This window comes from Lonchura striata, chromosome 14, assembly GCF_046129695.1.
Source record: "Lonchura striata isolate bLonStr1 chromosome 14, bLonStr1.mat, whole genome shotgun sequence".
Taxonomy (NCBI): domain Eukaryota; kingdom Metazoa; phylum Chordata; class Aves; order Passeriformes; family Estrildidae; genus Lonchura; species Lonchura striata.
The window spans coordinates 802,760-1,078,837 of NC_134616.1; the positions used below are offsets into that span (position 1 = coordinate 802,760).

At 54.2% G+C, this 276,078-nt stretch overlaps 11 protein-coding genes across 18 annotated transcripts; 6 read left to right on the forward strand and 5 right to left on the reverse strand.

The window, feature by feature from the left end:
- Window positions 1-736: 736 nt before the first annotated feature.
- Window positions 737-55,364, reverse strand: ATP11C (ATPase phospholipid transporting 11C (ATP11C blood group)). Of its 7 annotated transcripts, none has more exons than XM_077786460.1 (30): window positions 55,257-55,364; window positions 37,473-37,592; window positions 35,777-35,866; window positions 32,935-33,015; window positions 31,869-31,976; window positions 31,158-31,286; window positions 29,462-29,565; window positions 28,798-28,848; window positions 27,897-27,961; window positions 26,274-26,355; window positions 25,751-25,901; window positions 24,760-24,957; window positions 23,703-23,864; window positions 23,470-23,627; window positions 22,539-22,610; window positions 21,595-21,668; window positions 20,857-20,960; window positions 20,149-20,330; window positions 19,350-19,613; window positions 18,845-19,019; window positions 18,095-18,197; window positions 17,012-17,157; window positions 16,582-16,641; window positions 15,433-15,560; window positions 12,931-13,066; window positions 10,530-10,595; window positions 9,667-9,770; window positions 8,113-8,266; window positions 6,091-6,181; window positions 737-3,382 (listed from the first exon to the last, which is right to left on the reverse strand). In XM_077786460.1, the coding sequence occupies exons 1-29, from the start codon at window positions 55,281-55,283 to the stop codon at window positions 6,092-6,094; spliced, it is 3,384 nt and encodes a 1,127-aa protein (XP_077642586.1). In that variant the 5' UTR covers window positions 55,284-55,364; the 3' UTR covers window positions 737-3,382; window position 6,091. The 7 variants fall into 7 exon arrangements, with proteins under 7 accessions (XP_077642586.1, XP_077642587.1, XP_077642583.1 ...); XM_077786458.1 differs by lacking the exons at window positions 737-3,382; window positions 6,091-6,181 and adding exons at window positions 3,902-4,015; window positions 5,165-5,260; XM_077786459.1 differs by lacking the exon at window positions 737-3,382 and adding an exon at window positions 3,911-4,015.
- An 8,288-nt stretch (window positions 55,365-63,652) lies between these two features.
- Window positions 63,653-67,914, reverse strand: ARL13A (ARF like GTPase 13A). The gene is made up of 8 exons (XM_077786614.1): window positions 67,856-67,914; window positions 66,835-66,905; window positions 66,360-66,609; window positions 66,039-66,144; window positions 65,661-65,789; window positions 65,244-65,418; window positions 64,815-65,111; window positions 63,653-64,526 (listed from the first exon to the last, which is right to left on the reverse strand). Exons 1-7 carry the CDS (start codon window positions 67,912-67,914, stop codon window positions 64,939-64,941), a joined length of 963 nt encoding a protein of 320 aa, XP_077642740.1. The 3' UTR covers window positions 63,653-64,526; window positions 64,815-64,938.
- A 7,852-nt stretch (window positions 67,915-75,766) lies between these two features.
- Window positions 75,767-81,442, forward strand: XKRX (XK related X-linked). The gene is made up of 3 exons (XM_021528511.2): window positions 75,767-76,074; window positions 78,387-78,646; window positions 80,101-81,442. The coding sequence occupies exons 1-3, from the start codon at window positions 75,782-75,784 to the stop codon at window positions 80,844-80,846; spliced, it is 1,299 nt and encodes a 432-aa protein (XP_021384186.1). The 5' UTR covers window positions 75,767-75,781; the 3' UTR covers window positions 80,847-81,442.
- An 819-nt stretch (window positions 81,443-82,261) lies between these two features.
- On the forward strand, window positions 82,262-87,153 carry NOX1 (NADPH oxidase 1). The gene is made up of 13 exons (XM_021528494.3): window positions 82,262-82,563; window positions 83,529-83,624; window positions 84,012-84,122; window positions 84,202-84,286; window positions 84,362-84,504; window positions 84,582-84,763; window positions 84,961-85,099; window positions 85,195-85,287; window positions 85,432-85,658; window positions 85,738-85,900; window positions 85,987-86,133; window positions 86,344-86,468; window positions 86,648-87,153. Exons 1-13 carry the CDS (start codon window positions 82,519-82,521, stop codon window positions 86,772-86,774), a joined length of 1,683 nt encoding a protein of 560 aa, XP_021384169.2. The 5' UTR covers window positions 82,262-82,518; the 3' UTR covers window positions 86,775-87,153.
- Window positions 87,154-87,696: 543 nt separating this feature from the next.
- On the reverse strand, window positions 87,697-94,679 carry CSTF2 (cleavage stimulation factor subunit 2). 2 transcript variants are annotated; one of them, XM_077786467.1, is made up of 15 exons: window positions 94,569-94,679; window positions 94,365-94,443; window positions 93,401-93,570; window positions 92,807-92,943; window positions 92,580-92,699; window positions 92,329-92,484; window positions 92,088-92,211; window positions 91,729-91,791; window positions 90,616-90,675; window positions 89,866-90,007; window positions 89,348-89,499; window positions 88,769-89,046; window positions 88,292-88,417; window positions 88,025-88,150; window positions 87,697-87,902 (listed from the first exon to the last, which is right to left on the reverse strand). In XM_077786467.1, the coding sequence occupies exons 1-14, from the start codon at window positions 94,624-94,626 to the stop codon at window positions 88,028-88,030; spliced, it is 1,788 nt and encodes a 595-aa protein (XP_077642593.1). In that variant the 5' UTR covers window positions 94,627-94,679; the 3' UTR covers window positions 87,697-87,902; window positions 88,025-88,027. The 2 variants fall into 2 exon arrangements, with proteins under 2 accessions (XP_077642593.1, XP_021384163.1); XM_021528488.3 differs by lacking the exon at window positions 91,729-91,791.
- Window positions 94,680-95,010: 331 nt separating this feature from the next.
- On the forward strand, window positions 95,011-98,232 carry TYW2 (tRNA wybutosine-synthesizing protein 2). Its single transcript, XM_077786615.1, is given in 7 exon segments — window positions 95,011-95,069; window positions 95,166-95,328; window positions 95,404-95,593; window positions 96,127-96,301; window positions 96,303-96,457; window positions 97,081-97,238; window positions 97,306-98,232. Coding segments are annotated over 7 exon segments (1,335 nt in total). The 3' UTR covers window positions 97,741-98,232.
- Window positions 98,233-99,060: 828 nt separating this feature from the next.
- Window positions 99,061-106,061, forward strand: SYTL4 (synaptotagmin like 4). Its single transcript, XM_021528508.3, has 17 exons — window positions 99,061-99,099; window positions 99,858-100,005; window positions 100,145-100,360; window positions 100,866-100,975; window positions 101,134-101,248; window positions 101,409-101,516; window positions 101,768-101,882; window positions 101,989-102,079; window positions 102,239-102,342; window positions 102,435-102,521; window positions 102,785-102,963; window positions 103,152-103,254; window positions 104,081-104,242; window positions 104,656-104,761; window positions 105,152-105,251; window positions 105,486-105,694; window positions 105,799-106,061. The coding sequence occupies exons 2-17, from the start codon at window positions 99,896-99,898 to the stop codon at window positions 105,939-105,941; spliced, it is 2,058 nt and encodes a 685-aa protein (XP_021384183.1). The 5' UTR covers window positions 99,061-99,099; window positions 99,858-99,895; the 3' UTR covers window positions 105,942-106,061.
- Window positions 106,062-106,995: 934 nt separating this feature from the next.
- Window positions 106,996-112,001, reverse strand: SRPX2 (sushi repeat containing protein X-linked 2). The gene is made up of 10 exons (XM_021528507.3): window positions 111,872-112,001; window positions 109,827-109,910; window positions 109,556-109,747; window positions 109,270-109,446; window positions 108,831-108,957; window positions 108,609-108,730; window positions 107,912-108,091; window positions 107,657-107,790; window positions 107,464-107,585; window positions 106,996-107,176 (listed from the first exon to the last, which is right to left on the reverse strand). The coding sequence occupies exons 1-10, from the start codon at window positions 111,939-111,941 to the stop codon at window positions 106,996-106,998; spliced, it is 1,389 nt and encodes a 462-aa protein (XP_021384182.3). The 5' UTR covers window positions 111,942-112,001.
- Window positions 112,002-114,068: 2,067 nt separating this feature from the next.
- Window positions 114,069-119,036, forward strand: TSPAN6 (tetraspanin 6). Its single transcript, XM_021528505.2, has 8 exons — window positions 114,069-114,359; window positions 114,454-114,642; window positions 114,857-114,931; window positions 115,484-115,582; window positions 115,841-115,996; window positions 116,642-116,725; window positions 118,392-118,490; window positions 118,690-119,036. The coding sequence occupies exons 1-7, from the start codon at window positions 114,273-114,275 to the stop codon at window positions 118,458-118,460; spliced, it is 759 nt and encodes a 252-aa protein (XP_021384180.1). The 5' UTR covers window positions 114,069-114,272; the 3' UTR covers window positions 118,461-118,490; window positions 118,690-119,036.
- A 2,872-nt stretch (window positions 119,037-121,908) lies between these two features.
- On the reverse strand, window positions 121,909-130,104 carry TNMD (tenomodulin). The gene is made up of 7 exons (XM_021528504.2): window positions 130,057-130,104; window positions 129,799-129,933; window positions 126,581-126,721; window positions 125,703-125,804; window positions 123,821-123,974; window positions 122,454-122,632; window positions 121,909-122,118 (listed from the first exon to the last, which is right to left on the reverse strand). Exons 1-7 carry the CDS (start codon window positions 130,102-130,104, stop codon window positions 121,909-121,911), a joined length of 969 nt encoding a protein of 322 aa, XP_021384179.1.
- A 31,136-nt stretch (window positions 130,105-161,240) lies between these two features.
- On the forward strand, window positions 161,241-219,792 carry PCDH19 (protocadherin 19). The gene is made up of 5 exons (XM_021528487.3): window positions 161,241-163,396; window positions 166,354-166,681; window positions 189,500-189,558; window positions 192,985-193,154; window positions 214,920-219,792. Exons 1-5 carry the CDS (start codon window positions 161,256-161,258, stop codon window positions 215,507-215,509), a joined length of 3,288 nt encoding a protein of 1,095 aa, XP_021384162.2. The 5' UTR covers window positions 161,241-161,255; the 3' UTR covers window positions 215,510-219,792.
- The last annotated feature ends 56,286 nt before the right edge of the window (window positions 219,793-276,078 follow it).

Consider the following 276,078-nt stretch of genomic DNA (forward strand, 5'->3'; position numbering starts at 1 on the left):
GGGGCCTGACGGCAGCTGCGGCGGTCCCGGCAGCCGAAACAGCATTTTTCAAACTGTCCGCTTCTCATCACAAACACCTCCGTTTGAAACAGACCGCGTCCTTAAAAAGAAAGTGAAGTCTATATATTTCTTGTGCATTATACAAACACTGCGAGTCGTGCTTCAGCAGTTTCCGCCTGCTGTTGGAATTTCATCCGTGCAAATACCGCGCCTGAACCTCACCAGCACCAGGCACTTTGCAAACCTCGTTTGTGTACTTTGAACTAAAAAATACTTATTTATTACAGGCAGCCACGACACAGCATCAAGAAACAAAAGAGCAGAAAGGAAAACATGGAAAGTGAATGGAAATCAGGCACAGGGACCGACATTTTTATCAGCCAGCTCCTAAATGTCAGCTGAAGCCCTGGGTTCACCTATTCTAGAAAGTTAAATAAATTTATTCATTTAATTCACAGGATTCACTTTCATAATTAAACGTTCATTTTGAGGGAAATGGGTTGAGAGCACACAGGCCAGCTATGTGCAGCAGCTGATACCCACAATCGCTAATACCCTGCTGGAAAAATAAAAATGTATGAGAAGCAAGCAGTATTTCCTTAGGCAAATGCAGATAACCAAGCTGGCACCTACCCACTGTGAAAATGTTGATTGTCTCCCTAGTACTGCCCTGGAAAAGCCCACACAATCAAGCACCCTCTAGGAGTATCCAAGGAGATGAGAGAGACAACCAATATATATTAATCAGAACAACATACCAAAGTTTATTGATTACTTCAAACAAAAGTTTCTGTAATGAAAAAAGAGCAAGTTGCATTCATAAAAGGTAACATTCACATTCAATTTCCTTTATATAAAGCAACATAAATGTATAAAATTGCATTTAAGTGAAAAAAATGTAAGGTTGCAGTCCTTTTTCTTTGCAAGAAGCTGAAAATGTATCTGCTCATTGCCTGTATATAATTTACATTTTCTATACACTACATTAAAAAAAAAAAAATCATAGCTGGGAAATTTGATAAATGGTGCAGTATTAGGAAAGGTTTTCAACTGTGTGTATACAAATTCAATTTGAAGCCTTTATGCAATTCCAAGTCATTTATAATATTCTCATAATGATTAGGATTAGTTTTTGAAAAGTCGCTATGACTACACCAAGCTCCACTGTTATCACATAAGAGTTTTAGAGGGAATCTTAATTACTTTCCTTATCTTTCAGTGTCACTAATCAGTGATAAAACTTCAACAAATTATTATGAGAAAACCCCAGCCTTTTTTCCTTCAAGTTTCTCCACCGAAAAGCCTGTACTGACCTTTTGCTGTACCTGAGGAGCACCGTGAGCACCATGGCACACAAGCAGCCAGCACAGCATCCCTGTCCCACTGCTGCCTCACAGCTGGCAGCCCTACCAGCACTTCTGCCCCTCTCCAACCCCAGGAGGGGTCTCCTGTTTCCTGATTTCACAAGCCACCCACAGCATCCCGAATTCCGGTTCTGCCACTGCTGAGGATCAGCTCTCCTGCAGGACCAGGGCAGCCTGGCTGTCCTGGCACCCAGCACTACACCAGTGCACTGTCTGAAGATCCAAGCCCAAGAAAAACTGCATTTTCTTGCTATTCCAAACATTCCAGGTGAATTCCACCCTGCCTGTCAGCACACACACCTTGGGCTTGAATGCACAGCTGTTGCAATGGCTTGTTCCAGCTGGAGACAGGATACTTGGAAATGACAAGAGAAAGATTTGGTTCTCAGAAGGTTCTGTCTTGGGACAGGCAGCAGAAATTATCCTGGTTCCGTGATTATTTGAACAGTTCACACACACGAGGCTCCACTGTTCCCAGTGACACCACCAATGGAATTCCAGGGGAATGGACTGACTCTTGGAGCAGAGCATGACAAAACAAACTGAGAAGCAAGGTGTCATGCTTGGGACCATTCGGGCTTGGAATGGTTCTGAATCACAGGAATTGGGCATTTTAGTGCCCATTTTTTAGAGGCTATGTAAACACAAGTCAGCAACCGTGTATTTAAGGAGAATGGTTAGATTTGGCATATAGAGCACATCTTCATTGTATTCATCATGTACTTGATCTGTAGGCACCACATTTCTGCAAGGAAAGTTGAGCACGGGACAAGGTCTGCAAGTTGAATTCTAGGTCTGTGAAATGAGCTAGGAAAACGGAAAAAAAAAACCAAAAGAGAAGAAAATGCAAGCTTTGCCCATGGGACACATGCTGGCAGTGCAGCTCCTGCGCCGTGTGCAGGAAGGAGCCGAGCAGCGCTCGCTGCGCCGCCCGTGCCGAGGCCAGTGCAGAGCACAGCACAGCACAGCACAGCACACTGTGCTCCTGCCCCTGCGTGCCTGCCACGCTGGTGATGGCAGAGCAGCCCCAGGGGCTGTGCACTCCCCTCTCCCACTCAGCTCAGGCCCCCCAGCATCCCCACGATGCACGAGAGGCTTTGCCGGCAGCTGAGCCGCACCAGCTGCAGACGAACAGCAGGGATGGCAGCCAGAGAGCAAGGCTTGGTTCTTCCAAAAATTAATAGTCTGCAGTTCAACAAAATTTGGTGAGGGGGTTGTTCTGTGCAGTCCCAAATTGTCCTGTTGTACAGACATGACACACAGCTGAGCGAGCGGGACCACACCCAGCGGCAGTGCAGAGCTTGCTGCTCCTGAAACCAGCCCCAAAGCTTCTCCCAGGAGCTCCTCTGGGGACACAGCACCAGGGAGGGACTGTCACACCAACCAGCAGGAGCACACAGGCTGCTCTGTCACTGCTCATGACTTCACACAACACGAGAAGCTGCTCTTTCCACACATGAAGTATCAGAGGAAAAAAAGATATTGAGTCAGGCATCTCATCTCGCCTTTGCTGTGCAGAACCTAAAGAGGAAAGTCCTACCACCATGGTACAGGTAGATTTAAAAAAGAACATGCCAATTTAAAAAACAAGATGTAAAATGAAATCAGGTTCATGTATTCAATTTTAAACTGTCTTCTTTTTTCTTAGTGCAAATAACTCAAGATGCAGTTTTATACACCTGCAGGTTGACAGGCACAGCCCCAGTCCCTGGGATCAGCCAAGGACTGCACTGTCCCTTTGAAGTGTTGGAGCAACTGCCCAGTGCAGTAATGCAAGCACAGCCACAGGAGCCTGGGCACTGGGGCTCAGAGTCTGGCACAGCCCAACTTCTGGCATTCCTTTTTCCTCCACAAAAGCTTCCTTCCATCACAGCCACAAAACCTTTTCTTCGCTCTCCAGCAGGAATAAACCCATCAGCAAAGCGGATGTGGGAGGATGCTCTGGCACTTCCCAGCACTGCAGCTCTTCACGTGGCCACCGCTGCTGTGGACAGACCACAGACTGCTCCCAGCTCCACCTGGAGGAGAGAGTGCAAAGATTTCTCCCGAATTTCAGCTGATCCTGCCCGGCCCCAGCACCAGGAGAGGGGCTCCAGGGCTGCATCCACCTCCTGTGTGAGGGGAGCAGCCTCTTCCCAGGGCCTGCAGGGGCTGGAGGGGAATGTCACTGGGTTGAAGTCTGTGCTACTTCTTTGGTCAGGCAGAGCAGAGCTTGGAGCAGCCCTGCTGCTCTCGGGCAGATCTGCAGCGGGCACAGGAGCCTCGTGTGAAACGGGGCTGGCACTGCACTCTTGCACTTCAATCCATGCTGCTTTGGGTGAACTCCTAAAGATGTTTCTCAGCCTCCAGTGCTGTAGGATTTGGCAGAATTGTTTTTTCTGGGAGGGCAGGGAAGCCTCAAGACCAAAGACTAAAGGGTAGCGTGGGGCCAGTGCCCTGGCTGCTCAGAGTCCTTGGTACTATCACAGGTCACTGCCAGGGTAAACCATGGGTTTCCTACAACATGGCAACGTGCAGTGTTTGTGTGGAGCACTTTAAGGTATCCTGAGAGGATATCTTTCTGCCAAATTAGTAACAGCATCTTCAGCCTTCACATAACCATTCTCTATACGTTTGTATGACACTAACACAGGCAGATCAAAGGGGCCAGCCTGCAAAAATCAGAAGGAAAACAAACATGTAGTGCAACTGTTACATTCCCAAACCCATTAACCTTTTCCTGGGTTATTTAGAAAAATATATAGGAGAAGAAGAATGATTAGGCCATGATAAAAGTGCCAAATATCATTCACAACCAAGTAATCGGATGATAAATCAGTTTTCGCAATTTGCAAAGTGCTGCATGAAGTCTAAGAGCAGCATCTGCCACTGCCCCCTGCAGCTCCTGTTGTGTGCTGGTCCAGCCACCTCCCACACCAGTCTGCACCAGTAAGTGGAGGTGGAGAGCACCACCTAATGCCAGAGGGAAGGACTGGCTGCACAGGCTGGCTGCCAGCCGCACTGAGCTGGCTGCTGGCCCTGCCATGCCCATCAATCTGATTTCTTTGGCAGCAGGTGTGGGCACAAAGGTGTGAGAGGTGTAGATAGTCTGCAGGTTTATGTTTGCAGCAGCCACGACACACAGCATCTCCCCTAAACACAGAATTGTGAATTCAATTAGGCACTTTTCCTTTTTTATTCTGCTATTGGCTTACTACAAAGTTTAAAATCAACTCGTACGAGGATGCTCGGGTGTGTGTGCAGACACACGGACACCAAGACATGCCTCTGTCCCATGTGCTGACACACACACACGAGTACATGTGTTTAGTTTCCACCTGGATGGAATTAAAAACACACTTATTTCTATCTGACAGAACAGCATGCACCCTAGAGAAAGGGATTTTGGTACAATTCAGATGCAATACTGGAATCATTTTAACAACTGAGATTTCCATCCTTCACTGTAAATGTATCAGCATTAGCGTTTAGAACACAGTGTTAGCACAATTCAGGCTGCACTCTCAAATTAAATATTGTGCTAATATTAGACTGAAGTAGCACTCAGATTGAAAGATTTGTTTACATTTTGCCAAATATTTGAAAGGATCTGTACAGATATGGGATTTTGAAGAAGCTGGATAGCACAACATCCCCAAATTAAAATGCATCCCAAGCATTGCATCTCCATTCCACAAGGACAGGTGCCCCACACCAATAGTTGAGAGGATTACAAGAACCATGGTTTAATTGATTTGGAGGGGGTTACACTTGGTTAATCAATGCCTTCACAACCATCCCAACTCCTCTGGACAGGGTACCTGTTACAACACATTAGACTCATCTGAGAATGTTCTTAAAAGGAGTGGTGTGGCAGAAGGTCTGGCCGACAATGAATCAGGTGCCTTCCTGCTGCTCTGCAACAGCGAGGCAAAGAGACTTATAGCACACAGAGCTCACCTGCCTGCTCCTCTGTGCAGCCCACACAGCCCTGTGCAGCCACCCCAGCTCACAGGATGGCAGCCACACTGCCACCAGCACTGCACGAGGCACGGGAGGAACACAGAACCAGCCCTGCTCCCCAGAACATTTGGAGATTTATGCTGCAGGTGCTTCTGAGGGAGGAGGACGACATCCCCACCACACACAACTGGTGTTCTCAGAACAGCCAGCCATGGTGGAGCTCTGCAGTGAATGCAGGTACTGGGGACGTGCCATCGAGGGGCTCTGCTGTGGGTGACCCCAGCAGCCCCAGCAAGTCCAGAACCACCCTCGAAGAGGGCTGTGGGCTGTGCTGATCCCTCACACAAAGAACAGCAGCACTGACAAACAGGATGGACTGGGCAGGGTGGGCACGGGGGAGCCCCTCCAGGGTCAGACAAGCCCGAGCCATTGGACAAGCCATCCAGAGGACTATCAGCATCAATCCCTTCTCAATTCATCAATTCCTGTCTGGCCCAGTGACACAAAACTACAGCAAGGAGGGAGAGAGTCACCAGCTTTGTCTGTGTCCACCTCACCTGAGCCTGAGCACGACCAGCTCACCCACCTGAGGTGCAGCAAGAGACCCAAGGAGGAGAGACAGACAAAATATTTAAGCAAAAGATTGAAATTAAAGCAGAAGGTGGGGAAAAGCAAGGTTCTGCTGTGTGAGCAAATCTAAAGGTGGGTTTTCAGGAGTTAAGCATTAGAAGGAAGAAAAAAGCAGTCGAGCAAGCAACACATTGCAACTCAGAAAGGAAATCACCTTATTCACTCCAAGAAAAGCTGTGATTGCTGGAAGTTTGAGAAAGCATGAAGATAGTGGATGTTCCTGAGGAAGGAAGGCGCTTCGTTACCTAGTTCACAACAGCACAAAAGACAGAAAATTGCAGTACAAGAAAGAGAAAGGCAGAAACCAAGGAAAACACAAATGCGCCTTGCAGTTAAAAAAACAAAGAGAACCAAAACAAAATAAAAACAACCACCACATTACCACACAGAAAATTGGATAAAGGCTGAGCAGAGCTGATGTGCTGTTAAAGGTAACTGGGTGTGAAACCCTGTCCCACAGGGATCAAGGGCAAATGCCCAACAACCTGGCCTAAACCTTTCCTCCCCTCCCAGAAGGGACCCTTGGCCACCAAGCTGTGCTTCAGGCCCCCGTAAAATGTCCCTAACTTTGTTTTCCACTGCATGCTTCCCTTGGGACACTGATCTTTATTTTATTTCAACATTAAGCTCAGGATTCTCAATAAGGGTTTTGATTTGAAATTATCTACCTGGCCATATATGCCTTTACAAATCAGGCAGCTGACTTTGGTGCCTGATGGCTCATACAGATATCCAGAGCTGGTATCTCCTTCAGGCACTTGTAATAAAGCTCTTACTCAAAATGTACATTTAAATATGGCTCAGCCGGTGTTTAGTTTGGGATGCAGATCTGAAGAGACTTTTCTAGTTGACACTCACTTTGCTTTGCTGAGTGGTTTCACAAGAGCCTGTGTTAAATGAATTTAAAGCACTCTTGAAAGTAAGTATTGCAAGAGGGAAAGGATCTTTGGTCATCAGCTGAAGGCAAACCAGGTCCCCTCCCAGGTGAGTTGAGCTGGGGCTCAGAAATCCCCAGGTCCTCCTTCAGGCACAGTCCCCAAAGTGTCCCATGTCTGCAGCTGAGAGCACCTCTCTGCCAGCCTGTTCAACAGGGGTGGCCAGCTAGAAACTTAAATCACACTCAAGTGAAGAAGCTACATGGATCCTCACAAAACACAACCACAGCTCTCTCACCATCCCCACTGTTTTCAGCTTTACTGATGCCCCATCCCTGGGAGTGCCCAAGGCCAGGCAGGATGGGGCCCTGAGCAATCTGACCTAGGGAACATCTGACCCAGGGAGCAGCTCCCTGCCCATGGCAGGGGCTGGAATTGGGTGATCTCTGGGAGCCTTGCAACCCAAACCATCCTGTGACTCCTGCAGAGACCAGGGCTGGGGTTACTGAGTGCATGTGACCCAGCCCATGTCCCTCCAGCCGTGCCCTGCTGCAGCCTGGCACACACAGACCCCAGGGCTGGCTGCAATTCCCACCCGCTGCCCAGGCCAGGACTGCTGGGCTGCAGGGCAGGAGAGCTGCTGCAGGAGGGGGAGCGTGGCCAGGGGAGAGGGGGCTGCCCCTGGGTCCAGCAGAGACCGGGGCAGGGGCTCAGCACAGCCAGCCTGCCAGGGCTGGCCCTCACCACTTGCAGGAGCAATGGAGAAAACTTCAGAGGTTTCCACTTCTAAAGGGAGCCCCGCTCCCCAGCAGTGAAGGAAAGCTGCTAAGAAACCAGACAGCTCCCAGGGAGAGTGACCACCATGGTCTGAGCCTCTGGTCAGTTATGCAGGATGGGCAAACGTGACAAGGCCTGACCCTGCTCCCACTCACCAGCCCCTGAGGACATACCCGGGGCAGCAGCCTGCTTTTCTGACACAAAAACCAGCAGGTTTTTTCAGGACAAGATAAAGTGTGTTTGGTGATCAGTTCAGGCTGGACAAAGCTTAGCACTTCTCTAGGAGACACCCAGGGAAGGCAGCTAAGCAAAGGCACAGGTTGACTCTCTCCCTGCTACAGATCTAGGCAGTATTTTTAGAATAGCTTTTCGATATTTTTGGCATGTGAAAGAGCAAGACAAGACTCTAGAAAGCCTTCCTTGAGATGTGAGTGGTACGTGGTATTGTTAGAGGTTCATCTGGTGCCTAAGGGTAAGAACAGTCTTCCTAAAAATACAGTGTGATACATCATCTTGTTCCTTACCTGATGATTCTTCTCTTTTATATTTTTTAAAACTATTAGAAGAATTTCTGGGAAAAGGCTGATAAAGATCAGGAGAATTATTGCCAGCCATGTGGAAACAGAAGTCAGCATATGAGCAAATACAAAATACATTCTTTGCTGCTTCAAGAAAGGCCTGAAAAAGAAAGGATACAAATAAATTCCAGTTAACGGGGGTTTTCTAAGAAGATCAGAATCAAAGGAGACTTCAGGTAAAGCTATTAGCAGTTACGCCTCCCTTTCAGACAGATGGATACAGCACAGAAATACACTGTCCATCTTTCTCCAAATCCATCTCCTGCCTCCAGCTGCACTGTTTCTGGAATATTGTCATGACCAATTTTACATCTCCCACAGCTGCTTCTTTCCAAGGTGGGAAGGGGTTTGAATTTAGCCACAATCACTGAAAGATAAATTATTCACCTCATCAAAAACCAGGTCATTGTATTTCAACATCAGGCTGTGCTATAGCTTCTGGCTTGGCTTTGATAGTGGAAATCCAGAGTCTCTCACTCACAACAGGTTATTTGTCCCTTCCTCCTTTCCTTAGTGAGGGAGAGCAACCAACAGCTGCTTGTGAAAAACCCCTCATCAATAAGTGATGACAAGGATCCCAAAGCAGTTTTTGCTTACTGTTAGATCAGAAATATTGAGCTATGCAAGTAGAAAGTTTTCAGTAGAAAACTCACACAGCATAGAGATGTGGCTAGATTGCAGATCTGGATCTGCTGGTCAGCAAAAGTTAACTGAAGAGCTAAAGCTTGTGACCCCCACAGAAAATATTTAAACCTGTCCCACATCCTTATTAGCAGGTTGCTGGATCAGGTGACAGGCAATAGCCCACGGCAGAGCAAAGGTGTAAAACAGAGATGCTGCCCACTGTCAATGTCAACTGAACATTTGCTGCAGCACAGGACATACAAAGCTGGTCATGTTTGTAGTGTACTACTGCTCACCTGCTTTTGCAACACAGTAAACCTAAAATCCTGGGTGCACTCAGATCAGTGAGAATTTCTTCCACTCAGATCCATGATTTCAACACCAGGACTGGCCTTCTCCTGCTTATTTTTCCCTCTGTCCCACAGAGCCAGGTCCTCTTGCTCTGCCTCACCTGTTCCTTCTGTTTTTCACTGGGGTTCTTTCCACACAGGTTCTTTCTGTCTCTCTCCTCCACACGCACAGACCCTAAAAGGTTTACTCCAGAACCTCCCAATAAAGACAAGAGCCTCAGCAGCAGAGATGGCCCCGTGGGCAGAAAAGCAAACACCCCTGCCAAGGCTGAGCTCCTGGATGATGCCCAGGGTGTTCTCTCCTTCAGGCTCAGAGCTCCTCCAACATCTCATCCTGCCCCAGCCCTCTTCCAGCACTGCCTGGGTGGGTGCTGGATGGAGGCAGCCCTTCCCACCCAGCAGAGAAGGAGCAGGGCTGCACACACCTTGCACCTGCAAATCCCAGGAGAACCCTGAGGATGCTGCACAGCCAAAACCTGCACTGGGCATCCCCCGAGAAAGGCCAGGGAAAGAAAAAGATACTTGCCAAATGACTCCTCCCCAGAAGAATGAGAAAAACACATAGAAAGCAAGGGAGCCCCAGATCACAAAGTGGTTCATCCACGTCCAGAACCGGGTGTCTAACGCCAGCTGTGGGAACAGAGACAAAACAGGCTTTAGGTGCAGAGTGCACTGCATGGTGTTTGTATGGAATTTCGGCCTGGTTTCGCATTAAGCTTGCAGGCTCTCCAAACAGCCACTTCTGTGCTTATGGGCACCAGGAAAAACATTTCCAACGTCCACAGTCTGGCACAACGTTAGCAGGGAAGCAGTGACATTCTAGTTGTGAGTGACACTTTTAAATTGAATAAATTTGATGCAAACTGATGCCACAGGAAAGAAATGTCTAAAGGTTACAGGGACTGTAATTGCCTCTTGTCACCACCTGCTGTCCTGAACCAAACACAAGAGACCTTTTGTAAGGTCTTATGCAAACAGTTTGTTCTGGAAAGCTCCATGAAACAAAATAGATTTGCTATTGTTATTTGACACGTGTGCTTTTGTGATCACTTTGGCACTCAACCTTGTCAGAAACAAGGTGGACAAACCCAAATTCTCTATTGCTCCTCTGCTCTTGCTGGAACTGAACATCAAGAGGTGAAAGCGTGGGGAAAAGTCAACCATAACCAACTGGAGTCCTCAAAAGAGGGGAAAAAATAGAAAAATAATTTAAACAGAACAAACACTTAAAGACCACAGACCGCACAAATGAAAGTAAGCAGGTTCTGCCTCTATGGGAGAAGATTTAACTGTGGTGGAAAATACTCAGAGACTTCAGCAGTCACCACATGATTTTGCAGTGCACACAGGAGCCTCGGGAGAGGCTGAACAGGGAGGGGAGATGCTGACCTTGAGAGTGACGGTGAATACCAGCACGGTGAAGACAATGGTCCCAAAGGTCCAGTTCCCAAACACCTGCAAAACAGCCAGCACTGCCACAGGCGCCCCAGCCCCGCTGCCAGCCCTTCCCGGGAGGCACAGGGACAGGGACAAGGGCAGGGATGGAACAGGGACAGGGGCAGGGACAGGGATGGGACAGGGACAGGCAGGGAGCAGAGAGGGACAGAGCCACGGGACACGGACACTGGGACAGCCCCTGGCACACGGACCCTTGGACAGCCCCCAGCACACAGAGAGCCCCGGCACATCTCCCTGAGCCATGCAGTGCCACACGGACAGATGGGTGACCAGGGCCAGGACAGTGACAGGGACAACTCCTACTAACAGTGGGTCCAGGACACAAGTCACTGCACCACCTGCAGCTCAGGGTTGCCTGGCAATTTACTCAGTTTCTGCTTTCTCGTCACACTCATCACCACCATCATCATCATCATCATCTCTCTGCAGCCCCCTCTGCAGAACGCAGCAGTGGGCACTGATCCGGCTGGTTTGGTGTGTGGGCACTGATCCGGCTGGTTTGGTGTGTGGGTACTTACTGATCCAGCTGGTTTGGTGTGTGGGCACTGATCCAGCTGGTTTGGTGTGTGGGTACTGATCCAGCTGGTTTGGTTTTTGGGTACTGATCCGGCTGGTTTGGTGTGTGAGCACTGATCCAGCTGGTTTGGTTTGTGGGTACTTACTGATCCAGCTGGTTTGGTGTGTGGGCACTGATCCACCTGGTTTGGTGTGTGGGTACTGATCCACCTGGTTTGGTGTGTGGGCACTGATCCACCTGGTTTGGTGTGTGGGTACTGATCCACCTGGTTTGGTGTGTGGGCACTGATCCACCTGGTTTGGTGTGTGGGCACTGATCCGGCTGGTTTGGTGTGTGGGTACTGATCCACCTGGTTTGGTGTGTGGGTACTGATCCACCTGGTTTGGTGTGTGGGCACTGATCCACCTGGTTTGGTGTGTGGGTACTGATCCGGCTGGTTTGGTGTGTGGGTACTGATCCAGCCAGTTTGGTGTGTGGGTACTAGTGACTATGCACACAAAGAAAAGCAGATACTGCATATAAACTCAGTGATGGCAATGTATGGGAGAGGTGCTTACCACAGGCTGTCAAGTTCTGAATGCATACGTTAAAACAGAAAGTGAAATGTAAAAGTTTCCAAAAAATGCAAAAAAATTAAAGTCAATAGGCGTGAAAAACGAGTCAATCAAACAGACATGGATATTATGAACACTTGCTGGTAGCAGTTCTTACAGGCAGAAGTGTTTACAGGACATAACCACAGATCTTACTGTAGTGCCACACAGACTTGACCTCTGAAGGCATTTACAGAACACATCAGTGCTTCATGTTTCGTTCCAATACAACCAGAATGGCTACAGATACAGAACAGCACTGATCTTGACTGTATATAGCTGGGGCCATAAATGCTGGCACTGATGCAACGCATAAATATAAATACATACATTTATCAGCTTTTCTCCAAGTGTTAGCCGCTAAAAAGAGTTTTGGTATTTTCAAGGGCCACAAGTGATGGCATAAAGAAGTTTCCCATCAGCCAGAATCTAGTAACATGCTGCACATTCCCTTGGGGAAAGGGCCCTGAAACAGCTCGGACCACCACCTTGGCAGCTGCCCTGCACTAATGCTTTGCTCTGTACTCAGTTAACCAGCAAAATAAGAAAAAAACAATTAAAAATAAAAAATCCCTCCATCTTTTTTCCTCCTCTTCCTGTGCAAGTTCACCGCAGCAGCTCCCACAGCAATGCAGTAATTCATCCCCAGAGCAGAGGCACAGGCAAGCAGGCAGCAGGGACAACATCCTGCTGCCTCCAGCAGCTGGGGACTCCTGCTGGCTCCAAAACAGGAGCAGAAGGCTTTGGCTGGAGCAAAAGGGCAGCCCCAGCTGCCCTGGGGGCAGAGGGAGACCCGAGGCTGAAATCACAGCCCCAGGCAGGCACAGCACACTGCCCTAACGAGCAGCATCTCATCAAGGTGGGCTGACTGAGCTGCTGACAGCCAGCCCAGCACAGCCCAGTCTCAGCTGCCACTGGGGAAGGACAGCCACTGCTCCTGCCCTGATCAGCAGGAGGGGACGGCTCGCTGCGGGGACAGGGCTGTGTGCAGGACCAGTCATTCCACCCAGGGAGGGCAACCAGCTCTGCCCCGTTTCCATGGCAATCTGGAAAGCTTTTATTTCAAGCATTTGCTGCAGGAGCACACCATAAGCAAGGTGCAATGCTGGACAGGACTCGAGACACAGTGCACAGATTAAGCAGATATTCCCTGCCAGGCGCAGCAGAGGCAGCACACAACAAAACACTCAAACACTCCTCCTCCTTTCTTCTGGGGCGTTACCTTTCCGTTGTCTTCCAGCGATGAGTTTTGAAAAAGAAAATAAACCCCAAAGAAAAACACGAGTCCTTCAAAGGCGCCCAGAAAGGTCCAGTACAGGAAGGGCCTCCACTGCAGCATTGCATTGTCCGACACCTTCCTGCCAAGAGATCAGAGACAAGACCATCACCACCACGCTGAGCAGGAGCTGCACAACTCCTCACAAGACTGGGGGGCTTTGGAGCAAGCCCTTGCAGTAGGAGACAAGGAGGGAAAACACAAAAATGCCTTCCAAGACATACAGAACACTTCTAACATGCAACTGCTGATCATGAGAAGTCACAAGAGGTTCAGCATTTGAATTGTCTTTCTCCTCTAAGTAACTTGGATGAAAAAAGCACAAAGTGAACAGAAGCAATGCTGTCCTGAACCTCTCCTGCAGCCCCTGAGCTGCCCATGGCATCTGACACTACCTGCTACATTTTAAAAGCAGGGTAAGGCTAAAGAGCAGCTGTATGGGATGCATGAAATCCACAGTGTGCTTCCCTCTTTTTGTTGAATGCACAAAGTTCTTTTTTGAGAAAAGCTCTGCAAATCCTATTCCCTGGTGTTTTTCTGCACTGGCTGAAAATAACCTCCTGAATTGTATGGTGGGTGTTTTTATCACAGGGGTTGTAGCAGGAGGCCCCTGGCTGAATACAGGATGAGATCTGGCATGGAGGCAAGCAGCAGCAAAGGGATGGGCTATGAGCAAAGCTCTGCAGGGACCACACACAGGGCCTGGGGAGCAGAGGGTGGCTATCAGGGCAGGAGGGAGTTAAAAACAGTTCCCTGCATCGTTACCTTCTCAGATTACTTTCTGTACAGTCCCCACCGTTTCTGCATTAACTCCTAAAGCAATGCATCCATTTTCAGCCAGATGCACTTTGCAAAGCTGTGTAGTGCTGGGCTGCTGCAACTGCAGTTTCTGAAATGAGATCCTACTGAAACCTACACACGCCAGTGCTGTGACCACGTTCTGCCACGGCACAACTTAGAGAAGCAAGGATAAGCCAGACTGGAAGCGTGGGGAATTGCAAAGAGAGAAAATACAAGCAGCTTCCTCCCTGTGAGCTTGTTTTGCATTCCCATTTGTGTCCTGCAGTGCTGGTGGCAAACAGGCTTTTTCCAGCCCCGGGATCTGCACTGCAGCAGCTCAGCACTTCCTCCAGCAGCAGCGCAGCGGGCACTCTGCAGCCAGCAGCACATGCACAGCCACCAATACTCACACTAAGGCTGCTCCCCTCAAACACAGACCCCAGAGATCACAGAGCCCACCAGGGGAAGGCACAGGGGCCTGCTGTTATTGCTCTGTCACACAACATTCAATTACCAAGCTATTTAAAAATCCAGACGGTGGCATTTTGCCATGGAGCAAAGGAATATAGAGCCCTGATCAATCATGGCTCAGAGTGCTTACTTCAAAACCATCAAGCCCCTTCCCAGCCTTACAGCTCTTGTTGCATTCACTGCTTTTTCTACAACTAAGGCAATGCTGACACAGTGTTTTAGGCACCTGATAGCTCCTTTGCTGTCTGTGCACACACATCACTCTTGGCTCGAGCACAGCGTGCCACACGTGGCTCCTCTGCTGCTGAGGAGCATCACACCCAGTGACAGGGCTGGCACGGGCCACTGGCCAAAGCAGCCCCCAGCTGGCCTCTTCCACAGGGCTCAGCTGACTGCCAGGCTGGGGAATCAGCAACAGGATGCACAGAGAGGGGTTTCCTCCAAAAAACATCTTCCCCAATCTTTGCTGAAGGGCTGCCCCAAGCACATGTGTGGGCAGGGCTGGAAGGAGGATGGAAAGCATCTCTGATTCTGTGCAAGATTGGAGCCTCTCTCTGCTGCAACCAAGGGGAGAAAACGACAACTAAAGCAGAGGGAGACAGCCTAAGCTGTCCTTTCCCTGGGCAAGGTGGCAGAAAACCATGCGTGGATCAATGGGCAGAGCTCCCTGGGCTCTGGTAAAGGGACCTGGCCTGTGAAGCCTGGGGAACACAGCCATTTATACAAGCTGAGAAACCACCTGCCTGAGCTGGGCTTCAGAAACATTCATCTTTCTGAAAATGAATGGATCTCTTTTGCTCCTGAAAGCTGCATCTCCCCTCCCTGCACTCCCTCATTACACGCTCCACCACGTGCCTGGCTCAGAGGTAACGTCAATGAATGCTCTGGCCACACTCACAGCTCCATTCTTCTTTTGGATGAATTCCACCTACAGTTTACCCTTTCACAGAGACACAGCAGTGCAGTTTGCTAGACCAGACACTGTCAGAGCATGAACAAGCAGCAGCAGGCAGTGAACACAGGGCTGCTCAGACTGAATGCAGGAACAGCAGAGCCAGGAGGGACAGAAATGGCTTTTTCTGCACTTGGAGGTGCCCCCACCCCTGACACAGGACAGGGACACCTGCTTACACTCCAGGAGAGCTCCAAGCATGGCTAAGGGCTGTGCAGAGGTGCACCCAGCCCAGCACTACTCACATGTAGAGCTGAGGGTCCGAGGTCAGCGTGTCGATGCTGATGTGCTGCTCCAGCAGGCTGTAAGCCAGGATAGGCAGCGACGTGAAGCAGATGTTGTACATGGTCAGGTAAGCAGCATCATACAGTGGCTTAGAAGGGGAAGAAAGGGTTAAATGAGCCAGACAGAAAAAGGCCTCTCCACAAAGAAATGAAACCATACATTTCCAGCACCCACATGCCCTACAGATGCCTCCCCTTGTCAGCCAGCACAGCTCCCCTGCATGGGGAGTGCAGGGGAACAAGGGGAACAAGGCACCTGCAGCCTGCATGCCCAGAACCTGCCCCTGCTGCCAGCAGGTTTGGTGACTGGCTGCTCCCATCTCCAGCTTATCCTCCAGGAAAATACGACTGACCAGCCCTCAACACAGCTCTCCCCTTGCTGCTCTTGTGCTGCTGTTTCTATTAATACATCTAATGCCTCCTGTGGCTCTATGAAGACTAGACTGTTTTAGAAGAACTATAGCTTCTTTTCTTAAAAAAGGCAAGTGTTTCTGCCAAAACAAGCAGAGAATTCTCTCTCATCATTTACTCTTCCTGTTACTTTTGAGCCCAAATAGACACAAAAGCCCTTTAAGCTGACAGAAAAGGCAGAGCTCCTTTCTCCAAGCACAGGAACCCACCCACCATATGGATCTGCCCCTCTGATGCTTACTTGGATTAAACAAAGCTCTGGTAACACTCGTTGTGTGTCTTTTTTTTTAAGACATAAAAGAATGAACTGTTCTTCCTTCTGAGTGACATTTTTAATGCAGTGAAATGCAGGAGAGGAGACAAGATCAGGAAACCATTCAAAACTTGTTCTTGTAAGAAAAGCAGAAGTAGCAAAATCAGGTGCTGACAAACCAGCTAAAGCCTTCTCTCACTACTTCAGGAAGGAGTCCACCTGTGTTTACAGCTGGTGGATGGGAAAGAAAGCAGATTGCTTTCTTTTCAGTTATGGTCTCAAAATATTATGTTCCAGATATGGTGCTGAGCAACAAGGTCAGCTCCTACTCTCCTCTAGAGCAAGGTGGTGAAGAGACAGGATGCCAAAAGCCAAATCTCTGCTAGGAGGCCTCATTCTGCCACTTGCTTTTATCTTGCCTTTATAGACAAATTACTGGAAGTTACCTGCTGTGAGAATCCACAAAAGAACTGGTATAAAAACTGTGGTAAAATGAAGCAAAGGTTCTAGGAAAACAAAAGACAAATGGTCAGCAGGGAAGCACTTGACTTCTCAGTCTAAACCCCAGCAGTTTTTCCTGTTATCAGACATTAGTGTCTGACATTACAACATCAGACAAGGTAGGGCACTTGTTCAATCAAGCACAAAACCAATCCAGTGAGCAGTTAGCATCTGCAGGAGACACTAGAAGAATGCTCACATTCCCCTGGAAGCACTGTTTTCAATGGACAGGCACATGGCAGACACAGCCTGTCCTAGGGAAGGAAAACACAGCTTCAGAATATCCCCCAGATTTTTTTTTTTCCTATTATTTTATTCTATTGCCAAAGAAATGCACAGGATAAACAAAGAAATCAGCTGCACACTGCCCCTTACCTTATAGAAGAAATACTGTACAAGGTGTGCTATTCTCACATAATATAAATGCCCATGTGCTAGTAGCAGTTTTCTTAAATGTTTGAACTTTGGCACAGCATAGTCGCTGTTTCTGGAGGCCTGGCGTCCTTCCTTGCCTTTAATCCCTGCAGACAGAAGCATGGCAAGGGGTTAATCCCACAGGGGCTGGAATCTGGGTGCTGCCCACTGGGTTTGCTCCCATCACTCAGCAGCTCAAGGCATGACAAAGGCTGAGTTTCCTCCCGAGTGCCCCAGGAGACCAACCATGAGTATTTTCTGTGTGGTTCTGGCTCCACAGCACTCAGACCTGCCTCTGGAGTTTTTAAGCTATATTTAGGCTGCTCTGTGATTTCCTGTGTAAGAGTGTGGCAAAAGGTGTCTAGGCAAACCTGATGAGAGATAAGGAATTGGTTCCCCAGTTACCCACTAATCACTGCACTGCCCCTCATCACCCACTAATAACTGCACTGCCCCTAATCACTGCACTGCCCCTAATCACCCACTAATGACTGCACTGCCCCTAATCACCCATCTCTTTGCCCCTTGTGCCCCTTTCCCCTGAGCCCCACGCAATCCCTACCACCACTACTTAGGTCACAGTTTTGGAGCATCCTCTGCAGTGATCACTGACAGGAATGGTGCCAGCACAGGTGAGCAGCAGATGATGATCTGATCTCTCTCTTCCACAATGGGGATGGTAAAACATGGGCACAGGCTGCCAGGGAGGCTGTGCATGCTCATTCCTGGGAACATTCAAGGTCAGGCTGTGCACAGTTCTGAGGAACTTGATGGAGCTCAAGATCTCCCTGCTCACTACAGGAGTCCCTGCTCACTACCATTTAAGAGCCCCTTCAAACCCACACTATTCCACAATTCTATGACCTAAAGCATGAATCTGGAGTTAAACTCTGCCTCCAAAGAAAGCAAAAGCAGACTTCCCACATTTTTCAGTGGGATTAGTTTAGCCACATGCAATCAGAAGCACCAATTGCACCTCAGTAGTGAACCCCAGCCAGAGCAGACAGGTCTGGCCTGTGAGATGGGTGTTTCAGGGACTCTTACCTATTCCAACATGTGCTTCCAAAATCATACTGACATCATTTGCACCATCCCCTATCGAGAGGGTTATCGGGCTTCCTTTTGTGTTCTTCACCATTCGCACAATCTAGAGGATTTTAAAAAAAGACAGCAGCAGAACCCAAAATTCAGTTAAAAAGCCTCCAGAGCCCTTCCCACTGCTCCCCCCAGGACAAGCAATCAGGCTTTTACAGCAGCAATGTAACACCTGGAGAGCTGAGGTTAATAAAAGCCCTCTTTACTTGCTTTGCAGTCACAACCAGAGCAAAAGCCCAGTCCAGCTGTGCAGGGCTGAAGGACAGTATTTAAAAACAAACCCAGCAGCAACATCCTGCTCCTCCCTTCTGCCAGACCCTGTTCTCCCAAAGGTGGGTTCTCACACATGTCAGGGTGCAGAAACATGTCACTTATCAGGCTGGGACATCATCTGCTGGAATGAGGAAGTCACGGACTCCACATGACAAATTTGGAAAGGAAAACCAAAAAAAGAGCAGACTGGGAGGTTTTGTTTCTTTCTAACTGGCCTGGGTTTATGGGTTCCTGCCAGCATATCAAACAAAGGGTTTGCATTCAGAGTTGAAAGAATGCTGTGCTTTCATCACGCCCCGAAGCTCAGACAAGGCTCACACGTAACCTGGAGAATCCTGCCTGACTGGGATGCTGAGGTGCAGCCCCAGCTGGTGCACTCAGCTGTGGCAGCAGGCAGTGCTCGGGCAGGGGGAGGTGAATAAATACCTGTGCTTTCTGCAGAGGAGCCATCCGGCAGCACAGCACGGCAGTGCACTTCAAGCAGATCTGCAGGAAGATGCTTTTGTAGTTGCTGGAGCCAGAGTCCTGAGAGGGGTTGAGGATCAGCGACAGCGTGGAGCCATCTATGATCAGTCCATACTCCTGACTCAACGTCCAGCTTCTGGCACAACAAGGAACACGTGTCACACTTAACCAGGCTAAACCTAGCTGCTTGTATCATCTTGGTGAAAAAAACTGGCTTTGGGTTAATCTTCTTCCCACCCATTTGTCGGGGCGTAGCAATTTTAAAAAGCTTAGACTTGGCACGTGCCCTTCACTAAAGGAACGGTGCAATAAAGCTCAAAGCCAACAATACCAGAGGTGATGAGCAAAGCAAAGGAACCTCTCACAGTGTCTGCAAGGAACCAGTCCCTGGGGCCACGGCACAGCCCTGCTTCCCCACCAAATCTGCACCTGAAACGTGCAAGGCTGGGTCCCCTGGCTCACTCACCTCTTCAGGCCCCCCCGGTTTTTGGGGATGTCCTGAATCAGCTTTTTGTGGTACTCCAGCAGCAGCTCATGGAGCCGATCCTCCTTCCTTTCGCTCTCGCCCACCGTCCTGGCCGTCAGCTCCAGCAGCTCCGTGCTGGTCTGGAAGAGCCTGCAGGCGTAGCAGGTGGATTTGGCAGTTTCCATCTTGTCTCCTGTCAGCACCCACACCTTCATGCCAGCGGCGTGCAGGGCTTCGATGGTCTCTGCCAGCTGCTCCTGCAGCCTGTGAGAGGAAGCAAAGCATCACTGCCCCTCATCCACACAGCCCAGAGCCTGTTCTGCACTGCAAACACCAGCTCAAGAGAAGCCAATTGACTTTTCCCATGCTGGGGAGGCCACTGCCACGGGAATACGGACTACCAGTCAGCAATACCAAACTTCTGTTTGCACGCTAAAAGAGAAATCACTGCTTTACACTCTTGACTCTTAGAGGCCTCACATAAGAGTTTAATTTACACTTGCAGTTACTATAACTGAATGTGGAATTGAATTTGTTTTGATGTGCAAATTAATGCTGTGCTTAATTCACTCTCCAGAAGCGCAAGTATTTCTGTAGTTTCATTAATAAATCTCAATTCCTACTACACCAGCCAATTTAAGCAACTAGGGCACTGTGAAATGGGTTGTGCCATGGTGTAATTAATTGCCCTGGACACTGCCAGCATCTGCCTGGCTGTTCAGCTCTACCACGGTGAGTCCAGACCACAAGTTCACAGCACAGAGAAACCACAGGGCAGGTGGTGGAGTCACCTCCTTACCTGTCTTCTACAGCAGTAGCCCCAATCAGGTGCATGTCTGCTTCTGTGTCATCAAAAACCTTGGCCATCTTCTCCTCCCTGTCCTGCAGAGCCATCTTGGCTTCATTGAGCTGTCTGTCAATTCTGTCATACTCCTTCTCAGTCAGTTCTTTGAAGGCCACGCAGAGCGTTCTGTAGCCGTCCTGGCAGCAGGAGGGATACAAAACAAAGTGGACAAATGCCTTAAATCCAGATTTTTTACAGCTCCTCACTTCAGGGTTGATGCTTTTGTCTGCCATCAATGCTTCTGGCAGTACTGACCCTGATGGCAAGGATAATTTGTTGGCTTGTGTCAAAAGAGCAATTTTCTGCGTTTAAACAGAGTAATCGTGGTTCTGATTCTTATGGACAGAAAGAAACCAAGAGAAGGAGCAGGGCAGGGAGCATGCAGCCAGCAGGGAGAGCAGGACTGGGCCCACCACGACTGGGACCAGGCTGCTGATGCTGCTTCTATTTTTAACTTGCCTGGGAGATCCTTGGAGACCATATAAGTATATCAAATAAAGGTGGAAGCCAACCAAACAGAAAAGGAAAGAAGCCTGGCATCAAAACAATGTGAAGGGACACTCAGATTTTCAACACTTCTCTCCAAAGCAAGGTCCCATCCCTATTTTTGGAATAAGGCTTTCCTGCCCCCAGGAGCCAGCCAGATTCCATCCGTGTGCTCACCATAGCATTGCGGTCCACATGGACTTTTGTTTGTTGGATTTCTTCTTGCTGCACCCTTGGAAAAATAGAGGAGTCTGCTCCTTTACAGAAGAGAAGCAACTTTCCTAAAAGCAAATGATAAATAATTTATAGCACTCACAAGCTGCAGAAAGAGTTAACAAAAGAGCAAGCAAGTGATGCAGAGGGAGGAAGTCTGGGAGGACTAAAGAGGGAACTGCCAGAAACCCAAGTGCCTACCAAAAATGGCCTTTGACCAGCCTGTGAAACGCCTCAGGTTGAGACTCTGGGTGTCCCTGCCAGCCTCTGAGCAAGTTTTCTGCAACAGGCTGGGCATTGTATCTGTAAGCCTTGGCAACCTTTGCAGGGAGGGCAAAACAGCATCCCAAACCTTACGGGACTGGCACTGGAGAAGGATGGTGACCCAATTGTTGTCTGCTATTCCCATGAAACCCATCCCACCCAGGGGACATTCTCACATGTCTCCCCTGTACTCGTTCCAGCCTGCAGCAAGGCAGGCAGGGAGCTCTCCATGGGTCCCTGCTCTCGTTCTCTGATCTGCTCCTGGTCCCAAACAGCCGCCACGAAGGAAAATGAACTCTAAGCAGCCAGTGCCAGTACAGAATTTAGTCAGACCAGCCCAGAAACCTCAGAGCTCAGCTTGTGTGGGTGCCAGCACAGGAGGCTGTGCTGACAGCCGAGCACAGAGGTGTGAGAGCCCCAGCAGCACTCTGCCTGTACCTGTGCTGGCTCTCACAATGACGCTCATACGGCGCCGCACAGGGTCGAAGTTCAACACGTGCAGAAGCTGGTACCTGCAGAGAAAGAGAAAAAGGCTTTGACTCAGTAAAGGAAAAATAGAAAAATAATTGTTTGAGACAGAAAATCACTAACAATGAGCTGCAGAAATCAATACACCCTGCAAGTGGCATCAGCCACCTGGGAATGAATTTTACAGCTACTGCACAAGAAAATGGAGGGAAAAAGCCTGGATTCCAGCAGTCCTGTGGTGCTCTGAGCATGGGCTGAGGGTGTGGGTACCCACCAGTGCTCCGAGCCCCCAGGCTGGGCAGGGGCTCAGCAGGGAATGGGGCACCACGTGCCTCAAGCAGTAACACTGAGGCTCCCATGCAAATACGCAGTTTCTTCAAGAAGGAAGAAGTGAAACTGGCTTGTGAGGGCAAGTTTTCAGGGAGTGCTGGGATTGGGTCAGTGACTCACAGACGTCTCCAAGCTGTGAGCACAGGGTAAAATTTAGCTATTCTCAGCTTGGGAGGGGAAGGAAAGGTTACAGGGAATGGAGCTGTGTCACGAGTTCAGGCTCACAGCATCCTGCTGTGAGCCCCAGCCACAGCCCACAAGGTCAGCAGCCACCTCAGGAATCCCAGGAGCCACCTGCACAGCCTGGGGCAGATGAAGGATACAAACAAAGGACTGCAGGCTCTTCAGGGACCTGAATTTAGACATCAGAAAACCACCCGTGGATTTTTGCAAGTGACTCTTTTTGCCCACACCTTGGTGTGCTGTGCTTTGTAAATGGGACAGGAGTTTTAGGGCAGGTCAGCACAGCCTGACTGCCCCCAAGGAACAGCTCTGACCTTGCCAGGGTGACCAAACCCAATTAAGGTGGGTGGGAGTGGTGCAGAAGAGCAGCCCTGTTCCTCAGCAGCCCCAGCAGCACTTACATCTCAGTTTCATTCTTTTGGTTTCGTATTTTCATGAAATTGTTTTCAAGTCCTAGAAAAGTGAAACCATACCTGTCAATAAACAAAAGGACAGAAGAGCATTGAAAACACCCATTGGCACACATCACACACAACAATGTTCTCGTTTCACCTCCTGCACTGCAGAGCAGAGCTGGGGGAGCCCGAGCGAAGGAGCACGGCTGGATGTTTGTTTGCTCCATGCAGAGCCTGCTGTGATGTGCTGGCACTGCTCCCATCCCCTGGAGAGCCTGGGCACTGGAGCACACAGACACAGACAGCCTCTGGACAAGGTCCACGGGCTGCTGGCAGCTTTACAAGCCATGAGCAAGTGTACAGAGCTGCAACAGCCTCCACCTAAACCCAGGGGCTGGTGAGAGCACAGAATCACCAAATGGTTTGGGCTGGAGAGATCACCCAGTCCCCAGCCCATGGGCAGGGACAGGCTGCTCAAAGCCCCACCCAGCTTGCCCTCAAGCATCTCTGGCAGCATTCAAATGTGGGGTTGACAGAAGTAACTGCCCTATTATTTTGCCACTGCATGGCAAGGAAAAACTTCATTGCAATATGCACATGGCAGCTGGTTTCTGTTTCTAGGGGATTAAAGCACAAAGCCATGTGGGCTCCAGCAAAGAAACCTCTGCCACACCTGGGCACTGCAGCACCCTGGGGCTGCTCTCAGTGAATGCACACCATGGTTTCCCAGGGAGCTGCTCAGGGAAGATCCTTTACAGAGATCCCTTTGACAGGGAGCTCATTTAAACCCACAGGCTCACAGCACTGCAGGTTCAGCAGTGGTACCACAACATGCTTCCCAGAGAGCAGTGGAAAGGGATCTATCACCTTCAGATCACCCTCACCTCCCTCCTTCCCATCAGAGAGGGAATTAAAAAGCCAAGTGTCACACTCTTACTTTTCTGCGCCTTTCACCAAGGCAATTTCGTCCGGGGAGGAGGAGATATAGGTGTGTCTGCGCTCTGGGTGTGCCAGCAGCCCGTCCAGCTGGTCTGCCTCCTTGATCTGCACCGTGTGGCACAGGCACAGGGCTCTCAGGAACAGCTCCTCGCGGCTCTGGGCAGGACAAGGGAGGGAGGGAGTTACAGCTGCACGCCACCCCCCCGACAGCCATCAGCACACACCCCTCACCTTTTCAGCTCTGCCGTAGTATTTGAGGGGCCCGTCGGGCTGGGAGAAGCCGTCCAGCTCCGAGGTGCAGTCCCTGTACTTGTGCCCGTCGATGCAGCACTCGATGAACTCCATGCTGTTCTCGGTCAGCGTGCCCGTTTTGTCTGTGAACACGTACTCCACCTGCAAGCACGGGCAGCTGCCACAGGGGCTGGGCAAGGGCTGCAGAACAGAGCCTGGGCATCCCAGGGCCTCTGTGCCAGTGCTGCAGGGCACCTGCTATCCTGACCCGACTGCAGAACAGGCGCAGCTGCCCCACTGCATCACTCTGCAGTCCTGCCACTTTGCTGCTCTGCTTTTCAGCCTGTTGCACAGGTGGCAGGAGGCAGCTGCTGAAGACTTAAAATCTGTCTCCAGGCTCTTCACCTTCCCCTCATTCACTTTCTTGGGTCCTTTGCTATAGTCCTAGTGCCTACAGAACTGCTGCTGCAGGTCTGCTGCCTCCTTTGGGGATTTTCACCTATGAGCTGTATTTCAATCAGCTAATTGCTACTCCAAGTGCATTTTTACTATTGTTTTTAAAGCAAAATCAAAAGCAGGAGGCACTGTACATGCCCTGCACTCATCTCTCCCACTGCAGAGCAGAAAGGGAAGCCTGAGCTGTCTCTGTGCCCCAGCGAGGCAGCAGCAGCACACTGCACGTGCTCTGCATGCCCAGGGAGACAACTGGGCAGACATTTGTCACTAATCCTCAAGGAGACAAGAGGATTTTTAATTTTTAATTGAAGCAGTGAAAGCAAAGCACCCTGACACGCAGAGCGCTGCGCCTCACGTTCCCCAAAATGGAAACAATCGGCGTGACCCAATTCCTGCTCTTTCACGCACTATTTATAACCTTATCTGGCTGGCAGAGCCAGTGGAATCTCATCAAATGGAAAGTGCCACCAGAGCTCTGGGTGAAGCCCTGGCCCGAGGGGACGGCCAGGGATTGCCACAGCCAGGGCTCCTTGCAGGGAGGGCACCTCCAGCCACACTTTGATTTCACTTTGAGAGAAATGCACACACTGCACGTTCTGACCTGCCCCAGCTCCTCGTTCAGGTCCGAGGTATTCACCAGTGCTCCCTCCTGGATCTCCTCATCAAACATCTCCTTGTCCCAGGAGATGAAGAAGGAGCCCAGGAACTTCTGCATCTCCACGGTGACGTACATGGAGACGGGAATAATGAAATTGAAGAGGACCATAAAGGACAGGAAATCCGTGAACATCCGCAGGACCTGCAAAGGAAAGAGGAGAAGGTGCAGCCTGTGCCTGTCAGGACACAGGGGCACTTTGCAGAAACACCTCAGGGATTCGGGACAGCTTTGCAGGAAAGGTGAAATAGGAAAAAACAACGTGAAAATGAGTACAGCTGAGATACAGGGCTAAATCCCGTTTTCCTTTGGCACAGAAAATCCCCCTGTCTTCTGCAGAGGTACCAGGCACACACCTCACTGCTTCACAGTGACCAAAACAATGTTTCATAAGCTGATTCCTCTCAAGAATATACTGCTACAGGCTCATGCTGACCCCAAGTAACCAGAAAAAAGGAGCAGGTGGCTGGAGACCAGTCAGGCTGTGGCAAGGGTACAAGGGTGCAGTGACATCCCTGTACATAACCCATCAACTCAACAACCCATCAGTGAAGATCTCTACACACCTACATCACTCTCAGCCTGACTGCCCACGTCTGGGCAGGTTTAACAAGCTGGCTGACATGGCCTCAATTCAAGTTTACCTACTCAAAGCTGTAAGATATCCTGAGTTCAGATAAGGACCCAGGTTACATCAGCTGCATTTCTATGTTCTATAGTATTTATTTATGCTTTCCCCTGTTCCACACAAATATCACAGTGCACAAGCATGAGAGAGGCACAAAAGAAACACAAACAGCAGGACAGACCAAAGGAAACAACAGCACTTTCTGTGAGCAAACAGGACTCCCAGGGCTGGCAGCAGGCACCATCAGATTAAACCAAACAGCCAGAGTGAGTAAAGCTGGAGGAGGTGCTGAAATACAAATCCACTTACCTTGAACGTGTCTCTCTCTTTTTTAGTCTTTTCATTGTACCAAGGCTCATCATTGAATGGATTACTCTGCCAGACGTATTTCAGAGTCGTGCACACTGTGGCCTTGCCCAGTAAGATGCACAAATACACTATCAAGAAAGCGTTGATGGATCTGAAAAATAGGTTTCCTTTTTAAGTTCTTGCAGCTGTTTTTATAGAGAAAAACATGTAAATAGTCAGGAACAAGATATCTTTACTTTTAAGAAAGCAATTACAGAACAAGTGCTTTTGACACTGCTGATATTCAGTGTCAGGTTCATATATTTAAACATTTCTTAATTTTGTTTTTAAATAAAAGAGCTACCAAAGGATGCTGTTTCTAGCAAGATATGCTTTCGCAAATTTCCAGATTTTTCTATGCAATCAGAGAGCATCTGGAACAAAAGGCAGCAGATTAGGGGATTACTTCTCTACAAGTCATCCATTAAAAACAAACCCAAACCCAACAGGTTTTACCGTTTTTTTCCTGAACATAAATACTCACTTCTCTACTGCAGAGCGTTTCTGAGATTTCCCTTGGTAGTTCAGAGCCATTTTTGTTTCCATCCCAGTGTAGACTGCAACTCCTGCAGGTACCAAAGCAGGGCTCATGAGGGACCCAGCTGGCACTGGGCCATCGGGGCAGTGGTGTTTACACCAAACCTGGTCCCAGCTGGAGGAGGAGGCACCACCCAGGGCTGCTCCACTCCACAAACCTCCCAGGCTGCAGAGCAATGTCCCTGCTGTGGCCCAGAGCAGGAGCCCCTGGATCCTCCGAGTCAGGAAGAGCATCAGGCTCCCAGCACAGCCCCAGCAGGGCTCCCAGCACAGCCCCACCAGTGCTCCCAGCACAGCCCCACCAGTGCTCCCAGCACAGCCCCACCACTGCTCCCAGCAGGGCTCCCAGCACAGCCCCACCACTGCTCCCAGCACAGCCCAAGCAGGGCTCCCAGCACAGCCCCACCAGTGCTCCCAGCACAGCCCCAGCAGGGCTCCCAGCACAGCCCCACCAGTGCTCCCAGCACAGCCCCACCAGTGCTCCCAGCACAGCCCCACCAGGGCTCCCAGCACAGCCCCACCAGGGCTCCCAGCACAGCCCCACCACTGCTCCCAGCACAGCCCCACCACTGCTCCCAGCACAGCCCCAGCAGGGCTCCCAGCACAGCCCCAGCAGGGCTCCCAGCACAGCCCCACCAGGGCTCCCAGCACAGCCCCACCAGGGCTCCCAGCACAGCCCCACCAGGGCTCCCAGCACAGCCCCACCACTGCTCCCAGCACAGCCCCAGCAGGGCTCCCAGCACAGCCCCACCAGGGCTCCCAGCACAGCCCCACCAGGGCTCCCAGCACAGCCCCAGCAGGGCTCCCAGCACAGCCCCAGCACTGCTCCCAGCACAGCCCCACCAGTGCTCCCAGCACAGCCCCACCAGGGCTCCCAGCACAGCCCACCACTGCTCCCAGCACAGCCCCAGCAGGGCTCCCAGCACAGCCCCAGCACTGCTCCCAGCACAGCCCCAGCACTGCTCCCAGCACAGCCCACCACTGCTCCCAGCACAGCCCACCAGTGCTCCCAGCACAGCCCCAGCAGGGCTCCCAGCACAGCCCCACCAGGGCTCCCAGCACAGCCCCACCAGTGCTCCCAGCACAGCCCCACCAGGGCTCCCAGCACAGCCCACCACTGCTCCCAGCACAGCCCCACCACTGCTCCCAGCACAGCCCCACCACTGCTCCCAGCACAGCCCCAGCACTGCTCCCAGCACAGCCCCACCACTGCTCCCAGCACAGCCCCACCAGTGCTCCCAGCACAGCCCCAGCAGGGCTCCCAGCACAGCCCCACCAGGGCTCCCAGCACAGCCCCACCAGTGCTCCCAGCACAGCCCCACCAGTGCTCCCAGCACAGCCCCACCACGGCTCCCAGCAGAGCCCAGCAGGGCTCCCAGCAGAGGATGTGGGGACAAGTCCTGCTCCTGCTGCCTCAGCAAAGGACAGGCTGGCCCTGGTGTGCTGCCCTGCAGACAGAACCAGAGCCTGCTCACTGCACCCTGGCCACTCTGCACCCAGCTCCTGCCAACATCTACATTTGTCATTATTGATCAGGACTATCTAAGTAAACAAACAAAAATAACTTCACCATAAATCTTCTTGGTATTTTTGAGGGTAGCACCTTTCAACAACAGGTTTTCAGGACCTAAAGACCTAAACATCGAAGAAAACATAACATTACATCACTCTAAGAACATTCAAACTACTTTATAAACTAGAATTAGAATAGAAAGATAAAGTTTCCTTACATATGATAACATAATTTGTATGTTAAACTGGGGCCTTGCTTGAGTTTTTCTCTTTATATATTTCCTTATATTTATTTTCTTTATATATGTTTTATAAATTTCTATTTCATCTTACAAATACTATTCCAAATACAAAATTCCATTCTTTTTGGAGGATTTTCAGGAAGGCTTTTGAGGAGTAATTGCAAAATGCTCAGATCCAGTATGTTCCAGTACTCATAAAACTGCAATGTTAAAATCCTCAAAGCCTGTCCATTCCAGCCCAGTCGGTCAATGGCACCATCAAAGCTGACAGCCCCATTTGTGTTTTTATTTCTCTCTGAAACCCCCAGTGAGCCTCTGTGGCTCCCAGGCTATGAACAGACCCACCAGAGCACAAAATCCATCCAGCATGCTCTGCTGAGAGCCAGCAGTTTTGGATGGTTTATGAACATCACCTGCTCACTTTTCCTGTGGAACACTGACTGATGTTTGAGTTTTTGCTTATCTTCCAATGGCAATATTTTGTCATTGCCTGGTAAATCTGTGCCCCATCAGCAGGGCAGGACATTGCCAGTGGTCCTGCACTGCTTCCCCAAAAGGGGCTCAAACAAACCACAGGATGGCAGAAGGGAGGCCTCCTTTAGAATGATTAAAGAAAATAAATATTCCCAAAAGATGGCAGGACAAGCTCAGATCTTTGAATTCTCTGTAGATGCCCAACCCCTCTGAGGAGGGCAAACAGGCAGCTGCAGGACCAACCTGGCTACAGGCTCTTGGTTACTTCCATAGATGATAATTCTTCCAACAAATCTGCGATAAAAACATGAGAAACTTGTGTTACAAACACGTTATACTACAAACAAAAAGAAAAGGCATTGACAGGGAATGGAAGCAAAACCAGAAACAAGTGAATTTGAGTTTAATGTTTCAGAGGGGTGGCTGTGCTCAGGACAGGGGGAAGCCACACACCCCCATGCTCGGGGGTGCCTGTGGGTTCACACAGCCCAGCACATCCCAGTACAGATGCAACACACCCAGAACACCTCCCTCGAGGGATCCAACACAGACCACGTACTCCTGGCAGCCATCCAGCCCAGTGCATCTCACTGGGAGCGAGATAGAAATGGGTACATGGACCATTCCTGCTGCTGGGCTGCCAAAAACCAGCTCACTATCACACAAACTGCTGCACAGGGGAGGTTCTTCTGCAAAGAACTGAGCTTTGAAGAGTTTGCTGTGCTCAGACAGAGGAGGCCCAGCAGTTTATCAGTGCCTTGGGACACCTTTTAGTCTCTGGCACGCAGAGGATGGGCTTTGCTGAACTGCAGAGCCCCAGGGGACGGTGCTGAGGGGGCTGCAGGAGGATGACACAGGCACTGCAGGGCAGGACAGGCAGGGCAGGAGGCAGGAGGGCCAGACTCACTTGTAGAGGTCGGGTTGGGGCTGCTCACACTCGATGGTGGCCGTGAGGGCGTCGATGGCCTCGTCAGTGCAGAGCACGGTGGTGTCCCGCACGGCGTAGTGAGTCTGCCACAGGACACAGGCAACGTCAGCACAGCCCCAGCTTTACAGCCCAGCACTGAAAACACACCCTGCACAAGCCTGCCAGCACCAGCAGCTCCCCCCAGCCCTCGCCACGCTCGCACAGAGCGGCTGGAGCATCCCTCCAAGAAAGGATGAAGCCACCAATGCTCCAGAGAAAGCACAGCACCAAGCTGGCGGCTCTCAGTGAGGCACCCACCAAGCTCAGCATCCCTGGCTTTCCCCTGGGACCTGTTCTGGTTGGGACAGAGGTAAGGCTGTAGCTGGCCCCGTGAGGAAGGGGCTCAGCACCTGCCCTGGCTCCTGAGGGTAACCAGACAGCAGCTCCAGCACCAGGGACCAGCTCAGCCCTGCCAGACTCAGAGCTGTTTTTAGCAGCTGCTGCTGCAAAGGTTCATCTCTCATAATTAACTGAGAAGCCCACAAAGGATCTGCTCGCTGCCTTTCAGGCTCTATTTATAGGAGCCACTCAGAGCTGCAAGTCACGGCGGGCTGCACGGCAGGCTGCCTCAATCCATCTTCATAAACAAATTCATTAAAGCGCTTCCTCCGCTCCTGACGTGAGCAGCCCGTCCCCGCGCAGCCCGGGAGTCACACACTGCACAGCCCTGGCACAGAGATCCCCCTCCTGCTGCTCTGCCAACCTGCCTGGCTCTCCAGCTGCAAGCACACCTGGATCTCCCGTTCAGATCACAGCTTCAGTGACACACCAGCCAAAGCTGCTCCTGCAGCACCCAGCCCCAAACCCAGCCCTGGCGTGGGGCTCTGCACTGCTCCCAGCAGCAGGGACACCGTGCAGTCACTGACTGGTACTTCAAAGCCACCTCCCAATCAATTCCAGGATCTTCACACCCTTCAGTGCATTTAGAAAACACAGGTTCTGTTAGCTAAGGTATGGCGAAAGATTTGTGCTTCAAAGGCAGAGCCCTGACAAAAATCTTTTGTATTTCTATTCCAGTTTCACTCAGACACCTTTTCCATGCCCCAACCTGACATGCTCCAAATACCAGAAAAATCCCCACCAGGAAGGCAGCAGAAACCCCTGCAAGAGGAGGTGTGGTGATCACCCAAATGTGCTTCCTTCACCCTCCTTTTGCAGCAAACCCTGGTTCCTAATGTTAGATCTATTTCCCCAAACAGAGCTGGCTTTTCTATTCCCTCTCTCCCTTCAAACTCATCTTTACCTCCTCATGAAACAGGAGACAGTTCCCAGTCACCTACAGGAATCCACAAACCAAGAAAAAACCACCATAGTGCTTGATATAGAAACTCAGCCTCTCATCTCCAGGCTCACAAGTTAGTAAGAGCCAGGACTCATGCATGTAACACACCTGACACAAACAAGCAATAGCCTTTTAACATGGTTAGCTATTTCTAGCCTCAAGCCACTTCAAAACTGCAACTCCTCCTCACTAGTGGAACCAGCACTGTGCCACCAGCTCCCACACAGGTTATCCAGCACCAGCTAACAACCACGCATCGAGAAGGGTCCCAAATCCCAGACAAACACATTGGCATCCCCACTGTGCAGGCAGTGCCATGCCAGGGACCCCAGCAGTGCCCACCCAGCCCCTGACCTTGAAGTTGGACTCGCCATCCAGGCTCGCCGTGGTGACATAACAGGTCCCATCAGTGCTGCTGGAGGCCAGGAATATCAAGTCACAGGGGAAGGTCTCATCTGCTTTCACTTCTACTATGTCTCCAACCTAGGAGGAAGGAAATACTCACATGAAGAGTCCTCTCAGCTGTTATTAGACAAGTATGATTCAGCTCCTCTCAAAGCCCAAGAGGTAAAGTGGGGTCCAAGAGGTGCACAGACCCCCCAACATCACTCCACAGCCTGATGGGGCAATCCAGCCAGCACTGACTCACAGCACCTACCTGGCACAGTCAGTGTTTATTTCTCTGCTAAATCTTGATGGAGCAAGAGGCTGTACTTGCCTGAAGTGCAGTGTGATAAATTAACATCAAAGCTAAGTGTACTTTCCTGGTGTCCTTGGGAGAGTAGGAAACAGAGGAGGACTGCCTGTCCTGGAGAAGTGCAAAATGCTGACAGATCTGTCACCTGTCAGCCCTGGTGTAGCTTTTGTGAGACAGCTTTTTCAAAAGAAATCAAAGGCAGCTTCACTCCTGAACTGGGAACAGCTCTGGGAGCATCTCCTCTGAAAGTGAGCCAGCTGGGGCAGGTCTAACCCAGGACACCCCCCTCCCCTGCCCCTGTCCCCTCAGCACACAGCTCTGTGCTCCTGTCAGTGAGAACCATGTGCAGGCTCTCAGTGAACACTCACCTTGATTTTTTCACTCTCTTTCCGCACTTGCTTTGCATTTTCAACAACAAAGACGTTGCTTTTGTTCACTTCGTTGTCAGCTCTGTGCCTCAACCAGTCCTCGTACCCCTAAGGCACAGACACAGGCAACAAACTCGTAATAAAGTGAGGAAACTAATGCAAAAGGAGGAGTGAGGATCAGAGGGGTACATTAAAACTATGAGTAAGGCAACTGTCCTCAGACCCCCTTCATGCCTGAATAAACATCAGCCAGAGTAGCTCAGACTGAATCAATCCATTTTAAAAACCTTCATATGCATATTTGACAGATTCAGAACAGATTAAAATAACACAAAAATTTTCTACATGCAGGGCATGCAACGAGCAGCTAAACTACTGTAACACATTTCTATTATTCTCAGCTTTGGTAGGAACAGACTGATAATATGAATAATACACTCAGCAGCCTGCAACTCTTTCCTATGGTAACGCAGGATGAGACTCTTCCCCTTCAGTCTCTACTGGAAGAACAAGCACTGAGATTTGAAGCAGATAGATTTTATTCTAGCTCTCCTTTCCAGCCCCCGGAGATCAAACTTCTTTTTTTATTATTCACTCAGAAAACTTTAAATGCCATGTGTGCCTGTGATGGGAGGCAAAAGGTCTTTTAACACTGCAAGAAGATGAGGATTACACGTTTTCAGGACTAGCTAAGTGGCTGAACAGAACCTGTCCTCTCCACCTACCAGCACAGGAGCAGAGCGTGGGCTGTATTTGGAGCACGTCTCTGCAAGGACTCGGGGAGTGTTTCCAAGAAGAGGAAAAACATAACACCAGACCTACAGCAGAAAGCTTTACTGACCCTCCTGGCCTGCTTTCAGCAGCACAGGGATGCTCTACACTGCCAGGACAGGAGGCACCAGCCCCACACTCGACATGCAGCCTCTCTTGAAAAGCACCGTGCCCGTCTCACCCTCCAAGAAGGGTGCACCAAACCTAGCAGCACACCTTGGTGCCTTCTGAGCACACCTAAATACGTGTTTCTCTAGCCTCAAAGAGCACCTCCTCCCCACGCTGACACCTGTACCTGTTTGATAGCTGTGACAGTGATGACAAAGAAGAGCGGGAGGCCACTGGTCACCGGGCTGGTGGGGGTGTCCACTATCACCTGCAGGGAGAAAAACATTGCTGAGCCCTGCCTTTTAGGCAGCAGGAGAAGACAAAATTTTGGCTGTGGGGGGAAAAGCATGCTTATCCCACTGAGGGCAGGTCAGAGCCCAGCAGAGGAGAAAGGGAAGGAAGGGCTGATTATGAAAGGGAGGGCAGCACCAGTCAGCTTGAACCACTGACACTGGAAGGCTAAAAATAACACCCATCAGCCCAAATCACCTATGAAATATACTGCAGAACAGAGCATGAATATTTAAGTAAAACAGAAATCCAGGCTTTGTTTTAAGCTCTCAAACTTGGAGCCCAGGGCATGGTGCAGGCACCTGGGCTGCAGAGGTGCCCTGGGGCAGAGCTGGATCCTTCCAGGGCTCACTGCAGTGCTCCAGCCACAACGAGAAAACAGCAAGCCCCCTGAGCACAGAGAAACCCCCAGGCTGGGGAACCTGCTGCTCCTCTCACTGTGCCAGGACACGGCCCAAAGGGCAAGAAGGGCAGGGCAGGTTCATTGGTGGCAGGGAGCATTTGCACCCTCCAAACCAACACCACAAACTGCTCATTTCTCCTCCTGGAGAGGCTGGGAGCACCAGCAGCAGATGAGGGCCCTGATGAAAGGGACAGGGAAGCTCAGCACAAAGGCTTTGTGTCCCCACAAAGGGACTTTGTCTCTTGTTTGTGCTTCCCCAGCAGGCTCACATCACAGCAGCATTTGGATATTTATTGTTTCAGGCTGCCTGTAAAAAGCTGTGTTAAGGACAGGGCCCCTCTTATCAGCTACGTGGACATTTTTGACTATGAAATGCTGCTGTATTTCCCTGCACCATGTAACCCAGAGAGAAAAGCCAGAAGATTCTGGCTTAGTGGCCTAAGCTTCAGGATACTGCCCTGGTGTGTCGCTGTGGGACACTATGGACCTCTCTCCAAAAGTCATCTCCACTTTCCTCCTCAGAGAGACTCTTTGCAGATTCCTAAAACAGTTTATTGCCACCAGCTTGGTCTGTCTGCAAACACTTTGCTGTGCTCACTCCAGGCCAGCCCCTTCTGCCCCGAGATTCCTGCAGGCTCCTGTGAGATCAACCAAAGAAATGTGTCTCTGTTTGTGTGCAGAGTGCTTTATGTTTAATGCACGTACTTTGTCCTATAAAGCTGGACCTGCAGGCACAGAGAAAAAGAAGTTTGATGAAGAGTTTCACAACAGGTAGGGCAGGGGCACCAGGCAGCTCCTTGAGCACTGAGACACTTCACTCCCCATGCAGCACTCAGGGGGACAACCCCATTCACTTACAGAAATTTAAACAGAAGCATGAGCATCCAGGAGATAGGTGGCATTTTTCAAGGTATAACCTTGGTATTCAGAATGAATGGAGTGGCCCTGAGTGCCTTTTCAAGGGCAGTGATGTCTCAGAATGACAAGCAGCTGGGGACAGGGGGCTGCTCTGTATGCAGCCAGGGGGTCAGTGCTGCCAGGCTGGGCTTTGCTCACTTGGGTTTGTTTGCTCTCTAACTGACCACAAGGGCTGCTTCCTGATTTTGGAGGTGCTCACAGAATAAAGAACAGCCAGGCTCTTCTCTCACCTGCACAGACCTGTGCCTAAAATGGGCAAGCAGCTAGACAAGCCCAGTTTGTAGCTATAATCAGGAATATTCTATGCTCTCCACAGCCAGAGGGTCAATAGATAAAATGTAATAGCACGTCACTAAGTGGCCAGCGACACAAAAAGGACATCCTGACTCCAGGGTATCGCTTCAGTTCAAGGCAAATTACAAATTGGGTCTGACAAAATGGAGCGACGCCAGCGAGATGAAGAGATGGAGGCAAGCCAGCTGACGCCAGAGTAAATTGGCCTTTCATGCCACACTGCCAGGAGGAGCCGTGGCTAGGGATCCCTGCCCCTGCAGCAGCCAGAGGGACACGGACCAGAGCCCCTGACTGCACAGGCAAACATGCAGGCACTCATGGCTTAAACAGGAGCTGGGGACAGAGCCACAGCCCCGTCCCCAGCGCCACCAAACCCTGCAGCAGCCACAGCCTGCCTTGAGCAGAGCCTGCAGCAGCCACAGCCTGCCTTGAGCAGAGCCTGCAGCAGCCACAGCCTGCCTTGTCCAAACCTGCAGCAGCCACAGCCTGCCTTGTGCAGAGCACTGGTGAGCACTGGCACCTTTGCCCCAGCACATTTTGACAGCTTGCTTTTCTTGGGTGACAGAACAGAAAATGAGTATTCCTCAGGATTTGCCCCTTCACTCGACCCACAAAGCAGATGTTTGTGCCTATAATAAATTTGCTGTTTTGCCCATGCAGAGCAACTTCCTGAAGCTTCAGGTTTCCAAAACTCATCCTATGCATTTTTTTTAATTTGACTGAGTACATCCCATCTCTCCTGCTTGCCTTGAAGCTCATGATATCTGAGACATAAAAATATCACATCACTTGGGGAAATATAGTGTTATTAAACAGAAGTACTAATGGTGACAAAAAATAGATCTTAATTGTGTAGCATCAGGTGTATTTTCAGGGGTTGAATGACCTTAACAGTTAGAATTAAGATGGTTTTTCAGTGTTTCAGCAGTCATTCAAAGCCCATCTCAGACAGGCCCAGATATTTTAATTATTTGTATGCCTTGGATGGCATGGCAGAATTATAACACAGCTTCCAACTTCAGAATTTCCAAACTTCTGTAAGGACAAACAGTTTTAAAGCTCAATTCTTGCTCAAGCCATGTCTAACATCAGCACCTAAATAAAAGTCACTGGAAGCTCTTACCTGCACGAGGAAGATGATGAGGAAGTAGAAGTTGGCGATTCTTCGGAACTGCTCGAAGAGGTTTTTCGGGAGGAAGTTCCAGAGGGTGTACTGTGGAGAGAGGGGGCTCAGAGCCAGGCTGGCAGGGAGCAGAGCCACAGGCTGGGCTGCACAGAGGGCACAGGAGCTCTCCTGCCCTCGCAGGGGCCAGGGGAGCGCAGCCAGGTGCCCGAGCAGCCCGGGGGCTCCAGTCCCCCAGCCAAGCCCAGCAGCACCGTGCAGCTGGGGCTGAGATGCCAAATTCCTGCTCCAGCCTCCAGCCCCAGCACCAAACAGCCACAGCAAACAACTTCTAAAAGGCACTTGTACACAGCTGCTTTCATTACAACATAACCCACAGTGGACATGTTTTTTCCTAATTCCACAAACTATCTTAGAGCTGCTTTTTTAAAGAAAAAAAGAAGTGCCATGGTTGCCCACACAAATTCAGTAATAGGCTGTGCCTCGTTGTAATTTTAAGAAGGCTGCTGAATCATTTACTTTGGAAAGCATGTGGAATTTAAGAACAACATGGGAAATAATGGGTCTAATATCTATCTTTGAGTCTGCCTGGAACACAAAAAAAAAAAAGCAGTCAAGTATCAAGACCAATGTCCACTTAATTATAAAAGAGATTGGTCAGGTCCCAGGCCTAACAAATATAAAAGGAAAAAAGAGCAAGGACATAACATTCAGAAGTCAATCAAGGAAGAACTAAAATTAGTGCTAAAGCAAGCCATTTGTCAGGGAGGGAACTGAGCTGGGGGAAGGTGTCCTCACTGAGGGCCCCTCCTGCGTGCCAGAGAAACATCAGTGGGAATGCTACACAAGTTAAACATGGACAGACTGAAAGCTTTTCCCAAAAATAAACCCAGACATACAAAAACAGATAAGATCCAAGATGCACAAAGAAAGAAAGGAGAGGGAAAAGCCCCTTTGCAGCTCAAGTACAGCAAAACTGAAGCCTAAGTGTATGCTGAGCATCACAAATCCTGAGCACTGGGATACGTATCCAGCTGTGTTGACAATATGGAATGCCACTTGTTTGATATTTTACTCGAATTGGCTTCAAATCTTTTGAAATAGCTTCATGAATGTCATGGAAAAAAGCTAAGCAGAAGGCAGATGGGTGTCATCACAGTTTTCCACCATAAACAAAAGCTGCATTAATACCACATGAATGTTTCCCCCCCTTTCATCCAAGGGGATAAACAGAGCATGGTTATTTTTGTCCTATCTCAAGAAAGAAAAATCTCACAGAATTAAAAAAAAAAAATAAGAGGGAATCATATTTTTATGTCCCTTTACAAAATAATACAACCCTCTTTTGCAAATTTGAGCTGCTGTTACCTCATGCTGCATTATACACCTAACCTGTCCTTTCCTCCCCAAGGGGATGCCAGAAAACTTTAAAAAACACACCAAAAAAAAAACCCCCAACCCCACAAATTTAACACGTCCATGTGCTTTGCTGTCATCCAGCCTACAAGAAAGGAGCTTGCCCACAGCCCCACTGGCATTGACAGGGTGGAAGAACAGTACCAAGAGAGGCTGGGGCTGTGTGCGAGGGCTGTGCCAGGCTGCTCCTCTGCGTCCATGCTGAGGACGGGGACTCTGCCAGGTCCCGGACGGGTACGGGGCAGCAGCAGCAGGGGTGCCCGGGCGGGCAGGGGCTCACCTTGGAGGAGACGATCCGGTTGTCGCAGAACTTCTGTGCCAGGCACGCCTCGGTGTCCGGCACGGGCCGGTGCCCGACCAGCACGGTGCGCGTGCCCACGCGCTTCTCCTCGCCAGCACACTGCCCGGGGGAGAGACACGGTCAGCTCGGCGTCTCCGGGGCTGGGCTCAGCAGCTCCCAGCAGCGTGCTGCTCGCTGAGCTGAGGCAGCTGGAGCACACACTCACCCCTCTGCCCAGCCAAAGGCAGGGAGGCACACGCACTGCCACGCAGCAAGGGCAGGGATGTGCCTGAAACACCCTTGGTCACCCAGCAGCTCAGCACCACAGCCTGCCCTGCACCCCACCGGGACAGGCACTGCACTGCTGCCCTGTGCAGCCTGTGCCAGGCTATGTTTCCCTCCTGGAGGAGAACGTGTCTTTATCAAGCACTTCAAGGCATTAGGAATGTCATTTAGCATCTCTACATCTCTTCCTAGTCCCGACCTGGAGAATCTCTGGGTTTATTCATGGCGCTGAGGATGATGGAATCTGCACCCTCCCTCACACTCACTCTTCTGTCCAAGCCTCAAACCCATGCAAAATGTCTCACCACCACACTGGCACACACAGATTTAGTACTCAGCTCAAAAAACCAAAAGGGTCTGCTTCTGCTATTTCAAAGTCTCAGCTAAAATCACGAATGATGAAGCAGACAGTTTCACAGCACAAACTCCTCAGGATGACACACATGGTGCTGGGAAGCCAGCTGGGCTTGCTGGGGTTTAATTTAAAGCAGAATGAGATGTCACAAGTGAATGTCAGCCTGGCATCATGGGGCCCTGATGACATCCTCACTGCTGGCAGCAGGATGAGCACAGCAGGGCTGCTCTGCAGGACAGCACAGCCTCTGCACAAAGCCCCAGACACCTGGGATCAGCAGCACGGGCTCCAGCAGAGACCCAGCCACCCACGGGAGTGACATCCCCCTGCACACACACAGACAGAGCCTCCCATCCAAAGGAGAGGATGTTAACACACTGCACAAAGTACCTGAATGCACCAAAACTACCAAAACTCCTCTATTCTAGTGTAACTCTTCATTTCCAGCTTCTTGTAACTTCTTTCAAAACCTTTCCCAACTTGTGACAAAGCCGAGGCTTTGTCCTTTTGTGACAACTGTTCTAATATTAAAAGAATATGAAGAATAATGATCTTGCTCAATGACACCTTTGTGAAAAGGAATGACTAAACACATGAAGAAAATTGTTATTTCCCTTCTGTATGCCTCTTCCTCTTTGCCTTGGCCTGGATCATGGATTGTCTGACCACTGCAGGTCCCCAGCTCTCAGTGCTTGAGGCAGCACTGCGAGCTCTGTCTCCATCAGCCTCCAGCTCTGGCCAGCCCAGCACACTCAAGTTTCTCAGTGGACCAGAAAACTTTATTTTCAAAAACAACAGAACTGTGCAACAGTTCAAAAATCTGCTTTTCATTCTGTCCATGTCTGTCCTTTCATATAACAAAGTGTCCTTGCCACAGATGCTCCCAGCCAAGGGAGAAGACCTGGCTGGCACCAGGAAGCATTTTGTGATGCTGAATTTAAAATCACACAGTGAATTTCAAATGCCCACTAAGAGCAAACAAGGGAAGAGGGGTGAGGGGGAAGGAGTGGTGTTAGACCAGGGCAAGATTTCCTTAGAGTTCAGTTTTCAAATTTTAAAACATGAATAGGGAGGACATTTGCCAGTCTATGGCTTGAGGGCATTATCAGGCAGCAGAGCTGCTAAAACACCAGTAATATTCTTCGTACTCCACTTAGTCATACTAATCCTCAACCCTACAGCTTGCCTGCTTTGAAATGCCACCAGAGCAGGTGTCAAAACTGCCAAATGCCTGTGCCAAGTCAGCTGCCCAGCACGCTCAGCCCCTGCAGATGGGGGCTCCGGGAGTGCCTAGGATCCAGCTCAGCATCCCCCATCCGCAGGCAGCTTGGCAAGGTGAAAACAAAGCCCAGCTAGAGAAAGGTGCTCTGAACAAAACCATGCTAAGACAGAAGGCCTGGGAATAACTGCTGCTTGGGGAAAGTGTCAAAAACAAAAATTTAAACAGTTAAAACTGGTGGACTGCAGCAGCAACAACTGAATGGATCCTGCTGCACCAGAAGCAGGATCAGCCCAAAGGAAGCAGCAGCTCTCCCCTTCCTCTGTTTCCCACCCATGTCTGCAGCACTTTTGATTAAAAAAGTGTTTTTACACCATGCCTATATGTGGGGAGGTGTGCTGGGAGCTCTCCTACAGCCATCCTCACACCTCCAGGGGCTGATGCTCAGAGCAGGAGGCTCCTCATGCCCTGCACCCGACAGAGCCAGCAGCAGCCACCAGCACTCCCAGCAGTGATCACCTCCACCAGCTCCCAGCGTGGGCAGGGCTGGCACACACTCCCAGCTAGGGAATGCCACCATCCTCCCAGCCACACCAGCACCACGGCAGCAGCAAACAGCACCTCTTCCAAACTACAAACTCCAGCCCAGAAAGGTTCCCTGATGCACCTGCTGCATTAGGGGGGTGCCAGCCTGACCAACCTGAGCCTGAGCAGCAAGAGGCAGAGCCATCCATCCATGCCTGCTGCATTAGGGGGGTGCCAGCCTGACCAACCTGTGCCCGAGCAGCAAGAGGCAGAGCCATCCGTCCACGCCGCAGCAGTACCAGGCAGTCAGACAGACATGCCCACGTCTGCTCCCCTCGTGCCCCTGTCCAGGCTCCAGCCAGTGTGCCTGCTGAGCATCCCTGCAGCTCGGGGAGGAAGCGACAGCTTCCCCTGCCCGCTGGCACGGCGCTGGGAAGGAGCGGGGTGAGCGTGTGCCACTCACACACACTGGCACAGAAACCACAAAGCTCTGCTGAAAGCGCTTCTGGGAAAGCTTTCACAAGGATCTCCTGACTATCCACAGAAAGCATGGTGCACGTGAAGCCTCAGAGCAGAGGAGAACCCAAATCCAGCTGTGGTGTGCTGGCTGACCAAGCCACGCTGAGCTATCAGCACCAGCTCCCAGGAGGGCTTTCAGCCTGCACTCCCCTTCTACCTGCAGCATCACCTACACAGTGAGAGCAATGCCACAGTGACAGTGGCACTGTAACCCTATAGTCTAACCCTGCTGTTTACTGCAGCATCACCTACACAGCGAGAGCTGTGCCACGGTGACAGTGGCACTGTAACCCCTCAGTCTAACCCTGCTGTTTACTGCAGCATCACCTACACAGCGAGAGCTGTGCCACGGTGACAGTGGCACTGTAACCCTATAGTCTAACCCTGCTGTTTACTGCAGCATCACCTACACAGTGAGAGCTGTGCCACGGTGACAGTGGCACTGTAACCCTGGCACTGTAACCCCAGGGTGCATCCCAGCCTCCCTCCTCAGTCTAACCAGGCTCCCCACGCCCAGCACTGCATTCCCCATCCCCTCAGCACCCCACGGTGTCACACCTGCCCCCAGCCCCACCAGATGCTGAAGGCTCCACACCCCTTCTCTTCCCCAGCCCCCAGAAGGGGAGTGCACCCCAGCCTGCAGCAGGAGGTGCTGGCTGAGCTCAGCAATTAAAAGTTCTCCCTCTGACGAGCCCAGCCAGCCCTGGCTGGGTTGTTAATGGATTGCTACGTCTTAATAACAGCTCTCAACAGAGACTTAGAGGCAGATTTAGGGAATAACTGCCAGGCTTACGGGAAAATTATAAAATATGCAGATTAGCAAGGAGAGGATTTAGACGACTTTTTCTGACTGCCTTTCGTGAAAAATTTTTATTCTGATGGCAAAAAAAAAAAATAGAAAATATTACTTGGCTGCAATTCAAGCAGCTGCCTTGTTGCCTGGTGGGGTTCTACACAGCCCTCAAGTTCACAGGGCTGGAGCGAGCTGGTGCAGGCAAAAGCCAGAGTTTCTCCTGCTGTTTAGAGCCAAGCCTGCCAAAAGGATTATCCAAGAAGATAAACAATTGCATTCCCTTCCTGGGCACTTTCTCAGCACTTTCCCTCCCAGGGCTGGAGGCATGGTGTTTGTGTGAGCACTGGGAGAAGCAGAGCTGCTTGTGGGGACCAGCAGTGCCACGCTGGGCACGGCGTGGGGACAGTGCCAGGGAAGCCACGCTGCGAGTCCCACCGAGCTGGAGGATGTGGGGATGCTGGTAGGTGGCCACAGACCCACCTGAGGTACCATATCCCTGCCACCCAGAGGAGCTCCCAGCAGCTGGCAGACACATCACAGCAGCACCAGGACACGGCAGACACCAGGAAGCGAGGGGAGGGAGGGAAGGAGGCATTTGTGAGCACAGCCACCATCCTGTCTGCACCACCTGAGCACCAGCCCAAAGGTGCAGATCTCTCCTGCAGTGACTCAAGCTCCAGTTCAGAGCTCCTGCTCCATCACCCAGCACCTAACCAAGCCGACCAGCGAGCCAACCTCTCAGCAGGGCATCCAAAGCAGATTCCTCCTGCAGGAGCTCAGCTGGAAGGCACCAGCCAGAGGCAGACGCAAATCCCAGGAGATAAAGATGAGAGGAGCGAGGCTGTCCTGCCAGGAGATCCCTCCAGCTGGCTGCTGGCCTGGCTTTCATGGGACAGGGCTGCTGCAGCAGAGCACCCTTCTCTGCCAGGGAGAAACTCGCACAGGAATGTGCTCTGGCCAATGCTTTGATGTAACCCAACCTTCCCACACTTGCATCTTTTACAAAGCCCACGTTCTGCCAGAAGCAGCAGCTCTGAAATCAGGGCATTAGTGGGGATAATAGCTATTTTCTTATATTGCCCAAACGGAGAAGACCCATGGAAGGTCACCTGAGGCTTGGCATTCCACTCTAAATTCTTCTTGGAGGAGACAAGAACAGGTATGATTTGAAGCTATCAGGCCAGAAGTAAAAATGCCCATGGATACAATTAATAACCCAACGCATTGATGACCTGAAGCTGTTGGAGCATTACACAGAGATGGCAGAATTACATTTGCAGCCCACAGCAGTCCCCAAATTCTCTGCCTGAACTTGGGCAGCTGTCCCTTTGTGCCCCTGTCCCATAGAAATGTCCCTCCCCAGCATGACCTCCTGCCCACCCTGGCATGGGGACAGGCTCCTCCTCAGCACCCTCCCCACCTGGGGTGCACCCAGATGGCACCGGGTAAAAGCTGCAAACCTGGGTAAAAATTAGCAAGCCTGGGTAAAAATTAATGGAGTTAGACTGAGTTCAACAGGAGAGCTGAACCTGTGCTCTGCAGCCACCGCTGACAAGGAGCCACTTCAAGAGGACTATTTCTAGGCCAGCTGCAAACAGAGTGTTTAATTATATCCCCCATATGGAAAGCAAGTGTCTGTGCTGCCTTCTGGCCCTGTTTCCAGAAAAAAAAAAACAGCAGCAGAAGTAAAACTAAAAAAACCACCAGCATTTGATTTACTACAGTTCCAGAAAGCACCAAAACCAGAACTAACAAGCAAAAAAACCTTCTCCTTTCATGTTTGCTGATAACTTTAAGCCACAACGTAAACACAAATAACTCACAGAAAACAGATCTAACAAAAACCACAGGCATTTAAAAAAATCATCTGCTAAACCCAGACATTATACAGTACAAGTACAAAGCTCAAACATGTGAATGAAATCACAGCTTATATTAAATATATGCAAAAGAAAGATTAAATCACATTACTTGGCTTCAATCTCATGAATAGTTTAAAGTCTAATTGCTCCTGCATTGTTCCATTTATGATAAAAGTTGTAGAGAAGGCGACCTGATTTACAAAAAAAGCTTGCAAAAATAACAGCACCTCCCAAAACAGCCTGTTCTAGCTCCTGTTTCATTTAGCCTCAGAAGAACAAAGAAAACACTGCCACAGTTTTTAAAAGCCTCCATAAATTTACCGTAACCTCCCCAAAACATCCATCAGCCTCGGGCAGCTGCTCAGCACATCAACCTCACTGCCCAACCGAGGTACTTTTAATTGAGATTTCCTCTTGCCAATTTTCCTATGACTCTTTGTCCTCAGTGACTTCCATGAGGGTCCAAGGGATGCTTTGAGCACACCCTCAATAATTCAGCAGCTCGGACTGTGCTTACCCACACCGACCACATATTCAGGCAGATTCTCCTGATTCAGAGCTCCAGCTATCAGCACCAACCCCAGCACTCCCCCGTGCCTGCATGAAAGGGTCAATAACACACACAGACCTTGGGAAAAACAGCCAGCCAACAGTTTATCTGAAACACTGACAGCTCATAGGCCCCCGGCAAGGGCCAGAGGCACTGCCCCACCTCATTTCCCACTGGACGGGACTTTGCTGCTCCTTCCTGAGCAGGATGGGAAGGCTGGTACCTTGGGAAAACAGCAGGTTGAAGTTTAAACCAGCACCCCTTCTCCTGCGCTGGGGCTGAAGCTGCCACTGCTATTTCAGCCAGGGACAGAACACGACCACCAAGCAGTGACCGCTGGGTTAAGCCAGCTCAGGCCAAGCTGGGGCACCCACGAGAGCCCCCAGACCTAAAGAGTGAAAGAGGAGCCTTGGGAAAAGGCTCAGCACCTGGGTCTGCACAGCAGTCAGCACCTGGCGGGGCCAAGAGGCAGAGCTCACCCCTGGGGATGGCACAGCAGACACGCTGAGCTCCAGCACAGCACCAAAGCAGGGCACAGCACCCCCAGACAAGGGCACCAAGTGAGGGGCACCACTCCCATCCCCACGTGCCCTCTGTCCCACACCTCAGCACATGGTGTGGGACCCCCTCCACCAAGGACAGCAGAGCAGCAGAGCCCGGCCAGGCGGCGCTGCCTGGAGAAGCTGACTTGGCCAACAAAGCCACTGATAAAAGCAGACATGGCTGGGTGGAGAGAACAGGGAAAAGGCTACTTGAAAGGCTTCAGAAGGGTGGAGAGAGGAAATACAGACGTTTTTTTCCCTAAGTAATAAATTTAAAGGAGAGCCCAGCCCTATCCTGGACTTGAGGAGTGCCATGGACGGGTGACAGCTGAAAAGACCTTTTTTGGCACAGATTTTGTTTTTCCTTCTGGAGGCAGTCTGCCCTCAAACCATGCATGTTCCCAGCAAGCATGTCCCAATGGCTGCAATCACAGGTTCTGTTCAGCAGCACTTTGCACAAGTCAGGCTCACCAGTGATGCAGAAAGCCAAACCCAGGCAGGATCCAGAACTGGGGCAGCATCACTTCAGTGCTGCTGTTTGGTGCAAAATCTGTTGCTCCTGCTCAAGCACAACAACCAACCTCCACAAGCATCTCAATTCTTCTTTTTCCTGCCTTGCTGGCAGTCAGGGTTATGAAACCATTGCTCATCCTGAAATACAGGCAGCAGATCTTTATTTTTGGCCGTCCAAAAGAAAAGTTCGACCAGCATGCCACCAGCATATAAAATTCAGGCTCATAGGAACACTTCAGGCTGGAGAACAGTAAAAGGACTTTGAGTAAGAGCCAAATGTTTTGCAGAGGTCACAAAGCAAATACAACGAGGTCTTCCTGTCTTCAAAACTCTTCCTCCCTCCTCTCCCCAGCTCAAGCTGTGCACATATGTCTGTTCATCAGCAGCTATTTTAGCAGGGCAGCAAGCTCTCCAGAGCAGTGATTTGGCCTGGCAAAAACTGAAATAAGAGCAAAATGGAAAAAAACCTCCCAGTTTGCAACTGTCAGTGCTTGCACCACCCAGCAGAGCTGTAATTTGTTTTCCCGCTGCGGGTTTTCCCGCTGTTTCCTGGTCCCCTGAAAGCCTGAGCTCTTCAGTTATGGAACCAAAAGCCCCTAAATATCAGGTTACCCACCCCAGCTCGGCCAGACCTTACTCTAACCTCTGCCACCTACAAACATTTTGCCCCTTTTTGAGTTTTCCCAGCGTTTCAGGGCCAGGCTGCCAGCTGACTGGCGAGAAGCCCATTTCCCAGAGCACTTTCTTCCCTTTCCCCTGGGAAGCGAGGCTGCCTGGCTGGCACACTGCAGGGCAGAGGCTGCAGGCTGCCCTGCCTCTAGCTCAGCACAGCACCCAGAGCCTGGGCTGGCACCCAGGGCTGGCACCCAGGGCTGGCACCCAGGGCTGCCCAGAGCCATTCCCAGGCCAAGCTTGCCCCAGGGAAGCTGTCCTGTCTCCCAAGCAGCCCCCAGCAGGGAGGGCAGGGCAGGTCCAGCCTGCAGGGGCTCCCCCAAGTCCTGCACCAGCATCCTGGGGTGCCTCAATCCCCACAATGGGTCCCCGAGGTGCCAGCACCTCCCATGCTCCTCACTCTCAGGTTCAGGTCAAGTTTTTCAACTCCCAAACCATAAAAACTGTGGTTTTTTAACTCTGCCCCTTGCTGTACCACAGACAAATGTTTCCACAGCAGGAGCAGGAGGTAAGAGGGAAAAGAGGTAGAAATCACCTACTTCAGCCCTTGCTCCACAGCCAAAATCAGCTCCACGTGTCCCAGCCCACGCTGGGAGAATTTTCATCTCTGGGCACTACAGGGACCAATAGACTCATCCCTGGGGCTTGCAGTCATACCAGGAAACTGGATGATGAAATGTACCCAGCCAGCACAGAAATCCTGCCCATGTGGCCGGGGGCTGCTTATCTGCAGGAAATCCTTTGGCTCCTGCTGTGGCCGGGCTGGGGAAGGCGCAGGGCAGAGGCTGAGAGAGGCTCAGAGCCAGCCTGCCCTGCCCCAGGACAGGGCACACACGCAGGAACTGCACCTCCGAGCCTGGGGCTTCCACCCGAGAGAGATTTTTACCTGCTACATTTTTACTCTATTTAGATTCAAGTAAAATGTACCGCTTTAAGCGCATTAAGTAAATATGTAAATAAGTATATAAGTGAAATATAAGTAAATAAGTATATATGCAAAATATGTTTCATCTAGTAACTTTACAACACTAATAAAACTAACTAAAAAAAAAAAGTGGATTTCTAAGCTAAAAAGAAATAAAAGACTTTTCAAACCTTGAAACAGACAAACTGACTTAAAAGTTCGTTTTGCACTTTTGTTTTTTGTTTTGTAAAAAAAACCAATCCCAGCACTATAATAAACATACCATCCCTACAAATCTTTATTAAAACGAATTTTAATTTTTCACTGCAACTCCCACCAGCTGCAGTGAGCCCATCCTGTGCTGGAGAGCATCCCTGGGGATGGCTCAGCCACCTCCAGCCCACCAGCCTCTCTCCCTAGCCAGGCACCAGGACCAGGGCGTTCCTCTCTCCCAGCACCAGCTCCTTCACCCAAGGCCTCCCGGGTCTGCCTCCCACCCTCAGTGGTACCTGGCAGGTGCAAAGTCCCACTTCCATCCATTTAACATGGAAATGATGTGCTCCACAACATGAATTTGGCTGACAGGAGGACAACAGCCTCCGGGCATCGCAGCTCATTTTACTGCACTCCCTCCCTGAGCAAACAAGGTATGAAAAAGTGAGCTGTAAGGAAGGAGGAGAAAACAAAAAGAATAAAAACCTTCCACAACTCAGGCTGAACAAAGTGGCATGCAAAACACCACCCAAAGCAAGCAGAAAAAAAATTAATTAATACTGCATTTCAAGGGTGGCTTTGCAGCCCCCAGAGTGCAGTCTGAGTCCCTGCAGATAGCAGCTGCTTGGCTTTGGCTGAATGCTGGGGAGGAATTACATAGAAATCATAATAAAAGATGGAAGGGCTGCTCACAAAAGTGATTTTTTTTCCCCTGTATTTAATTTCCCGGCAGTGAGTTTTTTTTGGTTTTTTTTTCCCCCCTCTTAAGCCAATTGAGACTCCAGCAACAGAGCCCAGCGTCGCTGCAGTCAAGCAGTATTTAATTTGTATTACTGCTGAAGAGATCTGGGGTGGCAGCACCAAAGAAGCACTTCAAATTGTCTGGTCTTGCCTGTTGCACGCCTTACTCAGCTTTTCTGAGTCCTTTACAGCACCAGAAACAGGATCCTTCTGGTCTGCAAATCAGTGTATTTGCCACAATACTGCAAACAAATTGCATCGAGCAAGTGAGCAATGTCTTGTTTCCCACTGGAGCCATCTCACGGAATCTGGGTAAGGCACACAGCACGCTTTGAGACATGCCAGATGAAGAGAGTCTTTGAAAACACACAGCAAAACATTATCAAGCCCTCCATAAGCAAGGCTGGAGTCCTTTCACCAACAGATCCTGAAAAATCAGCTGAAAACAAGAGCAAAAAGTCTGCAGCAAAGCATTACTCAGCAAAGGCCACAATGGAGTTTAGCAGGAATCTCATTCAAGATGGGAAACAGAAAAGAAAAGCTGATTTGAGAGCAAAATGCCCAGCTAGAACAGCCTTGCAGGGGCTCACCCCTCCTTCTGCTGCAGGAGGAAAACAAAAAGCTCTTTACGAACAACTGGATCCCGCAGCAAGCTCTCCTTAAGGAGGGCAGGACAAAGCTATCAGTCGGGCTGGATGGCCAGAGAGATCTGCTTTTAGACTAAACGGGCTTCAGCTGGAATTCCATCCCAAAAAACACTACTGAGCTTTGGGAAAAAAACCACTGGAGTCAGCAGGAGGCAACAGGTGCCCGCAGGAACAGGCAGAAGGGGTTGCATAAGGAGCTAAACATTTTAGAGAACATTGGTTCTGATTAGCATCTGTGGCAGTGAGCATCTCTGAGAGCACAGAAATGATGGAGGGGAGGAGAAGCCAAGCCCAGGACAGCTTTTCCCCCACCAGGGAGCCTCAGCATCCAAATGCACTTTGCAGCCATCAGAATGGTGCCCTGTGCCAAGCACTGCCCAGCCTGAGAAAGAGCACAGAAGCAAAAAAAAAAAAAAAAAAAAAAAAAAAAAAAAAAAAAAAAATATATATATATATATATATATATATATTTAATGCATCTCTGTATATTGCTTATATGCATATTTAATGTGCATACATTGCATGCATGCATATTTAATGCATATATATCTACTGAAGTCACTGCAGCCTCTGGGCAGAACAGGCTTTTCCTGACCCAGCAGCCGTGCTGCTGCCAAGGGCAGGAAAGAGGAGACCTTTTAAAAGGGGGAACTTTCAGTTTCCCCAGGCTACAAGTTAGTAAATCAAGCTTTAAAGCACTTTGCCACTCACTGCCATGCCCTGCAGCACACAGGCAGCAGCAGCAGGGTTAAGGCACTCCATGGAACAGCTCCACGTCAAGTCCTGGAGTGGAGTTTATTGCAAAAAAGCAGAATACTGACTGCCCACATGAAATGTTAGCCAGTTCTGGCAAGCCTAGCAAGCAAGTCACCGGTGGCATGTTGGATAGCTGAAGACAGCTCAGCAGACTGCAGCATGCAGCTTACACCAGTGCAGCAGGGCTGCAGCTGCCCGTGAAGCCAGCCTGTGGAAAGGGTGCAGGGAGCCTCAGGGGAGCAAACCCACACAGGATTTGTGCACAACCATTTCAACAATAATAACAAATGGCTTACTACCACCAGCACCGTGAGCTGCAGTGTCCTGCAGTCAGCAGGACCCCCGTGACTGGCACTGTCCCTAAGGGCAGGGCAGGCTCTGTCCCTGTGCCCATGTCCCTGTGCCCTTCCTGCTGTGCCCAGCAGTGAGCTCCCAGCAGTGACCCCAACACCACAGCCAGCAGTGACCCAAACACCACAGCCAGCAGTGACCCCAACACCACAGCCAGCAGTGACCCCAACACCACAGCCAGCAGTGACCCCAACACCACAGCCAGCAGTGACCCCAACACCACAGCCCAGCAGTGAGCTCTCAGCAGTGACCTCAACACCACAGCCCAGCAGTGACCTCAACACCACAGCCCAGCAGTGAGCTCTCAGCAGTGACCTCAACACCATAGCCAGCAGTGACCCCAACACCACAGCCAGCAGTGACCTCAACACCACAGCCCAGCAGTGAGCTCCCAGCAGTGACCCCAACACCACAGCCAGCAGTGACCTCAACACCACAGCCCAGCAGTGAGCTCCCAGCAGTGACCCCAACACCACAGCCAGCAGTGACCCCAACACTACAGCCAGCAGTGACCCCAACACCACAGCCCAGCAGTGACCTCAACACCACAGCCCAGCAGTGACCTCAACACCACAGCCCAGCAGTGAGCTCCCAGCAGTGACCCCAACACCACAGCCAGCAGTGACCCCAACACCACAGCCAGCAGTGACCCCAACACCACAGCCAGCAGTGACCCCAACACCACAGCCAGCAGTGACCCCAACACTACAGCCCAGCAGTGAGCTCCCAGCAGTGACCTCAACACCACAGCCAGCAGTGACCCCAACACCACAGCCCAGCTCCCCAAGCCCCCACAAGGTGCAGAATGCTGCAAACCTCCAGCAAACAAGGGAGAACACTAAAAAAACACCACTGAACCTCAATATCACTTGCTAATTGAAGTTGGGGGAAAAAAAAAATCTTGTCTACTTGCAGGAGGTGAGGGAGCTGGCAGGGGCAGGGCTGCAGGGCGTGCCAGGCTGCCCTGGCTCCCACAGCATCACCTGCGGGGCTGCCAGCCCAGCTGTGCTGGCTGGGCAGAGCACAGGCAGGGCAGCACAACACCCTGTGTACAGCACAAAACCCGCAGGGGAAAAAGCAGCCCAGCCTTCCCGGAGCTCAGAAAGCACAGAAACATTTCAATGCCAGCAGCAAGGAGCAGATTTCAGCCTCGATGCAGAGGCAAGGCGTTTTCCAGGATGACCTCGGGATAGCCTGTCCTGGCACAGGGCACGGCTGCTGCCCCTCCCCTGAGCTGGGGACACATTTGGGCAGAAAGCCACCGGGGTGACCGCCCAAGGCACGCAGGAGAACCTCCCCACTGCCCTCCAGCCTCAGCACCCGCTCCCACACGCCACAAACACAGAAAAGTCCCCCGAGCAAGCCAGCATCTCCAGGGAAAGGCACACGGGGTAGCAGCACGCTGGCTCACCCTGCGTGCCAGCTGCTTGGAGAACTGCCCTTCCCAGGCACTGCTCGGTGACTCCGAGCCCTGCGGTGCCACTCCTCTGGCAGGCACCTCCTGGCCACAGAGATGTTCCCACCTGCCAGCCCAGCATCTCCTCAGCGAACACGGTGGGATGAACCTCCCGAGGGAACACAGGCCCACAGGGCAGGAATCACACACCGGGATAAGAGATGCAAGCATGGTGCCATGGGAGGAAGATGCTCACAGGGACCAAACCTGCACTGCTCAAAACACCATCACTGGCAGAAAACAACTAATTGGGGTGTGAAGGTTTAGGGTGTCTGACTTAGAGACACTGAACGGTCTCCACCAGCTTTGCTTTTAACTAACACTTTAAAAAAATAAATCTCTCCACTAGAGACAGCTACAGCCAGAACACAGCAGTTTTAATCAGAAAGGAAGCACATAAACCAAAAGCAACAGGATGAAATTAAAGGCAAGGCTGAAATGCTTGTTATTAATAGATGCCCTGTTTGCTTTCACAAATTTTATTATTAAAAGCAAATTGCCATGTCTTCAGCTGAAGCTCTGAACCTTTCCTACACAGCCCAGACAATCATCATTCCTCTTAGCAAAATACCAGCTGGGGACAAAAGTGGCATGGAGGGAAGAAGAAAATACAGCCAAGACTCATTTTCCACAGAAAAGTTCCAGTGTGCCACAGGTTTAATTAGAAGCATCACTTATCATTAATGTCTGACCGGTGCTTTCCAGCCCTCCCTACAGCAATTTCCAAATTCCCAAACTCTAACTGAACACATGAACATGTGCAGCTCTTTATCCCAGGCCAAGTTTCTTGGTCGATTTTTATTTGTTTTTAGCTGAATGGCTGAGCTATTTCTGGGAATAAGCTACAGGAGATATTCAAGAGGAAATGGTCACAGGAATTTCACAAAGCCCTGTGTCCCCATTTTCCAGGGAAGGAGCACCACGGAGGGATTGCAGCCCTGAGCTGTCTGCAGTCCCAGCTTCCCTCTTTGAGCCTCCCTGACTTCCCTGTGGGCAAGCTTGGGCTGCCCTGTGGCTGCTACAGGGGAACTGCCTGAGCCCGTGGAATGCTGCTAGCGTGCTAAACACATCTCACAAAATAAAACTCCAGCAACTCCCATGAAAATAAAACCCATACTCTTTTGAAGCGTGGGATTTCTCCAAGCAGAACTGTCACCTGGTGTCACGGAGATGCCCCAGCCCCAACCTTTGCTGCCTGCAGGTTTTTCACATCCATGAAAACAAAACACTTCCTGCAGCAGCTGCATCAGGTATCTGACATGCAGCCACACTCTCCAGGTGTTACAGGGCTGGACTGGGAGGAAAAGACAACTCCTACAGCTTCCAGCTCCTAGTAATAAAGATGATTACACTTAGAATAGGAACTGCAATCACACACTAATGTTTGGTTCACACTCTATGGAAAAAAAAAAAACAAGTGTGAAAGTGCAAAAATAGATTTTATTACACACTTGCTGTACATCCTCAAGATGGGAGTGTAAATCTGCATCCTCCACCACAGTCCTGACACCTCTCACACCTCCCTTACCCCCTGAGCTGGGCAGGGACAGCCCCACACTGCCCAGTGCACCCCAGGGGCTCTCCCCATCCACCCCTGCCCCTACTCACCTATTCCCGTGCCAGTGGGGAATTTACTTCCCATCTAAAAAGTGACTTTGGGCCATTTCCCTTTTTCAGCCATCTGAGTAGGTCTCGGTGAGAGATCTTCCTCTTCTTGCAGGGTCCCAGGCAGGAGCTGCCCCACAGGGCCCCATAGCCCAGTGGGTACCCCCAGTGCTGGGAGAAGGGAGAGAGCATCCCTGCAGCCTGTGACAGGGCACAGGGACAGCCATGCACGCCCACCTGAGAGGCTCCTTCCCCCAACAGCGCTGAGAGCCAGCAGCTCACAGCCAGCCCAGCCCTTGCCAAACATCAGGGATTTACCAGGACCCGGGCTGCAAAGAGGATCAGGCCCCAAGGTACTTCATTAAATTGGAATAACACCACTGAGGTCCTATTGTTACACACGGCACAAACACGCCAACAGAATTTCGCTCCCAGTTACAGACTGTTTGTTGTTTTCTTACTTATCCCAGGTTTTGAGCACAGAGAGCAGAGTACCAGAGCAAGGAGCTGTACTGACTGCAGAGGCAGGAGAGCCAGGGCAGAGCAGCAGCCCGGGGCTCAGCCAGCACAGGCACCCCAAGAGCAGGGAGAACACCCTGGGGTGCTTCACCCACCGCCCCAGCAGCCTTCCTGCTCCGTGAGCAGTCACAGCTCCCAGACTGGCCTTAAACAAAAGCAAATCGGGAGGAAAAGTGCAAACAATGAGGGCATCAGCAGCTTCTCTTTCTGCATTCCTCACTTATCTCAGAGCAGCCTGGCGGGCACTGGGCACTGCCCCAGCCCGGGCAGAGCCGTGGTGCAGAGCTGCACCCCGGGGCACAGCTGCCTGCAAGAACACAGGGAGAGCAGCGAGGACACACACTGCCCTGGATGCAGGACAGGGGGACACAGCCCTGACACGGGGGGACAGGACGTGGCAGTGCCCAGCAGAGCCAGCCCAGCCCTCCCCTGGACACCCTCACACCTCCCCACTCCACTCCAGCACCCTCCCACAACAGCCCTACGAGCAGCAGGAGACTAAAAATACGACTCCAGTGCTAGAATCGGTTTCCAAAAACGAATTAAAGTTATATTTCAAGTTGACAGTATCTCCTAAAAGTGGATTAACCGTGGCAATTCAACGCCACCTCCCTGCAGTGATCCCAGCCCCACTCCTCCTTCGACAGGGATTATTTCAGTGGTGCAAATCAAAGTTCAGAATCCAATTTGTTTCTGCAGAGCATCAGTCTGTGCCCGCAGGTAGCTATGCAGACCCACAGGCCCCACTCTACCCTTCCTGCTCTTTTTACCATCCCATTTCATTCCCTATCCAGGATAAGCATTTATAGGAGGGGAAAACAGAGCCACAGTCATGCTGATAGGGCAAATCACGTCCATTGTGTCTAAGCTGTGAGTTACAATTGAAAACAGGATTTTTACTATCTGTTGGTATTTATGAGCCTCGGGCAGAGACCACACAGTGGAGAGGTTACAGTCTTTGTCTGCGTAGCCCTATGGGATCCTAAGTGTCAGAAAATGTGCAGCCTTTGATAACTGCAGTGAATTTCTGCAATGCCACGGCCACAAGTGCATCCCTTGAAGCCCAGCACTGCCCACCAGGACTAAGGGGGGGACAGCCCCACAGAGACTGGCACACGCTGCCCTCTCCCCCAAGGAGCAGGAGGGACCCAAGCCCGCCGTGGCACCCAGCTGCAGGGCTGGGGACAGGGCAGAGCTGCAGCAGCGTGGCAGAAGCTGCTCTATCAGCCCAAGGCTGATATGGGGACCCACACCACTTGCACCAGCCTGATAAACTGCTCCTTGCTGCTGAAATGCTGCTCACAAAGCCAGGAGGTGGACACAGCGTCTAAACCCCCGCACCAACGCTGCAGCTGACCTGGCACGCTGTCCTGGGCCCTGAACAGAGCTGCTCCTCAGCCAGGAAACCTCCTCCAGCCAGAAAACCTCCTCCAGCCTTCCAGAGAGGTGCTGCAGCAGCTCGCTCCTGCACAGAGCGTTCGGAAATACCCGGGCTGCGCTCGGGGTGCTCCTTCTCCCGAAGGACATCACAGCCAGCAGCACCGACCATCCCCTGCCCACGCCGAGGGACACAGGGAGGTGCCACAGACCCCGGGCAGGGCAGGGAGGGTGCTGGACCCAGAACCAGGCAGGCAGCTCCAGTTCTCCGCTTACAGGAAGCAGCCACCTAAAGAAGCCTTTAGCTGAACTCGGGGGAGATGCCTCAAACCACAAACGCCTCTCGACAGGACTGGGACAAAAACTCCTGCTCGGGTGGGTGGGGGAGCACTTAGCGCAGAGCTGAACTCAAAGGGCTGCTGAACTCAAAGGGCATCAAAGGCACAAAGTCAGGGCACCGAGTTTCATCTGATCCATCTGTCCCCAGGCTGCAAAACAATGCATGTGCTAGGTGTGTTCTGCACAGGGCTAACCCAGAGCCTGCAACAGAAACACAGCCTGGAAAATCAACCCGAAATCAAAACCCCGAGCTCCGCAGAGCCGCCTCCAGACTTGAAAAGGCGGTTCGGAGTCCCTTGTGCTGGGAGCCTGGGAGTGTGGCACCCGTGTTCGGTGGGTAAAAGCGGACAGCAGAGCGTTCTCCCGGCGGCTCCCGGGCAGAGCCCACCGCGGGCAGAGCCCCTCCGCCCCGGGCAGAGCCCACCGCAGGCAGAGCCCACCGCGGGCAGAGCCCCGCCGCCCCGGGCGGGCTCCGGCAGCGGCTCCGGCCCCGCGGGGCGCTCGGGCTGTGCCCACACCGCGCCCGCCGCCCCAACTCCGGCAACTTGGCTAACTACGCACTGCGCAATCGGGAACGCCGCCGAACGAACGGCAGCGCCCGGAACCGCGGCAGAACTGCGATTTTCGCGCGTTTGCTGTGGAAAAGGAAACCGTGAGTAATTACAGAGCTCTGCCAGGCAGTGAGGTCACGGTGCGATCTCCGAGCAGCCCATGTGGCAGCGGGAAGGGCCGGGGATGCACCGGGCGGAGCGGCGGCGGGGGCACAGCCCGCATCCCGCCCAGGGCAGGAGCAGCCACGCGGTTCGGGGAGCGCGCTGCCGGCCCGGGGGAGTCCCCGAGGCACGTTTTGGGAGGAAAAACCAGCGTCTGGGCTCGGGCGGCAGAGCAACTCCCGCAGGGCTCGCAGGCTCGCACGGAGCCGGCGCTGCGGGCCGGGGCGGACCCCGCGGGGAGGGGATGCGCCCCTCGCCGAGCCCCGGCGCCCGGCAGAGCGAGAAGAACCCCGAGCCGCTCCCGCCCGCGCCCCGGCCCCGCACTCACCAGGCGGCTCAGGCTGCGGCGGAGCATCGCGGCGGGGTCACCGCCGCATCCCGGCCCGGCCCGGCCCGGCTCGGCTCCTAGCGCGGCTCCGGGCCGCGCCGCCGGCCCCGCTCCGCCGCCCGCCCCATGCCCGGCCCGGCCCGGCCCGGCCCCGCTTTGTCCCGCCGCGCTGGAGGCGGCGCCGCCCCGGAGCAGCCTGGGAGCGCCGCACGGCCCGCGGCCGCCGCCAGGGGGAGCCACTGCGCCCGCCGCGACACGCGGGACGGGGACAGCGGGGACGGGGACATGGGGGGACAGCGGGGACATGGGGGGACAGCGGGGACATGGGGGGACATGGGGGGACAGGGGACACGCGGGGACACGCGGGGACACGGGGAACATGGGGACACATGGGGACACATGGGGACACATGGGGACACATGGGGACACATGGGGACACATGGGGACACATGGGGACAGCCTCACCCCACCAGACGCGCTGCCATCCCCTCCCCACCACTCGTCCCCGCTGCAGGCCCCTCTGCTGTGCCGCTGGCATAGGACGGGTTTCAGTGGAGCAGACCCCAAAGTCCCTCGCCGTCCAGCCCCTCTCCTGGCAGGGACACCTTCCACGAGCCCCATCCAACCTGGCCTTCAGCATTCGCCCTTTTCTGGACAACCTGTGCCAGAACACTCTCAGGGGGAAGAATTTCTTCCTAATATTTATTCAAAACCTGCCCCCTTTCAGTTTGAAGAGGGCTACCCCTTGTGTGACCTGCCCAAAATGTCATTCCCCCTGGCCCTATAGCTACATGCCCCATTAAAAGTGCCTGTCCCACTTCAGGCCCTGGCAAGGACTCCAAAATCTCCTCAGAGCCTTCTCTTCCACAATCTGAACCCCCCCAGCTCTCTGAGCCTGTCACTGTATCAGAGATGCTCCGGCCCTTGGGGCACTTTGTGGCCACTTTGGAACTTGCTCCAGCGGCTCCACGTGGCGCTGTGGGCAGGGATGTCACGGGTGGAATGGGGGCAGACCCCTCCCTCAGCTGCTGGGGATGCTTTTTGGCTTTCTGGGCTGCAGGCACAGTCCTGCCCCTCTGCTGCACAGCCCCAGCCACGGTCCCCACGCTCCAGCAGCCAACATGAACACACCTGGAGCATTTTCCCAAGCCAGGACTGCCCGAGGAGCTGTTTACACTCTCTGGGTACTTTTCCCCACCAGAAACTCTTCCTGCCACGCGTGGCTCAGCCAGGCCAGCCTATTGCAGCCTCGGAGCCCAGAGCTGCCCAGCTCTCCCTGTGCCACTCCTGAACACACAGCACATCCCCTTCCCCGGGCTGGGACAGCACAGGAGGGGAAGCAAAACCCGCCCGAAATGCTTCCTCCAGGGAGCTTCTCCCTAGCCGAGCAGGCACAGAGCATGAGAATATCACTGTAAACCACCAAAATGAAAAAGACGAGATGTAACAAAATCGACATGGTTTTGTTATGTTTTCAACACCAAGTTGAAAAAGACAACATGGACTCTAACAAAATCTACATGTTTTCATTATGTTTTCAACATCAAATTGAAAACGATGAGATGTAACCTAAAAAAAATTGACATGTTTTTGTTATGTTTTCAACATAAAGTTGAAAAAGACAACACAGACCCTAAGAAAATCGACATGTTTTCATTACGTTTTCAACATCATTATTGCCTAGAAATAAAGCAGCCTTTTCTGGGGGAATATCCTCTGCATCAGCACAGGGAATTTTCTTGGTGCTGTCCCCTGCTAACAGCTCCAAGCAGCTCCAGGAGCTGCTCCTCGACCCCAGCACCAGGCGCCCCTGCCATTGCAGCAGCTTGCACTGCTCCCGTTTTAGAGGCAACTTCTTACTGGAAACGGAGCAAACCTCACCTTGTGGCACACAGCTGGGCCTGGGGAGCACCCGGCAGCTTCCAGAGGCCTGGAAAACACAGATTTTCCCCTTTGCATTTCTAAAGTGAAAACAGCATCATATTGCTCTGACTGAGGCTAAATCCAGTCACATTTACTGTGCAAAGCACCCGTGCAGCTGTGCTGTTACTCACCTTTCCACACAAAGGCCTAACCACAACAGAGGAAACCAGAAAACAATGCCAGGCACTTTAAAATAATGGATGGCAATTGTTAAACACCTTTATATAATGCCTAACCAGTCTGCTGTAGAGTCCCTCCCCCACAAAGCACCAACGCTGCCCTGCAGCTTTTGCCTTGCTGGTTGGGTATTTCCCCGATGTTTTTCTGGCCTCTTTGTGTTGGCTGGAAGAGGGAGCTGCTCTTCTCAGGCATTTGTCCTGTTGCAGGGCTCTGTGGCAGGTGCTGAACAGAACAGCCATGCCCAGTGCACCAGCAGCCTTTGGGGTTTGGCCCTTGCATGTTGCCAAAGGCCAAGGCAATCTGGCTTACCTGGCCCACAGGAAAATAGCTTTATTCTTCTGCTCAGTATGGTGCTACAGGTACAGCTGCTCCTCACCTTCCACCAGAATTCATTGATCAGGAGAGCTGCTCTCACCGGCAGAAGAACCCATGCAGCTGCACTTGTCCTTACAATTCCTGTGCCATACAAACTGCAGCCCCTACCCAGTTTAGTTTGAAATTACTTAAATTTTTTAAGGTTTGCTGGGATTAGAAGCAAAAAAGCAAGACTTGGACTGTGATACAGAACTAAATTAGGTAATTAGCTTCAATGCACTGGCACCAGGGACAGAGACCCTTTCCCAGGGAGTTCCCAGAGGAAATAAGTGCAAGCAGAGCTGGGAAGAGCCACAGGTGAGTTCCTGGTCTCTCAAACTCAGCCAGAGCAGAGCCACAGTATCCTGCTGTGAAGCTGAGTGTTTAAACCCATCCATCTCCTTACAGTGAAACCAAAGGCAGGGTTTCACTGGGGAAACCTGGGCAGCTGTCACTGCTGCTGGCACAGAGGCTTGGGGCAGCAAAAGCCGGTGTCAGCAGGATCCAGCCCCGCAGGGAGGGAGCACACAGCCCTGACTGGGCTTTTGCAGAGCCTGGAACCGCCCGCACGGCTCCACCGCTGCCCTGGTGGCAATTCTGCCGGCTCACGGTCCTCGGCAGGGAAATCTCTCTGAATGCGGCTTTTAAAGCCTCGCCCAGCGGGGCTGGGCGGAACCAGCGTGCCCTGCCCAGGAAAGGGTTCTGTGTATTCTGAACAATTCGTGCATATGAGAAACAGACGCATGAAATACGTTATATTAGAAATACTCCTCTAAGTTCTCTTAAGCACTCAAGCCGGGGACGGGAAGGTCTCTTCACGGTATTTCCAAACCGCAGCTGGCAGCAGGGAGAAAAGGAGTTAAATTTGCAAACGAATAAACGTGGCTCACAAGGAGATGGGTGCTTCTCCAAGGTGACCGGAGGAACACCCAGGTGATGAATGCTCGATAAATATCTCAGCTTGAGATAGCCAGAGCCATCAGGAATGCGCCTCCCAATGCCAAATCCCAGTAAGTCCTGACCGGTATACATCGCTTCCCGGCAAAGAAACGACATGAATATGTGAACTGTTGCAAAGGAGAAAAACCCTGTCTCAGGCAGAACAGACGGCGGAAGAGCCGCTGGGCCGAACCGTCGGGGTGAACATTGCAGACCCTGCGCTGCCCACGCTTCGGCACCGACCTTTGATTGTGGTTATCTCCGACCGAGTCTGGGTCGCGAAATAAAAATCTATTTTTATTAATTATTACATTCGGCTTGATCATTTTTACCTCTAACAGAAGGGACCACAAGGGGCAGCTCCCTCTCCCAGGGGAGCTTTGCACCATGCAGCTTGGTTGGAGTCCACGGCCACTTCAGTTAGCACGAAAATGAGCGCAAGAAATCCAGAGCGTGAGCGCTGGGCACACTGCAACCGGGGCGACCCGAGGGAGCGCCCCGAGCACCTCAGAGCCTGGGGAAATCCATCAACTCTCTCACGAAAGCGTTCTCCTGCCCTTGTTTTGGCTGTTCAGGTGAAGGGGTTTTTCTGAGTCCGGTCCCTGACGCATTAACCCTCCCCGCCCTGTGGGCTTTATTCCTTAAACACTTATTTTTGCAGCGTTCTTTGCTTCTTCTGCCATCGTGTGGCCAGTTGGAGGATAAAGAGCAGTCCGTAAAACAAGCAATCGGCTTTCCGTGTCTTCCAAATACCGTACGGATTTTTATGAGATCCGGTGTCCCATGAAGTCCATGGGGACACATTACTTCTCACCCAGGTCCTTCCCACCGGACGGGTACTACAGGTTCGCCTTTAGAATCGCTGCAGCTTGAAGTAGGTCTCGTTAATCCAATGTAGGGTGGGAGCTGATTTATTGCTGGGGCATGACCTGCCTGCCCGTTGATGCTGCTCCTCACAGCGGGCCAGGGCATCCGGGACACGGCGCTGCTGCTGAGTGCCACCCACCTCTGAGGCCACCCTGTCCCCTGGCAGCCATTCCAGGGCCATCTCCTGCAACCCTGCAAACCTGCAAACCTGCCTCCCCTGCAGCCCATCCCACTCCCCCGGGCATCACGGCTGGGCACATCACTCAGCACCAGCTCCCCCAGCCCTGCCTCACCCCTGTGCCCAAACATCGCTTCAGGTTTGGGATTCTCACTGTGACAGCCTCACCTGCAGCTGGGACTTCTCCTGGGCTTCAGCTTTGGGATTCCCTCTGTGACAGCCTCACCTGCAGCAGGTGTTCTGCACAAAGCAGCTCTTCGTTTCAAGTGCCCATCACACGGGGCCCTGCACACGCTTTCCTCCACCCCCAAGTGCATTTGCAGTTCATCACTCCACCTGCAGCTGCCCTTGCTGGAGCAGGCACAGAGCTCCGATACTCATTCCTGCAGGCCTCTGCAATCCATGAACACAAGCCTAGCCAAACAAAACCCCAAAACATAGAAAAACCTTACAAAATCACCCCCAAACCTCTCCCACAGCTGCACTGTGCATGCAAGGTCAGGGGTAAGGTCTATGAGAGCCCAGCAGGTCAGGTATTTGGGCTACAGTCTTGCTAAACTCAGCTGCACTGAAATATAAGTGCAGTTTAAGGAGGTGAAGGATCTCTCACAGACAAGGCCTGAGCTCTGATTGCTGCAGCTGACTTTTAAATGAAAAATTTTTGTTAATAAATTGGCTCTTGATCCGATATCCAGAGATATTCTGTAGCAAAAGCCCTTCTAATTAATATACTGATAGCCTTTCTCTAGAGGCACTTTGTCCTTATAGTGTGAAACAACTTATTCAAATATGCAGCAACTTACAGAGTGATAATTTATGAAAGAGAATACCGATATTAGTTAACAAAATTTCCTTTTCTGAAAAGAATGCTTTTTCTTTTTCAAAGGGGGAAAACCCAGCAAATATATTTGGTACATGACAAATTTATATACCTCAGATGCCAGCATATTTCCTGGCGCCCCAAGACACTGAATAAATTTGATTATATCCTTTTTCCTTCTGCCAGCAACAACGCCTCCAACAGGGTTCATTTAGCCTAGAAGGGAAAGTTTTCGTAGTCTCTCATTTTGCAATCCTTTGTCCTCTCCATTCTTACGAAGTCTTAACAGCCTCTTTCATGACCATCAAAAGAAGTTTAGGGAGATACTGTCAATAATTCCAGCCTTGTTTTTTCAGCACACATGACAGCAAACACTCCAGGTCTCATTTTTAGCATAACACAACAGAGGGTCTACAACAAAACACCCCGGAGAAACTCTGTGCATGGCTGCTCATTAGTGAACATATTGAGAGCTGCCTGTCATCACATATATTGCAATATCTCAATGATCTCTGGAAAAATCACCTGGACCCTGGTGTGCTCAGCTAAAATAAAGCTGAGCCATTTCCAACATTCACTTTTGCAGCTGGGAACTCCCACAAGATCATGCTGGCACCCAGCCCACCCAAGTTAGTCAGAGGGTAGAACCTGCAAGGAGGAGAAAGTGTACATAGCAACCAGCTTCTCAAGTACAAAAAACCACCCACCCAAGGCTTTTATCAACCCTAACACCCATTCCAAGGTTTAAAATCCACTTACCTGCTTTGTACATGTTTGTTTAAGCCTGTACATACTCAAAGCAGCTTTCAGACAGCAGTGTGACATGGGCAGAGCCCTCAGCTCTGCAGGCCAAGGAGCAGGGGCTGCTCACCTTTCCCCACAGCCACTGCTCTGTGGGAGATTTATTTTAGTTAAATTTGTACCTTTTTCACGGAGCAGAGAGGGGAGAGCTCCATGTGAAAGCCCCTCACCAGCCCCGTACCCCAGGAACCCCCTCCCCTTTCTCTGGCTGTTATGAGCCCAAGGCAGGTGATGGCATTTACAGATAGCTTGGGGGGAATGAGAGTCTCCTGCAGGCACCCCACAGGTGTGACCCATTCCTTTTGCCTTTCCAAACACCCATTAACCCAGATCGTTTGCAATTAATCCTCTTTACTGCCCTAAATCAGTGTTCAAATTCCAACAGCTGAGATGCTCTCAAAAACCACTTGCTGGCTCCTTCCTCTATAAATTTGGGTTAGTGAAGAAGGAAGAACTGCCATGCTTTTCACACATCACAAATCTCTGTCTCTCATTGAAGTTGCTTTCCTTTGCCAGGCCTGGTTGCTGAGGGTTTGCCACCCCACAGCTCCCTGATGCTTGGAGCAGGCTCAGCTTCCCTGTCCTGCCCCTCGGAGCATCCCCCTGCAGCTGCTGGGAAAGCTGGTTCCCAAGGGAGCCTCCATCAGAATCCTGGGAATGATCCTGAAATCCACAATGGTTCCCACTCCTCTGGAAGCACTGATGTGTGTGGGAAGAGCCACAGAGTTTTGTTTTTATTGAGAAAATACAGCAGTGGATGTAGAGCAGTAGAGGTGTCTGTACTCTCCACAAGAGCTTCCCATGGGGAGCCTCCTGCCCTGCCCATGTGTGTGGGGCAAATCAAGGGCTCCCAGAGGAGATTTTGGAATCAACATCACCCCCACATCACCTCCACATTCTCTCCCGGAGCCAGGAGGGTCTGTAACATAAAGTGTAGCTGCTGCCTAAGCGCAGCCAGTGTGCAGAAAGTGGAATGAAATGACTTTGGAGAAAGCACAGCAGGGCCATGGGTGGAACTAGAGGGGGTGACAGCCTCAGCACACGGACCCATCTTCCAGGCTCTCCTCCTTCAGGCCTTGTGCTGCCTGGAATTTTGGTGGTGTCCTGTACACGGGAGGACTTGGCAGTGTTTTGAGCATGACCAAGCAGTGCTCTTCAAAAGAGAGCAGTAGTCTCACTACTCACTTCCAGTCCACTCATTTAAATCCTGGTAGTGATAGCAAGCATCAGAAAACAATCCAACTGTGCAAAGCAACCTTGGTGTGAGGAGGTGGGAGGTGTATTCCCACGGGCACTTGCTGAAACATCTCTTCATCTTCTCCTGGCAGTGCACAAAGGGGCAGCAGCTTTGGCAGAGCTCAGCCAAGTGCAGACTCCTCTCTCCACCCTTCAGGCTCAGAGGGAGCCAGGCTGTGGAGAGAGCTGCTGGTGCCTCGCTGGGTCTCTGAGCGAGCAACATCAAGAGCTGCAGAAACACACAACTCACATGCCATCTACAGCAGCGCAGCCACAGCCCAGGCTGAGGCACCACAACGCTGCTGGTGGGACCAGGCACAAAATTCTGCCTACCCTGACGCTCCTGAGCCAGCTTCTCTGGAAACGGGAGCAGAAGGATATGCTAGAAAATATCCAAATGCTGCCATGCAAAGCAGGACTGTGCCACCCAGCTGGCTCCCTGCAGGAGATGCTGCTGATGCTCTGCACAAGAGATGGAAAATGTGTCTGTCCGGAGCAGCTGCTGAGGCACTGCTGCCTGCTTCCAGCACCTTTGGAGCTGCAGCATTTTCCAACAAACCTGAAATTCATGGCAGGGTACCACTTGCCACCGTCTTGTTTTTGGTCCCCACTTTACCCCACAGCACCCCCACCCCAGGGAGCTCCACCAGACTGAGACAAGGGAATGCTGCAAGTGCTGTATTTACAGGGCAGTATTAACTTCTGCTGCTGCTATTTACAGATTATTTACAAACAATCCCTGCAGTTGCCAACAGCTGAATACAGCAGGGGTAGACAGAACGTTATGGCAGGCTGGCAAGGCAGAGCAGCCAGTTTCTGCCCTTTTCCCCTTCAGCCCTGCCGAGGAAGGGCTGCCGTGGTTTGCCTTCCCCTGGAGCACAGAGGCAGTGCCAGTTCCTCAGTGCCAGGGGAACACGGAGAGCCTCCAGCACAGCTGCTGCAGGGGCAGGGAAAACCGCCCGGCCCTGGGCTCGGGGGAGTGTTTGCAGGGCTGAGGGAGCTCTGCCAGTGTGCAGAGCCCGCTGGCACGGCCCGGTGCCAGGCTGGCACGGCTCGGTGCCAGGCTGGCATGGCCCGGTGCCAGGCTGGCATGGCTCGGTGCCAGGCTGGCATGGCTCGGTGTGGGAATCATGGCTCTGGCACATGCTGTGCCACAGGAGGCCCGGCTGGCACGGCTCTGGCTGGCACAGCTCTGGCACACGCACTGGCCCTCTCAGGGCAGAGCTGAGCGCACCCCAGGGACCACCTGGGCCAGCAGAGTGCCAGGCTGGAGCGCCAGGGACCCTCCTGGAAGGATGGCACGGTCAGGATGAACGCTCCTGGGGCTGGAGCCTCCGCCACCAGCTGCTTTGAGCTTAGATTTTCTCTGACGGGCTGCAGGATGCACAAACCGGGCGTCACCTTCCTCCAGCATGTGAGGCGGGTCCTGGCAGCCCTGCCAGATGTGGCTGAGGGTCCGGCAGAGCTCCTCTCCTCCCCGGGGCCCACCTGGGGCTGAGCTCCCTCCACGACACCGATCCAGGCAGCAGGAGTGCAGCCCTGGCCTGAGGAAACAGCTCTCCCGGGGCACAGGCCCATTCAGGGACAAGCTGTCCTTCGGGATGTTTGCTCAGATCTTCCTCTCCTGCACAGACTGGTCTGGCTTTAGGCAGAGTCTCCCACGAACACTGACAGGGGCAGCCAGGGCCGGCTGCTCCCTTTTCCCATGGATTTACAGCCCGGCATCTCACAAAGGGACCTTTGGCTCGCCCCCGTGGATCCCTGGTTCTCAAGCCACGCAGGGGACAAGGATGCTGTTTGTGGCCCAGGACCCATTTCCCAGCTCTGCCAGCCGTGCAGGGGCGCGGGTGGCAGTGCCACTGCAGGGATGCAGCCCCAGCTCTGTGCCTCCCTGCTCAGGGGGCGACGGCCGATGGCTGCTTCCTCTGCTCCTGCCTCATCTTCAGAGCCAGCATGGCGCGGCGGTACAGATCTGGAACACGGGAGCAGTCGGGCCCCGAGCTGGGACAGCTCCGGCCCCGCTGGCAGCCGTGCGGAGCGAGGGCTGCCCGGACAGCCAGGCTCAGTGCAGCACTCGTGGGCCCCTCTGCAGCCCCCACAGAGCCTCTGCCTGCAGAGCACCCACCCAGCCCCGCAGCAGCACTTGCCTGTGCCCGGGTCCCCACGCCAAGCACCAAGTGTCCCTGCACAGCTCCCAGCCCGCTGCCAGCGGGCCAGACCCATGACGCTTTCAGCAAAATCTGTCCTGAGAAATACCAACCAAAGGTGCTTGAGATCTCCTCACGCTGCTGCTCCAGAGAAGGTTCCCGTGACTTGATTTTATTCTTGATTTTCTTCTTTTTTTTCTTTTTCATACCCTGTGCTGAATGGAGAAATACAAAATTTCAGGCACCACAGACCTGAGCAAGGGTGCCTTTGTCACCAAACCAGCTGAGAGGACTGCTGGGGGCAGGTTTGCAGTCCTCCATGGCTTCCGTGCATCCTCCCCCGTGGAGATGCTCAGATGTCTCTCCTCTTCCCCTCTGCGTTCTTGTGACTGGCTCTGCACTCAGCTGATCTGCAAGCAAAGCTGATGGAGGTGGCGGGCACCTGTGCTCCAATATTTTGTCACGTTGCCAGGCCCAGCCACCTCCCTGTAGGGTGGCTCTGGGGCCCTGCAGAGTTGGAGCCACCCACAGTCCCCTCTCACCTGGGCAGGGGCCGGGTATGGGCTCCTCCTGCCCGACCCTGTTGGGGAGCAGCAGCCCCCCAGCGGCCCCTGCTCCCGGTGCCTCCAACTCTGCAGCTGGGCTTGGCTGCCCCGAGCCCTTCTTCTTCACCTTCACCTTCCTCTTCCTCCTCCTGGGGCCCTTCATGCTCTCCTCCTGGGCAGGGAAAGGGGGATGAGCAGAGGGTGGCAGAGCGCTCTTAGGCCCCGTCCCATCCCGGGGTCTCACTCACTCACTCCTCACTCAGTCACTCATTCACTCACTCCTCCCTCCTCACTCCTTGCTCCCTCACTCCTCACTCACTCACTCACTCACTCACTCACTCACTCACTCACTCACTCACTCACTCCTCTCTCACTCACTCACTCCTCACTCCTCCCTCCTCCCTCCTCACTCACCGGGGGCAGGAGGCGGCAGACCGGGCGCTCCGGCCGGGGCTCCCCGCTCTTCCCCGCGCCCTCCCGAGCATCCTCCCCGGGGGGCGGCCGGTGCCTGCGGGAGGGAGCGCAGCGCTGTGGGGGCGATCGCTGCGGGCGGAGCGAGGGGACGGAGCGAGGAGCCGGACCCACCTGCGGGCGGCCCCGGTGTCCGGCGGGCCCGGGCCGGTGTCCGGCGGGGCGGCGGCGGCGCGGAGCAGCCAGCGCAGCCCCTGCAGGGTGGCGCGGGCCGGGCGGCCGGGGGGGACCCGCCCGGCGACACAGGGCTCCTGCGGGAGGGCGGCGGGGATCAGCGGCGGCGGCGGCCGCGGGGGGGAGCGGGGCCGGCCCCGCACTCACGATGCGGCAGGGCGAGCGCTTCTCGTTGACCAGGCGCTCCAGGCACAGCCGCTCGATCAGCTCGCAGGGCAGCAGCGCGCCCGCCGCGTCCTGCTTGTTGGCCAGCCTGGGGCACGGCAGGAGCAGAAAGGTGAAGCATCGCCCCAGCCCTGCCCTGGCACCGGAGCCCCTCCTCAGCTCCTCCCCGCGGATGCTCCGATCTCCCCAGCGCTGCTGGGGTCCCCACGTCCCCGCGCTCCCCGACAGCTCCCGGGCACCGAATCCCCGCAGCAGCGCACAGCCCCCTCACCCCCAGCCTCACGGCTTGCATCCCGGTCTTACAGCAAGAGCGGCTTCCCGGACACCTCGGGGTGGCTCAGGACGCGGCTCAGGACCTTGCGGGCCTCCTCCATCCGTGCCGGGTCACCGGAGTCCAGCACGAAGAGCAGCCCCTGCGCCTCGCTGTAGTGGCTGCGCCAGGCGCTGCGGGAGCGCTGCGCCCCGGGCAGCTCCAGCAGCGTCACCTCGAACCTGTCCAGCCGCAGGCGGCTCCGGCCAGGCTGCGCACCGGGCAGCGCCTCCCCGGCCAGCGCTGCGGGCGGGGAGAGCGCAGAGAGCTGCCCCGGGGCCCGGGAGCGCCCCTGTGCCCCGCGCCCCTCCTGCCACAGCCGCATCCCCGCTGCCAGGGCTGCCGGGCACGGCCGTGCCCCGCAGGCTCCCCGCAGCAGCGGCTGCAGCTCAGCCTCGCTCCTCTGCTGTCACAGGGCCACCAAGCTGCTGCCCGTCCGGGGCTGCCCCGGGCTGTGCTGCTCCTCACCTGCCCCCATGTCCGCGATGACGGAGGTTTTCCCTGCGTTGTCCAGCCCCATGACAAGGAGGGTCACCTTCCTGGGGGGCAACAACAGCAGGTGAGCACCCCAGGAAAAGGCTGTGCTCCCTGGGGAGCAAGGACCACTGCTGGCCCCCAGGCAAAGGACGCTGCCCGTGGCAGCTACATCTCAGCCAGGACAGTGACACAGGCTCTGTCTCAGCTGGGGAGAAGTGCAGGGACAATTCTTGGTGCATGGGACAGGTTCCTGGAGCCCCCCCAATACCATGGGACACCCACACTGCCGAGCCGTCCGTGTACTTATTTTCAAATCATAGAGGATTAAGCAATTATATGCACAGGCCAGCACGATTCTTCCTGATATGTAGTCAATGATTACACCTTCCTTGCAATAAATTTTGAATATACACAAATAGGGAAAGGTTGCAAGGATGATTTTATGAGCTTCTGCCTAGACTCGGGTGTTTTTCCTGTTGCTAACCAGTCCTGTCCACTCTCCAGCAACGTGATCCAGCAGAGCCACACAAAAAACATTTTCTCTGCCGTGGACAAGCCACTACAGTTATTTGCAATGCCATTTTGTTCCAGGCTGCGTGGCAGTGGAGTGGCATGGCTCCACCTCCAGAATTACAGCAGGCAAGGTGTCCTCTCTGGAGGGAGAGGAGCACAAAGCTCCTTGCAGCGCTGTCCCAGGGAATTATCCTGGATGTTCTGGCATATGCAAACAAGGAGGTGTTTCCGTGCATCCTCCCCAGCTTTCCTGGGGAGCTGCTGACTCTGCAGAGCCAGAATCCAGTGGAACCATTCCCTGCACTGCATCCCTGCCCAGCCTGCTTCCCTGCCCACTCCTGCCTGCTGCAGGGGCAGCGAGGACACACGTGTGCCTTGCTCAGCAGCCTGGGCACAGTTCCTGCAGCGGGCACCTGGCTTTCCCTGGCACCCTCACCACCCACACACACGGGTAAACACTGTCACCCTGGGAGCCCCGGGAGTGGGCACAGGGACCTACCTGACGGGCTCCTGTATGGCCTGCAGCCACGACCAGCAGTGGGAGAAGAGGTGGAACATGGTCTGCAGCCCTGCGCAGAGGGGTGGCCTCTCTCCAGCACCTACCAAGCGAGCAGCCCAGCGTGTCCCTGAGCTTCATCCTCCTGCCTGGGCTCTCTCTTCACGGCAGGGAACATCTCCTCCTGGGTGCCCTGTCCCACGGCACAGCACTGCTGCCTTCTGCCTGGTGCACACAAGCCAAGCCTGGAGAAAAAATCAGTCCTTCTGGGCAGCACCCCATGGGCACAGAGCCTGCTCTCACTGCCCCTCACATTAGGAGTGCCAGTCAGTGTCTCACCTGCTCATCCCCACTGCACATCCTCTGCTCACATGCCCTTTGCGTAGCAGCTGCTTAAATCTAATCTGGATTTGAATGATTTACTCCTGCAGGCTCCCTAATCCTGGTGGGTCGGCCCAGGCCAGTGGCTGCTGGGACACGGCTGGGCTGGGGCTGCCTGCCACGCTGGGTGGCACGGCACTGACTCGCCCACCCCACTGCAGCCTCGTGTCCCCTTCACTGCTGGACGTGGCTTGTGGTGGGGACACTGCCTGTGGGCTGAATTAGGGGCTCCTCTAAGGAGCAGCTCCTCTGGCTTCTCCCTGCCTGATCCCTGAGGCTGTTTCCCTGCAGCCTCCGCAGGGAGCATCCCCTTCACGGTGTGCACAGCTCTGCTGCTCACCCAGGGTCCCCTCTGAGCTGGGCTGGGGGACATCACTGCTCACTGCTTGTGTTTCGTACCCTGGCAGAAACCACAAGGAGCGTGGCAGCAGGTCCTGTGCTCCCTGAGATGGAAACACAGCCAGCCCCAGCAGGAGTCTGGCTGGGAGCAGGGACCTGCTGGAGGCCCTCAACCACAGGGCAGAGTGGAGAAAAAAAGAGCTCCAGCTTCTCCGTCTTCAGCTCTGAAGCTCTTATCTTGCTTCTCAGGTTTCCTGCTTCTTTTCCCAGGCAGAGCTGCCCTCCCTGGCTTGCTGCCACTGATGTGTGTGGAGAAGTCACACAGGGGTGTCTGAGCTGCAGGAGCTCGGGTGGGGGAAGTGGAGTCAAGAGGGACAAAGACATGAGGTCCTTCAACATCCATACCCAGGAGCAAACAGGGAGCCTGCTGGCTCACACCAGTCCGTGCTGAGCCACCCAGCACCAGCAGCACTGCCTCCACCAGCTGAGCACCAACCACGAGCCAAAGGTGCTGAGAGACTGCCCTGGCCCCAGGGGTGCGAGCCCAGCATGGGCACAGTCCCGTGCCCTTCTCCCCAGCCCCAGCCCTTCTCCCCAGCCCCAGCCCTTCCCTCCAGCCCCATGCCCTTCCCTCCAGCCCCACGCCCTTCTCCCCATTCCCCCTTACTGTTGAGAACTCAGTGCCTGTCCTGGGCAAGGGAGGTGCCCCAGTTCCATGCCATGGGCAGGTAGCCATGCATGGTTAATGGTTGATGAAGTTGCTGCTCTGGTATCACTGCCAGATGCAATATTTGGGGTGACTGTGGGGTGACTTTGGTGCCAGCCCTGTGCTGCTGATGGCGGGGCAGTGGCAGCAGCTCCCTGTCCCCATCCTGGTGGCCATCCTGGTTTGTCTGTGCCTGTGCCAGCAGCCTGCAGGGAGCAGCAGCTGGGGCAGGTTCACACAGCATGGCTGCGATGCTTTTTGCAGAATTAGCCCTATGAGGACTGAAGTGATTTGCTCCAGTGCCAGCTCTTGTCTCTATGTTTAGGGTGGCACTGTTAGGGGACAGCCCGGCAGGGACAGGAATGTGCTATGACATGACCACAGGTGCTATAAATAGGGCAGTGCCATGTGTCAGGCAGCCCTGGAGGAGTGGCTCAGCTTCCTGAGGGGCAGCAAGATCTGATCTCCCTCTGGCACCAATGGTTTTCCAGACATCTCTGAACACTTGGGGTGCCACTGCTTTTAAAGCAAGTGTCTGAAATCCCTGGTCAGACTGGAGCTGAGGGCAGGAAAACCCCCCAAGAGCCCGAGGCAGCTCCAGGTCACACCTCCCAATGCACACACATGGATCAACAGCCAGGAAAACCTCAAAATCCACCTCAAATCTGGTGAAACCCACACTGGGCTCCAGAGAGGCGGCACGGGGGCCAAGCCCAGAGCGATGTGAGTTCTGCTGGGCCTGAGCTCAGGTGACGGGTGGGCAGCTGTGCCTCTGGCCACACACCCCCTGACCCTCTGCCAGGACCACCCGGCCTCCCCGGGGCTGCCAGCGGGGACCCGCGGCAGCCGTCCTCGTCTCCTTGGTGACTGTTGCCAGGTGAGAAACTCCAAGGCAGAATTTATTATCTTGGCAGATAGATGAAGATGTTCCCCGGCAGAGCCGATAGCAGCCCGTGCCCCGGCACGGCGCTGGGCTGGACCCTCTAGCGCTGCCCGCGCCAGCAGGAGCCCCCGGGAGGGCAGTGCCCGGGGCTGCCCGGGCCTGGCATCGCTGGCCGGACGGCAGAACGTGCTCTGGGGCTGTTTCTGCCCGCCGGAGAGGGAATGAGGCGAGACCCCCGCGGGCCGGCGGGCTGCCTGCCGCGGCTGCGCTAGAGCCGTGAGTACGTGCCCGTCGGGCGCAGGGGAGCCCAGCCGGCCCCGGGCAGGCAGCGGAGCTGGGGCACGGCTGGGCAGCTCGGGCTGGGAACGATGCTGTGCAGGGGAAGGCAGCGGGCACAGCAATGGGGGCTGCCCGCAGAGCCTTGAGCTGAGGTGACGCCGAAGCCGAGGTGATGGCAAAGACCGAAAGGTCCTGGCAGAAATATTAGCAAGCGGTTCTGCTTTGCCTGGAACCACATCAGCTCTGCCTGAAAAGGGACCTGTGGTGGGCAAGGACGCACGCGGGCTTTGAGGAGACTCCTCTCTCTATTCAGTGTGCCATATGACAGCGCTCTGGGCGGGGAGGTCTGCGAACAGCCACATTGTCCCTTTAAATCCCAGCACAGCGCCGGTGCCTGGCGATAACCCCGGATCACGCCAGCTCCCAAATCCCAAGAGCTAATTACAGGCAAACGCCAGTCAGGCTGGGAACACGGGATATTTACAGCCTGTGACACCGAGACCTGTTGGTGAGGAACTGGGGCACCGTGTGGAGGTTTTCTGGATGCTGCTGGGGAGCGTGGATGGTTTGTGCCCAACTGCCATGCAGCCATTGTGGGCAACCATTCCCCGAGCTCTTTTGGGTAAGGGAGGTGGTTTTTCCAGAGTGTTCTTTGCCCCCCCACACCAGCACCATCACCCTGTGTTGGAGGCAGAGGCAGGCAGGAAGCATGCAGGGAGTTGTTTGCTTTTCACCCAGTTCCTGGCAGGGAGCTCCCCAGCCAAAGCATACACAAATTTCGAGGAGAGGCTTGGAGCTGAGTGCTCTGTTTGCTCTGCTCCCTGCTGCAGGACAAGCTGCCTCCTTGTTCCTGCCCCATGCCCACAGCTCTGGGAAGCCCTGTGATGGCCACAAGCCCTGCCCAGGCTCCTGCAGTGCTTTTGTTGAGAGCATCATGGTGCTCCTGCTGCTTTCCTGCGTGGGAAAAGCACGCATAAACTGTTTCTCCTGCCTGCTGGGCTGCCCAGGGCAATGCAGGCACAGCCTGGCTGGGTTAGCACTCTGCCAGAGCTGTATACTCTTACAGCAGGGACCAGGGGAACCAGTTAATTAAAGGTAATTTTAACCCTTCCTGCCTGGCTTAGTGTTACAGCATCACCCACTGCCTGTGCTGGGACTCTGGCCAAGGAGGCATGACTTCAAAATGTGTAATTATCTCAAAGACCTATAAATGCCCAAAGGTAACTCTGCTTTCTTGTTAAAGAGCTGAAGTGTGAGGCAGCTGGCACGGCCTGTGCTGTGCCTGCAGGCACCCTCTGGCAGCACTGAGCCCCGTGCCCAGATCCAGGGGGCTCAGACAGCCTGCAGTGAGATTCAGAGGGATGAGGTCCTCAGCACAGACACCAGATTCTCTCCCAGCAGGGTCAGAGTGAGGCTGGATGAGGAACTGGAGTGGTCAATGCAGTTGCATGATGAAGCAAATGGAATAAACGTTTCCCCAACCAGAAATTATTCCACAGACTGTTGGGGCAGGGAAAAACACAGCTGAGTTACTGTGAAAGCAATGCGAAATCCAAACAGCTTAGGCTGTGGAAACCAGTCATTTGCAAAGCTATTTCCAAACTAAGACAAAAATTCCCAGCTCACAGATTCCTGGGAACCTCCCAGCCCTGCCGGTAGGGCAGCGAGGCTGCACTGAGGGGACAAAACCGTGTCCCCTCCTCACATCCCATCGAGCTGGGGGACACTGACTGCCTCTTCAGCCAGCAAGGCACTTCATGCCTGCCTGGCACCTCTCCCACATGGGCCCTTTAAGGGTCTGGCTCGGAGCTCCCTGTCTCTTCCAAACCATTTTCTCTTCTCCTTTTACAGGAGCTGAGCCGCCAGGCAGGCATGTGGAAAGCAGACAGGGTTATTTTGAGACTGAGAGCCGGTGAGGAAGCTTGCTCCCACCCCTCGTACAGCCCAGGCTCCCACACAGCCATCCCAGCACATCCAGGGGCTGGGGAAGCTGCACAGAAACCCTGGGTTTCACACAGTGAAGGTCACCACCGCCACTGCCCTTTGTGCAAAGTGTGCTGTGTGAACACTGGGATTAAAAAAGAATTGCAGAGGCTGGGATTAAGAAATTAATGAAGCTGGGATGCTGTCCAGGGCAGGGCAGGCACTTGCAGAAACAGGAAAATCTACATCTGCACGTGGTAGCAAGACTCAGGTGCCTTGGGTATCCCCAGTGATCCTCGTGGGTTCCTTCCAGCTCAGGAGATTCTGTGATCCTGTGATTCCATGATTCTGTGATTCTGTGCTTCCCTGATTCCATGATTCTGTGACTGTGATTCTGTGATCCTGTGACTCTGTGATTCCATGATTCTGTGACTGTGATTCTGTGATCCTGTGACTCTGTGATTCCATGATTCTATGACCATGATTCTGTGATCCTGTGGTTCCTGGTTCCATGTCACACCCAGGGGCTGTTCTGCTCCTGGGAGGTTCCAGGGCGAGGGGCAGCAGCTTCCAGCAGCTCTGCTGCTCCGGGATGCAGCCGCTGGGGAGGGGGCTCACCTGGGGAGGATGTCCCAGCTCCTGGCCCGGCCCTGCTGGCCTGGGGCAGCTTCAGGCAGTTTCTCTGGGGCAGTGGTGGCCCAGGGTGTCTGTGCAGCCCCAGCTGAGCTGGGCTCGCAGGCAGAGGTGTGGCCGAGGGGCTGGCAGGGACAGGGAGTGGCAGAGCAGTGGGACAGGAGCTCTGGCTGATGCTATCTGTGACCCACATCATTTTATGGCCTGGCTGCTGTTTACAGCGCAGAGGACAGGTGGGGTCAGGCTGCAGAGGTGACTCACAGCATGAACAGCTCCTGCTGCTCCGTGCTTGGGACAGAAAATGGAATAATAACTGGTGTGCAAAATGCTGTGGGGCTTTGTCTCTCCATTCCTCCTGATGGCTGCTGGGGCTTACGGATACGGGACTGGCATTCTTGCTTGCTTAAACAGCTCCTCTTAAGTATTTCATCACGAAGCAGGGGAAGCTGAAATTAAAAATATGATGAGTTGAAGCCCAGCCATTGCTCAGCTGAGGGTTTGGTGACCTGCCAGACTCCTGGGGAATGCTTTTAATTAGGATAAGTGGAAGTTGCATAAATGGTACAAATGGCACGCTGCTCTTGCTGCTCATACAGAGCCGTGGGTGCAGTTGGCAGTGCCACAGGATGTGTTGTCACTGGCTCAGCACCCAGCCAGGCACAGCTCCCGTGCACAGCTCCCACCCCAGCTGGTCACCATCACCAGTTGGCCTGGACGCTGCTGCCTGCACCCTCTGCCCTGCCAGAGGTTTTTTTTGGCGAGGCTGCTTTCCAAAAACCTCTTGAAAATATGTAACTGTCATACCAGAGCTGAGGGGTCACACACAGTTCTCCTGTCCCCACCAGTCAGGCCAGTCCCCATGAGCTCATGGAGTTTGTGGTTACCCAGAGCAGCTGTTCAGCTTGGGAGTAAAAGCTCTGAGCAGCTGCAGGGACAGGGATTGCTTCTGTGTGGGAGCTGTTGCTGGGGGAGGTATGGCCTCCAAAGTCTCAGGCAGTTTTATTCTCAGGCTGATAAACCTGATAGCCCTGGTAATGCTTCCAGCCTGGTGAAATGGGGAAAACTCCTGTGCGTGTGGTTTGGGAGGTTTTGTGCTTTTGCTGGCGTGGGGCAGGTGCGTGGACAGCGTCTCTGCTGCTAACGTGGGCACCTCCTTGTGACTGGCCTAGCTGTCAAGGGCTGAGCACTGAGAGCCTATTACAAGTTACCTAAAAATTCCTGGTCTGCCTAAAGTGGGGAAAATTGACAATGTCAGACCCTCTTTGCCTTGTCCCATGTGTCCCAGGCAGGCAGCGTGTGCCCAGGCTGGGCTGGGGGACCTGGCAGGCTGCGGGTGCTCAGGCAGGACAGCGTGTGCTCATCCCCTGTGCCCTCACCACCACTCCTGGAGAGAGAGAGCTGGGCAAGGCTGCTGCTGGAGGCAGCGTGAGCTGGGCACAGCAGGGACACCCATGGCCACGGAGGTGGGGCAGCCCAGCCTCGTGTTCCCACCCCTGGGCTCCCTGGGTGGGTGAGCAGGGTGGGACAGGCAGGAGGGAGGGGGCTGAGCGCTGGGAGCTTTGGCTGTCTCAGCGAGCCCACACATCCCATTGTCTCCAGGGCTGGTCCTTGAAGGTGATGGGGAAGCACAAGGTCACGGGGGGAGGCAGGAACACTCAGGATACAGGGGACACATCTCCCGTGTAACAGTGTTCCCAAATCACGATACACACACCAGGCACTCAGGGGACCCGAAGGGTGTCCCTGACACAGCTTGTCTTGCAAGATACCAAAATGCTCCCTGCCCTGACAACACCCTCCCTCCCACTGCTGCCTGTCGAGTGCAGGACAGGGTGGTGCCATTTCTGGGTCTGGAGCTGGGGTCAGGCCCCGGATCTGAGGTGCTGGTGGGTGCAGGCAGCTCGCTGGCAGCTCTCTGATTCAGGCAAGGCTGGCACCCACAGTGGCATTCTTCCTGTCAGTGTCCCTGGGGTTACCTAACAAATCTCCCCTGGCAGGACCCTCCATGTCTGCTGCACGTTGGGGTGTTGGAAACTGCCAGGAATTGATTTGGCCTGAACTTAACAGGGGGGTCCTGGGGAGAGCCCCAAAGTCCCGAGGGCACAGCCGAGGGTAGCACGGGGATTGTCAGCACCGTGACTGGGGAGGAGGGACCCCAGGTGGGTGCTGGGGGCTCTGGCCCGTGGGTCCTGGCCACGCCGGGGTGGCACTTCCCTGCAGAGATGGGAAGTCCTCGGCAGGTCCCGGACCGAGACAGGGTTTTGGGGCAGAGGTGCGGGTAGGGCTGTCCTGGGGCAGGATCCTCCACACCTGGAGGGGACCAGGGCAAGTAGCGAGGGGGGTCCCAGAGCAGGAGGGTGATGGCCGGGACAGGGATGCGGCACCGGGAGCCGGGGGTCCCGGGCCGGAGGAGATGGACGCGGTGGGGCGGGGGCGGTGCCGGGGCTGTGCGGGGCTCAGCGGGGCCGTGCGGGGCTCGGCGGGGCCGGGTCCGTGCGGGGCTCGGCGGGTCCGTGCGGGGCTTGGCGGGTCCGTGCGGGTCCGTGCGGGGCTCGGCGGGGCCGTGCGGGGCTCGGCGGGGCCGTGCGGGGCTCGGCGGGTCCGTGCGGGTCCGTGCGGGGTTCGGCGGGGCGGTGCGGGGCCGCCCGTCGGGGCTCGGTGCGGCGGGGCAGCCCCGCCCCGCCCCGTCCCGCCCCGCAGCGCGGCTCCTCTCTCCGCTGCAGCCCGGGATGGCGCCGCGGCGGGGCTGAGCGCCCGGGCCGGGCCGGGCCGGGCCGGGGCCGCCATGGACGGGCCGGGCGGGGGCTGCCCGCCCGCCGCCGCCCCGGCGCGGGCCAAGCTGCCGCTCGGCATCGTCTTCTCGACGGCGCTCTTCTGCGGGGAGGGCGCGGCGGCCGCCGTGCTCTGCCTCTCCTACGGCCACTCCGACGACCGCTTCTGGCTGGCGCTCACCGTCTTCTTCGTGCTCTGCCCCTCCGTCCTGGTGCAGCTCACCCTCATCTTCGTGCACCGCGACCTCAGCCGCGACCGCCCGCTCGTCCTGCTCATGCACCTGCTGCAGCTCGGGCCCATCATCAGGTGAGCGCGGCGGGGACCCCGGGCGCCCCCGGCACCCCCGGCACCCCCGGACATCCCCCGGCGCCCCCGGCACCCCCGGGCACTCCAGCACCTCCGGGCATCCCCCGGCACCCCCGGGCACTCCAGCACCTCCGGGCATCCCCCGGTATCCCCGGGCACCCCCGATACCCTCGGACACCCCCGGGCATCCCCCGGCACCCCCGGCACACTCAGGCATCCCCTGGTACCCCCGGCACCCCCTGGCACCCCCAGCACCAATGCGCAGAGCCCGGCAGGGCCGCGGGCAGCGGGTGGGAGCCGGGAGCGGCGCCGGGCAGGACGGGCAGCCGGGACCGTGTGTCGGTGGCCATCTGCCCGGAGCTGCTCCTGCCGCCTCCCCGTGCCTCCTCCCCGCTCCGCTGCTCCCGGCCCGCGGGGGCTCCTTGCTCGCCGGTGCTGGAGCCCTCTCCGGGCAGGACGCGGCTCTGCCAGCCTGCTGTGTCCCAGCTGCTGGGAAAACTCTGCTCCAGGTCTGGGGGACAGCCAGCGAGTCACTCAGCCTCTTGGTTTTGCCAGGATTTGGTTGTGCTTGTGCTGGGAGCACAGGGGCAATCCCCGGTGGGTGTTCCGGGGTGACACGGCATGGAGATGAGTCAGGGGAGGTTTAGATTGGATATCAGGAAAAGGTTTTACACCCCGAGAGAGGGTGGTGGAGCTCTGAAAACAGAGGTGGTGGAGCTATGAAACAGGCTCCCCAGGGAAGTGATCACAGCACCTGGCCTGCCTGAGTCCAGCAAACGTTTGACAATGATTCTGGGCACACAGTGGGATTTTGGGGTGTCCTGCATAGGGCCAGGAGCAGGACTCAGAGGGGGTTATGGGACATGGAGAAGAGCTAGGTGCAGGAGTGGGGCTGGCATGGGAATTGTGGGGCCACTGGGCTGTGCTGGGAAGAGGACAGTGAGGGGGTGGATGGATGTTGCACAAGCTGATCCCTCATTCCTTGGGAATGCTGCGGTGCCTCCCGGGCTGTCATCACCCCGGGCAGCCTGCTCCATGAGAAGGCATGGCAGGAGGCATGGCACAGCACCACCTCCGTGGGGCTCCTTCCCAAGGGAGGCCAGCAGCCACGCTTTGGGCTCGCTGCACCCACAGGCCTCAAAAACCACCGTGGCTGCTCCGCACTTCCTCCATCACCGGAAATAAACAGTGAGCCAGATGTGTTCCCATCACCACGTCTTAACTTCAGAGCCACCTGGGTGCCCTGCCTCGGTGCTGCCAGGCTGTGCTGGCCCGCAGGATGCTGTGGCTCTCAGCACACCAACCGAGGCTGTCTGAGATGGGGACGGTGCTGCCCAGCTGCTGTAAAAGCTGGCCAGGGCTGCCCGGGGAGGGCTGCTTCAGCCGGCTGCTCGGGCTGGAGCTGGAGCCCAGCCTGCTGAGAAGGTCTGGCAGGGCACTGGGAGCCACCTGGGACTACCCTTCAAGCTGGGCCTTTGGGATGAAACTGTTTTCCCATTAGAGTTTGCAATGAGCCATGAGTGCTGGCTTGATCTGCCCAGAGAATTTCTCCTAAAACCCTCCCTCCTTTTGGGTTTGACACTCAGCAGTTTGTGCTGTCCTGATAAGCACTCATAAATAATGATGTCCTGTTGGTTGCAGAGCCAGCTGTCCCCAGGCAGGGGCCAAGGAGGTCCCCCCTGGCCACGCACAGCCAGCCGTGGCTGTGTGTGTGTGGAGGGGCCGGGGGTCCCCTGTCCTTGCAGGCACGGCAGAGGGGCACAGCCCTGCCCGCCCGTGAGGCCTGCAGAGAAGGGGCTGCGGAAGCGCTGCCTTATCTGCCCGTGCCACACACGGCTTCACCCTGCGCCCTCCTTCCTGCTGTCCCCACCAGGGAGGAAGCGTGGAAGCCTTCTTCTGCTCAAGATGAGAGATCAAAGAAGACTCTGATGTTCAACTCTGATATTTCAGACTTTCTTCTGCCTCTGCTTAGAGGAAGAGGTTTTTGCTAGCTGGGAAAACAGATCCCAAGGGCGATTAACACCTTCTGTAGCTGCAGCTCCCAGCAGAGCCGCTCACCTCTTCCAGCAGCTGTCTCACCCTCGCTGGAGCGGCTGTTGCCCCCTGCTCCCCATGATTCACCCTGGGTGCTGGAGCAGAGGAGCAGCCACGGGCCACCCCCGTGGTGCTGCTGTGACCAGCCAGGGGTGCCCGCAGCCCTGCCGGGCACTTGCCCAGACGCTGGGGCTGCCCTCAGCAGCAGCGGGCTCAGCACCAGGAGAGGTGGGGGACAGCAGGAGGGCTGGCAGGGTGACACTCCTGTGTCCCCACAGGTGTGTGGAGGCCCTGGTGGTGTACTGCTGGTCGGGGCGGGAGGAGGAGCCCTACGTCACCATCACCCGCAAGCGGCGGCTGCGGAAGGGCTACGAGGTGGAGATGGAGCAGGAGGTGGGCCACTCGGAGCGGCGCCTGGCCACACACCGCAACGCCTTCAAGCGCATGGCCGTCATCCAGGCCTTCCTGGGCTCCACCCCGCAGCTCACCCTCCAGCTCTACATCAGCGTCTTGGAGAAGTACGTCCCTGTTGCCCGAGGTAAGGGGCACGTGGGCTCCCCAGGAACCCCACCAGGGCACCCTGGCAGCTCCCCAGCTGCTGGTGCTGATGTGGCATCCAGGCAATCCAAAAAGTCCCTCCCGGGGACGCAGCTTCCACTGGACTGCCCTAAATGTGGAGCGCGACCCACAGGAGTTGGGCACTCAGCAGCTCTCTGCTTTCTGCTTGCAGTGATGCAAAGTGGGAAAGAGCAGGCATGGCTGAGGTGCCAGGCTCTGCTCCCAGCCCCATGCTCGTATCTGCCCCCCAGAACCAAGCCATCCGCCCAGTGCCATGTCTCATAAGAGGGTCAGGTCCCTGCCCTAGCCTGCTCCAGTCCCCATTAATTTTTTCCATCTAGCTACAGGCTCTGGCTTCCCTCAAGTCCCCCCACTGTGTCTATTTGTGCACATTTTCCAACAGCAGAGCTCCCAGCCCAGCACTCCCACTCCGAGGATCCTTTGCCTGCTCCCAGGATGTTTACGTGCTTGGGGGTGGATATGCCAGAGCAAACTTTTAACTCCCATTTTGGCACCGAGCTGGGCACGCAGGTGTGCTCCTGCACCATTCCAATTACAGTGCTGGGTGCAGGAGCTGCCCTCACCCACCCGCTCTCTCAGCAGTGCTGGGAGCCCAGACCTTGTCATCTGTGCCCACAGCAGGTGCATGAAAGGGGAAGCACAGGAGATGCCCCATAGAAACCCCCTAATTTGCCACAGCCCTCTGCAAAGGCATTTGGGGAGCTGCAGACACACAGGAAGAATGAGTGCCAGTCTGCTCTAGCAGTAGATGCGGGAAGTAAACACCAAATGATGTGTTTTGGGTGATTCCGTTGCAGCTGGAGTGTCAGCCCTGCAGCTGGCAGCCACCATGGATGGGACCAGCTGCACTCTTCTGTTTTTCTCCATGGTATTCCTGGCTCTGCTGAATGTGAGCAGCTGCCAGATTCCCTACAAATGACCTTGGCTTTGCAGCCCTTGGGCGGGGCTGGCTCTTGGGATGCCTCTGGGGCTACAGTGGTGCAGCTCTTGGCTGGGGGGAAGGCAGAGGGGCCCTCGCAGCACTGACTGTGCCCAGCTTACCCTTGAGCAGCATTTCCTGCACAGGGCAGGGGGGCTGGGGCATGGTCATACTGCAGAAATGGCTCCATTTGGCCGAGGCATTCATGTAGGGAGAACCTTTGGGTCCTGAGCCTCCTGCTCCTGAGCAACTTCCCCCACAGCCACCTCATTGTGGGGACTGTCACCACCATCCATGAGCTGTTCTGGCAGTGCTCACGCTGAGCCCTCTGCTGTGAGCCCAGGGGTCTGGCACCCTGCACTGCTCACCCAGGACTGGCACCCAGGTTTCCCACCTGGAGCTGTCACCCCACCCTTTGCAGCCCAGGCAGTGGAGAGGCTGGAGAGAGCCGGGTCTGCTGCGCTGCCTGACTGCCCCGCTGTCTCCCTCTGCAGCCGTCCTCATGGCCATCTGCCTGGTGTCGGTCACCTACGGCGCACTGGTCTGCAACATCCTGGCCATCCAGGTCAAGTACGATGACTACAAGGTGCAGCTGCGGCCGCTGGCCTTCCTCTGCATCGTGCTGTGGCGCAGCCTGGAGATCTCCACCCGCATCGCCGTCCTCGTGCTCTTCAGCACCGTCTTCAAGCACTGGATCATCCCCATCGCCCTGGCCAACCTGCTGGTGGTCTTCTTCCTGCCCTGGGTGCAGTTCTGGCGCAGCGGCAACCGCCTGCCTGACAACGTCGAGAAGAACTTCAGCCGCCTGGGCACGGTGGTGGTGCTCTGTGCCTTCACCCTCCTCTACTCCAGCATCAACATGTTCTGCTGGTCGGCCGTGCAGCTCAAGCTGGCCGACCGGGACCTCATCGACAAGTCGCAGAACTGGGGCCGCCTGGCCGTGTACTATGTGGCCCGGCTGGCGGAGAACACGGCCCTCGTCATCCTCTGGTACTTCTTCAAGACCGATGTCTACGAGAACGTCTGCACCGCGCTGCTGGTGCTGCAGCTGCTCCTCGGCTACTGCCTGGGCATCTACTTCATGCTGCTCTTCTTCCAGTACCTGCACCCCTGCCGCCAGCTCTTCCGGCACAACGTGGCTGATTTCCTGCACTGCGTCTGCTGCCGCCGGCACCCGCCCGGGACCCCGCTGTGCCTCGAGGCACCCCAGGAGCCCGGTGTGAGGCACAGCATTGTCTGAGCACCCGGCTCCTCCAGGCAGCTACGGACACGGGCATGGGCGGCACAGGGCTGCGCCACAGCCAGGGGATGCTCCTGGCACGGGCCGAGTGGTGCCTGGTCCTGCAGCGGCAGCAGGTCCCAGCGCATCCCCACGGGAGCAGGGGGACAGGAGTGTGCTTGCCTGCTCAGGACCACTCACATGAACATGAAGGACGGTTGATTTGGATTGGACATAAGGAAGTTTTTTGCAATGAGAGTGGTGAGGGACTGGCACATGTTGCCCAGAGAAATGGTGAATGTCCCTGAAAACATTCAAGGCCAGGTTGGATGGGCTCTGAGCAACCTGGCCTAGTTGAAGATGTCCCTGCCCATCTCTGGAGGGTAACTAGATGGTCTTTAGAGGTCCCTTCCAACCCAAACTATTCTACGATTCTACAGTTCTACAGCTTATGGGGAGTCCCAACCATTTGCCCCAGCAAGCAGGCTGCCACACGGTGCACAGCCCCTGGGGTGCCCCGACACCCCACCTGCTGCTGTGGTGCATATGGTGACCTCGGGCCGTGGGTGCCACTGGGACTAATTTAAGCAGTAAAAAACCTTTGCTGTGGCTGTGCATCTGGGTGCTGGCAGTGACTCACGCGAGGGTGGGGACCCGGCACCGGGGCTGACACAGTGCACACACCTACTGCCCATGTAAAACTCTCCTTTCCAGGCACCGAAATGGGGCTGTGGCAGCGGGAAGTGGGGATGGGGGAGCCCCTCGGTGGAGCTGATAAGGTTCAGGAGCACGGCAGGATCGGGGCTAGCCTCATCCTGTACTTCCCTCAGCATGGCCATGGCCGCAGGCCAGGAGAGAGCAGCATGCCAGCAAGGAGCAAGCCTGTCTGACCTGTTCCTCCAGGCTCAGGGGCCCAGAACAGGCTGCTGCTCCCAGCTGGAGCACTGCACACCCCAGGGCTCAGGGCCCTGCAGTGGGGGGCAGGCAGGAAGGGAAGGGTGGCTGGCACAGCAGTGGCAGTGGGTGCTGATGGGACCCAGACGTCCTAGCCCCAAACCAGGAGTGTGACACCCCCACCCCAGCACCCATTTTTGGGGTGGGCTGAGTTCGGGTGCTGTGCTGAGGATGCTCATCAGCCCTGGGTGCAGCCCTGGGTGCTCGGTCTTAAATCACCCACTCTGTAATGGATGCCCGGGCTGGATCCTGGCACCAGCAGAGCACCGTGACCCCAGGATGCTGCTCTTCCTCTGGTGGTTTCCCTGCAAAACGGGCAGTGAGGAAGGCCAGGGAAAACTGAGCTGTTGAACCAGGCGCAGGATGGATCCTCTGCAACTTCTTCCCAGGAAATTCCTGCCTGACAAAAAAAGCCCTTTTTTGTCCTCAGAGGTTGCAAAACCCCAGGAGGAGCAGCCAGACACCCTGAGTGACCCAGCTGTGGGGCCACGGGGGATCTCTCGGGGGGGACCATCCCCAGCCAGCACAAGGGGCTGGTTTCGGTGTTGGCCGGTTGGGTCAGCCCTGCCTTCCTGGAAGGAGGCCTTTGAAACCAGCGGCATTTCCTTAAAGTCTTCTCAGGGGAAAGTCCCGCAGTGCCATTCCGGGGCCGGGACGCTCGCACCGCCCGCTGCCCACATAAAGCGCCGGGCGGGCGCGGGGCTGGCACGGCGCTGGCACGGCGCTGGCACGGCGCACCATGGGCAGCTGGCTGGTCAACCACTGGCTCTCGGCCGCCGTCCTCGTGAGTGTGCGGGGCTGGGGGCACACGGGGACTCGGGGGGCTTGGGGGAGATGGGGACCGGTGAGATGTCCTGGGGCTGGGCTGTGGGGAGAGACGAGCATCCCTCTGCTCGCCAACCGCGTACCCGGCGCCCAGGGGAGGGATGGGCTCTGGAAAATTGAAGTCTTGGGGAAAACACAGTTCACGGGAAAGGGGGTCCTGGAAAATTTTTAAATGCTGCTGCTTTGGCTGGGAGCCTCCCACGTGCCTCTTCTCCCCTTGTGAGAGGAGGAGGATCCTGTGAGAAGTCGTGGCAGGGTGAGGAGCTGGCACCATAGCGACCATCTGCCAGTGCCGTGCTGCAGCATCTCTGGTGTAACAGAGCTTGCCTGGCCAGCACCCATCAGCTGCTCAGCACTGTGTGAGGAGCTGTGAATGCATGGGAACGTGGGGGTTTACTGATAGTTGGGCTATTTTAATTTTTTAAGTTACTTAAAAAAGAAAAAGAAAACAGCCAAATACACAGCAGGGTGTTTTTTTTTGAGACCTCTGCAAAAATTCAGTGTCTGTGAGAGGCGGCACTGTGGGCTGCAGTGGGGTTAGGCAGGGGACAGCAGCACAGTGGGGCCAGGTGCATCAGCTCCCTGTGAAACTTCCTTGTCCCAGAATCTTTCCCACACCGTCCTGGCCACCCAGATCTGCCTTTCCCGTTACATAGGTGTTGCCTGCTCCTGCCTTTCCTCCTTCCTCATGCATGGGTGATGCACAGGGCAGTGTGTGACAAGACAGCAGGTGTGCAAGGCTCCCACACTTGTCCCCACCTTTGACCCCATGTCCCAGCCCTGTGTGTGACAGGGCAGCTCACAAGGAAACAGATACGCTGTTTGGGTCTGTCCTGACCCCTCTGCCTGCACCCGGCCTGACTGCTGCAGTGTGAGAGGCTCCCGGGACAGGGTCCCTCACCAGGCTGTGACTTTCCCCCACAGGCAGCCTGGCTGGGCATCAACATCTTCCTCTTCACCTACTACTTTCTGTTCTTTGACCGGGACGAGCGGTATTTCTACACCAGGGCCATCCTTGGGGTAAGGTGCTCCCCAGGGCACCCCGCCTGCCCAGGCAGACGAGCCCCTTGGGGCCCTGCTACAGTGGGGTGGGGGCTGCAACACCCCACACCCCTTTCATGTTCTGTTGTCTTCCAGCCCACCATCATTCCATCCCACTCTGTGGTCTGGCATTGCACCGTGCTAGTCCCTGCCTTGATCCCTGTCTGGTCTCAGCCCAACAGCATCCCAGCCCAGCCTAACATCTCCTGCTCCTAGTCCTCTCCTAGCATCCCTCCCAGTCCCCATGCCAGCCCAGCATCTCTCCACCCCAGTTGCCAGCCTAGCTCAGCACTGACTGGCCCCATCCTGACCCAGTCCTGGCCCAGCACGACAGGACAGTGGTGCTCACCCCTCTCTTCTCCCCAGTCTGCACTGGCATGGGCTCGAGCATCAGCCAAGTGCCTCAACTTCAACAGCATGCTGATCCTGCTGCCCGTGTGCCGCAACCTGCTCTCCTTCCTCCGGGGGACCTGCTCGGTGAGTGTCCCGTGGTGGCACAGCCAGCGGGGCCATCCCCAGCCCTGTCCCATCCTGACACCGCTGCCTCTCCCGGCAGTGCTGCAGGCGGACGTTAAGGAAGCAGTTGGACCACAACCTCACCTTCCACAAGCTGGTGGCCTACACACTGGCCCTGCTCACAGGTACCCCCTGCCTGGGATGGGGCAACAGTGGGCACTGGGAGCTGCCCGGTGGGTGACTGCCCGTCCCCTGCCCAGCTGTGCACACCATCGCCCACCTCTTCAACCTGGAGCGCTACAACCAGAGCCAACGAGCCACCGACGGCAGCCTCCCCGCTGTCCTCTCCAAGGTGCACCTGCAGGGCAGCAAGTGGCTCAACCCCATCCACTCCAACCAGACGGTGAGTGTGGCCTTGGCACCCAGCAACCCGCCACCACCTGTGCCCTGCTCCCCTAACCCACCCTGCTGCCCCTGCAGACCGTCGAGTACGTGGCTTTCACAACCATCCCGGGGCTCACAGGGGTGATCATCACGCTGGCACTCATCCTCATGGTCACGTCCTCCACCGAGTTCATCCGCAGGAACTACTTTGAGCTCTTCTGGTACACACACCACCTCTTCCTCGTCTACTTCGCTGGCCTCGTCATCCACGGCATCGCGTAAGGCTCCTCACCGCTGCCCAGGGCAGGGCAGCGAGGGGCAGTGCACACAGAGCCCTGGCGGGGCAGCTGCAGGGACAGTGGGGCTCTGAACTGCCCTGCCCAGGGCGGGCTACCCGGCTGGCCTCCCGCAGCGTGGCTCAGCCCCGGCTGGGAGCAGAAGCTGGCCCCTGGGCTCATCCCTCACCTGCCTGCAGTGGGCTGGTGCGTGGGCAGACGGAGCAGAGCATGGCAGAGGTGCCCCCCTATCACTGCGCCGAGTACCTCACACAGCGGGAGCAGAACTGCACCCACAGCTGCTGCAAAGACCCCGAGTTCGGGAGCATCCCTGCCGAGGTAGGGCAGAGGTGGGATGGCTCTGGGGGAGAAGGACGCTCTGGGACGCTCTGGCCCTGGCCCTGCCCAATCCTTGCTCTCCTCCATCTTCACAGTCCTGGAAGTGGGTTCTTGCCCCCATCATCCTCTATGTCTTTGAGCGGATCCTGCGGGTCTGGCGTGCGCAGCAGAAGGTGCTTGTCACCAAGGTGGGTGGTGCAGAGCCTGTTCCTCTGCCAGCTCCTACCCTTGGAGTCACCGGTGGCCGTGAGGAGGCAGGCAGGGGCCACAGGCACAGCCCCTTCCTCGGGACAGGGGCCAGGCTGAGCGCTGAGCCCTGCCCATGCCCCCAGGTGGTCATGCATCCTGCCCGCGTGCTGGAGCTGCAGATGCAGAAGAAGGGCTTCTGCATGGAAGTGGGGCAGTACATCTTCGTCAACTGCCCCGCCATCTCCCCACTGGAGTGGCACCCCTTCACCCTCACCTCTGCACCCGAGGAGGACTTCTTCTCCATCCATGTCCGGGCAGCTGGCGACTGGACAGAGCGTCTCATCGACACCTTCCAGCTGGAAACACCCAGGTAGGCTGGGGAGTGCCCAACAGGTCATGCCAGGGATGCGGGGAGGCCGTACCTCTCACCCGGGCCCTGCTTTGGCCAGGGTCGAGGTGGATGGTCCCTTTGGCACGGCCAGCGAAGACGTGTTCCAGTACGAGGTGGCCATGCTGGTTGGAGCGGGCATCGGCGTCACCCCCTTCGCCTCCATCCTCAAGTCCATCTGGTACAAGTTCCAGCAGGCTGACCAGACCCTCAAGACCAAGAAGGTACAGAGTGTCCCATGGGACCAGCTGTGGGTTTCTTCCTCTGGTTCTGCTCCACCTTGAGCAACCCCTCTGCCCCTGCATCCCAGATCTACTTCTACTGGCTCTGCCGGGACACAGGAGCCTTTGCCTGGTTCAACGACCTGCTTGCCTCACTGGAGCAGAAGATGGCCGAGTCGGGCAAGGCAGACTTCCTCACCTACCGCCTCTTCCTCACTGGCTGGGACACCAGCATTGTGAGTCAACCACAGGCTGGCATGGCTGCGAGAAGGGCACACGGGGTGGCCAAGCTGGGCAGCAAGGGCAGGGCAAGCATGACAACGGCTTTTAGGCACAAAGCCCAGGCAGAGGGTTTGGTGGGATCAACAGTGGGTGCTCCTCTGTGGTGAGGGACTGAGGGGGCTCATGGGTGGTGCCCGGGGTTCTCACCATCCTTGCCTGCCCAGGCCAACAACGTGGCACTGCGCTTCGACACCGCTACGGACACAGTGACGGGCCTCAGGCACAAAACCATCTTTGGGCGGCCCATGTGGAACACGGAGTTTGCAGCGGTGGCTGCAGCCCACCCCAGGTGAGAGCTGAGCATGGAATTCAGGATGCTGGAGTCAGAAGCATGCCCTCTACCCTGGCACTCAGCACTGGGCTGGCTTTGGGAGAGGTGTGCTATCCCAGGCAGGGAGCCCAGAAATCTTTTAAATCCCTTTTCCCCAAGTTGCCCACCTGGCATTGACATGCCCCTGCTGTCTGCAGGTCAGTGGTCGGTGTGTTCCTCTGTGGGCCGGAGGCCCTGGCAAAGAGCCTGCAGAAGTCTTGTCACCAGCACTCCAGCCTGGACCCCAGGAAGGTCAAATTCTACTTCAACAAGGAAAACTTTTAAGTGGCAGCGAGGCTGGCGCCCCAGCGGGCAGGGACCCTGCCTGTACTGCCTCAACCCTTTCCAAAGCAAGGCCAGGGATGAGCATCCCTGCATGCACTGAAGCCAAGCAGGACACAGCAAGGTTCTCCATCTCCATGAGAAATCCCAGGTTCAAAGACTGCTGCCTGCCTGTCCTGCTGTACAAGGACCCTCATGGAGCAAGTGGGCCTGTAGCTCCACACAGCCCCCTCACTGGGAAACCAGAGCCACGTTCTGTGATGCTGCTGGAGCAGTGGGAAGCAGTGGGAGCCCAGCAGGATGGGATGTGGGCATCCATGCAGGCGACAGGCCCCATGAGGGGCCAAACGTGCCCCTCATTCTTTTGTATAAGAATAAATTAAACTTTCTTTTCTTTGTAATGAAAGCCCTGTGGTGACCCAGCTGTGCAGGTACAAAGGAGCCCATGCTCTGCCCTTGCAGGGCTGCAATAGAAGAGCTGGTTGATAGCAAACCTTCTGGGGTGCAGGATCAGACACCCCTCTGCACGGGCTCGCTGCCACCCTGGCACCCCAGAGCCAGCCTGCACCCAGCACACAGCTCAGCTCCCACTGCAGCTGCCACCAGGTTCTGCTCCAGCGTGTGCAGAGAGGGAAACCCCGCTCCCTGAGCAGGCTGGCGTGGTAAGTGATACTGCAATTGGATCCAGAGCCCTTCCTGCCTGCCCAGCAGGAATAGAAAGCCAAGCTCTCTGTCCTGCCCTTCCCCTAGACCCCTGTAAACAGCATGGCACAAGAAATTCCATGATTAGTTCTTGCCCTGTGTGGGGAGGAGGGAGGGTGGCAAGTGGTTCAGACAAGACTGGAGGCAGGCCACATTGCCCCCAGAACACAACACTCCACTCTGGCCTCCATGAGAAACCAAACAAGGCAGCCAGGGACATGAATTTACTCAAACCCTCCTCCCACTTTATTTCAAACACCATAAAACATACACAAAAAAAAAAAAAAAAAAAAAGGATGAACTGGAGCGAAAAACCTCTTGAGAGTGACATAACCTCTGCTAAAATGCACCATCAGCTCAGGTAGCAATGGGAAGCAGCTGCCATGGAGCACCACCTCTATCCAGGCACAAGGCATCTCCATCTTGTGCCTGCCAGAAAGGAGAGGAGGGTGAGCCCAGCATGGAGGGAAGCAGGGCAGAGTCCCATCCTGGGCAGTTCTGTTTTGCTGGAGGGGAACAGGCACAGGGTGAGAGCAGGTTAAGGACATCACCTGTCAGGGTGCCCCCGTGGATTTCTGGATTTGCTCCTTCAGAATGAGGATGCTCTGCCGCTGTTCTGGGGGCAGCATGGCGATCTGGTCTGCTGTCAGCTGCAGGACCTGCATGATCAGTGCTGCCTGTGGGGAAAGAGGGGTCAGAGATGTGCCCTGTCAGAGCAGCCACAGCGTACCAGAGCCAGGGAGGGGCTGACCCCGCCACAGAAAGGCTACAGGAAGTGTTGCTCCTACTGTCTCACCCTTTCCCTTTTGGTCTCTCACCTTCTCGTGATCCTGGGGGGTGACCTGGCTCTGTCCAGGGCTAAAGCCTCCAGGCTGACCAGTCCCTTGGACTCCTGCCCCAGGTATGCCTCCTCCCTGCATGCCTGCCCCAGCCATGTTAGGAACCTGGGGGAGTAAGAGAGGGGTTAGGGAAGTTTCCAGAGAGAGCAATACAAACTCAGGAAGGTAAAAGAGATGGTCAGATGGATGCCTGAAGATGCCTGAGCATGAAGAGATAGTGCATTTTATGTGCTCTCCCCTCCCAACTCCTGTGCTCCTTTCTGTGTCTCAGGAAGAGGTGGGGAGAGGCCTGAGCCTTGTCCTGTCCCCAGCTGATGGGCAGTGCCTGGGGAAATGGGACAGATGCCCTGACCCCTCAGAGCTAGTGCCCAAAGCCTGGTGCTTCCCAGAGCTGCTGCTCTGTGGGACACCCCCCACCCAGCCCTGGCCTACAGGATGCCGAGCAGAGCAGTGTACCTGGCGGGGCCCCTGCGGGCCACTGGCTCCCATGTTAAGTGGCCCAGGACCCTGTATCCCACCAGGCATCGGGCCACGCGGGTTGGGACCAGGCCCTCGAGGCTCCAGGCCCCGGGGCTCCAGGACCCTGGCCTCCATGGCCCTGGCTTCCAGCACTCGTGGCTCCAGCACCCGCGGCTCCAGGCCTCGTGCCTCCAGCGCTCGCGCCTCCATCACCCGGGGCTCCAGCCCGCGCGGCTCCAGCCCTCGTGGCTCCAGCCCTCGGGGATCTCTTCCAACTGCGGAGGAAACACAAGGTAAGCTCCTGGAGGAAGCGGTGCTGCAAGGAGTGTGGTGGGAGCGAGCCTGCCGCCTCCTTCGTCTGGGGGCCAGCAAGCACCCGAGAAGTGCAGGGCTGGGGGCAGAGGGGACATGCCTGGAGAAAGTCCCTTGCACCCTGGGAGTGTCCCTTCTCGCCTGGAATCAGTCATTTCACTGCCCAAACCCCCTTCCTACACCTTGGGTTGGGGCAGCCGGCTCCACTCTGACTTCTTGCCTGCACAGTCCAAGCCACCCAGTATTTCATGCCCCCTCTCTCACCTCGAGCATCCATCAAGGGCCCCCGCGGCTCTCCCATCAGTGGTCGGGGTTCTCCCATGGGTCCCCCCCTCATCTCATGGGGGGGGCCACGGCTGTCATGACCAGGCATATGGTGCATAGGGGCTCCCTGGTGGGGCGGCCCAAGGTAACCTCTGACGCAGAGAGACGAGGAGAGCAAAGCAGGAGGAGGAGAAAAAGCGAGAGAGTGTGAATCAGACACTGGCTTGGCACGGTCTGGGCAGAGCGCTGGGATTGCCCCCGAAGCCGGCCGCAGGGGAGGAGGGTGAGGCTGGCACAGGGATGGGTGCTGGTGGCCCCATGCCACAGGGCAGCTGCCATCGCCCCGGGGATATCCCTTCCCCGGGGAAACGGGCCGGCCCCCACGGTTGGCAGCACACAGGCCTCCGACCAGGCAGCAGTGACTCCCAGAAGGCTGGTGCCATCCCTGTCCTCAGCGAGAGGCTACCCTTGGGCAGGGGACAAGTGCCAAGGGCTCCTCTCCTTCCCTCTCCCCTCACCTGGGCTCCACTTCTCCAGTGACTGAGAGCAGGGTCCCTCCGCGAGGGTCATTCGGGGCATCTCCCAAAAGGCCTCGGGGCGGCGGGCCACTAGCAGGTAGAGGTCCACGCTGCATAGGGGCCCTCGGGTCTGGCATGGGCACTGCCAGGGAGACACACAAGAACTCGTGAGGATCTGCATGACCAGTGCCGTGCCAAGACTGTCCCCGGCACTCTCAGGCCGGGCATGGGGCAGCCACGCAGCTCCCCTGAGCCATGCTGTCTGCTGGGGACACAGCCCCACACACGAGGCTGGAGCACACCAAAGCCCCTTCCCTGGCTGCCAATTTTATTCCTCTCTTTTTCTTCTCGGGTTTTATTTCAGGTTTCTTATGGCACCAGGGGCCAAACCAAGCACGAGTGCCCCCATGGCAATCCCTACAAGTGTGGGCATCAACACCCTGCCAACGTGGGGCCAAGAGCAAAGCAAGACCTGACAGGCTCCTGGAAGCACAGTGTCAAAGGGGGCTGGATCTTAGGCAAAAGCCCTTTCCAGACAGGCTGTCCTTTCCACTGGGGGCTCCATGCACGGTTCTAGCCTGTTGTCTCCTGTAGCCCTGGAAGAAATCCTGCCTCCTTTATCTCCTCTTACTGCTGTCAGGCTACAAGGAGTGACAGACAGTCCCTGGCCCTGAGAACAGCAGGGTGAGAGCTGCTCTCTGCACACTCCGCAACGAGCTCCACGGGAAGAGGGAGCTGGTGCCGGGGTACCTTGAACGCGTTCGATAGACGCAGGCCTGGCAGGTCCCACGGGCGAGAGCTGCAGGTTCCCTGGGCAAGCAGCAGGAAAAGAGGGAAAGAGCAGACACGTAAATAGTGTATGCACACACGCACCGGCTTTGGGGACAGTGCTGCCTGCAGGATCACGCACCCTGAAGTCCCCAGGAAAAAACTACAGAGAAAACGTTGCAAGTCTGGCTTTATCAACCTGTTCCGTTCACACCCTCTTTGTCACCACAGGCAGGACAGCCAGTGTGGCACGGGCCTCCCCTCACTCAGGGACAGAGGCAGGCAGAGAAGACATCCTGCCAAGAGACGCAGCATTCTGTGGGGCCACGCTGGCCCCGTAACGCACACCCAGCTTCTGTTCTCCAAAACCTTCTGGGTGCCAAGAACTATCAGACAGCTTTCAGGAAGACAGTGCCCACCCCAAAGAAAATGAGAGCCAGCTAACCCTAAGGCCGAAGGATCTCAGACTAGATTTGCACGTTGCTGAAACAAGGCCTAGAAGTCAAGGCAACAGAGGTGACAGGTGTCTGCAGGTGTTGTTCCTGGGACAACAGGAACACCGGGGCTGTACTACCCTACTCATGGCAAGGTGTGAACCACAAGGAATCGGGTCCCAGGGCCGGGCCATACAGACCGTGCCTGCTGAGGGAAAGCCGAGTCCGCCCAGCCCCTGCCAAGCCTCAAGCCCAAGCGGAGACCCAGCTCCCTCTGCTGGGCCCGGCGCGGGAGGACCAGCGGCTTCCCACGCCCGGGCAGCGGAGCAGAGGACAAGGAGCAGAGAAGAGCAAGCTCTGCCTGCCTGCACAAGCGCAGCGAGAGACGCGGGCTCACAGAGGTGGAAAACACAGACACATCCCGCTCGGTGGGGCAGGCAGCTGTCCTGGCTTCCAGCACGGCTGCACAACAGGATGCAGAATGAGCTGGGAGCCAACTGGGGCATGGGCTGAGCCCTGGGAGCAAGGGAGCTGCTACCACAGCCTTGTGCCTCAGTGAACAAACCCGGGCTGGGCACAGCCAGGCTGCAGACAGCTGGGGCACAGCACTGCTCACTGGAGCGAGGCTCACACCACACACAGCACTACACGTCTGCTTTACCTTGTCCACGCTCCAAGGGGACAGGCCCTGCACCCGGCATCCCAACCTGTGGCTGCATCCCACCTGAGGGGACAGGCAGAGATCAGACGCCTCCTCAGCCATCCCTGACAACTAACTTGTTCCTTTGGTCCCAAATACCTTCTCGCTCCCAGCTCCTCGGGGAGCATCTGGAGATTTATTCCCTTGGTGTTGGCTCCCCCCCAGGGATAATCCAACTTTGCAGCCCACCTCTGGCAACAGCACAACCACAATGTACAGTACAGGACTACACGTGCTCTCGCTGTGGTTAGGGGGAAAGCAGAGGGGGGTGTCTGCAGGACCTGCGTGCTCACAGGTGGGGCAGCTCAGCCCAAACTCACCTCCTGGAGCCATGGGGCCAGGGCCTGGGCCCTGCACAGGGGCTGCCATCTGTCCTGGGGCTGGCACTCCCCCCTGCATGGGTGGCTGCATCAGAGGAGGAGCACCGTTGACATGCATCCCGCCCTGCCCGGAGAGACACTGGATGTCAGGGACACCCCGACACCTGGGCACGTGCCCCAGCTGGGAGAGCTGGCACTGCCCATTTCTCCTGCACAGCTCCTGTGTTGTGCAGGCTCTTACTATGGGCTGTGGCTGGGATGACGGGGTGTTCTGCGGGTTCAGCTGCGCGTTGGGCCCTGGCCCAGGCCCCGGCCCCGGCCCAGGCCCCGGCCCTGGCACTGCCTGCTGGTTGCCTGGGATCAGAGGAGGAACACTGGTCTGGCGATGCAGGATTTTCTAGGGGAAGAAGGAGAAAGGAGTTTATTTCCACTGCCACTGCAGAAAGGCTACCACCAGTATCCTCCAGCCCCGGATGAGCAGAAGGGACCAACCAGCGCGATCTCCGGGTCGACGATCCTCATGACCACCTGGGCCTGCAGCAGTGCATAAGCCAGCTGGGGGTTCTGCAGCAGCATGTTCCTGGCTTCCTGGGGGCTGTTCTGGACACACAGCTGGGAAGACAGGCACTGATCAGAGCTCTGACAAGCTGTGACATGGCTGGGAGGGTGCAGGCAGTGGCGGGAGGAGCTGTGCTCACACAGGGAGCACCTGCACTTACCTTCATCTGCTTCATCAGCTCAAACATCTGCTCGGGTGGCAGGCTGGCCACTGCCCGGCTGATGGACTCGGGGGCATCCTCTGGGTTGACAGGGTCCCCATAGGGTGACTCTATGATGGGTGCACCTGTGCCCAAGCCTGCAACACAGTTGGTGACTTGGTACTGCAACACGAACAGCGCATGGAACAGGCTCCGCAGGAGGGGAGCACGGGGGAAAGGGAGCCAGCAAAACCAGGGAGACCTTAGGAGGAATCTGTTCCCAGAAGGGGTGATTAGGCATTGGAGCAGGCTGCTCAGGGAGGTTGTGGAGTCACTGTTCCTGGAAGCGTTTAAGTAAAGACTGGATGTGGCATTTAGTGCTCCAGTCTAGCTGATGCCGTGTGTTTGGTCAAAGGTTGGACCGTGATCTTTACAAACCTTTTCCAACCTAAGTAATTCTGTGGTTCTGTGATCATCTTGGAGTGAAACACCAGAGCTGAGCCCATGCATCCCTCTGGGGAACTACCCGCAACACCTCTGAGAGCAGGTCAGCTCTGCCAGCCTGGCACAAGAGACACAGCCCGGCCCAAGGCAGACCCCAAAAGGCCGACTCACTCTTGAGCTCCTCCTTGTTCTTCTCGCTGGCGGCGTTGTCGACGCGCAGCGCCCTGCCGCTGAACTCGCGCCCGTTGAGGTTGCGCATGGCGCTGAGCGCCGTCTCCTGGTCCTGGTACTCGCAGAAGCCATAGCCCTTGGGCTTGCCCGTCTCCCTGTCGTACACCAGCCTGGCAGAGAAGAAAGCAACACTGCTGAGGGCACTGCGGGCAGCCCGCGGTGCCTGCCGCTCCGGGGCACACGGGGAGGTCAGCCCAAGGCACGCAGCAGTCGGGCCCACGCCAAAGCCAAAGGGCTGCTGGCTCCTGGCACGATTGGTCCCGAAGCTGCGGTGGGCAGTGCCAGCTGTGTGCCTGCCATGACCCCTAGGATGGGACTGGCTGCTCCCAGAACTATTAAAACCTGAACTGACAGCTCTCCAGAGCCTGGTGCACTGTGGGGGCACAGGGATGGCAGTGTGGAGCACAGAGCCTGACCGGCACCTGAGCACTTATCAGGCACAGCAGGGCAGCTCCTCCAGCCCAGAGCTGCATGCCCACAGCCACCTGCTGTACCCGGGGCACTGTGCTCCATCTACAGGTGACCCTGGCACAGCCACCGCGTCCCTCTGCCCCGAGCACATCTGGCACAGCCTCACAACCCCCGCAGCTGCTGCTCTCTGTGAGGAAACGGCCTGGAGGGGCCCGAGGTTTAGACGGGACATCAGGTGAAGTTCCCTCGCCAAAGCGGTTGTCAAGCAGCAGAACGGGCAGTGGCCGAGTCACCGTCCCGCGGGTGGCCAGAAGCGGGGTGCATGTGGCACCTGGGGGCACGGTGGGCTGGCAGCGCTGAGGGAGCGGTGGGGCTGGGTGGCTTTAGGGGCCTTTCCCAGCGTTAAGGATTCCCGATCCCACGGCTCCAAGGCCGGCGCCGCGGAGCCCGCGGGGCTCGGTCCGCGCCGAGCACGGGGACCGGGCGCTCTCACCTGAAGCTGACCACGGGCCCAACCTCCGAGAAGATGTCCTTCAGCTGCTCCTCCGTGGCCTCATAGGGGATGTTCCCCACTGCGGAGACAGACGGTGCCGCCGGTCAGCGCGGCGGGTACCGGCCCCGACGGCGAGGGGCAAAACCCGCCGGCCCCCGCCTGCCCTGCCCGTCCGTGCCCGTTTCCCCGTGCAGGCGGCCTCACCGAACACGGAGCGCAGGGAGCGATCCACGGCGGGGTCCCGCACCGACAGCCCCGCCATCGCGCCGCCCGCGCCGCTTCCGGTCCGCACCGACCGCGCTTCCGCTTCCACGGCGGCGCCGCTGCCAAAGCGCTCCGGCGGGAAACCGGCGCCGCCGGCCGCGGGCTGCGTGCCGGCACTGCCCGGGACTGCGAACGGGATTGCCCGGGACCGGGAACGGGACTGCCCGGCACCGGGAACGGGACTGCCCGGGACCGCGAACGGACTGCCCGGGACGCGAACGGGACTGCCCGGGACTGCGAACGGACTGCCCGGGACGCGAACGGGCTGCCGCGGCCTCGGGGATCGCCGGCACCGGGAGCGGCCTCGGGGATTCCCTCGGCCTCAGGGATGCCGCTCGGGCACAGCCCCCGCCGGGCCTGACCCCGCTCGGGGCTCGGCAGGATGGCAGCCGCGGAGGTGCCCGCGCTGGCCACGGAGCGCAGGTTCGCCCAGCGCCTCAGGTGAGGCCCGGGGCAGCGAGGGCAGCGGGGCCTGTGCTCCGGCACGATGGGGGCAGCGGTCCCCGTGCTGTCCGGGGCCAGCCGCGGGCTCTGAAGGGCCTCTCCCCGCAGGGAATGCCTGGAAGAGGAGCGGCTCCTGGACGGGCGCTACCGGCTGCAGCGGCTGCCGGGCGGCCGCGTGGCCGTGCCCGTGCTGGAGGAGAAGCTGTCGCAGCTCTGCCTGCCCGCGGAGATGCCCTGTGAGCTGCTCCGGATCCAGGTTGGCACAGCCGGCCGGCTGCGAGCCCCGGGCGCTGTCTGAGCCCCGGGCCCCCGCGGCACGGCCCTGCCGCAGGATGCTGTCCCCTCCAGGGCCGCCCGCCGCCGCCCGCCGGCCCGCAGGCTGCTCCAGGAGCTGCGGCGGCTGCTGCCCGCCGGCTGGCCCGCCGAGCTGGAGCGGGACCTGCCGCACGCCTGGCAGCGCCACGGCGACCTGGTGCTGCTCAGCGAGGACAGCTTCAGCCACCCGGCCTGGGAGCGCCTGGGTAAGCGCTGGGACACGGGTGAAAAATCCAACCCTACAATGCTAACAAAGATTCGTAGGCAACGGTGTGTTTATTCACAGTGTTGTGGATGCCCTTTAATGGACATGCACACTTCTGAAAACTCTTATCTTTTTCTATTATCATGACTAATTTCTAGTCAGGGTAATAAAAATTATTATGAAAATTCTAGTCGAGGTAATTTCCTGCATGCATAGAATTTTACAATAGGTTCATGCATATTCATTCTGCTGATTTTGTGTTATATTTACAGTTAGTTACACTTCTACTTAGTTTTTGTTAGAAGGTATAGAAAACTTTTGGGTTACTCTGCTTTTTAAATCTGAGGAGTTTTTCTTATCTCTTCTTTAGTTAAGACAACTTTGCTAGTGCTGTAGTTACTAGACTAAATAACATATTTCACTTAAGTTAGTAAGCTCAAAGGAGTGCATTTTACTTAAATCTAAACGAATTTCTGCTCTGTTAAATTTTTACTGTGTCTCACTGCCCGCGCCTCCCGGGGTGCTGTGTTGCAGGCCCGGAGCTCTGGGAGACGGTGGCCTCGGCTCTGGGGGCCCGGCGGGTGGCCAGGCGAGGACGGGTGATGCCGGACGGGATGCGGACCCCCAGCGTCACCCTGCTGCTGGGCCAGCACGGCTGGGTGGAGCGCGTGGACAACGGCATCAGGTGGGCAGGAGATGCAGGATGCGGCTTCTGGGGAAGGGGCTGCCCTCACCATCTGGGCCGGGTCTTCCAGGTACACCTTCGATGTGACCAAGTGCATGTTCTCCCCGGGCAACATCACGGAGAAGCTGCGTGTGGCCTCACTGCCCTGCTCCGGGGAGGTCGTAGTGGATCTCTATGCAGGTAATGGGGACGGAGGAGGAGCAGGACAGGTGCTGATGGCATCCAGGTAGACAGGAAATGTCATTTCCAGCTTGGAATGAAAAATACTCAGGCTTAGAGCTCCTATCTTGTCTGTGAGGCCTTCAGCTACACTGGCACTGCTGTCCTGCCTGTGTCCCTGCAGCCTCTGGACACTTAAGATGTCCTGTTCTCAGGCTCTGTGCCTTGTGCTGGTTTGGGGAATCACTTTGATCCAGGGTAAAGATTTGCCACTGTTTGTGCTTAAGGAAGTTAGTGCTTCCAATTTGTGCCACACTGAAAGGACAATGCCACCCACAAAACTCCTGTGGATTAATCAAAAGAAATGGTAATCTGGACACTTCTGCAGAGCCAGACAGATCTCAGCCTGGTGGCCAAAGACTGAAGGTTAAATAATCTCCTCTAAACATTTTTCAAGGCAAAATTTGCTTTTGCACAAGAGGGAGGGATAAATTCCCATTTTTCCAGTGTTTGGGCTTTTTCCAACCCAGAGCAAAGCCGAGTTGGAGAGGCAGGGTGTCAGTGTGCATCCTGCCCTGCCCTCGGGGAGGAGTGTGGCTCTCTGGAGGTCCCTGTCCCCAGTCAGTGCCACCTCCTGCCTGCAGGCATCGGCTATTTCACGCTGCCGTTCCTGGTGCACGCGGGAGCCGCCTTTGTCCATGCCTGTGAGTGGAACAGCCACGCCGTGGAGGCCCTGCACAGGAGCCTGGTGCTGAACGGGGTGCGGGACCGCTGCCGCATCCACGGCGGGGACAGCCGGCAGGTGAGCGCTGCCGCCGGCCGCGGGAGCCCTTCCCGCGGGCATCCCCTCACCTCCGCTCTCCTCCCAGCTGCAGCTGCGCGATGTGGCGGACAGGGTGAACCTGGGGCTGCTTCCCAGCTCGGAGGAAGGCTGGCCGGTGGCCTGCCGCGTCCTGAAGAAGGACACGGGCGGGGTTCTGCACATCCACCAGAACGTGGAGGCTCGCCCGGCGCACGCCGCGGTGCTGCTGGCTGAGCGGGGCTCCGCAGAGGCAGCCAGCTCCGCGGGAGAGGCGTGGCACCCGGTGGAGCACAGTGAGCAGGAGGCACTGGGGGCCAGGCTCAGACCCGAGTGGCAGCGGTGGGCTGCAGCCACGGCCGCACGGATCCAGGGGCTGCTGGCAGAGCTGCACGGGCGGCCGTGGTGCTGCAGCATCCTGCACATCGAGGCAGTGAAGTCCTACGCACCACACGTGCATCACCTCGTGCTGGACCTCGAGTGCCGGCCTGTGCTGCCCGTTTAGCGGGACATGGGCACCGCTGGGGCTCCAGATCCCTTGGAAGGCTGGTGTCAAAGCACGAGGGGCAGAGACATGCTGCCAGTGTGTCCTGCTGCCAGCCTGGATGTGCCTTATGTTCCCTAGTTCCCAGGTGGCAGCACTGCCCAGCAGTGCCTCCCTGTGCCAGGGCACCCAGGGTTGTGCTCCACACGGCAGATCCCTTCATGATCCAGACAAAGATGGAGCAAGCTGGAGTGCAGACTGCCAGTGTTCTGTCCTGGCTCTGCCAGCTGCTGCCCAGGTCTTGGACACGTGGTAGCACCTTGAGCCCCATTTTCACACAGGAGAGAGCCACAGTGCTGAGAAACCTTGGGTTCCTGCTGGGTTCATTTCGGCAAGTCAGGGACAAGCTTGGTGCTTGTATTTAGCAGCATGCTTTTTTAATGTACTTGAAGCAAGTCTGTTCATCCTGTTTCCTTCCTATCTTTTTTTCAGAAATAAAGATGTTTCTCACCACCTCTTGGTGTCCAGTCAAAACGTGAACTTTGGAGCAAGCATGGGGGTCTGGCCTGGGGACTTTGGGTCCCAGGGTGGTGTGCGGAGGGGCTCAGGGAGCAAAGCCTCTGTGGCATTGTCTTCCTGCAAGCCCAAAGCCCTCTGCATATTTATTGTGTACTCCCGATGGAGCGAACCCCTGCCGCACAAGGAAGTTCCCGCTGGCCCTTTGATGTCTCCGTGGTTTTTTCCACTATCAGTGTCCCATCACTTCCCACAGGGCTGGAAGCCTCCGGCTCTCCCATCCCTGGGGCGCGGCCGAAAGCGAGGGCAGAGCCGCGTCCTCTCGTTTGCCTTGGGGCTGCACGCAGGTGGCTCCGCGCTGTCCTGCGTGGCGAGCAGCCGCCTCCCCGCGGGTGGAGCCCCACGCCTCGGCCAGCCGCGAGTGCTCGGGCTCCCCGGTGCTGTGCTGCGGGGGGCAGGGACGAGGCGCCCTGCGGGGACGGTATCTCTGCCACGAAGGACAAGGGCAGGGCCGGAGCCTTGCGGCGGGAGGACGCCACGGCCGCGGCCCTGGGCTGCTCCGCGGGCACGCCGGGGAGTCCCCCGCAGTTCGGGTGTCGGTGCGCTCTCTGCTCGTCGGGAGAAGCCACCCACCCAGTCAGGGCCATGGGGCACCGGGGACACCGGCCCGCGGGGCTGGAGCCGCAGCTGTTCCGGGGCTGCTCGGGCGGGGAAGGGCTGGAGGGAGCGGGCACCGCCTCCCGCACGGGCCGCCCCGTCCGTGCCGCAGGTGCGGCCGCCGCGGCTCCTTTAAGGCACCGGCGCCGCCCTCCGCTGCCGCTGTCCCCTCCCGCTGCCGGGAGGCGCCGGCCGGAGCCGCTGCAGGTACCGGGACGGTCGTGGGATCGGGCGGGGGTACCGAGGGTTCCTCCGCGGACGGGGCAGGACGGGGGTCCCTCGGCTGCAGGGGAGTCGGGGGTAGCCAGGGGTCCCTCTGTGGTCCGGCGGTCCAGCCGCGGTGTCCCGGGCGGGGGCAGTTCCCAGCCCCGGTGGCCGCGCTGCGAACGCGGCGCTCCCGGCCCCGGATCCCACTTTTCCCGACAGAGAGGAGCCTGGGGTCCGCCCCGCCGCCCCCTCCTCCCCGAGGGCCGCCGGAGCGCGGCTGCGGGCACAGGAAGGTCCCTGCCGGTTCCGCCGGGCCGGGCGGGAGCGGGGAGCGGTGCAGCCCCCGAGCCAGCGCCGCGGCTCCGTCCCGGCTGGAGCGGCCGCGGCCGCCCGGCTCCTGGTGCCGCCGCCTGCGAGCCGGATCCGGCCGTGCCGCCCTGGTGCGTGTCCGCTCCCGGCGGCTCCTCGGGCTCGGGCAGCTCCGAGCCCCGCGGCGTTCGTGGGAGGGGCGGCCCGGGGCGGCTCCTTCCTGCCGGGGCTGCCCGCGGGTGCTGCGCGTCAGCCCGGTCCCACGGAGCCGGCTGAGGTCAGCGGGGCGGCGGGGCTGGCAGGCGGCCCGAGCCCAGCCCGGGGCAGGGCGGCGGAGGCGGCGGGCGGGCCGGTGTCCTGGGTGCCGCCAGCGCCGGGTCCAGCCCCGGCAGCGGGCACGGGGCACCTCGCGGGGCGCGACCCGCGCTCAGCAGCTGGCATGTCCCTAGCTGGCGTGCGCTGAGGGCCAGCCATCGCGGGCGCAGCGATGTCGGAGGCTGTGGACCTGTCCTTCCTGTCGGACGTGGAGAGAGATCTGATCCTGCAGGTCCTGCAGCGCGACGAGGAGCTCCGCAAGGCAGAGGAGAGGAGGATCAGGTGCGAACGCGGCTGGAGCTGGGCAGGAGCTGCCTCCCCGCTATGCTCTGGAGGCGGGTGGATGAGCGAGAGCGTGGGTGACGGGTGTCGCCGGGGTCCCGGGGCGCCTCTGACAGCTCCCGGTGTCGGCTCTGGGCAGGCGCCTGAAGAACGAGCTGCTGGAGATCCGGCGCAAGGGAGCCAAGCGGGGCAGCCAGCGCTACAGCGAGCGGACCTGCGCCCGCTGCCAGCAGAGCCTGGGCCGCGTCAGCCCCAAGGCCAACACCTGCCGGGGCTGCAACCACTTGGTGTGTCGGGACTGCCGTTCCTACAGCCCCGGCGGCTCCTGGCGCTGCAAAGTCTGCACCAAGGAGGCGTGAGTAGCCAGGACCAGTGGCAGGCACATTGTGCACATGCCTCCTTTCCCCTTCCTCCTCTCAGTTGCCTCAACTTGTTGCCCCATAGCCAGCCTTTCCTAGCCTGGCTGGTCCTCCCCAGTGCAGGGCAGCTTGCTCTGCTGTCACTCCTGTGTTTGGGTGATGGAAAAATGGGTCATACCCCTCTCTTGTGTCTCCTTCATGTCCTGCTCCTTCACCTGAACTAACTGCAGCATCCCCCTGTGCCCTTGCACAGCTGTGTTCCAAGCACCCCAGGCTTCCTCCCTTTTGGCTTCCTCTGTCCTACAAAACTTGCCTTGCTGCCGTGTTTGCTGAGGATGTAGCTGAGCCTGTCAACTGCCCGGTGAATGGTCCCTGCCCAGTCACCTGCTGATTTTGCCCACTGTGCCTGTGTTCTCGGGTTGTGGCAGCACCGAGGGTGGGTTGGGGCACAGCTGACAGTCCCTACTGCCCCTGACTGCCCCCACCACCCCTGCCCTGCAGTGAGCTGAAGAAGGCAACGGGTGACTGGTTCTATGACCAGAGGGTGAACCGCTTTGCCAACCACCTGGGCAGCGACATGGTGCGGCTGTCCCTGCGGCACAGGCCGGCAGGTAGGGGTGCCACAGCAAGGCCTTCTCCCACAGCCCAGCCACGTGGGATGCTCCAGCTTTCCCCAGTGCATCTCTGCCCAGTGTGGAGCTGGATGGGAGCAGCTCCTGCTCCAAGCAGTGAGCTTGGAGCAGTGCTCCTCATGATGCCTCTCTTGCAGCCAACAAAAGAGAGACTGTGGGATATACTCTCCTCCAGAAAGCCCAGCTCAGTGAGCCTAAAAGCTCCTCTGCAGTCCGGCAGCCGAGCCCCCCTGCACCCCGGGAGGGGTCCAGGTAGGAATCCCTGCTGTCCCCCGTGCTCCAGGCAGCAGCTCTCATCTGCTGCAGGTTTGAGAGGAAGCTCTGCCCTGTGCGGATCATCGGTGGTGCAGGAGCTCTCTCAGACCGACCTCCTCACCAAACAGGACATACCTGTGGTTTTGCTTGTCTGCAGTTTGTTTCCAGATGCCTCAGACCCTAGGGATGGCAAAAGCGACACAGAGTCCATGGAAAACATGAGCCTGGACAGCTACAAACCTAGTCCTGCTGATGTGGGCGGCAGGTGAGAGGATCCCAGGGGGGCTTGTCTTTGGCAAGACTGGCTGGCAGAGGATGGGACCTTCATCTGAAGTGTGTTTTTCTCAGTCTAGTAGGGGGAAGCTGGCTCCTCTGGCTGGGCTGAAGCCTGTCCCTGGGCAGGAAGATCCTCTGCTCCCAGGCTGCTACGGGCAGCTCAAGTGGCGCTTCCTGGCCAGCACTTGCTCTGCCAGCTGTGCTTGTGGTCTGGGACAGACCTTTCTGTGTTTGCCACAGGAGGAACTCCCTGGAGAGAGCCATCCCTGGAAAACAGGTTGTTGGGCCAGCAGGACCTGCTTCCTCCAGCCTGACCCTCCCTCTCCGCTCCAAGAACGCGTTCTCTGACGGGCGGGTGCGTGACGCTGCTCCGACAGGCTCAGCCCTGTCCTGGGGCGTGGGGCTGGCACCCCACAGGGCTCCTAGCCCTGCCCTGCTCTCAGGGGACTCTTCCTTCCCAGGATGCCACCGTGGGGACCCGCAGCAGCACCTTGGTGGATGAACATGAAATGATATTCCAGAAGAACCCCCGGCGGGTGGTGCGGCCTGCGGGTGAGAGATGCTGACACGGCCAGGGGTGGGCAGCTCCTCCTCCCTGGGCTGGGAAGGGCTTTCAGTGCAGATGGGAGAGGCTGGGGCAGCCTCTTGTGCGAGGGAGCAGCGGGGCTCTGCTGGTCCTGCTCCGTGCGCTGTTCACCGCCTCTCGTGCAGACTACACCAAGTCCGTGATCGACCTGCGCCCCGAGGACCTTGTGGGGGAAGGTGGCTCTTTGGGGGACAGGAGCAAGTCAGTCCCTGGCCTCAACACGGAGCTGGTGAGACCCTCAGAGTGCCACGGCGATGGCTGCCAGCTGGAGGAGCCGCTGGCTGGCTGCTCCCCACACCGGCGGCTTCTCTGTCCTTGCAGGAGGAGGAGGAGGAGGACATCGATAACCTGGTGGAGATCCACCGGCAGCGGGTGGCGCGGGGCAGCATGCGCAGCGGCACCTCCTCGGTGAGTGCCCGCGGGGGCTGTGCTCTGCTCCGCTGCAGGGAGAGGAGCCTTGTGTGTGAGGGCTTCTCCCCTAAAAGGGATCAAAATGCAGAGAGCCAGCTCTCCTCCAGGCAGCTGTGTGCGGGAGGGAGGCACTTGTGGCCATCCCCAGCCACAGGGAGGTGAGGGGGGCCGTGCAGAAGAGGCACAGGGGTAACCTTGCTGAGGATGAGGAGGGACTGTCAGGTGATCCTGTGCCAGCTCAGCCCTGCCCTGTTTTCCAGAGCACACTGGGGAGCATGGTCAGCATTTACAGCGAGGCCGGCGACTTCGGCAGCGTGGCTGTCACCGGGGGCATCTCCTTCTCCCTGAGCTACGAGCAGAAGACACAGACCTTGTTCATTCACGTGAAGGAGTGTCGCCAGCTGGCCTACGGGGACGAGGGCAGGAAGCGCTCCAACCCGTGAGAGCCAGGGGGGCGATGGCTGTTGCCACCACTGGTGGTGCCCAGCTGGGTTGTGGGTGCCCACCAGAGATGGGAGCTGTAAGTGGGAGGGTCCTGGTGAGGCACAAGGTCTGGGGTTGCCCTGGGAAGCTCGGAGGATTAGCTTTGGAGAGACCTTGTTGAAGTGCTGCCTGTTCTCCCTTCAGGTATGTGAAGACCTACCTCCTGCCCGACAAATCCCGGCAAGGGAAACGCAAGACAACCATCAAACGCAATACCATCAATCCCCTGTACAACGAGCTGCTGAAGGTCAGGGGGGCTGGGCTGGCCTGCAGGCACCCAGGGGATGCTGCTGCAACAAGCCAGGGGAGGGCTGAGCTCCCAACCCTGCAGCAGGGTCTCTGCAGAGCACCCGTGTCCAGAGCCTGCGCCCTGAAAGCTGCAAAAGCCCTGCTCTGCTCTGGCTGTGCTGCCAGGCCCCAGTGCCACGGTGGGGTGGAGGCACAGCTGCAGATGTGGCTGTGACACAGGACACGTCCCTGGTTCCTGTGGCATTCCCCAAGCAGAGGCATCCCGGATATTTCCCTGGGTATTTCCTTCCCAGGTGAAGGCTTCCTGGCCCCTGGAGGCATGTTACAGTGGCAGGAGAGAGGGCAGCACGCCACAGGGACAGAGATAAGTTCTGGGGCCCGGGGCAGAACAACTTGGCACTGCCCTTTGCCATGCCTGTGGCTGACTCTGTCCCTGAGTGTAGCAGTGCACCTCCGAGGCCAGGCACTCTTGCACAGGAGGAAGTGAGAGCTGAGGTTTGGTTTTCAGGCTCGCACAGCCAGGTTTGCTGAGCTCTGTGCTCTGACCACCTGAGGCTCGGTGGTCTGGCAGAGCTCTGCTGGTGGTGGGATGGCCAGATGCCATGAGTCCTGGCTCCAGGGGACACCTGCTGGGACAATACAGGCTTCTGCACCACTGCCTGGCACTCTGAGGTGTTGGCAGGCGTGGAATGAAAGAAGAACGGGCTCCTGTGCGCATCCACTGCTGCTCAGACCTGTCTCCTCTCGTGCTCCGGAGCTGATGGAATCTGCCAGGCCTGCCCCTGTCCTCTGCTGCCCTCACCAGTGGTTTTCTCTCTCCCCAGTATGAGGTTAACAAGTCCCTCCTGCTCGCGAGGACGCTGCAGTTCTCGGTGTGGCACCACGACCGCTTCGGCCGCAACACGTTCCTGGGGGAGGTGGAGGTTCCCCTGGGTGCCTGGAACTTCGAGAGCCACCTGGAGGAGTTCCTGCCCCTGCATGGCAAGGTGTGCCCGTGCTGCCCACAGCCTCCCTTGCCTGGTGCTCTTGGGGTATAGGCCTCGGTGGGCAGAGGGGTGTGGAGACCTCAGCTGAGCATTGCCAAAAGGCTTTGCCAAATCAAATATTTGGAGGTGTGAATACCCCAGATGCAGACAGCAGTGCTGTTGTAGTAAAAAAGGGCAGATCTTCTGCCTTGAGCCTAGCTTCCCTCTCCTTGTCAGGTGATTAGGCCAAAATAAGTTCCCAAAGGAGCTGGGCTGCACTGGTGATGCTGGGGAGAGTTTGCAGGCATGTGTGCCAGCTCAGCCACATCTTGGAGAAGCCCAGTCCTTGTCCCAGCCTGGAGGTGCTGCTCACCAGGCTGTCACTGTGTGTGCCGTGGCTTCTCTGCAGGCCTTGGTAATTCTCACCTCTGCAGGTTGGGGCAGATATTGCTGGTCTCCACCAGTACAAGGGGGAGCTGGTTGTCTCCATGAAGTACATCCCATCTGCCAAGCATCCTGGGGCTGGGAATGGCAGGAAAGGTAAGTGCTGAAGCTTCAGGAGCAGTGTAGCCCTGCAGGGGCTCCAGGAGCAGTGTAGCCCTGCAGAGCCTGCTCATGGCCATGCAGGCTGGCTCTGGATGGGTTCTCAGGTGGTGTCTCTGCAGCCTTCTCCTCTGCAGTGCCTGCAAAGCTGCTCTGGGTCAGGGCAGACCTGGCTGTCCTCAGGCTTGATCTCTGTCCCTGCATGAAGCAGTTTTGTCTGCCTTTGCCCTCAGCAGGCAGGGCCAGTACAGGAGAAGGCAAGAGGAGATGCCAGTCCAGGCTCTGCACCTGCCTCTGGGATGAAGGGTGCTCAGCAGGAGCTTTCCAGAAGTTTGCCCTGGTAGAAATTAAATTTGATTCATTTCTACTGTGTTGGGTTTTTCCTAGGCAAAACAGGGGAAGGAGGTGAGCTCCAGGTCTGGATCAAAGAAGCCAAGAACCTGACAGCAGCCAAGTCTGGAGGGACCTCAGACAGCTTTGTCAAGGGGTGAGCGAGGGTCCTGGGGTTGAGGAAGGCATTGTCCTCCCTGGCTGTATTCCCAAAGCTGCTGGGGGCCTGGAGAAGGGCCCCTTGCAGAGTGCCACAGTCCTTGTTCCTGAGCCGTGGCAGGAAAGGCAGGGAGGGGGGCTCCAGGCAGCTCCTGGGGTGCTGTGGTGCCCCAGCCCCCAGAGCAGGAGGCAGATGCCCGCCTGCTGCTCACCCAAGGGGCTGCTTCCCCAGCTACCTCCTGCCACACAAAAACAAAGCCTCCAAGAGGAAGACGCCCGTGGTGAAGAAGACCCTGAACCCTCACTACAACCACACCTTTGTCTACAACGGTGTCTCGCCCGAGGAGCTGCAGCACATCTGCCTGGAGCTGACGGTCTGGGACCGGGAGCCGCTGTCCAGCAACGACTTCCTCGGGGGTGTCCGCCTGGGGGTGGGCACTGGTGAGAGCCGCGGGCCCCTGGCACTCCGGGCAGCCACGGCCCCGCTGGGCGGCTGCGCTGCGGGCGCCAGGCTGCCCCAGCAGAGCTTCCCATCCCTTCCCCAGGCGTGAGCAACGGGCAGGCTGTGGACTGGATGGACTCCACGGGCGAGGAGCTGAACCTGTGGCAGAAGATGTGCCAGTACCCGGGCTCCTGGGCGGAGGGGACGCTCCAGCTCCGCTCCAGCATGGCCAAGCTGAGGCCCTAGGCTGTGGCACCAGGACTGGCACCGCTGTCGGGAGCCGTGCCTACCGCGCAGCCTGGCAAGGCTGCCAAATACGCCTTGGTTTTTTTTTATTATACTTTAATAAACATGACCTTCTCTAAACAGGCTTGGGCAGAAAGTCTTCTTGGCCTAGCTTTGTTTAAAGGGTTTTCCTCTCGTCATAAGCCTTGTACCAGATTTCAGGCTGAATTGCAGTGCTCATGGACCCTCCCTTCTTCTCCCCCAGGCAAAAGGCTTTGAAATGTCATTGTGTTTGTATTTCTTCCCATTCTTTTTCCTACCACCCCGTTCCAGAGTCTGCTCTCTCCTTGTCCTCTCCACCCTCTTCCATACACAGCCCAGCCCTGGGTGGATTGGAACTGTGTGCGGTCAGCCTGGGAGGTTGGGGGTTGTGGTCTCCAGGAAACATTTGTTTCTCAGGCCTCTCAGGGACACATGTGCCAGCACTGACTTTTTATACAAATCTATTTATTTCAAGTTAATATTCTACTGCCAAAGCAGTTCCCAGAAAGGGTTTCCCGTGGGTGGTGGGAGAGGGAGTGACTGGCAGGGGAGATGGCAAGCCCTTTAGGGTGGACTGCATGCTGGCTGGCTGCTATGGGCTCTGCTGAGCGTGGGGCCATTTGCCTTTGATCAGGGCTTTCAGAGTGGGAGGCATCAGGTCCAGGCTGTGCACAGGGTGAGCCGTGGAGAGGCTGAAGCTGCTGTGCTAGAGGCTGTCGTGCTGCTGGCCAGCCTGCCCTCCCTGCCCTGCCGCTCTCCTCTGGCTCCCCGGCTCTCCCCAGCCCTGGGATTTGAGCAGGGGCACTCCAGGGTCTCCCAGCAGGGTCCTGGTTGGGCTGAACCATCCCCCAGCTGGAACAGCTCCTGGCTCTGGGCAGCGGGACGCTGCTGGCACGCAGTCCCTGCTCACCTCCGTGTGCCAGAGCAGCCAGAGAGGGGCTCCCTTCCCGGAGCTCCTTGGCACCCCGCTCCTCTGCAGTGGGCGACTAGAAAAGCAGCCAGGAAGGTGTCCGTGCCCGGGGCAGGGCGGGGGTCACTCGCAGGGGTCCCCGCCCTGTGCCCGCCGCGCCGCCTCGCGCTCGCCCAGCAGGTAGGTGTCGATGAAGACGAAGAGCTCGTCGGGGCTCACCGGCGAGATGAAGCGCTCGCGGTCGGTGCCCGCCTTGTCCAGCAGCACCGCGTTGAAGTGTGAGCGTGTGAGGTGCAGGAAGCGCCTGCAGGGGCAAGGGGGGTCTCTGCTCAGGGCTGGCACTGAGGGCTGAGCCTGCCCGCCTCTTGCAACCATGCTCAGGTCCTCCTGGAGTGGCTCTGAGCTCTGGGAAGCTCTGGTGGCACTGCATTCAGATTTTCAGGGGTCCCCCCGCTGCACGAGCCCCTCTGGTGCAGCAGAAAGGGGCTGTTCGTGAGCCCAGCTGCAACCTCATGCTTTGTCATTGCTAGAGGCTTTCCCTGTCCCCTTGAATAGGCACCTGCCTCTGCAGGACAGCCCCACCTGCCCTACCTGAGCTCCTCGATGATGCCAAGGGACAGCCGGTGCTCCCGGATGCGTCCCACCTCGTGTGGGGGCTGCCCCACCAGCTCCACGGTGGTGACGTGGCGCAGGTCCAGCCCGCAGGCAGCTTGCTGCAAGGAGGGGACAGTGAGGGGGTGCTGGATGCGGAGGTGGGGAAGGAAGAGCAGGAAGCTCTGCTCACCTGCAGCATGGACATCTGCATCTTGTAGTAGCGGTTAGAGGGGTCGGGGGCCGAGATGACCAAGAGGCGGCGTTTCTCGTGGAACTGGTCCAGCAGGCTGGCGGCCGAGTTCACATCCGTGTTGATCTGCATGGCTGGGGCACGACACCAGTGCGTGAGGAGGTGCCATCGTGCTCCCATCACCCCTCCAACCCATCGGGCAGCGTCCCCCAAAGCTCTGGGCATCGCCAGTCCTGCCCTGCCCGCACCACTTACGTGCACAAAGGGGCTGGGAGCCCGTCCACTGCTGGCTGGACTGGCAGACCCGCAGGGAGGTGCCCTGGTGCTCGAAGCCCCCGTCGCACAGGTACTCGCAGGTGGCACCGTAGTTGTTGCCGTCGGAGGTGCAGGAGATGTACCCGTTCTGTGGAGGCTTCAGGACAGGGCAGCGCCTCACTGCAGAGGGAGAAGCGGTGCGAGGGCTGGGGGTGATGGGTGCCCAGCTGTGGGTGTGATGGGTGCCCAGCAGCGGGTGCGAGGGCTGCAGCTGGCGCAGCAGCGGGTACGAGGGTGGAGCTGGGGCAGCAGCGGGTGCGAGGGCTGGGTGTGATGGGTGCCCAGCAGCGGGTGTGAGAGCTGCAGCTGGCGCAGCAGCGGGTACGAGGGTGGAGCTGGGGCAGCAGCGGATGTGAGAGCTGGGGGTGATGGGTGCCCAGCTGTGGGTGTGATGGGTGCCCAGCAGCGGGTGTGAGAGCTGGAGCTGGCGCAGCAGCGGGTGCAAGGGTGGAACTGGGGCAGCAGCGGGTGTGAGAGCTGGGGGTGATGGGTGCCCAGCTGTGGGTGTGATGGGTGCCCAGCAGCGGGTGCGAGAGCTGCAGCTGGTGCAGCAGCGGGTACGAGGGTGGAGCTGGGGCAGCAGCAGGTGCAAGGGTGGAACTGGGGCAGCAGCGGGTATGAGAGCTGCTGCGCTCACCGTGGACGCGGATGCTGAACTTGCAGCTGGCGCGGTTGTAGGCCTGGTCGTGGGCGGTGTAGCAGATCACATGCTCTCCTTCAGGGAATTCGGAGCCGGGCTCGGGGCCCCGCAGCAGCACCCTGACCCAACAGACGGGTTTCTCCAGCAGCAGCCCAGGCAGCGGCACCCGGCACGGCCTCCAGCCCTCGCTGGCGGTGCCCGCTGCGTCCCTGCCCTCACCTCTTGATGACACCGTCGGCAGAGTCCCTCACGCGGGGAGGGTCCCAGTAGACGGTGGCAGTCAGCTTGCCCGGCTCTGCTATGCGCTCCCGGGAGTCTGGACAGCGGATTTTGGGAGGCTCCAGATCTGCCCAGAGGGAGGAGAGAGATTCATGGAACCTGTGGGTGCTTTGGCTGAGCTATGAAAGCGGTGTTGAGCCACCCCAGGCACTCGGGAGCCACCCAAGCCACCCAGACCTGCTGCAAAACCAGCGCCGAGTGCCCCAGTCCGGGCTGGTGCCGGCGCCTCGGGGCTAATGGCACTGCGGGGAGCAGCAGGGACAGGGCCCCAAGGCAGGGAGGTGCAGGAAATGTCCGGGCTGGGTGTGCGTGACACCTGCAGACTCCCCACGCAGGTGATGATCCCCGGCATGCCCAGCAGCGTGGGGTGGGAATTTACCTACACAGATTGGCTCGCTCCCGCTCCAGCGCCCATCCTCCATGCAGATGCGGCTCCGGTCGCCCTCCAGCTGGTAGCCGGGCAGGCAGGTGTAGTCACAGCGGGAATCCATCTGCACGCCCGCCGAGCACGCGTAGGAGCCCCGCAGCACGGCTGGCAGCGCGTGGCACCGGATTTCTGCGACGGAGACAGCAAAGAGGGGAGGGGAGCGGCTGCCGGCCGGTGGGTGGGCACCGGCGCCGTGGGTGCCCGGGGGTGCCGGCAAGGCGAGGGCCGGGGCACTCACGTCGGCAGTACGCCATCCCCGACCAGTGGCGGCTGGGCAGGCAGCGGACGGCGCTGGGACCCACCAGGCGGTACCCGCGGGTGCAGCTCAGCTCGCAGCGCGTCCCCAGGCTGCTGCGGTAGGAGCTGCCCCGGGGGGAGTAGCAAGCGGCCTCCCCGCGGTGGATGCGGAGCGTGGCGCACCACTGCGGCACTGCGGGAGAGCAGGGACGATGGAGGAATCTGCCTCGCTTTCCCCGCGAGGACACAAAGGACGGGTTGGGTGCTGTTACCTCGATGGTAATCCAGGGCAGGCTCAGGGGGGGGTTCTTCTGCGTACACCTCGTTGGTGTGACTCTCCAGGTAGTAGCCAGACCCTGGGAGGAAGGAAGAGACGAGCTGGCTGCAGGGTAGCTCATGGCTGCAAAACGTCCCGCAGCTGCCAACGAGCAATCCCAGCCCTGGGCAGGCCCTGTCCTTGGGGCTGCTGTCAAGGGTTAAACCGGGCAGGCCGCGAGCCCCGTCCCCGGTGACACGGAGTGCGCTGGCACCGGCCGCAGACAGCGGCAGCGGCAGCCGAGCTTGTGGCAGGAAACGGGCGCTGGCACAGAGTGGGCTGGCACCAACCCCCAGCTTCGTGCTGCCGGGAACTGCTTCCACCCGCTCCCATGGCACCGTCACTGCCATGGGGCACCCCCAGGGAAGGGAGAAAGCTGCCCCTTCCTGCCCTTTCCTGCCCCTTTCCTGCCCCTTCCTGCCCTTTCCTGCTCCTTCCTGCCCTTTCCTGCCCCTTCCTACCCTTTTCTGTTCCTTCCTGCCCTTTCCTGCCCTCTCCTGCCCCTTCCTGCCCTTTCCTGCCCCTTCCTGCCCCTTCCTACCCTTTTCTGTTCCTTCCTGCCCCTTCCTACCCTTTTCTGTTCCTTCCTGCCCCTTCCTGCCCTTTTCTGTTCCTTCCTGCCCCTTCCTACCCTTTTCTGTTCCTTCCTGCCCCTTCCTGCCCCTTCCTACCCTTTTCTGTTCCTTCCTGCCCCTTCCTGCCCCTTCCTACCCTTTTCTGTTCCTTCCTGCCCTCTCCTGCCCTCCCCTCACCAAGGAAGGGATGCACGCTGCCCGGGCGGGGGCTGGTGGGGATGCAGCCCCCTGCCCGTGCTCCAGGGAAGGCTGGAGCTGCTGGAGGCGCTCGGCCGGAGCCGCTGGCCCCTCGCCACGCGTGCTGCGTGAGGACAGCCCCGCGCCGTCCTGCGGCCCTGCCTCCACGGCAAGGTGCTGCCGGTGGGGAGGGGGCCGTGCAGGGGGAGAGCTGAGTCCTTCCCCGGCCCCCCGGCGCCTCGGCCGGCCGCGGCATTCCCCAGCACTGAGCTCACGTTTCCGCCGCGTTTCCGCTGCCCCCGCCGGCGCTGCCCCCTCCCCGCCGCCCCTCCGGCCTGGCGGGGATGCTCGGCCTGGGGGGACCCCCGGCAAGGCGGCAGCACCCCCCCTGCACCCCACGGCCCCTTGTCTCTGCTCCGGGTTTTGGGAAGGGATATCCGCCGACAGTGCGAGCAGCAGCCCCGCCGTCACGGGAAGGAAACTTCATTAGGAATCTTTCCAAAATGAACTTTACTACGGAGCACTGCTCCCCAAGCCGCCCGCCCGTTTTCACAGTGCCTTTATCCAGCTGCCCTTTCACGCTGCCGTGCATCCTCGGGGAGCAGAGGAGCAGGGACGGCACCACGGGGGCGGCGGTGGGGACGCGTCCGTGTCCTGGGGAACGAAGCTGTGTCCCGGGGGACTGCCAGGACTCCCTCCAGGGCCATGGGGACAGAGTGCACCGTGTCCCCGCAGGCAGATGTGCCATTTAATGGTAATGTTTCCTTCTACTGCAAGTGCTGCCTTTTCCTGCTCACCTGGGGCTGGATCAGCTCTGGCCGCACAGGAACATCCCCAGGCGTGCTGGCAGCGTGGCCAGGGGGCGGGATGGAGGCAGGGAAGGGGAAATCCCCCCAAACAAGGCCTGTGACCTGCTCGTCCAGCCATGGGGCGGTCAGGACTGTGTGCTCCGTCCAGCAAACATCTGCGGCCGGCGGCCCTGGGAGCAGGGAGCCAGCGGGAAGCGGCGCTCCCGCAGGCGGGGGTGTGAGGAGCACAGGCCGGTTTTCTGCTCCTCCCTGGATGCCTGCCAGCATGCTCTCCGTTCCTGCCTGTACCCACAGCTCACCCGCACAGGCACCCCATTCCTCAGGCGCTGATGCTCTCCCGGCATCGCTGTTCGCGGGCATCCTCCATCCCTTCCCACGGGAGCAGAACTGCGAGCCTGCCACCCCCGGAGCCCGCCGTGCCCGCACCCGCCGGCACTCACCTTCGTGCCACGTGGATGACACCAGCCTGGCAAGGACGAGCAGCAGGACGGGGGCTGCCTGCCGCGCCATGCTGGGGAGCCGGGGGGCTGCGCTGGGCAGCCCACCCGCCGTGCTGGCTCCGGGAGCAGCCGCCAGCCAGCCCTGGCGAGGATGGAGAGCAGCTGGAGGCAGGATGACGGCCCCCTCTGTCGCCTTGTCACCGCACAGATGTCTGTCCCTCCTGCCTGGCCGCTCTGCTGGTGCTGAGCAAACTTGGCTGCCCATACCAAACATTCAAAGCCGTGAGTCAGGCCCAAAACTATGAGATTGTAAAAAAAAAAAAAAATAAATAAATCCCAGGATCGCCCGTTTTCCAACGCGCCTCCTGCTTCTCCGGGGCTTTAAAAGGTTGTAAGAGGTTTTCTTCTGCAAGCAGAAGAGCCAGGAGCCTGTTTGGACACAGGGGCGGGCCAAACCGAGCCTGTGCCAGCCCTGACAGACTCCGGGAACGGGAGGCCTGCAGGGACGAGCACGAAACCGCAGGAGCCAGGTCCCCTTTCGCACCTCTTGCCAGGAGGGAGGGAGGGAGAGACCCCGCTGCAGACGGAAGGCTCCGAAACCGCTGCCGAGGCGAGCGCTTCCAGCTGGGGTCTGTTCCCTGCTGCAGCCCGGCCCCGGCAGGCAGAGGCAGCGGGGGCTGGGGCCGGGGGACGCAGGGCAGGAGCCGGGGCTGGGGTCGGGGGAAGGCAGCGCAGGAGCCGGGGCTGGGGCCGGGGGAAGGCAGCGCAGGAGCCGGGGCTGGGGCCAGGGGACGCAGCGCAGGAGCCGGGGCTGGGGTCGGGGGAAGGCAGCGCAGGAGCCGGGGCTGGGGCCGGGGGAGGCAGCGCAGGAGCCGGGGCTGGGGTCGGGGGAAGGCAGCGCAGGAGCCGGGGCCGCTGTCCCGCAGTCCGGGGTCTGGGGGAGGCAGCGCAGGAGCCGGGGCCGCCCGGGACCGGGGCTCCGCCGGGCCGGGAGAAGCGAGGGGTGAGCCTGGCACGGACAGGTAGGAGCGCTGGCCGGGGTGTGCGCAGGGGGCCGTGCTGCCGTCTCAATGGGCTAATTATGTGGCGGCCAGGCTGTGAGCGCGCTAATTAACGACAGACACGCTGTTCCGGGCAGGAGAGGCCAGCCGGGACGGGCTGCTGCTGCCGGTGTGCGGGGCCCGCAGCCCGGGGACACCCCCGGGACACCCCGGCAGGGCTCAGCCCACGGAGGGCAGGAAGCCCGGCGGTTGTTGGCGTGCTGGCAGTGCCATATGCGGGTGGTGCCATGTGCCGGTAGTGCCATGTACTGGCAGTGCCATGTGCCAGGACGCGGGGTGTCTGTCCTGCTGAACACCTGCACAGGGCTGGGGCACACCAGGGCTGCAGCAGGAGAGCAGGGCCTGGCTGGCACCGCGCAGGAGCTGGCACGGGACAGGCAGGGGGTGGCACCGGGGAGGCAGGGAATGGTGGCATGGGTCGGGAAAGGGTGGCAGCGGGTGGCACCAAGCAGGCAGGAGGTGGGATGAGGCAAGCAGGAGGTGACACCGGCAGGCAGTGACACGGGGGAGGCAGTGGGTGGCACTGGACACAGGGTGACACGGGCTAAGCAGGGAGTGGCACCGCACAGGAGTAGCAGGGATAGGTACGGGGTGGCACGGGGTAGGCAGCAGGACAGTCGTGACAGGGGACAGGCAGGAGGCGAGACGGGACCAGGGGGTGTCACAGGAGAGGGGTGGCTCCGAACAGGGGGTGTCCCACGACAGGGATGTCCCAGGACAGGGGGTGACGGGCACAGGGGGTGACAGGGGACAGGTTTGTCCCAGGACAGGGGGTGACAGGGGACAGGGGATGACGGGCACAGGGGGTGACAGGGGACAGGTTTGTCACAGGACAGGGGGTGACAGGGGACAGGGTGTGACGGGCACAGAGGGTGACAGGGGACAGGGTTGTCCCAGGACAGGGGTGTCACGGAACGGGGTGGCCGGGGCGCCCCCTGCGGGCGGAGTGGGGAAGAGCACGGCGCCGGCTGGCGCACTCGGTCATTTCCGTGAGCGCTCGGACATTTCCGTGAGCGCTCGGTCATTTCCGTGAACGCTCGGTCATTTCCGCGAGCGCTGGGGCCCACTGGGGGCGTGTCCGGGGCGTGTCCCCGAGGCCCCGCCCTCCCGGCCCCGCCTCCCCCCGTTCCCGGTCCGGCCCCGCCGTTCCCGGTCCGGCCCCGCCGTTCTCGGTTCGATTCCGCCGTCCGCGGTCCGGCCCCGCCGTTCTCGGTTCGGCCCCGCTGTTCCCGATCCGGCCCCGCTGTTCCCGATCCGGTCCTGCCGTTCCCGGTCCGGCCCCGCCGTTCTCGGTCCGGCCCCGCCGTTCCCGGTCCGGCCCCGCCGTTCCCGGTGCGGCCATGGCGTCCCCGTCGCGGCGGCTGCAGACCAAGCCGGTGATCACCTGTCTCAAGAGCGTCCTGCTCACCTACACCTTCGTCTTCTGGGTGAGCGCCCGCGCTTTGCCCCGCGCCGTGCCGCGGCTGTGCCGCCCTGTCGCGACAGCTGCGAGCCGGCGCGGCTTTCCGCTCTCCCCGCCAGGTGTCGGGCATTGTGCTGCTGGCCGTGGGCATCTGGGGTCGGGTGAGCCTGGCCGTCTACTTCTCCCTGTTGGACGAGAAAGCCACCAATGTCCCGTTCGTCCTGGTGGGCGCTGGCACCGTCGTTGTCCTCCTGGGCACCTTCGGCTGCTTCGCCACCTGCCGTGGCAGCACCTGGATGCTCAAGCTGGTGGGTGGCCTGGGACAGGGCGGGATGGAGCCCCATCCTCTCCTGATCCATTCCGACCCACCCTGATCCATCCCGAAACATCCCATCCTATTCCTGTCTATCCCATCCCTACCCTACCCTGTCCCGTCCTGTCCTACCCCATCCTCTCCTCCTGCACTGTCCCCTCCTGCCCCATCCCATCCATCCCCTCCCATCCCATCCTTTCTGCCCGCAGTATGCCATGCTCCTGTCCCTCATCTTCCTCATCGTCCTGGTGGCCGCCATCGTGGGGTTCGTCTTCAGGCACGAGGTGAGTCTGGGTGGCCACTGCCGTGTCCCAGTGCTGCAGGGTGAGTTTGGTGCTGCTTTTAGCCAGGGCAGTCACAGGTGTCACCAAGGGACAGAGGGGGGCTTGGGAGCAGTGCTTAGTTTAGCAAAAACAGGGTTAAAGCAGCACAGAGAGCAGCTTGGTCCATGTAAGGACCCAGAAGGACCAGCCTGGGTGCAGGGTCAGTCCAGCACAGCATCTTGTCCCTCCATCAGAACAGGCAGAGTAGCCCTGGACTGTAATTTCTGACTTTGGTCTCTCTTCTGCAATAATTGCAGTAATTAAAGCTCCTGGGAGGGATTCTGTGCCTGCTTGGGAGGGAGCTGGCAGGGTGCACGTCCTTGTTATTACAGGCAGCATCCCTGCTGCCACAGTGCATCCAGCCTGCCCTTTAATACAGCCTCTAATTGCCTGCTGGCTGGGAATGTCTGCTGGCCACCGAGTCACTGCTGCCGTCCCCAGTGTGACTAATGCAGGAGGGACGGGGTCCTGGGGCAGGAGGGGCAGCACTGCCCTGAGACTGCCCTCTTACAGATACAGACAAGCTTTGAGAGCAACCTGGAGCTGGCCTTGAAGGACTACAACGTGACAGCAGACCAGCACAGCAAGGCCGTGGACACCATCCAGAGAACGGTGAGAGCCTGGGCTGGCAGCACCTGGGAGGGCTCCCCTGGCCTGGGAGAGCTCCCCTGTTCCAGGGTGTCCCAGCTGGGAGAGCTCCCCTGTTCCAGGGTGTCCCCTCTGACCCCTGTGGCATTGCCATCCCAGCACAGCTTTGGCCTTTGGCAGGTGCTGGTGAGATGGGTGAGGCTGGGGCAGCCGTGGCATGGTGGTGGGACTAGGGTCAGTTCCCTGGTGTGAGCACCTCCCCAAATGTGCTTCCCACTCCAGCTGCACTGCTGCGGGGTGCAGAACTATTCTGACTGGGAGAGGACTGAGTACTTCAGCCAGAGGGGCATCCCCCACAGTTGTTGCAAGAACCAGAACGACTGCTCGGAGGAAGATCTGAAAGACCCAAACAAGGCCAAGCTGAAAGTGTTTGTGGATGTAAGTTAAGCTCAGAAAAACCTGCCTGCTGGTGCTGGAGGTGGGAAGGGCAGGGATGGGTGTGTGGAGGAGGCCTAGTCTGTCCCTGGCAGGCTTGAAAGGAGAACTGCCCTGTCCATGCTGGTGTTCAGTGCTGCAGAGACTCCCCTGGAGTGGAGCTGGGGTAAGGGAATGGAACCCTCCCTCCTGTCTGAGGCTCCCCCACTCCTTCCTTTGAGATCAGGGCCCAGCCAGACCCAGGGCCTGGCCTTTGGGGATGTGTGTTTTGAAGAGCAGGTGAGTAAGGAAGGAGCTTTCCAGTGAAGTTTGTTTCGGCGGTGCTGACGTTCCCTTCCGTGCAAAGTCCTGAGCCGGTGGTGAGGGCTGTGACCTCATCCACAGGGATGGCTGAGTGATGCAAGGGCTCCTCTGATGAGTCACCTGGCTCAGGCTGGGAGCAGCCCAAGGGCAGTGCTCCCCTCCATAAGGCACCTGGGCTGGGACACTGGTGGGGGCAGCCCTGGTAGGGAAATGGTCAGCCAGGGCCCCCCTGCTGCCTGCACAGGAGCATCTTCCCCTGGAGCTGCCGGTGCTTTGGGGAGGAGCTGGTCTGCACTCCTGGGCTGGCAGCACTGGATCCACGTGCTTGCTTTGCTTCCTCTGCAGGGTTGTTTTTTCCTGGTGACGTCAACAATGGAGTCCAAAATGAGCGTTGTGGCCGGGATCTCCTTTGGCATAGCGTGTTTCCAGGTAAATCTCCCTGCTCTGGCTCGGGAGGAGTGCCGAGTGAAGCTAGCAAGTCTCCAGAGGTATTTAATTTCAGTGCAAAGTCTGGTGTGTACAAAAGGCACAGTTGGTTTCAGTCAGGGAGGGGCAGCTCCTCTGTGGATTCCCCGTGGATTCAGTCTGGCTGCTGTGCAGGCCCCAGGGCTGGAACCCCAGCTCTATTTCCTTGTGCCCAGGTTTTTTTGGAAGGATCTCCTTTCTGAAACAGCAGACTCCAAGAAAAAACAAAGGGAGATGGACAAACTCTCTGTGCCTGCTGTTGGCAGGGAGGAAATCTGTGCCATTCCTTTTCCCACCCACCCACACCATTTCAGGAGGGTGTTTGGCATCGCTCCTGTGTGATGGGGTCACTGCGAGCGCTGGTGTGGCACCACTTGTGCTGGTGGCAGACCACCCTACCCTGCCCTAGTGTCCTCTCCCCCAGTGTCTCCTTCACTTTACTGTGCAGGGCTCTTCCTGCAGCAGCAGCAGCAGCGTGCTGGCAGCCCCAGCTCCAGCAGCTTTATCCCGGCAGGAAGCGGGAGGCCCCTGCCCCCGGCCGGGCCTGACGCTGGCTGGGGTTGGCTGGGGTTTCCCGAGTGCCGAGGGCTTTCCGAAGGCTGCAGGATGTGCAGCTGGCCCTCCCCCAGCTGCACTCTGCGGGCTCGCTGGGCTCTGGTGCCCAGCAGCCAGCCTTGCCTTCCGAGGGCTCCGATTCTGCCTCGCCTTGCGCCGAGGTGCTGCTGGCCGGGGCTGCGGCTGGGGAGCAGCACCCTGCCAGGACACTGCTGTGTGAGCTTGTCCCAGTGTGCTTTCCATAACCATGGGCTGGGCTGGGGACAGGTGGCAGCCTGCAGCTCGTGGTACCGAGTGCTTCGGGAGAGCCCGAGAGCCGGAGCTGCTCCTCTCTGCCCACTGCTCCCTGGCCGGGCTGGGCTGGGCTGGGCTGGGCTGGGCTGGCTCACTGAGATGTGGCTGATACACGAGTCCTGAGCTGCACACACACTCTCCGCTGCAGCATGACCTCAGCTGATGGAAGGCTTGGGAATTGTAACCAGTTCTTAGCTTTTATTGCCCCTTCAGCAAGCTTGGCTGGTCACACATCTGGCAGGGACCCCTTGTGCTGATGTGCCTCAAACTTGGCTTGTGGAGGTCAGAGCCGTGCAGGATCTGGCCCTGGAGCCTGCACAGGTGCTGGGAGGCTGTGTTGTGATAACAGAGCATGTTGTGATAGCAGTACTTCCTGATGTGAGAGCAGCAGCCTTGCTTCCCCGTGTCCTTGCAGCGGGGAGAGGTGCTGCCATTCTCCAGTGGCTGTGTAATTGGCTGTGCCTCTCCTGGTATCTGTGTAATCTCTGCAATTACCATAAAACACTGGATGATTCGTGAAGCAGCTTGTAACGGGATGGGACCTGGAGCACCTCTTGTGAGGAGCTCGTTTAGTTGGTGTCTGCCAGGATCCCGTGCTTCAGGCACTTTTGGTGATTCTGAAGCAGGGTGCAGCAGCCCTTGTTGTGGTTTGTAAACCCCACTGTCCATCCTTGGATTTCATAAAACCCTGGGTCAGTTTGCCAGGTTTTCTCCTGAAAACACCTCTCCCTGGTTTTGGCTACCTCTGACACGTGGGGTTTGTTTTTTTTCTCTTTTCCAGTTGATCGGCATCATTCTCTCCTGCTGCCTGTCCCGGTACATCACCAACAATCAGTATGAGATGGTGTAGCTGGCCCCAGCACTCTGTGCCTGTGGCTGGGTATGTCTGTAAGCCTGGTGGGCTGCCTCTGCCCCCCTGGCTGCTGCTGGTCGCCCAGGGGGTGGGGGTACCACATCTGGGGGGTTTAGGGTTAGGGGGCACCTGCGAGACCGTGTCTGCTGTGTCATTTCCCCCTGTGCCATTTCAGCCTGTGTATAAATCCAACTTGCCTGCTGACACTCTGCTGTGTGCATTGCAGGGAATGGCTGGGGAGGACACCTCTACCTCCAGTTTTCCTCTGGATGCCACGTCGTGAAATCTTGCTTTGAACTGACTGATCTTCTTCTCAACTAGCTCATAGAAAGGAGTGCAGCAGCTGTCCTGGTGCACTCAGGGACTTGTCCTGACACTACTCTGCTGTGCCACCGCCTGGGGTAATGATTGCTGTGCTGTGGTGGCTGCAGCCAGGGCGCTTGCCCCGGGTGCCACGCTGTGCTGAGCTGCTGTGCTGGTGGCCTCCGGTGTCCCAGTGCTCATCTTCAGTGCCTCCACTGGGAAAGAGATGCTCCCCTCCCTCGGGAAGCCCCCTGACATCCCCTCACTCTCCAGACACAGTTCTTCTCGAGACAGGGCTGTTAAATCACAGTCCTGCCTGCCTGAAGCCTTGGCTCAGCAAGGTTGTTGCCAAGCTGTCTCCTCCCTCCCCTGGGTTTTATATACTTTTTTATAGTTGGACTTCTTTAAGTACGGGCTGTAGTGGTTCTTTGTAAGCTGTAGTGAGGTTTGGTGATGTAGCTCCTGGTGCCTTTACCTTGGTAGGTGTCCTTGCACCGATTCAGCTGTGACTTGATTGTCAGTATTATATGCTGCTTCAACTCATTTTATGTATTGAGTAGAATTCTTTTTGTCCTGAGACACAATAAATATTAAGATATTTTACTCTATGAAAGCTCCTTGAATTTTCTTTTCATGTCCTGGAAATTCCTCTGCTTGAAGAGCAGCAAGTCCCCCTGGGGCTGATGTGCTGACTCTGGGCCAGCCAGGAACCTCTGGCCATTGCAGTTTGCATTCCTCCAACGTGCACTTCTGCTTGCAAATAACTTCTGTAATTGAATTTTCTTCATTACAGCGGTTGTGTAACAGTGCTGGAGCAGGGGCCTGGAGCACCCCAGTCCAGGAGCAGGGTGGGTAACTTCAGCCCACAGTGAACATCTGCACCCTTGGCCTGCTGGCCGCTGGCTTGGAGCAAAGGGCAGGGCAGTGCCAGGCCCCAGCTGCTCCCCAGGGCAAGAAATGTGGATTTAAGCTTTGTAATTCATTTGTTACTTCTTGTTTTTGGGCTGTTTTGTCAGCAAGCCCCTGCCTTTGTGAGCCTGGTGCTGCAGTGAAGCACCCTCTGCCAAGCTCGGGGGATTTTTGGGTCTCAAGCACCAGACTCAGCCTGTGTCTGGCTGGATGGGGGCTGCCTGTCCTGTTCCTAGGGACAGGGGTAGCAGTGGTGGCCCTGTCAGTGTCACCCCTCTGGCCAAAGCTGCCTGGGTGCTGGGTGAGCTGCCCTCCAGGCCAGCCTGGCTGCTGACAGAGGAACCTGGAGGGAAACGCCCCAAATCCTCAGGGAAACGCCCCAAATCCTCGTGTTGCTTTCAGGCAGGTGAATAAATCAGGCTGCTGTCAGCTCCTGGCTGGCTGGAAGCCTCCTGCCTTGGGATGGCGAGGCACAATGCATCAGAGCACGGGAGCTGGGCTGGAGACTGGCTGAGGGCACTGAAGGGATGGATGGAGGCAGGGCAGGGACACGGGAGGAGCAGGATTTGGATAACTCATCGTCATCTTAAAGCCTGCACAGAGGGAAGGACCCTGCCCTGCCCTGTGCCCCTGCCTCTGCAGGCAGATTCCTGCCTGGGGCATCCAGTGGAGGCGATGCGAGGTGGATGGGGATGGTTCTGGCAGAGGCTGGCACAGGGAGCCTGGAGGTCTCCAAGCAGCTGCAGAAAAACCAGCACGGGTTGTGGAGGCTTGTGCAAGCCTGCTCGTCCCCACAGGCAGCAGAAGCACTGCAGCCATCAGAGGGTGTGGATCTTACCTGCTTAAATAGCACTGATGTAGATAACTCACTTTAATTTGGAGAGATGTTTTGGACATACAGGCATGTGCTGGGGGAGGTGCCAGGCAGATTTGGGACACCAGTGTCCTGAAAAAAGCGTTGGCTACACCTTGGTTGGCTGTCTGGACACCTGAGCGGGGACAGAAGCGTTGCTGGCTGGCCCCAGGGCTCTGGTGTCCTGCAGCAGCTGTGGCTGGGTGGGTTTCACACATCCCCCTGCTGTGTTTGCACCTCCCCTCTCAGCGGGATCAATGTCTCAAGGGACTTGTCAGAAAGGCTTGGTGTCCCCAGGGCTGGCTGGTGTCCCTTGGGAGCCGTGTGGGCAGCTCTGCTGCACTGTGCTCCCGTGTTTTAAGCACTTAGTCAGTGCAGCTGTGTACAGGGAGGAGGGAACAGCCTCAGAACGTGCTCACATCCCCACGGGAGCTGTGGGGATGTGAGGGGCTCTGGCAGCCCTGGGGAGGCCACACCTGGCACCTGTGTCTGTTCCCGGCTCTGGCTGCACACTCCGGCCATGGCAGTGTGCTCCCCTGGTGGCACTGAGCGTTTTGCCTGGTGACACCTGCAGGATGTCAGAGCTCCTCAGAGCAGCTGGGATGAAATCTGGGACCTGCCTTGGGCATGAGCCCCAAGGTCACGGGCAGAAGATGCCCAGGGGTGCACGGGGATTTTGGTGTAAGCCTTCAGCCCTGTGGCAGGCAGTGTCCTGCTCAGGGCACTGCAGTGTTCAGGACTCAGTTTTTCCCTCCTGCAGCTCAGGCTTCGCCCATTTGTGGGTGGCAGGGCTGGGGACACCTGGTGGCCCTGGGGCTCCTCCACAGGAGTGAACTCTGGCTGCTCGGTTCCTCAGGGAGCTCCCTGTGCCAGCTTCGCCCCGTGCCTGTGCTGCAGCAGCTCCGGAGGGGACGGGGGCACTGAGCTGCCAGAACAAGTGCTGGGCACTCAGAGCTCGCTGGAACAGGAGGTCGGGACGTGCCGAGCAGGCACCGGCACCACCGGGAGCACCGGGGGCCGCTGCACGCTGCGGGCGAGCCCGGCGCCGGCAGCGCCCGAGTGATGGATGCTCGGGACGGGGCAGCCGCGCAATGAGATCACTCGGCAGAGCCATGGAGCATCAGAGTGAGACCCAGCGACTTTCCATTCTCTTTGCAATCGCTCATACAAGACGTTTATTGCGCCTCTCGCCTGCCGCACGCCCTGCGGGAGCCCTGCGGGAGGTGCCGCGGCCGCCAGGTGTGCGGGCTCCCGGCAGGTGTGCGGGCTCCCCGCAGGTGTGCGGGCTCCCCGCAGGTGAGCGGGCTCCCCGCAGGTGTGCCCGGGCCGTGCCCGCCGTGCCAGCAGCGCCGGCAGGGCGGCAGGGCGGGCACGGCCGGGCTACACCCGGCCCAGCATCCGCGCGATCCACCAGTTGCAGGGCATGATGATGCGGCAGATGACCCTCCCGCCCTGGTAGCAGTAGGGGTAGGGGTAGTAGCCCAGCAGGGGCTCGCAGACCCGCCGGCAGTAGCGGTTGGCACGGCGGCACTGGGCACAGCAGTAGCCTCGCTCATCCCACAGAGGGTGGAACTCCAGCCCGTTCTCCGACTGCCAGGAGGAGACAGAGTCAGGCAGGGAGGGGGCTGTGGGGCATCCCGGGGGCGTGGGCAGGACAGCCTGGGAGGGCACTCTGGGCACCCCAGGAGAGGAGCAGACACGTGGAGACACCACACGCCTTCCCTCCTGCGGCCCAGGCTTCACCCATGGGTTGGTGACAGGGCTGCGGACGCCTGGTGGCACCTGAGCTCCTCCATGGGACGTGCACATCCTCCCCACGGGCATGCACAGGGCACCCCAAGGAGCACAGCCGGGGCACCCTTGACCGTGGCCGGGCTCGCCAGGGCTGTGGCCGGGGCAGCCCAGGGTGGCACTCCCTCACTCACGTAGTCGTTGACGGGCAGCTCCTCCTCGGTGAGCTGCCGTGCCCGCCGCCTGGGCCCTGCCTGCCTGTCCTGCTCCAGCTCCTGCTCCTGCTCGCTCCCCCCGTCCAGCCAGCTCTGGCTGTCAGCCAGCAGCTCAGCCTCTTCTTCCTCTGCCCCTTCCAGGTTGGCCAGCTCGGGAGCTGCAGGAAGAGTCCAAATGTTACTGTCAAGAACCACGGAACAGGGGGACAAATGCAGCAGCAAGAGTTAATATCTCTACCAGAATCTGGTGCCAAGGTTCATGAAAAGCAGACCAGTGCTGCATTGCCCCCTGCTCTCACCAAGCCTGGGGCAGGGCTGTAGGAGATATGGCCCATTCCATCCCCATGCCCATGGGTAGGTGTTGGCACCTCCTGCATGGGGCCGTGGGTGTGCAGAAGCACCTCCTCCCGATGGGCTCTGCTGCTGGGGGCTGGATTTGCAGGGCCCCATCAAAGCAACGTGATTTGGGGCAGATCCTGTCCAGCTTCAGCTCTCTCAGCTTGGGAAAGAACCACAGCAGCAATAGTTTCCTGTGCTGGGGAAGGTGCCAGACAGCCTGGGGACACTGCTGTCCTGGCAAAGGCTTTGGATGCTCCTTGGTGACCCAGCTGGCCTCACGGAGCCAGGACACTGCTGCAGGTGGGTCTAACAGCAGGGGCAGGCAGCAGAGAGGGGACAGCAGTCGGGACACCACCTCCCTGTGCACGGGGAGCTCTGGTGCCCACCTGCCCTCCGGAGCACTGAGCTGCCAGTCCCTGTGAGCGCTGCCCTGCGCCTCTGTGGCTGCAGAGCACAGGGAGTTTGCTCAGCAGGGACTTTTAAACTGGCTCATTCGGCTGGAAGTGGGTTAGAGAGAGCAGGTAATTACACCAGCACATCTCAGAGGCCACAACCTCTGCAAGGGCTCTGTAGTGAGCAGCTGGAGGTGGCAACCCCGCCGTGTGATTTAGATGCAGATGTCTGCTCACACTCTGATGTTCATGTGGTGACGAGGATTTAGGCGTCCCAGTTTCCAGCAGTGCTGCTTTCTTTGCAGGTACAAGGGATTATTTTTTTTTTCCCCTTGTTATGAGGAGGGTGGCCACTCTGCAAAGTGCAGGGCAGCGGGGAGCTGGCAGAAACAAGTGCTTTGTAGAGAGGAACTTCAGCCCCTGCTATTACATCGGCCATGATCGCCTGTGGTCACGGGCAGCACTGTGCTCATGTCCGAGATGTACAACGAGGCTGGGAAAGTGGCTTCCCACCGTGTCACAGAGGGGCACGTGGCAGGGACCACAGGTGTGTGACAGGGCTGCTCCCAATGAGAGGGCTCATGGGCCCCTCGGGGAGGAGATGGCTCCTTGTACCTGCTATTGGCGTGGGGTGGATCCAGAAGATGGTCATGTTTTTGCAGATGTCAAAAATTTTGGAGCTCTTCAGGAATTCCTTGTTCTGAATGGGCTTTTCCCCAGGCACCCAGACCACAGACTGCTCAAAGTAGGTGGTGGTGATTTCTTGTCCCTGGAAGAAGAGCAGGACATTACCCTGGCGTGGTGAGACACCCTGTTCCCACCACTGGCTGCTTCTCCTCCCCTTGGCTTAGAGGCACCTCTCTCCTCCCAGAGAGCAGCTGGACTTCACCTGCCTTGGTGAAGTCCTCACGGGATGCACGGGCGATACCCCAACAGCCCTCACCACCCTGCTCTCCTCTCTCTTAGTTCATCACCCAAGACCCTTTTCCTGCACAGTCCCCACTATCTGGAAGAGCCTTTTGGAGCCCCCCTAGTCATTTAAAACACCAGATTAAAACACCTCTGCTCTACTTTGCTCCCAGGATTTAATTCCTCTCTCCTTCTGCTACTGATTTCTTGATCGAACGCTTTAATTTACTCCTCACAGAAATTCTTTGCACGCTGTATTCTGTAATTTATACCACATGTCTCTGCCATTGCATTAGTCCATGGTGTGTTTTGGCAGGCACTTAGGGAGGGAGATATATAAAGATTATGGGCTGGGTCTGCTCTGAGCTCTCTGCCAAGGCAACGTTGTCTGTGTTGGTGGTGGTAGCCCATAGAGCAAGCTGGCAAAAAGTGTTTTTCTCTCCAGAAGGCATCTAGAGCTGTATATCTCTTTTATAGAGTTTTTCCTTATGGCTTTGGGAAGTCATAGGAAGGAGCCAACACAACCTGACCCCGTCTGGGTCATTTTTGGAGTCTCTGGCAGAAGCTGCAGGGTCAGGGAGGTGCTGCCTGCAGGACCTGGCAGTGTGCAGGCTCCAAGAAGACATGACTGCAGCTTAAATCTACATTTATCTCACTGGCTTTTACATTTCAGCTCTCTACCCGGGGCAATGTTCTGCTAAAGCCTGGGAAGTTATATCCCTTTTACGACGGTAGCTGAAAAGATCTATTAGCTTCTTAGGGCATAATCAAAGAATCGGTGTCTGGGAATTTGGGTCATGATTCAGGGAAATGTTTCTGCCCACGCTTCATTTCAAACACGTGTCCTGCTGGCTTTTTATCTGCAGCAGCTTCCCTAGGGGGGATTCAATCTGCTAACACCCGTCCCCTTGCAAATGGGGAGGCAGGAAGGCTGTGCCACCACTGGGACCTGGGCATGGGGACGGGGACAGAGGATCACTGCTGTCACGGGACTGAGCTGTCCCTCCAGGTCACACTGCCAGGAAGGGGTTAAATCATGGAGTCCACGCTTTTTCCATGCAGCAGCCAAGGCGTGAGGGTGCAGGAAGCAATCAGGCACACCAGTGGGACATGAGGTCCATGCAGGACAAGGAAATGGCCCCAGCCTGGTGCTTCCCATCTCCCAGATCTGCTTGCCTAGAGTTTTCTCAATTTACATTTCTCTTTTATATCCCTTATTTCTGCCTCACTCTGTTTGGAAACATGAGGCTCAAATCTTGGAGAAAACAATTTGATTGACTTTTTGGTGCCTGCTAATCCTGAGCTGCCTTACGACCTTTTGACTACAACAGGATTATTGTTCTTGATCTCTGGTATTGTGCTGAGAGGCTTTTGTCTGTTGCTTTCTAATCCAATCTCTTTTCACTTGTTTTTATAAGCAATCCTCTGAAATAAGATCAGTTTATGAAGCGATCACAACTCATTATTTCTTCATTGCAGCATCTCTGGGAAGGCTGGAGCAGATGGGAAGGCGGCAGGAATGGCAGCCCCAGTGGCAGGGAGAGGAGTGGATTTCACAGAGCGGGGGATCCCTGTTTTATTCACCTACCTCCAGCTCAGGGATCTTGGCCTCCGTCGTCTCAGGTAGGACTTTAGTCTGAGTTTTGATGAAGCATTTTTGAAGTCCCACAAAGAAGATGCCAGTTATTCCCTACAGGATCAAAGCAAACACCCAAAAAGCAGTCAGGGCAAAGGGTAGGAGGTAGGGTACAGCTGGAGGAGGAAGGTTTAGTCATATTTTTCCTGTTGCTATTTTTGTGCCAGTTCCGTTCGGCAGCGGTGCTAAGATGTACTAACAGGTTCTCATAAGGGATATTGCATTTTATGGTTTGGGAGAACTGGGCTTTTTACAAATATTTTAAGGCAGGTAGTAATAAAATTTTATTTGGCTCCTCTTCTCCTGATAACTATCATGAGCTCTCATTATAATAAATAAAAATATGCAGAATAGCATCTGACCGTTATGGTTATATGAACATCCAGCCCCCAGTTCCTGCTAGGTTATTAGCTCAAAACTTTACCATATGTCACTGCACAGGGTATTTCCCTACAAATTTTAATTAGGTTTCACAGAGAGCCTTCTTTAGTGTCATGAGGCTTTAATGCTCTCCAGACAGAAAAATGCACTGAGCTCAGGTGGACTGATGATCGTGGTGTTCTTTTGCAAGGGTAAATCCAATAACTAGCTCTGGATTCTAAGATGTATTTAATTGGAACTGAACCACACCACCATTAAATACAGGTGGAAGCTTATGTAGATAAGACATCTCCTCTCCTCTGAGAGCATCCCCAGCGTGTCTGGGTCTTGCCCTCCCCGATGCAGGAATAAATACTGCTGGGACTTGCTCCAGTGACTTCCCAGAGTCCTGCAGGGTCCATAGTCCTGCTGCAGGACTTCAGGCTCTCGGGGACAACTGCCCCACTCACGTTTTTGAAGTCATGGATCTCCAGGATCTCCTCACTGCCGTTCCCGCTGCTGAAGGTCTCTGTCCTGGCCAGCGGGTCAATCTCCATCACGATCTTCTTCTTCTGGCCGTTGCTGAAGAACGTGTGCTCCATGTCATAAACCTGGGAGGCCAAAGTCACACAGGGCTCAGCTGAGCACCCCTCTGGTTTCACAGGCTGTCCAGCGGGCAGACAGGCTGTGCTGGGTGTGTGGCACCACTGCTGGGGACCCTGCCGTGGGACTGGTGCTCCCTCACAGCAATCACCGGGACAGCACGAGGGGAGGCAGCTCCCAGGGGGAGCCTGGGCTGGTGAAAGGGCAGGCTGCAGCCAGGATGAGGGACTGAGCATCAAGTCTGGGATGTGTGTCAAACCTGGGAGGAGATGCACCTCCTACACCTGCAGCAGGAGCTTTGCCCAGCTCAGCCTTCGCTGGTGCTTTCTGTGGCATGAGCCTGGTGACATCCAGGCTGGACTGAAGCCCCGAGCCCACAGGCACTTCATTCTGCCTTCTCCCTGGCCTGCTGTTCCACACTGCATCCCTGGCTCCTTTGCTCCATCACGGTGTCCCGGCTCACCTGCTCCCCCGTGTCCTGCCCAGCTTACTCGCTCCAGCTCTGTGCCTTCTGTTTTTCCTGAAAGGCAGAGGATGAGCCTCTCTCTGCCTGGAGGAGATCAAGGATTGCCTGCGGATCAAAGACCTCCTGGAGGCTGCTGCAGAGCTCCGGCTTTGGCAGCGCTTCCCGGCGGCGCGGGTCCCCGGGGAGCAGCCGGCGCTCCCGCTGGCAGGGCAGCCTCGCTCTCTGCATGCCTGACCCTTGCGGGATGGATGAGCAGCGGCAGATGCTATTTGAAGCACAAAAACGATCCTGCTGGCGGGCCCTGGGGAGCCTCGCTTCCCGAACGGAACTGCGTGGAAGAGAAGGGCTCGTGCAAATCCCCTCCAGTTCACCAGGCAGGGATGGAGGCACGGGGATGGGAGAGCCCTGCTCATCCCACGGCATGGCCGTGGAACCAGAGCAGGAGCGTGCTGGCCCACTGGTGTGGGGCAGGAGCTCTGCCCTTAGTGCCAGCCCAAACCCCTTTCACAGTGCCCGGGTTCCTGCACATCCCTCCCCTTGGGGTTCAAAGCCTCTTAGCAGTGTTCCAGCATTGGTATCTCCTTTGGCTGCAGAACTGCCTGTGCAGATGGGAGTGATGGGAACATTCACACCCCTTCTCAAAGGTTAGAGGAGTGATGTGCGCCTGGGCAGGCACGGACACCTCCTGTCGGTCTGCAGGAAGACTTTGTAGAGATATACAGCTCTCCATGGATTTTATGATACGGTAAAACAGTCTGAAGCCTAAAATGGGTGAAAGGCGGCTGGTTTTGACTGACAAAATGCACCCAGTGCCATAAATCATCTCAAGGAGGGCAGGATCCCGGGTGGCACCTTACCTTCAAGTACAAAGAATTACTCTGGCCAGCACAGCGGCCAGCTAACCCACTTGGGCTTTGCCAGCTCTGCGCTGCTCACAGCGCTATGAGATGTTTTATAGGGCTAAAAATGACACTTGCTGGTGAATGGTTGAATTATGGCCCTCTGCAAGGCTGTGATGAACCCCTCGTTAGCTGAATCATCAGCTGTGCTGGCTGGTGAGGAGGCTGCTGTGCAGAGGGCAGAGCCGTGTCCAAGGCCACCCCTCGGAGGAACAACCTTCTTTCAAGTTTTTTTCCACTCTCCAGTTACATGAAGGAAGCTTGAAGGGTTTCATCTTCTTTAAAGAGTTTAATTCCTCTTGGCTGATATTTTTGAGTGTTACCAACTTCCAGCCCCCCCAGCCTGTTTGTCCTGAGGACTCCCGGGCCAGCTGGAGAAGCCCCACAGGGACAGGGACAGGGCAGTGCTGGGCTCGGGGAGTGTCTGTGTGCAGCTCTGCTGCAGGAACAGCTCTCCTTTCTCGTGGCCTCACACCCCACTTGCCTGCCCATCAGGTGTTGGGGAGTGCTGCATGGACCCCGTCCTCCACCGGTGAGCACACCGTGGGCCGGGGCTCTGGATGTCCTTCCTGAGGCTGTGGCATTGTCTCTGCTTGGAGCAAACCGCCCCTCCAGGGGTTAACAGCCTCTTCCCCTCATGGCTGGCATCACCCCTGTTTTTCTAGGAACAGTAGAGACTTTATAATCGTCTTGGCAGGATTCTGGAGGAGCATATGGCTTTTATTGTTTTTCCTTTTATTTCAGGGGGTATTTATTTCTATTTGCTGATAAGAAGATAAAGTTTCCAGCGAGCAGGATGCTTCCTCTGCCCGGCAGGAGGGCGGCCTGGCCAGGCTGGAGCAGCTCCAGGACAGTGCAGGGAGCACATTGGAGATGCCAGTGTGGGAAAGAGGCTGCCTTGGCTGTGCACAGGAATTTTGGAGATGTTCTCAAGAGCCAGCAAAACCCACTGGAGATGGGGTGCAGAGCGGGGCCTCCTGGATGAGCATGGAAATTCGAAGGAAAGGAGGATGAGGGGCAGCAGGCAGGCTGTGGGTTTCAAGGTTAAAGGATTTGCTTGGGGCGTGGGATAAAGAAGGGCTTTGGCAGCACTGCCAGGATGGCGGGTGGCAGCGGGCAGGGACGGCTGGGGATGCACAGCCCTGCTGCCGCCCCGGCACCACAGCAGCGTCCGTCTGCAGCTGGCAATAAAGGAGCCCAATCCAGTTAGCAGCAGCTCCTCCAGAAGCTAATCCGTCTCACCGTCCCTCACATTGCAGACACATTAAAGTAAGAAATATAATCCATGACAATCAATCACCACTGCGTCCTGGCTTTCTCTCCTCTTTATGCGGTGGCATAATGACTTTTCCACCGGTTTCTGGCAAGATAATTGAAATGAAATGGAAAATATTTTCTTACTTGTCATAAAATTTGCTGCCGGTGAAGTAAGAGAAACTTTAACTCTTCGTGGCGTAGCTCCCATCCCCTGTAATTGTCAACTGGGGAAAGAAAGCAGTGACAGGGGAAAAAAACCAGCCTGCATAAAGTAAAAGCTAGTTATGAATAATACAAAGATTTTTAAAAGTCCCATGAATACCTGTGGTCTGAGAAAATGCATTTTGTGAAGTTGCCTGGGTTTTGGAGAGTTGTTAAAAGTTTCAGCGAGTCAAGGGGAGGGGGACAGCTCTGTCTGGGGAAGCAACGCTCTGAAATACCGGATCAAAGGGGTTTTACTTACTTTTCTGGGTGCTGGGTTCCAGAGGTATTTGACACCAAAAAATATCAGAATAAGGGAAAGGAGCAGCACGCTGAAGAGCAGTCCACAGAGCTGGTACCTGGGGCAGCTCTTCTTCGGAGGCTTGGCTGCCTCTGCCTATTGATGACAAAGCAGCGCTAGCCAGGCTGTGCCCGGGGCTCCCGGCAGGACGAGGGCACCACGTCTCAGCCGTTTCTGGCACCGCAGGCATGCAGGGGGCAAGGCAAGCCGTGCACTCACGTCCAGAAAGCGGCAGTCCTCCGGGCTGCGCCGAGCCGAGCCTCCCATGGTCTCCTCCGTGTGCGAGGAGCCAGCCCGCTCCGAGGTGGAGTTACAGACGCTCTGGCTGCACACGCGGTGGGAAGGCTGGGCCACGGCCACCCCCACGGAGGGACAGCCAGCTGTGCCACAGCTGCTGGCCCCACGGCCCCGCCGTTCCCACGCCGCTGGACGCGGAGCCCAGTGTGGTGGCTGTCACACGCGGCCAGGGCCGCTCTCCTTCGCTCTCTGCTTCTGCCCTGCGCTGGGGCCCACGTGCCAATGGCTGGAGGTGCCCACACTGCCGGTGCCCCATGAGCCCGGGGACAGGGACACTGCTGCGGTGTTCATGTGTGTGTGGGAACAGCCCCGGAGCTGCCACTGGGGTCCCTGCATGGCAGGGGACATGGGCATGGCAGGGACATGGGCATGGCAGGGACATGGGCATTGCAGGGACATGGGCATGGCAAGGGGAATATGGGCATGGCAGGGGAATATGGGCATGGCAGGAGACACAGATGTGGCAGGGGCACAGACATGGCAGGGGACATGGGCATGGCAGGCCACATGTGTGTACACACAGGTGAGCACAATGTGTGCACACAGGTGAGTGTGATGTGTGCACACAGGTGAGTGCAATGTGTGCACACAGGTGTTGTGATATGTGCACATAGATGAATGCAATGTGTGCACATAGGTGTATTTGATGTGTACACACAGGTGTATTGGATGTGTGCACACAGGTGAGTGTGATGTGTGCACACAGGTGAGTGCAATGTGTGCACACAGGTGAGTGTGATGTGTGCACACAGATATGTGGTGTGTGCACACAGGTGTGTGTGATGTGTGCACACAGGTGAGTGTGATGTGTGAACACAGATATGTGGTGTGTGCACACAGGTGTATTCCATGTGTGCACACAGGTGAGCAGGCTGTATGTGGCCATGCGTGCCCTCCTGTGCAGCCCGTGTGTGTGTGGGGAGCCCTCAGCTCTCCCTCTCATGCACAGCCTTACCCCAAAGTCAGCCTAGCCAGGAATTTCCTGACTAATTTTTTTTTTCCTTTTTTTTTCTATGTTCAAAAATTTCCATTTGTTGAAGTCGTAGCGTTTCTTCATGGAAATGAACCCATCTTAAGAAAGGCTTTCAGAAATCCAGCGTGAGGTTTCTGGTCTGAACAGGATGAGACTCCCTGGTGTAGAAGAGCTGGCATGGACTTTTTTTCCAAGCTGTTTACTCTAATAAAAACCCAAAGTGCATCATGCACTAATTAAAATTGCACTGAAAAAAGAAAATCCACATCGAATTTTGCTCAGGATGAGAAATGGAGAAAGAAATTGCTTTTAGCAGGTCTGGCACTGGCTTTGTGAGCATTGGGATGTTGCTGCCTGCAACCAGGGGTCAGAAGTGGAGATTCTGAATAGCCTGGGGAGAGCACTGTGCACACATGTGTGCTGGGGGTGTGCCCTGGTGTGCATCTGCTCCCTGCAAAGGGTTTGGGCTCCTGGCCCCAGAGCAGCAGGGAATCCTCACCCCACAGCCCCTCAGCAGTCCAGGGCAGTAAAACACAGTGGTGGGGGGTTCAAATTTGGGATGGCAATAACAGAATCCTACTGACAAGGTCATTTGGAGGAGAAAAAAAGCTCTTTTTAAGGGAAAGCAATCATAGGCAGCCTTTGAAAACATCCTGAGGGGTTTTGTAAATCTAAATGCAGCAAATCTGTGCAGACACCACGTTTGTCTGTCTCCACTTCCCACCAGAAAGTTCCATCTCAGAAGCTTTTGTTATTCACTGGAAACTCAAGTATTTGAAAACATTCTCTTTTCTTGTCAAAATTAGAGTTTCAGAGGAAAACTTTGGAGCAGCTCTACTGAAAGATGGTTCTGATTACAGGAAAGAATTACAGCAGTGCTGCTAAGCAGACATAATTGATCAGCAGATCTTCACCATATCCCCCACTCAAGGCACAGGAAACACTGCAAATACCACTCATAAACCAAATTAGGCATTATTATTTTATTACTGTTGTAAGGTAAATGTCAAGCTTTTTAATGGCAATCACTGTAACTCCATCAGGAGTCGGGTGTCTGAAATAGCTGCAAGAGGTGAGAAGCTCCCAGGGCTGGAGTTCATAAAACTCAATAAATATCACAGGCCCCTTCCAGCGCCGGCAGAGCTGGGATGGAGAGGCCAGGGTGGGTGGTGGGGGACCCAGGGCTGGGCTGGAGCCCTGCTGGTGCTGCAGATGGGCACTGCTGCCTGGAGGAGCAGCGGGGTGGGCACGGGCACCGCTCCCACACCCACGGGCACTGCTCGTGCACCCACGGGCACTGCTCACACACCCATGGGCAGTGCTCACACACCCACGGGCACTGCTCACACACCCATGGGCACTGCTCGTGCACCCATGGGCAGTGCTCACACACCCATGGGCACTGCTCATGCACCCACGGGCACTGCTCGTGCACCCACGGGCAGTGCTCACACACCCATGGGCACTGCTCATGCACCCACGGGCACTGCTCGTGCACCCACGGGCAGTGCTCACACACCCATGGGCACCGCTCCCACACCCACGGGCACTGCTCGTGCACCCACGGGCACTGCTCACACACCCACGGACACTGCTGGCACACCCACGGGCAGTGCTCACACACCCATGGGCACTGCTCATGCAACCACGGGCAGTGCTTGTGCACCCATGGGCACTGCTCATGCACCCACGGGCAGTGCTCGTGCACCCACGGGCACCGCTCCCACACCCACGGGCACTGCTGGCACACCCATGGGCAGTGCTCCCACACCCACGGGCAGTGCTCGTGCACCCATGGGCAGTGCTCACACACCCACGGGCACTGCTCGTGCACCCACGGGCACCACTGGCACACCCACGGGCAGTGCTGGCACACCCACGGGCACTGCTGGCACACCCACGGGCACTGCTGGCACACCCACGGGCACTGCTCACACACCCACGGGCACTGCTCGTGCACCCATGGGCAGTGCTCACACACCCACGGGCACTGCTCCCACACCCACGGGCACTGCTCCTACATCCACGGGCACTGCTCACACACCCACGGGCACCACTGGCACACCCACGGGCACTGCTCACACACCCACGGGCACTGCTCCTACACCCACGGGCACTGCTCACACACCCACGGGCACCACTGGCACACCCACGGGCACTGCTCACACACCCACGGGCACTGCTGGCACACCCACGGGCACTGCTCACACACCCACGGGCACTGCTCCTACACCCACGGGCACTGCTCACACACCCACGGGCAGTGCTCGTGCACCCATGGGCACTGCTGGCACACCCACGGGCACTGCTCACACACCCACGGGCACTGCTCACACACCCACGGGCACGCTCAGCACAGAGCGGGCTGCCCCACGGAGGGCAGGGGCAGGATCCCAGCCCTCCACACTGCTGCTCCCCCAGAGTGAACAGCCAGCCTGGATCGGGGCTTTGAGAGCAGCAAACCCCTCTGCAACCCCTGGGGTCCCCCCTCAGCCCCTGTGGCCGTGTTACAGACACTGGATCCTGACAGGAGACACATGGTTGGGATGCAGACAGGGGCAGAAACTGCAGGATGACACTCATAAAAAATGGTGGGGTTTTTTTCACCCATTCCCCAGTGCTCTGGCTCAGACTTCAGGGTTTCAGAGAAAAAAAAAAAAAAAGTATTTTTATGAAAAGACAATAATTTTGGGGGAAAATCTCTTAGTATCCTTAAGATGATAAGCAGGTTCTCTGTATAAAAGCAGTTCTGATGAAAATCTCCCATCAATGCCAATGGAGAGGGAACAATTACTAATTTTCCATGAAGCTAATGAGAGCGAGTGTATATGACAGGGGAGAATTTAATCTGATGTGAACTGAGGAAGAGAAGCAATACTGATATTAATGTGTGACTAATTGATACCCAGAAGAACATTTGAAATGATTAAAAGGCATTTGATTTTTATACAGGACAATAAGAGGCTCATTGGCTATGACTGGTGCATCCTTTCAGTTTTCTACTCTGTGTTCCAATTTGCCCAGAAAAATCTATCATATCTGCAGCGTAGCTTGACTGCTGCATAAAATCTCTGTGCCTGGAAATGTTATAGCGAGAAATTCCTCCTGGACAGCGCAAAGGATTGCACACGGTGTGAGCGGGGCTGAGCAGCCTGGCAGAAATAAAATAGGTCCCCAAACCACTAAAAAGCAGCTCCTCAAAGCAGTGGGGTTTGGGCAGCAACCTCCAGCTGAAAGCCCCTCGTGATTAATATCGTGCTCTTTGTTATAATGAAAAACTCATTAAGGTCAGTGGCAGCATCTCTGAGCAGCACTAAATTGGAACGATGGAGACAGTAAAGTTAAAAATGAGCCATAATATTAATGTGGATAGTGAATTAATTGGGCAATTCCACAGGTAGTGAGTAAATCATATCATTTACTGTGGCACATGGTGCCAGGCAGCTCTCACTGCTGGCAGGGGTGGCAGCTGCTCCTGGCTGGGGCCAAGGAGCAACACAGAGCTGCAGCACCCGAGGGACCCCACTGTGCCCACCTCCAGTGCAGCCCTCGAACTTGCCTGCTGCTGGGAGAGCTCTCTGTAGGGAAAATGCCTCTTGCTGTGCTGTTTTTGTGCCTCAGCCCCGAGCACGTCCTGAAGTGCTGAAGTGCTGCAGCCCTGCTCCAAGGGGCTTTTCCCTCCACCCTCAGCTGTGCCGCCTGTGTCCCTCTGCAGTGCACCCACCGGTGTTACCAGACTGCTGGCAGGCTCGGGGAATGGCTGCTCCTCTCCTTTGGGTGGCTCTCCCAGGAAAGGCTTCCATCAGAAGATGTGCAGGAGCACCAGGCAGCCCTTGGCTCTCTCCTGCTGCTGTTGTGCCTTGTGCTGGGATTTGGGGCCGAGGGCAGGATTTGTACCGGGGTGCAGCATTTGCAGCACGTGGCTCAGGCTGACAGCTCCCTCTCCACTTCCAGCATTATGGACAGCAAACAGAGAAAGGGAAAAATCACATCTAACAGAAAAGTGCTCATTAGCCAGCGCCTGATTACCCAGGACCATCTTTGCTTCAAACCGTCCAATTTTCGGTAACACTTGCCAGATGAGAGGACGTGTGCCTCCTCTTATCAGCCAGCCTCAGCCGAAGGTTTCTGTAAGGGAGGCTTCAGTAATTGGCCTATTCATCATTCATTGTTTATCTTAAGTTCACATCGTTGTGGGGAACTCCAGAGACATCCTTGATCCAAGTTAAGAAACTTAATCATTATGATAAAACTGCTCGGGGAGTTGGAGTTCATGTCGGAGGCGCACGTGGCCATGTGGCACTCCAGCAGCTGCTACTCACAGCAAATTACTCAAACCTGACAAAGCTTTGGGAGAGAGCAGAAAGAGATAAATTCGTGGTGGCCGTTGTGATGGAGGCGCCCAGGAAGTTATTACAGCAGGCACGCGCTTCCCCTGCTCACAGCCCATGAAAAATCCCCTCCTGCCAGCTCCGGGGACAGCTGCAGCTCCCTCATCAACAGAAGTTATTAACAGCGCCGGAGAATTTTATTCAAATGCCAGTTTCATCTTGATAAATAACAATTTCATGTCTCTGTTCTACCAGATGACTGCACAGTTTCGCTTCAAACACTTAACTTCTTCCGAAATGCTTCCCCATGCACGAGGCTTAGCCCAGCAATGCAATGTGTGCTGAGCAGTTTTTATTTTCTGCGGGCTTTGGGTACCTGTAACGCAAAGAGCGAGCCCATAATCCTCACTATCGTCAGGCACTTTTCCCAGTAAAGAGCTGCTCCCTACTGGGACAGCTAAAACGTAATTGAAAGCTCCGTGAGCGTTGGTGCCACAGCGAGAAGCCTTTTATTGAAAACAGTCTGAGGGTTGTTAAGGAATAGTCTGCAGCTCCTCTGGGGTGTGCAGGAAAGGAGAGCAAGAAGAGACAACCTGGGGGAGGGGTTGGTGTCTCCCTGCCCTCTGGGGATCTCCCATTAGGGTTCCCTGCTCAGGGATGCTCGGAGGGATGCTCGGAGGGATGCCAGCGCCCTGCTGGCAGCAGTGAATTGCCAGCCTGCTTCATCAGCAGCGGGCAGCTCTGGGATGGCTGGGTCTGGGGGAAGGAGGGGGATGAAGAGAGGCTGCCTGGAGAGGTGCAGGTGTGGGGCCGCAGGTGTGGGGTGCTGTGCAGGGTGCAGGGGTGCTCTGGGTACCAGCATAGACTCATCAGCACGTGGAGAGGCACCAGGGTCCCCTCTGAGGAACCCCTCTGAGTCTCTTACCTCAGCTGAAAACCTGGCGGGTGAGATCTACAGGGAGCAGAAAAGTTTTGGTAAAAGGGACTGCATTGTTCTGGGATTGTGTGAAGAGAATAAGCAGCATTTTATCACTGCTTAGCAAACCTAAAGTGTTTAATGTTAACATATTGAACGTTTCCCACTGAATCTGTGCAGCACCACAATGTCGCCTGACTTATTTTACTGTCACCTGGTACATGCATTAATGTTGTTTACTCTAAAGCAAGTAAAGAAAGGGTTGAGATTACTCCCACATACTACTAATCAAGAGAGGCTCCATGAAACTGAAGAATTTCCACACAGTTAATTTTTCTTTGATTGTCATTAAATCTCCCATTGATGGTGTCCTGGGTTGTAAGATAAGCTTGTATTCCATTTGCCATCTGTCGAAGGCGAACCGGTTGGACAGGTTTTTTGTTATCTCTCTCAGAGACAATGGTTTGTGTATACACCTTCGACTGATTCAATGAAGGGGGTCCCACCCAGAGGGGAGAAGCAGCTCTCTCCTTCTTCTTCGCGGGACTCCGAGAGAAGCAGCTCTCTCCTTCTTCTTCGCGGGACTCCGAGAGAAGCAGCTCTCTCTCTCTCTCTGCGCGGGATTCCCGGGGAAAGCAGCTCTCTCTCTCTCTCTTCGCGGGATTCCTGGGGAAGCAGCTCTCTCTCTCGCTCTCTCTTCGGCGGTACCCGCAGCGAAGCAGCCGGCGCGCGCAGAGGCGACGGCAGCGGAGCTCAGAGGCAACCCCGGCGCAGAGGAAGACCGGCCCCACTGCCACCAGATCTTCAGAGGGAAACTATACCCTTCTAGAGATCACCACTGCAGCTACAATTCACCAGCCACTGCAAGGGAAGCAAATTGTCCCAGTAGAACTGATACTGGCACCCCGCAGGTTCTGGACTTTTTTTTTTCCTTTCACTGGTTTTGTTTGTACCGATTGCATTTGCCTTTTTAAATTGTTGTCTAGTTTTCTCCTAGTAAAGAATTGTTACTCCCACTCCCATATCTTTGCCTGAGAGCCTTTTAATTTAAAGATCCTCGTAATTCAGAGGGAGGGGGGTTTGCCGTTCTCCATTGCACAGGAGGCTTTGCCCTCTTTCACAGACTCCTGTCTTGTCAAACCAAGACAGAATTTGGCGCATCAACGTGAGGCCCGAGGGCATTGAGAGGGAAAAAGGATTAACAGTTCTTAAGTAATTTGGTTTTGTTGTGTGTAAAAACATCTTCAGCATCACCATGTGGTCTAGTTTACCTTGGTTTGGGTGGCATGTGATCGTAGCTATACTTTTCCCATTTGCAGACCCTTATCTAAAAATGGGTCCTATAACTAAGGCTACGGTGTCTGTTATCAAGTTTGGCTTCTGGGTTAATTGGGTGAGGAATTCATGGATCTTTAATTTCCTCTGGAAGGCAGGTACATGGATTCATAGCTATCACACGTTAACTGTATGTTTTTGGGGTTACTTTAATAACGGTACCTACTGCGAGGAAATAGCACCTGGGCAAACTTTCTCTCAACCTTTTAACCATCTTTTTGGGTCTGCTCCACCAGTTCTCAAAGGGTTAAGATCCTTTATAAGTGCTAATGATACCATACAATGGGTGGTGTTGCTGATAGTCCTGTTATATTTAGCATTCAGAGATAAGGGAAGATTAACCTGGATAACTACCCTCACACCTACACCACAGACTCGAGATGCTGCTGCTCCAGAGCCTGACCCTGCCCCACAGCCCACCTCAGAAATGAACCGCCCAGATTGGGTGAGGGTTCTGGTTAAGGAGATACGAGAGATGCTGAAAGAGTGCATTTCCCCAGCTGGTGAGAAACCGGCCCCTTGCCTTGAGGAGGGACAGTCTAATAGTACAGCTGTGGAACCCACAGATGTTACAACTGTCCAGGTTCCAGCTGAACCACAAAGGCAGTCACGGTCAGCAGCAGTGGCCCCGGTAGAAACAAGGAAGTCTAAGGTGAAAGCAGAGCACCCTACAGATAGGGACAGGAATGGAGGAACCTCACAACCCACAGGGGAGCCAGAGATTGCTATCATCACCGAGTCCCTGACGTACGAAAGTCTTCGCAATCTGCATAAAGACATTGTGCGACGAGGGCGTGAGGCTTATGCTACCTGGCTACTCCGGGTTTGGGATCTTATGAGTACAGGCGTGCAGCTGGACGGTGGTGAGGCAAGGAACTTGAGACCCTTGACCCAGGACTCAGGTATAAATCAGGTTTTTGTAAGGGAACCAGGGTCCCTTTCTCTCTGGGAGCGGCTCTTAATGAGTGTCAGGGAGAGGTTTATCCACAGAGAGAGAATGCAAGAGCACCATCATAGAATGCGCTGGAAGACCCTCGAGGAAGGGATCCAACAGCTGAGAGAAGTGGCAGTATTGGAGGTACTCTTTGGGAGGGATGGACGACACAATAATGATCCTGACAAGGTCAGGTGTACGGGACAAATGCTGTGGAGTCTGGCAAATCTTGGGCCATCTCAATACGCCACCTTCATTGCAACGATCAATGCTGACACCCACCGGGAGACAATAGGTTCTGTTGCCAACAAACTTAGGAATTATGAGAGTATGATTAATGGCCCAATGCAGGCTCATATCTCAGCTGTGATTAAGGAGTTTAAAGAGGAGATGAGGGAGGAGATAAGGAAGGTTAATACAGCACCCGTGAGAGTCACAGACCCCAGAATCAGCACCCAACAATCCCCAGCTAGAGAGAGAGGGTACACCCCAAGGGCTAATCTGTGGTTCTTCCTGCGTGACCATGGGGAAGACATGGGGAGGTGGGATGGGAAACCCACTTCTGTCCTGGCAGCACGGGTCCGTCAACTCAAGGAGGGAAACTCTAACCGGGGGAGTTCCACCAAAGTGAAGGTAGCCTCAACCTCCCGTGACCAAGCTTGTGGGTACGATCTGTCAGACCCCCTTGAAGGGACCTCTAGTATGTATGCCCAGGGAAGGAATGATAACCAGTGTTAGAGGGGCCCTGTCTCTAGCCAGGGAGAGGCACGGGAAAACCGGATCTTCTGGACAGTGTAGATCCGATGGCCTGGCACATCAGAGCCACAAAAATATGATGCTTTAGTTGATACTGGTGCACAGTGTACTCTGATACCATCGGGACATGTGGGGGCAGAGCCTGTTTCCATTGCTGGTGTGACAGGGGGATCACAACAATTGACTCTGGTGGAAGCTGAGGTGAGCCTGACTGGGAAGGAGTGGAAGAAACACCCTATAGTGACTGGCCCAGATGCTCCGTGTATCCTAGGCATAGACTTCCTCCAGAACGGATATTACAAAGACCCAAAGGGACTCAGGTGGGCTTTTGGAATAGCCGCTGTAGAGGCAGAAGACATTAAGCAATTGAACACCTTGCCTGGACTGTCAGAAAACCCCTCTGCAGTAGGACTCCTAAGGGTGGAAGAACAACGCGTGCCAATTGCGACCTCGACAGTGCACCGCCGGCAGTATCGGACGGATCGAGATGCCGTGATCCCCATCCACAAAATGATTCGGGAGCTGGAGAGCCAAGGGGTGGTCAGCAAAACCCACTCACCCTTCAACAGCCCCATCTGGCCTGTGCGCAAATCTGACAAAGAATGGAGATTGACTGTGGACTATCGTGGCTTAAATGAAGTGACTCCACCGCTGAGCGCTGCTGTGCCGGACATGCTAGAACTCCAGTACGAGCTGGAGACCAAGGCAGCAAAGTGGTATGCCACCATTGATATTGCTAATGCGTTTTTCTCCATTCCTCTGGCAGCAGAATGCAGGCCTCAGTTTGCTTTCACCTGGAGGGGCGTGCAGTACACCTGGAACCGACTGCCCCAGGGGTGGAAACACAGCCCCACCATCTGCCATGGACTGATCCAGGCTGCACTGAAAAAGGGTGAGGCTCCAAAACACCTGCAATACATTGATGACATCATTGTGTGGGGGAGCACAGCGGCAGAAGTATTTGAGAAAGGTGAGAAGATCATCCAGATACTACTAGAAGCTGGCTTTGCCATCAAGAAGAGCAAAGTCAAGAGACCTGCCCGAGAGATCCAGTTCCTGGGAGTGAAATGGCAAAATGGACGGCGCCAGATTCCCACTGAGGTCATCAACAAAATCACAGCTATGTCCCCACCAACCAGCAAAAAGGAAACACAAGCTTTCCTGGGTGCCATAGGTTTCTGGAGAATGCACATTCCTGAATATAGCCAGATTGTGAGCCCTCTTTATCTGGTTACCCGAAAGAAGAATGATTTCCACTGGGGCCCTGAGCAGCAACAAGCCTTCACCCAGATCAAGCAGGAGATCGCTCATGCTGTAGCCCTTAGCCCAGTCAGAACGGGACCAGAGGTCAAGAATGTGCTCTACTCTGCAGCCGGGAACCATGGGTTGTCCTGGAGCCTTTGGCAGAAAGTGCCTGGGGAGACTCGAAGCCGACCACTGGGATTCTGGAGCCGAAGTTACAGAGGGTCTGAAGCCAACTACACTCCCACAGAGAAGGAAATCTTGGCTGCCTTTGAAGGAGTTCAAGCCGCCTCGGAGGTAATTGGCACAGAAACACAACTCCTCCTGGCACCCCGACTACCGGTGCTGGGGTGGATGTTTAAAGGAAAGGTTCCTACTACCCACCATGCCACTGACGCAACATGGAGCAAATGGATTGCCCTCATCACTCAACGCGCCCGTATTGGAAACCTGAATCGCCCTGGGATTTTGGAGATAATTACGAACTGGCCAGAAGGTGAAAACTTTGGTCTCACTGATGATGAGGAGCAAGTACAAGTGACAAGGGCTGAAGAGGCTCCACCATACAACCAACTACCAGCAGAAGAGACCTGCTACGCTCTTTTCACTGATAGTTCCTGTCGCATTGTAAGGATGAACCGGAAGTGGAAAGCAGCCGTATGGAGCCCCACACGCCAAGTTGCACAAGCTACCGAAGGAGAAGGTGGATCGAGCCAACTCGCCGAACTCAAGGCCGTTCAGCTGGCTCTGGACATTGCTGAAAGGGAGAAGTGGCCAAAGCTCTACCTTTATACTGATTCATAAATGGTAGCCAATGCTCTGTGGGGCTGGCTGGGAAGGTGGAAGAAGGCCAACTGGCAACGTAGAGGAAAGCCAATCTGGGCTGCTGATATATGGAAAGACATTGCCTCTCAGGTGAAAAAGCTGACGGTGAAAGTCCGTCATGTAGATGCCCATGTCCCCAAAAGTCGGGCTAATGAGGAGCACCGAAACAACGAGCAGGTAGATCAGGCAGCAAAAATAGAGGTGTCAAAGATAGACTTAGATTGGCACCATAAGGGGGAGTTGTTCCTGGCTCGATGGGCTCATGATGCCTCAGGTCATCAGGGCAGAAATGCCACCTACAAGTGGGCACGAGACCGAGGGGTGGATCTAACCATGGACAGTGTTTCCCAAGTTATCCATGACTGTGAGACGTGTGCTGCCATCAAACAGGCCAAGAGAGTGAAGCCCCTATGGTATGGTGGGCGGTGGTCCAAGTACAAGTATAGGGAGGCCTGGCAAATTGACTATATCACACTGCCCCAGACACGCCAAGGCAAGCGCTACGTGCTGACCATGGTAGAAGCCACCACTGGATGGCTGAAGACTTTCCCTGTACCTCATGCCACTGCCCGGAACACCATCTTAAGCTTGGAAAAGCAAGTCCTGTGGAGACACGGCACCCCTGAGAGAATTGAGTCTGACAACGGCACCCATTTCAAGAACAGCCTTATCAACACCTGGGCCAGAGAACATGGTATCGAATAGATATATCATATTCCCTATCATGCTCCAGCTGCCGGCAAAGTTGAACGGTGCAACGGACTCCTTAAGACTACCCTGAAGGCACTTAGTGGGGGAACATTTAGAAACTGGGAAATTAACCTGACAAAAGCAACCTGGATGGTCAACACCCGGGGGTCTGTCAGTCGAGCTGGCCCTGCTCAGTCAGAACCCTTACACGCAATAGATGGAGATAAGGTCCCTGTAGTACATATGAAAGGTATTTTAGGGAAAACTGTTTGGATTAATCCCACCTCAGGCAAAGACCAACCCATTCGTGGGATTGTCTTTGCTCAAGGACCTGGTTACACTTGGTGGGTAATGCAGGAAGATGGGGAGACCCGCTGTGTACCACAGGGAAACTTGGTCTTAAGAAAGAACTGGGTGTAAGATTTCATGGTGTGCAGATGGAAATAGAATAAGGGGTAGATAATGTCCTGGGTTGTAAGATAAGCTTGTATTCCATTTGCCATCTGTCGAAGGCGAACCGGTTAGACAAGTTTTTTGTTATCTCTCTCAGAGACAATGGTTTGTGTATACACCTTCGACTGATTCAATGAAGGGGGTCCCACCCAGAGGGGAGAAGCAGCTCTCTCCTTCTTCTTCGCGGGACTCCGAGAAAAGCAGCTCTCTCCTTCTTCTTCGCGGGACTCCGAGAGAAGCAGCTCTCTCTCTCTCTCTGCGCGGGATTCCCGGGGAAAGCAGCTCTCTCTCTCTCTCTTCGCGGGATTCCTGGGGAAGCAGCTCTCTCTCTCGCTCTCTCTTCGGCGGTACCCGCAGCGAAGCAGCCGGCGCGCGCAGAGGCGACGGCAGCGGAGCTCAGAGGCAACCCCGGCGCAGAGGAAGACCGGCCCCACTGCCACCAGATCTTCAGAGGGAAACTATACCCTTCTAGAGATCACCACTGCAGCTACAATTCACCAGCCACTGCAAGGGAAGCAAATTGTCCCAGTAGAACTGATACTGACACCCCGCAGGTTCTGGACTTTTTTTTTTCCTTTCACTGGTTTTGTTTGTACCGATTGCATTTGCCTTTTTAAATTGTTGTCTAGTTTTCTCCTAGTAAAGAATTGTTACTCCCACTCCCATATCTTTGCCTGAGAGCCTTTTAATTTAAAGATCCTCGTAATTCAGAGAGAGGGGAGTTTGCCGTTCTCCATTGCACAGGAGGCTTTGCCCTCTTTCACAGACTCCTGTCTTGTCAAACCAAGACAGATGGCTTTTACCATTACTTGCCCAGTGATGATGCAAACACCATTTTATCATCCTCTGAGACCACAGGCAGCTGCAGCCCAGGGTGAGGGTGAATCCCCCAGGTCTCCTGGGGAGGATATTCTGAGGCTCCAGGGGAAATTCTGAGGCTCAGAAATGGGGTTTGCCTGGTTCTTCTCCGTGAAGTCTCCATGCAGCCTCACCTGTTTCCCTGTGCCTCCAGCTCTGCTGCTGCCTCTTCTTTCCCAGCTCTCACATGTACAGCCAAGCTGTTCACAGCCCCAGGGCGCTTTTGGAAAAAAGCAGCTATTTTAAAAATCAATAACATAAATACAACGAAACAGAGTCAGCACGATTGCCCACGTCTGCCTCCAACAGACTGAAGTGCTGGCAGGCTCTGTAGCCCCATGAGCTTTGGGGTTCTCCAGCTGATGCTGGCTCCCCCCTGGATGTTCCCTGGCAGCTGGGGGTGCCCAGCTAGGGGGGCACTCCTGACAGCCACGCTTCTTCTGGGGCATCAGGTGTTCCTCGTGAGCAAAGGGGGTTGGACCAACGCTGCCCAGACACCTGGGAGGGTTTATAGGGGATGGGGTGGCTGTAGGGAAATTTGGGGTGTGCCCCGGGCTGCAGGGCTCCCAGCAGCAATGTGTGCTAGGAGATGAGGACCAGAAAGAGGAAACAGACACAAAAGGTAGGAAAGAGAGGTGGGAGGAGGTTCTGGAGCAGGCAGGGGAGGGGGAAGCTGCGGGTCAGGGCAGTGAGGTGGGCACTGACCAGCCCTGCTGCTGTGGGGCACTGGCACCAGGCTGGGCTGTGTGCCCACAGGGCAGTGATGGCAGCGGATGGTCTCCTCCTCTTCCTCCTCCTGCTGTCTGCCTTCTCTCTGCCTCAGCCATGTGTGGTGGCAGATGGGCTGCCAAGGGGGTGCAGAGGGCACATGGAGAACATATTGGTGCTGCTGTGCCCTGGCACACGCTGCCAGGGCAGGCTGGCTGCTGCCATGGGCTGTCCCTGCCCAGCTTTGGGGGCACCCACCCCAGGGGCTGCTGCAGGGCACTGGGGCCAGGCCAGAGGGCTGCCAGTGCTCGTGGCTGCAGGACAGGGACACGCTGGGGCTGTTCCAGGAGCTGTGTCCTGCTGGGACCGGGGGGTTGTTGGGTGTGGGGGACTCAGCTGTTGTCCTCTGGGGAGCTGCCAGAGTCCCAGGGCACTGGTGAGGGTGCCCTAGCAGCCGTGTGGGGTCTGCAGGAGGGCTGGTTTGGGGACAGCCCCTGTGCCTTTGGAGCAGGCTGGCAATGCAGAGAGCATCTGCCGTGCCCTCTCTCAGGTAACACCTCCCTCTCTCATTTTTTCCATGACATTAAGCCTTGAAGCTCCCTCTCACACTCTTTCTCTTCTACTTCTCTGCTCTCCCCTCGCTATACCTGGCAGGTTCTTTTTTTCCTCCCTCCCTGCCAAGGTGTTTCCCTTCTGTTGGATTTTTCTCTCTGCTGTTGCTTTGTTCCCACTCTCCCTCCTGGTTCCTGCTGCCTCCTCCTTGCTCCTTCCCTCTCTGTGCCACCTGCTCTGATCTTCTCTTCCCGTTGCACCTCCAGCATCTCCCCTGCTCCTGCAGCCCTTGGGAAGGGACCCTGGCATGGGGTCTGCACCCCGGCTCTGTCCCTCATGATGTCTTGGCTGGGATGTGGAAATTCCCAGGAGAATCTGCTTTACTTTGCTGTCACCTACAGTGATTGGTTCCTACCTTTCTACAATTTCTTTTCATCCTGTGAGAAACTGCTCGCTAAAGAAAGCACATTTTTCTTGCTTACTGGGAGTTCCTGTTTGTCATTTTTATAAATCAGTGTTTATTGGCCTAATTATTGTAAATGCAGAGCCCAATAAAGGTGACTGTGATTGCAATATCTGATAATGAATTTTATAACAAACCTGCTGAGCCTGAAAGCTGCCAGCAGGAAAGACATTATGTCAGGTTAATGACAGCGAGGAGAAATCCTCCTCGCTAAGCTTCTTTCCAGAGTGTGAAGGATCTCTGCTGGAGGGTGCTGAGGGTCCTGGTGGGCTCTGACCCTCCAATGCTGCATCCTAAAGCTTTCGGGGCTCCTTTGCTGCTCCCCTGATGGGGGATGACTCAGGCATGCAGGATGGAGGGCTCTGAGGAGGCTCAGACCCTGCTCTGGGTGTGCAGATTTCAGGCACCCAGAGGAGCTTGTACCTCTGCTCCTGCTCCCCCGTCTGATTTAATCCCACCATGCAAATGCTGAACGTGAGGCACAGGGAAAGCAGCTTAAATAGCACCTAAAGCTAGCTGAACTCCCACTCTAAATAGATTAATTCCGAAAAAACAGCTTTGCCCTGCAGGGGTGGGTTAGCCACGGAGATGCTCTGAGCCCATGCCCTGGTGGGTGCCCTCAGGGTCAGGCTCCCCTGCTGCCAAGCAGGGCAGCAGCCCCCTGCCTCCCCTCGCTGTGTGGAGCTGCCCCTCTGTCCCCAGCCTCCTCCTGCCCCTCTGTCCCCAGCCTCCTCCTGCCCCTGGCAGCTCCAGAGAGCTTTTCTGGGAGAGGAGCTGCTGCTCCTGCGAGGCCCTGAGGGCTGAGGGTCTGCAGGGTGCTGCACTGCAGTGAGGGGCTGGGGCTGAGCTGGGGTGCTGCCTGCCTCGGGGACAGGCTCCAGCTTTGGCTGGTGATGCTCCCAGCAGGGTCAGGGACAGTTGCTGCCCCTGTGGCTGCTCCCAGGCACGGCTCTGTCCCAAAACCAAGCACTGGACTTGTGACACTGAACAAATCAAGCTGGGTTCAGTGCTCCTGATCAGAGTAACTCGCCTCTGCTCCTGGAAATGACCCTCCCTTGCACAGGAGGGGACAAGGCAGAGGAAGGGTGCAGGCAGAAGAAATTCTGGCTGATGGAGGCAGAAGGTTGGGGCGGGTTTGTGCCTGTAGCTTCCCTGCCTGGTGCTCAGCTTGCTGCCAGGAGCATTGCCAGGGCAATATCCTGCCCTGCTCCCTGCTCAGAGCACGGTTATTTCATTAATCTCATGTCATCTCCTCCTCGGCTGATCCAGCTGCAATATTGCAGAAATAACTTCTCACTGCTCCCTGAGGAGAGGCAGACTTCAGAGGCCAGGAGAGCTCTTCCCTTTCCTCCCTGCTTGCTGTGGGTCCCAGAGCTGCCAGAAGGTTTGAAAGTCTTTGAATCCTTCTAACTCCTACAGTCAGGGATGCATGAAAAGAAACTGATGCAAAAAAAACCCCCAAAAAACAAAAAAACCCAAAAAAACCCCCCCCCCAAAAAAACCACCCCAAAACCCAACCAGTTATTATAATTATCAAACCCTTCAAATTGCCAGGGAACTTAGCAAGGTCTGGATGAAGTCACGTCCCTTTCCCAGGCACCAAAACGTCACCTGGCATTGGTGCCAGCACAGGCCCGGGCTGTGGTGCTGGGGATCATTCCCCATCCTCTCGGTGTGCCTGGCTGCCTTCTCCCCAGGCTCCTCTCTGCTCCTCTGCCTGTGCCACACTCTGGCTGTGGCTGGGTGAGAGCACTCCAGGGCTGCTGGCTGGTGGAGATTCATTAGCTGCAGGTAAATGAGGAGCCAGGTGAATCCTTACTCCAACTCTTAAAATACTGTTTTAATGCAAAATATGTCCCGGAGTCAGCCCATTTCTGTTTGAATGTGGGGAAGAGCGCAGTGCTGAATTTTAAGCACGCTGTCACAGGGAACAGTGGCAGTGCTGAGTGACATGTCTAATGAACACAGCAAGGGGAGCAGGGCTGGCACTGCCACCCCTCGTGCCAGGGCAGCCTCTGTCACCTGCAGGGGAATGTTTTCCCCAGCACAGTAGTGACAAATTACATGATCAATACGTAGGCTGATTGTGGTCTAATCTTGCCTAGCCCCACTAAGGCTGGGATTGATCCAGATCTAATCATGCTTATCCTGGACAAGCCCAGGAGCAGCTCCAGATCCTTGGTAATGCATCCCATGCAAATGCAGGGTGGCTCTATTGATTCGCTGGCTGGTGGCTCTGCTGTGGCCTCGCTGCTGAGGGGTTTATCAGCATTATCTGCCCCTTGATGTGTAATGCAATCAAAGCAGTTGATGGATCTTGATGAATCTTGGTGAACTGCTGGCAGTGAGTGTCGCAGCTCTGGCTGCTCCAGCTGTGGGGCCATGGCACTGCTCTGTCAGTGCAGTACAAGAGGGAGAGGGTCAGTGCTGGCTGGGCACCAGCACCCCCTGCTCCCTGGCACCTGAGCTGAGGGAGGTTTTCTTTGCTGAGAGGTGGCCAGGGAGCCATGGATGCCTGCAAAAGGCGCAGTCTGTATCAGTGAGGCTCCTGCTCCCACCTAGAGTGCTCTTTGGCCTCCTCTGTAGCCTTTTGCACCTCCCAATGTAGTGAGCAGAAGGGCTGTGACATCACACAGTGCTCTGCCGAGGCTGGTACCTGCAGCCCATGCAGCGAGCTCCAGCACACACTGGGTGCTGCTCCTGTGATCCAAGGTGCTTCTGCTGCCAGGCCTTCCTGAGACTAATAACTTCAGGAAGGGAACAAAAAAAAAAAGAAAGTAATTACCTTCTGGGGTGGAATTTCTCCAGCCTTTACTCAGCCCACTGGGGAATTTGTCAGGAACATGGACTGCGATTTTGTTCAGCGATTCCTGAGTTATACCAGCACAGGGAAAATGGCATGTCTTGCAGCTTGATGTTTTTGTGATGTCTTTCTTTGCTCTCAGGTTTGAAAGAAAAATACCAGACCCAAAAAAATCTCTTCAAAACGTAAAACTTGCCCTTAGCTTAATTCAGTGGAGACTTGAGCAGCTGCTCCTGCATCTCAGAGAAAAAAGGCCCTCTGCTATTAACATGTCTAAAGAAATTGGAGGTAGAAATATGAAGGTCCCTCATCTTTTAAGAGCTGCACTCCCTGCCTGGGGCTCCTGGCTTCTGCCTGAGCGGAGCAGTGCTGTGGGATGCAAATAGGTTCCAGGAGATGACCCTGCTGGGCTGAAAGGGGGGATGCTGAGCCCCAGCCCTTTGAGGAGAGGTGCCAGGAGGTGATGAGGGGCTCTCTTCCATCCTACAGCTTTTGAACCCCCTTGCCAGGTGTGTTGTCAGAGGCTGTGGTACTGAATCCTGGGGGTTTGGTGCCAGAGCTGAGCTACAGCTGTGTGTGCAGCCTGGGCCCATATTTTTCAGTGTGCTTTGATCTGGAAAGTGCTTTAGCAGTGCAAATATAACCTAGAAGGTTCTCAAATGCCCCAGAAATATTCTCCAAGAAAATATGTTGCCTTTCCCCTTCCTTTCCCTTGATCAGGAAATAATTCCAAATTCATCCAAATGTGCTTTTCTAATCAAAGGGGCCACTTTGTGCGTCTGAATGCAAGGGGAGGGGACGGGAGCAGGACTAAAACAAAACTCCTTCTCAGCGCTGCCTTTGGGAGAGCAATCTCCCGTGGCTAAATCCATCTGTGTTTCTCCTTTGGCAGGAGTGGGGGGATCTTCCCCCTGCAGCTGGGCTCTTCCCTGCAGCGGCTGAGCTGCACGGGGAGGAGGAAGAAGTGCTGGAGTAGCCCAGGTTTCTATGGCACTGCGTGCAGCAGCCGCTCTCCTTATCTTCCTAACTTGATCGGGAGAAATTGCTTTTGTCAATTTTAATTTCAGCTGAGCTGAGCAGGATAAACAAAGGGAGGTGCAGGAGAAGCAGATGGTTTGTCACAGAGCAGTCAGGAAGACTGTGCAGCTTTTTATAGCATATAATGGCCTTTCCTTACATCTAGCTATCCATCACCATGTAATTCCCAAAATAAACTGGGATTGTGCAATATAATACGTGAAGTAACCCAAATGTCACGGCAGGTCTGGAATATTGGGCCTGCAGGAGTTTTGGCTGTGGTGGGGAGCATTCACACAAAACCCCTTTGCTGCTCGGTGTTGGCTCTGGGTTTGGAAAGTGCCTGTGGTGGCTGCTGGTGGCACAGCTGGGGCAGGGCAGCTCTGGTGAGACCTTCTGCAGTCTGGCAGGTCTGGTGGTGGCACCGGCACTCCTTGGTGTGAGGGGATAAACAGGGCATTGTGTCTCACCCACAGCTCTCCCTCCTGGTCACCTCAGACCTCCTGGCCCAGGTGAGAGGTGGCTCGGGCAGCAGGGGAAGGAGACACCTCATGCCCCTGCTCTGCCTTTCCTTGCCCATGTGGGAGCCTCATGGAGCTTTGTTGTCCATGCAGGAATTGTGGGGGTGGAGAACATGGACTTGGCCTTCTGCCTGGCCTTGGGTGCTGCCACCCCAGGGAACATTCTGCTCATGGGGTGTCCCCTCTTGCCCTGTGGCACGGGCAGGGCCGGCAGGAGGCTGCCCGTGGCCAAGATGCTCCAAGGCTGCTGCCGTGACACCGTGCCCAAGCCAGCTGGGGAGATGTGATCGTTCCCAGAGCTGCTGCTCTGCTGGTGACGCAGGCTGGTGGATATTTGTTTCAATAAGAGCCACGCTGGTGTTTGCAAACCCTTTCAAATTGCTCTCAGCGAGCGCTGCCGCGTCTGGAGCGGTCTGCTCCGGCAGAGCTGCCGAAGGGGAGCTCGGGGCGCTGGAAGGAGCCTGAATCCCTGCCAGGTTTCCATCCCGCAGAGCGTGGCGGGGCTGGAGCAGGACGTGCTGAGGCTGTGGAACAACGGGCAGGCTGTCCCCGCTCCGCAGCGTCCCCATCAAAGCATCCCTCTGCAGTTTCCAATCGTGAGCAAACATGAAGAAAATCAAAGTATGTTTGAACTTCGCTAATGAACAGAAAGAGGGCTAAATGTTTCCAATAAGCTGTTTGCTGCCAATTTGCTGAATACCTAACCCAGCTCTGTCCGTTCCAGCTCAGGTTCTGCGGAGCCCAAAGCCGTGAAAACCCCGGCGCTGGAATGACGGGAGCAGGCAGAGCCCGCCGGGCAGGGCTGCTGCTGGTGGCTGGGATTTCTGGAGATGGGGGTCTGATCCCAAATCCCAGCGAGGCTGCTCCACTTCCAGGTGCGAGCAGGAACATCCCCTCGGGGAGGACAGCAGGGGACAGTGCCAGTGCTGCCGCCAGGAAAGGAGAGATACGGTCCTGACTTGGGAGAAAGCAGCTTAAAGGAGGCTCCTGAGGGGTGGGCAGCACTAAAGAGGGTCCCCGTGGCGTTTGTGAGCGCTGCAGAGGACGCAGTGGGTATTTATCACCTCTGCTATAAATGAGTATTTATCAGCTCTGCTATAAGTGAGTATTCATCACCTCTGCTATAAGTGAGTATTTATCAGCTCTGCGGGCTCCGCGCGGTCCGTGCCAGCGCCCGGCGTGCCCGGACACCCAGCCCGCCTCGGTCGCAATGCCAGGCGGAGATTCAGCCCAGCCTTTTCGTTCTTCAGGGCTGCAAATCTGACCTGGGTCCCGGGCTGGCTGCTAGGGCCTTCCCCGATGCACAGAGGGATGGGGAAGGACAGCCGAGCCCCACCTGCGCCTCTGAGCCGGGCTTAGCCCCGGCTTAGGCGTGCCCTGCGAGGGCTGCGGGGGCTCCAGCTGGTGCTGTCGCCTCTGGGACCCTCAGCTGTCACCCAGGGCCAGCCCTGGCTCTGCAGCACCCACGGCTGATTAGCTGGCTAATTAGCGAGTGATGCTGGCAGGCACGCGTCAGCCCTGCCACCACGGGCGTGTTTCACCCAGCGCAGCCCGGAGCTCTGACGCAGGGTCCGGGCTGGAATTGCTGCTTTTCCCTTTGAACGTGGCTCTTTGTTCCCGGGCTCAGCAGGGCTCGGTGCCCCGGTGACAGCCACGGCTGGGCGGCAGGAGGGTCCCGGGGCTGTGTGGAGCCGGGCAATCGCAGAAGGGATCGGGCTGGAAAGGACATGAAAGCTTCCGTCATTCCAGCCCCCTGCCATGGGCAGGGCACCTTCCCCTGGGCGATGCTGCCCACAGCTGCTTCCATCCAGGTCTCGGATGCTTCCAGGGATGGGGCAGCCACAGGGCAGCCTGTGCCCTCCCATCCTCTGGGTAAAGAAATTCCTCCTTACACCTAATCTGAGTCTTTCCCCTCAGTTTAAAACCATTTTCCCTTGCCTCATTGCTATTTGCCCGGGGAAAAGAAGTGTCAGGAGGGTGTAGAGGGAGAGCTACAGGCAACAGCCTTCTGTGGGATCCTGCAGTGCTCCCCACTGGTGCCAGGCCTGGGTGTCTGTCCCCAGAGCTGCCTTCCCCAGAGCTGGGGTGATGCCTGTGGTGTCTCCTCGCTCCTCGTGGCACTCCTGAGGCTGTCACACACCGGAGCAGGTCTTGCTCTAAGGGCAGCTCCTCCATCAGGTGGGTGCTGTCCCCATGTGCCACCCTCGCTTTCAGGGGTGACTGGAGTCTGCAGAAATACAAAATCTCCCTCAAACAGCAGACCAGTCTCTTGGGCTTGTTTACATCACCTGTAAACAGGATGAGCCCAGGGAACAGATGCACCTTTTCTGTTAATAGATCAAAATTATAGATGATCACAAAATAACAGCATACAAAATGCTTAGCTGATGTAAATTACTTTTCCCTCTATTTCCTTCCATTAGCCACCAACCATTTACTCCAGGCAGAGCTCTGTCCCAGGGAAACACCCAAGCTGGATGTGGAGCAGCAGGCTGGGTAAGTGCTGGATAAGATAGCACTGCTGATGGAATGAGATGAGATGAAGTGTGAAAATCAGAGGCACTGGGAGATGGAAGATGCTACCTGTCATATTATCTCTATTTCTTATGAAAAAAGGCAGAAAGCTGTTTCTATCTGATTTGTGGTCTTCTGTCCAGGGTATTGCTTGCTCCAGGACAGAATTTGGCCTGCAGAGCAGCGAGGAAAGTTCATAGCATTGGCAACAACACTGTGTGATTCAGGAGTGAGCCCTTAAACAAGATTATTACTCATTTTACCAGGCACAGCTATCCATTATGGTTAATAAAACACTGCATAAGTGATTCTCAGCCTGATCCAGACAATATATCTTGTGGCCCAGCTGGGCTCACTTTTACCCTGAGCCTCACCATCAGGATATGTTGGCACCAGCAGACACCGAGAGATTGGTACCTGATGGCACAGACAGCCAAGATCTGCCTCTTCCCTTCCAAAGGGATGAGTGATGTGAGATGCTGGATGGTTCTGCTGCCACCTCCCCAGCACGTCCTTCTCTAAAGGACAGGGCTGTGCTGGCTGTTGTTGTCCCAGGGTTCTGGGGAGGAGGCAGACACTCCCCAGGCTGGGCACCCTTCACCCCTGCTCCAGGGCAGCTGGTGGCCTCTTGAGGGACAGTGCTTTGTGCTTTTGCCCTGCTGGAGCAGCAGCTGCTGCTTTGGGTGTCCACATCAGATGTCTCACCATCCCAGGGCCATGAGTGCTGCCTGCTGGGGCAGGGGAGGAGGAGCAGCCTGGGCTGCAGGAGGAAGGCTTGGTTGTGGCACTCCTGGTGGAAATGAGGCCCAGGAACTTGTTGTGGAGCTGCACCTGATGCAGGGATGGTGACACAGCTGCCTCCACATGCCTGTGCTGCAGGAGGATGGAGCCCAGCCTGGCTGCATGCTGCCCTTTGTGCTCAGCACTCCACCTGCCCTGCCAGGCACTGGGAACAGCTCGAGGAGTGCTGGGACAGCAGCAGGAGCTGGTCCCTGCCAGGATGCTGTTACCCCACAAATAAGGAGCAAGCCCTTGCTCTGCAGCGTGCTGGTGGCAGGCTGGGGGGCTCTGCTCCAGGCCATCCATCTGGCATCTTTTTGAGACACTGAACTCATTTTTCCACCATGCCAAAACAAATCCTTGCAGACTATTAATCACTGGCTTGGAACAGCATCCACCCAGGTTCAGTTGTGATAAGATATGCCAGCCCTTGTCTGACATCGTGTAGCCATTTCAAGAGGACATAATTACAGCAATTGTTAGGTATTTTTCTAGCTGCTTCTGCCTTCTCTCCCAGGTAATGCTATGTGAGGAATCACTTTCCCTGACATCCTCAGCTCAAACACCACAGCTCACCCAGCTGTGCTGTGGTGCAGGAACATCAGGCTCACTGCAGATCTCAGTTAGACGGGTGAAAATGACCCACATGGCAATGCTGGGGGAGAGCTGGGGCTTTGACTGGGTGCATTCTGCAGTTTCCCTGTGTCTGCAGTTGCAGAAGTGGTGGGGATGCCAGAGAGGAGGGAACTGTACCAGGACTGGTGCCTGGGCTGCCAGCTGCTGGGTGTGGGATGCAGTGTTGAAATGCCAAAGTCAAAACCAGCGAGGAGCCAGAGCCAGGTTCCCTGACGTGGGCACCTCGGTGGGATGGAGCTGGAGCCTGGTCTCAGCCCCACGGCTGCTTCTCAGCTGCTGCTGGATCTCCATTGGCAGCTCTGGAGCCAGGACAAATTGCACAGCTGAGGAATGCTGCTGAAATCCCCCAGCTGGCGCTCAGCGCTGCAGCAGGAGGCTGTGTATCCCAGAAATGCATCCTGCCTGTGCCGGGAAGGAGCCTTGTGGCTCAGGGGCAAAGGCAGATGAATGTTTGGGAGCTCTCAGCCTTCTGCCAGTGCCAGGTATCTCGCTTGTGCTGGAAGAATTGCAGTGTCTCTGACCCCTTGCGTGGGGTCAGCAGCAGACTAAGTAGGAATGCAGGAATAAAGGGGGAGAAAAGTAGAAAGGGAAATGCAGAGCAAGTGATTTAGCTCTGCCCATGAGTGTTTTGAAAGATGGGAAGGGTGTTGCTGGAGCGGCAGTGCGGAGTTGGCTGAGCTCTCTGTGTTATCTGTGAGCTGCTCAGCCTGAGACACTGCGCTGCTCTGCTCCACTAAATCACTGTCTTTGCCCAGGTGTCTTTATTCCCCGACCTTCACAATCTGTTTGTCCATGCGGGGACCTGGAGACCGAATTAAGATGTGCCGTTCGTGAGCAGGGCAGAAAGAGCAGAGATTGTCCCATCGCCTGGGCTAACCTTCACGGGCAGGCGGATCTCCTGCGGGGCGAGGTTTGGCTGCTGCCGGTCCATCGGTGCCCGGGGCCGTCTGCCGCTCACCTGTGCGGGACAGGGGCGGCTCCGGCCCGGGCGGCTCCCGCATCCCCCGGCGCTGCTCCGCTCGCCTCCGGCCGGGCCAGCCGCGCACATCCCACCCCGGCCTTCATCGCCTGCCCTCCTCCTCCTCTCCCCTCGCCGCTTTTAATCTTCGCCTAACGCGTTGTGCGGGCATTGCAGGGCACTTAGCGCGCCGTGATGTGTGTTCGGGACCGGGCTGGAAATGCGGCTCATTACCTGGAGTCGGGAATATTAAGCGCTTTTCTCTGTTGGCCATTTGATCACAAGGTTATCCTGTTTGATGGTTTTATACCCTGGAATTGATTGCAGGGGAAATATTTAGCCAGCATGGCTGGAACGTGTGTCTCCCCACAGGCTGCCAGGCGCAGGTGAGCTACTGCACCGTGGGGAGCCACTCCGGGGGTGATCAGCAGCCCCCTTCAGACCTTCAGGCCATCTTTTCTTGCAAGATATGGGATTGAATCAAGCAAGCTGCAGGTTTTTTGTGTGATTCTGCAGCAGCCAGTGGGACACAGCCCAGTAAGGTGCGGGAAAGGCTGTATCACTCATTGCAGCCCCCTGAATCATGCAGCATCTTTACTTCGTGTCTCAGGTCCAGGGAGACCCTGCAGCACCTAAAGGGGCTATAGGAGAGCTGGAGAGGGATTTGAACAAGGGCATGGAATGACAGAGCAAGGGGAAATGGCTTCACACTGACAGAGGATAGATTTAGGTTAGATATTAAAAAGAAATTCTTCCCTGTGAGAGTGGGGAGGCCCTGGCACAGGATGCCCAGAGCAGCCATGGATGCCCCATCTCTGTGAGTATTCAAGGACAGATTGGACAAGGCTTGGAGCAGCCTGGGATGGTGGAAGGTGTCCCTGGCTGTGGGGAGGTTTGGAACTAGAAGATCCTCCAGGTTCCTTCCAGCCTGTTCTGTGGTGCTGGCTGCCCTTCCCTGCTCTTGCCCCGTGCAGGTTCTGGCAGGCAGCTGCCTCCCAGCTCCTCGCTGTGCCCTGGGCTGCTTTTGTTTACACAGGCTGTGCCTGCCTGGCTCCTCAGGTGCCTTCAGATGCACCATTGGCTCCTTTCTCCCCACTCCCCACGCTGGGCTGCCAGGCAGGCTGTGCAAATTGGGAGTGGGTCCAGCAGGCTTCCTCTGGACTGACACCAGTTTGGAGCAGGGAATTAGCCCTGCACCTGTCACTTTTATAATATAGGCTTTAAATCTGATTATGACTGCCTGTCTGGCTCTGCATTATGTGCTTCGTGATTATTCAGCATTATGTAATCTTCGATAAAAGATGCTGCATCAGTAAAAGTGAATTAAACTATTGAGTGATAGGAGTTTATCGGATTCCTCAGAGTGATGTTGTCCTCTCTTTGGCACTTTAACCTCTTCAGTGCAAGGAGTGTGCCAGACTCTGCCCTTGCTAACAGCCAGGAAACCCTGCTGACTTGGGTGGAATTGCAGGAATACAAATAAAGTTAGATTTCAGCTTAGAAAGACAGTTTTTTATAGTCTAAAGACTCAATATTTTACAGTAGCAGTCTCTTATCTGCATTATGTGCAAACTGCTAACAGAGTTACCCAGACAGATGTCTGCAAGGCCTGCAGATGCTCAATAAGGTTTGGCTCTCAGACAGGGGATGGGCAGAGCTGGCTGGCATCTCCTTACTCCAAACCTTCTTGAGAATGGGCACTGAATTCCCATGAGATAAAAAAGAAAAAAGTCTTTAAATCTGAGCTGAATACTTTGTCTCATTTCCCAAACACTCCCCAAAATATAAAAACTTGTATTTTTCTCCGTTTAGGACTTCCCTTTCTCATCACACAGTAGATGTTTCTTGGCTGAATGGTCTGGGGATTTTGCTCTGAATTTTTCTATTTCTTCATTTCCTTTTTCTATGCTACAGGTTTTTTCTTTTTCTACTTCACTGTGATATTAGAAACATTTCAAGGGGAAGAAAAACCACAAACCTAAACTGTAACTCCTGACACCAGATACTTTGAAAAGCTTTCAAGTTGTGCAGAACTAGATAAGCAAAAAAAAAGGAAAAAATAAACCTACATCATTTATTTTACTTCACCTAGTAGCTAAAAGAAAAGGTGCTGGAAAGGGGAAAAAAACCCAACACTTCAGAACCGAGAAACTAAAAGAAAGGTTCTGAAAAATTAAAAAGATAAAGTTTCTCTTTGATGCTTAAAACAAGTTTGAAATTTTCAGACTGTGGTGTGCATGTGGTCCCCAGTTCTGCAGCGAGCTGGGTGCTGGGTGTGGTTTGCTCCCCCCTGGCTCCAGCTGAGGAGGAGTGGGGGGCTCCAGGGGTGCAGGGAGCCGGGGGAGCTGGGCTGGGAGGGGACAGAGCAGGCACTGAATGCCCCAGCCCAGGAGAGGCAGGGATGTGAGCAGGAGCTGCTCAGGGGGCAAGGGCCAATCCCCTGCTCTTCCTTTCCCTCATCCCTGCACAAGGAATGTTTAATAACGCCCCCTGATACCTTAATTTTATATATATGTTTCAGATGCCGAGATTTACTTTTTGGCAGGGATGAGGGCTGGAGAAGAGTCATGACATTAGCGTTCAAACAAAGGGCTGCAAGCTGTACCTCTTGCCTGTAATTCAAAGCTTTCCTCACTCGACAGCGCGGGCAGAGCAGGATCTCTGTTCCGTGCTGCCCAGCCCCAGCAGTGAGGAGGGTCAGTGACAGGTCCTGGTGCCATCCTGCTCCTCCTGTGGCCCCCGGGCTCCAAGGGGGTGATGCAGCTCCCCAGCAGCAGCAGCAGGTGGGGCTTGCAGGGCCAGCTCCTGCAGGGATTTGGCCAAAGGCAACGTGGCACCACCGTGCCAGCAGCCCCTTGCTCCCAGCCAGGCCACCAGGCAGCGATGCTGAGGGCAGCATCAGGTGCAGTGCAACAGGAGCACTGGGGCTGGATAAGCTAATTGTGTTGCAAGGAGTGGAGCGAAGCTTTTACATTTCAGAGCCAACGTGTGGCATCTTTATTAATGTGCCTACTTGAGTTCCCTGGGACGCGATGTTTTCTCCTTCCCCTGGCCATCCATCTGAACTGATAACAGGACTATTAATCCATTTTGTTGACAGCACGCACAGACCTCCAGTGAGGCAGGAGATGGGGAAGAGGTGGGGCTGCAATCGATGCTTGTTTTGCTCCGAAGGGATCCCGTCACAGCCTCTGACAAACGGAGCAGGAGCTGGAGGTGAGCAGATGGAGTGCTGGCCAAGGCTGCAGGTGCTGGGTGGCTGACCAGCTGTGGCCTCTCCCTGGTCAGCTGCAGAGCATCCTGCAGGAAAGCACTGAGAGAGGAGATGTTCTACAGAAGCCAAACCTGGAGACCTGGTGCTCCAGGGCACGCCACACTGTTCAGCTTCTACACCCAGCAAGCTCATATCAGTTACTGACCCACTTCTAATCCCCCTTCATACCCACACAGAGGAGAAGTTTCTCTGATTTCAGGCCCTTTTCAGCCCTGCCTGGCCAGGAGGTGACTGGCACACCAGCCATTATTTGTGATTTCCTTTATAGCAGCAGAAATGCATATATGCAATAAATAAAGAAATGCAGATCTTTTATAGGTGTGATCCATAAGGAAATATTTCAGTGCAAAAAGAGCTGGGAAATGAGGTGCATCCCTGCCCAGCTCTTGCTCCTTTGCCCAGCCCCTGCCAGTAGCTGATCCCAGGCGCCTTTATATTCAGACTGATCCTGTCTGGTTTTAAATATCTCGAGCCACAGAATTTTCTCCCTCCAGGGAACCACGTCGTAGTCTCATAATTTTCGCTGTCAGCAGAGGGGATTTTTTCCCCTGTGACATTCAACCTAAATGCTCAATTTCTTCATTTCCTGTCATCCCTTCTGGTGGTGCCCCTTGTACTCCATTAAATAATTCCTTCCCTCCCTCTCTATTTACTCCAACCAGATCTGTAAGGCTCTTAGTTTGTCTCCCCATGGACAGCTCTTAACCAAGCAATATATATATTTAAGCCTTTTAATCTGCTTTCAGAAATCAGTCTCTCCGTGCCTTTGATCATTTGCGTGGCTTCCCTCTGAACCGCCGCCAGCCCGCCCGTGCCGAGGGAGCCGCTCGGCCGCACCTGAGCCCCGCAGCGCCTCCCGCGCCCTCGGGCGTGCGGGGCCCGACCCGCCGGGCTGCTCCGTCCCCGCTGCCCTCACACACCGCAGCCTCCTGCGTCCCCCCTGCTGACCCCAGGCCTTTCCCCGGGCGTCGCTCTGGATCTTGGCTCGGCTCGGCTCGGCTCGGCCATCGCTGCCTGCCCTGCTGTCGCTCCGGCTCGCCTTTGCGTCCCAGCCGCGCTCGCTCACATCTGTCCACGGCACAGCTCCTCTCGCTGCTTCCTGCCCATATTTCTAATCTCACTAGGCCCTTTTTGTGTTAATTTTCTATGCTTGCTGGAGCTCACAGCACCTCCCAGTATAGCATCATCTGCCAAATTCATTAATGTGTAGTTTACTCCCTCTTTCCAGGTCATTAATGAGGGTATTAAATGAGAGCAGCCCTAACCTAGATCCCTGCAGTACCCCATAAACACCTCCCCCTGCTTCTAATTACCCTTTGTTTATGATCCCTCAGCCAGGTTTTCAATCCACACGGCACAGTTCAAGTCATCAGAATTAATTTTTTCATGGAAGACTTCGGCAGGGCTTTGCCCCCTCGTGCCGTCCCCACCTGCCAGCCCTCCATGTCCCACTGCCGCTCCCCCGTGGGTCCCGGTGACCTACGCTGCTGCTTTCCGGAGAGAAGGAGCGCCTGGCAAAGGCTTTTTCCTCTGCCGGCTTCTGTCCCGCCGCTCTGGAGGGGCCCTGCGGGAAGAAGGGGGCTCCCCTCGGCTGTCCCGGGCTACCGAGTCCCGCCTGGACGGGGGACAACTCATGGCGTGGTGTCCCCGGAGGGATGCTATCCCGGGGGATGCAGTCGAAGGGCGGGTGCTGTCCGGGACCGGCGCCGCTGGAGAGGTGGTGTCCCCGGCCAGGCGGGATGGGGTCACGGGGACGGCGTCTCTGAACGGATGCTGTCCCTGGCGGCAGCCGGTCTCCCGGTGTCCTGGGGTCTCGGTGTCCCGTGGTCCCGGTGTCCCGGTATCTCGCTGTCCCGATATCCCGGTGTCTCGTTGTCCCGGTATCTTGGCATCCCGGTGTCTCAGTATGCCGGTATCTTGGTGTCCCGTTGTCCCGGTGTGCCGGTATCCCGGTGTCCCGCTGTCCCGGTATCTCGGCATCCCGGTGTCCCGCTGTCCCGGTATCCCGGTGTCCTGCTGTCCCGGTGTCCCGCTGTCCCGGTATCTCAGCATCCCGGTGTCCCGCTGTCCCGCTCTCCCGCTGTCCCGCTCTCCCGGTGCCACCCCCCGCGCGGCCGCGAGATGGCGCCCTTGTGCCTGGAAAGGCGCGGCGGGGCCCGACGGCGCGGCCGGGCCGAGCCGAACCGGGCGGGGCGGGGCAGGGCCGGGCCGGGCCGGGCCGAGCCGGGCGAGGCGGGGCAGGGCCGGGCCGGGCCGGGCCGAGCCGGGCGAGGCGGGGCAGGGCCAGGGCGAGCCGGGCCGGGCCGGGCGGGGCGGGGCAGGGCCGGGCCGAGCCGGGCCGGGCCGGGCGGGGCGCGGCCCGGCCCTGGCGTCTGTTCCCGATGCCAGCCACCTAATGGGACCCGTGCCGCGGCAGATGCAGCGGAGCCCCGGCTGCCCCCCACCCCGCCCCAGGCCGCCTGACCGCTGCCGACGGGCGGGCTGCGGGGCGCTTTGCCGACACCGGCCCCTCTGAAACCGAGCCGCGACCCGCCGGGGGTCCTCCCGGTGTCACCTTCCCTGTCCAGAGCCCCCGGGACCCTGCGGACGGCACGCGCGGAGGCGGGAGGTAGGCACGGGCACACGCACCGGGAACGCTTTATTTCATTGTCAGCAGGACACGGTACCGCGGTGGCTTCTCCAGGGATCAGCACGGTGCAGCGAGCGCTGCGGGGCTGGAGCCTCCCGGGGGCGTTGGGCGGTCCCGGGCCCCGCGCCGGCTCCCGGGAACACTGCCCAGCGGGCGGGGTCCTCCTGCCCCAGAGGCTTCAGTCTCCACTGAACGGGCTTGGGCGCTCCGCGGGACCCGGCGGTCCCCGCGCTGCCCGCGGAGATCCGCCACCGCCCAGTGCGCACTCGCTAAAGAAGTAATAGCCGGTGACCGCGGCCGCGGAGCCAAACCACCACTGCATCCTCAGCTCCCGGGCAGCGGGACGGTCTCAGCGGGGCGGGGGAGCAGGGACAGCAGGGACAAAAGGGACAACGGGCTCCCGGCTCGGGCAGCGGCTCCGCTCCGCTCCGTGCCCGCTCCGCTCCGCTCCGCTCCCGTCCGCGCCGCCGGCCCCGCCCCGGCCCCGCCCCCGGCCGGCGGCGCGCTCCCATTGGCGGCGGCGCGGCGCGCCGGTCCCGCCCCCGAGCGCCCATTGGCTGCGGCTGGGCGCCGCCCGCCCCCGCGCCGGCCGCCCCCGCGCCGCCCGCCGGCGCTCCGGACTGCGGGCAGTGGCGTGCGGCCGCCGCAGCGAGCGCCGGCGGCAGCGGGCTCCGCTCGGCTCGGCTCCGCTCGGCTCGGCTCCGCTCGGCTCCGCTACCGCTCGGCTCAGCGCCCCGCTTCTGCTCCCGCACCCGCTCGCCATGCCCGGCCCTTCCGCGGCGCCGCCGGCACGGAGCGCCTGAGCGGACGGCGTTGGCGTGTGCGCGGGGGAGCGCGGCTCCGGTGCCCGCAGCCGGCCGGCCGCCGCCGGGGCAGCCCGGCGGGCGCTGCCCGCATGAGCGCGGCGGGCCCCTGAGGCGCGCGGCCGGCGGCCGTCGGGGCGCGGCGCGGCCATGGGGGCTCTCCCGGCGCTGCTGGCGGCCGCCTTGCTGTGGGCCGGCGCCGGGGCCCTCGTCAACCTCAAGTACTCGGTGGAGGAGGAGCAGCGGGCCGGCACGGTGATCGCCAACGTCGCCAAGGACGCCCGGGACGCCGGTTTCGTGCTGGACCCCCGGCAGCCCGCCGCCTTCCGGGTGGTCTCCAACTCGGCCCCGCACTTGGTGGACATCAGCCCCGGGTCCGGGCTGCTGGTGACCAAGCAGAAGATCGACAGGGACCTGCTATGCCGACAGAGCCCCAAGTGTGTCATCTCGCTTGAGGTGATGTCCAGCTCCATGGAGATCTGCGTGATCAAGCTGGAGATCAAGGACCTGAACGACAATGCACCCAGCTTCCCCACGGACCAGATCGAGCTGGAGATCTCGGAGACAGCCAGCCCCGGCACCCGGGTGCCCCTGGAGAGTGCCTACGACCCGGACTCGGGCAGCTTCGGCGTGCAGAGCTATGAGATCACCCCCAACGACCTCTTTGGGCTGGAGACCAAGACACGGGGTGATGGGTCCCGTTTTGCTGAGCTGGTGGTGGAGAAAAGCCTGGACCGTGAGACCCAGTCCCACTACAGCTACGTGATCACAGCGCTGGATGGCGGCGACCCGCCCAACTTTGGCACAGTGGAGCTGAGCATCCGCGTCATCGACTCCAATGACAACAACCCGCTCTTTGAGGAGCCAGCCTACACCGTCAGCGTGCCTGAAAATGCCCCACCGGGGACGCCGGTCATCCGCCTCAATGCCTCTGACCCCGACGAGGGCACCAACGGCCAGGTCCTCTACTCTTTCCACAGCTATGTCTCTGAGAGGGCCCGGGAGCTCTTCCAAATCGACCCCCAGAGTGGCCTCATCACGGTGAGCGGTGCCATCGACTATGAGGAGGGCCACGTCTACGAGCTGGACGTGCAGGCCAAGGACTTGGGGCCTAACTCCATCCCTGCCCATTGCAAAGTGACCATTAGCGTGCAGGATGCCAACGACAACCCGCCCCTCATCAACCTGCTCTCTGTCAACAGCGAACTGGTGGAGGTGAGCGAGAACGCCCCGCCGGGGTACGTCATCGCCCTGGTGCGCGTCTCGGACCGCGACTCCGGGGCCAACGGGCGCGTGCAGTGCAAGCTCCTGGGCAACGTGCCTTTCCGACTGCAGGAGTACGAGAGCTTCTCCACCATCCTGGTGGATGGGCGGCTGGACCGGGAGCAGAGGGACCAGTACAACCTCACCATCCAGGCCAGGGATAACGGCATCCCTTCCCTGCAGGCCACCAAATCCTTCACCGTCAAGATCACCGATGAGAACGACAACCATCCCCACTTCTCCAAGCCCTATTACCAAGTCATTGTGCAGGAGAACAACACCCCAGGGGCCTACCTCCTCTCGGTGTCAGCCAGAGATCCTGACCTGGGCCTCAATGGCAGCGTGTCCTACCAGATCGTGCCCTCCCAAGTCAGGGATATGCCTGTTTTCACCTATGTCTCCATCAACCCCAACTCTGGAGATATCTATGCTTTGAGGTCCTTCAATCATGAACAGACCAAGGCCTTTGAGTTCAAGGTCTTGGCAAAAGATGGGGGTAATCCCTCTCTGCAGAGCAATGCCACCGTCAGGGTGATCGTCCTGGACGTCAATGACAACACGCCCGTGATCACGGCCCCGCCGCTGGTCAATGGCACGGCGGAGGTGTACATCCCCAGGAACGCGGGGGTTGGCTACTTGGTGACGGTGGTCAAGGCAGATGACTATGATGAGGGTGAAAATGGCAGACTTTCCTACGAAATGGTGGAAGGAGACAGAGGATTTTTTGAGATCGACCAGGTCAATGGAGAGATAAGGACCACCAGAGCCTTTGGGGAGAATGCCAAAACAGCCTACGAGCTCATCGTGGTGGCTCATGACCATGGGAAAACATCTCTCTCGGCTTCTGCCTTGATTTTGATATACCTGTCTCCAGCCCTGGATGCCCAGGAGTCCATAGGATCTGTTAACCTCTCCTTGATTTTCATTATTGCCCTGGGGTCTATTGCAGCCATTCTTTTTGTCACCATGATCTTTGTGGCAGTCAAGTGCAAAAGGGATAACAAGGAAATCAGGACCTACAACTGCAGGTAAAGATACCTTTGTTTACGTGCACCTGCGGGTCTGCTTTGATTTTTGCCATCGCGGTTACTTTTGCATTTGCTGCCGGATACTTGGGGTGGTGAGGAGGGGTGGATTTGCCTCAGGAACAAACCTGAGGTTCCCTGGAACAAAATTTCTTGCAAAGCTTTAAGAAATCGTTCCCTGCGAGGAGAGCGGAGTAACGAATCGACTTAATTGTGCGGCTCGGCAATCTGTTGCAGCATCCCCGATCCTCCGTGCTCCTTCGCACCGAGCCGGGAGGGAGGACGGCTTTCCAGGGGCACGGCTGTTGCCCAGGGCAGCCCCCCGTGCCCAGCGCAGCTCCGCGGGCTGGCGAGCGGGGAGAGCCCGGGGCGAGCGGGGAGAGCCCCCCGGCCACCGCAGCATCCCCGCGGCAGCCGGCGCGGTGGCATCGCCGAGCCGAGCCGCGCTGGCCGCTCAAAGGAGCTATTGTGTGCCCGCTGCGGCTCCTCGCCACGGCCCCCGAGCCCGGGGCGAGCGGCGGAGAGCCGGGGCGAGCGGCGGGGAGCCGGGGCGAGCGGCGGAGAGCCGGGGCGAGTGGCGGCGGAGAGCCCCGGGCCGGCTCCGGAGCGGGCGGGGATGGGGCCGGGGGTTTTTGCTGCTCTCTCCCGTTTTGCCCTGGCTGGGCGAGTGAGTGCTCCGAAATGCCGGAGGGGAGGGCAGCCTGGAGCCGCTGAAAGGCTGATCGGGGAAATCCAGTCCCCTGAATATGTAACAGCCTGGCGATTATTGTCTCTCTTTTACTATTCTCTGTGTTACACAAGTTAGGAGACAAATGCTAACCACACATGAATATCAATCAGATGCCATAAAAGAGCAGCTGCAATGCCTCATAAATGGTTTAATCCTGTTACTAGTGAAATAGCCATGACTTCTCCATTCCTTCGGCACCGAGTCGTTTCAGAGAGGAGGGATGGAAATTAATTTTGCTCTACCTTGGAAACGCACGCTCGCCCCCGGCAATTCGGCGGCGCGGGGGGATGTGCGGTCTTTAAAGTTTTATTTACGCAGAAATAATGCCGGAGAGTCGGGGCATTGTACCCCGTTTTCACAGCGTAAAGTGCGTATATAAGCCTTTTTGCTCGATGGGGGAAAAATCATCTGCAAATAAAGGTCGGTCTGTGCTGTATTATGGGATGTCTAGCTCCAAGTGAAAGCTCACAGAGCAGATTTCTTGCCAGCTCGGCCCATTAAAAGGGGATAGGACCTGAATGGATAAAAATCATGTTGTGGTGGTGCCCCTAACAGCTACCCACATACGTATAAACCCTGGGTTTACTGTGACGGCTTAGGGATTAATGAAGTGCGGTTTAATTAAATAATTGGTCAATAGAGAAAGGACAGAAAAATGAATGCCCGCGGGGAAATAATTGGGCTCTCGCATTGCCAAACTTAAACATTTAGGTAAACAAAACAATTAAAGCTTCATCAAGCATTGTTAGACGAGTCAGCAGCATATAGATTGTTGGCACAACAGAAACCCCTGCCTTCCTGTGATTTATTTGCGCGCTCAGGGGGTGCTGGGGCTTTATCAGTGTGTGTCTGAGCAGGAGGCAGCTGCAGAGCTGGGGGAGCACCAGGCAGGCTCAGATCGTGGGGCACCTCTCCCCACGCCTCCAGGCTTTGCAGTGCCTTGTGTCAGAGATTCTTCACAAGAGCTGCTGGAGACTCTTCAAGTGACGTGTTAATTTATGAGGCACATATGAGAGCTGTTCGACTTAGTGGCATTTTCATGCTCAGGCAATTAGCTTCCTGGAACAAGAATATTTGTCCAAGATTTGCCTTTCCAGATAAACGGAATTATCTATTCATCCCGTTGTTTCTGTTGCAGCTATTGGATTTTTTTTTTTTTTCAATGCTGTTATCGTAACAAGAAGAGGAGCAAAATCCTGACTTTCAAATGTGCATTTCTGACTGTGCATAGCATTTGATGTGCTTCCCTAGGAAATACCAAGTTGCCCAGTGCTGTGCATGTACAAATTCATGGCAGGGACTGTTGTGATGCTCACTGTGGGAAGATGAGCCACAGTCACTGTGAGCCGAGCAGACCCAGCTAATGCAAGGTGCAGATAATTTGTCATTATTTGCTTGGGTGGTGTTTTGCAGTAACTTTTTTCCTCTGGTGTTTTGCAGAAGGCAAACAAGGCACTTCGTCAGTTGATTCTTTTGGCAGGTGGGAAGGAAAGGCAGAGAAAAACAAGCTTGCAGTAAAATAAAAAGGTCAAAAAGGATCATTTTTCTTTACAAAACACACGGTTGTTGTTCTCTGTTTGAGAAGGTGAAAGCATTTCCCAGCAGAAGGGGATATGCATGTCAGTGTGAGGCAGGAATGGAATTTAGTTGGAGAAAAGATCAGGTATGATCAGGAGACAGTCAAAACACCAGCAATTTAGATAAAGCATTAATAAACAAACAGCCTTTGGAGTGTGAGAGAATTGAGCTTGCCAGCTAGGACTGCTTCTGGGTCTGCTTTATTTACTGCTATGGAAAACAAACTGGGGGAAAAAATCTGCTATTCATTTTGAGTTTTCATTATGGGGACCAAATTAAATCGCTTTTAAAATCCTTATTATGCATGGAAATGAATGCAGGTACCCTTTTCAGTTCATGGATTTTAACATCTCCATTTTTCTCTTCTGCAGGCTGGACTTTACTTCTAGTAACTAAATATCAGCAATTACATACACTAGATCAAACCAGAAGCATTCTTCCTTCCCATTTTTTTTACATGTTTGACCTGAAAACGTTATACGTATGAAAATAAGCTAAAGACGTGTGTGCCACCAGACCCAAACATGACGTAACGTGCATGACTCAGAAGCCCACATGGAGACGGGGGCCAGGCCCTCTGGGTTCTGCACGGGAACGTAGCGGGGCAGGGTTGGGGATGCTCTCAGCTTCTCATTTTCCCTCTGTCCCCCAGAATCGCCGAGTACTCCTACGGGCATCAGAAGAAATCGAGCAAGAAGAAGAAGATCAGCAAGAACGACATCCGCCTGGTACCGCGGGACGTGGAGGAGACGGATAAAATGAACGTTGTGAGCTGCTCCTCTCTCACCTCCTCCCTCAACTACTTCGACTACCACCAGCAGACGCTGCCGCTGGGCTGCCGCCGCTCCGAGAGCACCTTCCTCAACGTGGAGAGCCAGAACAGCAGGAACGCGGGCTCCAACCACATCTACCACCACACCTTCACGGGGCAGAGCCCCCAGCAGCCCGACCTCATCATCAACGGCATGCCGCTGCCGGAGGTGAGCGCCGGGCAGCGCCGTGCCCGGCTGGCAGCTGCGGGTTCTGCCGAGCTGCTGCGGCGGCTCTGCGGTGCCAGCGCCACCAGGACGGGGAGCTGGGCACAGGGGGACTGCTGGTTCTTGTGCTGGGCACAGGGCTGCTGGTTCTTGTGCTGGGCACAGGGCACTGCTGGTTCTTGTGCTGGGCACAGGGCACTGCTGGTTTCTGTGTGCTGGGCACAGGGGGACTGATGGTTCATGTGCTGGGCACAGGGCACTGCTGGTTCATGTGCTGGGCACAGGGCACTGCTGGTTCTTGTGCTGGGCACAGGGGGACTGATGGTTCATGTGCTGGGCACAGGGCACTGCTGGTTTCTGTGTGCTGGGCACAGGGCACTGCTGGTTCATGTGCTGGGCACAGGGCACTGCTGGTTCATGTGCTGGGCACAGGGGGACTGATGGTTCTTGTGCTGGGCACAGGGCTGCTGGTTCTTGTGCTGGGCACAGGGCTGCTGGTTCTTGTGCTGGGCACAGGGGGACTGCTGGTTCATGTGCTGGGCACAGGGCACTGCTGGTTCTTGTGCTGGGCACAGGGCACTGCTGGTTCATGTGCTGGGCACAGGGCTGCTGGTTCTTGTGCTGGGCACAGGGCACTGCTGGTTCTTGTGCTGGGCACAGGGGGACTGCTGGTTCTTGTGCTGGGCACAGGGGGACTGCTGGTTCATGTGCTGGGCACAGGGGGACTGATGGTTCATGTGCTGGGCACAGGGGGACTGCTGGTTCATGTGCTGGGCACAGGGGGACTGATGGTTCATGTGCTGGGCACAGGGCACTGCTGGTTCTTGTGCTGGGCACAGGGGGACTGCTGGTTCATGTGCTGGGCACAGGGCTGCTGGTTCTTGTGCTGGGCACAGGGGAGTGCTGGTTCTTGTGCTGGGCACAGGGCATTGATGCCTCTGTGTGCTGGGCAGGGAGGGTTTTGGTGGCTTGTGTGTGCTGGGCAGAGCACACTGATGGTTTCTGTGTGCTGGGCAGAGCACACTCTGTGATTTCTGTGTGCTGGGCAGAGCACACTGATGGTTTCTGTGTGCTGGGCAGAGCACACTCTGTGATTTCTGTGTGCTGGGCAGAGCACACTGATGGTTTCTGTGTGCTGGGCAGAGCACACTCTGTGATTTCTGTGTGCTGGGCAGAGCACACTGATGGTTTCTGTGTGCTGGGCAGAGCACACTCTGTGATTTCTGTGTGCTGGGCAGAGCACACTGATGGTTTCTATGTGCTGGGCACCGCAGGGGGAGGCAGTGATGCAGGATGGGCAGGGGGCAGCAGCCAGCACTCACCTGTGGGTCTGGAGCAGCCCTGATGTGTGGCAATGGGTGGATGTTTGGTCCCCAGACACTGCAGAGAGGCTCACAAGTGCCCAGGTGGGGATGGCCAGGCCAGGCTGTCTGCACGTGGCCGGGAGGCTGGAGGTGGCTGCTTGGCAGGAGGATTCTGAGTGTGGCGATGCTCAGGGGAGGAGACACTTGCCTTCACAGAAGTTTTTCTAAAAGGCTGTTGGAAGCCGTGCTGGTGGCTGCTCCTCTGCAGGCAGCTGGCTGTGCAGACCGTGCAGGATGCCCCATTGTCACCACCTGCACCCCTGGCACTGTGCAGGGCCCTGGCTGGCATGGGAGGGATGTGTGGTACCTGCCGAAGGCAGGGAAAGGGGCCGCTCTGATCCACGCCATCCTCATCAGTTTCTTCTAATTCTTCGGCTTTCCTGTACATCACAGGCATCATTTAACTTTGCTTGTTTGTCTCTCTTTGAATTATTGTTTGGTTTTAAGCAAAACAATCAAAGGTTTGTCATGTTTCCTGCTTTGAACAGAATAACAAAGCTGAAAAAGCAGCTGAAATATTTATGGCTCACTCTGTTTTGTGTTCAGTGTGCTGGTGTAAATGCAAAATGCTGCTGCTGAAGGCAGTGGAGCTGCTTCAGATTCATCCTGGAGCTGCAGAGAGCTGAGCCTGGCTCTCTGCAGGGCTGCTGGAGAGGGCTGGTGCCGGGGGCCTGGTCCTGCTGTGGTTGTATTGGCAGAACGCTCACTGAGCCCTGGTGTTTGACTTCCACCGAGGCAGAACCAGCTCCGAGAGCTCGTGCACCGGTGTTGGCCCACCCCAGGGACACTGCTGTCGGCATGCTGTGGCATTCTTGTCTTCCTGGAGCAGTGTCTTCTGGAGAGGATTCTGGAGGGCAGCTCTGGCTGCTGCCTTGCTGTGGGCACCGGAGCAGTGGAGCAGCCTGTCAGCCTGTGATTCACTGCCACCAGTGACAAAATCCACCACACGCTGCCATTATCCAGAAGTGCATGCTGGCAGTGGGAGGTCTCAGGTGCCAGGGAGGATGGAAGGAGCATCAGGAGCGTCATAACTCAGCTGATAAAGTTACCAGGCAGCTGCATGCAGAAGGCAGTGCTGCCTGTGCTTCTCTGTGATACAGCTCCTGGGCTGGGATCTCATGGAGTGTGCCCCATTTCCCATCACTTGTGCAGGTGAGATGCACTGTGAAGAGCTGCTAGCTTGCCTGGAGAAAGAAGTTTGTGTGTTGCAGTGAGTGGGCAGAGTGTCAGTGGAGCAGAGCCCCGGGAGCTGCCGAGGGCAGCAGGCAGCTCGCCACTCCTGCCATTGCACGGCGGCTCTCGCGAGAGACAAACCCCTCCTGGCAGGGTCTGCGCCCTCTCTGGAGGTGCTTCTGGGCAAAAGGGCAGGATCAGGCTGTGGGGTGGAGAAATCCCAACGGGAAGCTGTTTGGAAGTTTGCTTTAGGGCAGGAGTGTCGATGCTTTTTGGCAGAACCCCAGCGTTATGCTTCCAGCTGTTGCAGGCGAAGCTATCTTGCTGGTGGTGTGGGTTCTGTTGGCTTCTAAAAATCCCGGTGACGCTGGCAGTGAGGTGGTTCACTGGTGCTGGAGCAGCAGCCCTGTCCTGGCACGGGGGTGGCACAGCAGCTGTGCCCCTGGAGGACGTGGCAGCCCGAGCCGTGCGTGTCCGTGCCGCTGTGGCTGTGCAGGGTGCTGGTGGCACACCCCGGTGCTGAGCACTCAATAAACAGTCCCTGCCCAGAGCTTACAGAGGCAGAGCTCTCCCTGCAGTGCTCCCACTTTGTCTGGGCTGGTTTGGGTCGCTTCCAGTGATGAAGCCGCCGTGTGTCCCCGGGGAGGCTTTATGAGGTGTCAGCATCGGGGAGATATCATTGCTGCTCCACCTAGGAGTGACTTTTCCTGATGGGAAGGCAAAGCATGGCTTGATAACAGATAAAATACGAGGTAAATGTGTCTCTGGCAGTGTCACTTGGCATATGGTAGTTGTGGCTGAGGGTAAGCTATTGCCTCTGCAGACACGTGCTGCCCCAGCAGCGGTGGGTTTGTGATGTAGCTGCTCTTTAACGTGAGCCTCATTTATTTTAACAGTCAGGAGCCATGAAATAAAAGTCCCCAAGGATGGCTTGTTTGTGGAGCTTCAGGAAATGTTTCTTCTAGTGCAGTGGCAGGTCTCGGGGCTGAGAATAATTGGGTTTGTTGGTGCTTCTCATCTTTCCCTGGTGATCCGGAAAGGATTAAAGACTGGTGTCTGAGGGGCTGCAACCCCGCTCCGAGGATGCAAAATAAGTTTGAGACCAGCCTTATAAAACTTTTCCCTTTGGGTGGGGCTGGGCTTGGCTGTTGGCTCTGTTTGTTCCAGGGTAGGGCTGCCAGGAGAGCGTGGGGAGGCAGAGGGGGATATCCTGGGGTGCCCTGCCCTGCTGGGAATCAGGGTCCCACGCAGGGATGCCTGCCCACAGCCTCTCAGCATCCCTGTGGCTGCAGCACGATGGCAAGAAGCGTTTGTGAGCAGCTCTGGTGATCGTGGCTGACACCAGGAGCCTTGGCCTCCGTTAGTGTTTGGGCTTGTTTTTGCAGCAGGGAGAGTGGGACATGTTGGAGATGCAAGGGCAGTGCTGCTCTGAGGCTTTGCTGCTGCTGAGAGCTCTTTTTTATCTTCCTTGAGCTGGAGGAGAAGTCAGCTTTGAAACCAAAAGGCCTTGTTGTCAGGTTTTGCATGTATATTGCCGGGAGTTGTACCAGGAGATTAAAAATCAAAATTAATAGGAGCCATTAGGCGGCTTCCTTGATAAAAATGCGTGTGGCATTGGGGTGGTGTGGAAATTGGTCTGAATGCTGAGCCTTTTAGGATCCAGGGGACATGACTTGCATGTGGAGCAGCCACCCTTGGGTAGCACTTACATGCCTGCATTTTGACCTGTTGGTTTAAAGAGTAAACAGCACGTGTGTGATGGCTGTGTCTGTGTTCCAGAGGCAGTTCTACACCCCAGATTTGCACTGCTTGGGGGGATGGTGTTCCTTTGCTGCTCCAGGATGGGGAACACGGGGGACAGCAGCTCGCTCTGTCCCCAGGGCTCCCCGGGGCCACCACGGTGGCAGGACCTGGCATGGCAGAGGCCAAGAGGTGTGACCTGGGAGCAGAAAGCCCCTTTGGGAGGGTGCTGATCCAGGGTGGAGCTGGCAGGGAGGTTCTTTCTCGGGGGTCTGCAGGTTGAGATGAACCTGAGATTGTAAAAAGTCTTTTTCTCCCAGCCCCACAGCCAAAGAAGGAGTGGGAATGGGCAGGGTTGGCTTCTCAAGGTCGTTTATTTTCTCTTACCTATAAGATGCTTCCTCAAGGAGCTGGGTCTGTCCAGCAGGTCAGCCTGCAGCAGAGTCCCACCTCCTTGGGCTGGTGTTACCATTTTATACCAAAAACTACGTGTACCATGTTTACAATAACGTGCCAATATCTGTCATCTATGCTGGACAGCGTGTCTGTGCCTTAAACCAACAGAAAAGTGTCACCAGCACAGCGAGGCATGGAGGGCAAGAAGGAGGAGAAGAAGGCCAGGACACGCCAAAATCCTTTCATCTTGTACCCCTTGAACCCGATTCTAAAAACCCCAAAATTCTACTTTTTCACCCTGTGTTAACTCAACTACCACACTGCTCAAACCCTTGTGGTTTGTAATTCCTCATACAGAGTTGGCAGCTTTTTCCACAGGCTAAAATGGAAGCCACAGGTGTTTGTGACTTTGTGCCAAGGGTTTTTGACTTTGTGCCCCCTCAGGGTGTGGAGGCAGCCAGGGCAGGCAGAGGGATGTGCTGGGTTCCCAAGTTCCTGGCTGGTGCTCTGGGGTCTGGGATGGCTCCGTGGAGGCAGAGCTGGAAGTGGGAGCAGTGTAGCTATAGGACACGTGAAAGCACAACATGAGCCACTGCTATTTGCAAGGTAAAGAAGAACTGACTCCAACTTTTATACTTTTCCAAAGGTGACATTGGATTGGAGAGTGAATAGGCCACCTCTCCAAAGACATTGGACAAACCACCAGTACATCAAGTTTCTCCACCCCCATAAAGGAATGCAAAACAATTTGTTGTTTATAGAAATTGTGTGGGAAAGTTTTCTAACAGAATGTAAACTCAGAAGGTTTTAGAAAATCTTAAGAATTAGAGCAGAGTGTGGATCAGGCGTGGCCCTGCTCTGGTTGGACCACTGGAGGAGGAGAAGGTCAAGGAGGACAGCCTCTGGTCCAAGAGGAGCCACACACCCAACAGCTCCCCGAGCCGTGGCCATCCACAGCCTCCTGAGCTGATGGCCACCATCAGTAAGATGGGGAATTACTGGTTTTAGTGATAATCCTGGTCTAATCCCCCAACCTTGATACACTCCCACATAATCCTCACTCACACTGATTTAGCTGGGGCTCCTCGTGGCTGTGGGGATTATTTGAGGGAGCAGCAGTTGCAGGATAAGGCCCCGTTGGTTTCAGATCTGTTTTGTACTACCTGGAAAGCGTTCTCCTCGCTGTGGGAAATGGTTTTCTAAGCACAATAGAGCAATTTTCATTTCAGGCAGCACCGGCAGCTTTTGCTCTGGCTATCTGGCGGTGTTAACTAAAGCACATTTCTACAACACACAAAGATTTTTGTTTTGTAAGAAATGAAATCAGCGTGGCTGTTTCTCTTTCTCTGTCATTTCTCTACTTGTCAATTCTTTCTTCCCCTCCAGCTTATCCTCCTCTTCTCTGCTAGCCTTAAAAAGCCCCCAAAGTGTCTGTTATAATCACATTTTGTGTGTTACAACCAGAATGAATGTACTCACTTTAATATGCTGGGTTTGAGGAAATCAGTTTCTGTCTGGTATAACAGACAATTTGTTATAAACCATGCCATTTAGAAGTGAAGGGCCTCGCTTTAGTGCGGCGCTGGGGAAACGTCATGATATATAATTGGAAGGGATTTGGCTTGCTTCTGAGTAATGCTGTGTATAGAGCAGGGAAAAAGGGGGAAAAGGAGATGATTTCCAACCCGGGGAAAGTTCTCAGTGTTGAGACAGGCCGGGCTGATGGAATGAGGCTTATTTTCAGGAGCGGTAAGAGTTGCAGCGTGATCAGAGGTGATGTTCCACTCGTGGGAAGGCTGCCTTCGCAGGCAGCGCTGCCAGTCTGGTTTTCTCCTTGGGAGGTCACTGTAACTCAGCACTTTTTCGTGCCTGCGCCGCGATGCGCCGTGCACGTCCCTCGTGCCCTGCCGAGCCTGGGCAGCCCTGCCCGGGAGCCAGCCCAGCCTCTGCCCTGCAGGAGCCCCAGGCAGCAGTGATGCTCCCAGCTCTGGGCTGATCCCCTCCCTGGGGACGGCTCCTGGGCCCCAGCACTGCTCTGCATTGCCAGGGACAGGGCTGGTGGCGTGGGAGCCCCAAACCTCCCCAAACCAGGCTGCTGTCCCTGCTGCCTCCAAACCCCACATCTCTCCCAGAACTGCTCCCAGAGTGTTTTGTGTATCGCTGCAGGTTCCCTGACCTCTCTGAGCGTCAGAGGCTGGCATTATGGAAATCAGCAGCTCTTTATTCCATTCTGAGGTCAGCCTAACCAAATTATACATCTCTTAATGTAATCGCTCCAAGCTGTTGTACGGAGAAATTCTCTTGAATACCTTGCAACAGGGATAAATACAGCAGCTCCCATTCGTGTTTCACCGTGCCACGCTCCCTGGGCTTTAGGCGAGCCCTTGGTTCAACACTCCTTGGCTTTTCCTAAGATCATCAAATCACTTTGGTTGGAAAAGGCAGCTAAGATTGAGTTCAACTAAGAGCTGAGCATTGCCAAATTCCCCAGTAAAGAATATGTTTTGTATTGCTGATTTCACCCCATCCTGCCAGCTCTTGGGGCTTTCCAAGGGTTTTCTAGCCTGTGGTAGGGTCCTGGTTGGGAGGGAGCAAAGGGGTTTGCTCCAAGGGTCCATGGAGGATTAGGGCTGGTGTGGCAGTAGCTGCTTGTATTTAACAGCCAGGCCTGATATGATCATACTGTTACATATTACATACTGTACATTGTATCTTGTGTTTGTGATATCCTGCATAGGATCACAGGATCATTCAGGTTGGAGATTTAAGATCATCAGGTTGAAACAGTAACCTAACACTGCCATGTTCACACTTCTATCCTTATGCATACAAAAAGTGTGTATAGAATCATTACATATTGCACCTAATTATGTGAGTATATAATATGTCATATAATCAGATACATCTCATTTGTTTTTATGCTACTGCTTTGGGTTTTATGGTTCACTTTTACTGGAAGTGGAGAGGCTTCTCTTGTTTTCATAGAATCATAGAATGGTTTGGGTTGGTAGGTTCCTTAAATATTTCCTCTTGGGAAATTTGAATTTCTGATGCATATTTCTAATGTATAACTTGTGAAGTCTATAAAAAAAGCTTTTGCAATTATATTTACATGGCAGATAAGAATCTTCACTTAAATTGGGAAAGATCTCTAGTAAGATTTTTTAAAATTTCATCAAAAGGATCGTCTTGCATGATACTTTATGGGCTTTCTTACAGCAGCATCCCAGTGAATCTGTGTTGTATCGAGTGATTTGAACTCTGTGGTCTCTCCCTCTCATTTCCTTTACATACAGCAGAGGCATCACTAAGGCCAAGTGCAGTAGCCTTTGAATAACCTTGTGTGCATCTGCTCGGCTGGGTGGAAGAGCTGTATTTTCCAGCTGCCATTTCCTCAAGTCCCTCCTGAGGGCTTTGAGCCAGAGAAGCTCCTCAGCCAGGTGCCCTTCCAGGTCCTTGGGCTGCTGCCCTCACTGACTGTGCCCTGCCGAGATCTTTCCTAAATTCCCAGCAGCCAGCAAGGGCAGAGCCATTGTGCCCTGCCTGCTTCCATCCCCAGGCTTTGCTGCAGGCTGCCCAGGGATGAGCCAGGCATCCCTCCTGGGAACCCTCTCCCCTCCTCTCTCCTGGCAGCCCTCTCTCCTCCCTCTCTCCTGGCACCTCTCTCCTGACCTTTTTCCTGCTCTGGCAGCAGCTCCTGCTCTTGTGTGAGGGCTCAGATGGGTGGGACCCCCAGCCCTGCCCACTCCCCCTCTCCTGCCAGGCTGCTTGAGGGGCTGGCATGGCCTTGCTTCAAATAAATTGTTAGATATTGTTCCCAGTAGAGGCTGTAGTTGAGTTCCAGTCATTTTCTGTTAATTAAAATACAGGATGGTCTTATTTGTAGTATAAATAGTTGTAATCTGTGTACTTATAAGTGTAATTATAATTCAAATTAGAGCGTGCTCTGAATTGGTGATGGGTGGGGTGCTCTGCAGGCAGCGCTGTCCTGGCAGGGCTGTGCTGGGACCTGTCCCCTGGGCACCCCTCAGTTCAGTCCCCTCTGTCCCCAGGAGAGCATCACCCAGGGCTCAGCAGAGGGACACTGGGGCTGCTGGCAGCTCCCAGTTTCACTGTTCCTGCTGGGGCAGAGCCCATCTGTGGCACCTGTTGGAGGGTTTGCTGGGGAAGAAGCACATCTCTGCTTCGGCGTCTCCCTCTAGCTCCTTGTCTAAATTGGGAGTGAAGTAATGGCTTATGTCAGCTGGATAAGTGATTTGTGCTGAGCCTTGCAGTGTCTCCGTGTTCAACATGGAATTACAGTGAATTCTCCTAGCCTGGGGAAGGCTGGGGCGCAGCTGATGCTGCAGCAGGCAGGTGTGTGGCAGGTATTGCACTTCTGCACCCCTGATGGGAGCTGAGCAGCCACAGGTAACACAGCACTGTCCACCCACACCCAGGACAGGCAGGTCAGTGATGAACCCGAGCTCAGACTGGGGTGGTGGAGAGCCACCTGTAGATGAGGTCTTCATCTCAGCGCCCTGCTGAGGCCTGGGTGGGAACCCTTGGTGTTTCTCACGGGGATCTGCAGCTTGTTGGATTATTCCACCGTTTGTAATGGCAGGTGTATGCCACGGGGCAGCTTTTCAAATTCCTGTGTTGGTGGATTGCATTAACCCATCCTAAGTCAGGTATGTAAAATTCCATTAAGCGAAACCCCTCTGGCATTTTCTCACCCGTGCTGGAGCTCTGCAGGCTATGCTAATGCAGTGTGTTTGCTCATCTATTAGAGGGATGATGGCTTTAAAATAATAACATTTATCTTTGGCAGCAGACCTACAATAGTGCACACCGAGTACAATTTTGTGAAAGGCTCTGCAGATGTTGCCTCATTCAATCTGGGTCAAAAAGAGTGCTTAGAATCATAAAGGTTAGAAAGAGATCAAATAATTCGGTGGTTTTATTGCTGAATAATGTACTTGGAAAATACCATTCACCGTTATTAGACTAAGTGAGTACAGAAAACACAGGACTCAATAGTCATTTCTCAGTATTGGCTGATTTTACTGTTTTTATAATGTAGCTAAATTCCCTGTTATTGATTGCAGCATCGATTATCGATCTGGAAATGTAAATGTAAGTGATGGGAGCACGTGGAAGTTTGGCAGTTAGGGGATTAGGCTTCCTCTTCCCTGCCGTGCCTGGTGCTGGGCAGACTGGTGCTGGTTTTGGGGAGCTGTCAGGCTTTTGAGAGCTGTTTTCACCAGTGAAGATGAAAAACCAGGAAAACACCCATTATGTGTGTTCTTTTCCGTGCCTGAGAGCTTTTGTAAACTTGCTGAGACAAACCCAGATGGGCTGGGACGCCAGCACCAGGATGGGGCTGGATCCAGCCCGCGCCTCTGTCACCTGCTCCCTGCTGGACTTTTCATATTCAGATTCACAGCTGGATGCTCTGGCAGGGACCCAGCTCCAACGACTCAGTGAGCAAATCCTCGGGGCTGTGCCTCAGATACAGCACCCGAACCTGTCTGCCCCTGAAACGCTTCTCAGGCATTTGTGAGTGCTTCCTCTGCCTCCTTCCTTCCTTCCTCTGCCTCCTTCCTTCCTCTTCCTCCTTCCTTTCCTTCCTTTCCTTCCTTTCCTTCCTTTCCTTCCTTTCCTTCCTTTCCTTCCTTTCCTTCCTTTCCTTCCTTTCTTTCTTTTCCTTTCCTTCTTTCCTTCCTTTCCTTCCTTCCTTCCCTTCCTTCCCTTCTTTTCCTTCCTTTCCTTCCTCTCCCTCCTCTCCTTCCTTCCTTTCCCTCCAGCCGCCGTGGCTGTGCCTAGGGGCAGTGCCACTCTTGGGCTGAGACTCTCCCTGGGCATCAGTTAATTTTGGGGATTGGGTCAGTGAGAGAGCAGAGCCTGTCCCATCTGGGCTCTGTGTCCTGTGCTGCCCCTGGACCAGAGCTGGCATTGCTGTGGGAGCCACAGGCTCCTGCCGGGCTGGGGCTTGCTCAGCCACACAGTGGGCTCCTTTGTTTGGGGGGAAAAAGAGATGAATTTTGGAACACGTTCATCTCATGTTCCCTGCACCTAGTTGTTGTCAGCATTAATATGCCATTAACACTTGCTCATTAGGAGGAGAATGATTGTACCCTGCAGAGTATGGGGGAAACCTTCATTAGGCACTAACATATTGAACTGAGCTGCAAACTTCACTTGGGAAAACTGGGGAGTGTTCTGCTCAGGCATCAGGTTTCCCTAATTTCTCCTTTTGCTCTGATAAAAAAAAAGCACCTCATCTCCTGGCATGTACTTTTGGTTACAAATGGGGAGGACGTGCAGCCTGGGCTCAGGATCCACGGCTGAAACCCTTCTGGGACCTCAAATCCATCTTTCCCCAGATGTAAAACTTCCTCATCAGTGCTTCTTTTGCCATGCAGAGAGGACACAAGCCCATGCCACCCCTCCAAGGGCTCTGTTGGCTCTTCAGCCTTAATGAGATGAATTCTTCCCGGAGCTGGGAGATGCTTGGGGAGCAGATTTGTTGAGAAAGGAGGTGTCATTTCTACATCCTCGCTTTTCACACTGTGACGACGTTTGAAGCGTTCTGCTGGCCTTGCTGCCTCCAGTCTGAAGCCAAAAGCTGCCATGTGTGACAGGGCAATTGCTCACCCTGGTAACAACTGCAGCCCTCGCTCCTGTGCGCTCGGCAGCTCGGGGAGGGCGCCTGCTGCTCCCTCAAAGTCAATCAATAAATAAGAATAATTGCAAGTTCAGGTGGGGTGAGGGAGGAGGGGCCTCTAGCAGAGAGGTACTTTGGTCTTAAGACCCTGTTTATGTGCAGATGCCTCCGTGATAGGTAACGAGGTACGGACAATAAGGACCATATGTGGTATTTAATCAGAATTTATTCTAAATGTAGTGATTTCATAGATTTCCACAGAGCTGGCAGCTGTCCTCTATTAGAAGTGGATGTCCTGGCTATGTCCCTGCTCCACTGCCCTCTGCCCTGGGGTTTTGCAGGATTTTTCAGTGTGGGTGCAGTGTGGTCCCATCCTCTCTTGCCTCTGTGTAGCCAGGGGGAATCTCACCGATCTGTTTTCACCAATAAACCTCAGCAAAACTCAAATGGCATTTCGCTGGCCTGGGCTTGATGTTGTGAAGGTAAATGAGAGCAGAGCCCAGGCAGGTCCTGGAGGAGGTGGCTCCTTCTGCAGCCAGCAGCAGCCTCAGGAGCAGCAGTGCTGGGTGAGCAGCACTGCAGGACAGTCCCTGATTGCAGGGTGTGCTGCAGCTGCAGCTCCCCGTGCACACACCCAAACTGCAGCTTGGGGGCTTCTTCCTGCAGAGGTGAAGGCACAGAGGGCTGGGACTGTCCACCCCAAGCTCACGTTGCCTTTGGTGATCGAGCCCCTCTTTTGTCATTGATACTGAACCTCATGGAAGCGTGCCAAAACCAGACAGGTGATCCATGATGCTCTGTCCTTGTCAGGGAGGGAAATGAGCTGGTGAGGTGAGACACCAACGTGTGACAGGTGGGGCTTGGAAGCTTTTTGTGCCTCTGTTCAAGGACCTCTCCTGTGGTGGCCAAGTGGCTGCTGCAGTGGTTGAGGAGGCAGGCTGGTGGCTGTCCTAGCCCAACCCAGCTCACGGGGGTTTTGTGTCTCCCTCTCATCCTGCCACGCTGGCTGCAGGCAGGGCAGCCACAGCTGGATGGAATCCCAGCTCTCCATGCTGGAGATGGGGCTGTGTCCATTTGCTGGCTGCTGCGTGACTCATGTAATCACCATGCGAAATGCATCATTCATAAACTGTTTAGCGTGACCTTTTGTACAGTAGCACTAATTATTATTATCACAGAAGCCCAGTAAACTAGACTAGTAATTATCAGGGATTTATTTGAATGGACAGCTAAGCTATTCTTGGCAAGTTAGTCAAAGCAGTTGTCATGACAGCCACACAAATGTGTCTTATGAATTGGGTTAATTAGGGTAATTAATAACTGTTGTTTTGCCCTTTTTAACAAGGTATTGCTGAGACACTATCAAAAAATAGCAATTGCACCTAGCAGAAATAGTCTTAATTTTAGCAGCAGCCTTCACATCACAAAATAAAAGTAGTAAATATCTGTTGTGTTGTTGTTTCATCAAGAAATGTGTCATCCAACCTCGTCTTTAAGAAAAAGCAGGGGGTCAGAGGCTCTGCTGTAATTTTTCTGCTGTGCTTCCCCTCCTGGGCCATATTACCAAGAAATTGATTATCATCCTTACTGATATTTTCGTTATTCATTGTAATGCTGTTCTGCACCGAGCTGTTGTCTCAGAGAGGTCTCTGCCATGCCCGGCTCCGTGCGAGGGGTGAGGGCAGTCCCAAGGTGCTCCTGTCAGCCACAGCAGGCTCCACAAGGGCTTCAAGGCAATTTTAAAGTTGTGACCATAAATTAGAGCTGTTTTGCTGATGCATCGTCACCACCGTCGTCAGGACAGCAGGTGCCAAAGCGCCACGTCCTCGCTCAGCAGAGCATCTGCTTCCTCTGAAAGGAGGATTTGCTGAATAAATGGATTTGGTTCTCACAGAACCACAGAAGATCCTGAGTGGAAAGAGACCCACAGGCATCATGGAACCCAACTCCTGGCTCCCTCCAAAAACAAAACCACGATTGCCGTGGTTGTTGATATTGAGTAATGGTGGTAATTAAAGCTCTTAATAACCAAATAGCATCCAAAAGCCCCAAAAGGAAAAAAAAACACAGTCCCCATCTCAGGGAGCACCCTGGGCACCCTCGGGGGTCTCGTAGTGGGTTGCAGCCCGTGGTGGTGGTGGTCCTGTCCCACAGCACCGGGCTGGTGCTTTCCAGTACACAGCACTGTCTCCCCAAGGACTGCATGATCTGGTGCTGATTATTAAAAATGACCCAAGATTATGGATGCAACTGAGGAATATTACGTAAGTTTTGTAGAAAAATGACCTGAATAGATGAGTGAAGGCTCTGGCTGGTTCTCCAGCTGCACTGAGCTCTGTCTATTTATATCACCTCTGGGCTTTCAAAGCCCTCCTTTAACTAAAGCTCATTTGATAACGCATGTCTTTTAAAAAGAAAATAACAATAATAAAAAAAAAAGAGGAATAGAAAAAGAAAGAGGGAAAGGAGGAAAAAAACCCTAAAGAAAAACACCTCTATGGAGAAGGTAGGGTTTTAATGAAGAAATATTTTATACTATTCTTCTACAACCTTAGGGCTAATAGCCTGGAACTGGTACTTTGGCTCCTTAAAAAGCCCAACAAGACAAGCCAATTACGGCCTCTGAAACATTTTTATTTTTAGTTCCTTGTAATAGCAATTTATCCTCGGCTATGGTACATTAACTGGAAGGAACAAGAAGTAGTAAGGTTTTGGCATCTTTGTAATAACCAACGGGCTGTGTTTACCAGGCTGTTAATAATGTGGGGTTGCTGTGGGCAGGGGAAAGGGCAGTGTGGGGATGGAAAAGGGCACCCAGCACCCAGATCCCCATATCTGGTGAGCGCTGCATTGTCATTCATTTCCCTGCAGTTTGTTCTGGGAGAACACAGGCTCCTGGTAGCTGGAATTCCTCAGTTTCTGCTGCCCCAGAGCTGGTGGCTTGGCTCAGAGGGGAGAAAGGGCCATGCAGAGGGTGTCCCCAGGGATGCTGGAGCTGGTGGCACCCTTGGGAGGCAGTGGGTTCTGAGAGGGGCTGGGCTGAGCAAAGCCAGGCTCGCCATCCACTCCCCATGGCAGTGGGAGGAAGGCCAGTCCTGCTCAGATTCAGTCTCATGGCTGCAGGGTAATTTTGTGGGCTGGAGAGCTGCGTTTTCCTGCAAAAGGAGGGGAAAAAAATTAAAATAGGGTAAAACTGGTTTTGATAAAGAGTTTTGTTTTGAGCGAAATCCCCTCGAGGCTTCGAGTGGGAGCTGCCTGAGGCTATCCTGATTGCAAGCCTTCCCATGCAATTCCAGATAAACAGTGTGCATGATAAAACCATGAGCACAGCAGGACAGAGTTTGTCTGGGTTTGATTATCTGCCAGTGTGGGGGGATTTGAGCTGAAGCCAGGCAGGAGCTGCTGGTGCAGGGGTTCCACTCCAGGGTGGGTCTGGATGCCCGTGACCGTGTGCCAGGGGCAAGCGTGGGGCCAGAGCTGCCTCTGGTGAAGCCCTGGGAGGAAGATGACTGGGGGTGTGAGGTTGGGAAGCTCTGTCTGCTTGCCCAAAAGCCAGAAGAAATGGGGTTTGCACTGGAAAACGGGGCAGGACCAAGGTCCCTGTGGCCCCTGACTGCCCCAGGGCTTGTGCCTGCTCGGGGGTGCAGCCCGGGCATCCCGTCAGCAGCAGCATCTCACACCTTCCCTATTTTTAACTCAGCTGCAACGATTTTTGGGTTTTGGATTTTCCTTTTCCTTTTTTTTTCCTTCTTCTTTTTGCAGTGACAGAACTGTGATTTCTCCTGCTCCCTACAAAATGCATTGGTCTGACCTGCCACTCCAGAAGGTGAATGACAGGGAGTTTTATTTAGCCCTAGAGATGGGAACACTTAAAAAAAGGTTCTTCTGTTATATTTGTTTTCATTCCTAATGGCAGGAGGCAGGGCAAGGACAGTTCTGAAAGGTTTTTTAACATATCTCTAAGTCATGCCCCATCACCCTGGGCCTGCTGATTAGATCCAGATTGTTTCACTCACTGCTTAGGGAGGGTGTCGTCTGTGCTGGGAGCTGCATGTGTGGATCCATTACACATCTGAAAGTCCCAGCTACAGGTGATGGGAAACCTTCTATGGGGTTTATTGGCTGTTATTTATGTTATATATATATATAGAGTATGTTATTTATATGTTTATATATATATGTTATATATGTTTTATATATATAGATACATATTATATATGTTATATATGTTATATATGTTATATGTATATATTGGCAGGGAGTTTTCCTTGGCACACTGAGGCAGGGGCCCTGTGCACAAGGCTGTGCCCCAGGGGGCTGGCAAGCTGAGCCCCCTGCCCATCAGTGGGCACATGGGAGGGGGGCATTGCCCCTGCTGCCCCCAAATCCCTCCTCACCAGCCAGGGGTGGAGCACTGGGTGGGTGCCAGAGCATCACCAGCCTCCTGGCTGCTCTTGGCCCATGTGAGAAGGTGTCTGCGTGCTCCTCTCTAGAGAGCCTGCCCACTTTTGGGTCAGTATTTTGCTTTTCAATGGATTTTGAGGAGTGGTGCCAGCAGGTATCTGCTGTGAGGGTCCCAATGGAGGACCCCTGTGCCGTGCCCCCCAAAAAGCTTTGGGGTTATAGATGTGAATATAAGGCAGGTGTTTTGGGATTGCATTTTTGCTCTTGTAACCATACTGTAGATTGATGATCTGCTGACAAATCTAACTGGGTGACACTATTTGTGGCTTTGTGGGGTGTAATTTTGGCTTTGTTATGTGTTGCTGCTCCTGGATTCAATCTGGGTTTTTAATCCTATACCTCTTTTTCAAAATCACATCTCAGCAGCAGCTTTTCTCTTGCCTCCCATCCATTTCCAAACAAAAAATGACAAAGCCTCTATTTATCTGGGGAGGGGACAGGGGTTCAGTGTGGATTAGTGGGATGCTTGCACTGTGATACAGTCTGGCTTGATGCTGCTGCTTAGTCTGATGAGAGGAGTGATGCTAAAGGATGAACTCTCCCAGTGATTTCTCTGCAATGCTTTTTATTTCATCAAGAGAAAATGGAGGCTGGACTCAGTTCCTTTAGTGTTTAATAATGTCTATCATAACGGAATGCCCTTTATTTAAGCTGCAGTAGTAATTAGAGGCTTGGTGGTGTTAAGTAGCCATAGAGTCTGGCTCTGAGGAATGTTCATTGTACCTCATTAAATTTGGAATTACTACTTAAAAGGCCAGAAATAAATATTCTGTTTATATTTCAGGGATAGTAAATCTAAATGGATGCTGTGTTTGCACATCCTCGTCTCTGCTCGTTCCTGCTGAAGCGAGCAAGGCACTGCTCCAGTAGGTTTGGGCAGCAATCAGAGTCTGCAAAACTGCCTAACCCCAAACCCAACCCTGGTTTCATTGATCAAGTGCAGGAAAATGATCTGCTGTATTACATCTAATTATAAAACATCAATATCAGATGCTAAATGCACTTACTTTTGCAGAGACGCTCCATTGGTAGTTCACAGTTTGCAGCCTCCTGTAGGAGAGGCTCTGTCAGCGAGCTGGGTGTGGGGAGGTGACTGCAGAGGGACATGCCAGAGGTCAGCTCCTGTTGTAATGCAGGCAAACCCAATGGCAAGAAATGGCAATGTCTGACTCAATTCAGAAGGCTGAATTATTTCTTTAGTATAACAATGCTAAAATACATTAATATACTATATAAAGGAAGATACAAAAACTACATACTACTTTCTCAAACTCTATATCTCTAACTCAATTCATGACCCTCTCTGAGAGCCCAGCCCCAGGTGGGTTGGACTGGCCATCAGGCTCAAACAATCCTCACCAGAATCCAACCAATCACCCCAGGGAAACAATTCTCCAAACACATTCTACATAAGAAAAACAAGGAGCAGAAATAGAAATTGTTTTCTCTTTCATTTCTCTCTGTGCAGGACAGAGGAGGGCCAGTAGCACAGGGTTAATTTGGGCAGAGCAGGGCCAGTAGCACAGGGTTAATTTGGGCAGAGCAGGGCCAGTGGCACAGGGTTAATTTGGGCAGAGCAGGGCCAGTGGCACAGGGTTAATTTGGGCAGAGCAGGGCCAGTGGCACAGGGCTGGTTCCGAGCCATCCCACACAACGGGGGAATCTCTCCTGACGTCCCTTGGGATCGCTCCCAGCCCGGAGCTGGGTCCAGCCCCTGCCCTGTGCAGGGGGAGGCAGAGCAGCCGTGTCCCTGCTGGGAGAGCACCAGCACCAGCACCAGCAGCAGCACCAGCCTGGCTGCTGCTCTCGGGCCGTGGACTCGCTTCCCGTGCTCCTTGGGGCTTCCCACTGTGCCTGCTCCCCGCGGGAAGGAGTCTCAGACCCATTCCTTATTTCCCACGGGCTAAATAAGCAGCTTGCTAAATGATAATGACTTTCCCTCATTGCTGATGCGTACTTCATTTGACCTGGTCCCTACTTTGAAATTTTCACTGTTTCCCAAGTGCAGCTGGAGCGTTCTTATTTAATTTGCATGAATTCTGTATCACCCACAGTGTAATTCAAACCATAAGAATTAAATGCTGGTGAGATCTCCTAACAGGCAGCATCAGTTCTGTTGCAGATTCTGGAGCCTGTGATTGAGTGGCCCATGGAGAACAGGACTGAGGATGCAGAAGGACCAGGAGAAGTGGTCTTACAAGCCCTACCCTTCCCACCAGGGAGGCCCAGTGGACTTTTGGGAGCGATTTGCCATTTCTGTGATCCCCAGTGATGCCTGCAGCACAGAGGGAAGGTCAGGAGACTGGTGCTCCATGTGGAGAAGTGGAGCTTGATGCAGAGGATGAGGAGCCGTCGCGTGTTTCTGGAAGATTTTGTGAAACTCAAAAGGAGAGATGCACATTGCTGCCTTGGAGAAAGGTCCGCTTTGTTTTTTAATAATAAAGGGTGACATGCAAGCTTTATTAACAAGGCATGTAGGAGAAAAAAGGCTCAAGGGATAACCCTGAAAAAGTGGTGCTAAATGTGTCATTTTTATGAAGCTGATTTTGTGAAGAGTCCCTACATGCTTTGGCAGGAGGTTGCAGCAGGTTTACAATAATTTGTGGAAAGATAGAAATGTTTTCACCCTGAAGTGAGAAGAAGGGCGGAAAGCCCCTGTGTTGAGATGCTTTAGAGCCATCTTCTGAGGCAGAGGCTGGCAGAAGGACGGATACCTGTCACTTGGGCTCCAAACAGCCATGGACATTGCTGGGGGCCATGTGTGGATGGAGGAACCTTTGTTGAGAGCCTGGATCCACATGCCATGGAGAGAGCTGGATTTTCACCTCCCTGCAGTTTGGTCTGAAAAATACCCACATCTGAAACCGCTGGAAAGAGGGAAGAGCGATAAAGAACCAGGTGCCAGGAGTCTGCCCGGAGGTGAGCAGGCTGCAGGGACAGGCTGTGCTGCTGCCAGCCTGCTGGCATGGCCCAGGACACGTCCCTGCCACCCTGGGCACTGACCCAGGCAGCATCCTGTGCTTCTGCAGCTCGGCAGTGCTGGGGGAGCCCGGAGCTGCTGCAGCCCCCTGCCCTTTCTGCTGGCACTGCCATCAGCTCCCCTGAAACCGCCTTTGGCTCCACCAGGGTTTATTTCTGTTTTCAGGGCAGAGAGTGAGCAGTCGTTAGAGCAGTGCCCTGTTGCTAACAGACCTTTTGCTGTTGGGGAAGTCACTCCATCGATGTCCAGGTCAAGAAGAGTTATACTGATGTTTGTACATATTTTTTTTTAATTTAATGGGATTGGCAGTCATCAACCAAAAGCAACCGCTAGGGGATAAACAAAAAAAAAAAGTTTAATATTTCCTTCCTGATTGCTTGATTCGGAGTGTGGCTGTTGTTATATTTATATTTGTGTTGCTGAGGCAGCAGTTAAAGCCTTTTCCAAATTAGGCACTGGTAAGCTGTATGGCAAGCCAGGGCTCTTTTTGATGGCACTGGCACCAACATTTGGAAAGCAAGGACAAACCTGTCCCTGAGGAGAGCAGGGTTTCTCTCCTCAAAGAGAAACGCAGGCTGAGGCCAGAGACTTCATGCAAGGTGTTTGTCAGCATTTCCCAGTGTCTGGAGTGTATTGTTTGTTCATGGCACAGAGGCTGTGGGGCTGATCACGACAAGTTGAGCATCCTTTCTTCAGTTACAGCGAGCAGGAGATAAGGGCTGGCAGCATGCTTGGGAGGTCCTCGCTGTGCCTGGCTCTGAGCATGGAAAGGAGAGGCTGGACTTGGGGCTGGGCTCCCCTTTGATTTCCACAGGAGTGACGCTGATTAGTGAGAAAGTGACAGTTCATTTGCTTCTGCCAAAATAATGAAGAAGATGAGGGCCAGCCTCTCAGGGATGCACTTGATGAAGAGCACGCTTTCATCGGTGCCAGCCAGCCTTACCTTTTCCCTCTTTTTTGTGCTTTGACTTTGTTCTTTGGGTCTCATTAAGAGAGGGAGCAGATCCTTTCCCAATTAAAATGTTGACATGTTGAAGATGCTCTCCTTTCCCATCATTTTGCCTCTGTTTGTAAGTGGTTGCACCTTGCGGCATGAACTAGAATTAAATCAAGTGAACTTTGATTGAATAATGCAAGCTGTAAAGCAACCTTTCTCCATGAAAAATCTCATTTCTTTTTTATTTTTCTGGTTTTGATCCCCTAGTCTGCATGGAGATAACCTTGACAGACAATCCCATGGCTAAGGAAAGAAACTGGGCTGGAAGGAGCGTGCTGGTGTGGGAAGGATGGACAGCCCACCCTTGTGCCAGCGTGGGCAGCACAGGCAGCTCTTGCCTCTGAGGGTGCAGACCCAGGGAAGAGGATTTCCCATCCTTGTGGCCGTGTCACTCCTTGCTTTGCCTGAAGTCTGGAAGTAATTATCATTACTTGTGCAGTGTCCAGTGGTGGGGGAGTTCCACGCCTGGGAACGGATGCTGTGTCCTACTTCTCAGGAGCCCCTTGTTCCGTGTGGATGTCGGGGTTTTATCAGTGGTGCAGAGCATCCTGAGGAGGGGACACGTGGAACACACAGCAGGGAGTACACGGGAAGGACATTCCTGCAGCCCATTGAACAGAAATTTGCTTGTCAGTGAACGAGTTGAGCCAGGATATGGGCTTTGTTTTTGGTTTGAAATCAATATCAAAGCTCCCAGGGATGTTGGTCTGAGGGGAATTTAGTGCCAGGTCTGTATCTGGGCTGTGGCAGTTTGATGGCAGCATGTGTGGTGTCTCCTCAGCCTGTGGGATTTTGGTGGCAGTGATCAGACTTTCCCTGTGGATGACCTTGGGTATTCCTTGGCCCCTGAAGCCTTGGAGAGGCAGTGTCCATGCTTGGAGTGTTTAAATCTCTTCCGTGTACCTGCACATATTGAAATTTGGTGTCTGCATTCTCTGACCCAGCTGTTCTGTCCTGGCTTTCTCAGGGCTGAGCTGTGCACACACGAGGGTGCAGGTGATGGATGCAGTGGTGGTGCAGGGGGTCTCCCTGCTGCTGGGCACAGTGGTGGGGCTGGGGATGCAGGGATGGAGCCAGCTGAGGCTCCTGTGGAGCTGTTCCCACTTCTGCAGGTGCTGGGTGGCAGGAGGGGCTCCCCACCCTGTGAGGACTGTGCCAAAGCTGGCTCCCATCCCTTCTGCCCTGCGTTGCTTGGCTGCTCTCAGCTCAGCTGGGGGCTGCTGTGGGGCTGCTCGGGGGGATGCTGTGGGGTGGCAGCCACCCCTTTGGGATGGCAGCACCAGGACTGATGGGCAAACCCAGGCTCAGGTGTTTTCTGTGCTGTTCAGGTTCTGGGTGTTGTGTGCTTTGGAAATACCTGTGTCTGCCTGCTCCTGAGCTCTTGGCACCAAAGGCATCCGGCAGGACCACGGGTGCAGGAGCTGCAGGGACCAGGAGTTGTGCAGTAAATCTCCAGTGCGAGTCTCCAGCAGTAATTACTGTGTGAAAGTAATAACGGAGCTGTGCTGAGTGCTAGGCCAACTCCCCCGGCTCGCTGCTCCTCGCCTCTTTCTCTCTGGGAGGTTCCTGTTTGGGAAATTAGATACTGTGCTGTATTTCAGAAAACGTTACACTTAACCCAGGCTGCCTCTGCTTTATTACCTGGGCAGAGCCGTGTAACCTCTGCTGGGGTACGATTGGATTTCACACTGGGCTCTGCTGCAGTGGCCCCACTCCCTGCATCCTGCCATTGTGATTACGTTAGCAGCAGACTCTGCTTTCCTTTATTTATTGAGACATTAAAGATGCATGCATTTATTTTTACCATGTTCATAATTGCCATAAAAACAGGCCAGAGTCTCCCAGAGCGGCTCTTTGGGGAGGAGAGCAGCCACGGGGCTGGGGCAAGGAGGAGCGTGGCAGCCAGAAGGCAGGACAGGCTGGGGCAGGTGGACGTTCCTGTTCTGTCCTGGGAGGATGCTGCTGTTGTCCTTGAGCAGAGCACAGCCTGCTCCTGCTGCTGCTCAGGAGGCAAGGAGCACCCCAGGGCCAGGGCTGGTGCTGGTGGGAGCCCGGGTGGGATCCCTGCGGGTCTGGGGGGACTTGGGCTGGGTGGACGGGTGGACTGGAGTGCCTGACTTGTACAAGATCCTGCATCCTCAGGGGTCCCTGAAGCGCAGGAAGGATCCTGGCTAGGCTGTGCAGATCCCACCATGTTCCAGCACTGTGGTTCACTGTGCATTTCCCATCACATCCTGCCATGCACCCACCACTGCATCCCACCACCAGCTCCCACCAGCTCCCACCACCAGCTCCCACCAGGTCCCACCAACAGGTCCCACCACCAGGTCCCACCACATCCCCCTGATGGCTCCCACCATGGCTTTCCCTCTGCTCCCTCCCCTACCTTTCTGGTTGCTCTTTTTGGCTCCTTACCTGCTGCTAGCACCAGAGCCCCGGGGCTGTGTAATCTGAGGTTAAAAGACTGCCTTTCAAGAGCAGAACGAGTTAGTGGGTTTTGCTTGCCAGTAACAATTCCTTTGGCTTTTCTTCCCTTCTTTTACTTCCCTCTAACTTTTAAGCATGCCACCCATTGTTTGCTTTTTTATTAATAACAGAGCCCACTGTCTCTGCAAATGAAATGATGTAAAACAAAGAAAAGTGCCTGCATTAAATTCTCTGGCAGGGGATTACCTTGCTGGCATTTACATATCTATGCAATAAATATTTTAACATGTTAATTATACACTAATAAGAAAAATACCTTTTGAACTTTCAGTCAAATTGACACTCACAGAACTGAGTCCATCAGGGAATTAAAAGCAATTAGTTTTGTAACAGAGCATAGTCACATTGTTTCTTCTCTGCAAATTGTTCTGTGGTCACCAGCCAGCCTTTTTTTTTTGGTGGAAGTTGATGGAAAGACTGACAGGTACTGGAGTTTTCCATGCCTGTCTCTGTCCTGTTACAGGGATGCTTCTTCCCTCTTGAGAGGTTTCATGCTGGCCCTGCAAACCTGGCTCTCCCCAGTCATGGAGAAATCAGACTTGTAACCATCTCCGTTTTCTTTTCCTCCTTCCAGACTGAAAACTACTCCTTTGATTCCAACTACGTGAACAGCAGAGCTCATTTAATAAAAAGGTACGTAGGCTTGCTTGAGGGGCTTGCTTTGCCCAGCCAAGTCCCAAGGGTTTAATGTTCTTTCATACTGCCTTATATACTACTTGCTCATTTTAATATGCAAAACTTTTTAAGAGTAATCATTTGATTTTTAAACTTACTTCCCATTAAGTCCCATTGCTTGTGGTTTGCAGTAAAGGAAATCTTTTTTTCCTTCTCTTTGGCTTCTTCATGCTGGGAAGGTGCAGTAAGTGAGGTGGAGTGCTGTTACCCTGACAACTTTCAAATTCTGAGAGTTTATTCCATTTGAATGCACAGGAATAAAAGGATAGATTAGGGTGGTGAGATGTCCCTGCCATGTGAGACAGGGAAAATTAAAAAAAGCCCACAAGTTGTTTGGGGCAGGTAATTGGGTTGGATGCAGCTCATGGTTCTAGCTCACTGTCTTAGTTTGAATACCAGGGCAAGCAGCACTTGGCTGGGCTGATCCTTTTCCATGTGTAGAAGGAAACAAGCAGTTCAGCTGCAGCCTGGCACTTACCCTTTGGGTGAAATAGTGCTGTCCTCAGAGCCTGGCAGTGCTGAGGATTTGTCTCTGGGGTTTTCACACTGGGGTTGCCCAGCTGAGCCCTGCTGGGCTGCGTTAACCCGGAGGTGAGCACGGCCCAGGGCAGGAGGCTGGGCTTGGAGGGACGGGCACTGGCACAGCCTGGCCAATGTCCCCCTGGGCTGCAGGGCTGCAGGGCTGCAGGGCTGCAGGGCTGCAGGGCTGCAGGGCTGCAGGGCTGCAGGGCCAGCTCCCTGCACAGGAGCAGGCTGTGGCATGGGGCCAGCAGCTCCTTCCTCTCCCCAGGGCCTGGCCAAGGTGTGTGGGGAGCCAGCCATGCCCCTGCCCCTGCCCAGCTGTGCTTCGTGACTCTGCAGAAGCCATCACCGAACCAAGGGTTTTACAGAGAGCAGAAGCTGGCCCTGAACTGCTGAGATCTGGTCTGAGCAGTAAAAATATCCAATTATCTGCCTGGCTGAGGTCCCGTTTGTTTACATCTTAGAAGCCCGAGCAGCGCGGGAGCTGGAGCAGTTCAGCTGGCGGAGGGCAGGGGTATTTGCCTGCGTGCCTCGTGGTGTTTAACCATGCTAATGTGGCTGTGAGAGTCGGCTGGCCTGTGCCACGCTGCTCCTCGCCAGAGAGTCTTCAGGCACATGAAAAAAGCCCAAATCTATTAATCTTTCCTCGTTCCCACCTGAGATGAAGGCAAACGGTGCTCGCGCCCGCCGCAGCGGGGCTCACTCCGAGCTGCATTGTTTGGGAAATGCTGCTGCCGCCGTTCCCCCAGCCCTGCCCATCCTTTAGGAAAGTGTCAGCCGTGGAAACACGCCGTGTGGCTGCTGCATTACGGCCTGGCTGACTGCAGGCCAGATAAATGCCGTGCAACACGCCTTGCCTGTGCATTACGAGCAGCAGCTCCGTGTAGGACAGCAGTTCCCCTGCTTTCTGCCTTTGTCTTGTATCTTAAGTACAACGGGTGCCAGGAATGCTGTGCAGACATCTGAGAACAAAACATATTTTCTGTAACATACTGTGGCATCATTTTCATCCTTTGCCTTTATGAAGATGTTGTAGCCCTGCTATCTTCGGTGAGTGAATCTTCTCAAATCCAGCACTTAATTAATCTATTTGTACTTTTCCTGTGTTGTCTGCCTGCCTCTCTCGCTCATCTACACTCACACAAATGAATTGGAGATTTGTAGTGCTTTCTTAACTTAAAAATCTTTGATGTCACCTGGAATCAAAGCCAGCGGCTTCAATAGGGACATCTTTATTTAAAAGGTAATGTTTGAAGGTTTACCAATTTATATGTATTTCAGAGCTCCCCTCTCGTGTGCTTTTGCAGAGCATTAGATGGTAGGTGGTCTGCTTGGTTTCCGTGGAGACACAAAAGGGCTTTTCAAAGTAATGAAAATCTCCAGCTCTTTGGGGCTTTGAAGCCCAGGCCGCGTCTCTCGCTGACGTTTCACACCAAAGCAGCCAGGGAGGAAGTTTGCAGGTGGATCCTCCCAACAGTGCAGTTTTCCTGTGCCACGGCTGGGCGTGGGAGGAGCACAGGGTGGGTGTCCCCAGGACACCCCGATGGCTGTGCCACCTGGGGCAGGTGGTCTCAGGGTGTCCCTGTGTCCTGGGGCATGGCCCCTCTCAGGGTGTTGGGGTCCCAAATGCAGCCAGAAATGCAGCTCTTCATGGTCACAGAATGGTTGGGACCTTAAAAGATGACCCAATTCCAGCCCCCTGCCATGGCAGGGACATCTTCCACTGGCCCAGGCTGCTCCCAGCCCCATCCAACCTGGCCTTGGGCACTGCCAGGGATCCAGGGGCGGCCACAGCTTCCCTGGGCACTCTGTGCCAGGACTGCCGACCCTTACAAGGAAGAATTTCTTTCTAATATCTAAATATCACCTTTTTTCTTCCAGTTTAAAACCATTCCTCCTTGTCCTGTCACTATCTGCCTGTGTAAAAAGTCACTCTCTCTCTTTTTTGTATGTCCCATCACTATTTGCCCATGTAAAATGTTACTCCTTTTTATAAGTCCCATTTAGGAACTGGAAGGGACTCTAAGGTCTTCCAAGAACGTCCAGGATGAGCAATCCCAGCTCTCTCAGCCTGTTTTCATAGGAGCTGCCCTTCCTCCATCCCTCTGGCCTGGGGGCTGCATTCCTGGGGGTCTTGGGGCTGCTCAGCCCCTGGGGGAAATCTGGGAGCAGCTCAGTCCTTGGTCCTCCCAGCAGTGGCTGTGCTTGCAGAGGCTGTCAGGATGTTTGACTGTGGATCGGATTTCCTTAAAGCTGCGTGAACTTGGACCCTGAATCACTGGTTTATTTTTAAAAATAAGAATGCATCATCATGATTAAGACATTCCTGTTTCCAGGAAGACTTTTGTTTTTAAGCTTGAAGTGATTAGGATTTGGCTTAAAACCTAAAAAAATGGGGTTTAGATCTTGTGTGACTTCAGTATGAGGTAGTGCAACTTGGGAGAGCCAAGTTGTAGAAACAGCTCATTTAATGTATATTTTTAAAATTTTATTTCAACTCCTGCTTCACTCTGAGCTTCTGTCAGACCCAGGGCAGCCTGAGGGTACCCACAGGCTGACACCAGAGGCAGGGGCAGGAGCAGCCTGCGGGGTGGTGCAGGCTGGAGGCTGTGTTTTGGGGTGCAGAGGTGCCAGTCAGGGAGTGTCCCCCAGCGTCCCTGCCCCAGCTCTCCATGCTTGGACATGTCACTGGGTGCTGTCCCTGCCCCAGCTCTCCATGTCATGGGTGCTGTCCCTGCCCCAGCTCTCCGTGCCTGGCCATGTCATGGGTGCCATGGAGGGCAGGGACCTCCTGTCCCTGCTGTGGGGTGTCAGGGGCCACCTCGTCGCACCCAGCAAGTGACAGCTGTGTTTCCCCAGCAGCTCCACGTTCAAGGACTTGGAGGGGAACAGTCTGAAGGACAGCGGGCACGAGGAGAGTGACCAGACGGACAGCGAGCATGACGTGCAGCGGGGCCTCTACTGCGACACGGCCGTCAACGACGTGCTCAACACCAGCGTGCCCTCCATGGGCTCCCAGGGCCCAGAGCCAGGTGAGACACCGCTGTGCCCGGGGGTGCCCGCTGCCCCCTCGTGCCCTGGGGCTGCCCCGGGGGTGTGCAGCGAGGGTGCCCATGCTTGCTGGGGATAGCGCCGTCCTCATCAGAGTGGGGTCGATGTAAATTAATCTTCACGCCACGCCCGTCAGGTAAGCCAGCGGTTGGGGTTGTCCTCTGCTCACAGGCAGAAAACCCAAGGCCCTGAGCACGTGCCTGACATGAGGGAGCGCTGGAGCAGGGATTAGGGCAGGAATTGGAGGTGCTGTGCCCAGGGCTGGGCCCTGCCCGCCTCCCCTCCGCAGCACCGTGGTGTGTGTGCCCTTCCCAGCGCTCCCGTCCCAGCTCCGCAGCTCGCTCAGCAGCTTTCCCAAAGGCCAGCAGAGCATGTGGGCAATTAGCCAGCCATCCCACCGGGGACTAGCTCAGCCCAGTGGGCGAGGGTTTGCATCTTTTCACCTGCATAGGTGGCAGCTTTCAGCTCTTACCATCCCCGTGTGCAGGGATGAAGTCCTGCTCTGAAATCAGGCTGCTCTTAGCCAGAGGAAGGAAGTCAGAGGAGTTCAGCTGAGCCCAAGTGTGGCTGTACTTGGGCATAAATGTCGCTTTGAATGTCTGAGGGATGCAAACATCCTATGCAAACACCCTGTCTTTTTCAATTAAGGAGCCTGAGTGTGGTTTGCTGCTCCGGCGCGGGGGAGCCTCGGGGCACTTGGCTATATCTTGAGATAAGCTGTAGCTGAGGCTCAACTGGAAGCCCCACTGCTAAAAGACTTAAGGATATGAAAACAAAATGCTGTGATTATGAGCTGGTCTTCAGCTGTTTAATTCAATTCATGGTAAACATCATTAAAAGCCTTTGTTTTGCTGTCATAAAAGAGTCAAACGGGGGAGAGAGAGTTCTTGCCATCTGCGCCACCGAGTGTGGGATTTTTCTGGAGAGAATCTGATCCCTGTATTAATTCTCGATAGAGTCTGTTAAATGGCCATAGTTAACCCTGTAAGACTCCACGAGGAGGGGAACACAGAGGTCACCTACACATTCCACGCTGCCAGCCGCACTAATTGGAGAGGGATGGCATCTGCAGCGATAATGTATTTCCAGACAACCCTACTGTGGCCAAAGATGAAAAAAATTAAACATTTATATAACTGTACAGTGGCAGTTTAATTCTCTGCGGACCAGCACCGTGTCAGAGAATGCAGGCTGATAGCTATCATTTATTATTCTTCTATTACAAAGAAATGCTTTTTCATTTCGATCAGGAGAGGGTTTCCTAAGATGCATTTGTAGTAAGGGATGACTTTAGAAGCAAAAATGTTCATAATTGATTCCCATCCTGGTGAATGGTCTGAGCAACATCTGTTAATTTTTTGTCACATTTCTTCAGCGAAAAACCCAATCTCAGTGGGCTGCAGATAGGGTTTTACAGGGATTACATTTCTGATAAGTCTGCGTGCTGGCTCTGATAACAATGCAAATAAGTTAAAGAGGCTGAGTTGGAAGCAGAGCTCATCAGAGGAGTCAGATGGAGGTAAATATGGTTCAGTCCACTGTAGCATGGACTCCTTGCTGCATGTAAAACACACCCCAAAAATGAGGTGTGTTTCCAGAAGGCGACTTCTGAAGGCAAGCTGTCTGTGTCCTGGTCCTGCAATGGCGCAGGGCGTTGGTGCTCCTGGGTGTGGTTTATTTTTGGGAGGAAAGCAGCCTGGTAGTGCTGCACTGACATCCAGCTGTGCCTGCAGGCAGGTGTGCTGCAGTCAGCTCTCTTGGCCTGCAGGAACCCCACTGTCTCGTGTGGAAGAGCTCAGGGTGACATTCTCAGGTCACCCCGACACCCGGAGCCCCAGAGCTGGCAGAAATCCTTGTAGATGGGTGGGAGAGGATGATCCCTCTGTGGTGGCTCAGGGTGGTCAGTATGGACCTGTCAGGCTAGCCTTTGCCTCCTGAGATGCTGCATTTCCTTCCGAGGGAGGTGGGCTTGCATGGATCCAAGCTCCTTTGTCTTCTTAAGCCAGTGGCACCAGTGGTGAGTACTTGGGCGTGGGAGCCCCAGGGAGCGGCTGGTGTTTCACTTTCCTGGGACCACTCTTGGGTGGGAGTGACACCAGCTGCTCCTGCTGGCAGGAGCCTTTTCTCCTCCTTTGGAAATGACCTAGATTTACAGAGAAATGGCAAACCATAGCGTGGAGAGTGTTGAGCTTTAGTGGGTAGCAGCAGGTCATCAGAAATACTGCCTGGAGCTCAGCCACGTTGCGTATTTTGGGAGCAGGACTTCTGCCCAGTCCCTCTTTACCTCAGGATCTTAATTATTGGTTATAAATTCATCTGATGAAAAGATGGCTTTAATTGCCCTAATATGTGCCCAATTTGGAGTTCATTATAGCCCGGGATTGTTTTCCTTCCCTTGCTAATTGACACCAAATGGGATGCAGAGGAAGGCGGGCACTGGTGCTGTTCCACCTTCAGCGATTGCCTGGCTGCCTGTGTTTGTTTATTTGTGGAGGTGCTAAGTGCTGCTGGAGGTTTATAGGTACTCTATTCCTGAGGAGTCCTCAGCTGAACCTCCAGATTTCTTTGGGAGAGGGGTGTTTTCAAGCAGCTGCTGGATCTCCGTGATGTTTTGGGATGGCTGGAGGAGTCTGCTGGAGGATGGGATTAAATCCTGGGGTCCCCTTTGTGCCTTGGCCTGTTTCACTGCAAGGTGGGGTGGATTTTCTCCGTCCCCTGGTGTGCCTGTGGCTCAGAGTGCAGCTCTGGAGGCAGCCCTGGTTTCCAGGATTTGCTGCAGCGTGGCGCTGGGCAGGGACAGAGGCGTGGGTGAGGCACTGGAGGAGCTCTGCCGTGGGGCTGGAAGCTCCTGGCACCTGCTCCTCCCAGCAGAGCTCAGCGTGGAATGTTTCCCATCACTGCAGACTGTGGTGGTGGTTTTCCCTGGAAATGGCAGCGCGGGCCAGATGTTCACAGGGTAATTGAAAATTCCATTTTATCAGAAAGCGTTTGCTGTCAAAAAGTTTTATCTTTATTTCAACAAAGAGGCTGATTAGATCCCTCAGGACCTGAATTAGCATCTTTGAGGCTGGATACTCTGTTTTGTGATTCAGGTAGTTATTCCTGCCTTGGTTTTCCTCATACTGGTACTTTTTTCTTTAAATCCCCTTGCCCTCTTCCAATCATAGTATTTGTGCAGGTTTGGCTTGTTTTCTTTGTGTGGATGTGCACAAGCACCTAGATATACTTAAATGTATTCTACTGCCTTTTTCACCTTGCCTTGAGCGAGAACCATTCTCGTGCTCTCCAAGTCATCATGGGAGCTCTTGCCAGCATAGAAATCAGAAAGGAGATATTTCCAATGTAAGTTTTTAATGTTAGAAGCAACAGATTTCACACTTACCTTAATTCCCAGTGCTGGCCAGTATTTAGCCATCAATTACAATAAGAAAAATCATTGGTCCAATGAAGCAGTGATTCACTGTTTAAGATAAAAATAGAAAATATGAAAATAATAAGTACATGCTAATCATAAAATGGCAGTGTTAGAAATAATCACCACAGCCATAAAAAGCTTTAAAATCAAAATGAGATGTTTTAAAGCAATGTCAGTAATGGATCTCTACAAGAATTGCTTCTAAAAGCATCACTTCCACTTTTCTGGTGCCAGATCAGCAGTAAAGGTTCACGTGAAATGTCATCTGGAAAGACCTGATCCTGCATACATTTCCACATCTGTGTAACTTTGCTCACGGGGGGATTTAATTGTGTCTGAGTCTCATAAACTCCAGCAGGATGAAGGGTTCTTTGAATAGAAATGGGTTATATTTAAATAGTTATGTTAAGTCTTCTTTATACTATCACACAGTAGAGAAATAAGATTTGGATGTAAAGGAGAAGTGGGCCTGTGATAGTCACTGAAACTTTTCTTGCTGGTTGCATCCCAAATTATTCAGATGTATCATCATTTAGGGGATCAGGTTTTACCTGGAATATTCCAATTGGTTCTTATGCTCATCTCCATAGTATCTGGGTGTATTTCAGTTGTGAATTGAGAACATGACTAATGGTATTAACTGGAGGCAAACACAGGTATTAGAAACTGTTGATTTTTTGTAAGCTGATTTCCCGCAGTCGTTCTACCTACAGCCCCTTTCACTCTGCAGAAAAGTCTTTCTGAAGAGCTGCAAGTACATAAAGACCTAAGTGACATTCTAGGGATTTGGAGGGTGCACTTCTCTGGAAGTTTCTACAAATTAATAAAAGCACCTAATTTCTTATATTCACACATGCAGCACAAGACAAAGTATAGCATTCATAAGTGAGTGACAGCACATCCCTTAAGATGGATGAATGCTGTAAGCTTCCTTTACAGGGCAGTGTCAATTATTGCAGCTCCCCTGGTTTCTGTATTAGTGCACGGCTCTGGCAAAGCAGCCTCAGTGAGCTCCTGCAGTGGCCAGCCTGGAGGGAGCAATCAGCTTCTCACAGTCCTTGCAAAGCCCCGAGAAGGATTTTTCTGACCAGTGGGTGAGCTGGTCTTTGGGAAGAGGAGCTGATTGTCTTATGATTCCCACACTTTTAAATGACTGCGTGTTGAGCATCCAAGTCAGCTCCGTGTGGAGGTTACTGATGCTTTTGTCCATGCTCTCTCCATCCTCCCCAGGCTCCTGCTGACATTTCCTAGCCAGCATCGTGGAGGGGCATAGTATTTTTTGTTGGAGCATGGAAGGTAACTCAGCTCCTTCTTCAGAGGGCGATGTGGGCAGGCAGAGCTGGACAGAGGGACAGGCAGGCCCAGCCTCAAGCTCAGCAGGGCAGGGGTCACTTGAGGAGGTTTAATCCGTGCATGGACGTGCTGGTTGGCACACACAGGTCCCTTGTGCTGCTCTCACTGAGCACTGCTTGGAGAAGTCCTTGCTGGGAAGTGCTGGGGGCCAGGGGTGATGCTGAAGTAATCTCCGTAGCAGTAAGTGAAGCCAACCCCTCTTTGCAACAGCAGAACTAAATAACAAACAGATGTGCAACCTCCTTTGTTTGCATAAGAAGCATTGTCCTGTATCCCACATTCCTGGCACTCTTCCTTCAGTTTCCAGGTTCCTTCAAAGATAGTTCTTATGGAGTCTTCAGCACTGAAGTTACTCCATTCAGGGTCACAGGAGTTATAACCTTTAGATCCTCAAGTTTCTCCCCCCCTAAGCACAGAGAACACTCAGCAGATGTGAACATTTTGGCAACTTGGAGAAGAAAATTAAAACTTGAATCCATGCCCTGTTGTGTAGGTTTGTAATGGATGAATGATCAGCCCCGAAATTTGGAGAGTTTCTACTGTTTTATTGTACTTTTTAATGAGATTTTGTCAAATCCAGTCATTGCTTACCCATATTTTTACTGGGTGAATGGAGAGCAATTTACAGGAGATGTGAAGAAGAGGTATTTCAGATTAGAGAATTTCAGCTTCTATTTCTGCTTGGTTTTGTTAACTGTTCCTAAACTCCAGCCTAAGGAGAACCTTTGCAGAGAAGATCTTTGTCTCAGGGTTCAGCTGAAGATGGGGTGGTTCTAACCCTGGCTTTTCCAAAGCCTCCTTTTCCAGAGTTGCTACCCAATACTTGGATTTTAAGATATTTGAAGATAAATAAACAGTTCAGGCAAGCTTGCAGCTTCCTTTTTCCTTACAAACAAGTAAAAAAAAAGGCTCACGTGGCCTCTTTTCCCCCTCTGCCAGTAACTTCTAAGGAAACCTTTAACACTTTCCTTCCCCCAGCAGTTAAGTCTGGCAAAGTGGTCAAGGTAATGGCCATCAGATTTAACAGCAGGGAAGGTATATGAATAAAACCAAACCTTCTGCTAACCCAGCAAGCCAGCACTTCCCAATCTCCTCCTGTAATCAATCTGCATCGTTAATGACTCTGAAAACAGACTGAACTGCTGGGGCTGGCACCGGGAAACTTGCATTACAAACTAACCATCTCTTATTAACCTTTCGGTGTTTCCTTCACAGTACTAATTAGAGCCAAATAAAACTACTGTTTGTGAAACTCTTAAGTTAAAACATAATTTTCAGAGAAAATATGGTAAACTCCAGAGCTCCTGTTTGCTTGGCCTTTCTTTTTAATTATGATAGGGGATGGCTGTTACTTGTTTAACAGAGGCTTACATGATTAATGCTGCAATGTTACTGTAATTAAAACGGCAAAAAGATGTGATTGGGACCCGTATAATTTACAGACATCTCGACATTCTGGTGGCAGAGCTGCTCTAAGTGTTGCAAAGACGAATCATAAAAATTTATTCTAATTAAAATTGCCAGATTGACTAAACAACAGGTGACTTATATAACTTGAGCGACTTGCACTTGGGGTGAGAAATCATCTGAAATCAGTGAATTATACAAAGCTGCCTATTATTCTGCTAAATGGGAAAGTGTGTGCTTACCATGGCAACCCGCACCAATTTTGCAGCCTCTGGAAAATACAGGGCCCTTTATGAAAGGAATAATCAGCACGAGCAGCGTGGTGACCCCCGGCTCTGCGGGGACAGGGACAGGGCCTGGGGGCTCTGGGGCAGCCCCTGGGCACAGGTGGGTGCCAGCAGGTGAAACCCTGCCACGGGACATGGGGGCTTCAGGTGTGAGCCAGCATCTCCAGAGGGGCTGCCACAAGTTGGGTGCCTGTTGTTTTTCCCCAAAAAACGTGGTGCAGTTACGTTTCTGTGTGTGATAAGGATAAATCATTTAGACCTCTGTTAATTAGGCTGCATGCTGCAGAGAGCTGTAGGGCAGGGACTGTCTCCCCTGGGTGCAAGGGAAGGAGCCCACCCGTCTCCAAAATATGGAGATATGGGTGAGTGTCTGAGCTGCTCCAGTTCCTGCAGATAGCTGCTGAAGGGAGACACACCACTGGGTTTGTATGTAGGTTGTTTTACTAAATGATCTATGTAATAATATATAAGTCAAAACTCTCTAATAATTGGCACCAAACAGCAAAGAGAGCTCGCAGCTTTTATCTGTCTTGAGGGAAGTGCTGCCACTCAGAACTCGGGAGTGCTGTATTTTATTTCTCATACAGCATATATGAATGTAAGACTAGATAGTTTTAAATGGGTCACAGAATTATTAAGAAGTTTGGCAGCCTTTCCTGCCGGTGCATGCAGGTACGTGGGGAGTGGGTGGGCTGGGGAGCAGGAGCGTGGGCTGTGCCAGGCTCTGGCTGGGCCTGTGTTGCCTTTGCACAGTCATTTCCCCTTCCATCCTGCATTCAGCCCCTCTGTATGTTTGGAAAATCAGTTCTTTATAGCAAGTATTATTACAGATCTGTGTTAGTCACGATGTGTATAATCACTGTAACGCATAAGGTGGCCCCTGTTTTTGCTGAGTATCTGTAATGGTAGTGATCAGTTTCCCCACTCGCAGCATTAGCTCTCTTAGTGTTTTTATTTTTCAGCAGAAACCCCCTTTTGTTCCATTTTCCTTATTGTATTTCACCCTTTTCCAAGTGTGAAGAACAACTAGCTTTGTAACTGGCTTCATTGGCTACCAGCATGTTGTGTTTCATTACCAACATCCACAGCTGGCTGGGGGGCTGGCACGTGGCAGCAGGTGACAGGTGGTCACCACTGTGTCACCTCACCTTTGAGCAGTGACTGTCCCACCTGGGGCTGGGCAGTGGAGTTGGGTTGAGATGGGTCAGGCTCGAGGTCTGGGTGTCATAAATAGGGGGACATCTGGGTGTGTGTAGTGAAACCAGAGTTTTATCCCAAAGAAATCCTGGGTTAGCATCAGTCCCTGCAGGAAAAGGAGTTTAAATTGAAAAAAGGAAAAAAAAAGATGAAAAGCCACCTCTCTGAATTGAAGCAATAGGAAATGAAAACTGCTGAGATACACTGTCATGTGGGTAGTGGTGCTACCAACCTGTGCTGCAGTAATTACCTCTATGCATGCAATTTGTGCTCGGCTACGACTGGTTTCCCACATCATCCGGTGCCCAGGCTATATTCAATCAGTCCCAGCTGGAGAAACCTAGCTTGGCTCATTTGGTGAGATTTCACCACAGATGCTACCTTGTGTGCCGGGGAAGTGCTGCAGAGCCACCCTGGCACAGGGCTGGAGGGGTGGGACAGTGACAGCAGGGACAGGGGTGCCACGGCCTGTGGGTGCTGAGGACCTGCACGTGGGGCTGAAATGTGAGGAGCTCCTGGCACTTCCCAGGGAGAAGTCTTGGCTCTGCTGGGTGCGTGCTGGGGAGAGCAGGTTTTGTGGTTCCTCCTGCACCGTTTCATGTGAAAAATGAAAGAGGGAAGAGTGTCAGTTGGAGATTTTCGTGAGAAGCCAAGGGAGGTGGGTGTCCTCATCTCCTGCAAACCAAAATAGGTCGATTACTGTATTTCCTCTGGCTGCTTTGGAAGTGACTGCCTCAGTGAGGAGATGAAGCAGGGTGGGAGCTGCTGCGAGTTCGAGTTCGGGCACGGCGCTGCCTCCTCTGCTCGGGCACGTCCCGAGCCAAGGGCTCCCGAGGCAGGCGAGGAGCCCCCGGGTTTGCCCCGCCAGAGGAACTTTCTCAGCTCACCTACCTGTGATCCTGGGTTAGTGCAGCCTGGGGAGAAGTTATAAAGGGCAGCTCTTGTGTGGGAAGAGGAATTTGGCTGGAAATCTGAAGTTAAAACTGCGCACAGTACTAATTCAGGAGCTGTCAGGGAAGGTTTTTTGGGAACAGTAGCTGCATTTGTGGAGGGTTTAAATACCTTTGAGGCAGGTCAGGCATACTTACGTGTGTCTTGGAAGGTTACTGTGTGTATACTGGACTTTGACTTGTTTTTTACTCTCTGTGTTTACCAGTCCATCATCATCATCATTATCATAATCACACAATTGTTTGGAAGCAGATGATCCATAAAGTCCTGTCCAACCCCCTACATTGGGCAGGGACACCTTTCACTATCCCATTTCCTCAGAGCCCCATCCAGCCTGGCCTTGGACACTTCCAGGAGTGAGACACCCTCAGCTTCTCTGGCCAACCTGTGCCAGGGTCTCACCACCCTCACAGTAAAGAATTCATTGCTAATGTCTCATCTAACCTGTGAGTTTAAGGCTATTTCCCCTTGCCCTAGCGCTTTTGCCCTTGTCAGCAGTCCCTTCCAGCTCTCCTGTAGCCCCTTTGTTTGTTATTAAAAAAATAATTTAACACCAAATTAGCTGCTGCTCAGAGCCGTTTGTGTGGGAGCTGTGTGCAGGGTGTGCCTGTGTGTCCATGGCAGCATCCCAGGAGCAGCCCTGGAGCCCGGGAATGCCGAGTGCCTCGCAGAGCTCACCGGTGACTCCCCTGTCCTGCATCTGTTCTGTCAGGGGTGCTTTTGCAGCCACCCTGGGGTTGGTTTTGTCCCTCGGATGCATTGATTGACAGACCTTTCCTGTGCAGTGCAGCTCTTCTCGATGACACGCCACCAAGCACATGATAACTCAGCAGCCTAAATTATTCAGGCAAATTGAAAGTGTTTGGCTTGTTCCAAACTTTTGTTTCCTTTCAGCGCTGTCAGGAGCACAGGTAGCCCTGATGCTTGTATTGCAATTCATTCAAGTGCCAAGGAGACACAAACAGCTCAAGTATAACTTAGTTTTACCTTGTTTTTTGCTTACCTCCACCTTGTCGTGCTCTTTCTGGGCACTTCTGTGCCTCATAAAAATGTTTATCTTGCACCTACAGATTGCTCTGCTCTGCTATGCTGCTGGGTTCTGGGAATTCTCTGCATCATGTGGTGGAAAAGCCCCTGTAAAATCTGAAAAAAAATCTGTGTCTGTTCCACCCTCTAGCAGAAGTACATTCACTCATGCAAAAATTTTGACCCATTAGGCATCACTGTAGGATCCAGGAACCTCATCTTAATGAAGACAAGTAATTAAAATTAACAATTCTACCTGCAATTCCCTCATTGCCTGACCTCTGCTTTGTCAGTCTTCCTCCATTGTTACTAGGTGGATATGTTGAATTAATTCACTGTAAAAATCCACACAAGCCCTTCTTTGGGCAGCCTTGCCTTGCAAGGACCACCCAGTTATGGCAAGCAGATGGAGAGGAGATGCCTTGTCAGTGCAGACATGTCCCCTGGCTTTCTGGACACTGTTCAGGAGCTTCTGGGATAGGTGAACAAATTGTCTTTCACCCTCCAAACACCTGTCTGGAGATTTAGGACCTCACTCAAAGCCTTTTGAATCCATCAGGATTCTTTCAGCTGAGACCACTGGGCTTGAAATAGGACCCGGGAGAGCTGGCAGCCTCAGGGGTGTGCTCTGAGCCTTGCTGCAGACATTGGTCAGCTCAGCCTGCGTTCAGCAGGGAGCTGAGGGGAGAGGAGATCTCTGCTGCTGAGCATCTCCCTAATTCAGTGCACAGGACAGAGCCTTGGGAGATGGAGATTTGCCTTGGAAAATTCCAGCTGCAAATGAGATGCATGATTTTAGGAATTAGAATAATTACCCCCTGGAACAGGTTCCCAGGGGATGTGATATATTCTGTATCACTTAGAGTCTTTAAATCACATTTGCATGTTTTTTGGAAGAGCGTGCCTAGTCCCTGAGAGCGAGGGGCTGTGCCTGAGAAGCACAGTGTGACAGGGCTGAGCAGCCCGTGCTTCCAGGGGAGCAGGGCAGGGAGTCCCCCTGGTCCTGCGTGGCCTGAGCCCTGCAGAGCCCTGCAGAGCCCTGCGGCCGTGGGCTTTGGCTCATCCTGGAGAAGAGCTCCCGACTGTCCCTGGGTTGGTGCTGGTGGCTGTGCAGGAATGTGCAGAACTGAGCAAGCAGCACTGGGGATGATTCAGAAGCCAATTCCCCCAGCCAAAATCTGCCTTCTCTTCCCAAACACACGCAGTCCCTTCCTCTGAATCAGATATCCCCAGGCGCTGAGCAATCCTGGCTGTATCAGTGTTTCCAGGGCCTTCCCTCCCACCACCCTCTGAGTGATGAGAATATTTTTGTAGATCTCATTTCCTGGCCTTTCCCTTTCATCTCTCAAAACAGCAAGTAAATGAACAGCCCTTTAGTTTTTAGTTACTGCTCTGCACCCAGTGAGCTATCAGAGGCTGTTGACAATGACTTTTCTCTTTTCCATGCTCCTGCCTGCAGGATTTGGGGAGATAATTCATTTTGTCCTGGTGCTTTGTCAACTTTCAGCAGCTGTAATTGCCTAATGATCAGTGCCGATGCTGTTGTTAAGCCTGTTAAAACTTTGTCCTGCTGAACAGCCAGACTGTGCCTGTCTCATCATGTTGTGCCTGCTGTGCTGGCTGGGGCTGCCTTTGATGCTCCCACCCTGGCCCCGTCTTTGGCTGCTGCCTCCCACCCACCTCAGGCGCTGCCGAGGGCATGGGTGGATGCAGCAGGGTGCTACCCATGCCAAGAAACTGCACCTGGAGTTACAAATAGCTGAAGAATAATCCCACAGAGAGCCAGATGCTCTCCAGGAGGAATCCCCTTGGAGGAGCCTGGGGCTGGTTGGTGAAGGTGGCCTGGTGTCCGTGCCCTGGTGGGGTGGGTGAGAGCAGCTCTCTGGAGGAGTCTATCACTGGTAAAGCACTGCTGTTTAGCAACCTGCAGCTATTTCTGCTTTTCCATCTCTCTTGTGCCTTTCCCACCATCGTTAGAGTTTTTTTAGGGCTCTAATTGGCTGCATTTCACACCATCACCTCTTTTGCTGCTCACCCGAGGTGCCCAACTGGCTGGTGCCTTCTCTCCAAGCCCCTGTCGCTCATCCTCGCCTCTTCCAAGGCTGGTTTTTAATGGCACACACTGAACATTAGTGCAATACCATCCCTTTTCCAAGAACAGTCTCCATCCACTCTTCTCCCGTCCCCCAGTGCCTCATCCAATTTAATTAATTATACTTAGTATATTACGCATCCTGTCAAAGTTTTTCCTTTCCGAGGTTTAATGGTTTTTTAATTCTAATGCATGCTGCATGTGTAAGTGTTCAGCAGCGAGGCGGGCGTGCAGTGCCGAGGTTCCACCCTGTGCTGCACACAGGCTCCCTGCAGGGAGGCTCCAGCAGAACTGCTGCAGCACTGTGCTGCCTGCCTTCCCTCTGCATCCTCCTTCTCATGCCCTGGGGGACAGTCAGGCTGGTCCCACTGCCCAGGGGCACGTTTGGTTTGAGCCCCCTTGCTCGTGGTGCATCTCTGTGGAGCACAGCCCGGCAGCTTGGCCCCAGCGCCCTGTGCTGGACTCCAGGGTGATGAACTCCACTCTCCTCCGTGTGCTCACTCTGTCTGAAGGCACCAATTACATCAGTCACTTCAGCCCTGCTTTATCCCTTTGAAGAAGGGCGGTGTTGAGGATGTGGTGGGGACTAGGCTAATCAGGGGCTGGTGCCTATCGCTCTTCATTTCCCAGTGACACCTAAAAGGTTTGGTCAGGAAAGTGGTTCAGGAGGAATGACTTTGTGGGGTCTTACACTGACTGGCTTTGGGTATTTCCAGCTAAAACCTGCTCAGACTAAGAGGGTTGTGGGCTGGCGGTTGTTTTTTTCCTACCTGTCAGTGTTGCAAAGTGCTTAGGTTTTGAAAATCCAGCTGGGCTCTGTCTGTCTGTCACACCATCACTGAGAGTAACGATGCTGTGGTGCAATTTAGCTGACAGCCCTGCGAACCGGGGCCAGGAGCCAACACAATCCAGCCTGACCTCGGGGCAGTGATGCAGGAATGTGCCTTGGGCAGCCAGAAATCCTCAGAGGCTGCTCTGGCAGATGCTGGGGCAGAGCTGGAGCAGCCCGTCCTGGGGAGCAGGGGCCTCCCACCTCTGCGCTGCAGCCGCAGCAAGGGGTGTGTGGGATGATCCAGTGTGGTGTGCAGCCCCCAGGTGGGACTCACTATCACTGCCCAGGTGCCCGTGGGTTGGCAGCAGCTTGTCTGGGAGGGCTGGAGCTGTGGAGCTGACTGCTTTCCTTGCAGTGCTTGTGCAAGTCATGAAAATACAGTTATTTTCCATGGCTGTTCAGCAATCTCCCTGTGGCTCTGCAGTTGGCAGCCCCAGGCATATTCCAGGGCTCGTTCTCCATCTCACCCCCATGGTTTTGGGGATGAAAAGAATGGGATGGGGTGGGACAGGATGGGACCCAAGCTGGATTGCTGGAATTGAGCTTGTCCATGACTCACAGGTAAAGTCATTTCTGCAAGCTTATAATGAGGTTTTAGATTTAACTGTTGACCTTATAGTAGTTTTACATGCATATTTATCTGCCCTTTGGATTAATGAAGGTAAATTAATTGCCAGAACGAAGTTTCATCTAATTAAATGGATCAGATTCTCAGACTTTGGCAGTTCTGTCATGTCTTTTGTTGGCCCCAGGGCAGCGTAACCCACAGCTGGCATTTCCCTGGCATTGCTGTTATCCCTCACTGGTGTGCATCTGGAGCCTGCTTCGAGCCCTCTCTGTAGCTCCAAGGCCGTGCAGAGAGAACAGGAGTGTCCCTGTGGGTGCAGGGTCAGACACTCTTGGGTGCTGGACAGTGTGGAGCAGCTTTTGCAGACCTGTCCCTGCAGCTGTCCCAGATCCCTGTGGGATTTGCTGATGCATCACCCCTCTAGGCAAACATCTCATCATGGTACATCCTTGTGCTTCAGAGTAAAGATCCACCATGGAAAAACCCCTGTGTTCGTCTGAAAAAGACTTGAACTAGAGCACCAGGGAAAGGATAATGCTGAGCTCCAGGGTGGAGGCATGAGAGGTCAATGTCATGATGAGAGATGGCCAGCAACCAACATTTTGGTTTTTTAAGAAAAGGCGTAAAATTCCCCAGCTCTCTCTGGGTGATGGGGAACGCCCCATTGTGCTGGGAAGCCTTCCAGCTCCCTCCACTCTTCAGAGCTGCACACTTTTAGAAAGTACAAAGAGCTTCTCATAATGTTTTGCCTTGTGGGTACATCTATGATTAATTCCGTGCAAGCATTACTGGTGCAATAACAATACTGAAGGTCCTAAAACTGAAAAAGGAAACACATTTGGCTCGTACTTCATACACAATCACTTACACTTAAGCTATTGATAGTTGATTGGGATCTGTAGACTGCTGGGCTGGTGCCACTGGGTTTCTGAGCGCGTTCAATGGCTGGAACAGACAGCGAGGCTGTAGGTTTTGGCAAGCTGTAGGTCTCATTAGTCAGGCTGACTGTATCTGACACGAGAGATTCCCATCCACCAAGATGAAGCTCACTTCCCTAGGCTTTGGCTGACGTCCCAACAATATTTACATGAAGGACAAGAGAGGATCAGTGTTAGATTAAGGCTGTGAGTTTCCAGTAGGCAGACAGTTAAATATTCTATTGAAATACTCTTTTGATTATTTAGATAATAATGAAGTTTGTGCATGTCCTTGAGAAATCTGGGGAAAGGCAGTTGTTTTATGCTAAGCATGCAAAGATGTGTTTAATCTTGATAATAGGAGTAAATTATGTATCAGCGTTTATAACCTCGGCTCCTTTATTTCTCGCTGGTTGTGTGGAGCCACCAGAAGCCTCGCAGGGAAGGGGGAGCCGTGCTGGGGGGTGCAGGAGGAGGGGGCAGGCAGCTCCCCACGGCACCCTGGCCTTCACATCCCTGCGGGAGGAGGCTCAGGATGGGCTGTCCTGTTTCGTCCTGGCCAAGGGAGGTGCTGGTTGAAGTAAGACATCACCCACGAGCCGCCCGGGGAGAGGGCAGGGATGTGCTCTGACAGGCGCTGCGCCAGGAGCTGGCCCAGTACAGGCATCCAGGAATTGCTTCTTATCTCCCCCAGCTGTAATTTCTGTTTTGTGGGATTTTTATCAGAGTCGTTGAGTTGCCATTTTCTGACCGATGCCTGATTTTGAATAGGACTGAGTAATAATTTGATTTATTGCTGCTATTGGAATGTGGCTGCCTGGCTGATCCTGCCTTACCCTCACAGAATATGTGAATTTGCTTGGTCTATGACAATGGCAGAGAACAGTAACCTTTGGATTAATTTGTTTTAGCGACTGAAGTCCCATTAAATAGAAAGCAGCTGGTGTCAGAGGCATAAACTGAGACAAAGTTTTGCTCCCGATTGTGGGAAATGTGTTTAAACAGACTAGAAACGTTTCCATCTCTGCGGGGTATCATATACTCAAATGGTTGCATTAACATGAAAAAAGTATAAGGAAGAATGTATTTAGGACAATCCCTGTGTATCCAGTGCTAATGAAATTGAATTCAGTAATGAAGTCAGGGCTGTGTTCTGCGCCCGGGCAGGCGGTGCTGGAGCTGCCGTCAGCTTTCGTGGGAGCGGTGCCCGTGAGTGGTGGAGCAGTAATGGCTGGAGATGGAAGAGGTCCATCAGAGCCCAGAGTGCTCTCCCCTCGCTGCCAGGGCTGGATCCCACATCCCAGAGCAGTTAGGATGCTAATGAGCCCTGTACAGAGGCAGGAGCAGTGGAGTTTCGGAGGTGAAATCCCCGCCGCTCAGGGGCCAGCACGAGCTCCACGGACCACTTAAGAAAAGGATTAATTGGAGTTTAAATGGTGTGTTCTGCCGGCCTTCTGAAAGGGAATTAATTTTTCCTTGTGAATGAGGTGGGGATTGGCCTGCGGTCCTGGATAAAGGGGAGCAGCCAGCATTAAATTGCATTCCAGCCCATAATACCTTCTGGGGCTGACTGTGCTGTATGGCATAGCCACACTGCAGCTCCTGCTGGTGATCACCCTCCTTCCCACAGCCTTCTCCTCATCCCACGGGCTTCAGCATCCCCAGAGGAAATCCTTTGCATCAAGTCTGTCCTTCCCCTCTGGCTTGCAGCTGGCCGGGCACCCAGGCCTGCCTGTCCCTCAGTCCTCATTCATAAAACAGGGACAGCTCTGCAGAAGAGAGAGAATTATTAATGTGGTACAGAGCAGGGCAGGAGGTGAATGGGCTGGCTCTCGGCTGGTGTTAATCAGTGGGAGTCCCTGCATTTCCTGGGAGCTGTCTGTGTCTGCAGCAGCTGGGGACGAGACCCCTGCACACTTCACTGGCCACCCCAGAACCTCTGCCCATGAGCCACAGGTCCTTATCAGCAGTTGCCCAATAAATTAATATAAATGACAGCCCTCGTTTCATTAAAATAATTCCTGCGCTTTGTCCAAGCACTGTTGACCTTCTGTGTTGGGACAGACAATCCAGGATTAAAAATACAAGATTGTTAGCTTGCATAAATCCTGAATAATGGTGAAAGAGAGGAAAAGAAAGTCTTGTTGTGGTACAGAGCATTTGTCACTGTCCCTGGTTATTAGTATCCTCTGAGCATTGTGCAGAGGAAGCCACGCCAGGATTACATTGCTGCATTGACTGGAGATTTCTTATTAGGGAAGGCGAGGAAGGCTCTGTAAAGCCCATAGGTCAAAAATATAATACACTCTTCCCCATCTCTTGTTTCCTGATATTATGCTATTAGAGGAGATAAGGGAGAGGTGCAGAGTCTTAATTTACAAGCGAGTTATGAACCACGGCTGGGGACTGTTTGTATTTTGCTGGAGCTTATTATTTTATCTGGAGTGTAATATGGTGGATCACTGTCCCTGAGCCAGAAACAGCCATTGCTGTTGGGGCGGAGGGGCCGTGGGCTCCACTGCTCTGCTGAGGGTGCTGGGTCCTGAGAAGATGAAGGTGCTGGAGTTGAAAAGAAACCCCGAAGTAGCTGGAAGAGGAGTGTTAAATAATGCAGTTGCGCTTTGTCCATGAAAGATGGCTAACCATGAGTAAACAGCCACAACAGTGTTTGATCCCTTCGTGTTTACTATTTATTCGTATTTATTATTCATAAATTCTGTCACAAATGTTGGGCCCGCACCCCAGTGAGACGTTTGCATTTTATTTTAAGTTTGATTCCCCACCCCCCTGCCCCTCAGTTTCATGAACTGAGATTTTAATGATTTGCTTTTCCACATTGCTCGTGTGCTGGTTCTCCCTGGTTCTCCTCTTCTTGTTTCAGGAAGAGATTCCTAACATGGAAAAGTGATATTTGAATAGATTCCCCTAAGGCAATCAATTTACTTCTAATTTGTCTGGAACTAAGCTTTTCTTTGTTGCAATGAGAAAGGATTGAAACTGCTGTAAAATTTATTAGCTTCCAGGAAGATTTTGAAATGAATTTTTTAATGATCGTGCTGTTTGCTGTACCCAGGAGCAGTGTCATCGTGATTACAGTGTAATCATATGGCTGCTGAAGAAACACCGAAATGTGGAGCTGGAGCCAGGCTCCTGCACAAAGGGACCTGTGGCACTGCCTAGGTATGGGCACTGTCCAGGTATGGGTAGTACCCAGGTATGGGCACTGCTCAGGTATGGGCACTGCTCAGGTACAGTCACTGCCCAGGTATGGGTAGTACCCAGGTACAGTCACTGCCCGGGTACAATCACTGCCCAGGTACAATCACTGCCCAGGTACAATCACTGCCCGGGTACAATCACTGCCCAGGTACAATCACTGCCCAGGTACAATCACTGCCCAGGTACAGGCTCCATGCCCGGTGCTGCTGCAGGGCTGGGGGCTGTGAGCTGGGGCTGCTGAGCCCGGCTCTCCCCTGCCCCGTGCGTGTCCCACAGGCCGGGGTTCCTCCAGTCCCTCTTTTTCTCCCCTCATTCCTCATTCCTGAGCAGCTGCTCCCTCCTCTTCCTCGCTGCCCTGTAATGGCACAAACGAGCTCCACTTACTCACCTCGGCAGAGCTGCTCTGACACGGATTGGATTGAACCGAGCGGCTGTTTGGAAATGGAAACTCCAGGGACTATTGTCATCGCCCAAATTGCACCTTAGATTGTATAACAGCACATGTCATCTGGCCATTTATCAGGAATATTACATTCCCAGGCACTTGCACCTTGCTACGATTTAACTTTGTCTCTTTGGCCAGCGTTGCAATTCCACTGGAGATAATTCAATTGCTGTGAGAGCTGAATGGGCACCTCGCGCGCCTGCTCTACATTGCTGTGCTGCAGGTACATGGCTGTTGGACAGGAGGTGGGGGATTTGTGCACCGAGGACATTCCTAAATCCCCCCTGGGATGGGGGAAGAGCCCGTGCTGCGTGGAGCTGGAGGCTCTTGCTGCAGTGCCCACCACGTGTCCTCTGCCGGCTCCTCCTGGGCTCTGCCTTTTGGGCATCCATCCTGTGTCCTGCTCTTCTGACCAAGAGCTTGCACGGTGGGACTGGGAAGTGCTGAGGGTCTTGGCTGGCTGGGGGATTTTTATTTCTCCCACCAGGTCTTCCTGCAGCTGCTGGTCCTTGGTAGCTGCTGCCTGGCTGAGACCCACAGCAGTTGCCTTTGTACTGGCCTTCTGAGCTGCAAGTAGAGCTCTGATTTGAAATCTGGAGTTTAACATGGATTTTGCTTTACTTGTCGAGGAACATATTTATTCCAGAGGTGGCTGTGGATTTTATGTTATTTCATATTTGCGATGCAAGAGCTTATGTTTAGTAATGACATTTTTCCTGCCAAGTCTGACTTCAGGATAACTGCTCACCTCTTGACCAAAAGGCTTCTGCCAGGATGTTTTGTACCTGGAGAATGTTTTAAAAGTGACCCTGCCCTAAGGTGCTATGAAACAAGGTTCTGGATTTGTGCTGAGTGTGGGCAGTCATCTGAAACATGGATAGTGCTGCAGGGGACCTGCACGTCTCTGGTACAGCAGCTCCCATGAAGGGCACTCACTGTGTTGTGGTTGTGGTGGTTCTTACCTGGGCTTTGCTCCGTGCACCAAGAACATTTTGTCACTGCAGACAGGAACAGTTGTATTGACTAGGGCAGGTCTAGGGCTGCAAAAGAATTTCCTGTTGTTCTATTTCTGATTGTTAAAGTGATAAAGAACAAGACAGAACAGTACAGTAATGTGAATGTGAACGTGAATGACTGTCCTGGGTGCCATCAAAGCTGGGTGAGTCAGACTGAGCTGCAAAGGGCAGCGCCAGGAGCGTGTCCAGCAGCTCCCTGCCTGCCTCTGCCTGGGGCAGGAGGAGGATCAGGGATCAGCCCTGGCATCAGCCACTGGAGGAGCTCAGACCCTGCAGTGCATGCCTTTGGGTCTGGGATAGCAGAGGAATGGTGTTTCTGTGTATCAACAGGCCTTGCTTGAGGCGTAAAAATAGCATTTTATATCAACTGCAGGGCTGACAGTGATGGATGGGTGGGTAGCTGAAGATGCCCATTCTGCCAGGTTGATAAGGCTGCTGCTGGGGGCTCTGTGTTGGTCCTTGTGCCTGCTGCCAGGTCAGGGCTGCTCTGAGTAGCCTGGACACGTTGTCCCTGAGAGCAGGATGGTTTCTGGCTGCAGGGATGGTCTCAAAGCTGAGATGTGTGCTGGGCACAGAGGCAGAGGGTCAGAATGTGCCATGGGGCTCCCTGCTGTCTCAGGTATGATGGTGACTTGTGCCCCTCTGCCTGTCAGCCTGGCCTCTTTGAGACTCATTAACATTCCCTTCCTAATACAAAAGATTGAAACAGTGTGATTTGATGTCATGCTCCTCAGCTCCTTTCCTCCCTGCATTTCAGCTGCTGCAGGTTCTAGACAAGCATTGTGATGTCCAAAATTGATCATCTCCCTGGCAGAGAGGCACCAGGACAGTGCTCTGTAGTGAACTGCTCTTAAAGCACAGGTGCCTTTCTAGGCTTTGAGGAACAGCCACTTGCAGTAATCAGGGAACTCCTCCAATTGTTTCTAGCTGTAAAATGTGCCAGTTGGAATAAACGCATCAAGGCAAGACAAACCTGCCTGTGCTCCCTGTGGAGTGAGGTTTGCCTTGGCTGTGGCGCTGCCATGGATTCAGGGCTGGGCTGTGCTGCTGGGCAGGGAAGGTGAGGAGAAGCAGCTCCCCTGTGCTTTCCCGTGCTGGACCAGGCAGCCCAGCATGCTCACAGATCCAGCTTTTCATGTTTGTGGAGAGACTGAAGTGATGTGTGCTCCAGCAACACGCCCAAGGTCACACAGCACAATAAATCAGTGTCTCATCGGGGATGAGAATCCAAGATATTTCTGTAGCCCCTCCAGCCATCACCAAGTCCTCTGCTATCACAGCCAGACTACACAACTTTGTGTGCCTGTAGCACCCTTTTGAAGTTAAGCTGTGGATAAATAAGGAGACAGCAATATTTTCTGGGCAATTTTTCTTTTTTTCTTTCTATTTTGCTCAAGTACTTGAAATTAACAGAATCAAAGTATAAGATCATGGGCTTTTAGAGCTCAGTGCTGGTTGTTCTGTGTGTAGGGCTCAGGGCATCCTCTCAAGCTGCTGTAAAGGCAGATGCCAAAACCCAGACCTCCTCCCCTCCACCCAGCCCTGTGCTCCACATCACTGGGTTGCTGCTCTGATGTAGAGAAAAAGCTGATGTTTTACCCATATATTTTTCAATTAATTGGCTTCTTCTCTTTTTTTAAAAAAACCCTTTCTTGGTGTTTTTTTTCTTTTTTTCTTCCTTTTTTTTTTTTTTTTTTTAGGTCTGCCTTTTACTCGTTTATTCTCTGTAAGTGTTAAGCTGCTCATATTTTGGTGCATTGTGTTATGTGCCGAGAATTTTTATCAGCCGCCCTAGTGCTTGCATGTGGTGGAAATACCAATGTGTCTGAGGAGCGGAGGTTATGCACACAGATGTACAGAGCAGCAGAATGGAGGGTTTGCAGGAGGACGGGGAGGACGCCCAGGCTGAGCCTGCACCTTGGAGCCATCAGCCCGGCCCCGGCCGAGCGTGGGCAGCGGCGTTAGAGCTTCAGTGTGTGTAGGTTATGGAGGAAGGAGCCACGTCTCTGAGTGGGGAAAGGCTGTGCTTTACCAGGGCAGCTGCAATTACGAGCTCTTATCAAATGGAGGAAAAGCCGAGACTGAAAAGCAGCCAGGATCCTGCGGTGTTCGGCGGGAGCCGCGGTCGGATGCTCAGCAAAGGCTGGGCATGGTGAAACTGCTGAATTTGATTTCCAGCTTTGCACTTGGCTGAGCCTGGCTGCTTCCCCGAGCCTCAGTTTGTCCGTCTGTGATGTGGAGGTGAAGCTGTGCAGTCCTCTGGGATTGACTGACAGTGCAGGAATGCACCGGGGCACCGGGGTTTGCACTTGCCTGGGAGCCCTTGGACCTGGCCATGGAGGGTCCCTGGGAAGGGTTAAACCACCAGTCCGTATTTCAGCACTGTAAAGTGGTGCTGGGACGACAGCCCCAAGTCCAGAGAAGAAATCTTTATTGCTCCTGTATGACTAAAGCCCCAACACTGGGAATGACACATTTAATCTTCAGTGGAGTGGACAATCTTGGAGATTTATAAAGCCTCAGTTGTGTGAGAGGTCAGTGGGGATTAAGCAACAAGTTAAAACACACATATACCAGCAGAACCACAAAGACCCTTCCCTCCTCCCCCTTTTCTTTCCTCCCTCTGTTCCTTTCCCCTCTCTGCAAAAAGTCAAGCTTAAATGTCACATCAAACCAAGCTTAAAACATGGTGGCTTTTAACACTGGTGGCTAAACCCAGGAACCACTGGCTCTGAGGGCTTGCCACGTGGACAGCCCCGTTGTGATGGATTTGCTGCTGTCACTCCTTCTCCAGGCTTCTGTTCTGGTGGTGACAGGCGACACACAACCTACTGGAAATTAAACTGCAGTCTGTAGAGCCCTGAAACGGATGGCTGTTTGACCAGTCGGTGCCGTGTGGGGTAGGATCCCCTCTCCTCGGGATGGGGCAGAGCGCGGGGCCCAGCTCGGCCCGGGCAGGCTGGTGGGAGCGGGCACCCCGGCCGGGCTCCCCGTTCACCCCCCTGTGCTTTGTCCCCACAGAGCAGAGCGAGGGCTTCCACTGCCGGGAGGAGTGCCGCATCCTGGGCCACTCGGACAGGTGCTGGATGCCCCGCGGCGCCGTGCCCAGCCGCGCCAAGTCCCCCGAGCACGGCAGGAACGTCATCGCCCTGTCCATCGAGGCCTCGGCGGTGGACGCGGAGCCTTACGCGGACTGCGGCACAAAAAGGACCTTCGCCACCTTCGGCAAGGAGGGCGGCGAGCCCCCGGCCGAGGAGCGGCTCGCCAACCCCAAAGGCAAAAGAACGGTGGACTCGGCCGCCTGCAGCCCCAAGGTGAGCGGCGCCGTGCGCGAGGCCGGCAACGGCTGCGAGGCCGTCAGCCCCGTCACCTCGCCCCTGCACCTCAAGAGCCCCTTGTCCTTGGCCGGCAAGCCGGCGGCCTACGCGACCGGGCACTGCGCCGGCAGCCGGGAGCCCTTCGGGAACTCTGGTGGCCCTTCCCGGCCCACCGAGGCAGAGCCCCGGGGCGCGGACAGCGAGAGCAGCGGGCAGGAGGGCAACCCGCTCCTGCAGGAGCGCCGGGAAAAGGACTCGCCCGGCGCCCGCAGACTAAAGGACATCGTCCTCTGAGCGGCACTCGGCGGGCGACGACGAGCACGAGCACGAGGACGAGGACGAGGGACCGCACGACTCCCAGCGCAGATTGTTTTTATCGCTTACCAATGGTTCACAGATTGCTGTATTTAAAAGCTTTCCCTAAATGTATTGTTTATAAATGGAGCTATCGTTAATGTGACAATCCCACGTGTCTGACGGGCGGCAGGGGTGTGCAGCCGGAGCGGAGGAGCCGGTGTTCCGTGTTTCGCTTTGGCCGGGAGGCGGCGGGTGGCGGGGCAGAGGCCAGACCCCCCCGGTCCTCAGGAGCGCTCGGTGTCCCCTCCTCGGAGTTTATATATTTTTATATCTCTAAACGAAGATAAATTTCCATTCCTGGCGAGAATGGAGTGGCCAATTCCTTATTCGGACATCTTTAGTAACCACCCCGGCAATTTTGTAGTCTGGACAAAGTAGCGGCTGTTTCTTGCGTGGGACTGTTCAGAGCGACAGTCGGGTGAGTTTCAGTTCCCATTCACCCAGCACGAGGTTGTTTGTCTTTCAAGGTGTTGGTGTTTTGCTATGGACACCCCTGCATTTATGAATCCTTTTGCTGTCACATACTTACCTGTACTATTATTGTATTTGATATTGCAAATTACTGTATGTCTAGTGATGGCAAAAGGCTTTCAGGCTTAAAAAAAAGGAATAAAAAAAAATTATCAATCACAATCATCTTACTTAAACTTTGGGGAACCTGCAGTTTGCAGCCCCGGTGGAGCAAGCGCTTCTTCCAGCCCCCACCTTTGCCTGCAGCCTCCCCCGGCTCCTGCAGGAAAATGACAGGGCATTATGGGAAGACGATTTTGGGAAAATCCTGCCTCGATTGCAATTGTCGGATGCACTGTGCTGAACTTTTCCCCTTACCCGTTTCTTTTTGCATAATTTCGAGGCAATGCATAGAAAGGTTTTTTTCCAGAAGTTGGTTATTTTGGTTTTTTTCCAGTTCCCAGATTTAGATATCCCTCGCCTCCAGTCATTTCCAAGTCAAAGAGATGGAATTATTTTAAGAGATCTAAATTACCTTCTGAATTAGACACACACACTTCCCAGTCAGCGTTCCTTAGCCATGATTACACCAAGAGGGTGTATGTAGGTATGACATCATGGCATGGATTTTAGAATGTTCCCATTTCTTTCTATCCCTGCATCATAAATAAGTATGGAATGAGCAATAGTGATGTTAATTTAGGGGCAGACAGGTGATATGTAACAACGCTACTAATTCAATTAATGTGCCTTCTTAATGGAGAAAAAATTAAAGCAATTCTTTATTTTTTCTCATAATTAAGGACTTTTTTGTGTGGGTACAAATCTACTCATGTAAAATTGATTTGAAAATTGAGCTACTTTAATAGCCATTTTGTAGAAGGGAGAGAGGGAAGGGATTCCACAGCTCTCTGCTCTCTTGCAGTGATGATTCCTCAGTGAGGTATGAGTAAGGTAGGAGGATTTCAGTTAGTGTATTATTATTATTATTATTATTGCTATTATTATTAACCCTTCACTGAACAGATTTTTCCTACCCTCAATAATGTTTCCTAGAATTTAAAATCAATTATGGAAGGAAAAATATATAGCTCTTGCCAATGTTTGCTGTACCAGCAAGTTGAAATTAGTGGTTTCTAGAGAAAGAGTCTTTCTAGGTCTACATATCATGATAAAGTATTTTTTACTTGATTTATTTAAATTAAAAACAACAAGAAAACAAGTTCCAGCTATTATTATCCTCAAAATAAAATGAAACTCCAGCCTTTTATTTCTTTAGGGCAGATTGTTCTTGCCTGAAGCCACAGCTGGTCCGAGACAGGTCCAGAGTCAGCCTGTTTCCCCTGCCACTTGTTAGGGCCAGGAATTGGGAAAGAATCAACAAAAAAACAGTTGTGTGATGAAATTTGTGATGCTTCCCTCACTGGTGTGATGACTACCTCATTCAGCTCCCATCCCACGTGTTAACATGATGTCCTGCATCCCTCCAGAAAGGAAACTGGGGGTTTTCTCCCCTCTTCTGGATTCTGAGCCCATTTTTCAGGGATATGTTGTTTCTGTTCCCTCTGTGTTTCCTGCCTGTGTACTGCTACTGCTGTCATTTATTTCTGTTTTTTTTCCCCAAATGTTTGTTTTATTATAACACAAACAAAGAGGAGAGGGGCTGGCTCGGGGCAGTTGGAGTAACTGGGTGTTCTGTAACTGCTAAGCTGAGTTTATTCTGATGTTACCTGGTTTTGTCAGCTCTGGGAGGTTTTTTGGGGGGAGGAGAAACTCCTCCCGTGTGTTTGCTGAGAGACAGAGCCTGCCTTGCCCCGTCTGTCAGATGCTCTGGGCTTCACAGGGCAGCGACTCCATGTGGCCCCATCATCCCCCCACACCTCCCAGGAGGAACCCGTGGTGGGCTGGGGAGTGGGGGTCCCCCAGGTGCCCCATCACCATCCCCAGCTGCCTGGAAAAGCACCAGCCCTTCATTCCTGCCGAGCCTTGCCCCCTGCCTGCGGAGCTGCCACCACCAGCCCTGTGTTTTGGATGAAAAATAGATGCTAAGTGAAAAGGAAGAGAGGGGAAAAAAAAAAAAAAAAAAGAAGAAGAAAAAATAGAAACATTTCTCTAATTTACCCAGAGGAAACGTTCCTTGCCACTCTGAATAAAAGCACAGCTGAGAAAGAATGTGAAATAATTCTGTATTAAAAGGGGGCATTAAAGAGGTCAGTAAACCCTTATGCCTCCAAGAAAATCATTTAAACACCAGTTTTCTGGGCTGACCCAGGCTGCAGGGGGGGATGTGAGCGAGGGGCCCTTCCCTGGTATGGCCTTGCTGTGCGGGGCCAAGGGGAGACCCAGAGAGCAGCCCTGGCTTTGCTGCCTTGGCCCTCCCCAGAATATTTTGGTGCTCCTGTCACTGTCCCTCTGTGTCACTCGAGATGAGTTCAGGCTCCTGGGCAAATTGCAGCCTCTTGGTTTTTTTTCCTCCCTTGCATCGAAACTGGCCATGCAAAAAATGTTCTGAGCTGCAGGGTGGGCAGGAGGGCTTTTTGGAAGGGTTCCAGATGTAATTATTGTGCTTTTCAATAACTTAGACCTGTCCTCAGATTTGGATTAGGAAAAATCGCTGGGATCTGTTGGTTTCCTTCAGGCAGCCTTGCTCTGCTCCCCTGTTTCTCCAGGAGAGCAGCAAGCACCGCCGATTCTCCCCCGAGCATGACGAGGACCCCGTCTGGAGCAGCTCTGGGGCTGGGGGCCAGGCCCTGAGCTCTCCCCTGCTCCCCTGGGAGCCCCCAGCCTCTCCCAGCCTCGAGGCTGCAGGGCTGTGCCGGGAGGGATGCTGCAGGGCTGGGGGGCACAACTGATGCCTGGAAATATCCCCCCCCAAGCACTGTCTACTGAGGTCGTTGCCGTTCCCTGTTTGTTGTGAGCTGGAGGTGGCCTGTGGATCACACTTTGTGCAAAAGTGAATTCCTTTCTTTTTTTATTATTATTTTTAGTTTTATTTTTCCAAATAGGAAACAAGTTGCTTTTGTGAAGAACACACTGTCTGATGAATATGTTGAAATTATTCTTCGGTGGGGGTGGGGGGGTGGGGGAGGGAGAGGAAAAATCAAAAAAATCTAATTTTGAATGGAAACACATTTGTCTGTCATTGGGGAAAATGGATGGTCTTGTTGCTGCAGCTGCTTGTGCAGCTCTGGGTGATCTCTGACCCCACCTGTGAGCTGCGGTAGGCACCGGGGAGGAGCCCTGCTGAGCCCCAGAGGAGCCTTGGCTGGAATCAGCTGATGTTCAGCTCTGGGCTGGGGCAGGGGCTCCAGCACCCCTCCTCACCTCTGGGCTGGGGCAGGGGCTCCAGCACCCCTCCTCACCTCTGGGCTGGGGCAGGGGCTCCAGCACCCCCTCCTCACCTCTGGCCCTGGCAGCAGCCGCCCCGGCGGCCACACGTCTCGTCATGGTGTGTCCCTTGCCGAGTATATGGAGAATAAATTGTTGTATATGCTGATATGTATGTTATGTACATTTTCACAGTGATTGAATCATTGTAAACAGCAAAATGGAAAAAGGAAAAAAAAAAAAAAGAATCACCATTCTGTCTATTTTATGAAGATGATAAAGCAGCTTTATTAAATTATTATGATTCTGTTTCCAAATGGTGTACCTGCCACATTGGGATTTTTTCATCTGATGAGAACTTTGTTTTCCACCTAAATGTGATTTTCTTTTCTCTGCTTTGAGCATCTAATGCATTTTAGTATTAAAGCAATTATTGAATAAAATGGAAAGTAAGTGTTTGGTTAAATACGCCTCAGAGGGTTTGCTTTGATGGGCTCCAGGTGCTGGTCCTGCAGAAGCCAGCACAAGGCTGGGTGCCACCCCAGCCCCGTCCCTGTCCCACGCTGCTCAGCTTTGGCACCCAAGAGGCTGCAAAGCTCAGGCAGAACTTTCCTGGACCTGAGAAGGGGTCGTCACCGTCCCCAGTGGTGATCAACTGGGACAGGCAGGCTGTGAGCCCCCGTGAAACTGGGCAGGGTCCTCTGCACTGCCACCATCACCTGCGAGGCAAACCCAGGACAGGGATGAGCACAGATAGGAAACTGTCATGGTTTGACACTGGCACAATGCCAGTGCCCCCATGAAAATGCAGTCTCTCATTTGAATGCTGTGAAATGCAATCGAGAACAGAGCAAAGCAGGCCCAAGCTTAATAACAGGAAAAAGACTTTATTAAGCTACTACTATAAAAGAAACAAGAAAGGAAAAAAAACCCACCACATACAAAGATCAAAATGAAAACCTTGCAAAGCATTCCTCCTCCCACCACCCAACTCCAACAAACCACAGCGAGACACAACCTGGACCCCAATCAGGTTTCCACCCTCCAGACAATCGATCCTCAGTTCTGGGGTTGGGCAGAGATTTCTGGGGTGCTGTAGGGCACCCCGAGATGCAGAGCCCCCAGCCTGCTGTGCCTCTGGCTGCAGTGAAGGCCAGCTCCGTGAAGCCAGTGAGAGAATAAATTAGCAAAGAAAGCAGGCAGCCCTCACCGGGCAAGGTTCAGAGCCATGGGTTTCATTCCTGTTTCTTCTGGACATGATTCTACATTACATTTGATGTTAAACTGGAATATCTAAATAGAGCCAAATTGGATTAAGAAGCAATGACTTATTGTACAGTCTCACTGTTAAGCCCACGAAGACAAGAATAAATAAATTGGAGGAATCAAAGGCGTGAAAGCATAGAGCAAAATATATATAATAGATCTCTGTTTGAAGCAGGGCTCTGCTCAGGGTTTGTTGTGGGCCCAGAGGGGCAAGTGATAGTTGCTGTTCTGCTTTTCTGTTGTCTGAATCCCGGCTCTGCTCCCATGTCTGGTGCTGGTGGGGAAGGTGCTGGACCAGCTGCCTGCTTGCCTTGGGCAGGAAGCAACATCCAACAGCCCCAGTGGGCTTCCACTTGTTTAACTTGCAGCTGCTTTTTGTTTTGTGTTGTCCTTTCCTTCTGAACGTGATGTAAGCGAGCGTCCCCAAAGAGCCGTGGCAGAACAAACACAGGCAGGTGCACAATTATAGAGCTCACCTCTGCTGCCACGCTCAGCCCTGCTCAGCTCCCTCCTCCCCGGGCCTGGCTGACAGAACGGGCTCTGCAGGATGGGAGCCTCTCTGGGGACACACTCTGGGCTTTGGGGTGCCCATCACCCCGCTGGCAGGGGTGTCTGGGCAGCTTCTGTGGGAACAGGGCTGGGATCTGCTGTGCTGCAGAGTGATCAGTCACTGCAACCCAGCCTGGAAAATAAAACTGCCCAAGGAAGCGACACTGTGGTGCTGCTGTGGAAAACCCAGCTGTGGCAGTTTCCATTAATACAGATAAAAAATTGAGACACAGGGCAAACAATATTAACCCCATCACTGATCAAGCTTAAAAGCTTTTCCCAAGAAAAATTGTCTCTGGATTGCAGTTAAATAATGGGCAGGGGGTGGCTGCCTGCAGAAGCTTCTGCCATGGTGCTGGCAGGTGCTCCTGGCCAGGGCAAGGAAAGGTGGCTGGGATGGCAGCAGAGGGTCAAACACTGATCCCTTGCAAAGCTTTAGGACATAAGAAGCTCCAAGTGCCCTGTGCTTTAGAGGAAAATGGCACAGAAGCAGATCATCAGCCTTAGCAGAGACCAATCTGTGCTGCCCGAGGGTGATAAATTGTCTTCCAAGGCAAAAATAAAAAGGAATTATGATAATAAAACCTCCAAGAGAGAAGCTTAGTGTAAGGGTTTTCAGCTTCCCAGACAGGGGGAATGGAGGCTGATTGGTGGGAGCTCATATCCCCAGATGTGGAGGTAACTGGGGCAGGGACTGCCTGGACCCTTTGGGCTGCCCCTCGCCTGAGCCAGCCTCGGTGGATGTGGGACCCCAGCATGTCAGACCTGCCCCTGTGGTGCTGGTGCAGCTTCATGGGGCAGGGACCACCTTGGAAGGGCTGGATGGGAGGTGGGGATCTGGGCAGGACGCTCCAAGGATGGGGACTGCAGCAGCTTCATCCTGGCACTGCTATCAGAAACCCTCTGCTGCTCGTCAGGAGAGCAGGCAGCAACAGGATTGTTTTGACTGCGAAAGGGAAAATAAGCAAATAACATTCTCCAGTTTCCTTCCCGCCCCCCTTCCTTTCATAACTCTCCTGATAGGGAAAGAAACTTTTTTTAAACTCCCCTCTCTGTGTCTGCTGCACACCAGCTCAAAGGTGTTCTTTATGTATTTGATTCTCTGTAAAATTGATCTTATTCTCTTTGGAGGAGTTAGGTTTAAATCACAGGATGAAATTCTGGCCACAGTGAATCAATAACAAATCTCCTATCACCCTCAGCCTGGGGTAGAGACTTTGGTCATGGAGCTTGGGTTCCTTGCTTCCCAGTGGGAGATGTCATCTGTTGATGGAGGACATTCTTCCCTTGCTCAGCGAGTCTCCAGTAGAGCCCTCTGGTTCTTCTGCCTTTCTGCTCCAGCCCTGCCTGTGCTTGGGACTGAGAAAAGGCATAAAGTCTCTGGCTCTCAATTCCAGTGGAAAGCCCCCAACATGCTGCCATTTGCCTCCCCAGCCTTCCTCTGGTTCACTCTCCTCCTCTGCTGGGTGTGAAGGCACCGCACAGCCGTGGCTGTGAGGCAGGAGCTTTGCTGAGCCAGCAGCGAGCTCTGCCTCTCTGCCATCCCCCTCCATCCCTAGTGCCAGTCTCCAAACCCCGGCATGGCTCTGCATCCTGCACTGCCTCATCCCTGGCTGGCGAATTTGGCCAGCATTGACACTCGCTGTCATTCTGAGAGCATCTCCCAGGAAAGAAAAAGAAAAAGAAAAAAATATATATAACTTTTTACTATTTTAATTTTTATTTTAGTTTATAATTCTATCTTCTTGTTGCTATAGTGAGTTTATCCACCTCGTTGAAGGTGATGGGGCATGCAGCCCCGTCACCCCCAGCTGGGCGCCCGGGGGCTGGGCTGGGCTGGGCAGGGTCGCACCCAGCAGGGCTGAGCCCCCTCTCCCCTCCCCAGCGCCCCGAGGCAGATGGAGCAGCAAAGCTGTGTCTTTATCGGGCGATAGTGGTAGCGTTCAGCTGCTTTTGAAGTCTCCAAAGAGGGCTGGGATGTTTCTTGATCTGCTCTTCAATAAGTCATTGCCGCCGCTGTTGCTCGCGTGGAGCGGCGCGGCCGGGCCGGAGCCTGCCCGCTCGGGCTCCGGCCCGGGGCCAGCCTGCCTCGGGAGGAGGATTCGGGCTCCTCAATATTTCATCCGCCAGGCTGATTTGAGCCTGAGCCAGGCTGGAATCGCTGCGCCCCGCGGTGCGCTTAGTCGGAGGAGCAGCCTGGGATGGCTCAGCGCTGGTTTTGCGCCTCAGTTTCCCGTTGCCATCCCAGCGCCGGTGCCCGGGCACGGGGGATGTGCCCCAGCCCTGCCTCCGGCCTCCGAGCTGCTCCCGGGCCTCCTCCACATGCCCACGGCGCTGGGCACCGCACCCCTGCCCGAAGAGGGGGCAGGAGCTGCTCTCTGCCTGGCACCGGGCACCCGTTTCTTTTTCCTGGTGCTTTGCTTGTGCCGAGCTGTGGCAGGAGGGGCTCGGGAGGCTGAAACGGTGCCCGATGTCCGCGAGGTATTCGGTGCTAACAGCAGCATTGACAGGTCAGGCTGTGTTTCTTAAATGCTCCTTTTTCACTTCTGCTCGTTCCCCTTGGACTCTCTTCCCACCAGCAGCACCTTTAGCATTTATCTCATTCGAGTCCTCTAAGCAAATCTTATCTCTACATTTATTGCATCTTTGGGAATAGTAATTTTCAAGTCAGCTTTCACATTACTCCATATTTGTTACTAGTCCTCTGTCGAGGGAAAACCTGGCTCTTTATTAGTTCTCTGCCTGATACAAAACATTTAATTTGAACAGAAACCACCAGGAGAGAGATACATATTGCTTTTCATAACCAAAGTGTCAACATCTTGACCAGACTGTAGCTGAAGCAATCTTTACCATATGGTGGATTTTCATACTTTAACGTCACATCTGCATCCCCGCTGCCTCTCCTTTCATCCAGAGATGCTGTGCTGGTGATAAAAGGCGCTGTCTCCGTGTCCTTCCACAACACAATCACAAAAGGAAAAAGGACCCCTCAGCAGATAAGGAACTAAACCAGAGATACAATAGCTGTGGCTTCCCACTGGCTTTCTGTTCAATAGCTTTCTGCTATGCAGTTCACACAAAAAAAAAGAAAAAAAAAAAAAAACAAAAAAAAAGGAAAAGAAGAAAAAGAATAGCAATGAAGGAGCATGTGTTGGGAAAATAAGCCCCAGTAAATCCCAGGGAGGGCACGGCTGCAGAACATGCTGGGAATAGTGACTAGAAGTAGGCTGAAACAAGATGAAACCATTTTTCCCCCAGATTTCTGGTAAATGGGATGCTCCCCACAGCTTCACTGAAGCTTGGGGCCCCTGAGAGTATTCAGACTTGGTTTTCAGGAAAACAGGGCTGTGCTGGTGTTGAGTTTTATCACAAGGCGATGCAGAAATCTGGATTAACCTCTGTGGATCCTGGTAGGAACGGGACGCACGAAGTTTCTCGCTCGAAGGCGTGTTCAGAGCCCAGTGCAGGGGGGAAGGAGCTGCGTGTAGCTGTCACTGAGCAGTGGCAGAGGCTGTGCACAGCCTCTCCTGAGCCAGGGCAGTGCCAGAGGAGCTCTGAGCTCACCCCTGGGTTCTGCCTGCTCGGGCACTGCCTCCGTGCTGCTCCCAGCCCTCCTCTGCCTCTCCTCGCCCCTCCTGAGGGATGCCAGGAGCTTTGCTCCTTGCAGTGATGTGAGCTTCAGACCCCTTCCTGGCAGCAGGATTTCCTGGCATGCTGTCTGAGCTGGCTACAGATGCCTGGATTTGTTGTGTTGAGGATGCAAAGGCTCTGCTGCCAGCTCAGCCCTTCTCTCACCTGGGCTCCGACCTGTGAGCTGCCACACCGTGCTTCCACAGTGGGCATTTTCACTCTGCCATTTCCTCAGGCTCTTCTCTGCCCTCTTTCCCAGCCCTGGGGCCTCACCCTTTGCCACTGCCCTTCCCACACTGCTTTCCACACCCCTGCCTTGCAGAGCCCGTGGGCTTTGCTTGGGTGCAAGGCAGCCCAGCAAGGGTTGGGCTCTGTGCTTGGCACGTGCCCCAAATGCTTCCTCAGCATTTTGCATGCCGCAGAGGATTTTATTGTGTTGCTTTAATGGGAAGTCATGCAGCTCTGAACCCCAAATACACAGCTCTGTGAGAGTAGTGGCTGGAGGAATCCGCAGATAATTCAGTCCTGCCTCCCTTAAGTGAAATAGGATGTTAATACAATACAGTGGAGAATCGCTAATACAATCCTATTTTTATACTAGCACTTTCATGTCATATTAGAAGAAGATTCGACTTTTAGATCTTTTTTAGCAATTTAGCACAGTGAGGATTTCATTATACTGACAGAACTATTGACAAAAAGAAACACATTAGAATTGGGAGGATAATGGTCCTGGGGAAGAGGAAGTTTTGCAAGGCTTTTCATTTAAAACTGGACTGGGCAAAGTAACAGGCACTGTGCTGAGGGGAATAATCCTGCATTAGCAAAGGGGTGGACTGGCTGACCTTTTAAGTCTTGTCACAGACTAATAGAAGTCAGAGATGGAAGAGACTTTTAGGTCACATCAAACACTTCTTCCAGCCCAGCGCAAGATTATTTCTCGATATATTTGATGGTGTTTTTTTCCCAGTTCTAAAAGTTCCAAGTCACGAAGCTTTCTCTCCTAAGGAGCCTTTTCCCACTGTTTTACCCGCTAAGCGTGCGCTTAACTTTGCGCGCTGTCATTAATTCCCCTGAATTAAAGTTGTTAAATCCTGCCGAGACTTAAATTGGATTACTTGCAGCCTGCAAAGTTAAGCACCTGCATAAGACTTTGCAAGAGGGAGGTTTAACAGATCTTAGCATTAAGTTCTTCTCACTTTTCCACCTTAATCTTTATTTTACTTCACAGTCCTCTCACCTTTCCCTTGCCTGGTTCAGCTCAGCCTCTCCTTCTCCCTCCTCCTGATGTGCTGACAGTTCTCACCTTCCCGAGGTCTGAGATCTCCTCCCCAGACTGGCTGTGGCTCTGCAGGCCTGTGAGACACGGGGAACTGCCTTGCCAGCAGCAGCGTGGCTTCTGGCACAGGAGCTAAACTGGGATGGCGCTGCTAGAGTGAACAATTAAAGTGGTTTTGCCACCCCCTGCTCCATGGTAGAGCTTTGGAGCGAGAGGAGAGGGAAGCACGGGGGTGGGTGGTGAACCTGGCTTGCTGTGGGTCTGCGACAAGAGGAGAAGCTTTCCTGTTCCATCTGCTCTCAGCCTCCTCAGCTAGGTACCCACTTTCCACGCCGAGAGCAGATGTTCCTGCTGGAAATAGGCTTCCCTTCTGAAGCTGGAGCCATCACTTTGCATTAGAGCCTGCAAGCCTGCTTTCTGCCTTATAGAGCTTTCCCCGCTGACAGGGTGTGAGGCACAAAACATTTTAAATGAAGATCTTTACAATTGTGAACATGCTGCAATAAATATTAATGCTAACCTGTGAAATGGCGAGCCAGCAGCTGGGGATGCCTCTCCTGAGGTGGCACAGGGCTGTGGCTCTGCCCCAGCCTCGGCTCCTGCTGCCTGCCCAGGGTGGGTGCTGCCACTCCTGCCACCTTTAGGGGCTGCAGCACCGGTGGCTTGGAGCTGCTCCAGGTGTTTTCTGTGTGAACCATCCAGGAGAGTCCGAGGGCTGCCCTGCAATGCCCACTCCAACCCCAACTCCCTCTGCCTCTGTTGAATCACCTCAAAGGGACAGACAGGTGTTGGAAATGCAGGTGAACCCAGTGGGAAGGAATTATGTCTGACTCCAGTTCAGAAGGCTGAATGATTTCTTTATTATAACTGTGCTATAATGCATTAATGTACTATTTAAAGGAGACACTAAAACTAAAAACCTACTTTTTCTAACTACCAAATCTAACTAACCCACAACCCGTGACCCTCTCTGAGTCCAGCCCCAGATAGGTTGGATTGGCCACCAGGTTCAAACAATCCTCACTAGAATCCAACCAAGCAACCACCTCAGGTAAACAATTCTCCAAACACATTCCACACTGGAAAACAAAGAGCAGAAATATAATTTTTTTTTCTCTTTTTCTCTGTGCTTCTCTATGAAAAATCCTGAAAGAGAAGAATGTGCTTGCCACAGACAAGGGCCCCGTGTAACTTGGTTCTGGGGGTGCACGTGAGCATTGGAGGAATTTCTGTCACTGAATGAAAGGCTCCTCAGAGGGTAACCTGTTGCTGCTAATTAACGTATTACATTAATATGATGGAGGTCTGAATGGGCCAAGCAAAGCAAATGCTCAGGTTCAGTTGTTCCCTGGTGAGCTCTGGGGCTGCAAACAGAGCTTGTCCAGGCTCCAGCCCAGCTCTCTGCCTGCCTCTTGCCTGCTGAATAGCCATATATTGTCCAGGCAGGAGGTGGACTTTCAGCAGAGACAAAAGCAAGACAAGTTCCTTTTTGAGATTTTAAGCTTGAGTTCATCCAGAGGAGACAATTTTCTCCTCTTTGTTGTTTCCAGCATCATTCATCCCTTCTGTTTGCGCTCTGTAGACGCTGAGCCCGGGATATCATCTGAAAGAAGTTTCTCTTTCAGGACCTTTGATGTTAGGTTTGTTATATGTATATTTGAAAAGTACTTGTGCAGTGACAAAGCTCGGCACTGCTCCTGCTGGGCTGATGTGTGTGTGAACCTCGGCGGTGAGTGGCAGTGATTAATCCTGCAGCACCGGGTGCTTTTGTGGCTGCACCGCTCCCCGTGTGGACAGAGCAGCAGCACTGGGGCTGGAGTTGGTCACAAAGGGGATGGAGTGGTTTCCTTGTCCTCAGGTGTGGGGGAGTTTGGGGTGGGCATTGCCGTGCCCCCCTTGAGCTGCCAGGCTGGGGATGGATGGGTCCTGCTCGGGTGTGAGGGCAGGGCCAGCCATGGTGTGTGGAATGCTGCAGCGAGCCGTGAAGATGGGCTGACTTGTGCACTACACTGATTTCAAACAAAATAAAAGCTCTGCAGGTGGCTCCCCCCAGCCAGGAGGGCTCAGTCGAGGCCTGGATCTGAACCATCTCTCCAACACCTGCTCTGCAGAGCACAGCTGGAGCACTTCCAGCTGCTGGCAGGCTGCCGCTGACCCCAGGTTTGCTCTTTGGCACCTTGCTGCCCGTGAGCACAGCAGAGGGTGCCTGTGCCAGCCCAGGACTCGGCTCTGTGCTCAGCCAGCAGCAGATCCTGGGAGAAGGTCTTGGAAATGGGATCTGAGCTCTCCTACAGGGGAGCCTGCTGGCTTCCAGCAGGGAGAGCCATGGGTGCCCCGAGCCAGGGATGGCAGCCAGGCCTGCGAGCCAGCTGATCCGCTCCCCTGTTTGTGTGTGCTGTCTCTTCTGCAGCAGCTCGTGCCCTGGGCTACTGCAACATCTGGTGGTAATAAACAGTGCCATGTAATTGTGCTCTGTGTGGAAAAGAGTTTCCTTTTTTTCAGTTTAAATGTACTCGCTGTGGCGCTGGTGGTAATTTGTGGGGTGTTGTTTTTGCCTGTGGTGCTGTGGGAGACCTGGCACCCGTGGGGACATGCTGAGTGCAAGGCACCCTGCATGTGGCCCTGCCAGGCTCCGTGTCCCTGTTAGATGGGGCTGAAATCTGCTTTTGTTTGCTAGGTGCTACATAAATAAAATCCAGATCTGTCGCATTTGCTGCTAATTGGCTCGCAAGGGCTGCTTGTTCAGATTGTGGAGCTCTCACAGAAATGGGTGACCTTTGGCAGCACTAATGTTTCCAGAGAAATCCCCAAAGCTCCGTGCCTTCCTTCCGCCACTCCTGCTGTGAAAATCTGCTGAGAGGAGCTGCTCCCCTGCTCTCCCATCCTTCCCCCACTCCCCTGCTCTCCCATGCCTTCCCCACCACTGCACTCAGCTCCTCTTCAATGACACATGCCAGGAATGCTACTCGTTAATTAACAACGAGTTAATTAACGAGCAGCAAAAGTCCAGTGCTCAGAGTTGTTAAGAAAAGGGACTGAAGAAAACATGCTAAACTTTTTTGGATTCTGGGCTGTTTCTAAGGCAGCACTCAGGGCCCTGGCACATCTGTAGGGGTTTCCCAGGCTGGAGAGGAGCAAAAACTTCCCTGCAGGAGAAAATCCTGCTGTGGCTTGGCTGTGACCTGCGGGGGATCTGATGTGATGGCAGTGTGCTGCCCAGCCCTGTGCCGAGCCAGCTGCACTGCTCCATGTGGGGATGGGGCTCTCTGCCTCTGGAGCAGAGCCCCTCTGGCTCTGTCATCCCATGGGGCTGTGTTTTGTAGGTTTGGGGTTTTTGCTGGTTCAGCTGCTTGACTCAGCTCAGCAACACACCGGCTAAGAGCAGGGTGAGTAGTGGAGTGGGACAGCTCCCTAAACCTGCCCCACAACACCCTAAACCTCTGTGGAACTGCCTGCAGCTCAGTAGCATTTGTGTTTTTTTCCTAGCAGAGTAGCTGGCTACTTCTTTCCCATCTGTCCTTGCAATGTCTCTTCTTATTATTCCTTTATTTGTATTGATTTTAGTTCACTGGAACCTGAATTGCTGGGTGTGTAAATTGCTGGAGTCTGGCTCTCCCTTTCATGTGGCTCTGACCTGGGGTGTGATCCCCAAAACAAAACCCCCTGGTCAAGGCCCCCATGCCAGCCCATCTGTCGTGTCCCTCCATCCTCTCACGATGTCCCGAGGTGCCCCTGGGTTCTGCTGCTGGTGGGGGGTTTTGGGTGATGCATGCTCAGCCCCTGCTATTTGTGCTCTCAGTTACCAGCTTAACCATGGTGATTTACATGGCAACCCGATGAGGCCTGGCATTTCAGTGCCTTTATGCATTTAGTGGCATCAGCTCCCATGTAATTTAATTGTCTGTGTTTTAAACATAAATCAGCAAACTGGGGGCTGGAGAAGAGCAAACTCCTCGCCGGGCATGGAGATGCTCCTGCTGCCTGCCCCTTGGGTGAGACAGCCCATCCTGGTGTCCCTGCTCCCCAGGGATGCTCCAGGCTGAGGGTGGTCCAGCTTCGGAGAGCCAGGTCCTGGCAGTGCCCAGGCTGGGAGGGGGTTCCTGCATCCCGCTCTGCAGCCCCCCAAAGCCCCTTGGAATGTGACACCTCGTGGGCTCCCCTTCCAGCCAGGTTTTGTTTGAACTTGGCCGAGGGGCTCAGAATTCATTAGGCGCTGTGAGTAATAGTTGTGACTCAACCAGCCTCATTTCCTGAGGAAATTGGGCTAAATGCTTCCCCAGGAGTTCATGGAGAGCCGCTCCTCGCAGCAAGGCTTTGATCGCCCAGTGTGGAGCATCGGGCAGGATGGTGTCTGGGTTTCACTTGTGTCTCTCTGGCTGGGGAGAATGTGCCAGCAGCGTGGGAATGGGAGCCGGGATGTGCTACCTGGGCAGTGTTTGGGCTGGGGGACAGCCCCCCTGCCCTCCCCTTCCTTGCTGGTGCCGGGGATTTCTGCGGCAGATTCCCGGTGCCGCAGCTGTGTCCCTGTGAGTTGTGCCGGGGAGCAGCGCCAAAATCCTCGAGGGCGCTTGGCCCCGCTGTCCCTCCATCCCTGGGAAGCCGCGTGCTGGCCAAGGCCGCTGGTCGCCCTCACAGCCGAGGCAGGGATGAGCTGCATCTCCCTGCCAGCTCCCTGCGCTGCGGGGAGCAAACAGTGACCCCACGCCGGGCAAGTCCCAGCTGCGGGCTTGGCCAGCCCAGGTGATGCTTTCCCAGACACCCCCAGTCTGTCCTGCCTTCAGACCAGTCCAGGCACCGCCAGGGTGGGAGGGGAGCTGGGATGGAGCTGCTTGTGTGGCCAGCCCAGCATCCCCCTGGACTTCTCTCACACTCCTTCCTTCCCTCTGGCCGGCCGGCTGCAGCCCACAGGAGCAGCAAATATCACTGCTGTTCTACCCTTCTTTTGCACTCTTCCACAAAGTGTTTTGCAGGCTCTTTGGAAGGTATAAATCCTCCCATGCGGGGTAAATCAAGGACCAGAGGGAGGTAAAAAATAACTTAGTGAAAAAATAAACCTCACGCTGCCAGGTCTTAGCAGATGTATGTCAGGGTACACGTTATACCAGAGCTACGGCAGCAAGGAGCTCCTTTACACCAGCTTTTTGTAAGGCTTTTTGTATGCGAGTGCAGAGCAGCTTCCCAGAGCCGGCACCTCCGGGGCCGGCGGGGTCGGGGCTGGCCAGGTCCTTGCAGGCTGGCCAGGTCCTTGCAGGCTGGCCAGGTCCTTGCAGACAGGGAGAGCTCGCCGTGGAGCCCGGCCCTGCAGGCGACAGGAGCTGCTGCGCTGGCAGGAGCTGATTACCATGGCTAATTCTGCTCCGTGGTTCTTGCTGGAGGAGGTCGGTATTTTGGGATGCATCAGGTGAGTCAGGGTGAGCCAGGCAGCAACCTGCAAGCATTCCCACAGACACCTCAGTGGGCTGGGGCCAGCAGGGCACAGGGTGGCTGGGGGCAATTTATTCCCTCAACGACATTCACAGACTGCAGGCTCGAAGAGAGGATTATCTATTTTTGTGCGCTGGGTTTATGCCCGTGGAAAGACTTGTCTCCTGTCCTTAGCACAGAGCATGTGGCTTGTGCAGAGTGGAGTCACTGTCTCCCAGGATGGGCTGGAGGTGTGAGAACAGACCTGTGCTACCAACCCTCCCCTTGCTGAGGCTCTGCTCTTCCTGGCTGCTGCCAGCTGTGTGCTGGTGGTGCCCGAGGTGCTGCTCCCTCTCCCTTGCAGGAGAGCCTGGGAAGGTGAGGCAGGCTGGGGCTGCTCGGAGGCAGAGGGGCTCCAAGGGGCAGCAGGGGGGATGCTGGGCACTGACAACAGGAGGATTAGCCCTGCTAGCAGCGGGGCTGGAGTCCTTGTGGAGCCAGGAGCAGGGCAGAAGGAGGTGGCGCTGGTTTTTGTAGAGACACAGCTCCAGACAGTGTGAGAGAGATGCAGAACCTGCACCCCGGCAGGCAGTGCTGCCAAGCACATTGCAGCAGCTCGTGGCTGTGGCTGAGGGATGCTCTGAGCCCGACGTGCAGCCCCTGTCCCACTGCCCAGCTCGGAGCCTCTGCCCGTGGCTCGGGCCCTTGGGGCACAGGGAGGGCAGTGGGCACAGCCACCCGCACAGCCTGGCTGCTCCTGGGCATGCAGCAGGGAACCTGCCAGCCTCGCTGCCCTCCTCACCCAGCAGCTCCTGGATAATTCACCAGCAGCCTCTGCTCTGTGAGTGCTTCCCAAAATGAACGTCGGGCTCATCTTCACATTTTTCTTGTGCTCTGTTTATTTGCTTTTAGCATGTGAGATCCACTCTTTGCCTCCTGCCTAGCCCTGTCCCGGGCCGGGCTGTGTCCCCTGTCCCAGCAGAGTTGTGTCCCCTGTCCCGGCCCGCTGTGTCCCTGTCACTTTGCTGGCTCCTTTCAGAGGTCAGCGTGGGGCAGGGACAGCAACAAAGGGAAGCAAAGAATCCTCTTCCAAAGGCTGGGGAGGAAGGCAGGTGGCCAGTGAGCATCGGCCAGGAAGACAAAGAGCCACGGGAACAATGGGAGCTCCGCGGAGCACGAACACTCGCCACTCTGGTTATCCGCCCTCTGCCCAGAGTCACCCAGGGCTGCCCAAAGGGAGATTTCACCTCCCAGCGGCTCTGAGGTGGCGCTGGAGGCTGTGCATGCAGCCCGAGGAGCAGAGGAGGCGAGGTGCCGTTCAGGCGTCTCTCGGGAAACCTTCCCGGGACCGTGCCGAGCTGCCCGGAGGGTGGAGAAACCGTGCCTGGGGAAAGATGAAGCTGTCAGCACTGAAGGAGAGAACAGAAACCTCTTAGGCAGATGAATTCCGCGGGTCGGGCATCGGCTGCCGGCAGATGGAGAGCTAAGGGCTCGGTTTTTGTCGTGTGCCAGGCGCAGCTATCGCGGGGACCCGGCAGCGCGGCTGGAGGGCAGGGGCAGCTTGTATCCTAGCACACTCGTATTTAAGGGCGCTGCTTTGTGATAATGTCGATTTCTCCTGCTTTTTCCATTCATCTAGCACTCTGTGATGAGCATCTGTTTGTGTCAGAACAAGGAGCTGTTGACGGCACTCGAGCTGAGCTGCTTTGACCTGCACTTGAGGTGCACAAAGGCTTTTCTCTTATGGTGATTAGCTCTCTGGTGCAATATTAGGCTCTGCCTCCCTCCTCACGCACCTTTTGCAGAGTCTGTTCGATGAGGAGCTTCCAAGAGCCTTGCTGGAGGGTCCTCTGGTTGTGTGACTCAGATCTGCTGCTGCCCTCGTTCCTCCTGGAGCAGGAAATCGTCTGACTCAGAATGGTTCCACCAGAACTGTGCGGAGGGAGAAGCGATGCAGGGGGAGATTACCGAGTGAACGGGAGCCCCGGCCTGTGCACTGCTCTTCTGCCTGGGATTGGGTGCTGGAAGGGCGGTGGCGATGCTGTCGGTGAGAGGAACGTGGAAGCAGAGGCTCAGGAGGAGATGGGGAGGTGCCCGCAGGACACTTGAGTCACCAGGACTCCTCTCTCTGCCTGCTGCTGGCTGCTCTCTCTTCCATCCTGCAAAGCAGCAGCTGTGCTCCCTTCCCAACCCTGAATTAGCTGGGAAAGAAATCCAGAAGCCCCCAGGCTGAGAAGGGAAACTGTTCAGTGCTTGAAGGTCCTTCTGAGCTGTTTCATGGACTCTCCCATAGATGGGGATAGTATTTTTCCTAGGAGGAGGCAGTATTTTTCCTACATGCAAACCCCTTGTTTTCACACTGTTTGGGACTCCAACTTTCTGGAAACACTTGTGAAGTGTCTTGTATGACCCCAAGCATCTCTGGGCTTTGCCATTGTCACCTGAGCTCCTGCTGCCACATGGACCAGGGCACAGGGTGTCCATGGGCTGAGGTCCCACTGGGCTGGGGCACTGACTGAGCCTTGAACTTGAGCTTCAGCACAGATTTTTGGGCTTGGGTATCACACAGGGCCGCTCTTCCCCCACTTATGTGTGAGCAGAGAATTAGACTCATCTCTTCCCAACCTTTTGGTAGAAATCTGAGAAGGAAAGCCTTTCCTTCCATCCATTTTCTTTGATAATTAATTAAATAAATAGAACCCTTGAGCAAATGAAATGTCATTTCCCATTCAGGCAAATACATTTGGGTTAGAAATCTAGGTCAGAATATAAATTATCTTGCTGCCTTCTTGAAGGTGAAGTCCCTGAAATGCACTCAATTTAACTGAAATTGGGGATTTCCCAGTTTTTGCAAGCACTTTATTTTCCTTCTAATGAATACAAGGAAAAAACTTTTCTGAAACTGCCAGGGGATACAATCTATCCTGAATGGCTGTAATATTGTATAATAAAATAAACCTTACCAAGGATGCCTCATGCTCTTAGAGGTTCTATTTTGACCATGACATGTAGGGTGTTAAATTTGGTGGAAAATCTGACCAGAAGTCAGAAAATCAATTGCATTTTTCCAAGACTGCTGCTTGGTGAAGAGACTTTCATGTAGGTGCCATGGAGCAGAGGGAGCCACGGGGGCACAGAGCATCTCCCAGTGCTGGTGGCAGCTCCCCGTGCCAAGGGGTGAGGATCAGGGACAGCTGCATGGAAAGGGGATGAGAAGGACTTTTCCCAGTGCTCCCATCCCCTGGATACTGCTTTTCCCTTGCCCAGCTGAAGTGGTCCCATGTGCTAGGCATATTTTTGGTTTTTTAAGGATTTTTTATAGAGGAGTACAGAGAGAAGAAGGAGAAAATGATTTCTATTTCTGCTCTTTGTTTTTTCCCATGTAGAATGTGCTTGGAGAATTGTTTACCTAGAGTGATTTCTTGATTGGATTCTAGTAAAGATTGTTTGAGCCTGATAGCAAATGCAAACCACCTGTGTCTAGATTCTCAAAAGAGAGTCACAAGTTATTAGTAAGTTAAATATAGTAGTTTAAAAAAGTAAATATGTAGGTTTAGTATCTCTTTTAAATAGTATATTAATATATTATAATAGAATTATAATTAAAAAATCATTCAACCTTCTAAACTAGAGTCAAACATCATCATTTCTTCCCACCAGGTTCACCTACATTTACAATAGTCCCAGCCTGCCCTGTTCAGCTGTACATGAACCACCAGTGGAAGGGCACACACAAATTCAGTCTTGTGTTTGATAGGGAAAGACAAACTTCCAGTATTGCACTGGGCTTGGACCATTTGGACAGAAAACCCCATTAGTATTGTGAATTATTCGTCAGAAGGTGCAACCAGGAACATGAGCTGCAGGCAGTTCTGAGGAATTCTGTGGCAGGAGCTCCCTGCTCTCACTGCCCCCTCCCACCTCTTATCCAGGGAATTAAATCCTTGAGTGTTTCTATTTATCACACAGTCAGTGTTTGTTTGTCTCAGTGTTAACATTTCCTTTCTTTTTTGTCTTTAATCAGCTGCAATTATTCACTTATATTCATGGGTAGCACTAATATAAAAATAGGTGCATTATGAATATTAAACTCCTGCAAACAAAGCCCCAAATTAGATGATTTGTGTGCTCTGTGTACGTAAGCTTTTCTTCTTGGATTATGCAGTGAGCCATATATTTTTCCTCTTCTTTTCTCTTTCATGCAATGCAAACCCTGAAGGGTTTGGAGATGGGGGAAAAGGAAGGGAAAGGAGATGGGGAAATTCTGGTGCCCTGTGGACATGGCTGTGAGGTGCTGCTCACAGTGGAGTCTGCAGGGGGGAGTCTGCAAAGATGAGCTTTAAAGTGCTTTAAATGTGGATTGCAGCTGGGAGACCCAGGGCGGTGGGGACGCCTGCTGCTGCCCTGCCCAGAGAGTGGAAGTCTTGGTTTGCTCCCCTGCCCAGGGCCGAGCCAGGCTCCTCAGCTCCCCAGAGACACAGCAGAAGGATCAGGCCCTGGGCATCCTGCCTGCACTTTCAGAAGTCTGATTTTGAGGCTCCTCTCACGAGCACACCTCCAGTGTGGTCTCTGCCAGGGAACCCACCTCATCCCTAGCTTGGGGCTGTTGTAGGGTGTGGGGCTATACAGGGCGGAAGGTTTTGTGCTCTAGGTCACTAGAAGACAGAGTGGGATCCTGGGAGTGGGCTGGAGGGAATTTGGGACCTCTCCCTGCTGCTGTAGGGAATTTGGGGTCTCTGCACACACCCTTGTGTGCTCCACTGCTGGTGCACCGGGGGGAAGTTGGACCCGCTGCTGTTGCCTTTGACCAGGGCTGCTGCCCTCACTCCTTGGATGCTTTTGTGGGAAAGGTCAGGATTATTCACCAGCTGTGTCCTCCTCTGCCTCACATCTCCTTGGGCTTGTGGAAGGGCAGCTGGGGCCAGTGCCACGGCCTGCTGATGCTGCCATTGCTCACACCCCTTCGAGAGTCTTTGTCTGCGTGGCTGGCTCTTTGCATTTTTAATGGTATTTTGTATTGCTTTTCTTGTACTGCTCCTGGACATTTTGCAGTCCACATCTTTGTGGATGGATGCAATGAATCAATAGCGAATAATAATCTGGGTCTAGAGGGAACAGAGTTTGCAAAGCAACTCACCATTCACACTTGCTGCAAGCACGGTGAGAAATCACCAGCATAAGGCCGAGTGGAGAGAAAATTACCTGGGAGAGGGACAAGAAGGAAATCCAATCTCTGAAAATGAAAATAGATTTTTTTAAAAGTGCTGTGTAAAATTATACATTTAATTCTTTCTCTTTTAGCATCAAACCTTAGAGGAGATTTTGCCATAGCCGCTTCCTTGCCTGCTCTCTTTTGCTGACTCTCAGGAGGCAGGGTATTAGCCACTTATTTTTCCCAGTACTTCTATAGTTTTCTATCTTGTTCCTTAAAGGATTGGGTTTGGGAGGCTTTTAAATCACTGCAGTGATCTGGGGTGACCGGTGCCTTTGGCAGTTAGAGCTGCAGGCTGTCCCGGGGGGAGGCTGCCATCCTTAGCCTGGCTCTCACAGCCCTTGGCACAGGCTGGTTCCCAGGGCTGTGCTTCTCCACGCTTCCCCCTTGAGCTGAAGATGGACTGTGCCTCTCAGGCTGCTGTGCCCTGATGAATGTCCCTGGTGTAAATAAAATCTGTTCCAGGGGCTTGAGCCACTGTCCATGTTTATCCCCTGTCCCTGCTGCTGCTCACTCTCCAGCCAGGACGATTGTCTCAATCTATCACAATTACCAAGAGCCTTCAGCTAAGTAACTTGGTAAAGATCCACTGGGAAAATTCATTGGTTTGAGATCTTAGAAATAGATTTTATTTACAGAGAATCCTAGAGAAGAGCTGGGCCCATGTGCCTGTGCTCGTGGGCAGTTCAGCCCCATTGGACTGGCTGTCTCTGCCCTGTGGTCCCCCAGTCCTCACCACCCACCAGCACTGGGGGACTTGGAAGTCTTCTGGGAAGGGAATTCACTGAGAGAATGGTTTGAGCTGGAAGGAACATTAAAGACCACCTAGTTCCAGCCCTTCCACACCTGGGTTCCTTATAGGATCACAGCGGGTTGTTTAACCCCACCTTTGCTGAGAATAAGAGATAGGAGGGATTTTAGGTCCTGGAGGATTTGCTGGCAGTGCCTCTATCCTGAACTAAATTTTCCAAAGCCTTTCCTGTCTGGTCTGCCCATACTCCATTTTCAGAAGTAATGTTAGCATGGGAGGGCTGGCTGGAGATAGGATCGTGTTCCAGCAACATAACAAATTACCTGCTGTCAACAGAGCCCTGATACCAGCTGTGGATGTGCTCTTCCCAGTGATCTTTCACTGACATTTAAACTAAGCTGTTTTAAGGGTTTAAGAGCAGTCATAACAGGTCATAGCAAAGGGCCAGCCAGCCTGGGAGGGGCTCTGGCCACAGCCCTGGGAAGTGAGTAGGAAGAGGCAAAACTGCCCCGCTGCCTCCCGAGGGCTCTGACCACCCCCAGCACCGCGGTGGGCTGGAGGAGCTGGAAAGGGATGGAATGGGCTGGGTTGGGATGCCTCAGCCCACGAGGGAATTTTCTCCTACTCATTTCCTTTCTTTTCTTGAACTCAAGTAAATTTTAATCATCTCTAAAATCCTGTGGTGAGATATTTCAAAGCTTAACCCCATGCTGGGCTTAGAGAAGTTTCCTGGTTCAGTATTTGATGTTCTGTGGATAATTTCTGCTGTGGTTTGGGATGTACATATGTTGGAGAGGATGTGCTCCCGTGTCCCAGCCCATGTCCCTGGGCTCATCAGGGCTATGGCTCCTAAATCCCACACGTTTTGGTGCCTAAACCCTGTGCATTCCAGGAGAATTTATACACTGGGTGAGGAGCAGCAAGCACCAGTGTGGACAGAGAGATGCCCATTCTCTTCCACCCCTGGGAAGGGATTTTGGCCGGGTCATTGCGTGCTGCTGTGGCTGTGCTGGTCAGCACCAGGCTGACCCCGCTCCAGCCGTGTCCTTGCTGCCAAGTGTCCAGGCAGAGTGGCACACAGAGGGGATAAGCATTTGTAAAAATCGTGTGAGTGGCAGTAGCTGAATAAATGGTGCTTGTTTAGCTCTCTCTGGAAGGGAGCTGTGCACGCTCTGTCAGGGACAGCTCTTGTTCCAAGATCTGAAGGCCAATTTGGCTCCCTTCACCCGTTCCCATCTCACTGCAATTAACCATCCCTGTGCCGAGGGTGATGGGCAGTGGTCTGGCACTGCTGGGAAGGGGCTGCTCGGGCAGAGCAGGGCTCCCTCTGCCTCCTCCCTGCCCGATGGACCTTCCTTCCCCTGCTAATTTAACTACGATAATCTTCGTTTAGCTACTGCATGCAAATCCCTAAATATCGTAATTTTGATTGCCTCTCTGGCAGTTTAAAGGATTATATCTAGGTTATTTTTAGCCCAGATCATTTCCTTGATCTGATTTCCAGGCTGTGCCCAGAAGGAGCGGGAGGCAGGTGGGATGCAGAGGGAAGCCGTGGGGGCTGAGCATCCCAGGCGAGGCTGTGGCCACGGAGGGGGGTGAAGGAGAGGCTCCAGGGCGTGGGTGCAGCATTTCCATCTCGTGCAGAGTGATGGCTTGCATCACTGCAGCACAGCTGGGCCTGCGGAGGTGGACTTGGTGCTGCAAACGGTCCCTCCTCTCTCCATGGGTTTGGCAAAAAACTCTGTGATTTTCTTCGCCTCCCTCTCCGAGCGTGTTTAGGACAGACAGGAGGTGCAGGGCACCCTTTGGCAGCTCGAGCTGCCTCTTGAGCCCCTCTCCTCTCTCCTTCAGCCCCGTCCAGCTGGCACAAGGTTCCCAGGCAGTCTCCTCCACCTCCCATGCTTCAAAGTCAGCGTCGGTGTCACTGCAAGCCCCCTTGCTCCTTTCACTGAGGATTTAGCTAATGCTCCCTCCAATCCACTTTGCTTCCCTGCAGCTTAGTGTGGATTTCCATCCCCATCTCATCAGCCCACTTAGGGTGTGCAGCCCTCTGCCAGCCCCGAGGCTCCTCGGGCCCAGGCAGGGCTGAGGGTGCTGAGCACCAGGTGAGCACACTGGGGAGCAGCTCCAGGCCCAAGAGAAGGAGTTAAAACAGAGAAAAGCCTGTTATGGCATGTTTAGGCTCCAGAACCCCTGCTCGTCCCTCCCGTGTGCCTGCACATGCTGGGGGCTCTGGATGGGGAGCCCAGGGAGGAGCAGCAGGGTGGCAGCACCAGCTGTGCCATCGGTCCCAGGGATGGCTCTCAGGCTGGTGAGCCTCCCCTGGTGATGGAGCAGGAGTCTGGATTCATCAGTCATGTCACATTACATTATGGCATGCAACGCAACGTGGCATGACTGATGCAACCCAACGTTAAATGTCATAGAGCAATGGATCAGCTCAAGGCTACGGTAATTTTATGTGCCCATTTAATCTGGTATTTAAAAACAAACACTCATAGCAATCTGCATCACACGCTACATTTTGCAAAATTGAGCAGCAAATCTGTACCAAGCAAATTATATAATTCTGTCATCTCTCAGCCTTATGTACATGTGTGTGAATACTGCAGTCAGGTTTAAACTGGTGTCTGACTTCCCTCTCAGCCCATGAGCGTCACCAGAGCTGTTCAGAGTGCCCAAGGATGGGGTGTCCACTCCTCAGGCAGTGCTGTAGGCAGGTGCTGGGGCATGTCCCACTCTGACACTCAGCATCTCGGGCTGGGCTGCCAGTCTCAGCACCTGCAGGAGGAGCAGCCCCTGCCACCACCCAGTCCAGGCAAGTCAGCCAGCCTGCTTTAGATCAGCCACTTGCACTCCTGAGCTGAAAATGATGAAGGGTTTGGCCTGGAGGTCCTTTTGGGTGTGCTTGGCTGAGCTAAGGTGAGCGCAGGCGTGGGGGATGAGGTTCTGCCCCCTCGGCACAGCTGCACCCACAGCTGTCTGCAGCTGCACAGAATCTCAGGGCTTCCCTCTCCCTCGTGGCCTGCAGATGCATCTGCCATGTGTCCCATGGCCCAGGCTCTTCTGCAGACTCAGTCTTGCTGCCTTTCAAAGCATCTTGATATTGTGAAAAGGAAAAGCCTCTCCTGCTGTTTTTCTTCCCAGCTCCGTGTCTGTGTGGCCTTGGTTTGTCTCTGCTTGGAGAAAAAAAAAATCCCTTAAGTGCTTGCTTACTCCAGCCCAAATGAGGGAAACACTCTGACACGAGCTGAATTTTAAGCAGGTGCTTAAGGGCTGTCCTGGGATGCTTTCCCAGATCAGACCAGGGCAGACCTCTCCAGAGCAGGGACCATTCCTCCTTTTAATGGCCAGAGCAACAATGATGGTAATGGATGTTTCCCCAGCCTGTCGTAGCGCTGTCGTGTTTTATAACCAAAAAGAAGAACCTCAGTCCTTGTTCCTTGTGGGGCTCCTTTGCTGTGTCCCTGTGCTGGGACAGGAGGGCAGCCCCTGGGTGCTCTTCCCACTGCCCTGTGGTCCCTGACAGGGAATGCTGCCTTTCCTTCACGGCAAAGGAAGAAAATCCAGCCAAACCAAACCGAAGGAGAGGACCCACGTGGCCTGCCAGGTGTCCCTGCACTGTGGTGTTTTCTGGTGGCATGTGCTGAACACCTGCCAGTGGCATCAATCCATGTGGATCCCTGCTCTTTCCATCCCGTCTCTCACCATTTCAGCTCTTGGTGTGCTTTGCAGGGCTCGTGTCAGAGCATCCCCCGTCCAAGCAAAGCAGCCCTGCTGAGCTCTGGAGGCTGGCAGACTTGGGGGACCGTGGGCTTTCCCATCAGAACCTCTCCCTTCCAAGGCTGGGCGTTCCCCAGACAGCGTGGCTGGGGCAGGAGAGCTCAGCACACACAAATCCGAGCCGGGCTGGGCTCAGCCGGAGCCAGGCGCGCTGCCGGCCGAGCCGGGCTCTGTGTTGGTGCTCAGACCTTTCCACGGGGGCTGCGCTTTGCAGCACTCGCCAGGATTTTCCCCTTTCATGTCTGGAGCTGGCTGGCAGCGTGCAGCCAGGTAGGGAGGCAGGGCTGGGCTGCAGTGAGCAGCTCCAGAGGGGCTGTGCAGCCAGGCAGACACCGCGGCTGTCTGCAGGGTGTGTGCTCAGCAAACACATCTCCAGGGCTCCGCAGCTGCGGAGACAGGTAGATGCTTGCAGCCTCGGAAGTCTGTTTTTACATCTTGAATCAGAAACATGCCATGAAAAATTCATATTTCGGTTCAGATCTTATTTTTGGCTCAAGATCAGAAAAAAAAAGTTAAGTGGGGAATCTAATGTGCGTTTATATTTGCGTAACTCGCTAGCAGTGGAACTGCTTTGTGTCTCACACAGCTCATGCCAAAGTGAAGGATTTGCTCTTTCATTTTCAGCCTGGGGTGAAATTTTACAGTTGAGATTATAGGATCCTGAAAATAATTGTTGCCCCAACCTTAACTCTTACATTATAAATGAGGATGCATCATACTCAGCATGACTGGGAATTACAGAAATTAAGGATGAAAAAGACCTCATCTCCCAGCCAGTGTAGGATTATTTTGTATGGCGTATTTGATTTTTTAAAGCATTCTCTCTCCTGCAGTGATGGCCATTTTCCTCCCAGAGCAGTGCTGTTAATGAACACCTCCATTTCAGGAAAGACACAACGGTGGTGTCCTCGTGCTGTTCTTCTCCAAAAAAGGCAAGAGCGGTTTCTTTGCCTTGCTCTGATATTCTTCTGGCCCAGGGAGCTCACACACGTTCTGGGCTGAGGTGAAGCTGAGCTTTGCTGGGTGCCAGGGCTGCCAGCGTTGGCTGGCACCACGTGCCACTGTCAGCGTGGGAGCCTGGGGACAAGGATCCTCCGGCTCCATCCCCACCAGGGAGCTCTCAGAGTCCCTCCTCACCCTGCCCACGTGTGCTCTGCCACCCTCCCACCACCCTGGGCTCAGGGCAGCAGTGCTGGCACTGTCCCACTGTCCATCCTGCAGGAGAGCACCAGGGAGGAGCAGAGTCAGAGCCACAGCTCTACTGACACTGGTTTTCCTCCTAAGCTTATCAGGACAGATTTCTGCTGTGGAAAGAATAACCAAAAGCTGCAAAAAGGAAGTTTTTCTTTCTCTGCTTTCTTTTTCTCCCTCTTTGCCCATCCAGGCTGGCTCCTTTCCACCCTCCTTCCACTTCTCTTTGTTGTTGCTAAAAAGATTAAACTTGTTTGACCAGGTTCTGAGTCAGCACAGTTGTAAGGGGAAGATGAATGAGGCTCTTTAACCCTGCTTATCCTTCCAAATGCCCTCCTCCTGGAAAGAAACACACACGTTTGCTCCGGGAAACATCCGTTTTAATGTTCCTTTTATTTTTAAGTCATTCTTTCCCCCAGTCTTATTTCTACTTCTGTCAGATAATGGGGCTGCTCTCACTCCTGCTGCTCTCTGTGCTGAACCTTTCTCTGCTTTTCCATGCTGAAAGGGCTCTCCCTTTCTTCTGCATCTTCTGCAGTAAGCCAGAGCAGGACGCGTGATCCTGAGAGGCCAAAGTGCCTTTGTTCTTTTGTCCCCAAAACCTTTCCCCTCTCCCCTTGAGCCTCACATCTTGATCTGTTTTTTTCCCCGAGTCCTCAGAGGAGTCTGCTTTCAAAGCCCTTTCATCTTGGCAGTAAAAATTGGAAGCGTGAAGAGAAAGATGGAAGATGGTACAGAGAGATGGGGCTTAAACCCATCCAGAACAGGTTTGGGATGGGCTGGGATGCTGCTGAGCAGCGAGGGGAGCACTTTGGGGTGCACACTCACCGTGGCTCTCATCTCCTCTGGTGTGCTCAGACTTGTGCCCCATCCCTGTGCCCTGGCACTGTGAGGTCCTGGCCCCTGCAGCATCCCAGCTGGACCCAGCCACAGAGCATCTTCCCAGCCCCTGGGCTGTGCCCGGGGTGGAATGAAGCTTCAGGGCAGGATTTCATCCCGCTGTGTTTATTGCTCCCTGCATTCCTGTTTGTGTGACGTCCTGCCACCAAAGTCCACAGAGCTCCAGGAAATTTTTTAAGCTTGAGGCTTGGGAGAGGCAAATATTTTCCTTTCCTGTTCGGGGGATAAACAGAAGTAAATGGTGCATCCATAATCCTGGAGTCTGCTTTACAAATGCCTTGTGGTGGTACTGCGTGTCGTTCATGTAGGTGACTTTTACAATGAAAAATCCCATTTAAGCCTGACCTTTCACGTTCTGGAACATAATAGACTGTGCAACCAAATCACATCCTGCTGGTGGGGATGCCACTGACCTGGAATATTAGTTTTGTAAGGGAATGGGACGTTGGAATCCTGGAAATTAATTGGTCAGAAGTTGTGTTCCAGGGAACAGTCCCAGGGAACTCTGTGGGCAGTGCAGGGCACAGAAGATGCCCTCAGCCTGCCAACGCCATGGTCTGGAGGAGGTGAAAATCTCCCTGATGAAAGGTGATCTGAAATTGGAAAGAGTCTCCTCAGAGCTCTCTGTGCAGGGGTGTCTGCCTCTCTCCCAGGGACCAGGGGAATGAGAATGCAGAGAAGGTGAATGAGAAACAAGACCTGCTCCTGAGCAAGCACAGGGTGATGTGTATTGTGCCTGGATGGGATGGGATGGGATGGGTTCTAGCTCCCAATCCCAGCACCACTGCCTGTCCTGTCCCTGGGTGGAGGGCAGGAGGGGCAGCTCATGCAGGTGGGCCAATTTTGGCCTGTTTCCAGCGAAACAGTTAATTATCACTGCCATGCTCCTCACAGGGCTCTTTGGCTGACGAGGCTGCAAATTCCCTGGCTCCCTCTGGCTCACGGGGCTGCAGCGGCTGCTGCTTGAAGCGTTTATGTTAATACACTATCAGGCAGCCACATCCCATGGCTTATCATTTTCATCAACTCTTGGTTTTATGGTTGAAAGGAATTACTTTCAAAAGACCATTACCACCTCCCTGTTTCTCATGGCCCTATGCCTACCTGCTGTTAAGCCTTTATAAAGGCATATTTTTCCTGTGTAAAGCTCATAAAAGCCACTACTCAAGTCCCATGCTTGAGTCCGCTTCCCTCGGTCGGGCTCGGCCTCGGCTGGTCCCGAGGTGCTGCTGGAAGTGGGCAGGGCAGGAGGGAGCAGCTGCTTCCCACCTGAGGGCTGTGTGCCAGCCCCAGGCCAGCGTGCTCCTGCTGAGGATGGCCCAGGTCCTTCTCAGGGACGACACGGGACACAGGTGTGCTCGGCATCTCCAGGCAGGAGAGGGCAGGACGCTGCTGGCCCCGAGCCTCTGTGCTCCTGCTCACCCCAAGCACAAATTTCAGCGCCTCCTTTGGCTGTGGGTTCCTTTGGAAGCGAGCTCCTCACCGCTGTGCTGGGCAGGTGCTCCAGTGCCTGGGCTGTGCCACAGGTTCTGCTCTCAGAGCCTGCTGGCAGGGCAGCGCCTCCTTTAGCATTCCTGCCACATCCCCTGCTGCTTTGCTTTCTATTTTTTCACTGGTGAGTTGAAAAGGGGCAGGCAGCTAGTCACACTGCCTGATAGTCACTTGCCAGTAACATAAAAACTCTTATGCGCCAATATATCAATCAGCGTTACGTGTCAGCCTTGACTACTGCATTCAGCTCCCATCACCCAAACAAAATCATGCTCTAGCAGCTGAGGAGGAGGCTAATACTGCTGGCTGGAGGCATGGCTGGGCATACAAAATAAGGGCGGGGAGCTGGGTGGCCGAGCTGGCTGCTGAAGGCGGGATGGAGCTGGGGGATGCGGGATGCAGGCAGGGATGGGCTTTGCCCAGCAGAACCAGGGCTGCTCCCTGCCCCGTGGGCACACCTGTGGAGTCACAGCAAGGTGGGGATGCCTGGCGTGGCCACTGCCATCAAGGGTTCCCACCACGTGCTGGCCAAGAGATGCCCACAGCTCCAGGCAGGAGCGGCTGGGGTCATACCTGCAGCTCCCCAGCCTCCTCCTGCTGCCCTGCACACTTGCTCCTCCTCTTTCTGTCCAATTAGAGTAATTGCAGCTCGTTAAAAGGAGGTAATGCTTTCCAGAGGGTCACTGTGTGCTGTCACCATGTCCCTTTCCACCTGCTGCGAGGCATTTGCTGCTTGTCAGCACCCTGGGCCAGCCCAGGTGCCCGTGGCTGCTCCCGGGCAGGGACAGTGGCCGTGTCCTGGTCCTGGGGTGCAGGGCTGGGGGACGGGGGAGCCCCTGCAGCCTGTGCTGGGCCAGGCAGGCGTGACTGACACTGAACACTAAGGTCTGAGCTGTGCTTCGGATTAAAAGTGCACAGAAATGTAAATGTGGCTGGGGCAGTGCCCACTCCTGGGTGACTGCTGATGAGGGGTTTGCATCCCTCTGGATCCTCCCGAGCACCCCATCTCTGACCCCAGAGTGCTGCAGCACACAGCTGGCCTTGATTCTCCCTGGGCTGTGACCCTGGCACGGAGGTGCAGCGTGGGGGCTTTCACAGCAGCAGAAACCTCCAGGCTTTGTGTCTCTTCATATTCAATACGCGAGTGGCCACTGTATCTCCTGATTATTTAATTTGACTAGAATAAGAGGTATTTGTATTCATTTCCAGAGATGATGTACAGGCCTGATCTTAAACTGATTTAGACAGCATTGTACATCATGAAAAATGAGAATGGGGAAATCTAATGTATGGCTTTTTTTTTTTTTTAAAAAAAGGGCACTTCACAAACCTGCACAGAATTACAAGAGATAGGCAAATGCTGTCACAAAAGTCTCTCTTAAATGACAAAAGGACATGAAGAGTAGCACTGCTCGGCAGCACAATACAAGCTCCAATAATACCATCCCATGCTGCCTCTCAGTAGTTTGCAGCATGAGGGCTTTGACAGATGTCCTGTGTCAAATCCCCTGCTCACCGGAGTTGTCTCCTGTGCCCTCTGGCAGCAGCCCCTGACCCCTCGGGCAGGGACCTGGCTTTTCCAGGTGCCTGCACATCCCCTGGGCACGTTCACCCCTCCAGTCTGCGCTCCAGGTCAGGACTCACCAGCAGGACTCCTCTCGTGTCTGGGTTTTGGCTGGGTCAGGCACAACGCCATAGAATAGTAGAATGATTTGGGTTGGAAAGGACCTTAAATACCACCTAGCTCCAACTCTCCCACCACCGCTGTCATCTGTGTGGGGAGTGGGCTGTGAGCCTGGAAGCTCCTGGAGCTCTGTGGGTGTGTGTTTGTCCTGGACAGCCGGGTTTGGGAGCCCCTGGAGCTCTGTGGGGATGTTTGTCCTGGACAGCTGGGTTTGGGAGCTCCTGGAGCTCTCTGGGTGTGTGTTTGTCCTGGACAGCTGGGTTTGGGAGCTCCTGGAGCTCTCTGGGTGTGTGTTTGTCCTGGACAGCTGGGTTTGGGAGCTCCTGGAACTCTCTGGGGATGTTTGTTCCAGACAGCCAGGTTTGGGAGGTGAGTGGGAGAGGAGAGCAGGCAGAGGGAGGATGCTGCTCTGGTGGTCCCCAGCAGTGTGGCTCTCCTTGCACACACAGACACCTGGAGAGAGAGGTGCTGCTCAGTGCTGGGGGGATGCAGGCCAGGGGAGGTGACAGCAGTGGCTTAATGACGGTGCTCCAGGTCGGAATTAAAGCAGAGCCTGCGGCTGAGGGATGTTGTGACCTCTGCCAGGTCTGATTCTGAGCAGTCATTAAAGCTGATGTGATGAAGGGGGAGAGCTCGGGCAGGTGCCCTGGCTGGGTCGGAGCACACACCCACCCACACACACACCTCTTGCTGTGTGATTTCTGCAGCTTCTGCTCTTATCTTCCTCCCGGAATCATCACAGAGCAATTCTGGGAGCTGCTAGGAAACAGCCGTGGGATTGGAGGTGGCTGTGTGCCTGTCAGAGGTGCAGCAAATGGATCCCTTCTGGGAATCTCTAGGATCAGCTCAAACCTTTCCATGGAAATACAAATGGTCGGATAAGGGCCACGTTCTGACCTTGACTGGATGGGAGGTTTTAATTATCAGAGCTGGCTGAATAACCCAGAACATTTTGCCACGGGCGATTCCTTGGAATTCATTTCAGCATTGCTTACACCTTTTGGGCTTTGTGTGCATGAGCACATAAATAAGCCCACTCCAAAGCAGGTGTTTTCACCTAAGTCACGTGCTGAGGGCACTGTGATATTATTTACACCTCTTTGTGCTGTTTCTCTACTGTGGTTATAAATATAACTTGCACATTACTGTGTTGCTGAAAAGAAGGTGTGAGATCCCAGTTCCAAGGAGTCACAAACCTTCAGTCAGTGCCACGGGGTGGTCTGGGGGTCAGACCTGGGTTTGCAGCTCTCCAATGGCAGGAGCAGAGGAGCCACTGCAGGCAGAGTGACTGTGCTGGGCACAGCCTCTCCCACCCCACCTCATCCCTTTAAAGCTGTCCTGCCTCCTCCCCAAAGTATCCCACACCATTTCCTGGGCTGCCCCTCCAGAAAACCAGGGAAGCATTGGGAGGCTTGGAACTTTGGGCTTTAAGAGACGCCTGTTGCTGCTTAAATAGACACCAATCAAATGAAAACAGTCTTCTGCCGACTCATGGGAGTGCTCCGTCTTTGCGGTGGCATGAAGTGATTTAGCCATTAAGGTTAATGCTTGTCTTCCTGCTGTCTGTTGGAACTCTGGGCCAGGCAATGCAAATAGCTTAGCCAGTACTTTTAAAGGTCATTGTGCATGAAAAAATAAAGATCATACACCGCTCATGGAAATGTCCTCAGTAATCACTGCCTTCTCAGGGGAGGAGGGACCCGGCGCTCCTGCAGCGTTTGTCTCGTCCCACCGGGAGTTCAGTGACAGCCCTTGAATTTTTGGCAGCTTGAGCTGCAGGTTGGCATCACCTCCAGTAGTCGTGTCCCCCAGGTGGTTTGTGTCCTGGGTGATGGTGGTTCTGGCAGTTCCTGGGCACGGAGGGTGCTGCTCCAGGCACACCACCAAGGCACACGGGGCAGGTCTCACCTCTGGGCTCATCTTTTGGGTTTCCCACAGGAATCCTTCAGATCTTCCTTTCTCTGCCTTCCCCACAGGATGTCTTGCTCCTAATTTATCGAGGAGGTAATTTTAATCCTCCTCTCCTCAGACAACTGGCTACCTCCATGCATAATTAATTTATTAACACACTAACCTACTTTAAGGTGATAATCTCTTTAGGGTCACAGCCATCTCAGCCTGGCCTTGTGACAGAAGTTTTCAGAGAACCTAAATTCCTGGGCATCATGAGGCATCCCTGCAGAGAGGGGCTGACCCACGGCCCCCAGCCGAAGCTGTGGGTGCAGAGGAGCTGCTCGGGCTGGGATGGAGCAGCTGGTCCTTTGGGCTGTGCCCTCGGGAGCCCCTTCCTCCTCCTCCCTGCCGAGTGGAGCTGCTGGATGTGGAGTGTCCGGAGGAGGAGGAGGAGAGGAGGGAGCCGCTGCCTGCAGCCGCTCTGATGTGGGGTTTAGCAGCAGCTCTAATAGCCTCCCCTCGCAGCGAAGAGAACTGCATCCTCTGCTCATTACTGCAGCCCTTCAGAGCAGAAGGAGAGCAAGAAAAAGATCCCATTCAGTAGTGCTGTTTCCAAACAATGCAAAGAGGACGAGGACTCCTCTGTTTGTAGTGAGCTTATATAAGAAATAAGCAATAAATGAGGAAATCCTGGTGACCTGCAGTGTGCCCCAAGCCCTAACGTTTCTGGAGTCCGACTGTCCATGGACATAGCTGCAAAGTGAAATGAAAGCAGCCTTTAAAGTCTCTATTCTTCCCTTCTGCTGTGAAATGCCTGCCTCTCTTTGTTGAGTGTGATCTTTGCTGGTGTTTTCTCTGTGCCTGGAGTAATTTCTGTGTCGAGAGGCTGTTGTGCTGCCGCGCAGTCATTGCTCACCCTGACACGGCCCTTCCCGGGAAGCGGCTGCGCCGGTGAGGCACCGGCACTGCCGGGCTGGGGGGCACCAGCAGCCCCCAAAAAACCCGGGGAAAGCAGCCCAAGGGAGTCACAAACCTCCCAGCCATGTCCCTGCCCGGGGAGGATTGGAAGGGCCCTGCTCCAGGTGGAGGTGGGATGGTGAGCAGGGCACAGCCCAGCCCAGCCCAGCCCATGGCTCTCCTGGTGCCAGGCTGGAGGGGCACAGTCCTGCAAGATTGGCTGGAAGAAGCCATCGTGCCTTCTGAGAGAGAGCCAGGAGAGCTCTCGGCAGGATTTAGAGACTGTGCTCCGTGCTGTATAGAAAGGATATTAATGAATATGAATACATATTGATATTCATTATCTCAGCCTGCTTGGAGCTTCTGAAAAGTGCATGTCTGGGGCTCTGCAAGGTGCGAGCTGACCTTAATTCTGCTGCCACCGAGCAGGGTGTGCTGACGGCCTTGCACGGGTGCTGGTGTTTCTGCAGTGTTGGTGGACCAGGGGGACAGATGAGATTATGCAGTGTGAGAAGTGAAACGTGCCCTGTACATCGACAGGAGAGCAGGGACTGAACCTTGTACTTCCTAACTTCTCTGGCTTCTCATCTGTGAACTTCCCAGTCAGTAACAGATGGGGACAGCTTGGATGTTGCAGATACAGTTTGATGTATGTGGATTTGAGCCAGTGTCGAGGGTTGCCTTCCAGCCTGTGGGTCGTGGCAAATGAATTAATGCAGGCTCTGGGGTCATCAGAAATACTCACCCTGTCCAAGGAGTGGTGGTGTCTTGTGTGTGGCTGGAATGTCACACCTTGTGAAGGCCCAAAGCTGCACTGAGCTCTTCCATCCCTGATGCAACCCCTGCTCTTGCTGGGAGTGCAGCAGGCTGGCACGGGAAAGCAGGGTGACACAGGCAGGGAGACAATGCAGGATGATGGGCAATATTCCCAGAGAAGTCTGTGTGGCTGCTGTCAGAGCAAAGCCAGGGTTCTTGGCTGAGCCAGAGCCTCTGCAGAGGGTGGAGGGAGCAGAGCAGGGGCTGCCCGTGGGGGCTGCTCACGCCTGCACCAGGGCTGGCCCTCAGGGAGGAGCAGGGAAGGGAGGTGGCAGGCACCCAGCCTCCTCCAGAGGGGACCTGATGCAGATCCTCTCCCTGCTTTAGCCCATCTGGGTGATGAGTTCCCCCTCCTGGACATCCACAAGCCACTCCGTGCCATCACAGATGTGGGATGTTCCCTCCTTTCTGTCACTCTCCCCTGTGCTTCAGTGTCGTGCTGTCACTCCGAGGCATCGCAGCCTGGGTAGGCGACATCATTTACTCCTTTTGCCCCTCTGCTAGGCGATGTCTCCTGGGTGTTTGGAGAGGCACACCAGAGCTTGCACACAGCTTGGCTGTGTGACTGTGGGCTGGTAAATCAAGCAGAGACACATGTCACCCTGGCTTGGGATGCTGCAGTTGTCCCTGGCTGGGCTGACAGTGCCCTGCTGTCCCCAGTGGCTCTGGGGCCACGGCGCCGTGCTGGCAGTAAAACCTGGCTGTAAAACTTCAACCCTCCCTGGAAGCAGAAATGGAGGGTTCAGTCCTCCCCTTCTGTCCTCCCTCTGCATCACGTTTCCTTGGAAGGAAGCCGCTTTAAACCTCTTCCCTGGCTCGTCCCGCCGAGGCGAGTTGCATCTGCCTGTCACGTCGCGTTAGCGCTCGCCGGAGCTGCGCCGTGACATCCCGAGCGGGCTGGCGTGCCGTGGAAATAAAGTTGCTCCATGTGAAAATGGAAAAGTCCTCGCTTTCCAGAAAGTAGGCTGGAGAACATCAGCAAATGGGAAGGGGGGGAAAAAAAAAGGCTTGGCTGAGTGGATGAAGGGATAGCTTTTAAAAGGCAGACCCAGCTTCCACCGATGTCAATGGAAAGCCTTCCACAAACGTTAATGGCTGTGGAGTCATGCCCTAAGGCATTATATTTTTTGGGATGATGTCAAATCGTAGCATCTTAAACGAAGCTTTTGTGTTACTATAATAAGGGACTTTTTTTGATTTGACCACTTAGGTTAGGTCTTTAGTGAAGTCACTTCACCTCTCCCTGCCCCTGAGAAACAGCTCTCATGAAACCTGTGAAACTTTATCGAGTGCTTTGAGATCTATAGGTGGAGTGAGGATGTTGGGGATGTATTGTTATCACTCTCACTAGAGAATGATTTGAGGGAGGAAAAATGTTTGTGATTCTTTGGACAGATCTGCAGAGGATAGAAAAAAAAAGAGTAATTTGTCCCCTATTAAAACATTGTGAAATGCTCCAACTCTGGAATAATTTCCCTTGTGCTTTTAGAAACCCCCTGAGTTCAAAGCATCCACCCCCTGACGCTCCAGCCTAAGCTGTATCTTGTAATCTCTGCTGTACCTTTGGGAAATCTGCCCACAGCTTTGTGTACACAAGAGAGACTCTGCTAAGGAATTTTTATTAAAAAAGACATTTTTTTAAAGCGGGATTTAAATAGTAAGCTACATTCTCCCTGTCAGCAGCTCTCTCCCTTCATGCCTGGTGGATCCTGTTCTGGAGCAGATACCCATCTCCTGTCTGGCATGTTGGCATCTCTGATAAGGAGGGCTGGTGCTGCCCTCAAAGACTGAGGGCCCTGCAGTGCCCCAGCTGGTCTGGGAGGCTCCAGCCCAGCACTCGCACCTCTCCTGGGTGCTGGGCTGGGACAGGGCTTTGCAGCTCCTCCAGCATGTGGCAGGTCACCTCCAGCCAGCCCCAGGGACAAGGGAATGCCTTGGCATGTCTGTGAGCTACCTCTCTGCCCGAGGACACGTCCTGGAACAGGCTGAGAGCTCCTTTTTCTTGTCTCTGGTTGTGGTCACGGGTGGTCCTTGTGGGGAGGATGCTCAAATTGTTTCCTGAATTCCCATCGCAGTCACATCACACAGGCAGCAACTGCCAGCTGAATATTATGGATTCTTTTTGCATTGCTCTGATAAATACTGTCTACAGGGTATGTTCAACAAATGTTACAAGTCCCAAATACAGCATTTCAGAGGCAGTGCACTACTTGGTAATCTCATTATTTGCTACTCCTACACAATATAAGAGCATCATCACATCAGCCTTATGTTTTGCTGCAATAGAAATAATTAATAAAAATCAAACTGCCACCTATAATGTCTTTAAAAAACAATAGAGAACATGCGGAATCTACTATGAAAACAGCTCCAGGACTAGAGTTTCTGAAACTTCTCACCTGAAAAAGGGAAGAATTGTTTTGCATTCAGATTCACTTTGAAAGCTGTAAATACTTTATGGCAGTTTACTTTCAGAAAATGGTGAATTTTTAAGGGCTTATTTGTAAAATATGAATTTTGAGCTTTTAGGAAGAACTGTTTTTAGCTGGTGCTCATTCTCAGGGCTACGGGTGGCTGAGCAAGATGCAGTTCCCACTGCAGATCCTCCCTCCCAGGTGTCCAGAGCCACCTTCCCACAGCAGCCTGCACCCCTCGGGTTTCAACAATTCCAGCAGAGCACAAATCGGGTTTCAACACCCTAACAATTCCAGCAGAGCACAAATTGGGTTTCAGCACCCTAACAATTCCAGCAGAGCATAAATTTGGTTTCAGCATCCTAACAATTCCAGCAGAGCACAAATCGGGTTTCAGCACCCTAACAATTCCATCACACCATAAATCTGCCTGCCCTCGTGTTGCTTGTGAAGTGCTCTCCTGGCTGTGCTGAACGTGCAGGGACCCACTCCCCAGAGCAGGAAGGCACAAGGGGAGAACATCCAGAATCCCTCAGTGGGAAGCGTTTCTCAAGGTGCCCGGACACAGACTCAGCCGGAGCAGGGGTGCAGTGACAGCACCCTGGGGCACGCAGGGCTCTGGGTGCTGCCCCTCAGCCTGATTGCCAGCTGGCCCTGGGGACACTGAGTCACGAATGGTCCTGAGCTGGAAGCAGCCCCAGCCCAGCCCCTGGCCCTGCCCAGTACAGCTCCAAGGGTCACACCGGGTGCCTGAGGGTGCGTCAAACATTCCTGAGCTCTGGCAGCCTCGGTGCTCTGATCTGTGTCTGGGGGAGCCCATTCCAGAGCCCCAGTTCTTCTGGGGGAAGGACGTTCTACTAATATCCACCCTAAAGCTCCCCTGACAGCTTCAGGCCATTCCCTTGGGTCCTGTCACTGTCACCACGGAGAAGGATGGGTGTCTGTCCCTCCTCTTCCCCTCCTAAGGAAATTATAATTGCTCTGAGGTCTCCCCTCAGTCTCCTGGAGGCTGAACAAGCCAAGTGACCTCAGCTGCTCCTCACAACCCCTCCACCTTCTTCACAGCCCTCCTTTGGGAGCTCATTGGGATGCTCTAGACCTCACCAGCACATCTGGGCCGTGGTTTGAGCTTGGGCCAGCCTAACTCAGGTAGGAGTGCATCCATCACAGCATTCCCCGTATGGTGGCTATGGGGCTGTTCTCCATCTGGATTAAAATATTTTGATCTCCCCGCCACTGACCAGCCCGGGCTGGGGCTGGGGGCCCAAGCAGCAAGCAGGAGGCTCTGGATGTGTCTGAGAGGATGCCAAGGGGTTGGCATCGCTAAGCACTTTAAAAGCAGTGGCAGCAGCAGGAGCTCTGTATTCATAATGAAAAATTCTTCAGCAAGCAAAGCAGTCTAGGGCGATAGAAGGGAGCCTGCCCAGCTGGGAGCCATTTGCAGATGGTTCTGGTTCATTTGTTGGCTGCTTTTTGCCTGTCTTCATCAGCCACCACTTGCCTTGGCTTAGCAGCACACTCGGAGCACATTCTTTGCTTTAAGCACCTGAGAAGTCCCATTGACTTCAGTGGAGCGACTAATGCTCCTGATTAAAGGTAAGTAACTGCTCCCGTGCTTTGCTGAATCTGAGGCTTGGGAATAGAAAGAAACAGAAGGATCCTGCCTGCACAGGGGGGAAACTTCTGTGGGAATATTTACTCTGGAGTAGCAGACTCTTTACTCGGGACGTATGGCAAATTTCCTATCCACGGTGTCTTTGGTGGGCTCCTTTTGGGGAGCTGTCCACGCTGAGTGTGTGGCTCCAGATTGAACTTGGATTGTTTCCTGGCCAAGAAAAGTGTCCTGTTCCATAGGATCTGTAATGTAAGGTCAACAAGGAGCGAGTAGGAGCAGGCACAAAGTGTTTTGGAGGAGGAGGAGGAAGGTGAGGAAGCCATCTCAGTGGCTGGGTGACCCTGCGTGCCACCAGCCCGGGGTGGGAGAAGTAAAGCAGAACTCCCCGAGCCCTTTGTTGGAGGCTTCCCAATGCCCCAGGCGAGGCCCTGCAAAGGCTCCGGGGTGGGAACAGGGCTGCTGTGGGTGCCCTGCCTGGGTCAGAGCGAATCTCCTTGAGAGCAGTAAGTGCTGGGAAGAGCAGGACAGAACTAATGGGCTACTGGCCTCGGGGGACTAATGGGCTGGCTAATAAGGACACGGATTTTGACATGGCAGAGCAAATAAGAATTGGCAGGCATTAACCTCAGACATGTCTGCTACCTAGAGAAATCCAAGCCCCTCTCTCACTCTTCGTCCTGTTTAGCATATTAATGTTTAATTCCATTAGCATCAGCAGCGGTGGCTGCTGCTCAGCCCGGGAGCTGCTTGGGCGAGCCTCAGGAGCTGCTGCTCCTGGAAGGGGAGCCAGGGGCTGCCCAGGAGCCAGATCTGCCCCTGCCCCAGCTGGGCAGCAGCTGCTGGCACTGCTGTGGCTCCCAGCATCTGCCCCGTGCTTGTCCCCTGCTAATTCAGCATCGGGCTGCTGCCCGCTCCACGGGCTGTCTCCTCCCTGGCACATGGCCCCATTCCTGCTCTCCCAGGGATTTTCCATCCTTCCCTCGCTCATCCCCTCCTTCACCCCTTTCCCCTTCATGCCCAGGGTGCAACTCCCGTGTGCCTGCCAGCGGAACCAGGGTGCAGGGGCTGCTCCCAGGATGGAAACAGGACGGGGCAGGAGCTCCTCACAAAGAAATGAACCGTGTTGATTCATCTCCTGGAGCCTCCCGGCTCTGCTCTCCTCGCTAAGTGGCAGTGGCAGCAGCAGCATGGTGCTCAGTGGTGCATTTCCCCGCGTTCGACCCGCAGCCTGCACCTCTGCAGAGAGGATTGATCACAGGAGGACAGGAGAGAAGCAGACCCGATGTCTGCTGCGATTCCTTGCAGAGCTTATAAATCTAATCAGTGAGGTGGCGTTCTATTTCTCTCTCCTTTCCCCCCTTAATGCTTCCCTTTAAACGAGATATTAAAAATAGGAATATTAATTTGGCAGATGGTGCAATTGGGCTTTTGGCAGGAGTCTGCACGCTGTGCTGTGGAGTTGCAGACCTCCGTCTCCACGCTGGAGCACTGAGAGATGCTCTGGCTCCTCTCCAGGCTCTGCCTTCCTCCAGCTCCTGCTCCCTCCTCCAGCTCTCAGTGCTGGGGCAGAGGGAGCTCTGATGGGCTCTTGCTCCAACTGCAGCCAAGCAGATTTGATTTCTGACAGTTCTGAGCCACCACCAAAGGGTGGAGAGCTCGTTTCTGCTTTAATTGCAGCCAGGTTTGATGGCTGGGAGCGTTGTTTGTGCGGTGCTTGACTTCTGTGGGGGTCAGGTGAGACTCAGAGTCCCTGGGGCTCCTGGGTGCCCTGGACTTTCTGCAGCATCCAGGAACCCCTCCTCAGGATGTCTGTGGGGGCTGAGTGTCATGAGTGGGTGCGAGCAGAGCATTCCCAACCAGAGACTTCTCTGGGCACTCGGATCAGTTTTTTATCTTTTTCTTTTTTTTTTTTTGTGCTGTGCTTTGATTGGTCTCAGCTCCATCCAAGAGGAGGGTTCTGGTATTTCATTGCTTCCCATTGCCTGAATTTGCAGAAACACTACAGAGTTAAGTTTCCCCTAAATTTTCTCTGCTGGAGCTTTGGCCCAGTGCTGCAATTTCACCAGGGGCAAAATGAGCCCTAATTAATCCCAGCATCAACGTTTTGTCCCTTTGGTCCATCTGTGGCACCCTGTTGTTTAACATGTCTCTCCTGTGTGTCTGAGCCAGCCTCAGTTTTGGGGCTGTACCTCAGCAGGGTCCTGGGAATGGCAGGGAACAAAGGCAGAGCCGGGCCTCGCACTTGCTGTTCAATTTTCACATGCACACAAAGATTTTTTTCCCCCCTGAATTCTTTTGGCAAATTTTTTTGTCATCCTTTGAACTCCTTCTGGCTTGTCTGTCTTTGTTAGAATGTCATGCCCAGATCTGGGTGTGTTGCTTCAAACAGCGGCCTGAGGAGCAGAATAATTACCTTGCAGGGATGCAGCAGCCTGGTGGTATTGACTTCTGTTCAATCGATCATCCCCCCCAGCCCACTCTCTGTTGGATAGCTGTTTGGCCAGATATCTCCATACAGCCTCTCTCCTTTTGTTTATTCCTTCCTACGTGTTAATCTTTTGCATTTGTCCTGCTGAATCTCTTTGTATTGATTGCAGACCACTTCTTTAATTCATCAAGCTCGTATTGTATTTTATTCCTGTCCTGCAAATTATTTGCTCCCCTCCCATCCTGGTAAAATGCTCAGATTTCATTAGCATACCCCTGGTCTGGCTTCCAAGTTGTTAATAAAACTATTGAATGGTATTGACCTTGCGGGGCACTCAGTGGGACCCCACTTAACATTTCTGCCCACTGGACTCTGACCTGTGGAGGTGCATGCACATGTATTTTTAATCAGCAGTACATCTTTGCTCCTGTAGTTCATCTCATTTACACTACGTAAGGAGCCATATGATGTTTTGATAATAAAAATGATGATCTGTGGAGCTGCAACCACCCGCCCGAGGATGTTCTGGTGATAGATGCAGCATCTGACACGCTGCTCCCGAGGAGCTGCTGATAATGATGGGCAGGATTTGTGTAAAGTCTGAAACTGGAATATGTGCCAGAAAAACTCTCCAAGGCCTTGCTCGTGTAACGAGCTTCCCCCAATCTCCAGAGCTTTCCTGCCCCACGCCTGGCCACGCTGGGGCCTGGATTTGTGGGCTCATGGCCGTGCCCAGCATCTCCCTGCCAGCATCTCGCCCACAGCCTGGTGAGAGCACAAAGGGGGAGTTGGCACGGCAGGTCTGTGCCAAGCTGTGCCAGGGCACGAGGGGATGACCCTCGTGGCATCTCACACCTTCTCTGCTGTTCCAGCCCCTGCCAGGTGCTCTGCCCTGCAAAAGAGCTTATCCTTAGCACATTTGCCTCGCTCTGCTGGGGATGGAAGTTTCCTTTAAGTACAGGGAGAGGTGATGGAGGAAAAAAACCTCTCGTTAATTCAGTAATGTGCTTTGGACTGCCAGAACCAGCTCGCATTTCACACTCCTGCTTTAGGAGGTTGCTGTTGCCAGGGCTGGGTGCTGCTCCTTTTGCAGGGCCAGGGAGGCTTGGAGGGCAGTTCTTGCTGGGAGCATCCCCTCAGCTTTGGTCCTGACTGTCCTGAGCCATCACCAAAGGTGGGGAGCTCGTTTCTGTTCTAATTTGCAGATTTGATGGCAGTGGAAGCACTGTGTGTGTGGAAACACCGTGGATTCCTGGCCAGCAAACAGCAGCCTTGACCACTGATGGACAATATGGTCCCAACACATGAGAAAATTAAATCCTAATACAAATGGATCCTACTGATCTTGAGGCCATTTTAGAAATTCTGGGGATAAATTGCTCTGGCAGCCTTTGCCTGGATGGAGCTTGCCTGACTTTCATATCTGTAGTTTATTGGGCGTTCCTTCCCCCACATGCTTCATTTAATGCCCTTGGATTTGATCTGGTATTGTAATTGCAGGTGAACCTGGTGGGAAGAAATGCTGATGTCTGACTCCAGTTCAGAGGGTTGAATGATTTCTTTATTATAACTGTACTATAATATATTAATGTACTATTTAAAGGAGATACTAAAACTACAAACTTACTTTTCTAACTACCATCTCTAACTCCTCACAACTCGTGTCCCTCTCTGAGAGCCCTGCCCCAGGTGGGTTGGATTGGCCACCAGCTCAAACAATCCTCACCAGAATCCAACCAAGCAACACCCCAGGTAAACAATTCTCCAAACACATTCCACATGAGAAAAACAAGGAGCAGAAACAGAAATTGTTTTTTCTTTCTTCTCTCTGTGCTCCCCTATGAAAAATCCTGAGAGAGAGAAGGACACGCCTGCCTCAATCTGGTGTTAGAGGGAGCTGAGCTGAGCCTGCCCTGATCTCCCTTGCCCTCCTGGGACACAGCATGCTTTCCCCTGCCTTGCCCAGCCTCCCCGAGGTCTGGGACAGCCCAGGGCTCTGGCACGGGTCTCTCTGCCCCAGGGCTGCTCCTTCCCTCTGCAGGGTGTCTGCTCTGGCACTGCTGCTTGTGCCTGTGACAGCTCCTTTTCCTGCTAACTGTTATTGAATTACAGAGCCTCTTAATTGTCTCCTTTTCCTTGAAGACTGAATCAAAGCAACTCTTTAGTTCATTAGTCTCCTTGCTGTCTGTCAGAACTGACTTTTTTTGACTGAGCCTGTCAGGCTGTGCTCCTCCTCCCTTCTCTCCCAGTGACTCTGAAGGAATTCACCTTCCAGTGGTGTTTTTATGCCTCAAAGTTGCGTTTTGGGGACTCCCCTGTGATCCCCATTGAAAACCAGCCACAGTGGCACTGGGAGGTAACAAAAGTGAGGGAAAGGGTGGCCATTCCTGTCCCACCTGCCCAGCCTCCATCCCTGGTGGAGCTGGGCTCCCAGAGTCAGTGCAGCTGCACTTGGGGCAGGCTGGCAGGGTCTGGCCCTGGTGCCTGACACCTGGTCAGGCAAAATCTCTTCCCTTGCGTGGGGATCCAAAAATTATTCCTACAAGGTGCACAGTTACATTGATTGTATTACTGGATTATCAAATGATTAAAGCCATTAACAATCCACTCTTGAGCAATCAACATAACAATGTTTAGTTGCCTTGCAGTAACAATTAAAAGATGAAGCAATTTGCAATAATTAGGTAGTATCTGCAAAAAGTAGTCCTCATTAAGAGAAGTTAAAAAGACTTTTTCTTATGGTTGAGATGAACCTAGCAGGCCAATTTTTCTCCTTCTCACCCTCTTTCCTTCCCCCTTGCATTTTAAGAAAACAATCTGTTCTTTTTTTGCCTTTTGTTCCAGCAAAGATCAAAGGGTGGATGCTCCCTCTGCACTCAGGGGATGGTGGGAATTGAGGGACCAGTGCTGGGCTTGGGAGCTCCTTTTCCAGGGAAGCTGTCCCGGGTTTGTGCTGAGCTCTCGGGCTCTTTGCTGCCCAGTGGGATTTCAGAGCCCCAGTTTCTGTGCAGGGCAGGCTCTGGGAGCCAGCACTCATCCAGGCTCGTGCTGCCCTTCCCCTCCCTCAGCCCCACAGAGGACCAGCAGCACTCCAGACTCCTGCTGCCCTGGCAGCTCTGCGGGCACCAAGCAGCACAGCACAGGCAGAGCAGGGCCAGCAGCAGGGCTGGCTGCTGCAGGAGGGGATGCTGTGCCCTCCTGGTGTCCCTGGGCACTGACCCCCTTGCAGAGGGCTCAGGGCTGCTGCAGGAGGGGATGCTGTGCCCTCCTGGTGCCCCCTTGCAGAGGGCTCAGAGCTTCTGCCCAGCTGTGGGGGCTGCTGCATGCCCAGGTCCTGCATGAGCACACAGACTGTGCAGATGGGCTCAGGTGAGCACTCCTGGACATGGCATCCTCAGTGCTCAGGAGCAGAAAAACCACTGAGCCCAGCACTGACTTTCTTTATACTTTTTGAGCTGAATTCAGGTGTTTGGAGGTAGCGAGTCAGGATTTTGGAGTACCTGGTGCTGGTCATTCCAGTGTTCTGGTGAGCACTGGAATTGGCTCTAAAGGAGATCTCATCTAGGTACATTATTAACAGGCTTTGCTGGGGCTGCTGCCTCAGAAGATGCTCCATTTCTTCACACAGAGAAAAAGTAGACATGTTCCTCTTCTGTGGCACATCCTTGGGTGACATTTCTTTGTGTTTAGTGCCATCAGCCACAGGGAAGTGCAGGAAGAGGGATGTGGGATGTGCTTTACAGATGGGCTCTGTAAGAAACTTGAGTGTGCAAGTGCTGGTGTCTGTGTGTGGAGGTAAAAATGAATCCAGTGCTTGCGTGGAAGTGAATATCCACCGTGGAGGTGCACTGGGAAACTTCCAGGAACAGGTTTGTCAGATCTATAGCTCATGCAGAGATGGGTATGTTACTTCACTGAAAAATAATCTCCTTGGTGACAGTCCAATCATCCTGTCTGGAAGGTTCTGCTCCAGAATTTCAAACAGATTTTCTACCTGAAGGTACAAGTGAAGATGTTCAGGTCAATAAGTAATTACAGAATTTGGGATCTGGCTACTACCCTGGGATTCCCTCTCCTGCTCTGGCAGAACGAGCTGTGGCCAGGATCTCCTCTAGCTGGCAGCAGGCAGGCTTTGATTATCTGCTCCACTCAAATGGCAGCTGGTCTGTGGCCTCTGAAGCACACTGGGACACATGTCCCTGGAGAAATGCCATCGCGTCCCTGGAGAAATGCCATCCAACTCCACATGGGGCTCAGAGCTACCCTGAGGGGCTCAGGCTCGTGGGTGAAGGAGAGAAATGCAAGGTCAGAGCAGCAGCTTGGGGTGGAGTGCGTACCAAGAGGGTGCCACGCTTGCCTGCAGCTCCCTGAAGCAGAACAGTGACGTGGCCTTTAGGGTCTGCGTGGCAGAATTTGGGATTTAGGAGGATTCCCAGCAGCCTGCAGAGCCTGTATCAGAGCGTGCTGGGGAAGGGCCTGGGCTGCCACTGGTGATGCAGCACCAGCGTGTCCTCCTCTGCTGTGTCCATATGGAGAACCATCTGCTGGGGATGCAGGCTGTGCCTTGGCGCTTCCCTGCAGCTGCTGGGCTGCGCTGCCATCCCAGGCACAGAAATCAGAAATTATACCAGAAACTGGAGAGTTGTCACCAACGATATGAACTGATAGGAGCCGATGTTCTTTAGCAAGCTACTGCTGTCACAAATAGAAAATGAGAATGGATTGAGCTGCGTTAGGACTGTGAGAGCAAATCATCTGCAGTTCCTGGGATATTTAGAAATACGAGGGTACCCTGGAGGTATCTTCTGCTGATGAGAAGATTGGAGTGAAAAAGGCATTTGAATAGTGGATAGACAGGAAAGATGCAGGCACTATGATAATTTACACAGTCATCAGGAGCCGAGCAGCATTTGCAATAAATGGCCACAAATACCTCAGAAAATACTCTCACTCATACTGGCTGTAGCTTTCTTTGGCCTTTAGTGCCAGGGCTGGAGCAGGGCTGACACCAAGCAGAGATTGCTCCATGCTGACTGCTGGGCACGGTCGATGAGGATCAGACACGTTTGCTCTCGTGCCTTCTGAAAGATGAACATGGGTTACAGCTCAGGTGTAGCCACGAGGGACTGGCTCCCATCACTGGCACTGGCTGATGCTGGAGCCACAGGAATAAAGGAATTGTCCCATCTGAGCCTAAAGCTCAGGGTCACAGGGATCCCTGCACGCTGTGCCTGCGAGGGGCTGTGGGGCAGTGCAGCCTGTCTGCTCACACTGAACCTCGGGGAAGAAGCTGGGCAGCTCAGGGATTTATTGAAAAAATATGGATATTGATCTAGTACCGATATCGAGCTGTGATGGACAAAAACTCTCTAACAATTTAAAGTTAGAAAGTGTGTGTTTATTGTGTATGGGATCGCTCCCAAATCCACACCACAGCTTCCAGGTGATTACAGAGCCCTTTTATCCATACAAGTATTGAATACCCAAAATACAAATCCATATTGATCATTTTGGTACATCCCATTCCTCACTTCCTATGCCAATCACTCCCAAAGCCATTCAGCATGCGTGGTTTGTCCCTTGGAATGGGTCGGTGTCCCTTTCATGGGGAGGGGTCCCAAAATGAGAAAGTCAATGAAGTCTTCCTCGTTCCGACCTTTCTACCTTTTCAATGCAAATATGACAAATGAACTCTTGGTAGAACTCCCATTCCTTGTCTTCAGTTGGTTTCAGAACAGAGGAGACCCACAATTGTCTGATGTTCCTAAAAGCTCTTTGTCAGTTTGTGTATTCTTCATTATAAACCCAGCTAAACTAACTAAACATTGTGCTGACAAGCAATCAATTATTAGTTAACTACTAACTCTTAACTTCATCAAGGCCTACTAATTTATTATTATTATTTTAATTAACTCTAGTAAGGGTTATTTCTAACTAAAATCTTAGCTCCTCTAAAACCTCTAAATTCCTTAAAATTTACATTTCATCAGCAGTGTGGCCAGAGAGGGTCAGCAGGGCTGCTGTGGGGTGTTTGTGCCCAGGCTGGCACAGCAGGGCCATGGCACAGCTCAGCCACCTGCCTCTTCTGCCTGGCCAGGCTGGTGGCAGCCCTGACGTGGGGAAAAGGGGATGCAATGTGAGAGAAGAGTGACTGAAGGATGTTTTGATGTTTCTCTTGACTGTCATTCGGCATTTCTTCAAAAATCTTGCCGGCTGCATATTGAGATGAAAACCCACTATTTTTCTACTGCTGTCCTCCTCAACTGCTCCCATTTCTTTTTCTCAAAAAATACCAATATATTCTCTTGTCCCCCAGAGAAGTCTGCTGTTAATCCTGCCTTCTGAGGAGCCCGTTGCTGCACAGTGCTGCTTGCCTGGGGTGCCCACGGGCTCTGTGTGCCCAGGCTTGCAAGGGGAGCGCTGGCACTGTGTCTGTGGGTGCTGGCACAGCTCGGGGTGCAGCAGCTGGGCTCTGGCACTGGGCACTGGGTGGGAGCCCAGGGCAGAGGCTGTTCCTTCACTGGGGCAGCAGAGTGACCCTTGCTGATGGACCCAGGGCCCGTGGGCAGCACTGGGGGGCTCACAGGTGATGCTTTGGCTCGGGCTCAGCAGAGGCACCGTGGGAGCCTGGCACAAGCATTGCAATGCTGCAGACAGACTAATGTGACTCTTGGTCTTTATTTATGTTGCCAGGTATTCAGACTACTTCCCAGAGTAATGGACTCTGCCAAAATAATTTATTCCTGATTTCAGCAGTGTGTGTGCATCTTTCTGCTTTTATTCACAAATAAAAGTTATGTGGAATGCTGTCTTACAAGAACAGAAATATATTTAGTGATTCAGGTTGTGTTATAAAGCATGAAAATGAAGCTCATGTTGTCAGTCAGTGGTAGGCTAAGACGTATTTATACCTTTGGTCATAATTTCTTTGCTTTAAAATACGTGGTTCAGGGTTTGAGGTTGCACAGGAAAAGCAATAGCACTTACAGGGGAAATGTAACAGAGACGCTTTAAAGAAAAATTCAGTGTGTGAGTATATATATGTATATACAACATATACTTTGTAATATCTATTTATCTGTCTTTAATGTTTTAAACCAAATATACTGTCAGTACAAAACAGAGCCTTGTGCTTTGCTGGATTTCTTAGGAATTTTCAAAGCCTGAGCATGTCGTACAAGTCCTGAATTGGCCACAATTATTAAGGCTGAGGTTTTTATTTTAATGGGCTAGACACCCTGCTGTACTGGGCAACACACAGCGGCCTCCAGCAGCTTCTGGTGCTGCTGCAAATTAATAGAAATAAGTTATTTCCATTTTGGAAATGGAGAAAAATGATATATTTGGTCCCATCCAGAAAATCTGCAGCAGAGTAGAAAATTAGGCCTCTGTCACCGAGTCCCCTCCAAGCGCTGCAGCCACGAGCCTGTCTCACCTCCTGTCTCTATCAAAGCTTTCCAAGCGGTTTTAAGTCCCCAGCTCAGTTTGGCACAGTTCTTTGGTGCTTTTATGCCAATCTTGAAAGCAGTAATTATATAATTGCTTGCAAAATCACCTATAGCGAAAGATTACAGAGTTCCTGGTGCTGATTGCTACTCCAGTTGGATCTCCTGGCGTGCCTTGCAGAGGGCTCCTGCTCCCCTGGCCGTGCCCAGGCACACGGGGGGCTCCCTGCAGGTGCCCCCTCCCTCCTGCCCGGCTTCAGCCCCACCTGGTACCCATGTGGGAGCCCAGGGCATCCCTCTGGCTGCCCTGGCTGCCCTGGGATCCTGGCAGGGTCAGGAACTCCCCTGGACAGAGCCCCAGAGACACTGTCTGTGATCTCTGGCCATGGAAAAGAGTTTTCAATCTTACAGGATGAATTACCAGCTCCTAGTGTTTGATATAAGTAATAATTAAGTGTAGCATGGGTGCAAAAGTAAAATTTTAGGATTCTAGATGAGGGGTCTAAAGGGGACAAGATGGAGGGAATTGGGTGTGCCTTGTCCTTTTTCTCCTTCTTCATGCCCTCCATGTGTCACTGTGGTGTTGGCATTTTTCTGTTGGTTCAGGCTGGGGACACACTGTCCAACGTAGGTGACAGATATTGGCACGTTCTTGTAAATGCAGCCCAGGGAGTTTCTGGTATTTAATGTTTGTCACATCCCACTGAGGGCAGAGCCCCACACGCTGCCCTGCAGGACAGAGCTGGGCAGGGCAGCAGAACATGTGAGAGATAAACAGAATAAACAACCTGGAAACCAGCACAGACCAATTATGGCTTCTGCTTTGGCAGCGGGGCTGAAAGACAGAGACTTTCTACAATCTCAAAATCATCAATAGCACAGATTCCGACACACGTACAGCGAGCTGGGCAGGAAACTGAGCCCAGGGACTCACAGCAAAGGATGCTGACCCTGGCAGAGGCAGCCCCAGGGAGGCTCTGCTGTGAGCAGGGGTGTTTGTCCCTGGTGTATTTTGGGTGTGGGGAGCAGCCTGAGCACTGCCACACTCTGCTTTATGCTGGCTCTACTTGTCCTTTTCCCCAGGAGAAGCACCAGGCACACCTGTCCTCTCAGCAAAGGAAAAGCCCAGGAGCCAAGGTCCATGACCCATCCTCCAGCCCAGGAGGACTCCCCTGGCTGGCCATAAATTCTCATCAGGCTGCTGCTGCCAAGGGATGGGTGCCGAGGGCTGGCACAGGATAAGTCAGCTCCTGACGCCTCGGTCATGTTCGCACTCAGACTAATTTCTGGTTGCAATGGTGGCTGCTCAGCAGCACGCACAGAGCACAGTATGGGGGGAATTAATTAGCTGTGTTCTTCTCTGAGGGAGTTACTCAGCTGCTGCCCCGGGCAGCGCAGCCATAGCATCGTGCCTTGTCGGAGCAGCAGGCTCAGCCCTGCCTTTCTGCTGCCAGAGCTGCCAGGGCAGGGTTCTGCCTCTGTTTGCATTTCTCCCTTCCTGGCTGCCCCTCTTGAGGCAGGGGTGCTGGGCCAGAGATCACCCTGCTCTGCTGAGATCACCCTGCTGCCCTGGTGAGCGGCTTGACCTGCCCGAGAGCTCTCTGCAGCCACAGCAGGGGATTGGTACTTTATTCTTTTTCCCTACTTGATCTTATCTTTTCACCTTGGGCTGCTGTGCAAATAGTCTGGGAGATGGGCTGTGTGTCGGAGTTGGACCAGAAGCTGGCCAGAGGCCCTTTGCATATGCAGTTGTTTGATGTCTGCTCCCTGCCCTGGTCTATTTATAGCCAAGAACTTTCTGCAAATTTGAAATTCCTTTTATGAAAACTTACCCAAACTTTCTTTAAATGCTTCCTTGTCCCTGCAGTCCTTGTGGAAAGGTCAAGCTGTACTCATCAATGTATTGATTACACATTTCTTCTTCTATTGATTCTGGTTAAAGACTCTCATGATAGGTGCCCTGGATACTAATCCCTAAATGCACTGGAGGCTGCAGGAAAAGAGGAAGAATCTCCTAAAATTGTTTCAAAGTTTGCTGGCTTTTAACATGTCAGCCAAGATTTACCCCCATAGAACAGACCTGAAAGCTTGGGGAAAAGATAATTCCTCTGATTTCAGAACGTTTGATGTCAGGCATTTAGGGAACAACAAAGATTTAGTGACTGTGTGCAGCTTGAAAGGAGGAAGTGGGCTTTTTTCCCTATTCCAGCTTTGTGAAACAGAATCACTTTTGTACTGAAATACAGAAGGGAAAATGTAATCCTGGTTGAGACCCGTCCACATGTAACTTGGCACGAGTCTTTGTTTCAGCCGGCAGCCCCTCACAGCCAGGAGGAGCTGTATTTCTTGTAATTTCTTGTTACCGATGCAGGGCTCTGGCTTACCACAAAATCTTCATTTCTTTTGTTACGGGGCAAAGGACCCACGGTGGCAGAGACATTTGGTTGAATTATCTCCTGTGGTGTTGTCACAGCTCTGCTGACACTCAAGTTTCACTTTCTTACACCGTGCTCAGCCCAGTCCTGTCAGCTCCATCGTGAGTTCCTTTCAAGCTGCAGGATGCAACGCAGTAATTAGCACCGTGCGCCGGAAAAGAGGCACCAGGGGACTGAGCTAATATCCCCTCCATGGGGGCTTCTTGTGGACAGGAGCAGAGGAGGAGGACAAAGCTCCAGGCAGAGTGTGTGAGCCCGCTTGGAAGGCTTGGCCTGGCAGGGAAGGAGAACTCGGGGTGGGAAGCCAGGCCAAGCAGGGTAATCGTGTCAGGGGTGAGGGAGAAGCTCATCCTCACTGCACGAGGCAGATAACTGAGCAAGAACCTGTGGCTGATTATGTTTGAGCACAGGAGGATGGTTCCCAGAGCACAGCTGGCAGAGTTCTGCTGTGCCCTACATAGCACGGGCTGGCTCCAGGCTGGGCCAGCGCGGCTCACGGAGCTCCCGGCATGAGGAGGAGGAGGAGGAGGAGGAAGGAGGTGGCTGAGGTGAGGCTGCTCCTGCCACCTGCAGAGGTTCAGGTGGTGGGGACAGCAAGCACGGCGAGGGCCGTCCAACTGCACTGCACAGAGGTGGAGGCAAACAGCTGCCAACCTCACAAACCCAACCAAACCACCCCAGCGCTGTTTGCTCGTTAATTAGTTGCCAAGAAAATGGTAATTGGAGCCATTTTTGCTGCTGATAGTAGAGAATTTAATGTGTAAAGGCCTCGTTGCATCCAAGACTCCCAAAACCTTGAAGGTCACGAGCAGAGTGACCACAGAAGCTCCTGGAGGGTGCTGGGGTCAGAGGTGCCAGCTCCAGCAGTGTCCCCGGAGCCGCCGCGCTGCATCCGCTCAGCTGCGCTCCCAGCCAGAGCAGCTCTGCACAACATTGATCTGAAATTTAAATCCAATGTAGTAACTTAAGCATTTCAAAGTGCCTGTGAATCAATGGGAATGATTGAAGTCAAAATCCAGATGGCCACACGGCTGTATCATATAATGCCGGCCGAAGGTTGGCTTTCTCTGAGCAAGGGTATCTTCTAACACAGACTTAATCTTCAAAGAATTTTAAATGCTGCAAAACGCTCATCCTAGTAAAAGTCTTTAATATGAGCCTTTTCTCTGCCCCCTTGGTAATCGTCAGTGCTGTCACTGGGATTGTGATCTAATGCTTTATGGATGTTTTTCTGCTTCATGCTTCCTGACGCCCTGGGAGTGAGTCATGTGCGGGCGCCTGGAGCGGAGCGGATTGCAGAGCGCACGGAGATTGTGTGAGAGCACACTCAGGCTCTCCCAGATCCTTGCTGCAGAGCATCCCAGCACTTCTCGCTGGGTAAGCCACAGGATACTAAATGTGATGGGTATTTAGGATTTGTTTTCAGAGCATAATCCCACTAATACTTCCCTCTCCGTTTGTCTGATCGATGCAAACGTCACTGGAGCAGGCTGGTCGAAGCCCGCAGGATTATTGGGTGGAAGTCTTTGCCTCTGATCACACCTGGGGACTTGGAGAGACAAGGAGCAAGTTGTCAGCATTTCACACGGCACCTCTAAGGTCCTGGCACTGAATGAAGCTGTGAATAAATAGGATTTGCTCAGGGTACTGGGCTTTGTTGAGGGGCTGTCATGCAAGTCCTCTCTTCTGAAGGCTTGACTAAGCCCACACCCACATGTGCCTAGAAAATCTTCCCTGATATGTTTCTATTTGGTATAAAAAGACCTTCCACCCCTTGGACATCAGTGACCAACAGCCCTGTGGCATCTGGGGGCCTGCTGGACTTCAGCTTAACTCTGCAGTGTGGGAAAAAGGGCTTTCCTCAGTTTCTGTTGAATCAGCTGCAGATCATTTCCAGACAGCAATGTCTCCTACTTCTTGTATTGCAGGAAACAGCAAATAATTGTCCCCTTTATTTTTCCTGCGTGACATTCCTGATTTTATAGCCTGCTTTGGTGCCTCTTTCCTGGTGGTAGGGAATCCCAGCCCGGGTAATGGCTTCTTGGATGGGAGCCCTTTCACAGCTATGTCCACATCTCTGCTCTTCATTTATTGTTTCCACTTGAACACCTTCAGAAGCTGCAGACCAAAGCAGAGCATTTCCCATTTCAAACAGAAATATGCTGGGCAGTCCCGAGTGCAAATAACCTTCTCCACTGCAAGCACCGGCCATTTATTCCCCTTTTTAGCTTTGTTTCTATGGAACAGTATTTATTTCAAGAAAAGTGTTGATTTTTTTCACCATGGCTCCTCAGTTTCTTTAAAACCCCTTGGTGCCAGTAGGACTTTGAGGACTCCCATGGGTTCCATCAGCTGCATCCCCCTGATTCCCACACCAGGGGGAAATAATCAGGTTTTGGTACTCCCCAGAGGTACCTGCCAGGACAGACCAGCTAGCTAAGGCACTCACAAACAGGTGGCATCAGTGCCTGTGCCTCAGTCTTTGCCCCACATCCTCAATTTCGGGTTTTACACGGGCTCTACAAGCTCTAGAATCCAAGCATGATGGACTCAGCAATTCTGATGGTGAGGATTCTGTGTGCACACGGCTATATATAAAGATCATTTCCACCTTTAGATTGGAATAAAAATTGCACATGAGCCACTTGGGACTACCCCACCTATAGATTTTATTGAGCTAGAACCCTGTCTTCTGAAAAATCCCTGTTGTAAGGCTTTGATTGCATCTCAGAAGCTGCTGCAGGAATTGTATTTTAATGTGGTTTATTTTCCTCTGAGGGCTCTCGGGAGGCACACACCCACATGAGGCTGTTCTAAATGATAGTGTCATTACATTTGAACCCTTAGTAAAAGGGTGGTTTTCGGCAATTGAATTCATATGTTTAATTTGGAATTTTTGTTTTGTTGCTGTATACAAATTAAGGTCTCTGATGGTACAAACACAGCTTTCTAGTAAGCCTGGAGGTGTTGAAATGAAAATTAGAACTGTGCAAAGGTTTTTGTTTCTTTTTTCTTTTTTTGTTAATGAGGTCTGTAAGGCATGGGCTTGAGTTTGCTGCAACCTGAAAGCTCAGTCCAGAATCACAGCACAACCTGAATTACAGTTCCCAGTCCCTGGCAGTGTGGGATCCTTGTGAATGCTGCATGAGCTGGGTGGGAGGAAGCAGCTCTCAGTGGCAGCAGATGCTGCCAACAGCCCTTGCCCATGCTGTGCATCCCAGGGGATGGTGGAGTTTGGCACAGGGCTTTGGCAAAGTCCGGGTGAATCTGGGGTAGTCCTTGGGTCCTTTTGCACATACAGGGATGCCTGGGTTAGGGTATAGAATCACAGAATGGTTTGGGAGGGACCTGAGAGATGAATCTCTTCAACCCCCCTGCCCTGGGCAGGGGCACCTTCACTATCCCAGGCTGCTCAGAGCATCCAGCCCAGCCTTGGCATCTCCAAGGATGGGGCATCCTCATCTTCTCTGAGCAACCTGTGCCCTGCCCATCCATCCTCAGGCCAAGATTTTCTCTCTAATATCTAATTAAGAATCTAATGCCTAAACCTACCCTCTTTCAGACTGAAGTCATTCTCCTTTGTCCTGTCACTCCATGCCCATGTCCAAAGCCCCTCTCCAGCTCTCTGAGAGCTCTTCAGGCACTGGAAGGGGCTCCCAGAGCCTTCTCCTCCCCAGGCTGAGCAGCCCCAGCTGCAGAGGGGCTGAGCCCATCTTTGCTGGGCTCATTCCAGCAGGTCTGTGTCCTTCCTGTGCTGGGGACATTCTGCCTGGGACACCAAGGACTGAGCGTGTCCTGTGACCTAAAGAAAGTCATCAGAATGCCACTTTGTCCCTCAGCACTTCCCTCCAGTCATGGGATTGTGCTGTCACAGCAGGGCAGGAGCAGGGCAGGTCCTGATCCCCCTCCTTGCATTGAGTCATGATTTGGAAAAGCAGCAAGTCCTGCTTTGCTTCCCACATCTGCGTTATGAGATATCCATGTCTTGAATTATAATGTTTTAATACAGACACATAAAACTTCCTGCCTTAAGACACAAAATGATCTGTAACTATTAGGGATTACAGTTGAAAGTTCCTGTTGGGGGAGTTTGAATCCTGAGGCTGCTCAGGGGATTTTAATACTCTTGTCTGGAACAGCTGGTGCCAGTGGAAGTGTGCTGGATGAGACAGGCAATGGGCCTTGTCTTATCTCTCATTCCTCTTTTCATATATTTTTATTTCCATCTGTGAGAGATGTGCCTGTGTTTCAAGATACGAGCAGAGAGCAGGCCACGTGGATTATCTGTGGAAATAGTGAACAGAGCCCAGGGAAGCAGGAATGCAGCAGGGAGACAGAACAGAACCAGAGATCTGGAGATGGCAGAAAAAAAGTGGGGCTTTTGGAAGTTCCAGAGTGATGGAAGCAAGGGGATTGAGTGGTGGAAAAGCTGAGGGACAAAACCTCCAAAGGGAGACGAAAAACTGGGGGCAGCTGAAAATTGAGAAGGGAAGGAGCTTGCACTGGAGAGCAGGCACTAGGCAAGAAACAGGAAAGGGTTGAACAGGAGAAGAAACCAGCAGAAAACCTCTGAGGGAGACACCATCCCTGTAATGCACTGGAAAACTGCCCAGGGGAAGGAGCAATTTCCCTCTTATTCCTGCAGCATCAACCACAGATTCTGTAGTGTGGAGCAGGATTGTGATGTACAGGTTTCTTTACAAAAAGTTTGTCTCCACCTTAAAAGACTTTTCATTTAAGAGACAAGAAAAACAGAAATGCAGACATTGAGATGGAAAAGTAGAAGATAATGAGAGCACGGTCTGGACATGCAAGACAGCCTTTTAAATGCTGTTTGCAGCATGTGAACAGTCTAATTGATGTTTGTATTTTTATAGCACACACAGGCATCTTAAGGAATGTTTGAGGAGGACAACAAAGTGAGTGTTTGCAAAGACTCTCTGCTATCCTGAAGGGCAAGAAGAGGAAGATAGAAAAGGTTTCCCAGGGAATAGAATAGCAAAGGTTTGCACCATCAGACTAAAATGGTGAGTGTCAGCTGGGACTGGCTAGCTGAGGGGACAACACATGGCTAGAGATTCTGTGTGGTACCACAGGGACCAGGGCTCTGGGAAAGCTGGGAGAGGAAAGGAGCTGGTTTTGGCAGCAGTATTCACCATGAGCTTTATTTAATGCCTCAGGATCCTGGAGGGTGTCGTGTTAATGGAGGTCTGAGATAATGAGAGTGCAGACAAACAGCTCTGGTGATGTAGGTGAATACAGAATGCATGGGAACATGATGCAGAGCTTGTAAAGATTCAGCCAAGCTCTGGATGTGAGATGGTAAGGGCTCCAAGGGGAAGCAGTGTCTGGGTGAGGTGCCCCGGTGACCAGAGCACAGTGATGGTCTGAGGAGAAGGGAGTGACCACATGAGGGCAAGGATTGTCCTTGCCTTGAGGAGAGAAACTGGACCCACTGTCTGCGGAGGAAAATGAGGACAGCAGACAACGGAAAGAATAAGTTATCTGCCTGTGTGAGAGAAACATTCTTTTAGCACAGAAAAGATTCACCCAGGGCAAGAGAAGAAATAACTCTAATCACCACCCACCTGCTCCTCTCAGGCATCTTTGCTAATGCCTCACTTCAGCGTGGTGCTTCACCAGCTGAGGCAGACTGAGATGAAGAATTGCAGTGCACAGCTCCTCCATTTACCCTTCTTTCATCCTCCAGAAACCTCTCCAACATCCAAGAGGAGGAATATTGCAGGGTTATTGTTCATCCGTGGATGCAGAGTGCAAGTGTGCAGTGCAGCTCACAGCTGCTGAGACAACCTGTGCTTATCCCCAGCTGGGCAAGCATCTGCTTAGGTGCTTGAAGAAGATGATCCTGTTGATCGTTTATGTTTATCCTCTGTGTCCCAGGATACTGTAGGGGAAGAGAAGAGAACCCTAAGCCATTAATTGTGATCATTAAAACCACAGCACTGGATTTTATTTGGCATCTGCATCCTCATTTTGGCAGCCAGAAGTCCGTAGCGATCCCTAAAGCACGTGCCAGTGGCTGTTCTTGTACTGTGGGCTCTCAGTGCCTTTCAGGAGAGCTGTTCAGCCCCTCTTTTTGGGGCTGGGAAATGGTTAATACCTCCTGTATCTCTTTGCACACTTCCCACAGTGCTCCACTTTATGCAGTGCCATCCATCACAGCGTGAGAGGTGCTCAGCCATCACCCACGCCAGCCCGGGCACGCTGTGGTGCCACAGGCTGCCTCTGTCTGTGCCTTGCCATCCTCCTCACACCTATCCCCTGGGCTGCTCGGGGAAAAGACATCTCAGCCTGCCTCAGGAGCACCATTAAGGGAGAAAACAAGCTGGCAGATATCAGTTTTTGAGCCATTCTTATCTGATTTATTGTGAAAGTCACCTCTTTTGATTTAGGTGGTGCTGATAGTGAATGAGAAAACATGTGTTTCTAAAACAATGGCAATGAAAACATTTCTTGTCAGGGACTGTAGTTTATTGTCTTACTGCCTGAAAAGTAAAATATCCAGCAGGGAAGACACTGTGTCATCATAAAGCAAATGTGGATTATACAGCACGACAATAACTTCACGGGTAATGCCCAGAGCCGCTTCTGAGCACAAATTATGTGGAGTGGTTTGAGCTCAGAAATGCTGCAATCCCCCTCTGTCACCCAGAGGTCTTCCAGGACTGGGTTTCTACAGCTGACAATGTGACTCGTCTGGCTGCGTCTCCGATTCTTCATTTCATGTTGGCTCTTGACCTGGGCTTTTCTCCAGGGAAGGATCCTCATTGTGTTCAGCACCTTGCTTTCTTGTGTTAGGTGGCCCTCAAGAAAAACTCCTCCTCTGAGACATGGCTTAGGGCACCTGAGCAGAAAAGCCTCCTCAGAACCAGCATTTGTGCTCATATTTAGTGTCTGAGACCAGGATAACTCTGGCTTCTCCTCAGAAGGAGCTGCTGCTCTCCGTGCAGGCTCTGAGCAGTGCGTGCTGCATTTCTTTGTCCCTCTCCTTTTCCTGCCTGGGCTCCTCTCCCTGATTCTGTTTGACAATGTTTTCCTTCCCCATTTGGCAAGTCAGCTCACCTCTAAGCCTCATCATATTTAAATGTTTAACTGCTCTCAGACCTTAATTAAGAGTAGTAGCAGCAGCAATAGGTGTAGCTGTAGGAATGGCAGTGATTTTCCTGTCTTAAATTTTAATGGCTTTTGTACCAGGCTTTCCAGAAAGGGTGATTAATGGTACCTAGAGAGGCTGAGGTAAATGTTTCTCCACGCTGATTTTTGCCCTTTCTATTCATGGCCCCCTTTCTTGACATGAAAAACTAAAAAGTCCATTTAGAGATAATTCTGTGATTATATTTTTTTCTGGGGTTCAGTAGATGCTTAATACAGCACTTAATGTATGTGTTGAATAGGAGCTGATCTCTTAAAGACCCAGCTCTTGGTGGTCTCCATGCCAACTCAGCTGTGCTTTGAGCAGTAATTACTAATATTGTTGGTAGTCTCCAAGGATTTGATGGTTTTTGGAGACTAAGCTTCCCTAGGCTAACCTTTGTTTTTTCATCATTTGTACCAGGCTGAAAGGACTATATGGACTTTCCATTTGATAGAAACACCCGTGCCTGAAGTTTTAGTGTTTTAGGTTTGTAGAATGGGTCATTGAGTCAAGATGTGAAACATCTGTTTGCATTTGCAGTGAGACACCTAAGAGAGTTTTAACACCAAAATAAAAAAGGAAAGCAGAAAAAAACAAACCCCAAAATCAAAGGATGGGAAAACTCCCTCAGGTCAGGTGGCAGCATCATAATTATTCTCTCGGACAGAAAGTATTTATTGTGGCTTGTAACCGTGTCCACCAGGCAGTTAATTAGCAAAGTAGATATTGTCACAGTGGAAGCAAGCGAATGCAATTCATAGCAAATCCTCCAAGATAAGCAGCAGACACAAAGGTGATTAAGCCGTCAATAAAGCAAAAACCCAGAGCAGGGGAAAAGCAGGTGGATTTCAGTACAAGCCCACAAACTCAACCTGTGCCACTAAGCAGGGAGCCGCTTACACCGATCATATTTGTACTCCCACAAGGTCTCCGAGCTGCAGCCACGCAGCGGGACCCCACGGTGTGCTGATCCTGAGCAGGGAACGCCTCTGCACTGAAAGCTGATGGTTTAAACAAGAGCCAGGGGCAGGAGCTGGGCACGGGCGGGCAGAGCGACCTGCCCGCTGCCACTGGCACCTCTTGGCAGCGAGGCACTGGCGCTGTGACAGGGCAGACAGCGTGCAGACATCTTCCCACCCTTAATTAGGCATCGGAGAGCAGCATTACTGCGATCTCCTTCTGCAGTCCGGAGATCTGAGACAGCTTGGCGTGGCTGGGCTGGGTAGCCCAAGGCTACCTGGCTGTGCAGGGCAGCGTGAACCTTGCCATCCTCTGAGGGTGAACCTTGCCATCCTCTGGGGGTGAACCTTGCCATCCTCACTGGGGTGAACCTTGCCATCTTCTGGGGGCGAACCTTGCCATCCTCTGGGGGTGAACCTTGCCATCCTCTGGGGGTGAACCTTGCCATCCTCACTGGGGTGAACCTTGCCATCCTCTGGGGGTGAACCTTGCCATCCTCTCTGGGGGTGAACCTTTTCCTCCTCTCTGGGGGTGAACCTTTTCCTCCTCGCTGCATTCCCATGCCTGCTTCTCCCAGCTGATTGCACAAGGAGGGGATTGTAAGAGTTATTTACTTGTATTCCGAAGCATGTGAACAAAGGCAGCAGCAAAAGCAAAACTTCAGGTGACAGAGGGAAGAAGAATTATAATGCATTTTTAGAATCACTGTACTGTCATCCTCGGTTGGAAGGAGCTCAGATCTAAGCTCTCAGGTTATTTTTTTAGCTACGTAGGAGCATCTCTGCTTCCTCTTAGCTTGGCATAGTCTAAGATTAGCATGTGAGTGCCTCTGGCTTACAGAGCCTGGCTGTACACATGCCTTCTCTCTAGATCATCAGAGTACCAGCTCCAGGTTTGGACAGGTTATTTCAGATTATTGGGCCATTTGTGTGGTGATATACCCCTGTAAAATCAGGACTCTGCCTCATGGTGTTTCCCTCCCTAATAAGAGTATGTGCTATGAAATCTACAATACTTTAAACATCTGTTTTTAGGCTGCATCTAGTAAAGACAATAAGCTTTGATGATTTTTATTTTGTCTTTCTGGAAACCAAATGTGTTTCCTATGGCTTATGACCACAATTCATTTCTAAGTGATTTTCCCTGGCCAATTTCCATTTATCATTTAAATAATCTGGGAACAAGGATGAGGTATTCTGCAAGAAGGTATATGACTCCGTAATCATTCTACCTTCATATCCCCTTTGGGGGAATTATCAGAGATGAAATGACCTTCCTGGCTATCAAGCACTGCCCGTGTAACACGGATGGATAATATGACACCCCTGACACAGAACCAAAGGCAGGTCGAGCTGATCGTGCTGTACCCGGACCCGAAAATGACAGAAACTTGATTAAAATAAATGTGAGAAAGAAGTCTGAGAGTGATGGGAGCCCTCTGCTAGCTTGCAGGAGAGTGGGAAATCTC

What these genes read in the sequence shown, in the direction of transcription:
- ATP11C (XM_077786456.1), bottom strand. Translation starts at nt 55,283, where the DNA reads ATGCTCCGCCGCAGCCTGAGCCGCCTG. An exon ending in TGAACGAGGAGCTGGGGCAG is followed by an intron (nt 23,865 to 24,759) that starts GTCAGAACGTGC and finishes CCGTGCTTGCAG; the next exon opens with GTGGAGTACGTGTTCACAGA. An exon ending in TTCTGGGGAGGAGTCATTTG is followed by an intron (nt 8,267 to 9,666) that starts GCAAGTATCTTT and finishes TTTCTTTTTCAG; the next exon opens with GCCTTTCTTGAAGCAGCAAA.
- ARL13A (XM_077786614.1), bottom strand. Translation starts at nt 67,914, where the DNA reads ATGTTCCACCTCTTCTCCCACTGCTGGTCGTGGCTGCAGGCCATACAG. An exon ending in CATCGCGGACATGGGGGCAG is followed by an intron (nt 66,610 to 66,834) that starts GTGAGGAGCAGC and finishes CCCCGCCCGCAG; the next exon opens with CGCTGGCCGGGGAGGCGCTG. An exon ending in CATACCCGGCCCCTGCCCAG is followed by an intron (nt 65,112 to 65,243) that starts GTGAGAGGGGAC and finishes CTTTGCTTGCAG; the next exon opens with ATCAGCTGAGTGCAGAGCCA.
- XKRX (XM_021528511.2), top strand. Translation starts at nt 75,782, where the DNA reads ATGGACGGGCCGGGCGGGGGCTGCCCGCCCGCCGCCGCCCCGGCGCGG. An exon ending in CAGCTCGGGCCCATCATCAG is followed by an intron (nt 76,075 to 78,386) that starts GTGAGCGCGGCG and finishes GTGTCCCCACAG; the next exon opens with GTGTGTGGAGGCCCTGGTGG. An exon ending in GTACGTCCCTGTTGCCCGAG is followed by an intron (nt 78,647 to 80,100) that starts GTAAGGGGCACG and finishes CTCCCTCTGCAG; the next exon opens with CCGTCCTCATGGCCATCTGC.
- NOX1 (XM_021528494.3), top strand. Translation starts at nt 82,519, where the DNA reads ATGGGCAGCTGGCTGGTCAACCACTGGCTCTCGGCCGCCGTCCTC. An exon ending in GGCTCTCGGCCGCCGTCCTC is followed by an intron (nt 82,564 to 83,528) that starts GTGAGTGTGCGG and finishes TTTCCCCCACAG; the next exon opens with GCAGCCTGGCTGGGCATCAA. An exon ending in ACACCAGGGCCATCCTTGGG is followed by an intron (nt 83,625 to 84,011) that starts GTAAGGTGCTCC and finishes TCTTCTCCCCAG; the next exon opens with TCTGCACTGGCATGGGCTCG.
- CSTF2 (XM_077786467.1), bottom strand. Translation starts at nt 94,626, where the DNA reads ATGGCGGGGCTGTCGGTGCGGGACCCCGCCGTGGATCGCTCCCTGCGC. An exon ending in CATCCCAGCCACAGCCCATA is followed by an intron (nt 92,212 to 92,328) that starts GTAAGAGCCTGC and finishes CTCTCCGGGCAG; the next exon opens with GGCGGGATGCATGTCAACGG. An exon ending in GCCCTTGATGGATGCTCGAG is followed by an intron (nt 89,047 to 89,347) that starts GTGAGAGAGGGG and finishes TTTCCTCCGCAG; the next exon opens with TTGGAAGAGATCCCCGAGGG.
- SYTL4 (XM_021528508.3), top strand. Translation starts at nt 99,896, where the DNA reads ATGTCGGAGGCTGTGGACCTGTCCTTCCTGTCGGACGTGGAGAGAGAT. An exon ending in GCACCCCGGGAGGGGTCCAG is followed by an intron (nt 101,249 to 101,408) that starts GTAGGAATCCCT and finishes GCTTGTCTGCAG; the next exon opens with TTTGTTTCCAGATGCCTCAG. An exon ending in GCGGGTGGTGCGGCCTGCGG is followed by an intron (nt 102,080 to 102,238) that starts GTGAGAGATGCT and finishes CCTCTCGTGCAG; the next exon opens with ACTACACCAAGTCCGTGATC.
- SRPX2 (XM_021528507.3), bottom strand. Translation starts at nt 111,941, where the DNA reads ATGGCGCGGCAGGCAGCCCCCGTCCTGCTGCTCGTCCTTGCCAGGCTG. An exon ending in GAGCGAGCCAATCTGTGTAG is followed by an intron (nt 108,958 to 109,269) that starts GTAAATTCCCAC and finishes CCCTCTGGGCAG; the next exon opens with ATCTGGAGCCTCCCAAAATC. An exon ending in GTTCAGCATCCGCGTCCACG is followed by an intron (nt 108,092 to 108,608) that starts GTGAGCGCAGCA and finishes CTCCCTCTGCAG; the next exon opens with TGAGGCGCTGCCCTGTCCTG.
- TSPAN6 (XM_021528505.2), top strand. Translation starts at nt 114,273, where the DNA reads ATGGCGTCCCCGTCGCGGCGGCTGCAGACCAAGCCGGTGATCACCTGT. An exon ending in GGTTCGTCTTCAGGCACGAG is followed by an intron (nt 114,932 to 115,483) that starts GTGAGTCTGGGT and finishes GCCCTCTTACAG; the next exon opens with ATACAGACAAGCTTTGAGAG. An exon ending in AGCTGAAAGTGTTTGTGGAT is followed by an intron (nt 115,997 to 116,641) that starts GTAAGTTAAGCT and finishes CTTCCTCTGCAG; the next exon opens with GGTTGTTTTTTCCTGGTGAC.
- TNMD (XM_021528504.2), bottom strand. Translation starts at nt 130,104, where the DNA reads ATGGGAGGCTCGGCTCGGCGCAGCCCGGAGGACTGCCGCTTTCTGGAC. An exon ending in AGGACTGCCGCTTTCTGGAC is followed by an intron (nt 129,934 to 130,056) that starts GTGAGTGCACGG and finishes TGTCATCAATAG; the next exon opens with GCAGAGGCAGCCAAGCCTCC. An exon ending in GGAACCCAGCACCCAGAAAA is followed by an intron (nt 126,722 to 129,798) that starts GTAAGTAAAACC and finishes TTGGCCTCCCAG; the next exon opens with GTTTATGACATGGAGCACAC.
- PCDH19 (XM_021528487.3), top strand. Translation starts at nt 161,256, where the DNA reads ATGGGGGCTCTCCCGGCGCTGCTGGCGGCCGCCTTGCTGTGGGCCGGC. An exon ending in AGAGCTCATTTAATAAAAAG is followed by an intron (nt 189,559 to 192,984) that starts GTACGTAGGCTT and finishes TTTCCCCAGCAG; the next exon opens with CTCCACGTTCAAGGACTTGG. An exon ending in CTCCCAGGGCCCAGAGCCAG is followed by an intron (nt 193,155 to 214,919) that starts GTGAGACACCGC and finishes TTGTCCCCACAG; the next exon opens with AGCAGAGCGAGGGCTTCCAC.